The 284,836-nt window shown below is 42.7% G+C and overlaps 8 protein-coding genes across 8 annotated transcripts; 6 read left to right on the top strand and 2 right to left on the bottom strand.

Annotated features, from left to right (window-relative positions):
• The first annotated feature begins 51,497 nt into the window (after window positions 1–51,497).
• Window positions 51,498–65,943, top strand: LOC137374986 (extracellular calcium-sensing receptor-like). The gene is made up of 6 exons (XM_068041605.1): window positions 51,498–51,643; window positions 56,377–56,662; window positions 58,224–59,054; window positions 62,027–62,254; window positions 62,979–63,102; window positions 65,045–65,943. The coding sequence occupies exons 1-6, from the start codon at window positions 51,567–51,569 to the stop codon at window positions 65,941–65,943; spliced, it is 2,445 nt and encodes an 814-aa protein (XP_067897706.1). The 5' UTR covers window positions 51,498–51,566.
• Window positions 65,944–104,420: 38,477 nt separating this feature from the next.
• LOC137375101 (extracellular calcium-sensing receptor-like) lies at window positions 104,421–116,021 on the top strand. The gene is made up of 7 exons (XM_068041729.1): window positions 104,421–104,534; window positions 105,714–105,880; window positions 108,048–108,339; window positions 108,757–109,593; window positions 111,038–111,271; window positions 114,822–114,945; window positions 115,114–116,021. Exons 1-7 carry the CDS (start codon window positions 104,421–104,423, stop codon window positions 116,019–116,021), a joined length of 2,676 nt encoding a protein of 891 aa, XP_067897830.1.
• A 527-nt stretch (window positions 116,022–116,548) lies between these two features.
• LOC137375100 (vomeronasal type-2 receptor 1-like) lies at window positions 116,549–138,028 on the top strand. Its single transcript, XM_068041728.1, has 12 exons — window positions 116,549–116,665; window positions 117,755–117,868; window positions 120,012–120,115; window positions 120,718–120,865; window positions 122,504–122,672; window positions 124,576–124,754; window positions 126,594–126,760; window positions 128,932–129,223; window positions 129,641–130,477; window positions 131,922–132,155; window positions 136,829–136,952; window positions 137,121–138,028. The coding sequence occupies exons 1-12, from the start codon at window positions 116,549–116,551 to the stop codon at window positions 138,026–138,028; spliced, it is 3,393 nt and encodes a 1,130-aa protein (XP_067897829.1).
• Window positions 138,029–138,555: 527 nt separating this feature from the next.
• Window positions 138,556–158,788, top strand: LOC137375099 (extracellular calcium-sensing receptor-like). The gene is made up of 10 exons (XM_068041726.1): window positions 138,556–138,672; window positions 139,762–139,875; window positions 142,029–142,132; window positions 142,735–142,882; window positions 148,483–148,649; window positions 150,821–151,112; window positions 151,530–152,366; window positions 153,810–154,043; window positions 157,589–157,712; window positions 157,881–158,788. Exons 1-10 carry the CDS (start codon window positions 138,556–138,558, stop codon window positions 158,786–158,788), a joined length of 3,045 nt encoding a protein of 1,014 aa, XP_067897827.1.
• Window positions 158,789–159,315: 527 nt separating this feature from the next.
• Window positions 159,316–179,543, top strand: LOC137375098 (extracellular calcium-sensing receptor-like). Its single transcript, XM_068041725.1, has 10 exons — window positions 159,316–159,432; window positions 160,522–160,635; window positions 162,778–162,881; window positions 163,484–163,631; window positions 169,237–169,403; window positions 171,576–171,867; window positions 172,285–173,121; window positions 174,566–174,799; window positions 178,344–178,467; window positions 178,636–179,543. The coding sequence occupies exons 1-10, from the start codon at window positions 159,316–159,318 to the stop codon at window positions 179,541–179,543; spliced, it is 3,045 nt and encodes a 1,014-aa protein (XP_067897826.1).
• A 20,806-nt stretch (window positions 179,544–200,349) lies between these two features.
• On the bottom strand, window positions 200,350–215,586 carry LOC137375097 (extracellular calcium-sensing receptor-like). Its single transcript, XM_068041724.1, is given in 9 exon segments — window positions 200,350–201,257; window positions 201,391–201,514; window positions 202,403–202,630; window positions 202,848–203,678; window positions 204,413–204,704; window positions 205,767–205,933; window positions 210,523–210,659; window positions 215,244–215,415; window positions 215,515–215,586. Coding segments are annotated over 9 exon segments (2,931 nt in total).
• Window positions 215,587–236,745: 21,159 nt separating this feature from the next.
• Window positions 236,746–244,754, bottom strand: LOC137375095 (extracellular calcium-sensing receptor-like). The gene is given in 7 exon segments (XM_068041723.1): window positions 236,746–237,653; window positions 237,787–237,910; window positions 238,799–239,026; window positions 239,244–240,074; window positions 240,809–241,100; window positions 242,163–242,329; window positions 244,497–244,754. Coding segments are annotated over 7 exon segments (2,808 nt in total).
• Window positions 244,755–255,843: 11,089 nt separating this feature from the next.
• On the top strand, window positions 255,844–268,854 carry LOC137374985 (extracellular calcium-sensing receptor-like). The gene is made up of 5 exons (XM_068041604.1): window positions 255,844–256,128; window positions 257,912–258,748; window positions 264,875–265,102; window positions 265,475–265,598; window positions 267,947–268,854. Exons 1-5 carry the CDS (start codon window positions 255,871–255,873, stop codon window positions 268,852–268,854), a joined length of 2,355 nt encoding a protein of 784 aa, XP_067897705.1. The 5' UTR covers window positions 255,844–255,870.
• Window positions 268,855–284,836: the final 15,982 nt, after the last annotated feature.

Here is a 284,836-nt window from a genome sequence, read left to right as displayed (position 1 = left end):
TGCTTTCCATCTCCAGCGAATTTCAACAATTAACAACTTGCAAACACTTTCAATGGAATCAATACGACTTTAGAGTTTTTGAGGGATAAAAGATTGTCACAGTCTAACTTCTCTTCCTTCAGTTTAAATTATCAGAGATTTCTGTTTTGGCTTGACCTTTTTTAGGATTTTGAGAGATAATAATAAACAAACAGACTAAATCCTCTTCCTTCAGTTGAAATGGGCTGAGAGCTCTTCTTTCAGGTGCTCACACACAGCTGGCTGTCTGTATCTCCTGTTAGAACAGACTGTCTCAACTAAAAGGGCGGCACAGTGGCGCAGTGGTTAGCACCGCAGCCTCACAGCTCCAGGGACCCGGGTTCGATTCCGGGCACTGCCTGTGTGGAGTTTGCAAGTTCTCCCTGTGTCTGCGTGGGTTTTCTCCGGGTGCTCCGGTTTCCTCCCACAAGCCAAAAAGACTTGCAGGTTGATAGGTAAATTGGCCATTATAAATTGTCACTAGTATAAGTAGGTGGTAGGGAAATATAGGGACAGGTGGGGATGTTTGGTAGAAATATGGGATTAGTGTAGGGTTAGTATAAATGGGTGGTTGATGTTCGGCACAGACTCGGTGGGCCGAAGGGCCTGTTTCAGTGCTGTATCTCTAATCTAATCTAATCTAAAAAGCCGGTTTAAAAGATAATTGCAACATAGGCTGGAATTTTACAGTGGGCGAACGGGAGCTGGACTCCGACGTAAATCCGTATTTTACGGATCCCCAGGCTTTAATTGGCCCGAGGCGGGACTTCCACCCACTTGAGGGAGGAGGTCCCGCCCTCAGTGAGCTGCCGGCCAACCAGCAGACTGGCAGCTCTTAGTCTCAGCAGTACCACTGGGAGTGGTGGCCACTGCTGGGACTGCAGCCCAGCCGACCGAGAAGGATACCAAGGAGCCGGGACTGAAGGTAAGTTTGGGTTGCCTCATCAGGCGAATCGGTTGTGCCCTGGTGAGGCTTGGGTGGTCGGCTGGGGGGAGGGGTCGCGTCTTGGATCCCAGGGTTGGGTTGGGAGGTGGGGTTGGCCCTCAATCGGGCACGCATCCAGGCAAGTGGAGAGTATTCCATCACACTCCTGACTTGTGCCTTGTAGATAGTGGACAGGCTTTGGGGAGTCAGGAGGTGAGTTACCCGTCAAAGAATTCCCAGTCTCTGACCTGCTCTTGTATCCACAGTATTTATTTGGCTGCTCCAGTTACGTTTTTGGTCAATGGTAACCCCCAGGATGTTGATGGTGGGGATTCAGCGATGGGAATGCCATTGAATGTCAAGGCAAGATGGCAGATTCTCTCTTGTGGGAGATTTTTGAAACATTCGTTTTCATGGGATGTGGGCGTCACTGATAATGGCATTTATTGTCCATCCCTAATTGCCTTTGAGAAGGTGGTAATGAGCTGTCCTCTTGAAAGCTGCAGTCCTTTGTGTAGCAGTTTTGTACAACTGAATAGCTTGCTGGGCCATTTCTGAGGGCAGTTAAGAGTCAACCATTGCTGTGGGTCTGGAGTCATGGAATATTGATGTATTGTCCAGACATTCACATCCTGTGTGACACTGTGAAACAGAGGAAGTCATATCCTAGATTATCTCTTTCCGATGTGAAACACACATTCAGTTCTTGCCTTGGTATTTCTGACTCACCTGAGGTAACCAAAGGCAGCCTTTCTTTCCATGGACTGCAACTGGGAGGCTATTTGACTATGGGAGGCATGTCCTCAGCTGGCATCCAGTTTCCAACAGTGGGCAGTCACTGGATAATGATAGAAGCTGTGAGACCTTTGCCAAGACTCGCTTAACACACCCACCCTCATCTCTTTAGCACAAGGACACCGAGGCCAGTTTTAGAAACATAGTTGAGTTGAGCTGATTCAGTACAAGACCTGGTTCAGACCCACTGTTGCAAAAGGGGCTTTGTCACCCTTTAAGGCTTTGTTACAATCGCTGTGTGATCACCAGCAGCCTCGTGTTACATTACAGAATGGTTGATAGTACAAAGGGAGGGGGACTGAGCTGATGACTCAGATAATGGAACATTCTGGCTGTCAGACTGGTGAACTGAAACTCCACAAAGCTGATGCATATGTGAAAAAGTCAGCTGTGCCTTATTATAACAAGACTAGTATTCTGGTGAACTGGGTATGGTTGATGATAGAGCACAAACAGATTATCACAGCAAACCTGTATGTCATGGGAGAGTCAGAAAGTATTGGGGGTGGGGGGGGGGGGGGGGAGAGGCAAAGTGTGGGTGGTAATTTTAAGTGCTCCTCAGTACTGTCTCTCCAACAGTGCAGCACTCCCTCAGTACTGCTCCTTTGACAGTGCAGCACTCCCTCAGTACTGCCCCTCTGACAGTGCAGTGCTCCCTCAGTACTGTCCCTCCGACAGTGCAGCACTCACTCAGTACTGACCCTCTGACAGTGCAGCATTCCCTCAGTTCTGACCCTCTGACAGTGCAGCACTCCCTCAGTTCTGACCCTCTGACAGTGCAGCATTTCCTCAGTTCTGACCCTCTGACAGTGCAGCACTCCCTCTTTACTGCCCCTCAGACAGTGCAGCGCTCTCTCAGTACTGACCCTCTGACAGTGCAGAGATCCCTGAGTACTGGGCCTCCGACAGTGCAGCAGTCCCTCATTACTGCCCCTCCGACAGTGCAGCACTCCCTCAGTACTGATCCTCTGACAGTGCAGCACTCTCTCAGTACTGACCCTTTGACAGTGCAGCGCTCTCTCAGTACTGACCCTCTGACAGTGCAGCACTCCCTCATTACTGCCCCTCCGACAGTGCAGCACTCCCTCATTACTGCCCCTCCAACAGTGCAACACTCCCTCAGTAGTCCCCTCTGACAGTGCAGCTCTCCCTCAGTACTGACCCTACGGCAATGCAGCACTCCCTTAATACTGACCCTCTGACGGTGCAGCAGTCCCGCAGTACTGACCCTACGACAGTGCCGTGCTCCCTCAGTACTGACCCTCCGATGGTATGGAAGCGATACCTCTACCTCTACTTTATGCTGAATGCAGTTTGAATTCAGATTTGTAGAATTTGACACTGACATGGGATTTCCACAATTGTTGTGTCTGCTGCATCAAGGTGTGCAATCACAGGAACAGGAACAGGAACAGGATATTCAGCCACTCGAGTCTGTTCCATCATTAAATCATGGCTGATTTGCACCTTCATTCCATTGATCTGTCTCTGCTCCTGAATAAAAATCTATCAATTTCATTGTTTAACATTTCAGTTGAAGCAGCAAAAGGTTAATCTGCCTGTCCCGATGTTCATGAATGTTGTACTGTAATTGGTAATTGGTTGTAATTGGTTTTCCTTTATATTAATGTATGAGTGCTAACCTCAACATCTAAGAATCTTATTGATTGAGGAGTAGACAGAACATTTAATCAAAAATAAAAAACCTTTCTCAAACACCAACATCTACAGTTTTTTGGGGGAGAGAGTTTCAGATTTTCACTCCCCTTTGTGTGGAGAAGTGCTTCCTGACATCACCCCTGATTGGCCTGGCTCTTATTTTAAGGTTATGTCCCCTGGTTCTGGACTCCACCCCGCTCCCCCCTGCCCCCACCAGAGGAAATAGTTTCTCCCCATCTGCCCTGTCAAATCATTTTATTATACGATTTTATTATCAGATCATCCCTTCATCTTCTAAACTCAAGGAATACATGCTAAGCTTGTAAACCCGTTCTTGGAAGTTAACCTGAGACATCAAACAGTGGGACTGGGGAGTGATAGAATTGGTCGGGCAGTAGGACCCAGGGCAGGACATTAGTTCAGAGTGCACAGATGTAGTCACATGAGTCAACACTCTGTAAAATGTTGCTGGGATGGTGAGATCCAATATCAGTCACATCGCCATGGCAACATCATGTATACCAAGGAAACAAAGAGGTGACTGATACTATATGTATGGTAACTAGGGCAATCACATAAAACAGACCTTTTGGTCCATTCACCTACCCCCTCCCCTTTATCATCCATACTATCTCCCCTTTCACAGCAGCTCATTGTTTCTTAGATTTCATTGTCAACGCTTCAACCTCCTGTAGTGTTGTGAAATTGTAATTGCATTGTACATTGTATATATCTGGGCTGCTGCAAAAGTCACATGCGAGAAAAGGGAAAATGAAAGTAAACACAGAATAAAGAAGACACCATTATGTTCAACGGCCTTCAGTCCCTCCCACATATCTTACACCAAACCTGGCGACACCTCACTCCTGCCCCCAGGACATCACACCTCCATCTTATCCCAAGAATATCAAACCTCCCTCCTATCCCGTTTTTATCACAATTCCCTCCTATCCCGAGAATATCACACCTCCCTCCTATCCCCAGAATATCACACCCCCCTCCTATCCCCAGAATATCACACCTCCCTCCCATCCTGGAAGTCTCACACTTCCCTCCCATCCTGAGAATATCACACCTCCCTCCTATTCCGAGAATATCACACCTCCCGCCCATCATGGGAATATCACACTAGACTCGGATCCCGAGATTATCACACCTCCGCGCATCCTGAGAATATCACACCTCCCTCCCATCACGAGAATATCACACCTCCCTCCCATCCAGAGAATATCACACCTCCCTCCTAGCCCGAGAATATCACACCTCCCTCCTATCCTGAGAATATCACACCTCCCTCCTATCCTGAGAATATCACACCTCCCTCCTATCCTGAGAATATCACACCTCCCTCCCATCATGAGAATATCACACCTCCCTCCTATTTTGAGAATATCACACCTCCCTCCTATCCTGAGAATATCACACCTCCCTCCCATCTTGAGAATATCACACCTCCCTCCTAGCCCGAGAATATCACACCTCCCTCACATCCTGAGAATGTCACACCTCCCGCCCATCATGAGAATATCAAACTACACTCGGATCCCGAGATTATCACACCTCACTCCCATCCTCAGAATATCACACCTCGCTTCCATTCTGAGAATATCACACCTCCGTCCCATCCTGAGAAGAGCACACCTCCCTTCCATCCTGAGAAGATCACACCTCCCTCCGATCCCAACAGATTCACACCTCCCTCCTATTCCAAGAATATCACACCCTCCTCCTATCCCAAGAATATCACACCTCGCTCCCATCCTGAGAATATCACACCTCCCTCCTTTCCCAAGAATATCACACCTCCCTCCCATGCTGAATATCACACCTCCCTCCCATCCTGAGAATATCACACCTTGCCACCCATTCGGAGAATATCACACCTCCCTCCTATCCTAAGAATATCACAACTCGCTCCTTTCCTCAGAATATCACACCTCCCTCCCATCCTGAGAATATCACACCTGCCTCCCATCCGGAGAATATCACACCTCCCTCCTATCCCAAGAATATCATACCTCCCTCCGATCCCAAGAATATCACACCTCCCTCCTTTCCCGAGAATATCACACATCCCTCCCATCCTGAGAATATCACACCTCCCTCCTATCCCGAGAATATCACACATCCCTCCCATCCTGAGAATATCACACCTCCCTCCTATCCCGAGAATATCACACCTACCTCCTTTCCTGAGAATATGACACCTCCCTCCTTTCCCAAGAATATCACACCTCCCTCCTTTCCTGAGAATATCACACCTCACTCCCATCCTGAGAATATCAAACCTCCCTCCCATCCTGAGAATATCACACCTCCCTCCTATCCCGAGAATATCACACCTCCCACCCATCCTGAGAAGATCACACAACCCTCCTATCCCGAGAATATCACACCTCCCTCCCAACCTGAGAATGTCACAGCTATATCCTATCCCGAGAATATCACACCTACCTCCTTTCCTGAGAATATGACACCTCCCTCCTTTCCCAAGAATATCACACCTCCCTCCTTTCCCGAGAATATCATACCTCCCTCCCATCCCGAGAATATCACACCTCCCTCCCATCCTGAGAATATCAGACCTCCCTCCCATCCTGAGAATATCACACCTCCCTCCTATTCTGAGAATATCACAACTCCCTCCCATCCCGAGAATATCACACCTCCCTCCCATCCTGAGAATATCAGACCTCCCTCCCATCCTGAGAATATCACACCTCCCTCCCATCCTGAGAATATCACACCTCCCTCCCATCCTGAGAATATCATACCTCCCTCCCATCCTGAGAATATCACACCTTCCGCCGATCCCAAGAGTTTCACAACTCCCTCCTATTTGAAGAATATCACACCTCCCTCCTATCCCATGAATATCACACCTCGCTCCTATCCCAGGAATAACACACCTTCCTCCGATTCCGAGAATGTCACACCTCGCTTCCATCCTGAGAATATCACACCTCCCTCCAATCCCAGGAATATCACACCTCCCTCCTATCCCGAGATTATCACACCTACCTCCTATTCTGAGAATATCACACCTCCCTTCCATTCTGAGAATATCACAGCTCCCTCCGATCCCAGGAATAACACACCTCCCTCCTATCCCAAGAATATCACACCTCCCTCCCATCCTGAGAATATCACACCTCCCTCCTATCCCGAGAATATCACACCTCCCTCCTTTCCCGAGAATATCACACATCCCTCCCATCCTGAGAAGATCACACCACCCTCCTATCCCGAGAATATCACAACTCCCTCCTATCCCGAGAATATCACACCTCCCTCCTATCCCGAGAATATCACACCTCCCTCCTATCCCGAGAATATCACACCTCCCTCCTATCCCGAGAATATCACACCTCCCTCCCAACCTGAGAATGTCACACCTCCCTCCCATCTTGAGAATATCACAGCTATATCCTATCCCGAGAATATCAAACCTACCTCCCATCCTGAGAATATGACACCTCCCTCCTTTCCCAAGAATTTCACACCTCCCTCCTTTCCTCAGAATATCACCCCTCCCTCCCATCCGGAGAATATCACACCTCCCTCCTATCCCAAGAATATCACACCTCCCTCCTTTCCCGAGAATATCACACATCCCTCCCATCCTGAGAATATCACACCTCCCTCCTTTCCCGAGAATATCACACATCCCTCCCATCCTGAGAATATATCACCTCCCTCCCATCTTGAGAATATCACACCTCCCTCCTTTCCCAAGAATATCACACCTCCCTCCTTTCCTGAGAATATCACACCTCCCTCCTATCCTGAGAATATCACACCTCCCTCCTTTCCCAAGAATATCACACCTCCCTCCTTTCCTGAGAATATCACACCTCCCTCCCATCCTGAGAATATCACACCTCCCTCCTTTCCCAAGAATATCACACCTCCCTCCCATCCTGAGAATATCACACCTCCCTCCCATCTTGAGAATATCACACCTCCCTCCTATCCCGAGAATAGCACACCTCCCTCCTTTCCCAAGAATATCACACCTCCCTCCTTTCCTGAGAATATCACACCTCCCTCCTTTCCCAAGAATATCACACCTCCCTCCTTTCCTGAGAATATCACACCTCCCTCCCATCCTGAGAATATCACACCTCCCTCCCATCTTGAGAATATCACACCTCCCTCCTATCCCGAGAATAGCACACCTCCCTCCTTTCCCAAGAATATCACACCTCCCTCCTTTCCTGAGAATATCACACCTCCCTCCCATCCTGAGAATATCACACCTCCCTCCCATCTTGAGAATATCACACCTCCCTCCTTTCCCAAGAATATCACACCTCCCTCCTATCCCGAGAATAGCACACCTCCCTCCTTTCCCAAGAATATCACACCTCCCTCCCATCCTGAGAATATCACACCTCCCTCCCATCTTGAGAATATCACACCTCCCTCCTTTCCCAAGAATATCACACCTCCCTCCTATCCCGAGAATAGCACACCTCCCTCCTTTCCCAAGAATATCACACCTCCCTCCCATCCTGAGAATATCACACCTCCCTCCCATCTTGAGAATATCACACCTCCCTCCTTTCCCAAGAATATCACACCTCCCTCCCATCCTGAGAATATCACACCTCCCTCCCATCTTGAGAATATCACACCTCCCTCCTTTCCCAAGAATATCACACCTCCCTCCCATCTTGAGAATATCACACCTCCCTCCTTTCCCAAGAATATCACACCTCCCTCCTTTCCTGAGAATATCACACCTCCCTCCTATCCCGAGAAAATCACACCTCCCTCCTATCCCGAGAATATCACACCTCCCTCCCATCCTGAGAGTATCAAACCTCCCTCCTATCCTGAGAATATCACACCTCCCTCCTTTCCCGAGAATATCACACCTCCCTCCTATCCTGAGAATATCACACCTCCCTCCTTTCCCGAGAATATCACACCTCCCTCCTATCCCGAGAATATCACACCTCCCTCCCATCCTGAGAGTATCAAACCTCCCTCCTATCCTGAGAATATCACACCTCCCTCCTTTCCCGAGAATATCATACCTCCCTCCCATCCCGAGAATATCACACCTCCCTCCCATCCTGAGAATATCAGACCTCCCTCCCATCCTGAGAATATCACACCTCCCTCCCATTCTGAGAATATCACACCTCCCTCCCATCCTGAGAATATCACACCTCCCTCCCATCCTGAGAATATCACACCTCCCTCCTTTCCCGAGAATATCACACCTCCCACCCATCCTGAGAAGATCACACCACCCTCCTATCCCGAGAATATCACAACTCCCTCCTATCCCGAGAATATCACACCTCCCTCCTATCCCGAGAATATCACACCTCCCTCCTAGCCCGAGAATATCACACCTCCCTCCCATCCTGAGAGTATCAAACCTCCCTCCTATCCTGAGAATATCACACCTCCCTCCTTTCCCGAGAATATCATACCTCCCTCCCATCCCGAGAATATCACACCTCCCTCCCATCCTGAGAATATCAGACCTCCCTCCCATCCTGAGAATATCACACCTCCCTCCCATTCTGAGAATATCACACCTCCCTCCCATCCTGAGAATATCACACCTCCCTCCCATCCTGAGAATATCAGACCTCCCTCCTATTCTGAGAATATCATACCTCCCTCCCATCCTGAGAATATCACACCTCCCTCCTATTCTGAGAATATCACACCTCCCTCCCATCCTGAGAATATCACACCTCCCTCCCATCCTGAGAATATCAGACCTCCCTCCCATCCTGAGAATATCACACCTCCCTCCCATCCTGAGAATATCACACCTCCCTCCCATCCTGAGAATATCAGACCTCCCTCCCATCCTGAGAATATCACACCTCCCTCCCATCCTGAGAATATCACACCTCCCTCCTATTCTGAGAATATCACACCTCCCTCCCATCCTGAGAATATCACACCTTCCTCCGATCCCAAGAGTTTCACAACTCCCTCCTATTTGAAGAATATCACACCTCGCTCCTATCCCAGGAATAACACACCTTCCTCCGATCCCGAGAATATCACACCTCCCTCCCATCCTGAGAATACGACACCTCCCTCCTTTCCCAAGAATATCACACCTCCCTCCCATCCTGAGAATATCACACCTCCCTCCCATCCTGAGAATATCACACCTCCCTCCTATCCTGAGAATATCACACCTCCCTCCTATCCTGAGAATATCACACCTCCCTCCCATCCTGAGAATATCACACCTCCCTCCCATCCTGAGAATATCACACCTCCCTCCTATCCTGAGAATATCACACCTCCCTCCCATCCTGAGAATATCACACCTCCCTCCTATCCTGAGAATATCACACCTCCCTCCCATCCTGAGAATACGACACCTCCCTCCTTTCCCAAGAATATCACACCTCCCTCCCATCCTGAGAATATCACACCTCCCTCCCATCCTGAGAATATCACACCTCCCTCCCATCCTGAGAATGTCACACCTCCCTCCCATCCTGAGAATGTCACACCTCCCTCCTATCCTGAGAATATCACACCTCCCTCCTATCCTGAGAATATCACACCTCCCTCACATCCTGAGAATGTCACACCTCCCTCCCATCTTGAGAATATCACAGCTATATCCTATCCCGAGAATATCACACCTCCCTCCTATCCCGAGAATATCACACCTACCTCCCATCCTGAGAATATCACAACTCCCTCCTATCCCGAGAATATCACACCTCCCTCCCAACCTGAGAATGTCACAGCTATATCCTATCCCGAGAATATCACACCTCCCTCCTATCCCGAGAATATCACACCTACCTCCCATCCTGAGAATATGACACCTCCCTCCCAACCTGAGAATGTCACAGCTATATCCTATCCCGAGAATATCACACCTCCCTCCTATCCCGAGAATATCACACCTACCTCCCATCCTGAGAATATGACACCTCCCTCCTTTCCCAAGACTATCACACCTCCCTCCTTTCCTGAGAATATCACACCTCCCTCCCATCCTGGGAATATCACACCTGCCTCCCATCCGGAGAATATCACACCTCCCTCCTATCCCAAGAATATCACACCTCCCTCCCATCCTGAGAATATGACACCTCCCTCCTTTCCCAAGAATATCACACCTCCCTCCTTTCCTGAGAATATCAGACCTCCCTCCCATCCTGAGAATGTCACACCTCCCTCCTGTCCCAAGAATATCACTCCTCCCCCCTATCCGAAGATCACACCTCCCTCCTAACCCGAGAATATCACACCTCCCTCCCATCCTGCGAATATCACACCTCCCTCCCACCTGAGAATATCACACCTCCCTCTTATCCCATGAATATCACACCTCGCTCCTATCCCAGGAATAACACACCTCCCTCCTGTCCCGAGAATATCACACCTCCCTCCTATTCTGAGAATATCACACCTCCCTTCCATTCTGAGAATATCACAGCTCCCTCCGATCCCAGGAATAACACACCTCCCTCCTATCCCGAGAATATCACACCTCCCTGCCATCCTGAGAATATCACACATCCCTCCCATCCTGAGAATATCACACCTCCCTCCTATCCCGAGAATATCACACCTCCCTCCTTTCCCGAGAATATCACACATCCCTCCCATCCCGAGAATATCACACCTCCCTCCCATCCTGAGAATACCACACCTCCCACCCATCCTGAGAAGATCACACCACCCTCCTATCCCGAGAATATCACAACTCCCTCCTATCCCGAGAATATCACACCTCCCTCCCAACCTGAGAATGTCACACCTCCCTCCCATCTTGAGAATATCACAGCTATATCCTATCCCGAGAATATCACACCTACCTCCCATCCTGAGAATATCACACCTCCCTCCTTTCCCGAGAATATCACACATCCCTCCCATCCTGAGAATACCACACCTCCCACCCATCCTGAGAAGATCACACCACCCTCCTATCCCGAGAATATCACAACTCCTTCATATCCCGAGAATATCACACCTCCCTCCCAACCTGAGAATGTCACACCTCCCTCCCATCTTGAGAATATCACAGCTATATCCTATCCCGAGAATATCACACCTCCCTCCTTTCCTCAGAATATCACACCTCCCTCCCATCCTGAGAATATCACACCTGCCTCCCATCCGGAGAATATCACACCTCCGTCCTATCCCAAGAATATCATACCTCCCTCCTATCCCAAGAATATCACACCTCCCTCCTTTCCCGAGAATATCACACATCCCTCCCATCCTGAGAATATCACACCTCCCTCCTATCCCGAGAATATCACACCTCCCTCCCATCCTGAGAATATCACACCTCCCTCCTATCCCGAGAATATCACACCTACCTCCCATCCTGAGAATATCACACCTCCCTCCTATCCCGAGAATATCACACCTCCCACCCATCCTGAGAAGATCACACAACCCTCCTATCCCGAGAATATCACAACTCCCTCCTATCCCGAGAATATCACACCTCCCTCCCAACCTGAGAATGTCACACCTCCCTCCCATCTTGAGAATATCACAGCTATATCCTATCCCGAGAATATCACACCTCCCTCCTATCCCGAGAATATCACACCTACCTCCCATCCTGAGAATATCACACCTCCCTCCTTTCCTGAGAATATGACACCTCCCTCCTATCCCGAGAATATCACACCTCCCTCCCATCCTGAGAATATCACACCTCCCTCCTTTCCTGAGAATATGACACCTCCCTCCTATCCCGAGAATATCACACCTCCCTCCCATCCTGAGAATATCACACCTCCCTCCTTTCCTGAGAATATGACACCTCCCTCCTATCCCGAGAATATCACACCTACCTCCCATCCTGAGAATATCACACCTCCCTCCTCTCCTGAGAATATGACACCTCCCTCCCATCATGAGAATGTCACACCTCGCTTCCATCCTGAGAATATCACACCACCCTCCGATCCCAGGAATAACACACCTCCCTCCTATCCCGAGAATATCACACCTCCCTTCCATTCTGAGAATATCACAGCTCCCTCCGATCCCAGGAATAACACAAATCCCTCCTATCCTGAGAATATCACACCTCCCTCCCATCCTGAGAATGTCACACCTCCCTCCTATCCTGAGAATATCACACCTCCCTCCTATCCTGAGAATATCACACCTCCCTCCTATCCCGAGATTATCTCAACCCCCCCTGTCCCAAGAATATCACACCTCTCTCCCATCCTGAGAATGTCACACCTCGCTTCCATCCTGAGAATATCACACCACCCTCCGATCCCAGGAATAACACACCTCCCTCCTATTCCGAGAATATCACACCTCCCTCCTATTCTGAGAATATCACACCTCCCTTCCATTCTGAGAATATCACAGCTCCCTCCGATCCCAGGAATAACACACCTCCCTCCTATCCCGAGAATATCACACCTCCCTCCCATCCTGAGAATATCAGGCATCCCTCCCATCCTGAGAATATCACACCTCCCTCCTATCCCGAGAATATCACACCTCCCTCCTTTCCCGAGAATATCACACATCCCTCCTATCCTGAGAATATCACACCTCCCTCCTATCCCGAGAATATCACACATCCCTCCCATCCTGAGAATATCACACCTCCCTCCTATCCCGAGAATATCACACCACCCTCCCATCCTGAGAATATCACATCTCCCTGCGATCCCAGGAATAACACACCTCCCTCCTTTCCCAATAATATCACACCTCCCTCCCATCCTGAGAATACCACATCTCCCACCCATCCTGAGAAGATCACACCACCCTCCTATCCCGAGAATATCACACCTCCCTCCCAACCTGAGAATGTCACTGCTATATCCTATTCCGAGAATGTCACACCTCCCTCCTATCCCGAGAATATCACACCTACCTCCCATCCTGAGAATATGACACCTCCCTCCTTTCCCAAGAATATCACACCTCCCTCCTTTCCTGAGAATATCACACCTCCCTCCCATCCTGAGAATATCACACCTCCCTCCTGTCCCAAGAATATCACTCCTCCCCCCCATCCGAAGATCACACCTCCCTCCTAACCCGAGAATATGACACCTACCTCCTATCCCGAGAATATCACACCTCCCTCCTATTCTGAGAATATCACACCTCCCTCCTATCCCGAGAATATCACACCTCCCTCCTATCCCGAGAATATCACACCTCCCTCCCCTCCTGAGAATGTCACACCTCCCTCCTAGCCCGAGAATATCACATCTCCCTCCTATCCCGAGAATATCACACCTCCCTCCTATTCTGAGAATATCGCACCTCCCTCCTATCCCGAGAATATCACACCTCCCTCCCATCCTGAGAATATGACACCTCCCTCCTTTCCCAAGAATATCACACCTCCCTCCCATCCTGAGAATATCACACCTCCCTCCATCCTGAGAGAATCAAACCTCTCTCCTATCCCAAGAATATCACAGCTCCCCCCTATCCTGAGAATATCACACCTCCCTCCATTCCCGAGAATATCACACCTCCCTCCCATCCCGAGAATATAACACCTCTATCCTATCCTGAGCATATGACACCTCTCTCCCATCCTTAGAATATAAGACCTCCCTCCCATCCCGAGAATATCACACCTCCCTCCTATCCTGAGAATATCACACCTCCCTCCTATCCTGAGAATATCACACCTCCCTCCTATCCCGAGAATATCACACCTCCCTCCCATCCTGAGAATATCACACCTCCCTCCTATCCCGAGAATATCACACCTCCCTCCCATCCTGAGAATATCACACCTCCCTCCCATGCTAAGAATATCACACCTCCCTCATATCCCGAGAATATCACACCTCTCTCCTATCCCGAGAATATCACACCTCCCTCCTATCCCAAGAATTTCACACCTCCCTCCTATCCCGAAAATATCATACCTCCCTCCCATCCCGAGAATATTATACGTCCCTCCCATCCTGAGAATATCATACCTCCCTCCCATCCTGAGAATATCACTCCTCCCTCCCATCCTGAGAATATCATACCTCCCTCCCATCCTGAGAATATCACTCTTCCCTCCTGTCCCACTGTGTTGCTCTTAACCTTTGCACCCTGACCCTTTGCCCTCACTCACTCTGGCTTCACTGCTGTTAGCAAGGCTGTGACGTGATCTGGAGTCTGGGGCAACCCAACCCGACGGTCAGTGCGCTGCTTACCCAGGAACAGGAGGAAGCCACTTTGTTCCGTACCCTTACCCAACAAAAATCTATTGGTATCTGTCCTGAAAGCTTCAATTGATCCATAGCATCTTGGCGGGGAGAGTTCCAGATTTCCACTACCACGTGTGTGAAAAGTGCTTTCTCATTTCACTCCTGAATGGCCTGGCCCCATTGATTTGGACTCCCCCACCAGAGGAAATAGTTTTTCTGGATTTTTGTGAGTGGATGCCTCTCATCAGACTTGTTGCTAGCTCCTTCCATGAGTTTGGAAGGAGGCAAACAGGGCAGTATTTTGCCCAGAGCAATAATAAGAGAAGGGTAATGTAGTGGCTATGTTGCTGGACTAATAATTCAGAGAATTAGGAAATTTCATAGAGATGTTAAAAATGTTGAGCGGTCTGGACGGAGTAGATAGAGAGAAACTGCTCCCATTGGTGGAAGGGTTAAGAACTGCAGACACCGATTTAAGGTGAATGATAAGAGAAGCAACGATAACAGGAGCAGAATCTATTTTGTGCAGTGAGTGTTTCGGATCTGGAATGCACTGCCTGAGAGTGTGAGGAAGGCTGATTCAATTGAGGCTTTCAAAAGGGAGTTGGATGAACACCTGAAGGGAAAAGGTTTGCTGGGCTATGGGGAAAGACCGGGGAAGTTCGTCAGATGACACGAAAATTGGTGGTGTTGTAAATAGTGAGGAGAAAGCCTTAGATGATCGAGAGATATAGTTGGGCTGGTGAGATGGGCGGAGCAGTGGCAAATGAAATTTAATCCTGAGAAGTGTGAGGTGATGCATTTTGGGAGGACTAATAAGGCAAGGGAATATACAATGGATGGTAGGACCCTAGGCAGTACAGAGAGTCAGAGGGACCATGGTGTACTTGTCCATAGATCACTGAAGGCAGCAGCACAGGTAGATAAGGTGGTTAGGAAGGCATATGGGATACTTGCCTTTATTAGCCGAGGCATAAAATATAAGAGCAGGGAGGTTATGATGGAGCTGTATAAAACGCTAGTTAGGCCACAGCTGGAGTACTGTGTACAGTTCTGGGCACCACACTATAGGAAGGATGTGATTGCACTGGAGAGGGTGCAGAGGAGATTCACCAGGATGTTGCCTGGGCTGGAGAATTTCAGCTATGAAGAGAGACTGGATAGGCTAGGGTTGTTTTCCTTAGAGCAGAGAAGGCTGAGGGGGACATGACTGAGGTGTACAAGATTATGAGGGGCATTGATAGGATATATTGGAAGAAACATTTTCCCTTAGCGAGGGATCAATAACCAGGGGGCATAGATTTAAGGTAAGGGGCAGGTGGTTTAGGGAGGATTTGAGGAAAATCTTTTTCACCCAGAGGGTGGTTGGAATCTGGAACACACTACCTGAAGAGGTGGTAGAGGCAGGAACCCTCACAACATTTAAGAAGTATTTAGATGAGCACTTGAAACGCCATAGCATACAGGGCTATGGGCCAAGTGCTGGAAAATGAGATTAGAATAGATCGGCTTGATGGCTGGCACAGACACTATGGGCTGAAAGGCCAGTTTCTGTGCTGTATAACTCTATGACTCTATGACATACTGTTGTAAGGTTGGAAAAAGTTGTGTGTAATTAGACAAATAAGAGTTGTGTTTCAACTGAAAATAAACGTATTTGGCTTCCGAATACAGCACAAGGTGTGATTTAAATCTAATCTGCTTCTCTGTACCTCCAGATGAACCGAATCCTCAAGTTTTTCATCTTCTGAACAGAGAAATAGTCGTTATTCTTCAATATGGGCCTCCACTGCTACCTGCTGACAGGCAATGGGAGATCGGGAACACACTGAGAATGCACCTCAGACCCTGTCACTTTTCTTTGTTTTTTGGAGAATGTCTGACTCAACCTTTGCCTTTCTGATGGGGTATGAAAAGCCCTGGAAAGTATTAATTTACAGGATACATGTTCAGCTTGTCGACTGGGGTAAGACTGGGGTTTTCGGATCACCAAGTGTCAGGTTGAAGTTCACCCTGTAAATCACGCTCTGCATTTTCAAACCTGTTAACGTGCTTTTTTAGACCCGCAAATGCTGGGCACACATAGGATCTACTTGCTGTGTATTTGCCCTTTATCTGTGCACCCCTCACCCACTTTGTTCTTAACATAGGAATTGCTGGACAAAAAAAATTCAAGGTCCATCCAATTCACCTTCTGGTGCAATGATAATGGAGTTATTGACCAATCACAGCAATCAATCTATCAATGAGTCTACAACAGACCCAGACATGAAGTGAGGAAACCCCCAGTGGTGGAGAGCTTTGAGAACCAGGGCTCCAAACTCACCTCTTCCTCCTGAGCCTGCTACACTCACCACACAGCACGGGCTGAAATTTTGGTCTCTCTATAAAAGGTGCTTCTCCAGCTAGATTGGGATGGTAAATTCATAAAGTTTGTTAGTTTCGTAATGAACAAGAGGTGAAATGAGGAGACATTTTTGATGCCTGAAAGGGCGATGGCAGCAAATTCAATAATAACTTTCAAAGGGAATTGGATAAATATTTGAATGGGAAAATTTGCGGGCTGTGGAGAAGGAACAGGGGAGTGGGACTAATTGAATTGCTTCTTCAAAGAGCTGACACAGGCATGATGGGCCGAATGCTCTTCTCTGCTGTAAGATTCTACGAGGAGTCTCCAATTGAACAATTTAGTTGATAGGGATGTAACTGTTTTTCACTAGCTGTGCAAAATGGAGTGACAGCAAACTGGCAGCTCATTTTACACTGTGACAATGTGAAGAGTACAGTGCAACACTGGCTGCCAGTTCACCAGGAGCCAGTCACTGGTAAAAATCAATGTCAACCCCAATCTGTATTTCTCTTTCTGACATTGACACATCAACTTTGCTCTTCCAAAGATTTTTGGTGCCTTTTTTTCTTTCATGGGATGTGGGCATCACTGGCTAGACCAGTATTTGTTGCCCAATTGCCCTAATTTCAGAGGTCATTGATGTGGGTCTGGAGTCACATGTAGGCCAGACCAGGTAAGGACGGCAGATATTCTTCTCTAAAAGACATTAGTGAATCAGATGGTTTTTAAAAATGATAATCAATGATAGTCCCATGGCACCATTACTGCAGTTAGCTTTCAATTTCAGCTTTTTAAAATTAATTAATTGAATTTAAATTCCACCAGTTGCCATGGTGGGATTTGAACCCATGTCCCCAAGGCATTAGCCTGCACCTCTGGATTACAAGTCCAGTAACGTTACCATCTCCCCCATACATCGAAACATTCAAATGTAATAGACTCCACCTCAAACCATGTGAATAAACATCTCAGAATCACAGAATTGTTACAGTGCAGAAGGAGGCCATTTGGCCCATCATGTCTGCACCAGCTCTCCGAATGAGCAATTCACCTAATGCTATTCCCCTGCCTTCTCCCCATAATACCTATTAAATAATACTGGTGTTTTTATTTTTAGTGGAATTCCAATTCCTTTGCACCCAGTCATATGAACATAAAAATTAGGAGCAGAAGTAGGCCATTCGGCCCCTCGAGCCTGCTCCGCCATTCAATAAGATCCGGGCTGATGTGCTTATGTCTCGAATTCCACACTCCCATCTACCCCCGATGACCTTTGATTCCCTTGCCTGACAAGAATCTATCTACCTCCACCTTCAAAATATTCAATGACCCCGCCTCCACTTCCTTCTGAGGCAGAGAGTTCCAAAGTCGCACAACCCTCTGAGAGAAAAAAATTCTCCTCATCTCTGTCCTAAAAGAGCGACCCCCAATTTTAAAACAGTGTCCCCTAGTTCTGGACTCCCCCACAAGAGGAAACATCCTTTCCACATCCACCTTGTCAAGACCATTCAGGATCTTATATGCTTCAATCAAGTCTCCCCTCACTCTTCTAAACTCCAGTGAAAATAATCCCAGTCCGTCCAACCTTTCCTCATAAGACAACCTGCTCGTTCTAGGTATCAATCCAGTCAACCTCCTCTGAACCACCTCCAACGCATTTACATCCTTCCTTAAATAAGGAGACCAAAACTGCACATAGTATTCAAGATGTGGTCTCACCAATGCCCTGTATAACTGAAGCATAACATCCTTACTTTTATTTTCAATTCCTTTCATAATAAAGGATAGCATTCCATTAGCCTTCTTTATGACTTGCTGTACCTGCAAACTAACTTTTTGTGACTCATGCACTAGAACACCTAGATCCCTCTGCACCTCGGAATTCTGCAGTCGTTCTCCGTTTAAATAATACTCTGCTTTTTTATTCTTCCTGCCAAAGTGTACAACTTCACATTTTCCCACATTATACACCATCTGCCATTTTTTTGCCCACTCACTCATCCTGTCTATATCGGTCTGCAATCAGTATAAGGGCCATCTGATCTCTTTTAAATTCTGACCCCTCTGAAGCTTTGCTGGAGTAAATAAGGAGAAATTGTTTCTATTTGTAGAAGTGTCAGTAACCAGAGGACACAGATTTAAGATAATTGACAAAAGAATCAGAGAGGAGACAAAGAGAAATGTTTTCGCAGTGAGTTGTTGTGAGCTGGAATGTGCTGCCTGAAAGGGCAGTGGAAGCAGTTTCAATAGTAACTTTCAAAAGGGAATTGGATAAATACTTGAAGGTGAAATATTTGCAGGCCTTTAAAATTATGAAATGTTTTGATAGGATAAACGTAGAGAGAATATTTCCGTTAGTGGAGGAGACCAAAACGAGGGACCATAAATATAAGATAGTCACTAATAAATCCAGTATGGAATTCAGGAGAAACTTCTTTACTCAGAGAGTGGTGAGAATGTGGAACTCACTACCACAGGGAGTGGTTGAGGTGAATAGTATCGATTCATTTAAGGGGAAGCTGGATAAACACATAAGGGAGAAAGAAATAGAAGGATATGTTGATAGGGTGAGATGAACAACAGCGGGAGGAAGCTTTTGAAGAGCATCAACACCGGCATGGATTTGTTGGGCCAAAGGCCCTGTTTCTGTGTTGTAAATTCTACATAATTCTGTGCAATTTTCAAGTATTATTGATATAGACTGAAACTTCTCTGCTGTTGCCTCAAGGACTTATTTTTGCTTCTTCCTCTGAAATATTTGCTCTGTGCACAGCCATGCACAGTTCTCTATCCCCCCACAAGATGGTGCTCATTGACCACCTCCTACCTCAGTCTATGCCACTCAATATGAAAGTCCATGGGTTTCCCTTTCGTTAACTGCACAGGAAGGAAAGGAGGGGTTGGATGATTGGTGGGGGTGGGGTGGGGAATAGGTGCGATTTAACAATTTTGAGTTTTTTGGTCTGAGAAATGGCTCCTCCGACAGTACAGCATTCCCTCAGCACTGCACAGGAGTGCCAGCCTTAATTATGGGCAACCTTCTGACTCGGGGGCAAAAGTGCTACCCGCTGAGCTATGGCTGATACATTATGAGAGTAAATTTGACCCCAGAGCTTCAATAGATGGGAATGTGTAGGTCGTAGATGTATCGACAAGTACTGTGTACTGGTTGAAGAATTAGCACTATTACTGAGCGAGGAACAGCAGATAAACCCTACGATGTCCTTCTAACAGAGAGGGTCACCAGTTAGTTACTGGCTGGACTATCTCCACTTTAATATTCACTCAGCTCAGACGTAATTGGTTTCATTAAAGCTTCAGACTTTGCAGCAGTTGTTGGAATTAAATAATGTTACAGCCCTGGAGAGGAGTGTGGAACCTGAGGTGAGCCATCCTTGGACTAGGGGTGTGAGTTTGCTTGGTCAGTATGTTTCTCACGCAAACTGCTCCTTAGGAATGTGCCATGTCTGGCTGATGAGATAAGAAGAGTGTTGTTGAAGCCTGATGTCTCTTTCTGTTGTTGCGCTGTACCAGCTGCAAGGCCAATGGTGAGATAGATATGTAAACGAAGGATTGGAAATTACTGTATCTTATTCGTTTAGAGCAAGAATTAAATTGTAAGATTATTGGTGCTTTAGAATGCAAATTAAGGATTGAAATATTGTTTTAAGATTATTGGTTGCAGAATAGTATAATTGCCACTGTTTGACTGTAATTCTTTAGAACATTGCACTGAGTCTCAACGTGAGCTCTACTGTGTTTGTTCTCCTTGTGCACAAATTAATAAAGTAGTTTGCGAGTACTCATCCGAGGAAGTTTGATTTATTTTGCTCTGGTTTCTTCAACAGGAGTTGGGGGGAAGAGATGGGTGGGAGAGATAGGGGTGGAGGGTTGTGTGGGCGGAGGCACAGACAAAAATAAGACAGATTCCGGGTATTGAAAATTTCCCTTCGGAGAAAAGATTTTCAGCAAAATGAACAATTTGAGTTAATATGGAGATGTAGGGTAAAAATGCTGAACCAAAGAAAGAGAGACTGGGAGGGTCACCAAAAGCTTGGTGAGAGATAGGTTTTAAGGAGAGAGAGGTGAACTGAGTGGAAGTGGGGTCCAAAATGTGGGGTCCAAGGCAGCTAAAGGTATGGTCATCAATGGTGGGGTGAAGGGAAGGAGAGGGGAGTTTCTCAAGAGGTGAGATTTGGAGGAATGCTGAGCTCATGGAGCTTTATAGAGTTGGAGGAAGTTACAGAGATAGGGTGAGGTGAGGTCACAGAGGGATTTGAACATGGAGTTGAGAATTTCAAATTTGAAGTCTTGCTTGACTGGAAGTTAATGTAGTCAGTGAGCACAGATGATGATGGTTTTTAAAAAATTCTTTCATGGGATGTGGACCGCTGAACTCCCTTCCTAACAGCACTGTAGGTGTACCTACACCCCTTGGACTGCAGCGGTTCAAAAAGGCAGCTCACCACCACCTTCTCAACGGCAATTAGGGATGGGCTATAAATGCTGGCATAGCCAGCGATGCCCACATCCGACAAACAAATAAAAAAAACCTCTATGTGGTGTAGTTACACCCACAGTGCTGTTAGGAAGCAAGTTCCAGGATTTTGACCCAGCGACATGAAGGAACGGCGATATATTTCCAAGTCAGGATGGTGTGTGGCTTGGAGGGGAACTTGCAGGTGGTGGTGTTCCCATGTATTTGCTGCCCTTGTCCTTCCAGGTGGTAGAAGCTGTGAGTTTGGAAGGCGCGGTCGAAGGAGGCTTGGTGAGTTGCTGCAGTGCATCTTGTAGATGGTACACACTGTGGCCACTGTGTATCGGTGGTGGAGGGAGTGAATGTTGAACATGGTGGATGGAGTGCCAATCAAGTGGGTTGTTTTGTTCTTGTTGGTGACAAGTTTCTTGAGTGTTTTTAGAGATGCACCCATCCAGGCAAGTGGAGAGTATTCCATCACACTCCTGACTTGTGCCTTGTAGATGGTGGACAGTTTTTGGGGAGACAGGAGGTGAGTTACTCACTACAGAATTCCTAGCCTCTGACATGCTCTTGTAGCCACAGTATTTATAGGGCTGGTCCAGTTCAGTTTCTGGTCAATGGTGACTCCCAGAATGTTGATGGTAGGGGAGTCAGCAAAAGTAATGCTGTAGAATGTCAAGGAGAGATGGTTAGATTCTCTCTTGTTGGAGATGGTGTGAATGTTACTTGCCACTTATCAGCACAAGCCTGGATATTGTCCAGGTCTTGCTGCATTTCTACACGGACTGCTTCAGTATCTGAGGAGTCACAAATGGTGCGGAACATTGTGCAATCATCAGCGAGCATCCCCACTTCTGACCTTATGATTGAAGGAAGGTCATTGATGAAGCAGCTGAAGATGGTTGAGCCGAGGACACTACCCTGGGGAACTCCTGCAGTCATGTCCTGGAGCTGAGATGATTGACCTCCAGCAACCACAACCATCTTCCTTTGTGCCGGATACGACTCCAACCAGTGAAGAGTTTTCCCCCTGATTCCCATTGACCTCAGTTTTTCTCGGGCTCTTTGATGCCATACTCGGTCAAATGCTGCCTTGATGTCAAGGGCAGTCACTCTCACCTCACAGGAACTGTGAACGGTACTTGCTGTGAATTAGGACATGGGCAGCAGAGTTTTGGATGAGTTGAAGTTTGCAGACGGTTGAATGGGGGAGTTCGGCCAGGAGTGATTTGGAATGGTCAATTCTGGAGGTAACAAAAGCATGGATAGGGATTCAGCAGTAGATGAGCTGAGGTAAGGGTGATGTTACACAGGTGGAATTATGCAGCTTTGATGGCTGAGAGGAGGGCATGGGTGAAAGAGATTCGGTCAAGTGTGTGTTAAACAGGAGAAAGGAATGGCCTGAAGTAGAAAATGGATCCCTTGTCAGATGCACCCAGTGTTCTTTAAAATCAGACTCTTGCTGGATTATTGAAATAATCGCGTGTCCACCACTGAAACCAGGAGCTGAATTTTACTAGCACCACCAATCTCGGCGCGATATTCATCACGGCAGCTCCTTTATATGGAGGGGGCGGAAAGCTCGCCTGTGATGACATGGGGGAGGCGGACGCTGCGTCCCCAAGCAATGGCACCCGGTGCCAACACGCAGGCACCGCCACCATCTTTGGTAAGAATTACATTTTTAAAGGGACCACTGTCAATAAAAGAAATAAACTTTAAATCCCCTTTCCCACCCCCACACTGAGGAATTAATAATGCAAATTGCCCTCTCACCTCAAAAAAACATTTTCTCAGATATTGACCGCCCCCCTCACCAGACTTCACTAACTTTGACCCTCAACACCTTCCCACCATCCCCAATAAGAACAGTTTTTCCCGCTGCCCCCTCCAGGCCTGAGAACTTCACTCCTCCCCCCTCCCCACCAGTGTTATGCCTAGGATCTCCGAACAGAGACCTGAAGGCACGGGAGATCTGGCAAACAGCCGGAATATCAGCATGGGACGGCCATCGCTACAAGATAAGTCATTAGTCATTCATTTAAATCTATTTAGCATATTTAAATTAAGTCTCCATCGCTGTGTGGCCGGGAGGCTGCCACAAGGCCTTGCCACTGCTGGTAATATGGGGCGGGGCCTTCCCGGCGTCGAGACCTCTGGCAGACCTCTCCCGGAGGTATTTTCTGGGCTCCCCCACCAAGACCCCTGACGTCGGGGGTGGGGGTGGGGGGTGCTGGTAAAATTCAGCCCCTGGTGTCTGGTTAATGTTGGGGCCTGAGCGCCACCTAGTGATCCACTCTTCCGAGTCACACTCTCTGCACCTCCAACTCCCAGACCGGACTGGGATTTATTCTCAGCGACTACCTGGCCCCTGGTGGCCCCTTGATGTATTACAGCTCTTACAGAAAAAATAGTCTGTACTTATATCACAATTTACAAGTGTTTGAGACTTCCCAAAACTGCCAACGAAGAGCTTTAGAAGTATGGTTACTATTGTAATGTAGGGAAATGCAGAAGTCAAATTGAGCACTGCAAGCTCCTGTAAGCAGCCAGTGACCAGATAATCCATTTTAATGATGTTAGTTGTGGGACAAACACTGTCCAGGGCACTGGGGAGAACTGCCCTGGTCTTCTGCGAATGATGCTATGAGATCTTATATGCCTATCTAAGAGGGCTTTGTGCGGCTGAGTGCTGCTTTTAGCCATTAGGTAGAATGTTCCTTCTCCTCTCTGAGCTCCCAGGACTGCTGAGAGACCAGGCTAGTGACCTGTCTGTGGGCAGGGGGAGATGGAGGGGGAGGGATGGGTTGCAGAGGGTGAGGGAGAGGCTGAGGGTGAGGGGAGAGGGGGAAGGGGAGGGTAAGAAGTTATGGTGGGGAGGGTGAGGGGGAGGGAGAGGGGGATGGGGAGGAAGAGGGAGAGTGGGGTGAGGAGACGGAGGGTGTGGGGGTGAGGAGGAAGGGAGATGAGGGGTGAAAAGGGGTGGGGTGGGGAGGCTGAGGGGGTCAGGGAAGGTGACAGTGAGAAATGGGATGGGGAGGGGGAGGGTAAGGGGGATGGACAAGAGAGGGTAAAGGGGAGGGGAGAGGGAGAGTGAATGGGTGAGGAGCAGGGTGAGGAGGTGATGTGGGCAGGGTGCTGTTTGAGACAGAATTTCACTGCAGTGCATTTCACTCTCAGATGCTGGTGACACAGTCATTTAAAGAAATGATTTAATCCTGAGCCATATATATAATATTTATAATATCAATGACTTAAATGATGGGACTGAGTGTAAAGTATCCACGTTTGCTGATGATACAAAGTTAGGTGGGGGAAGGACGCAAAAAAGCTGTGGAGGGATACAGACAGGTTAAGTGATTGGGTAAAACACGGCAGATGGAATATAATGTGGGGAACTGTGAAATTATCCACTCATGTAGGAAAAATAGTAAAGCAGTTATGTAAATCGTGAGACCCCGGGAAATGTTGGTTTTCTAGAGGGGTTGGGGGTTCTTGTACAAGGAGCACAGAAAGTTAACATGCAGGTACAACAGACAATTAGGAAAGCAAGCAATATGTTTGCCTTTATTGTGAGGAGGATGGAGTATAAGAGTACAGATATCTTGCTGCAATTGTAACTAGCGTTGGTGAGACTACAGCTGGTGTATTATGTACAGTTTTAGTCTCTTTACCTAAGGAAGGACATAGTTCTCCTAGAGGGAATGCAACAAAAGTTCACTCGACTGGATCCTGGGACAAGAGATTGGGTAGACTAGGCGTATATTCCCTGGGGTTTAAGTGATCTCATTGAAACATAAAATTCTTAGTGGGTGTCAAGAAAACATGCCATGCCAAATGAGGATTTTTAATTCATCAGTTGGAAACTTACATTAAACTTAAAAAAAGGAAAGCTCGAATATTACAGACAACCTTTACAAAGATGTTGCCACAGTTCAAAATGGCCGCCTCCATTTACATTTGAAAATCTTGCACATTCCGGGCATCAAAGTGGAGACATATGTCTGATTAGCCTGTACCCAAAACAATGGCTTTTTGTTATTAACTATTGACTGAACTACCTGAGATTGCTTTCATTATCAAGACATTCAAAGCCAATGTTGGACATTAACATTGAAAGGGCGACCCCTCCAGGGGTGAACATTGACATCATGAGGCTTGAGAGATTGAAATTCCTAAACTTGAATCTCATTCGAAGGTACCAGAGAATACACTGAGACAGTCATGTGACCATCTGTCCATCTTTGTGAAAGCTGTGAGTTTCTCTTGGGCAAGGAGACAAGCCAGAGACTCAATCTGTGCAGAAGCCAGAAGGGCTCTCTCTCTCTCTCTCTCCAGAAGGCGTGGTGGGGCATGCAAAGTCTAGCTGCCAGCTGCTGGATCCAAGACAACAACAACATTAAGGAAGTCCTCTGCTCAACTGTCTCCAAGAACAACTATCAAGACAGAACTTCAGGATCTCAGCTTCAGGTGGAAGATAACGGAATCACCCAACCCCACAGACTGTATATTAATTTTTATTTGCTCCGGACTCCAATCCAGACCAAACTATTTCTTATCACTCTGCACTCTATTTGTGTGTATGATTCTCATGTGCATGTGTGAGTGAAAGTGTAGCGCAATTTTATAATTTTATCTAGATCGAGTTTAGTTTTTTTCAAGTATAATAAACTCACCTCTTTCTTGTTTGAACTCAAGAAAACCTGTCCAATTTGTTCTTTTATGATCACAACAAAGGTAAAAGGTAAAACATTCACTGAAGTGGTAAGCACATCCACTGTTTAAAAAGGAATTAAAAACCCTGTTGCAGTCTGTTACGACCAGGTGAGAAGGGGTGTAGGGGGTTCCTTTTCAGCCTTTGCCTGGTTTAACCATAACAGGGTTTAATTTTAGAAACACCGTGTTTGTAGCTCCCCCTGAGAGAATACCTGTTCACTGCTCCAATTGTAAGGCAAAGAAGTCAAACAGGTTTCCTCACACTTAAACAAGAAAGGTAGAGGTTTATTAATCTTAAACTCTAGTCTGGTTAATGACTACGAATATGTGACGCGACCATGCTAGCATGCATGTGCGATAAACACACACGCAGATAGAGACAGAAAAAGTAGAAGGAATAAAGGGGAAAAGTTTGAGGCAATATCTGGTAGTTACAGTCCTTTAAGTTCAACGTGGAGTCTTTGGTTGCCGGTAAGTCTTGCAATTCGTTGGAGCCCAGTTCACACTTCAACTTGTTCCAATGTAGGAGTCTTTTCTCCCTTGAGGTTTACATGTCTTCCATGGGTTTGGTTGCTCTGGGTTTAATCTTGCATTTATTTTATTTTATTTTATATTTATTTATTTAGAGATACAGCACTGAAACAGGCCCTTCGGCCCACCGAGTCTGTGCCGACTATCAACCACCCATTTATACTAATCCCATATTCCTATCACATCCCCACCTGTCCCTATATTTTCCTACCACCTACCTATACTGGGGGCAATTTATAATGGCCAATTTACCTATCAATCTGCAAGTGGTGGGAGGAAACCGGAGTACCCGGCAAAAACCCACGCAGACACAGGGAGAACTTGCAAACTCCACACAGGCAGTACCCAGAATTGAACCCGGGTCGCTGGAGCTGTGAGGCTGCGGTGCTAACCACTGCGCCACTGTGCCGCCCATCTCAATATTTGTTCAATAACCCAGCTATATGTTAGTGGGAATATTGAAGCTGCCCACCCCTTCAGCAGGCAGGCATATGGTCTGCATGGCATCAGAAATTTAGTTGTCTCCATTTTTCTCTCTCAGTTCCACTCAGAAATCAGTGGACAGAAGGAGGGAAACCCCAGTCAGAGTCCTGAGGCAATTCGTAAGTATTTTCAGGACGTGAGTGTCACTGGCAAAGCTACCATTTGTTGCCCATCCCGAGTTGCTGTGAAAAGGTAATGGTGGGCCTTCTTCAACAACAGCAGTCAGTATAATGCAACTGAGTGACTTGCTTGGCCCACTTTAGAGCATAGTTAAGGGTCAATCACGTTGATGTGGGATTGGAGTCACATATGGGCCCAGATCTGGTAAGGACGGCAGGTTTCCTTCCCTAAAGGACATTAGTGAACCAATTAGCTTTTTCTGAAAATCTGACAGCTTCATGGGTACTTTTACCGAGACTAGCTTTTTACTTCCAGATGTTATTTTCAACTGAACTTAACTTCTGAAACTTCCCTGGTGATATTTGAACTTTCCTTCTTTAAACCACTTGCCCAGTATTGTAACACCAACTCTACCAGACCCCACTGAATTACTAGTTCAATAATATAACCATTACTTTACAATACTTGAAAAGAGGTGCGAATATGGGCAAAGCAGTGGGAAATGTTGCTGCCAAATGAGAGGAGAAATATTAAAATGAAGTTTAAAGAAAAACTGGGATAGAATTGTGACTGCAGCCATGGGAAGGAGAAAAAATATGCTGAAATTTGGAAATAAATTCCTAATTACCTTTGAAAATCAATCAAGATTTTCCGATGCACTATTTCAAAATAGGACTGGCTAATCTGAGTGGAAACTCTTAATTTCCTTATGGTATTAAGGTAATGATCTTAAGATTCTAGCAGCTGAGATCTTTGTCGGATAGCAGCAGAGAAGGGAATTTCCTCTGTGTCCTATTAGGGCAGTAGAGTGAATTCTGCACCAGAAACAGTCTCAGGCCCAGTATTAGCTGAGAGGAAACCAACTGGGAGTGGATGAGGGAACAAGTAATCCTTATTGACATATTAAATACAAATGAGCTTGGGAGCTTGTCTGTGAAACATCTCAAAATGTTAGATCGTCAGGAGATTGATTGTTCAATGCTTCATTGCCCCATTGCTGTATGTGATGAGGAAAATTAATTACTACACATTTTTAAATTAATACAACTCTCTGTGGAGCTGACTGCCTCCTCGATGAAAACATATTTACCTAGATGTTTGTTAAGCTACTTTTTAACATTGTGCTGATTTTGTTTATTTATAGAGTTTGGTAAGAAAGGTTCACATTTCACTCGGGTCAGCTGTGGCTGTGGCCTCGAATGGCAAAAGTTGTAGATTCAAGTTCCAGTCCAGGATTTCAGTGCAAAAATCCAGGCTGATACTCCAGTGCTGTATTTGAGGGAGTACTACAATGTTGGAGGTGTGGTCTTTTAGATGACATATTAAACTGAGGCCCTGTCTCCTCTCTCAGATGGACATTATAAAAAAAAAGGTATTATGTGAAGAAGAGCAGTGGACTTATTCCTGACCAATATTTATTTATCAATCAACATCATAAAAGCATTGTGGATGCATCTACTCAACGTGGACTGCAGCAGTTCAAGAAGGTGGCCCATTACCACCTTCTCAAGGCCAAATTAGGGATGGGCAGCAAAGCCTGCGTCCCATGAACAAATAAAAAAATGATCAGGCCATTATCATATTGCTATTTGTGGGATCTAGCTCTCTGCAAATTGGCTGCCATGTTTCCTACACTACAACAGTAACTGACCTTCAAAAGTAACTTCATTGACTGTTAAATGTTCTGAGACATCTAGTGGTCATGAAAGACACTATATAAATGCAAATCTTCTTCCTTTTTTCAGGATGTCCCAAAGCACCTTGCACTTTTTTTGAAGTGTAGTCACTGTTTTAATATAGGAAACGCGGCAACTAATCTGTGCACAGCAAGATCCCACACACACCGATATGATAATGATCGGATCATCTGCTTTAGTGAAGTTGGTTGAGGGATTAAATATTGGTGAAGACAGCCTGAAAAATTCCACTGCTATTGTTCCACATAGTGCCATGGGATCTCTAACATCCATCTGAGACGGCAGACGGTACCTTGGTTGAGCATCTCATCCAAAAGCTCTCTGACTGCACAGCACTCTCTCAGCCTTGCACTGGGAGTGTCAGTCTAGGTTACGTCCTCAATTCCAGTGACAGTGAACCTGACCACTGGCTTCATTTTTCTCCCCCACTTTACAGACAGCCTTGGATGACCAGTGACACCATGGTCAATTAGCAGCACACCATTGTGTAAAGGAGCTCACTGATGCTCTATTCAGGTGGTCCTCGCAATATAAAGAAAGAAAGATGGAACTTACGCTTAAATAGTATATTTGACAACTATGGGATGTCCTGGAACACTTCACAGCCAATTAATTACTTTTAAAATGCAGCATAAGCAAATTTTGAGGAGTACCTTAAAGAAGGAGGAGAGAGAGGTAGAGCAGTAGAGTGGTTTAGGAGGGAATTACAAAGTTTAGGTCCAGGCAGCTGGAGGCACTTACACCAATGGTGAAGCAATTAAAATTGGGGATGTATAAAAGGCCAGAACTGTTGGAGCACAGCGATCCTGAAGGTTTGTAGGGCTGGAGAAGCTTACAGAGATAGGGAGGGATGAAATCATGGATGGATTTGAAGACAATGATGAGGATTTTAAAGATGAGGTGTAGCTGTATCGGGAGCCTGTGTATGTCAGTGAACACAGGGGTAATGGGTGATCGCGTCTTGGTGCGAGTAAGGATACAGGAAACGGAGTTTTGGATGAGCTGAAGCTTATGGAGGGTGTGAGATGGGAGGCTGACTAGGAGAAAAGGGATTTCACCTGCAGCCTTGGTTTATGCCTCTAGTTAGACACCTGTACACAGAGAAGAGGACAAATATAATGGGTTTATAGAATCATAAGATCACCCAGTACAGAAAGAGGCCATTCAGGCCATTGTGCCTGTGCTGGCTCTCTTAAAGAACCACCAATTTGTCCCATGCCCTATGCTCTTTCCTCATAGCCCTGCAAATTTTCCTTTTGGAATGATAAGAATGGTAGAGCAGACTGTATGCATTTTTAAGTTTTGCTGCATGTGCCTCTGGTGCAGCCCTAGTGCAGTCCAATGTGTGTCTCAAGAATCATTGTCGCTTGGTGCTTTCTGCATAACATCGCTATTGCAGAAAGGATTAGGACTTCCTGAACTGGGTGATGAAGATGAAGAGGAAGATATCAGAAGGATGGTGCAGCAGAAGGAGGTGCAGCTGAAGAGACATCAGTTGCAGCCAGAGGTAAGAGGAAGCAATTTATAGCTGAGTTAGTTCAGCAAATTAAAGTTGTGAAGCTGGATAAAATTTTTCCTCCCAACTATTCTTTCTTCCCAGTTCCAAATGCCCCATGAAGACCAGAATTCCCATAAGCTCCTGTCTCTTGCCTCCGTAATACAAGCCACATTTGTAGACAGAATCTTTGAATAGTACAGCACAGAAGACTATTCAGTCCATTGTGTGCCAGCTCATTCAAAGAGCAATCCATTTAGTCTCACGCCCCCACTCATTCCTCATATCCCTGTAAAGTTTCTCCAATTGCCTTTTGAAGGCTACCACTAAATCTGTATTGATTATACTAACAGATAGTATATTCCAAACCCTACTTGTTGCATAGAAGATTTTCTTCATGTTGCCTCTGTTTCTTTTGCAATCAGTTTCTCTTCATTTACATTGTCTCAACCCTTTCTTTCTTTGGCCTCCTTATCTCGAGAGACAATGGGTAAACACCTGAAGGTGGTCAGTGGTTTGTGAAGCAGCGCCTGGAGTGGCTATAAAGGCCAATTCTAGAGTGACAGGTTCTTCCACAGGTGCTGCAGAAAAATTTGTTTGTCGGGGCTGTTACACAGTTGGCTCTCCCCTTGTGCTTCGGTCTTTTTTCCTGCCAACTGCTAAGTCTCTTCAACTCGCCACACTTTAGCCCCGCCTTTATGGCTGCCCGCCAGCTCTGGCGAACACTGGCAACTGACTCCCACGACTTGTGATCAATGTCACAGGACTTCATGTCGCGTTTGCAGACGTCTTTAAAGCGGAGACATGGACGGCCGGTGGGTCTGATACCAGTGGCGAGCTCGCTGTACAATATGTCTTTGGGGATCCTGCCATCTTCCATGTGGCTCACATGGCCAAGCTATCTCAAGCGCCGCTGACTCAGTAGTGTGTATAAGCTGGGGATGTTGGCCGCCTCGAGGACTTCTGTGTTGGAGATACGGTCCTGCCACCTGATGCCAAGTATTCTCCGGAGGCAGCGAAGATGGAATGAATTGAGACGTCGCTCTTGGCTGACATACGTTGTTCAGGCCTCTCTGCCATAGAGCAAGGTACTGAGGACACAGGCTTGATACACTCGGACTTTTGTGTTCCGTGTCAGTGCGCCATTTTCCCACACTCTCTTGGCCAGTCTGGACATAGCAGTGGAAGCCTTTCCCATGCGCTTGTTGATTTCTGCATCTAGAGACAGGTTACTGGTGATAGTTGAGCCTAGGTAGGTGAACTCTTGAACCACTTCCAGAGCGTGGTCGCCGATATTGATGGATGGAGCATTTCTGACATCCTGCCCCATGATGTTCATTTTCTTGAGGCTGATGGTTAGGCCAAATTCATTGCAGGCAGTCGCAATCCTGTCGATGAGACTCTGCAGGCACTCTTCAGTGTGAGATGTTAAAGCAGCATCATCAGCAAAGAGGAGTTCCCTGATGAGGACTTTCCGTACTTTGGACTTCGCTCTTAGACGGGCAAGGTTGAACAACCTGCCCCCTGATCTTGTGTGGAGGAAATTCCTTCTTCTGAAGACTTGAACGCATGTGAAAGCAGCAGGGAGAAGAAGATCCCAAAAAGTGTGGGTACGAGAACACAGCCCTGTTTCACGCCACTCAGGATAGGAAAGGGGTCTGATGAGGTGCCGCCATGTTGAATTGTGCCTTTCATATTGTCATGGAATGAGGTGATGATACTTAGTAGCTTTGGTGGACATCCAATCTTTTCTAGTATTCTGAAGAGACCACGTCTGCTGACAAGGTCAAAGGCTTTGGTGAGATCAATGAAAGCAATGTAGAGGGGCATCTGTTGTTCACGGCATTTCTCCTGTAGCTGGCGAAGGGAGAACAGCATGTCAATGGTGGATCTCTCTGCACGAAAGCCACACTGTGCCTCAGGGTAGACGCGCTCGGCCAGCTTCTGGAGCCTGTTTAGAGCGACTCGAGGAAAGACTTTCCCCACTATGCTGAGCAGGGAGATTCCACGGTAGTTGTTGCAGTCACTGCGGTCACCTTTGTTTTTATAGAGGGTGATGATATTGGCATCGCGCATGTCCTGAGGTACTGCTCCCTCGTCCCAGCACAGGCATAGCAGTTCATGTAGTGCTGAAAGTATTGCAGGCTTGGCACTCTTGATTATTTCAGGGGTAATGCTGTCCTTCCCAGGGGCTTTTCCGCTGGCTGGAGAATCAATGGCATCACTGAGTTCTGATTTTGTTGGCTGTATGTCCAGCTCATCCATGACTGGTAGAGGCTGGGCTGCATTGAGGGCAGTCTCAGTGACAACATTCTCCCTGGAGTACAGTTCTAGGTAGTTTTCAACCCAGCGGTCCATTTGTTTGCGTTGGTCAGTGATTATGTCCCCTGATTTAGATTTGAGGGGGCGATCTTCTTGATGGTTGTCCCAAAAGCTCTCTTAATGCCGATTCCTCTGATGTTTCCGGTGTCTGAGGCCAGGTGAATACAACTGCATAGGTGTTGCCAGTAGTCATTTGCGCAGCGCCTGGCTGTTCTTTGTGCAGTGCTTCTGGCTGCTTTCAGTGCTACGGATGTTAAATCGCTGGGGGCTTTCTTGTAGTTCAACAGTGCAATGCGCTTAGCGGCTATGACAGGTTCCAGCTCTTCATTATGAGATTGAAACCAGTCTGCATTTCTCTTCGCACTTTTGCCATAGGTGGTCAAAGCTGACTCATAGATGGCGTCTCTGATGTGGGCCCACTTGGTCTCAGCATCCCCTGTGGGAGTGTTTTGAAGGGCTGTTACAAGTGAATTTAGAAATTTTTGTAACAGCTGTGGATGAGAAATTCTGCTCGTGTTGGTGGCCCTTCTGCTTGGAATGATGCAACTTCTTTGGTCTGAGTCTAACCTTGCTGCACACCAGGGAGTGGTCGGTGTCACAGTCCACACTGTGGAAGCTGCGTGTGATTTGAACACTGTTTAAAGAGGCTCGCCTTGTGACGATGAGGTCCAGCTGGTGCCAACGACGCGATCTTGGGTGCCTCCATGAAACCTGGTGACAGGGTTTAGTGTGAAAGAACGAGTTGGTGATGCAGAGGTTATGATAGGTACACAACTCAAGCAGTCTCTGCACGTTCTCATTCATCCTTCCAACGCCATAGCGCCCAAGGCAGGAGGGCCATGAGTCATGGTCGGCCCCATCCCTGGCATTAAAGTCCCCCAGCAGGAACAGGTGTTCGGTGTTGGGGATGCTGCTAATGATGCTGTGGAGTTCCTCGTAGAACTGGTCTTTAGCTTCAGGTGCGGAGCAGAGTGTTGGAGCATAGATGCTGAGTCGGTGTACTGGACCAGAGGTGGTGAGCAGTCGGATGGGTAGTATGCGTTCCGAGCCATTTGAGGGAGGCTCTATCATGCTGAACAAGGAGTTTCTGATGGCGAAGCCCACTCCATGCTGTCTTGGTTCTTCAGGATCCCTGCCCTGCCTGAAGAAGGTGTCGTCTTGCTCTGCTAGAGATCCACTCGCGGGGCGGCGTGTCTCCTGAAGTGCTGCAATGTCTGCATTGTGTCTAATGAGCTCGTTGTTAATGATGGCGGTCTTCCGAGAATCGTTGATTTGTGTAAGGTCTTCCGACAGGCCAGGACACATAGTTCTGTTCTTGCCTGTCGGAAGACCTTACACAAATCAATGATGTTAAACACCCCGATGAAATCTCCTCTTCACTGCTACAAGAACATTCCTAGCTTCAGTCTATTCATGTAACTGTAATTCCTCATCCATGGAATAATTATGGGAAATCTAATCTGTACCCTCTCCAAAGCCTTCACGTCCTTCCTAAAGCATAGTGCCCAGAATTGGACACAATACTCCAGCTGAGGCTGAACTAGTTACTTTAGAAAGGTATAATACAACTTCCAGATTTTGTACTCTATGCCTTTATTTATAAAGCCAAGGATTTTTCTTTACTCATTTGATGTGGGTGTCACTGGCTAGACCAGCATTTATTGCTCATCCCTAATTCCCTTGAACTGACTGGCTTGGTAGGCCATTTAGGAGTCAACCACATTGCTGTGGGTCTGGAGTCACATGTTGGCCAGACTAGGTAAGGACAGCAGGTTTCCTTCCCTAAAGGACAGTAGTGAATCAGATGGGTTTTTTCAACAATGGTTTCATGGTCACCATTAGACTAGCTTTTAATTCCATATTTTTATTAATTGAATTTAAATTTCATCACCTGCCATGGTGGGATTTGAACCTGTGTCTCTAGAGCTTTAACCTGGGCCTTTGAAGTGCTCATTCAGTGATATTACCACTGTGCTGCCACCTCCTTTATAATTTATCAACTGCTTTGCTAACCTGTCCCTCTACCTTAGATTTGTGCACAAACATCACAGGTCTCTCTGTTCATGCAACCCCTTTGAAGTTGTCACATATTAGCATGTATTGCCTTTCCTCATTCTTTGTACCAAAATGTATCACCTCATCCTTTTCTGCAATTAATTTAACCAGCCATGTGTCTGCCCAATCTACCAGTCTATCTGTATCCTCTTGAAACTTATTACTATCTTTTTCACTGTTCACAACACTTCCAAATTTTGTGCCATCTGCAAATTTTAAAATTATGCCTGGTACAGCCAAGTCCAATTTATTAATGTATTTCAAAAAGAGCAGTGGTCCTAGCACTGAACCCTGGGGAACTCCTTCCAGCTTGAAAAACAGCCATTTACAACTCTCTGTTTTCTATCCCTTATTCATGCTGCTATTGCCCATTTTATCCCAAGGACTTAAATTTTGCGAATAAGCCTAATATGTGGCATTTTATCAAACACCTTTTGAAAACCCACATACACACATCAACTACATTGCCCTCATCAAAATTCTCTCATGTCATCAAAATCTCAAACAAGTTAGTCAAACATGATTTGCCCTTAATAAATCCATGCTGTCTCTCCTTTATTAGTCCATGCTTGTCCAATTGAGTGTTACTTTTCTCCCAGATTATTGTTTCTAAAAGCTTCCCCAACAGCGACATTAAACTGACTGTCTGCAATCTCCACGTTTATCCTTCTCTTTTTTGATCAAGGGTGTAACATTTGCAATCCTTCAGTCCTGTGGTACCACCCCCATATCTGAGGTTTGGAAGATTGTGGCCAGTACCTCAGCAATTTCCTCGCTTACTTCTTTCAGCATGCTCGGATGTATCCCATCTGGTCCTGGCCTGGTAACTTATCCACTTTAAGCACTGCCAGCTTTCTTCATGCCTTATCTGTATATACTTTTATCTCATCCAGTATCCCGGCAACCTCTTTGTTTACTGTAGTTTTGGCTGCATCTTCTTCCTTGATAAACACCGATGCAAAGTACTCATTTAGTATCTCAGTCATGCCTTCTGCCTTTACCAATAAACCTCCATTTGATCCCTAGTTGGTCCCATTGATCCTCTGATAATCCTTCTATTGTTAATATGCCAATAGAGGACCATTGGATTCCCGTTTATGTTAACCACCAACCTATTCTTGGACTGTCTCTCTGTCCCTCACATTTCCTTTTACATTTCTCTTCTGCACTTTTTATATTCATCCTGGTTCTCCCTTTTATTATCAAGCTGACATCTGTTATATGCTCCCTGTTTCACCTCACACTCTAACTCCTTCATCATCCAGGGAGCTCTGGCTTTGTTGCCCTCCCTTTCCCCCCCATGGGATGTATCTCACTTTTACCCTATTCATCTCCTCTTTAAAGGTTAACTATTCCTCCATTACATCTTTGCCTGCCAGTCTTTGACTCCAATTTACGTGGGACATTTCCCTCCTCAGTTCGCTGAAATACCACCTCCAGTTAAATAATTTTATTCTAGATTGCTCCTTGTCCTTCTCCATAATTAATCTAAATCTTATGATACTATGATCACTATTTCTGTGATGCTCCCCAACTGTGACATTCGCCACTTGACCCACTTCATTCCGAAGGACTAGATCGAGCAATACCTCTTTTTCACTTGGCAGGAAGCGTACGAATCCACGTGTCTGCTCTGATGCAAACATCCACAGAAATAAACAACAAAAGCTTCCAATAATTTCACACACTCTAATTACAGCTATTTCCTACACTATGTTTGCCTTTCATACAATCTACCTCACTTGCTCTGGCTCCTAATCTGCTTCTAACAGGCAATACTGAGTGATGCAAAGTTGAGAGGTGTGTGGCTAGGAAGACTTCTTTGAAGCCTTCGAAGACAGAGGTGACTCTTGTCTCAGTGAAGCTGCTGTCTCAGAGGAACCAGGTTTTTTTGGCCATTCTCTTGCATTGTCAAGGGAAGGTCTGATGTTCGTTCAGGTTTTTTAAAATTCATTCATGGAATGTGGGCATCAGTGGCTAGGCCAGCATTTATTCCCCATCCCTAATTGCCCTTGAGAAGGTGGTGGTGAGCTGCCTTCTTGAACCGCTGCAGTCCATTTGGGGTAGGTATACCCACAGTGCTGTTCGGAAGGGAGTTCCAGGATTTTGACCCAGTGATAGTGAAGGAACGGCGATATAGTTCCAAGTCAGGATGGTGTGTGACTCGGAGGGGAACTTGCAGTGGTGGTGTTCCCATGTATATGCTGCCCTTGTCCTTCTAGTTGGTAGAGGTCACGGGTTTGGAAGGTGCTGTCTAAGGAGTCTTGGTGCATTGCTACAGTGCATCTTGTAGATGGTACACACTGCTGCCACTGTGCGTCAGGGGTGGAGGGTGTGAATGTTTGTAGATGGGGTGCCAATTAAGCGGGCTGCTTTGTCCTGGATGGTGTCAAGCTTCTTGAGTGTTGTTGGAGCTGCACCCATCCAGGCAAGTGGAGAGTATTCCATCACACTCCTGACTTGTGCCTTGTAGATGGTGGACAGGCTTTGGGGAGTCAGGAGATGAGTTACACGCCACAGGATTCCTAGCCTCTGACCTGCTCTTGTGGCCACGGTATTTATATGGCTACTCCAGTTCAATTTCTGGTCAATGGTAGCCCCCTAGGATGTTGCTAGTGGGGGATTCAGCGATGGTAATGCCGTTGAATGTCAAGGGGAGATGGTTAGATTTTCACTTGTTGGAGAATGTCATTGCCTGGCACATGTGTGGCACGAATGTTACTTGCCACTTATCAGCCCAAGCCTGGATATTGCCCAGGTCTTGCTGTATTTCTACACGGACTGCTTCAGTATCTGAGGAGTCGCGAATGGTGCTGAACATTGTGCAATCATCAGCAAACATCCCCACTTCTGACCTTATGATTGAAGGAAGGTCATTGATGAAGCAGCTGAAGATGGTTGGGCCTCGGACACTACCCTGAGGAGCTCCTGCAGTGATGTCCTGAAGCTCAGAAAATTGACCGCAAACAACCACAGCCACCTTCGTTTGCATTAGGTATGACTCCAGCCAGCGGAGAGATTTCCGCCTGATTCCCATTGACTCCAGTTTTGCATTATACTGGCATTGGAGGATGCCTTCAAGAAGTAAATAGACATGGAAGATCCTGAAAACCTAAAAGGAGGTCATTAGTAATAACATCGAGATTGGGCAGAAAATAATTCATATATTTGTTGAATACACCATTAACATTGTGATGAAAACCACACCTGCCAAGAATGAGGCATATTAATTTGGACATATGGGACATTAATTTTAAACTCTTACTGGACAGAAAACATGGCTGCAGCTGCATTCTGACAGGACAGTGGCCGGAAAGATTTGCATTCTCAGAAGCAGTTGCCTGGAGAAGACAATGGAACTGCTTCCTGATTCAACTGACCCAAATAGATTTCGATCACCAGACATTGAATGGGTGAAAGTCAGCATTCCGGCCCCTGACTGAGGATGTCTACTAAGATTGAAAAAATCCACAAAACCTCACCGGGCAGGTTGTTCCAAAAAAAGCCACATGACTGGCCTGCTGGCCCCAGTTTGGTTTGAATTGTGTTTACAGTACAGTTTGAAGTCAGACTGCAACTGAACTTGAAGAGAGAGCATCTCCCTATCTCTCTCTCTCCTGAAAAGAAGAAAATGCTGCGGGTTTAACTGCAGCAATAGTAAGGCCCAAGAAACATACTACTGCGAGTGCAGGAAAATTTAATAGGATTCCTGAAGGTGATCAGGATTTTGTGTCTGAAGGGAGAGTAACCCCATACCTCTTGGGTGGGGCAAGCCCATGTTAATCCTCAGGGACATGGGGGCTACCAGATCCCTTTTACTGGGAAAAGGTCTGACCTTTCCCCTAGAGAGTGCAGTGTACATCAAAATGGTGGTGAATGTATTGGAGGGCAGTATACACATGTACCTCGATGTCGAGTGCACTAGGTGTGACCTAGTTTCAGGACTGTTGACAGGAGGGATTGTCCCTAGTTTGGCTGTGGACATGGTTGACCTGCTCCTAGGTAATGATCTGGTGGGGGCGAAGGTGGTAGCCCCCCCAGTAGTGAAACACAGACCGCAGGAGATCAGAGAGACAGGTAGTGGCAGGAGACAGTCCCCAGCAGTTCCCCTGCATGTGTAGTGAATCGGGCTCTGATCAAACCGGCTCCCCCAGACGAGACTGAATGAGCACTGCAGGCAGATGACCATGAGGTCTGTCTGTCCGAGACTTTCTTTGGAAAGTTAGAGGACCCAGGGAATGGATTAAATGAATCTTCCTACCTGAGGCTCTGCGAGCCGACCCAGTACTGAGAGAGTTAGCACAGGCTGCCCAGTCTGAAAGTGAAGCAGAGGGAGTCCCAGATTGCTACTTTTTAAAGAATGAGGTACATAGAACATAGAAAATAGAACAGTACAGCACAGTACAGGCCCTTCGGCCCACGATGTTGTGCCAAACCTTTAACCTACTCTAAGATCAAACTAACTACTTACCCTTCATTCTACTATCATCCATGTACCTATCCAAGAGTCGCTTAAATGCCCCTAATGTATCTGCTTCTACCACCACCGCTGGCAGCGCATTCCACGCACCCACCACTCTCTGTGTAAAGAACCTACCTCTGACATCTCCCCGAAACCTTCCTCCAATCACCTTAAAATTATGCTCCCTGGTGATAGCCCTTTCCACCCTGGGAAAAAGTCTCTGGCTATCCACTCTATCTATGCCTCTCATCATCTTGTACCCCTCTATCAAGTCACCTCTCATCCTTCTTCACTCCAATGAGAAAAGCCCTAGCTCCCTCAATCTTTCTTCGTAGGACATGCCCTCCAGTCCAGGCAGCATCCTGGTAAATCTCCTCTGCACCCTCTCTAAAGCTTCCACATCCTTCCTCTAATGAGGCGACCAGAACTGAACACAATATTCCAAGTGTGGTCGAACCAGGGCTTTATAGAGCTGCAGCATAACCTCGCAGCTCTTAAACTCAATCCCCCTGTTAATGAAAGCCAACACACCATATGCCTTCTTAACAACCCTATCAACTTGGGTGGCAACTTTGAGCGATCTATGCACATGGATCCCTCTGTTCCTCCACACTACCAAGAATCCTGTCTTTAAGCCTGTATTCCGTATTCAAATTCGACCTTCCAAAATGAATCACTTCACACTTTTCCAGGTTGAACTCCATCTGCCACTTCTCAGCCCAGCTCTGCATCCTGTCAATGTCCCGTTGCAACCTACACCAGCCTTCCACACTATCCACAACTCCAGCAACCTTCATGTCATCGGTAAACTTGCTAACCCAGCCTTCCACTTCCTCATCCAAGTCATTTATAAAAATCACAAAGAGCAGAGGTCCCAGAACAGATCCTTGTGGAACACCACTGGTCACCGAGCTCCATGCTGAATACTTTCCATCTACTACCACCCTCTGACTTCTATGGGCCAGCCAATTTTGTATCCAGCCAGCCAACTTTCCCTGAATCCCATGCCTCCTTACTTTCTGAATGAGCCTACCATGGGGAACCTTATCAAACGCTTTGCTAAAATCCATATACACCACATCCACTGCTCTTCCTTCATCAATGTGTTTAGTCACATCTTCAAAGAATTCAATAAGGCTGTGAGGCATGACCTGCCCCTTACAAAGCCATGCCAACTGTCTCTAATCAAACCATGCTTTTCCAGGTACTGATGAGGAAATGGAGTTCTCCTCGCAGACCTGAGAGCAAGGAGTGGACAGTCGTTCACCAGTTAGTGGTGCTGCAGAGGTACCGGAGAGAAATATTAAGAATGGCCTATGAGATTACAATGGCTATATATGTTGGTTTGCAAAAAACCAAAGCCCGCATAAGACAGCAGTTTGACTGCCTAAAACTGCACAAAGATGTGGTGGAGTGCTGCATGAGTTGCCACATGTGCCAGGTTGCGGGGAAATCCCAACCTACAGTGAAATCTGCACTCCTAAATCCTGTATTGGTATTTGGAGGACCCTCCAGCAGAGGGCTGGTGAACAGTAAGGGACCCCTGCTGAGAACAAAAGGGGACAGGCAGACACAGGTTGGCAAAAGGTTAGAGAAGAAAGGGGAAAAAGGGACAAAGAAGGCAGGTTAAAGGAAGTCCGGGAGGAATCCCAAATGGACACCCCTACTGTCCGGTCAGCCAACCCTGAAATGTTGGAAAAATTAGACCCCACATCCTCCTAAGTAAATGCAGACACCAGAAGCACCCCACCAGAGATATTTGCAGCATTACAGAAATCTACAGAGACAAAGGAAGTCATGAGGGCAGAGAAACCGTGAGGGTGATGCCTCATCTAGTCAAAGTGCCGCAGAGGTGTGAAGTAGAGTCTGGACAAATACCTGGAGTGTCCCAGAGGACAAGGGAAGCTGAGCAAAGAATCCACCCCCACAGTCAGGAGAAAAGGGAACCAACCATCCCCTAAGGTGGAAAGCCCTTGCGTGACTCATCAAAGCACTGAAGGAGAGTTCAGGATGGATCCACTCACTACTGACTCTCATGAGTAGAACTCCAACCTAGGGCTAATTAAATCTAACCCTCCCCCTGCAGGCCTCAACAGGAACAAAGGCATCCTAGACAGTCATGGAAACGGGCAAACAGCAAACCTCCTCAGAAATCACATGTTTACTGGGATGCCCATTCCCAAACCATTGCAGGCTGACAGTGAAGAAATGTCAAACCTCTCTGAGGCAACACATAGCTAGACCCAGCTCATGGGAAAAAGGGACAGTTTAAAGCAGCACTGCTACAAAGGAAAGACAGGCAGTAACAATTTTTAGGATTTCTGAATGAATGAGAATGAATGAGAGAAATGCATATGCATTTTCCTGTACTTACTCTGCTCTCTATTCTCTTTTAATGAAATGCTCTTCTAAAATTGCATTTCATTCCACTGCACGTGGAGGTGTGATGAAAACTACACCTGCCAAGAATGAGGCATCTTAATTTTGTCAATTGGGACATTAATTTTAAGCTCTTACTGGACTGAAAAAATGGCTGTACCTGCATTCTAACAGGACAGTGGCTGGAAATATTTGCATTCTAAGAGACAGTTGCCTGGAGAAGACAATGGAACTGCTTCCTGATTCAATTAACCCAAATGGATTTTGATCACCAGACACCGAATGTGTGAAAGTCAGCATTCCAGCCTCTTACTGAGAATGTCTACTAAGATAGAAAGAATCCACAAAACCTCACCAGGCAGGTTGTCTTAATAAAACGAGCTAGTCACATGACTGGCCTGCTGGCCCCAGTTTGGTTTAAATTGTGTTCATGGAACAGTTTGAAGTCAGACTGCAACTGAACTTGAAGAGAGAGCTCTCCCTCTCCCTCTTTCTCTCATGAAAAGAAGAAACTGAAACTGGATTTCAAGAAGACAGAAAACCATCGAAACAAGTTTGAAAATGTGTACTGGGCCCCAACGAGACAGCAAGATTAAACTGCAATCCAAGACTTTACATCAAACTCAAAAGACAGTAAATGAACTCCAGCTATTTCTTGAAACCTTTCCCCATGACTCTTTCTCCTTTTCTGTCTCTATCTGCATGTGTGTTTATCATGTATGCATGCTTGTGTGGTCACACCACATATTTTAGTAGTTTTAACCAAGTTAGAGTTTTAAGGTTAATAAACTTATACCTTTCTTGTTTAAATCTAAGATAACCTGTCTTGTTGACTTCTTTGCCATTACAACTGGAGAGGAGTGAGCAAGGATTCACTGAGGGGAAGCTAAACAAAAAGTGATTTAAAAATTAAACCCTGTTATGCTCAAACCAGGAAAAGGCTGAGACGGAACCCATAGACCCATTTCTCACTTGGTCATAACAAAACATTCACCAGAGAAGACTACAGTTATAGGCTCAGCATTGATGGAAATAATCAATGCAGATTTACAGATCTGAGCATCCAGAAGACTTTGGGAGTCAAATTGCTCTTTTCCAGTTTTTCAAGACAAATTCATAGCAACTGGGCAGCATTCAAAGTAAAAAAAAAAGCATGTGTTGTAAAACTAACAGCTGATTCATTAATAGCCTGCTACTGGTGAAGGACAAGTTTATGGTTAGAATGTGGTATTATATTGTCTGTGTCATTGGACCAGGAAACCACTTCAAATCCCTTCTTGGTATTTTGAGAATTTGAATTCAGTTAAACAATCTGGAAATTAGTGACTAACTAAGGAAGTTAAGGAGGAATCAAATTGAAAGAAAAGGTGCACAATGTTGTGAAGATTAGTGGTAGGCCAGAAGATTCGGCAAATTTTAGAAACCAGCAAAGAATGGCTAAAACAAAAAAGAGGGAGAAATTAGAGTGAGAGTAAACTGCCAAGAAATATAAAAACGCAGTAAAAGCTTCTACAACTGTATAAAAATGAAAAGTATAGCTAAAGTAAGTGTTTGTCCTTCAGAGGATGAGACTGGGAATTAATAATGGGAAACAAGGAAATGGCAGAGACTTCGAACAAGTATTTTGTATCTGTCTTCACAGTAGACAAAAAAGCATCCCAAGAATAATAGAAAATCAAGAGGCAAAAGGGAGGGAGGATCTTAAAACAATCACTACCACTAGAGGAAAAGTACTAGGAAAACTAATGGGACTAAAGGCTGACAAGTCCCCTGGAACTGATGGCCTGCATCCTAGGGTCTTAAAAGAAGTGGCTGTAGAGATAGCGGGTGCATTTGTTGTAATCTTCCCAAAATTCCCTAGATTCTGCAAAGGTCCCAGCAGATTGGAAAACTGCAAATATAAATGTACAAGAAAGGAGGGAGACAGGAAGCAGGAAATTGTAGAGAGGTAACCTAACATCTGTCATTGGGGAAATGCTAGAATCCGTTATTAAGGATGTAGCAGCAGGGAATTTAGAAAATCATAATGCAATCAGGCAGAGATCACCTGGTTTTGTGAAAGGGAAATCATGTTTGACAAATTTATTAACAGTCCTTTGAGAATGTAACAAGCAGGGTGGATAAAGGGGAACCAGCAGATGTAGTGTATTTGGATTTCAAAAAGGCATTCGATAAGGTGCCACATAAAAGGCTATTACACAAGATTAGAGTTCATAGTGTTGGGGGTAATACATTAGCATGGGTAAAGGATTGGTTAGCTGACAGGAAACAGAGAGTTGGAATAAATGGGGCTTTTTCAGTTTGGCAAACTGTAACTAGTGGAGTGCCACAGGGTTCAGTGCTGGGGCCTCAACTATTTATAATCATGTTAATGAGTTGGATGAAGGGATTGAATGTATTGAAGGCAAATTTTCTGATGATACAAAGACAGGTGGGATAGCACGTTGTGAGGAGGACACTAAGAGTCTGCAAACTGATATAGGTAGATTAAGAGAACGGGCAACAATTTGGCAGATGGAGTATAATGTGGGAAGAGGTGAGGTTGTCCACTTTAGCGGGAAGAATAGAAAAGCAGAATATTATTTAAATGGAGACTGCAGCTTGCTACAATACAGAGCGATTTGAGTGTTCCTGTACACGAATCACAAAAAGTTAGCATGCAAGTACAGAAAGTAATTAAGAAGGCAAATGGAATGTTTACCTTTATTGCAAGGGAGATGGAATATTAAAATAGGGAAGTCTTGATACAACTGTGCAGGGTATTGTGAGAATGCACCGACGGTACTGTGTACAGTTTTGGTCTCCTTACTTAAGGAGGGACATACTTGCATTAGAAGTAGTTCAGGGTTCACTAGGCTGATTCCTGGGATGAGGGGTTGTCTTATGAGGAAAGGTTGAGCAGGTTGGGCCTATACTCATTGGAGTTTAGAAGAATGAAAGGTGATCTTATTGAAACATATAAAATTCTGAGCGGGCTATACAGGGTAGATGCTGAGAGGATATTTCCTCTCGTGGGAGAATGTGGAACTAGGATGCACAGTTTCAAAATAAGGGATCTCCCATTTAAGATGGCAATCAGAAGGAATTTCTTCACTCAGAGGGTCGTTAATTTTTGGAATTCTCTTCCCCAGAGAGCAGTGGAGGCTGGGTCATTGATTATAGTCAAGGCTGAGTTAGACAGATTTTTGATCTACAAGGGATTTAAAGGTTATGGAGGCCACAATCAGATCAGCCATGATCTTATTGAACGGTGGAGCAGGCTCAAGGGGATGAATGGCCTACTCCTGCTCCTATTTCTCATGATCTTATGATCTATGAAAAAAAATCTGGGGTGGGATTTTATGCTCTCCCCTGTGGCGGGTTTCCTGCCACCATCCCGCCTATGCCTGAAATTTAGTCCAGAGCAGGAAGGCCTATGAACGGCTTTCCCGCCCCGCCACCAACTGAGGCCCTTAACTGGGTAATTAACCCCCAATTAAGGGCCTCTTCCCGCCACAGTCGCAATTACCTTTGTGGCAGGCGGCACTGTCGCCGCACGGCAAGCACGGCACGAAAAACCATATGGGCTGCTTCCTGGCTCCAGGGGTGGGTGGGGGGGGGGGGGGATGGTGGGGGAGGGGAGGGCAGGTGGGGCAGGTGGGGCGGGGAATCCCTCTTTCAACTGCACTTAGTGCCGGAAGGATGAACCCAGCATTGGAAAGGGGAAGAGGAAGGGCAGCCCACTGAGGGCCCCCGACCTTGCTGCCGAACCTCCTCCCCCACTGTGACCCCTACCCCCTGAGACCCCTTCCGACCTGACCAACCTCAGGCCAGGGTCCAGTGACAATCCTCGACCTCCAGGATGGTCATCTTTAGCAGCAGCCGCCGCCTCTGTGTTGGTGCTACAGCTGCCGATCTCTGATTGGCTGGCAGATCTCCAAGGAGGTGACCTCTGGCGATGGGGTCCTAAATCCTATGGGACTTATGGGACCACTGTCCACTTAAGTGCCTGATTGGCAGTAAATTCGGTGGGCCTTCTGGAAAAGAGGTGATGCGGGGGATCTCGGCATCGGTTTCCCCTGACATCAAGACCCTTGCCGCCAGCATAAAATTACCCCCTGATGTCAGTAAAAGTGATCATGTAGCTGTTGGATTTTTGTAAAAACCCAACTGGTTCCTTAATGTCCTTTGGGGAAGGAAACCTGCCATCCTTACCCGGTCTGCCTATATGTGACTTCAGACGCACATCAACATGGTTGACTCTTAACAGCCTCTGAAATCTCCGAACAAGCCATTCAGTTGTACAGTGATTTAAGAAGTTCTCTTTAGGGCAACTAAAGATGGTCAATAAAAGCCCCCTCACCGGTGATGCCAACATCCTGAGAATGAATTAAAAAAAAATCTAGGTTGGTAGAACAATAGCAGATTAAATTTACCATGGCCAAATGTACTGCACATTGTGAGGAAAAATGGGTGAAAGTTTAATGTGATTAACAAAAGAATCAGAGGTGACATGAGGAAGTACTTTTTTAAACAGCAAGTTATGACCCGGAATGCAGTGTGTGAAAGGGTGGTGGGAGCAGATTGAATAGTAATATTCAAAAGAGAATTGGATAAATACCTGAAAAGAATCAAGTTGCAGGGCTACAGGGAAAGAGCAGGGAAGTGGGACTAATTGGATCGTGCTACTAAAGAGCTGGCACAGACATGATGGACTGAATGACCTCCGGCTATGCCATATCATTCTATGTTTCTATGATTCTATATGCACTCTATCAATGCTGTTGAAATTGCAAAGGATGAAGTCAAAAGATATCTCTGGCTTTTAGTAGGTTCACCACTCAATAGCCTGGAATTTATAATCCTATTTCTTCTTATTGGTTCATGAGATGTGGACATCCATGGAAAGGTCAATTCTTAAAGGCGGTGCTGAGCTGCCTTTTTGAACTGCTGCAGTCCATGTGGTGTAGCAATGTTAGGTAGAGAGTACCAGGTTTTTGACCCAGTGACAGTGAAGGAATGGCAATATATTTCCAAGTCAGGATGCTGTGTGACTTGAAGGGGAACTTGCAGGTGGTGGTGCCTGCTGCCCTTGTCCTTCTAGGTGGTAGAGTTCACGGGTTTGGAAGGTGCTGTCTTGGCAAATTGCTGCAGTGCATCTTGTAGATGGTACATTCTACAACCACAGTATGCCAGTGATGAGGGAGTGAATGTTTAAGATAGTGAGTGGAGTGCCAATCAAGCAGGCTGCCTTATCCTAGATGATGTCGAGCTATTCGAGTGTTGTTGGAGCTGCATTTGTCCAGGCAAGTGGAGAGACTTCCATCACACCCCTGACCTGTAGATGGTGGACAGAATTTGGGGAGTAAGGAGGTGTGTTACTCGCTGCAGAATTCACAGCCTCTGATCGTCTCTTGTAGCCACAGTATTTATGTGACTGGTCCAGATAAGCTTTGGTGAATGGTGAATCCCAGGATGTTGATGGTGGGTGATTCAGTGATGGGAATACAGTTAAATTCAGAGGGAGATGGTTAGATTCTCTCTTGTTGGAGATGGTCATTGCCTGGCACTTGTGTGGCACAAATGTTGCTTGCCACTTAGCAGCCCGAGCCTGAATATTGTCTCGGTGCCTGATTTAAAGGCAAAAAACAGGTGGGCAGAAATTTTTAATACTGAATCTACACCTTCTTTACATCACATGCACATTCCTGTGGGTGGGGAACCCTGATGTTGGAAGTCCCTGTCTCAAGTTTCAATCAAACATTAATTTTGAGTGAAGATGCCCTTCACACCTTTTCTCTAAGTTTGGGCATATAAGTTATCCAGCTATAATCATGTCCATGTAAGATGGGTATGAATGTTGTTGGGTGATGGTAAATATACAGAAAATCATACAAAGGATAAAGTCATCTTAAGCTACATGTGGTTCAGTCACTCCTTACAACTAGCACTACTGGACTTTCCAATGGAAAATCCACCTATCTGAAGTGTTTGGAAGAAGAAGACAGAAAAACATAGAAACAGGAGGTGGCCATTTAGCCCATCGAGCCTGTAGTGTCATTCAGTTATATCATGGCTGATCTGTACCTCAATTCCATTTTACCCATCTTGGTTCCATAACCCTTAATACCCTTATCCAACCAAAATATATCCATTCCAATTTTGAAATTTTCAATTGACTCTCAGCCTTAATAGAAGAAGGCAGTGAAGAAGAGAAACAATGGATTAATGTCAGATACGTCAGGTGAAAGAAGCGATGCTCTGTGCCCATTTGCATATACCTGTATGTTTGCCTCTACAGATGGTGTGAATGGGCTCCACCATGGCAGACAATTAGTACATGTGAAAGATTTCATTCCTAAAGAAGGCTGAGACAGCAGACCCATTGGAGATGCACCACGATAATACGTTAGTGTATGATGAACCATAATTATGGACCCTTTCTCAGAAGTTTCCCCAATCAGGGTATGTCATGCTTGCAATGGAACTGCATGAAAGAAACATGTCAGGATGAGCAACAGCCACTGTAGCCTAAGTGCTTGCAACTGTCAAGGTGCCACCAACCATTTCTGAAGGAATTGCTGGTCATACAAGCAACAATTTACACTTTCCATTGCCTGTAGAGGGGGTACAATGTAGATTCCCCAAAATTACAATAGGGCTAAAGGGTAAAATTATCAAGTCAAGTTGCAAAACCTTGCTTTGCATTCCCTTGAGTTTAGAAGATTGAGCAGTGATCTAATTGAGGTTTTTAAAATAATACAAGGATTGTATGTTTAGTTAAAGATGAACTATTTCCTTTAGTGAGGAAGACCAGCACAAAGAGGCACAATTTTAAGATTAGAGCCAGACCATTTAGGAGTGAAATGGGGAAGTTATGTTTCACACAGGAATTGCGGAAATCTGGAACTCTTAACTCTCTTAGAGTGTCCAGTAAGCCAAGAGAGTGAGTGTTGAGTGAGCCGAGAGAATGAGTGTTAAAATGTTATTCATACATGAGGTTGATCACAGTTGTGCCTTCCATTACATAACCTGAGCTCCACACTTTCAGTTTCCAGGAGACACCATTGAACAGTGGTCAGGAGTGGGAAATTGGTTGATTTTCTTTCCTCAATTGAGATCAGCTAACTTGCCTTGGGCCAGGGATAAAACCTAACACCTTGTAGCCTTGCATCCCAGGTTGTTAAAGGAAGCCAGGGAGGAAATAGCGAATGCACTGAGGATCATCTTCAAATCCTCATTGGATACGGGCGAGGTGCCAGAGAATTGGAGGTCTGCGAACGTTGTATCATTTTTTAAAATGGTGTGAGGGATAAGCCAAATAATTATAAGCCAGTCAGTCTGACCTTGGTGGTGGGCAAATTATTAGGCTCAATTCTGAGAGACAAGATAAATTGCCACTAGGAAAGGCATGGATTAATCAGAGATAGCATGGATTTGTTAAGGGAAGGTTGTGTCTTACTAACTTGATTGCATTTTTTGAGAAAGTAACAAGGAGGATTGATAAGGGTAGTACAGTGGATGTGGTCTGCATGGATTTTAGTAAAGCATTTGACAAGGTCCCGCATTGCAAACTGGTCAGAAAAATGAAAGCCCATGGGATACTGGGGAATGTGGCAGGTTGGATCCAAAATTGGCTCAGCGACACGAAACAAAGGGTAGTAGTCGATGGATGTTTTTGCAAATGGAAAGCTGTTTCCAGTGGCATTCCACAGGGCTCAGTGTTGGGTCCCTTGCTGTTTGTGGTATATATTTAATGATTTGGACTTAAATGTGGGAGGCATGATTGAGAAATTTGCAGATGACACAAAAATTGGCCGTGTAGTTTAGTTTAGTTTAGAGATACAGCACTGAAACAGGCCCTTCGGCCCACCGAGTCTGTGCTGACCATCAACCACCCATTTATACTAATCCTACACTAATCCCATATTCCTACCACATCCCCACCCATATTTCCCTACCACCTACCTATACTAGGGGCAATTTATAATGGCCAATTTACCTACCAACCTGCAAGTCTTTTGGCTTGTGGGAGGAAACCGGAGCACCCGGAGGAAACCCACGCAGACACAGGGAGAACTTGCAAACTCCACACAGGCAGTACCCAGAATTGAACCCGGGTCGCTGGAGCTGTGAGGCGGCGGTGCTAACCACTGCGCCACTGTGCCGCCCTCGCCACTGTGCCGCCCTTGTTGATAGTTGATAGTGACGAGGATCGCTGTAGGCTCCAGAAAGATATCAATGGTTTGGTTGAGTGGGCAGCAAAGTGGCAAATGGAATTCAATCCGGAGAAGTGTGAGGTGATGCATTTGGGGAGAGCAAACAAAGCGAGGGAATACACAATAAATAGGGGGATATTGAGAGGGGTAGAAGAAGTGAGAAAGCTTGGAGTGCATGTCCACGGGTCCCTGAAGGTGGCAGGACAGGTCGATAGAGTGGTGAAGAAGGCATATGGAATGCTTTCATTTATTGGCCGAGGTATAGAATTCAAAAGCAGGGATGTGATGCTGGAACTGTATAAAATGCTGGTTAGGCCACAGCTGGAGTATTGCATACAGTTCTGGTCACAGCATTACAGAATGGACATAATTGCTCTGGAGAGAGTACAGAGGAGATTTACAAGAATGTTACCAGGGCTTGAAAGTTGCAGCTATGAGGAAAGATTGGATTGGCTAAGGTTGTTTTCCTTAGAACAGAGGAGGCTGAGGGGTGACTTAACTGAGGTGTTCAAAATTATGATGGGCCTAGATAGAGTAGACAGGAAGGACCTGTTTCCCTGAGCAGAGAGATCAATAACCAAGGGGCACAGATTTAAGATGATTGGTAGATGGATTAGAGGGAACATGAGGACAAACATTTTCACCCAGAGGGTGGTGGGTGTCTGGAATTCACTGCCAGGAATGGTGGTGGAGGCAGAAACCCTCAACTCTTTTAAAATGTACCTGGACATGCACCTGAAGTGCTGTAACCGGCAAGGCTGCGGACCAGGTGCTGGAAGGTGGGATTAGATTGGGTAGCTAGTTTTTTCAGCTGGCGCAGACACGATGGGCTGAATGGCCTCCTTCTGTGTCATAATTGTTCTATGGTTCTATGGTTACCCACAGAACCACATCTAACAAATGTCAACCTGAATGAGGTGAATTTGGTCTTGGGCACGTTCACAAAATGGGTAATAATGAATTGGATGCCAGTTGTACACCTGGCCAAATGGTAAACAAAACCTGGCTGCATGTAAAATGGACACCACCCAATTACTCTGCTGTCCACACCCAATTTCACCACAAAAGATTCAAACACATTTGAAAGATTGGGAGCAGCAGTAAACTTACAGACTGCACACCCCATTAGATATGCACTACTGTACCTCATGTTGGAAACTATTCAATGAGAACACTTTAACCTCTATTGAATCTGATATCTTCCAGTTTACAGAAGCTCTTTATTTATGTCTGAATGAAGTCAGGTGGAATCCCCTTCAATGTGATGAGTCTAAAAATCCCGATGAACATTCTATACCCATTGGAAAAAAATATTTACCTGGAATTACTCAGGTGGAACCAATACTTTATGGCAATCATTTAACAAACTCCCCAGTATGGTGCACAAGAAACACAAGCAGGAGGGGAAAATTTCATTTTATTTAGTTCTGTCTTAGGAACTAGACTCGGATCATTTGGGATTGAACCAAGATGCACTTCAAAATCCCCAAGGTCTCATATATCTAATGGGTCTATATAAGAGCTAGATATATAAGATACTCTGACCATTTTAACATGTTGCTTGCCTTTATGGATCTTGCAACGTATTGGAAATTCTCTTTACTCATTCTGCATTCTATACTCGTGCCCCAATCCAAAGCAACTGGAGTATGTAAACTACAAGAACACTTTGTTTCACCTGGGTTGGCACAGGACAGCGACATAACAATTGGAGGAATGTTCCCCATTAGTTTGTATATTAATGTGCCAGAGCTTCACTACACAACAAAACCTGACCAGTTACGCTGCACTGGGTGAGTCAATGTATGCTTGATGGTACTTTATAGTTTCACTGGGGTCCTAGTAACTTGCCTGTGGAATATCACAATTTTTTATTATTGCTGAAGGGTGAAGGCCTCCAATGAAGGGCAATGCCAGCGTTAGGAAGAGTAGGAGTAAAGACGAAATAAATCAGGGAAAGAGGCATAAAGTTTAAAATCGCATTGGAGTGGGCTGAAGTTTAATTTTGGACAGTCAGACACGAAACATTTGGTAGAGAATTGGCTGCCATTATACACCGCACCTGATTTCTCTTTCCATTGACTGATGGGGTGAATAACAATCTGCTACTGAAGATTTGATTTTAACATGTGAAGATGTAAGAAGGGGCAAGAGTATAGGACAAGGTACCTATTGCTTAGGAAGAATAATAGAGGAAAGTTCAGAAGAGTGATGAGCATAGAACTACTGATAAAATAGGGAGAGACAATCAAAATACAATGAATGAATTTCATTTCATACTCTAATAAATGTGATCTTCACTTTAACTCACAATTATGTTAATTATATTTTCTAACAATGATTAGCTATATTTTTTCTGTTATTTACTTGTAATATGTTAATTTCATTGCTCTTTTTTTTGAAGCCCAGAGAACAAAGATATGGTGACTGGATACCTGGGAGAAATTCATTCCTGGGATGTGGGCATTGCTGGCAAGGCCAATATTTATTGCCCATCCCAAACAGACCTTGAGAAGGAGTGGTGAGCTGCCTTCTTGAATCCAAGAGTGGCTTGCTAGGCCATTTAAGAGTCAACCACATTGCTGTGGGTCTGGAGTCACATATATGCCAGACTGGGTAAGGACAGCAGATTTCCTTCACTAGAGGACTCTAGTAAACCAAATGGATTTTTACAACAATCCAGTAGTTTCATGGTCACCATTATTGATAGTAGCTTTTCATTCCTGATTTATTTAATTAAATCTAAATTTCCCACCTGCTCTGCTGGGATTTGAGCCCATGTCTCCAGATCATCAGGCCTCTAGATTACTAGTCCAGTAACATAAACACCATGCTACTGAGAAGAATATACCAGGAAGGGTGTGTAATCTAACACAGGAGTAGTATATTCAATCCATTGTGTCACTAATGGTGAGATTCTGGGTGTGAAATACAATTTTGGTGGAGGTGCAAAACTAGCATTAAAGGACTGACCAACTGTTACACAGCCAGCCTGATATTTCGATCCATTGCCTTCAATTGGTGGGGTGTATAAGGGGCAGCCAATCCACTACCACCCATTTTGCTTCTGGCGTATGATTTAATTTCCCTCCCCCAAATTTCCTGAAGGTATTTTTTTTCCCTTGATTTATCTCCCTGCATGATACACTAACCCAACCAACAGGTGGGTGACCTGCTCTGCACTGTCTAGTGCCCGGGTGCTTGATGATGTCTGAGGGCAGCTGTGGACAGCTTTGCCTCTGAAGCGCCAATTTTAATCTAACCCACCAGGTGGGAATGGGATAGGTTCCGGATGGATGCTCGTTTTAAGCATTGCTCGATTTCTCTCAGGGTGTAAAACCGGCATCTGACCCAAACCTATCTTGTTCCTGCCAGACATATTTGGTTAAAATTGGGGCTTAAATTTCTTTCTATGTAATTGATCCAATAATGTTACTTCAGTGTTTATCTTTGCACATGCAAAATGGCGATTTCAAGTGGGTAGTGGGGAGATGTGAGCTTGTGTCCGAGCAAGACATAGCACCTTGGAGAGATAAGTGGAAAAATCTGAGAAAAACAGAATGGATAGTCACTAATGAAAATAAATATTCAAGGCCATCTGCCCAGAATGGGAGATCAAACAAAAGTATTCAAGGTAAAGAAGGAGAAAGATTGGTGAAATGGGGAGATCCATGGCAAATGACATTTAATGCAGGGAAGTGTGAAGTGATTCCTTTTGTTAGGAAGAATGAGGACAGGCACTATGAACTAAATGGTACAATTTTAAAGGGGGTGTGGAACAAGTTGAGAAGGTTGTTAAAGAGGCATATAGGACCCTTGGCTTTATTAATAGAGAAGAAAAGCAAGGAAATTATGCTAAACCTTTATAAGTCACTGGTTAGATCCAAGCTGGAGTACTGTGTCCAATTCTGGGCACTACACTTTTGTAAGGATGTCAAGACAGAGGAGATTTACTAGAATGATAGCAGAAATGAGATCTTCAGGTTTGTGGACAGACTAGACGTGCTGTGACTGTTCTCCTCACAGCAAAACTGGTTAATGGGATCTTGATAGAAGTGTTCAATCATAAAAATCATAGGAATTTACAGCACGGAAGGAGGCCATTTAGTCAATCGTGCCTAATCCCACTTTCCAGCTCTTGGTCCATAGCTTTGTAGGTTACGGTACTTCAAGTGAATATCTAAGTACTTTCTAAATGTTATGAGGGTTTCTGCCTCTGCCACCCTTTCAAGCAGTAAGTTCCAGATTCCCACCACCCTCTGGATGAAAAAGAAACCCTTGAATCCCCTCTAAACTGCCGATTTGTTACCCTAAATCTATGCCCCCTAGTTATGGACCCCGTAACTAAGAGGAATAGGGCCTTCCTATCCACTCTATCTAGACCCCTCATAATTTTATACATTACATTCAGGCCTTCCCTCAGCCTCCTCTGTTCCAAACACAACAACCCTATCCTATCCAATCTTTCCTCATAGCTAAAATTCTCCAATCTTGGCAACATCCTCGCAAATCTCCTCTCTACCCTCTCTAGTGGAATAACATCTTTCCCATAGTGTGGTGACCAGAACTGAACGCAATACTCCATCTGTAGCCTAACTAGTGTTTTATACAGTTCCAGCATAACTTCCGAGCTCTTATATTCCATGTCTTGGCTAATAAAGGCAAGTATCCTGTAGGCCTTCTTGACCACCTTATCTACCTGTCCAGCTACCTTCAGGGATCTGTGGACATGCACTCCAAAGTTCCTCTGTTCTTCTACAGTTCTCAGTATCCTACCACTTACTGTGTATTCCCTTGCCTTGTTTGCCTTGCACTTCTCTGATTGAACTCCATTTGCCACTGTTCTGCCTACCTGACTAGTCCATTCCTGCAGTCTACAGCTTTCTTCTTCATTATCAACCACACAGCCATGAAGATTTTGATGGAGTAAATAAGAAAAAACTCTTTCCACTGGCTGAAGGGCCAGTAACTGGAGGATGCAGTTTTAAGATAATTGGCAAAAATAAGAGGTGACCTGATGTTTTTGTTGTTATGGTTTGGAATACACTGCCTGAAAGAGTGGTGGAAGCAGATTCAATAATAACTTGCAAAAGTGAATTGGATAAGCTCTTGAGGGTGAAACATTTACAGGGCGGTAGGGAAAAGAGTAGGCAAGAGGCAATACTGGATAGCTCTTTCAAAGATCTTGCACAGGCACGATGGCGTGAATGGCCTCTTTCTATGCTGTATCATTTAATGTTCCTATGAAAACTCCCAACTGAAATGTACTGTGGTCCCTTAAACTTTGTGCTTTCTGATAAGCAGTATGCAAATTCATAAAAAGCCCATATATCAGGCGATGTGAGTTAGGTAAAGCAATTCATTTGAAATTTACAACATTATAATAATCAAAAGTTTAAAACATAAAATGCAAGTTTTGGAAGTCAATAGGAAGCTTCTTCAAAATGGACTCTTTAAAGGAGCTGAAGATTAGTTTCAGCTTTGAATCTTCGTTGTGTCATTGGGTAAAGTTAGTGTCTGCTTTAATAATAACAGAAAATACCCAAAATACTCAGCAGGTCTGGCAGAATCTGTGAAGAGAGAAACAGAGTTAATGTTTCAGGTCTGTGACCTTTCATCAAATCTGCTAATGTCTGCTTTCTTTTGCCAGATCTCCTTTTGTATGAAGAAGGCCCTTTTACCAATGAAATCCTACCTGCTCCGGTGATTGATAACCCTCATGCAGAGAAATGCTAATTCTCAGAGTCCTAGATGTACCCTTCACACTTGCCCCATTGCCCTGGAGTATTTAAGGCTTTGGGCTGGGTTGACATTCTGTATCCAACTCAGTGCCTTTGAAGTGGCCTAGGAAGCCACACAGTTGCATCAAACTCAGCGTAACTAGGCATGGGTGATAAATGCCAGCCTTGCAGATGATGCCCACATCCCAAGAATGACCTGCAGGCAAATTTTAAGTGAGACAGATCATTTTACTGACTAGGTTAATGGTTCCAAACAAGGCTTTGCTTCAAGTATGTAACTCACAGTGAGATGTCACCGATGGTCATCCTACAGTTGACTCAAGCAGAAGCAGGTTGGGGAAAATCTTCAGAGTTACTGCTTCTGATGCTGATCCCCACCCTGCAGATCTGGCCTGAGCTCACAGGGCTGATTTGCTGTGCACTTGATTTTACGATTCATGATTAATCGCCTGGATGTCCCATCAAATGAGGTTGCCCACAGCAAATATCAACTCACTTACATTCTTCTGTTGCATTTAATATAAAATAGAGAATTAGCCGCATGTTTTAAAAGCACACAAGGACATTTTAAAGATCCAGTGTTGTGTATTTTCTTTAAAACCTTGGCAATTTTTCAAAGGGAACTTTGGGATGGGCAATAAATGCTGGCCTTGCCAGTGATGCTCACATCCCGCAAATGGATGAAAAAAATTTCTGCTTTCAAAACATTAGTCAAACAACAAGTGGTTAAAATCAGTAAAGGAACATCTGTGCCTGTGATACTGGGATTAATGTGTGCTGGACAGGTTTGATTTCAGAGCCTTTCGCTGGTTACAGACAATGATCTTTACCATTGAAGAAATAAACAAGGAGCCAAGGATTTTGCCCAATATTACTCTGGGCTATAAGGTATACGACACTTGCGATCTCTACGCTCTGAGAGCAGCTATGACGTTTCTCAGTGGTGCTGAAGAGGAAAAGTCCAACAGCACGTGTCATGGAGCAGTGTCTGTTCCAGCAATAATTGGTGAAGCCGGATCTCTTCAGTCCAGTATTATTGCAAGCACAACAGGACCATTCCAGATTCCCATTGTAAGCTTTCACCACTTTTCATTTCCTTCTCCTTTATTTTTTTCTTTCTCGTGCCAATTTTCTCCCATGTTCTACCATAAGGTTTGACTCCTTGTTGAGGCAACAACAACAACTTGCATTTACATCACTCCTTTAAGTAGCAAATTGACCCATGGTGCTTCACAGGAGCATGGTCAGTAAAATTTGACACCAAGCCACATAAAGAGTATCAGGACAGATGACCAAATGCTTGGACAAAGAGTTAGGTTTTAAGTAACGTCTAAAGGATAAAAGAGAGGCAGCGAGGCAGAGAGGTTGAGAGAGAACATTCCAGAGCCTCGGATCTAGGCAGTTGTTGACACGACCGCCAACGGTGGAGTGAAGGAAATCACAAATGCACAAAGGCTAGAATTGGGCACAATTCAATAGGTTCCGATGACCTAAGTGATCGTTATTTAACTGTGAGCTTTGGTAGTATGTTTTAGACTATTTAAAACTATGGTAGGTATAACAGTCAAGCCTGATCCAGTCTCACCTAATGTCAACATACACACATGACTCCACTAAAAAGGGGCTTCATAAATGTCTGAATGAGTTTCAGGTTGTTAGTTATAGCCCGAGATGATGAAATGTTCTGGGTAAAGTAGTTTCTATACTTCTGGGGTTGAGGAAGGAAGATGAACTATTTATGGAAAATATTTGGCTCATATTGAATAATGCAGATTCAAGAATGAAATTGGAACAGAGCAGATTTATTTGATAGAGATGTTTAAAATATGAAGAATAGAGTGAAATAGACTGGGATAGATTTGGACTGTGTAAAATATGTGAAAGCAAATTGACAGCCCATTTTACATCACTCTTGAATGATTTTTCATTGACCTGCCATGTACTATGAGCCCCGTTCAGCCCTAATTGGGCTCTGAATGATTTGCTGCAGTCCTGAACGATGCCCTAGTTCTGGATTATGGGCCTGAAATATGGGACACTGGTCCTGGACTATTTATTTATTTAGAGATACAGGCCCTTCAGCACCGGCCATCAACCACCCATTTATACTAATTCGACATTCCTACCACATCCCCACCTGTCCCGATATTCCCCTACCTATACTAGGGGCAATTTTTAATGGCCAATTTACTTATCAACTTGCAAGTCTTTGGCTGTGGGAGGAAACCGGAGCACCCGGCGAAAACCCACACAGACAAAGGGAGAACTTGCAAACTCCACACAGGCAGTACCCAGAATTGAACCCGGGTCGCTGGAGCTGTGAGGCTGCGATGCTAAACACTGCGCCACTGTGCCCTGATTGTAAATTTAAACTGCCGGAAAATATCACCGAAGAAGCAACTTTCGGAGCCCGATTATGCACAGGATCAGAGAGTCTGGAAGAGATTAATACCTTATATTCTGACTTCACAACTGAGGGTCTATGGGGCACTGGTCCTGGACTATGGATCCTGGATTATGGCCCTAGTCCTGGACTATGTGCCCGGTCTTGGACTATAGGTTTTGCATTATGGGCTTGACTCTTCAGGATGACCTCTAAATAAACCATATCACTTTGTTTGGTTTCTTCTAGATCAGTTACTTCTCTACTTGTACCTGTTTGAGTGACAAGAGTAAATATCCGGCATTTTTCCGGACAGCGCCCAGCGATTACTTTCAGACCAAGGCGTTGGCGCAACTTGTGAAACACTTTGGCTGGACTTGGATTGGAGCTCTTGGTAATGACGATGACTACGGGAGATTTGGGATTCAGCAATTCATTGAACAGGTCACTGACTTTGGCGCTTGTGTCGCTTTCTCATACATTCTGCCCAAGATTTACAACGCGGAGCTAATGTTTCAAATAGTGAATGTTATAAAAAGATCAACTGCTAAAGTAGTTGTCGTATTCAGCCCCGAAAGGGAAATGCTTCAATTGATTGAGGAGATTGCTCGCCAGAATGTCACTGGCATTCAGTGGCTCGCCAGTGAAGCCTGGATCACTGGGGCTGTGCTTTTTACTGACCAGTTCCTGCCATATCTGGAAGGAACGATTGGCTTTTCATTTCGCAGAGCAGAAATCCCTGGGCTCCAAGAATTCCTTCTCCGAGTGAAACCTTCCCCAGATGAGAGCAGCAACCTCGCCACTGTGTTCTGGGAGGAGCTGTTTGACTGTAAATTTAAACTGCCGGAAAATATCACCGAAGAAGCAACTTTCGGAGCCCGATTATGCACAGGATCAGAGAGTCTGGAAGAGATTAATACCATATATTCTGACACTTCACAACTGAGGGTCTCATACAATGTGTACAAAGGCGTTTATGCCATTGCCCACGCGTTGCGTCGTTTAAACTTATGCAAGGGCGGTAAAGGACCTTTTATAAACAACAGTTGCGCAAGTATACACAACTTTGAACCATGGCAGGTGAATATCTTATGTAAAATATCTGGAGAACGGTTCATTTGTATTGGGGATTATGAAAATCATAGAATCGGAGAGCACAGTAGGAACTCATCAGCCCGTCCCTGTGCCAACTGTTTGAGAGAGCTATCCAATTCATCCCACTCGCCTGCTCTTTCCCTATAACCCAGCACACTTTTCCTTTTCAGGTATTTATTCAATTCCATGTTTAAAGTTAGAGTGAATTTGCTTCCACAACCTTTCAGGCGGTGCATATCAACATCCTAGGGGCTACCATTGACCAGAAGCTGAACTGGAGTAGCCGTATAAATACCGTGGCTGTAAGAGCAGGTCAGAGGCTAGGCATCCTGCAGCGAGTAACTCACCTCCTGACTCCCCAAAGCCTGTCCACCATCTACAAGGCACAAGTCAGGAGTGTGATGGAATACTCTCCACTTGCCTGGATGGGTGCAGCTCCAACAACACTCAAGAAGCTCAACACCATCCAGGACAAAGCAGCCCGCTTGATTGGCACCCCATCTACAAACATTCACTCCCTCCACCACCGACGCACAGTGGCAGCAGTGAGTACCATCTACAAGATGCACTGCAGCAATGCAGCCAGGCTCCTTAGACAGCACCTTCCAAACCCGCAACCTCTACCACCTCGAACAACAAGGGCAGCAGATGCATGGGAACATCACCACCTGAAAGTTCCCCTTCAAGTCACACACCATCCTGACTTGGAACTATATCGCCGTTCCTTCACTGGCGCTGGGTCAAAATCCTGGAACTCCCTTCCTAACAGCACGGTGGGTGTACCTACCTCACATGGATTGCAGCAGTTCAAGAAGGCAGCTCACCACCACCTTCTCACGGGCAATTAGGGATGGGCAATAAATGCTGGCATAGCCAGTGATGCCCACATCCCATGAATGAATTTTAAAAAAGTCCGGATCATAACCTTGCTGCGCAAAAAACATTCTCCTCCTCTCACCCCTGATTTCGAACTAGTCTTACAGAGATGTATAAAGTTGTTAAGAATATGGACAAAGTGAACCCAGAATATTACCTTAAATTAATCAGTAGTCTTGGAAATAGGGACAACAGGTTCAAACTAGTGAACGATGATTTTCGGGTATCAAAAAAATTTCTTCGTAGAAAGAGTGTATCTCACCAGAGCTCCATACAGTCCGATCATTATCTCTTCTGACATGTATTCTACTGTACTCTCTATGCAGTTCATCATCCTCTTGACATTTTTGATTGCTGCTCCTTATTTAAGAGCAATGTATGGAATATATTTCTACATAGTGAGGCAACGACCCTGGAATCATCTCATAAATAAATTGGATATTACAATGCTCAGGGGCGTAGGAACCTCGCCTATGTATGAACTAATATGGGCTGAATGGCCTCACTCATCCACAATTATCTTATTATTAAGTGGGACCGGATAGTGGACACCAGGTCGAGTTTGAAAAGCCATTAGTTTGTAGGAGGAAGGGAAGACTAAGGGAAGGAGGTTCTGGCAGTTCTTGAAGTGCCAACAGCATCAGAAGTCCAGGACGTTTTAATCTACTTCATATATTCCATGTGTACGGTACAGTAGACATTATGTTATTGTTCTAGTTATCCTGAGGCCTGGACTAATAATTAAATGAATTCTAGGCTAAATCCCACCATGGCAGTTTGAGAATTTGAATCTAGTTAAAAAAAAACTGGAAATGAAACATGTTAACTGTAAAAGTGACCATGAAGCTGTTGTATTGTTGTAAAAACCCAACAGGTTCATGAGTGTTGTTTTGGGAAGCAAGATTGCCATCTTTATCTGGTCAGGCCTAGATATGACACCAGTCTCACACCAACGTGGTTGCTTCTTAACTGCACTCTGACATAGCCTAGAAAGCCGTTGAGTTGTTTCAAATTGCTACCCAATGGTCCAAAAAGAAGGCCCACTGTCACTTTCTCAGGATAACTAGATATGGGCAGTAAATTCTGGCCATGTTAGTGACACCCATATCTTGAGAATGCATTTTAAAAATGATTTGGTCAGGTGGGGAAGAAAGAGGTAAGAGAGTGCTGATGAAAGAGGAAGGTTGAAATTATAAAGTATGGAGTTACATGCAAAGAACAAACAAAGAACAAAGAACAGTACAGCACAGGAACAGGCCATTCGGCCCTCCAAGCCTGCGCCGATCTTGATGCCTGCCTAAACTAACACCTTCTGCACTTCCGGGGCCCATATCTCTCTATTCCCTTCCTATTCATGTATTTGTCAAGATGTCTCTTAAACGTCACTATCGTATCTACTTCCACCACCTCCCCTGGCTGCAAGTTCCAGGCACTCACCACCCTCTGTGTAAAGAACTTGCCTCGCACATCCCCTCTAAACTTTGCCCCTCGCACCTTAAACCTATGTCACCATGTAACTGACTCTTCCACCCTGGGAAAAAGCTTCTGACTATCCACTCTGTCCATGCCGCTCATAACTTTGTAAACCTCTATCATGTCTCCCCTCCACCTCCATCGTTCCAGTGAAAACAATCCGAGTTTTTCCAACCTCTCCTCATAGCTAATGCCCTCCAGACCAGGCAACATCCTGGTAAACCTCTTCTATACCCTCTCCAAAGCCTCCACGTCCTTCTGGTAGTGTGGCGCCATGCATTGAATCTTTTTTGATTACTGGCACATTATCCTCTTCTGGTCTGCATATTCAGAGTCAGGGGATTGGTCATTTTGGACTGTGTTGAGGAGAAAGTTGTTCACCAAAAAGTCTTGGAATTCTGTACCCCAGAGAGCTGCAGATGGTCAGTCATTGAGAATATCAAGACAGAGATTGATACATTTTTGGGTATTAAGGGATATGGAGATAATGTAGGATGGTGGTGTGGAGGTAGCAGATCGTCCATGATCTTATTGAATGGCAGAGTAGACTGGAAGGGCCAAATGGCCAACTCCACTCTTATTTCTTATGTTCATATGTTCTTATTCAGCTCCTGCATTACCTGAAGGAAGTCGGATTCACCGACCAGTTTGGAGGAGAAGTAGGATTTGATGAAAATGGAGATGCAATTGCATCGTATGACATGATTAATTGTCAGAGAGGTGCCAGTGGTAATGTTGAGTATGTCCAGGTCGGTCATTTTGATGCCTTTGCATCCCCAGGACAGGAACTTTCTCTGGAGGAACATTCCATTGTTTGGAGTAGTGGCAAAACTCAGGTATGATGAGGAGGGCGGAAATCTTTTGTCTAAAATCTAAAGGAATCACAATGCACTCAATAGTTAATTGGACATGAAATGCTGAATGATTAATTGTGTGAAAATGCTCATGTCTATGTGCTCAATGGTTAACTTGTTACAATGTGGTCAATAGTTGGCCACACTGTGATCAAAAATTAGTTAACAGTCAGCTGAGTGGTTTATTTATAAATTGCCATGTACTGCAATGGTTAATTTGATTATTGTTGGACACATCACCATTTTCAGACTGAAAACCATGATGGTATGTCCAGCAGATCATCGATCTAAAACACTAATTCTCTTCTGTACAGATGCTGCCTGGTCTGCTGAGTATTTGCAGCATTTTCCGTTCTTATTTTTCAGACCATATGTTTCTATTAAAATATCTCCCTCTGGATAACACATGTGATTGGATATTTTGTGAGAACAGGGTTGTGGTCAACTGTGATACCCTTTACAGTCAAATAACTGTTCAATAGTCAAAGGTCTACCCATGTTGAATGGTGTGTTGGGTGAGGTATGAAAGGCAGCCATGATACCCATCTTGCATGGGAGAATGTTGGAAAATTGGTGAAGTTTGAAATAATTAAGGCTAAATTTATCTTCCTTTAGTCTTGTCTGTCCATTTTGCTGGCTTTTTCGTGTTAAACAATGAGAGCTGATGGCATCAATGGGCTATTCTGTTTTGTGTTCTTATGCACAGCCTCCTCGTTCAGCGTGCAGTGAAAGCTGCCCCCCTGGGATGAGAAAAGCATCTCGTAACGGCGAGCCTCTTTGTTGTTTTGACTGTGTGCCATGTGCCGATGGGGAGATTAGTAATGAAACAGGTAATGCTCACTCATACACGCTTAATGTAAAGGGATATCTTTCAAGGTTGTTGTCATAGAAATGGGAGCACTAGAGATGGCATGTACCAGGGTCAGACTATTAGCTGAACATCTTTGAGGCTTGCGGACACACAGTAGTCTGCATCTATTTTTATATCTAGGGACAACTGCATTCTCACAGCCCATAACTGGTCCAACTAACTGCCTCGAAACTCTCTAAACCTTTCTTCACCCTGCCAATTGTTCATTCATCACATATGAGTCTTGAAAGTCATTGCTTGAAGGATTTTTTGACAGTGCATTATAAGCAAGCTTGGTCCTGTCTAGCCACAATGTCCATGCACATGCACTTTCAAGCTGGAGTATCTGGTTTGCGATCAGGAGGTGAGGAAGGGGTCTCAGGCCCCTCCTATAGTTTGACTGCAACAGGGTTTATCCTTTCAACACAGTCATTTAACATACCAACTCAGTGAGCACTTGCTGTTGTTACTCTAATATATACTTGCAAATGAATCAATCAGACACGCTTTTTTGAGTTTAAACAAGAAAGATGTAAGTTTATTAATCTTATCACTCTAAACTAATTACAAAAATATGCAATGCATCCACGCTCATGTTCATACAAGAGGCACACACACACAAATAGATACAGAGGGGAAAAAACAGAAATGGGGGGCTGGAGTAGAGTCCTTAATAAAAATGGATTTTAAATACGGAAGTGTAGTCCCAGTGCCCTTAATTGAAATTGAAGTCCTCACTGGGCCATGTGCACAATTCGGGCTTGCTTCTCTGGTTCCGGAAGGCTGAAGAGAGGCTTTATCTATCCTTTTTGGTGCTGACTGTGAGGATCTGTAGAATTGAGGTTAAGCCGCAGCTGAAGCTCTGTTGGGACTTTGCTGGAGAGAGAGAGAGAGAGAGCGTTCCTTCTTTGGAGTTCAATTACCATCTGCTTTCTGAGGCACAATTCACAAACTCTCAGAGTTATACAGGTAGTCATGTCATGTGACCACCTCTTGGTTTGAAACAGAAGTCTCTGGAATGATCTTTGAGATTCAAGGCTGTTCAGACATACTTGTGGTGGTGGGGGAGGGGGGGCGGGGGGTGGGTGGGACGATGTTTGGCTCTTTCATCGATGGCTTTTGACGATCAACACTGACAAAACCATTTAGGTAACTGAACCAGGGAGCATCCCCATTGTCCTGGCTAGATGGGATAATCACCTCTGTCTCCCAGCCAGCCTTTGGCTTCTCATATGCAAATTGTGTGTGGCCATCTTTAGCTGTTCTGTTCTGCTTTTTAAAAGTTATTTAGTAATAATGTCCTGTAAAAAGTCTCAGGCAAATTTCTATATGACGAAATTAATATTTTCCATTTGGCATGTGGGATTACCATCACACAAGTATTTATGGAGTTCCCATTTGAGAGTTAGTTTTGAATTTGCTTCCACTGCCATTTCAGGCAACACGTTCCAGATCAACAACTCAGAATTGAACTCGGGTCGTAGGAGCTGTGAGGCTGCGGTGCTAACCACTGCGCCACTGTGCCGCCCATAACAACTCGCTTCATAAAGGCCCCACCAGATTTGTAAAGAATAAAATAGGCAAATTAGGATTGAATGATTTGTGTCATCAACCCTGGGTTATAAAAGGCTTCAGATTATAGGATCACGTGACAATTTGGACTGAGAAAGCTCTTTGCCCATCGTTCCAAAATACCAACTCCATCGCCCTTTCATTTAGCAGCTGATTTTTAATTGAGCCTAGCATATTTGCTGCTGGAGTAAATGAAGATTAAGGGAAGTGAGGTGTTCTGCTGTTTTGAAATTGTGCACCTCTGACCTGAAACGTTAACTGTTTCTCTCTCTACAGATTCTGCCAGACCAGGTGAATATTTCCAATATTTTCAGTTTTTATTTCTGACCAGCATGCTTTTCCATCCACAGATTCAGTTAAGTGCAAGAAATGCTTTTCAGATGACTGGTCAGATGCTGAAAGGACCGTCTGCATCCCAAGGAAAATCGAGTACCTTTCCTTTGAAGATGGAACAGGCATTACATTGATGATAATTGCATTATTGGGAGTCTGCCTAACTATTGCAGTTATGGCTGTTTTCGTTTGTCACAGGGATACTCCTATCGTAAAAGCGAACAATTCTCAGTTGAGCTTTCTTCTCCTGAGCTCCCTAGTCTTGTGCTTTCTGTGTTCCATGACATTTATTGGCCGGCCAACCACTTGGTCCTGTATGCTGCGGCACACTGCCTTTGGAGTCATCTTCGTGCTCTGTATCTCTTGTATACTCGCTAAAACTGTGGTGGTGCTGATGGCATTCAGGGCAACACTTCCCAACAGCAATGTGATGAAATGGTTTGGAGCCACCCAACAGCGGGCTGTGATCTTTCTCTGTACCTGTATCCAGGTTGGGATCTGTGCTACGTGGCTAGCCAGGTCGCCCCCTTTCCCAACTAAAAATATTGCTTACCAAAGTGCTAAAACCATTCTAGAATGTAATGTTGGATCACTGGTTGCTTTCTACACTGTACTAGCTTACATTAGCTTCTTGTCTTGTATTTGTTTTGTTTTGGCCTTTCTGGCAAGGAAATTGCCCGACAAATTCAATGAGGCCAAATTTATAACCTTCAGCATGTTGATCTTTTTTGCAGTGTGGATAGCCTTTATACCTGCCTACGTCAGCTCACCTGGCAAATATACGGTAGCAGTGGAGATCTTTGCCATTTTGTCATCAAGCTTTGGGCTCCTTCTGTGTAATTTTGCTCCTAAATGCTTCATAATACTGCTGAAGCCAGAGAAGAATACAAAAAAAATGCTCATGAGTAAACGTTAACATTTTCAAGATAAAATATGATAATCCTAACTCAACCCAATTGGCAGGAAGCTGACACACAATCTGATCAACAGCCTCTTTTACACGCTGCTCGATTTTCCTTGATATCAGATGGAGTGCAAAACGAGGGGCCAATCTGATCGCGTTAGTCTCCCACTGGGCAAGTTACATTAAAATTTTATGGTCGTATCATTGACATGGTGGGGTTACATTTGACAATAAAGTTAACTGGACCAGCCATATAAATACTGTGGCTACAAGAGCAGGTCAGAGGCTGGGAATTCTGCAGTGGGTAACTCACCTGTCTCCCCAAAGCCTATCCACCATCTATAAGGCACAAGTCAGGAATCTGACGGAATATTCTCTACTTGCCAGGATGAGTACAGCTCCAACAAAACTCAAGAAGCTCGACACTATCTAGGACAAAGCAGCCCGCTTGATAGGCACCCCATGCACCACCTTCACCACTCTTTCCAACACTGACACACCGGGACTTAGTGTGTACCATTTACAAGACTCCTTCGACAGCACCTTTCAAATTTGTGGCCTCTACTAACTAGAAGTACAAGGGCAGCAGATTCATGGGAACACCACCACTTACAAATTCCCCTCCAAGTCACACACCATCATGACATGGAATTTGTATTGCCGTTCCCTAATTGTCATTGGGTCAAAATCCTGGAACTCCCTCCTTAACATCACTGTGGATTGTACATATACCACGTGGACTGCAGCAGTTCAAGAGGGTAGCTCACCTCCTGTTTCTCATGGGCAATTAAGGATGGGCAGTAAATGCTGGCCTTGTCAGTGATGGCAACATTGCCAAGTATGAATAAAACAAGTATGTCCCATCTCTCCTTTTATCTAGAACAGCTTCTAAGATAGGTAATTGGCCATTGTAAATTGTCTCTAGTGTAGGTAGGTGGTAGGAGAATGGTAGGGAATATGGGGTTAATGTAGGACGGGACGTGGTAGGGAATATGGGATTAATGTAGGATTAGTATAAATGGGTGGTTGATGGTCAGCACAGACTCGGTAGGCCGAGTGCTCTCTATGACTCTAAGATCGATATTCCTGCATTTAGCACAAGGAAGATAGATTTTCACCCCTGGAATGTGGGTTTGAATCCAGACTGAAGAGATGAAAGGCTACTTACTCTACTGACTGCAAGAATGGAATTTTTGTTCCAAATGGATTTGTTCCAACAGCCAAAGACAGTCCATTTAACCAATGGTTAGCACTAAGTTGGCAATTATTTTCAATGCAGCCAAAAGATGCTTCGAGTGAAAGATGCAAAAATGTTGCAGCAGTGCAGTTGGGACAGTCTTCTGAGGTCGGCAAAGCTTTGTTGTGGTCACCAAGGGAAACATTTTCTGAGGCCTTAAACCAGCAGTAGGACCTCTAACGCATTGGGAACTTATCAGAAAATCATGGATGCATTGTTTGCGTTGTCATGTGTTGAAATCAATAGATGGAAAATTGCGTGCAGTGATTTTCAGAAATGCCATCCCTTGGAGTTGATCTTGACTCTGGGATTGTGTAAATAAGTGATAGCAAGTCAGCAGCCCATTTTACATCTCTCCCCATTTTCGAAGCCGGGGAAATAAACATTGGGAGAGATATAAAACAAGCTGCCTTATCACCCATTTTGCATCATCTCACAGAGTCAAGGTTTACACCCTTGTGTGTGAGGCCCCAACAATAACGTGAATCCTGGAAAATGTCATCCTATATGTGAAAATGGGTTCATGAAGATGTCTTCTGACCATAGTTTACAGTGAACTAACTTGTTTAGGATTCTCCTGGAAAGAAGAAGGGAGTAAATGTGTGTGAAGGGATTTATGATACATCCAGAACTCAATGAATAAGCCTCAGCTGGAGTATTGTGTCTCATTTTGGGGACTAAACTTTAGGAAGGACGTCAAAGCTTTAGAGAGGGTGCAGAGTAGTAGAATGGTACCAGGGATGAGGGACTTCAGTTATGTGGAAAGACTGGAGAAGTGGAGCTGTCGTCCTTAGAAGAGAGAAGGTGAAGGGAAGATTTGATAGAGGTGTTCAAAATTATGAAGGGTTTTGATAGAGTAAATAGTGAGAAATTGTTTCTACTGGCAGCAGAGTCAGTGACCAGAAGACACAGATTAAAGACAATTGGTGAAAGAATCACAGGGGAGGTGAGGTGATTCTTCTTCTGCAGTGAATTGTTATGACCTGGAATGCACTGCCTGAAAGGTCAGTGGAAGCAGATTCAATAGTAACTTGCAAACCAGAATTGTTTTTTTACTAGAAAAGGAGACATTTGGGGAAAGAGCAGTAGGACTGCGGCTAATTATTTAGTTCAGATTGTTTAGATAGGCACAAGCACGACGAGCCAAATGTCGCCTCCTCCCACCCCGTGTGCTGTAAGATTCTGTGACCCTGTGAGTGGGGTGAGCTGGGAGGTTGCAATGCAACCTGTGCTACATCTGACCCAGGAGTGCTTGCTGCTGCTGGGTGTTGCATGAAAGGAAACGTGTTCAATTTCCCAGAAATAACGTCCTTCAATTTAATAACTCTGATTTTGTTCTGTTGAAATGAATGGAATGAAAGTCAGGCCGATTTTATAAAGAGCGGGAAATTGGCTCCACCAGGTTACTCGCCAGTAACGAAGTTGACGATGAAACCCTATGAAATCAGACTTCCTTCTCTCCTTAACTTACATTCTTTCATAGATGTGAACTCACTGTCATATTACTATGCCACTGCTTTAAACTCTACTATAATGCATGTTGAATATTCAGCATAGCTGCGTTACTTTCAAACTAGTTCCCTTTAAAAAAATTCCCTTCTGATCCTAAACATGCTTCACAAGTACTGATATAAAGACTGGAAGAAGTTCATGCAATGTTGACTATTGATTGTTATTTTATCAAAATAAAAACACTGGTATTTGATTACAGATGTCATTCTTTGCTCAGTGGTAGTGCTCTTGTCCAGAGACTTAAGCAAATAATCTTGGATGAAACTTCAATGCTGCACTGTCAGCTGTGCCGTTTTTTGGATGGGACGTTAAACTGAGGTCCAGTCTGTTCTCTGAGGTGGATGCAAAAATTCCCATGACATTGTTCAACGAGGAGCACGGAAGTACTCCTGGTGTCCTGGCCAATATTTAGCTCTCAACCAATACCACTAAAAAACAGATTAACAGGTCATTTATTGATTACAGTTGTTGGGATCTTGCTTTGCACAAATTCGTTGATGTGTTTGCCCCTACCTCACAACAGTAACTATACTTCAAAAGTACTTCATTGGCTGTGAAGAGCATTGGGATGTCATGAGATTAGTAAAGGCATAATATAAATGCAGATTTATCCTTCTAATCAACACATTTAACCAGTTGGATTTTATTAAGGACAATCTGACAGTTTCATAGTCACTTTTACTGGTGCAGTTTTTAGTTTCCAGACTTTATTATGAAATTGAATTCAAGTTCTCAAACTGCCATGGATTTAAACTCATGTTTTCTGGATTATAGTCCAGTAACATCATCGCATTGCTGCCATACCTGTGCCAATATAATTTAATTATATTTTCCCTCTGTTGGTTCCCTCACCACCTGCCACAGACCCAGTCTAGCAGCTATATCCTTTAGGACTCAGCTAGTTCAGTCAGTAATGGTGCTACTGAGCATCTCTTGGTGATGGATGTTGAAGTTCCCCACACAGAGTACATTCTGTGCCCTTGCCACCCTCAGTGCTTCCCCCAAGTGGTGTTCAACATGGAGGAATACGCTTCATCAGCTGAGGGGAGAGCTGGCAGGGTGAGGGGGGGAGGGGTGGGTGGCGGTAGGTGGTGATCAGCAGGAGGTTTCCTTGCCCATGGTTGATCTGATGCCATGAAATTTGATGAGGTCCAGAGTCGATGTTGAGGACCCCCAAGGCAGACTCTTAGGGCTGAATTTTATGAGGGGCTGGCATCGGGGATCATGTCTGGGGGCCCAGAAAATTCTTCCAGGAGAGGCCCACCATGACCCCCGATGCTGAGAAGGCCCCTCCCCCCCGCGTTTTACGGGAGGCGGCAAGGTCTTGGTGTGCACCCTCACCGCCCCCGCTACCATGCGGCGGGGCCTTCATTTGCCTACTCTAACTTATGCAAAAATGTAAATTAACTTAGCTGGACCAGGCAGCTGTCCCACGCTAATATTGCAACCGGTGGCTGGAAGTCCCGCGCCTTCCGATCCCATTTGGGGATTCAAGGCGAGACACTGGTGGGGAGAGTGGAGGAGTGAAATTATCAGGGCGGGAGTGGGGGAGCAGGAAAAATACTTTTTACTGGCAGTGGGGATTGTGGGAAGGTGTTGAAGGGCAAATGTGACGAGGTTGAGGGGGAAAGTTCGGGTTGGGAATAAAGTAAATTTTGGAGATATAGGTCAAGGAAAAAGCATTGGTGGGTTTGGGAAAGAGCCTCCATCTTTTAATTATTTTTACAAACAGCACATAAATGTAACTTTAAAAATTCAATTTTTTCCTTAGGGATTGAAGCCCTTAAAAAATGTCACCGGCGCCTGCGCTGGACACCATTGCTGGGGATGGACCGGCTGCCTCCTCTATGTCATCGGGGGCGGCCGCTTTGCCCCCTCCATTTAAATGAGCCTCCGTGCAAAATATTGCTGGGGCTCAGCGAAGGCGCATCCGCGCCTGATGGCTGCCGACTTCTAAGCATGCTCCCGGGCTTTGCAGGGTGCTAATAAAATTCAGTTCTTAGTGTCCTCCTCACAACTTGCTTTCCTTCCTATCTTTGTATTGTCAGCAAATTTGGCCAGAATACACTTGGTCCCTTCATCCAAGTCATTAATATAACCCAAAATAACCCGATCTGATTCATTCTTTGTCCCTCTTTGTTTCCCTTCCCTCATCATTTTGACTCTTGTTATTATTGACTCTTTCAATAGTGCAAAATGTGGAAAGACCAGAGAAGTTGTGATTGTTTCCCCTTGAACAGAGGTTTATGGGAAGATATAATAGAGGCATTCAAAGTTGTGAGGGATTTTTGACAAAATAAATAGGGGAGAGTTTCACTGCCACATTTTCCTAAATTACAATAACAGCACTTCAATAGTAATTTAACGGTTTTGAAGCACATTGTGCAAACTTGGCTAGACTTGGACGTTTTTATACTTTTACAATGTGCTGTTTCAACTGTAATACATATATTCTCACATCAGACTTAACCAAAACGTTACCAGTTTTTTTCTGTATAAATCAGCAGTGCACATGTAACCTTAACATGTAGAGCGATTTATTTTCATGATTGGCATCCTTCAATCAATGAAAGATGATGGACACGCAGCAAACAATCTATTTAGGTGGGGTGTCTTCTCTTGATTCACCTTTATTGATGGCTGTGAAGGCCAATCCTTGAGATGCAGGTTCTGTCACAAGTGCTGAACTTGAAGCTGCCAAGTGACGCTGTGAGTTGTTGTTTTTGATGTTGGCACCTGTTCCCAAGCTGCTGTAGCAGCTGGTCATCATGGCAGTGCACACCAGTCCACAGGGTATGTCGCCATTTCTCTCTTTCACAAGTTAGTGACTCCCAAGTGTGATAGTCGACATTCAGGGCTTCACGGCCCGCTTGCAAGGATCCTTGAAGTGGAGCTTTGGGCACCCAAAGCGCCGCAGACAGTGTCGATGGAAATTATTGAGCTTCTTTTCCTGGTTATTGTCATTCACCTATTTTCTCAGCAAGGTGCTGAGAACACAGGCCTTATAAACCATCATCTTGGTCCTCTTGGCTTGGCATTAACCCATGTGCATTTTGTAAGTTAGCCAAGGGTGGTAGCTGCTTTCCCTATGCATGTATTGAGCTCTGCATCAACGGACAGATTGCCTGTCACCATGGACACAAGGTAGCAGAATTTGCAAACCACTTAAAGTGGGGTGCTATTTATTGTGATCAGGGGTGGAAATGCAATATCGTGTCCCATGACCATGGTTTTCTTGAACTTATAGTCAAGGAGAACAAATTACAAGTTATTTTTGGATGTTCTGAGGTCATGAAACACACTGCATGCAATTCTTTAATAAGAGCAAAATACTGCTAATGCTGGAATTCTGAAATGAAATACAATTCTCTTTTTCCTTCCCTTACTTCCAAATGCTGATATGAGAATAAATTTCCATGAGGATTCTCCTAATGATACAGTGTAACCTCAACAGCCAACAACTCCATACCTCTCCTGGCAACTGTCTGAGTCTGAACTACACTGTTTGTAACCCTTTTCTCTTCCATTTGATGTTGACATGTATTTCCAAACACATATCCGTGCATTCACTAAGGCTGTCTATTTTCACCTAGGTAACATCACCCGACTTTGCCTCTACCTCAGCTCAGTTGCTGGTCAAACCCTAACCAATGCCTATGTTAGCTCTGGAATTCATTTTCTAATGCATGCCTGGCCGGCCTTTTATGCTCCACCCTGTTATGACTGAGGCAGGAGGAGTGCACTGTCTTTTCGAGTTCCACTTCTCCACAGCTCACAACATATGCTTAAATGTTCACTCAGTTACCAATACTGTCAATCATATACTCTACTCTTTATCCCAGAATAAAATACACTAAGCAAGTTTCTTTAATAAACAACAAAATTATGAGTTTATTATAAAACAAGATTTATCCAGTAAAGAAGCAAAGCATTAACACAGCGATTGAAATATGAAAGTTCCCTTTTTAAATAGCCAACACACACACACACACACACACACACTGGTTAAAGAAAAAAATAAAGAAATTCTTTCTGCAGAATTCTTTTACAAAAATGAAAACCAAAAAAGAATAATTTGGCCAAATACTTGTTAATTCTTGAAGAAAAAGGATGAGGTATGATGTGTCCCAAAAATGGCATATAGTTTGGTGTCTGAGTACATGTCACTGGGATCTTTTCTGGAGCAGTTCTTTTCAGGCAGCATCAAAGTAATCTGGCAGGCTTTCCAGGAGTGTCTCAGGAGAAATGCGGCATCAGGGTTTTAGCTCTGATACACTGGATTTGCAGGGTTTTTTCAAAGAGGTAGAGAAATAAGTGTTTTTCAGTAGGTTACAAATCCAACTGCCTTGAAAACAGTCCACACTCCAACTGAACCAAAACAATATCCCAGAAGTGAAACTTCCTGACCACCATAAATCTTCATCTGTCACTTCTCTGTAAACATCTTCCCCAATTCACCAAGGTTTCTGTTGTTTATTGAGCTTAAGGCATATGATATCCAGTAAAGGTTTGTTTTCAAACAAGACCTCTCAATGACCCTTGTAAAAAAATACATCCATGGAATCTTATCAGTTTTCCCAAATGAACCAATGTCCATGAGTCCTCATAAAGTATTTAAACAATGGAAGCATTTGTATAATAACCCTCCATAAATTTCAAAGCTCTGCTGGCGGATCCTAACTTGCACAAGTCCCATGCATCCATCACTCCTGTGCTCGCTGACCTACATTGGCTCTCCTTAAGCAACTTGTCGATTGTTAAAGTCTCCTACGTTTTCAAATTCCTCCATGGCCTCACCCCTCCCAATCTCTGCAACCTCCTCCAATCTAAAACCCTCTGAGGTACCTGAGCTTCTCCAATTCTGGGTTCTTGCTCATCCTGGATTTTAATTGCCCCACCATTAATATAATAAAAACAAAATACTGCAGATGCTGGAAATCTGAGATTTAAACAAGAAATGCTGGAAATACTCAGCAGGTCTGGCAGCATCTGTGCAGAGAGAAGCAGAGTTAACGTTTCAGGTCAGTAACCCTTCATCAGAACTGACAAATATTAGAAATGTAAAAGGTTATAAGCAAGTAAAGCGGGGGTGGGGCAAGAGATAGCAAAGGTGAAGGTGTTGGTAGGACAGGCTCACAGAGAAAAACTGACCAGAAGGCCATGGAACAAAGGCGAACGGTATGTTATTGGTGTGTTGAAAGACAAAGCGTGAATACAGAGAGGGTGTGAATGGCTATAAAGCACAGAGCACTCCAAGTACAAACATTAAAAAACACGTTAAAAAAACAAAACAGTGGAAACAAACTAAACAAACCGAAAAACCTAAAACAGAATAACCAAATAAAAAAGGAAAAAGAAAAAAAGAAAAAATAACTAAACATAAAAAGGGGGGTCCCGTCATGCTCTGAAATTATTGAATTCAGTGTTCAGTCCGGCAGGCTGTAGTGTGCCCAATCGGTAAATGAGATGCTGTTCCTTGAGCTTGCATTGATGTTCACTGGAACACTGCAGCAATCCCAGGACAGAGATGTGAGCATGAGAGCGGGGGGGGGGGGGGGGGGGTCGTATTGAAATGGCAAGCAACCGGACGCTCGGGTCTTTTTTTTTTACCTTGACAGGAATCATTTAGCATTAAGTCATTTCAGAAGATGACATCGTAACCTTTAACTGGATCTTCATGCTGCTACTCAATCTGTCTCTCAGCGCCTGTAAAATGATCTGAAGCATCAAATACGGGACTGGCTCCCCGCAGAAAGACACTGAGTTCGCGGATGAGCTTCTCAATAGCTGCGCTGACACTAATAATCGCACCCTTCCTAATATGGTGACGGTTCTGCGGTATCCACATTTAATGTACCGAAACTGTTAGGTGTACAATCGCCCCAAGCGTCGGAAAACAGGACCTGAGCATTTCTGATAACACAACACGAAGGCGCACCAACGAGGTTTGAGACCTCTTGGGACTGGGTTGTGAGGGTTTAATACTGCCGTGCATGAGGGCCGCTTGCACCAAAGCGCTGAAGCGCAGATTCAAGCTATTCTTTCTAGTGACTCCTGAGAAAATATTTCGGTTTTCCTGATGCCACTTCGCTCCACTTGGAACGTTTTGTTACAAATCCCAATCCAGATACTGGCATCCGTATTCGATCCGACAGGCAAATTTCGGGAAAAATTCAACCCTGGAATATTTCAGGATGGGGACGTTATCCTGGAAGGGTTATCCTGGGCATTTAAGAGCAGCGCCGGATTATAACTCATTCCAATCTAAACCACAACCGGGGCGCTGTGTAGAGTGAGTGACAATCATCCTCATCTATTCTGGGATGACCTGACTTTATTTATATTTAAAAAGTTCTTAATTATTTATTGCTTGGTTGTTGCCCCTTTCGTGTTTTTCCTCTGTGCTTTCATTATTTCTCTCTTTGTTTCTGTTCTATCGTTTGCCATTTTGGACTCACTTAATAAGTCCTTTGTCTCGGGAAATGTGGCGAGACTATAGAGTCTGAGTTTGTTCTCCTTCTAGAAGAGATAGGGGAAATTAATAGTGTGTTAAAATCATGAAGGGGTCGCGAGATTAATAAGCAGATATTGTTTCCATAGGCGGGAGGTTGGATAACCAAGTCACAGATTTAACCTGATTGGCAAAAGGATCAGAGGGAGAGGAGGTGAATTTATTTGCGCAGCGAGTTGTTATGATCTGGAATGCATTGGCTGAAATACTGGTGCAATCAGGTTTATTAATAAAGAACAAAGAACAAAGAACAAAGAAAATTACAGCACAGGAACAGGCCCTTCGGCCCTCCAAGCCTGCGCCGATCCAGATCCTCTATCTAAACATGTCGCCTATTTTCTAAGGGTATGTATCTCTTTGCTTCCTGCCCATTCATGTATCTGTCTAGATACATCTTAAAAGACGCTATTGTGCCCGCGTCTACCACTTCCGCTGCCAACGCGTTCCAGGCACCCACCACCCTCTGAGTAAAGAACTTTCCACGCATATCCCCGGCACAGTGGGGCAGTGGTTAGCACTGCAGCCTCACAGCTCCAAGGACCCGGGTTCGATTCTGGGTACTGCCTGTGCGGAGTTTGCAAGTTCTCCCTGTGTCTGCGTGGGTTTCCTCCGGGTGCTCCGGTTTCCTCCCACATGCCAAAGACTTGCAGGTTGATACGTTAATTGGCCATTATAAATTGCCCCTAGTATAGGTAGGTGGTAGGGAAATATATCGGGGCCGGTGGTGATGTTATTGGAATATGGGATTCGTGTAGGATTAGTATAAATGGGTGGTTGATGGTCTCATACAACTGTAACATGACCTGCCAACTCTTGTACTCAATACCCCGTCCGATGAAGGAAAGCATGCCATATGCCTTCTTGACCACTCTATTAACCTGCGCTGCCACCTTCAGGGAACAATGGACCTGAACACCCAAATCTCTCTGTACATCAATTTTCCCCAGGACTTTTCCATTTACTGTATAGTTCACTCTTGAATTGGATCTTCCAAAATGCATCACCTCGCATTTGCCATGATTGAACTCCATCTGCCATTTCTCTGCCCAACTCTCCAATCTATCTATATTCTGCTGTATTTTCTGCAAACTTGCTAATCAGACCACCTATACTTTCCTCCAAATTATTTATGTATATCACAAACAACAGTGGTCCCAGCACGGATCCCTGTGGAACACCACTGGTCACACTTCTCCATTTTAAGAAACTCCCTTCCACTACTACTCTCTGTCTCCTGTTGCCCAGCCAGTTCTTTATCCATCTGGCTAGTACACCCTGGACCCCATGCGACTTCACTTTCTCCACCAGCCTACCATGGGGAACCTTATCAAACGCCTTACTGAAGTCCATGTATATGACATCTACAGCCCTTCCCTCATCAATCAACTTTGTCACTTCCTCAAAGAATTCTATTAGGTTGGTAAGGCATGACCTTCCCTGCACAAAACCATGTTGCCTATCACTGATAAGCCCATTTTCTTCCAAATGGGAATAGATCCTATCCCTCAGTATCTTCTCCAGCAGCTTCCCTACCACTGACGTCAGGCTCACCGGTCTATAATGACCTGGATTATCCCTGCTACCCTTCTTAAACAAGGGAACAACATTAGCAATTCGCCAGTACTCCGGGACCTCACCCGTGTTTAAGGATGCTGCAAAGATATCTGTTAAAGCCCCAGCTATTTCCTCTCTTGCTTCCCTCAGTAACCTGGGATAGATCCCATCCAGACCTGGGGACTTGTCCACCTTAATGCCTTTTAGAATACCCAACACTTCCTCCCTCCTTATGCCGACTTGACCTAGAGTAATCAAACATCTGTCCCTAACCTCAACATCCGTCATGTCCCTCTCCTCGGTGAATACCGATGCAAAGTACTCGTTTCAAACCTCACCCATTTTCTCTGACTCCACGCATAACTTTCCTCCTTTGTCCTTGAGTGGACAATCCTTTCTCTAGTTACCCTCTTGCTCCTTATATATGAATAAAAGGCTTTGGGATTTTCCTTAACCCTGTTTGCTAAAGATATTTCATGACCCCTTTTAGCCCTCTTAATTCCTTGTTTCAGATTGGTCCTACATTCCCGACATTCTTTCAAAGCTTCGTCTTTCTTCAGCCTCCTAGACCTTATGTATGCTTCCTTTTTCCTCTTAGCTAGTCTCACAATTTCACTTGTCATCCATGGTTCCCTAATCTTGCCATTTCTACCCCTCATTTTCACAGGAACATGTCTCTCCTGCACGCTAATCAACCTCTCTTTAAAAGCCTCCCGCATATCACATGTGGATTCACCTTCAAACAGCTGCTCCCAATCTACATTCCCCGGCTCCTGCCGAATTTTGGTATAGTTGGCCTTCCCCCAATTTAGCACTCTTCCTTTAGGACCACTCTCGTCTTTGTCCATGAGTATTCTAAAACGTACGGAATTGTGATCAGTATTCCCAAAGTAGTCCCCTACTGAAACTTCAACCACCTGGCCGGGCTCATTCCCCAACACCAGGTCCAGTATGGCCCCTTCCCTAGTTGGACTATTTACATACTGCTCTAGAAAACCCTCCTGGATGCGCTTTACAAATTCTGCTCCATCTAGACCTCTAGCTCCAAGTGAATCCCAGTCAATGTTGGGAAAATTAAAATCTCCTATCACCACCACCCTGTTGCTCCTACATCTTTCCATAATCTGTTTACATATTTGTACCTCTATCTCACGCTCGCTGTTGGGAGGCCTGCAGTACAGCCCCAACATTGTTACCGCACCCTTCCTATTTCTGAGTTCTGCCCATATTGCCTCACTGCCCGAGTCCTCCATAGTGCCCTCCTTCAGCACAGCTGTGATATCCTCTTTGACCAGTAATGCAACTCCTCCACCCCTTTTACCTCCCTCTCTATCCCGCCTGAAGCATCGATATCCTGGGATATATAGTTGCCAATCATGCCCTTCCCTCAACCAAGTCTCAGTAATAGCAATAACATCATACTCCCAGGTACTAATCCAAGCCCTAAGTTCATGTCTTACCTACTACACTTGTTGCATTAAAACAAATGCACCTCAGACCACCAGTCCCTTTGCGTACATCATGTGCTCCCTGCCTACTCTTCCCCTTAGTCACGCTGACGTCATTATCTAGTTCCTTACAGGCTTTCGTTACTACCTCCTTACTCTCCACTGACCTCCTCATTTCGTTCCCATCTCCCTGCCACATTAGTTTAAACCCTCCCCAACAGCGTTAGCAAAAGCACCCCCAAGGACATTGGTTCCAGTCCGACCCAGGTGTAGACCGTCCAATTTGTAATAGTCCCACCTCCCCCAGAACCGGTCCCAATGTCCCAAAAATCTGAACCCCTCCCTCCTGCACCATCTCTCAAGCCACGCATTCATCCTGACTATTCTTTCATTTCTACTCTGACTATCACGTGGCACTGGTAGCAATCCTGAGATTACTAGCTCTGAGGTCCTACTTTTTAACTTGGCTCCTAGCTCCCTAAATTCTGCTTGCAGGACCTCATCCCGTTGTTTACCTATATCATTGGCTATGTGCACAACGACAACTGGCTGTTGACCCTCCCCGTTCAGAATGTTCTTCAGCCGATCTGAGACATCCCTGACCCGTGCACCTGGGAGGCAACATACCATTCGGGAGTCTCGTTTTCGACCACAGAACCGCCTATCTACTCCCCTTACAATCGAATCCCCTATGACTCTTGCCCTTCCAAACTTTTTTCCGCCCTTCTGAACAGCAGAGCCAGCCACGGTGCCATGAACCTGGCTACTGCTGCCTTCCCCTGGTGAGCCATCTCCCTCAACAGTATCCAAAACGGTATACCTGTTTTGGAGGGAGATGACCGCAGGGGACACGTGCACTGCCTTCCTGCTCTTTCTCTGCCTTTTGGTCACCCATTCCCTTTCTCCCTCAGCAATCCTAATCTGCGGTGTGACCAATTCGCTAAACGTGCTATCCACGACCTCCTCAGCATCGTGGAGGCTCCAAAGTGAGCCCATCCACAGCTCCAGAGCCGTCATGCGGTCTAACAAGAGCTGAAGCTGGACACACTCCCTGCACGTGAAGGAGTCAGGGACATCAGCCTGTCCCTGAGCTCCCACATTGAGCAAGATGAGCATAACACGGGTCTGAGATCTCCTGCCATTTTTAATCTTAAGCTTAACCTAGATAAATGAAAGAGGAACAAAAAGTTTTTACCAATCTCACGATAAAACTAAAGAGAAATAGAAAAAGCCTTACCTTATCTACACACCACTGACTCCTTTTTTTTTGGGTAGAGGAGGAGGGCGGGTGGGAGACACTACATAACTTTCAAAAGGGTACTGGATAAATAGTTGAAAAAAAAATCACAGGGCTACGTAAAAAGAGCCGAGAGGTGGGACTAATTAAATAGCTCTTTCAAAGAACCAGCACAGGTTTGGGTGTTCAGGTCCATTGTTCCCTGAAGGTGGCTATGTCGGTCAATAGAGTGGTCAAGAAGGCATACGGCATGCTTTCCTTCATCGGACGGGATATTGAGTACAAGAGTTGGCAGGTCATGTTACAGTTGTATAGGACTTTGGTTCGGCCACATTTGGAATACTGCGTGCAGTTCTGGTCGCCACATTACCAAAAGGATGTAGATGCTTTGGAGAGGGTTCAGAGGAGGTTCACCAGGATGTTGCCTGGTATGGAGGGCGCTAGCTATGAAGAGAGGTTGAGTAGATTAGGATTATGTTCATTAGAAAGACGGAGGTTGAGGGGGGACCTGATTGAGGTGTACAAAATCATGAGACGTATAGACATGGTGGATAGCAAGAAGCTTTTTCCCAGAGTGGGGGATTCAATTACTAGGGGTCACGAGATCAAAATGAGAGGAGAATAGTTTAGGGGGGATATGCGTGGAAAGTTCTTTACGCAGAGGGTGGTGGGTGCCTGGAACGCGTTGGCAGTGGAGGTGGTAGACGCGGGCATGATAGCGTCTTTTAAGATGTATCTAGACAGATAGATGAATGGGCAGGAACCAAAGAGATACAGACCCTTAGAAAATAGGCGACAGGTTTAGATGGAAGTCCTGGATCGGCGCAGGCTTGGAGGGCCGAAGGGCCTGTTCCTGTGCTGTAATTTTCTTTGTTCTTTGTTCTTTGGCACTGCGGGCCAAAAGTCCTTCTTTTGTGTTCGACCCTTCTATGATTCCATGATTCTAAATAGTTTTGTACAATCTCTTTACTCTCAGTAATAGAAAAACAAAATACCGCGGATGCTGGAAATCTGGAACAAAAACAGTTAAATGCTGGAAATACACAGCAGTCACAGACTTGAAACGTTAACTCTGTTTCTCTGTTCACAGATGCTGCGAGACCTGCTGAGTATTTCCAGCACTTTCTGTTTTCTCTTTCCCCATAGGTCAGCTATTTCTCTTCATGCGCATGCCTCAGCGATAAGCTGAGTTCCCAACGTTTTTCAGGACAATTCCCACTGATCCAGTTCAGATGAAAGCTTTAGTCCGGCTTATCCGCTACTTTGAATGGACTTGGATCGGCGCTGTGGCTGAAGACAACGATTATGGCCGATTCGGGATGAGGTCTTTAATTGAAGAAGTTGCGAAGTTTGAAATTTGCATCGCCTACATTGAATTCCTTTCACCTGGTCGTACAAGAGAAAGAATGCGACAGATTGCAAAGACCATTAAAAAATCCTCTGCAAAAGTGATCATAATATTCTGTGGAGAGAGTGACACGATGTCTTTGATAACAGAATTCAGAATGCAGAACATTACTGACATCCAGCTGATCGCGAGTGAAGCCTGGGTCACATCATTCCAAATGTGGTCAGTGGAAACTCTGGAAATATTGTCAGGCACAATCGGGTTTGGAATCAGGAAAGCGGAAATTCCAGGACTGAGAGAGTTTCTAGTCAAACTCCACCCTTCCACAGCAGCAGACGATCCGTTTGTGGAAGAACTCTGGCGGGAGGTCTTCGGCTGTAGCGTAAAAATCTCAAATCAGATACCAGGAGAAAACATATCAGCGTCTCCTTATAGGCCATGCACAGGTTTAGAGAGCCTGGAGACCATTGAGTCTACATATACCGAGGTGTCCCAGTTAAGAGTTTCCTACAACGTGTACAAAGCTGTATACGCTGGAGCACACGCCCTTCATAATTTACAATCGTGTGAAAATGGGAAAGGTCCATTTATCAACAAAACTTGTGGTCAAAAGTCAAACATTCTACCCCAGCAGGTGAGGAAATGTCACAAGTTGAACAAAATTCTCAATGTAAAATAATTTGTTATTTATCACGAAACACAGGCAAGAACATACATAGTGTTAAGAGAGTGCTTCTATTTTTTGTAAAATATGTTTTTAAGGACTTACAGTTGAATTATGGAGATTGATTCATCTAGAAGCTTGAAGAGATACCAAACTTTGTGTTTTTTAAAAGAGGTCACCAGCAGGTTTTTGGACTTGGCTTGTAAACAAACCCTTACTGGAAGGCACCTGTTTTCAGATAAAATACCAGCAGGGAGCTTGTTGTTTTGACTTGGAGAAGATGTTTACAGAGAAGTGACAGGTCAAGATTTATAGGGGTCAGGAGGCTTGATTCTTGTGGCATTGTTTTGCATTCGCTGTGGACAGTGAGTTGGAGGGTAAACTGTTTGGAAGACAGTTTTACCTGCCAAATAAACCCAGTTCATGTCTTTCTCTCCCTTTGAAAGAAATCCTGCATGTCCAGTGTGTCAGTCTCCTCTTTCCTCCTGTAATTGAAGCCACCCTGCATATCGAATGTGTGGGAACTGAAACCCTTGTTGCTGCATTTCTGCTGTAAAACCTGTCTGAAGCCTCTGTAGGTGCAGTTATTGGAAAGCCTACCCAAACAGATAATCAACATCTTCTAGAAAGAACTGTTGTAGGAAGATTCCAGTGATGGCCACCTACATGCAATTGTGACACCAGACCAAAACAAAAGACATTTTTCCATATGTTCTCGTTTTTCTTCAAAAATGAGCAAGCATTCAGCCTTCTCTTTGTTTTTTTTTTTGTAATACAGCTCTAAAACAAAATCCCCTTTATTTTTCTGGTTTACCGGTGTATGTGTGTATGTACGTATGGGTGTATGTGTGTGTATGTGTGTGTATGTGAGGGATAAGGTAAAAAGGGAACTTTTATATCTCAATCTGTGTGTTTATGCTTTACTTCATTACTGGTTAAGACTTGTTTTATAATAAACTGATAATTTTGTTGTTTATTAAAGAAACCTGGTTGGTGTGTTTTATTCTGGGACAAAAATCGATTCTATGATTGACTGTATCGGTAAGTGGGAAAAAAAATATATGTTGTGACCTGTGGGAAGTGGAACTAGAATAAACAGCGCACTCCTCCCGCCTCAGTCTAACAATAAGAGAACAGTGTTCCCATTCCAATGTCTTTGTATTGGTAATTTATTTAATCCTGTTTTGGTCTTGTACAAACCATATGAAATATACTCGAAATTATAGAAGATATAAATGTTTAGCCATTACTGAAGCTTTTACAGTAACTGATGGAGGTACATTTCACTAACCAGTTTGGAGAGGAAGTAAGTTTTGATAGGACCGAGACCCCATCGCTTCCTATGATTTCATAAACTGGCAGAAGCACCCTGACGGGTTGTTCCAGTTTGCTAAAGTTGGTTATTATGATGCAGCATTGCCTGCAGGAAAAGAATTAGCGTTGGATGAAAGGAGAATCATTTGACATAGGACAGCGTTTGAAAAGAAAGTAAAACAATTTTCTATCTAGTAAACAATGGGAAAGGTACATTAAAAACAGAAAGTGATGGAAATACTCAGCAGGCCAGGCAGCAGCTGTGGAGAGAGAAGCAGAGTTAACATTTCAGGTCTGCGACCTTTCATCAGAACTGGCAAAGGTTGGAAAATAATTAGGTTTTACGCAAGTAAGGGGGTGGGGGGGGGGGGGATGGTAGGGCAGAGAACAAACGGGGAGGTGTGTGATAGGACAGAGGGCAGGAGAGATTGGGGAAAGTGATTCTGGTCCCTGCCTGAAGTGATGTTGTAAACTATTGATGACATTTTACAAGATTGCGGCAAGCAGTAACAGACCAATTCTTGTCTTCAGTCACTCCTTTCTGGAGTTTTTTTTTTGAATCTGTAGTAGTTAAAAATTTTCATAGGGGTGAGGTATTTCATTTGCTTTTCAAAATAGTTCTCTCGGTTTTAAGCTCTGCTCTGTACTGAGTTGGCCATTAAATGTTTGGTTATCATCAGGGGTTTCTTTCTTCAGATGAATATTCAATAAGCATTCTTACCCCCATGTGTAAACCTGGCATTTAATTTCACATCTATTGCATTGCACTAGTAAGTCAGATATGGTGAACAAAGAACACAGAACAGTACCGCACAGGAACAGGACATTCGGCCCTCCAAGCCTGCGCCGATCTTGATGCCTGTCTCAATTAAAACCTTCTGCATTTCCTGGGTCCGTATCCCTCTATTCCCATCCTATTCATGGATTTGTCAAGATGCCTCTCAAACATCACCATCGTATCTACTTCCACCACCTCCCCCGGCAGCAAGTTCCAGGCACTCACCACCCTCTGTGTAAAGAACTTGCCTCGCACAACCCCTCTAAACTTTGCCCTCGCACCTTAAACGTATGTCCCCTAGTAACTGACTCTTCCACCCTGGAAAAAAGCTTCTGACTATCCACTCTGTCCATGCCACTCATAACTTTGTAAATTTCTATCATGTCGCCCCTCCACCTCCGTCGTTCCAGTGAAAACAATCCGAGTTTATCCAACCTCTCCTCATAGCTAATGCCCTCCAGACCAGGCAACATCCTGGTAAACCTCTTCTGTACCCTCTCCAAAGCCTCCACGTCCTTCTGGCAGTGTGGCAACCAGAATTGCACGCAGTATTCTAAGTGTGGCCTAACTAAAGTTCTGTACAGCTGCAGCATGACTTGCCAATTTTTATACTCTATTCCCCGACCGAGGAAGGCAAGCATGCCATATGCCTTCTTGACTACCTTATCCCACTGCGTTGCCACTTTCAGTGACCTGTGGACCTGTTCGCCCAGATCTCTCTACCTGTCAATACTCCTAAGGGTTCTGCCATTTACTGTATACTTCCCACCTGCATTAGACCTTCCAAAATGCATTACCTCACATTTGTCCAGATTAAACTCCATCTGCCATTTCTCCGCCCAAGTCTCCAACCGATCTATATCCTGCTGTATCCTCTGACAATCCTCATCGCTATCCACAACTCCACCAACCTTTGTGTCGTCCACAAAGTTACTAATCAGACCAGCTACATTTTCCTCCAAATCATTTATATATACTACAAACAGCAAAGGTCCCAGCACTGATCCCTGTGCAACACCACTAGTCACTGCCCTCCATTCAGAAAAGCACCCTTCCACTGCTACCCTCTGTCTTCTATGACCGAGCCAGTTCTGTATCCATCTTGCCAGCTCACCTCTGATCCCGTGTGACTTCACCTTTTGTACCAGTCTGCCATGAGGGACCTTGTCAAAGGCTTTACTGAAGTCCATATAGACAACATCCACTGCCCTTCCTTCATCAATCATCTTCGTCACTTCCTCAAAAAACTCGATCAAGTTAGTGAGACACGACCTCCCCTTCACAAAACCATGCTGCCTCTTGCTAATAAGTTCATTTGTTTCCAAATGGGAGTAAACCCTGTTCCGAAGAATCCTCTCTAATAATTTCCCTGACATAAGGCTCAATGGCCTATAATTTCCTGGATTATCCTTGCTATCCTTCTTAAACAAAGGAACAACATTGGCTATTCTCCAGCCCTCTTGGACCTCACCTGTAGCCAATGAGGATACAAAGATTTCTGTCAAGGTCCCAGCAATTTCTTCCCTTGCCTCCCTCAGTATTCTGGGGTAGATCCCATCAGGCCCTGAGGACGTATCTACCTTAATGCTTTTCAAGATGCCCAACACCTCCTCCTTTTTGATAATGACATGACCGAGACTATCTACACTCCCTTCCCGAGACTCATCATCCACCAAGTCCTTCTCTTTGGTGAATACTGATGCAAAGTACTCATTTAGTACCTCGCCCATTTCATCTGGCTCCACACATAGATTCCCTCCTCTGTCCTTGAGTGGGCCAACCCTTTCCCTAGTTACCCTCTTGCTCTTTATATATGTATAAAAAGCCTTGGGATTCTCCTTAATCCTGTTTGCCAATGACTTCTCATGACCCCTTTTAGCCCTCCTGACTCTTTGCTTAAGTTCCTTCCTGCTGTCTTTATATTCCTCAAGAGCTTCATCGGTTCCTAGCCTTCCAGCCCTTACGAATGCTTCCTTTTTCTTTTTGACTAGTCTCACAATATCCCGCATTATCCAAGGTTCCCGAAACTTGCCAAACTTATCCTTCTTCCTCACAGGAACATGCCGGTCCTGGATTCTAATCAACTGACGTTTGAAAGACTCCCACATGTCAGATGTTGATATACCCTCATACAGCCGCCCCCAATCTAAATTCTTCAGTTCCTGCCTAATATTGTTATAATTAGCCTTCCCCCAATTTAGCGCCTTCACCTGAGGACTACTCTTATCCTTATCCACAAGTACCTTAAAACTTATGGAATTATGGTCACTGCTCCCGAAATGCTCCCCCACTGAAACTTCGACCACCTGGCCGGGCTCATTCCCCAATACCAGATCCAGTACGGCCCCATCCGTAGTTGGACTATCTACATATTGTTTCAAGAAGCCTTCCTGGATATTCCTGACAAATTCTGCCCCATCCAAGCCCCTAGCACTAAGTGAGTCCCTGTCAATGTAGGGGAAGTTAAAATCACCCACCACTACAACCCTGTTACCTTTACATCTTTCCAAAATCTGTCTACATATCTGCTCCTCCACCTCTCGCTGGCTGTTGGGAGGCCTGTAGTAAACCCCCAACATCGTGACTGCACCCTTCCTATTCCTGAGCTCCACCCATATTGCCTCGCATGACCCCTCCGAGGTGTCCTCCCGCAGTACAGCTGTGATATTCTCCTTAACTAGTAGTGCAACTCCCCCATCCCTTTTACATTCCCCTCTATCCTGCCTGAAGCTTCTAAATCCTGGAACATTTAGCTGCCAATCCTGTCCTTCCCTCAACCAAGTCTCTGTAAAGCAACAACGTCATAGTTCCAAGTGAGTTCAAATCCCCTCGGCATATTCTGAAGCCGAATTCCTTCTGCAGGCTGATACCAGGATAATAGTTGCTGGATTGATGTAAAATCCAAAACTTAAACATTCATACACTTCAGGGAGGGGAACCTCCTCACTTACAGTGTCTGATCTATACACGGTCCTAGTCCCGGGCTGCCTGGGCGATTTTTAATCTGCTCAGGATGCATAAGATTGGACAAGCAATGATGCTTTGGCAGTTTGACCATATCATAAGAACAAATACAAAAGTCCTTTCAAGAAAGGCAACATTATGGTCAATCATGGCACAAAACGGAAACAGCTTGAACAAGAACAATACTCGCAAAAATCTGTCCTATTTATGTCTATCTATTCTTTTAAAGAATACTTGGACATAAATAGGTCAAGTATATGGATATTGTCCACCTGAATGGCCATTCAAACTGCACCTGAAAAGTAGGGTCAGAAGAGATCAATTTAAATGATTGAAATGCAAAAGTAAAACAGCAAGTCTTATTTAGCCAAAGAAGGAGAAATATTCGGATTAATTGATACCGCAAAATAGGGGATGAAAAATCATAAGAATCATTCAAAAATACAACTGGATTCCAGGATGGTTAGTGAGCTAAATGATTGAACTTCAATTGGCGAATGGCCTTTCCTTATCCTCTTTCTGGTAACTAACATTAAGCTGATGAAGAAAGAGAATTGAGCCAAACAATCCTCTGGCCTGCAAAATGTAAGATGAATTCTGTCACTGCTGTGATTTTGTACAGGTCGTTTTATTTTCCGCGTTGATTTGCTTAACTTCCATTTATCACTACAAATGTCGTTTCTCAGTTAGCGGTATATTATTGATGTATAAAATGGAATTACACAAGGTGATAGAAGTCACAAAACGTTCCCAATAGAGCAAAGGCACATTTAGCAATGAGAGAAACAAGTTACGATTCCATAACATGTTAAAGTTTAACAGGACTTTCTCTCTCCACAGGTCCCAGTATCAGCCTGTGCTGGTAGTTGTGTTGCGGGTGCAAGAGCGGTTCCTAAGGGATAGTCTGTTTGCTGCTTTGATTGTTTACCATGTGCTGACCGCGAGAACTGTAACCAAACAGGAAGGCAACAATGAGCACTTTCTGAATATTGCAGCAGTAAACACGCAAAACACCAACAAAACTTACATTTATACAGCGCTTCAACGTGATAAAACGTCCCAATGCACTTTACAGGAGCATTATAAAACAAAGTATGACACCGAACGACGTAAGGCGATGTTAGGTCAGATGATCGAAGGTTTGATCAGAGGTAAGTTTTAAGGAGTGTCTTAAAGAAGGAAAGCGAGGTAGAGAGGCAGAGAGTTCCAGATCTTAGCTTCTAGGCAACTGAAGGCGAGGCCACCAAAGGTGGAGTGTTAAAATCAGGATGCTTAAGAGACAAAAATTAAATGAGTGAAGATATCTGGGAGGGTTCAGGAGCTGGAGGAGATTACAGAGATCGGGAGGGGCGAGGCGAGGATTTGAAAACAAGGATGACAATTTTAAAATCAAGACATTGCTTGACCAAGACCTAATTTAGGCAGTGAGCACTGGGGTAGTAGATGAACAGGACTTTATGAGCTATGACTGGAGCAGCAGAGTTTTGGATGGCCTCAAGTTTACTGATTTTATCATGAACATTGATTTTAAACTGTCAATGCAGTTAAGAGAGATCTTGTTGAACAGATCAGCGGTGGCTGGAAATGTTATTTGCATACTAACAGACAGTGTGTGGAAATACAAAGCAGCTATTTCCTGACATTCAACCCACAATGGACTTTTGATCACCAGCTGTTGAAGGTGGGGTTGCATGCAATCCAGGTTGAGTGCTAAAATGGCTGAATACATAGACAGACATGGTCAAACTAGCTAGTCACAAAACTAACCTGCTAGGCAACCTGAGTTTTTTGAATTTGTACAAACAATTTGGGCAGAAAGTTTGTTTGCTCCCGGACTGAGAAGATCTCTCTCCTGTCTGCTCCCATCTCTTTCTCACTAGCCTCTGAATCCACTGAAGACACATGAACCCCAAAAGAGAAACGTCTCCTACAGCATAAAAGGTTTAAGAAGAATACTGGGCCCCAATGAAAAACCAAGATCTACCTACACTCAAGGACTCTACAGTGAACTTGATGAACTATAACAATAACTCTTCAGATATTGTCTCAAATCTTTCTCCTTAATTTTTCTTCTGCTCTTTTCTTTCTCTATTTGCATGCGTGTATCACATGTACATGCTAGCGTGGGGTGCAGCATGTATCCAAAGGAGTTAACTGAATTAGAGTTTAAGGTTAAGAAAATTTCTTTTCTTTTCTTTAAACCTGAGAAAACCTGCTGTGCTGGTTTCTTTGCATTATAATTGGAAAGCAGTGAAAAAGGATTCACCAAGGGGGAGCTGAAAACACGACATGTTTAAAATTAAACCCTGTTACAGTAAGACCAGGTGAAAGCTGAAAGGGAAGCAAAGACCTTTTTCTCACCTGCTCTTAACAGAAATTTGGGTGCTAGCATCTGGAATTGACCCACAGACAAACGAGAGAAATTGGAAATGGGAAGCCAAATTGTTCCCAAGCAAAATAAGTGCAAGATTTCAATACAGGTTTTCTTGTGGTTGTGCGTGCTTTAATAACTAACATGCCTGCGACTGAAGCAAGTAGCTCCCCAAGCCAGGGTGAAATAACTTGGGATAAATTAAAGGCACTATCTATGGAGGAGACGAAGAACATGGCTGAGCAGTGGAAGTCTTAACTCCTAAGGATAGTGGCCAGCCATTTTTCCCTTGAATCTGAAGAAGCAGAACCAGGGTTAGAAGCAGGCCCGGACAGGGTACTGCTAGCAAAGGTACAATTGGAACAAAGGAAACTTGAATTAGAAGACAGGGAAACAGAAAGAGAAAGAGAGAGACAGGAAAGGGAGAAAGAGAGAGCCTTCCAGAAAGAATGTGAAGAAAGACAGAGAGAGGAGAGAGAGAAAGAAAGACAGGAGAAGGAACGAAAAAGAAATATGAGAGAGAGAGAAAGAAAGAATATTCCAGAAAGAATGTGAAGAAAGAGAGCTGAAGTTGCTTGAGTATATTAGGGAGCAACAGAGTAACCCCAGTGAAAGCATGGCCAATATGAAGGAGTGTAATTCAGGGTTGGGTACAGAATTGTTAAAACTAGCTCAACTAATTCCAAAATTCAATGAGGAAGATGTAGAAGGATTTTTCGTGCCTCTGAGAAACTGTCAAGGCAGCTAAAATGTCCAGCTAAGACCCAGCCTCTTTCACTACAAAGCAAGCTAACTGGAAAAGCCCATTAGGTTTATTCCCTGTTGCCAGATGAGAGTTCATCAAATTCTGAACTGGCCCAAAATTTTATACACGGGGCATATGAATTAGTACTCAAAGGGTAATGCCAAAAGTTGAGAACACAAAAGGAGCAAGCTAATCAAACTTATCTGGAATTAGAAAGAAGTGTGCAGCTGGCTTTTGACCAGTCGATGAGGACTGTTAAAGTACAGCACAGCTATGACAATCTCAGAGATTCTCATCTGTTGGAGGAATTTAAACACTCTCTCCCACTCTTGATAAAGACCCATGTAGAGGAGCAGCGGGTCCTGATACCCCGGCAAGTGGCCATTCTGGCCGATGGGTTTGCTTTAATTTATAAGTCGGTTTCCCAGGGGGGAACCTTTTCTAGTCACCCCTACAAATCCGAAAAGGACAAAGAGTGGGAAGCTGATAGGAGCTCAAGCTGTCCTGGGAGAGAAAGGAAAGCAGGAGACACAGGGTGCCCTCCTTTAGCCAAACAGGAAGGTGCAGGGAGCAGGAATGAGACCGGAGACCTGTATGCTTCCATTGTAACAAAGCAGGGCATTTAAAAGCTGACTGCTGGAAACTAAATGGAAAACCTGTCGGATTAATCAGGGCACACGCGCTCAGTGAAGAAGTGACCCTGATGGAAAGCACAACAGAACAAGCTGTGGCTTTAACTGCAGTAAGAGTAAGACCCAGGAAGTCTACCTCTGCAAGTGCAGGAAAATTTAATAGGATTCCTGAGGTGTCTGAAGGGAAAGTAAGAGAGTCTGTGAGGAAGGTTAGACAGTTGACAGGGCAAAGTTGCAGCCAGTATGATGGGTTGAAGTGTGTCTATTTTAACGCAAGAAGTGTCAGGAATAAGGGTGATGAACTTAGAGCATGGATCAGTACTTGGAGCTACGATGTTGCGGCCATTACGGAGACTTGGATATCACAGGGGCAGGAATGGATGTTGGATGTTCCGGGGTTTAGATGTTTCAAAAGGAGTAGGGAGGGAGGTAAAAGAGGTGGGGGAGTGGCATTGCTAATCAGGGATAGTATCACAGCTGCAGAAAGGGAGGTCGTCGAGGAGGGTTTGTCTACTGAGTCAGTATGGGTGGAAGTCAGAAACAGGAAAGGAGCAGTCACTTTATTGTGAGTTTTCTATAGACCCCCCAATAGCAACAGAGACACGGAGGAACAGATTGGGAGGCAGCTTTTGGAAAGGTGCAGAAGTAACAGGGTTGTTGTCATGGGTGACTTCAACTTCCCGAATATTGATTGGAACCTCCTTAGTGCAAATAGTTTGGCTGGAGCAGTTTTTGTCAGGTGTGTCCAGGAAGGTTTCCTGACTCAATATGTAGATAGGCCGACTAGAGGGGAGACTATGTTGGACTTGGTGCTTGGCAACGAACCAGGCCAGGTGGCAGATCTCTCGGTGGGAGAGCATTTCGGTGATAGTGATCACAACTCTCTGACCTTTACTATAGTGATAGAGAGGGATATGAGCAGACAGGATGGGAAAATATTTCATTGGGGGAGGGGGAATTACAATGCTATTAGGCAGGAACTGGGGAGCTTAAATTGGGAACAGATATTCTCAGGGAAATGCACGACAGAAATGTGAAGGTTGTTTAGGGAACACTTGCTGCGACTGCTGGATAGGTTTGTCCCGATGAGGCAAGGAAGGGATGGTAGGGTGGATGACAAGAGATGTGGAACAGCTAGTCAAGAGGAAGAAGGAAGCTTACTTAAGGTTGAGGAAGCAAGGATCAGACAGGGCTCTAGAGGGTTACAAGGTAGCCAGGAAGGAACTGAAGAATGGACTTAGGAGAGCGAGAAGGGGACATGAAAAAGTCTTGGCGGGTAGGATTAAAGAAAATCCCAAGGCGTTCTACACTTATGTGAGGAACAAGAGGATGGCCAGGGTGAGGGTAGGGCCGATCAGGGATAGTGGAGGGAACCTGTGCCTGGAGTCGGAGGAGGGAGGATAGGTCCTTAATGAATATTTTGCTTCAGTATTCACTAGTGAGAGCAACCTTGTCGTTTGTGAGGACAGCGTGAAACAGGCTGATGTGCTCGAACAGGTAGATGTTAAGAAGGAGCATGTGCAGGAAATTTAGAAAGACATGAGGATAGATAAGACCCTGGGGCCAGACTGGATATACCCAAGGTTATTACGGGAAGCGAGGGAAGAGATTGCCATGCCTTTGGCGATGATCTTTGCATCCTCACTGTCCACTGGAGTAGTACCAGATGATTGGAGGGTGGCAAATGTTATTCCCTTGTTCAAGAAAGGGAATAGGGATAACCCTGGGAATTACAGACCAGTCAGTCTTACGTCGGTGGTGGGCAAATTATTGGAGAGGATTCTGAGAGACAGGATTTATGATTATTTGGAAAAGCATAGTTTGATTAGAGACAGTCAGCATGGCTTTGTAAGGGGCAGGTCATGCCTCACAAGCCTTATTGAATTCTTTGAGGATGTGATAAAACACATTGATGAAGGAAGAGCAGTGGATGTGGTGTATATGGATTTTAGCAAGGCGTTTGATAAGGTTCCCCATGGTAGGCTCATTCAGAAAGTAAGGAGGCATGGGATACAGGGAAATTTAACTGCCTGGATACAGAATTGGCTGGCCCATAGAAGACAGAGGGTGGTAGTTGATGGAAAGTATTCAGCATGGAGCTCGGTGACCAGTGGTGTTCCGCAGGGATCTGTTCTGGGACCTCTGCTCTTTGTGATTTTTATAAATGACTTGGATGAGGAAGTGGAAGGCTGAGTTAGCAAGTTGGCCGATGACACAAAGGTTGCTGGAGTTGTGGATAGTGTGGAGGGTTGTTGTAGGTTGCAACGGGACATTGACAGGATGCAGAGCTGGGCTGAGAAGTGGCAGATGGAGTTCAACCTGGAAAAGTGTGAAGTGATTCATTTTGGAAGGTCAAATTTGAATGTGGAATACAGGCTTAAAGACAGGATTCTTGTTAGTGTGGAGGAACAGAGGGATCTTGGGGTCCACATCCATAGATCCCTCAAAGTTGCCACCCAAGTTGATAGGGTTGTTAAGAAGGCGTATGGGGTGTTGGCTTTCATTAACAGGGGGCTTGAGTTTAAGAGCCACGAGGTTATGCTGCAGCTCTATAAAGCCCTGGTTCGACCACACTTGGAATATTGTGTTCAGTTCTGGTCGCCTCATTATAGGAAGGATGTGGAAGCTTTAGAGAGGGTGCAGAGGAGATTTACCAGGATGCTGCCTGGACTGGGGGGCATGTTGTATGAAGAAAGGTTGAGGGAGCTAGGGCTTTTCTCATTGGAGCGAAGAAGGATGAGAGGTGACTTGATAGAGATGTACAAGATGATGAGAGGCATAGATAGAGTGGATAGCCAGAGACTTTTTCCCAGGGTGGAAAGGGCTATCACCAGGAGGCATAATTTTAAGGTGATTGGAGGAAGGTTTCGGGGAGATGTCAGAGGTAGGTTCTTTACACAGAGAGTGGTGGGTGCGTGGAATGCACTGCCAGCGGTGGTAGTAGAAGCAGATACATTAGGGACATTTAAGCGACTCTTGGATAGGTACATGGATGATAGTAGAATGAAGGGTATGGAGGTAGTTTGATCTTAGAGTACGTTAAAGGGTCGGCACAATATCGAGGGCCGAATGGCCTGTACTATGCTGTACTGTTCTATGTTCTATGTTCTGTGTTTAACCCCATACCCCTCGAATGGGGCAAGCAAGCCCATAGTAATTCTCAGTGACACAGGGGCCACTAGATCCCTTTTACTGGGAAAAGGCCTGACCTTTCCGCCAGAAAGTGCAGTGAACACCAAAATGGTGGTGAATGGTATTTGGAGGGCAGTGTACGCATGTACCTGTACACCAGGTGCACCTGGAGTGCGATCCAGCTTTGGGACCGATGACTGTAGGGATTGTCCCTAGTTTGCCTGTGGATGGGGTTGACCTGCTCCTAGGTAATGTTCTGGTGGGGGTGAAGGTGGTAGCCCCCTGCAGTAGAGAAAGAAAGACCTAAGGAAGTCAGAGAGACAGGGCTGTGGCAGGAGACAGACCCCAGCAGTTTCCATGAATGTGTAGTGGATCAGGCCATCATCAAACCAGCTCCCCCAGAGGAGACTGCATTGGCACTGCAGGCAGATGATCATGAGGTCTGCCTCTCGAGACTTTCTTTGGAAAGTTAGGAGACCCAGGGAATGAATTAAATGGATTTTCTGTGGCTGAGGCTCAGCGAGATGACCCAGTACTGCAAGAGTTAGCACAGGCTGTCCAGTCTGAAAGTAAAGCAGAGGGAGTCCCTGACTGCGACTATTTAAAGAATGAGGTACTGATGAGGAAATGGAGTTCTCCTCAGAGACCTGAGAGCAAGGAGTGGACAGTAGTTCACCAGTTAGTGGTGCCACAGAGTACCGGAGAGAAATATTAAGAAGGGCCCACGAAACTACAGTGGCTGTACATGCTGGTATACAAAAAACCAAAGCCCGCATAAGACAGCAGTTTGACTGGTCAAAACTCCACAAAGGTGTGGTGGAGTACTGCAGGAGTTGCCACATGTGCCAGGTTGAGGGTAAACACCAGCCTACAATGAAGCCTGCACCCCTAAGTCCTGTACTGGTGTTAGAAAGACCCTCCAGCAGAGGGCTGGTGAACTGGAAGGGACCCCCGCTGAGAACAAAAGGGGACAGGCAGGCACTAGGCTGGCAAAAGGTTAAACAGGGAAGGGGAAAAAGTGACCAAGAGGACAGGTTAAAGGAAGTCTGGAAGAAATACCAGATTAAAATCTTTACTGTCTGGTCAGTGAACCTTGAAAAATGTGAAAAGTAAGACCCCATATCCTCCTACGTAAATGCAGACACCAGCAGCACCCCACCAGAGTTGCGAACAGCATTTACAGGAACCTGCAGAGACAAAGAAATACCTCTAGGGGGAAGGCAAACCGTGAGGGTGATGCCTCACCTAATTGAAGTGCCATAGGGGAGTGCAGTAGCATCTGCACACATACCTCCAAGCAGGAGCGTCCTCTGGGACAAAGGGGAGCAGAGGAAAGACTCCTCCCCCACAGTCAGAACCACCCATCCCCTGAGGTCAAAAGCCTTTGTATGACTCAGCAAAGCACTGACAGAGAGTTCAGGATAGACTTGGTCACTATTGACTCTTTAAAACAAAATTACCTCAGAATGAACAAAGACCCTAGGCAACCATGGAAATGGGCAAACAGAAGAGAAACTCCCCCTCCCTCCCAAAAAAAACACAGGGGAAAAGTTTAGGGGGGATATGCGTGGGAAGTTCTTTACGCAGAGGGTGGTGGGTGCCTGGAACGCGTTGCCAGCCGAGGTGGTAGACGCGGGCACGATAGCGTCTTTTAAGATGTATCTAGACAGATACATGAATGGGCAGGAAGCAAAGAGATACAGACCCTTAGAAAATAGGCGACAGGTTTAGATAGAGGATCTGGATTGGCGCAGGCTTGGAGGGCCAAAGGGCCTGTTCCTGTGCTGTAATTTTCTTTGTTCTTTGTTCTTGGGGGTGCCAAAAATGGGGCAATTAAAGCAGCACTGGCATTAAGAGAAGAGAGGCTGTAATAAGCTTTAGGATTTATGAATGAATGGGAATGAATGAGAGAAATGCATGGGTTTTTCTGCATCTTATGTTTTTTTTTCTCGACCCTTTTAATAAAATGCTCTTTTCTGAAATCACATTTTATTCTGCTGGGTGTGGAGGTGTCATGCTAAGCCCCCACCTTCCAAGAACAGGGCACATTGATTTTGTCATGAACATTGATTTTGAACTGTTACTGGAGTTAAGAGAGGACTCGTTGAACAGATCAACCATTGCTGGAAAGGACATTTGCATATTAACAGAGAACGTTTGGAAATACAAAGTAGCCATTCGCTGACATTCAACCCACAATGGACTTTTGATCACCAGACTATGAAGGTGGGGGAGATCGCAATCCATGTTGACTGCTAAGATGACCGAATACACAAAGGGACATGGGCAAACCAGCTAGTCACAGGACTAATATGGGCAAACCAGCTAGTCACATGCTGGGCAACCTAAGTTTTTTAAATTTGTGCAAACAGTTTGGGCAGAAAGGGGGAGGTGGTGGTGTTGTGGTAATGTCTCTGGACTAGTAATGCAGAGGCCCAGGCTAGTACTCAGGGGACATGTGTTCAAATCCCACAACAGCAGATGGTGAAATTGGAATTCAATTAATTAATCTGTAGTTTTGGGCGGCACAGTGGCGCAGTGGTTAGTACTGCAGCCTCACAGCTCCAGCGACCTGGGTTCAATTCTGGGCACTGCCTGTGTGGAGTTTGCAAGTTCTCCCTGTGTCTGCGTGGGTTTTCTCCGGGTGCTCCGGTTTCCTCCCACAAGCCAAAAGACTTGCAGGTTGGTAGGTAAATTGGCCATTATAAATTGCCCCTAGTATAGGTAGGTGGTAGGGAAATATAGGGACAGGTGGGGATGTGGCAGGAATATTGGGATTAGTGTAGGATTAGTATAAATGGGTGGTTGATGGTCGGCAGAGACTCGGTGGGCCGAAGGGCCTGTTTCAGTGCTGTATCTCTAAACTAAACTAAACTAAGAAAGTATGTTTGCTCCTGGACTAAGAAGATCTCTCTCCTGTCTGTTCCCATCTCTTTCTCACAAGCGTCTGAATCCACTGAAGACACATGAACCCCAAGAGAGAAACGTCTCCTACAGAAAACGAGTTTAAGAAGAATACTAGGCTCCAATGAAAATCAAGATCTACCTACATTGAAGGATTCTACAGTCAGCTTGAAGAACCATAACAGCAACTCTTCAGATATTGCCTCAAACCATTGCACTTTATTTTTCTTATGCTCTTTTCTTTCTCTATTTTCATGCGTGTATCACTTATGCATGCGAGCATTGGGTGCAGTGTGTATCTGTAGGTGTTAACTGAATTAGAGTTTAAATTTAACTTTAATAAAATTTCACTTTTCTTCTTTAACCTGAGAAAACCTGTTGTGCTGGTTTCTTTGCCTTATAATTGAAAAGGATTCACCAAGGAGGTTTTGAAAACACGGTGTGTTTAAAATTAAACCCTGTTACGGGAGACCAGGTGAAGGATGAAAGGGAACCCTAGGCCTCTTTCTCACCTGGTCGTAACAATTGGAATAGTCAAATCTAGAGGTAACAAAGGCCTGAATGAGGGTTTCAGCTGCAGATGAGTTGAGATAATGGTGAAATCTGCTGTCCTTACCTGGTCTGGCCTGCATGTGACTCCAGACCCACAGCAATGTGGTTGACTCTTACATGTCCTCTGAAATGGCCTCGCAAGCCACTCAGTTAGGGCAATTAGGGATGGGCAATAAATGCTGGCCTGGCCAGTGATGCCGACATCCCATGAGTGAATAAAAAAAAAGTCAGGTAATGTTACGGAGATGGAAATAGGTGGCCTTAGTGGTGGTGTGAATGTGCAGTTTGGAAGTTCTTTTGGGGTCAGGGATGACATCAAGATTGAAAACTGACAAGTTTAGTCTCAGACTGTTGCCAGAGCATGGGATGGAATCCATAGCTAGGGAACAGAGTTTGGAGCTGGTTACCGAAAGCAATGCCTTCTGTGTCCCCAATATTTAATTGATGGAAATGTCTGCTCATCCAGTACTGGGGTTGATGGATATGCAGTCTGATAATTATGCTACAGCCTGCCGGACTGAACATTGAGTTCAATAATTTCAGAGCATGGTGCCCTCCCCTTTTATTTTCAGCTATTTTCTTTTTTAATATTTTTTATTTGTTTATTTTATTTCATTTTGTTTCATCATTCGCGTTTTTACCATGAGCCTACCCACTTTTGTTTTGTCATGTTTGTGCTTTGGGCCAGGTTGTTTTACTTTTTTGTCAATTAACACCCACTCTGCACTACCGCTTAGTCTTTCAGCACACCATTAACATACCGTTTGCCTTTGCTCCATGACCTTCTGGTCAGTTATTCTCTGTGACCTTGTCCTATCAACACCTCTTTGGTTATCTCTTGCCTCACCCCTGCTTTATTTGCCGAAAAACTATTACATTTCCGGCCTCTGCCTGTTCTGATGAAAGGTCACTGACCTGAAACGTTAACTCTGCTTCTCTCTCCAAAGATGCTGCCAGATCTGCTGAGTATATCCAGCATTTCTTGTTTTTATTATATTAACTTAGCAACAGTGATGGAGAGTCAAGAGTCGGGAGAGGTGGTGGTGAGGTAGAGCTGGGTATCATCAGAGTACATGTGAAAACTATTGCTGTGCTTTTGTATGTTGTCACCGAGGAACAGCATGTCCATGAGAAATAGGACGGGGCCCAGGATAGATCCTTGGAGGACAGCAGGAGTAAAGGTGCGGTAGCAGCAAGTAATAATCTGGATACGATTAGATAGATAAGAATGGAACCTGGTGCGAGCATTCCCACCCAGCTGGACGACAGTGCAGAGTCGTTGGAGGAGGATGGTATTGTCAACCGTATCAAAGGCTGCAGACGTACAAGGGAATATATAACATCACGTCATATTTTGGACTTACCATGATAACAGCTTTCGTCAATTTCCCCCAAAAATGTTAAAATCAGTATTTTAGCTATTTGTCCGTGTGTTTCTCTACAGGTTCTAGAGAATGCATCAAATGCCCTACAGATTACTGGTCCAATGACCTAAGAGATCAATGCATTCTGATAGAAATTGAGTTCCTCGCTTTTCGGGACAATATGGAAGTAACACTCACGGCGATTTCACTGTTTGGAGCTTGTATCACAGGAGCTGTTGCAGCAGTAGTCTTGTATTTTATAAACGCGCCATTGCACTTGTGTCTGAATATGATTTGGGTGTGGGCTTGGAGGCAATGTTTTCAAAATTTGTAGATGACACCAAAATCAGACGTGTAGTTAATTCTTGGTCCCTCATGTCGCCTCTAGTTCTTTTATCAATCAGCTGAAATCTGTGTCCTCTGTTTACTGACCGCTTTGCCAATGGAAACATTTTTTCATTAATTACTTTATTAAAACTCTCATGATTTTCAACACTTCTGTGAAATCTCCTCTTCTCCTTCTTTGCTCTAAAGGCAAAAACCCCAGTTTCTAGATTCGCCTCACATTACAAAAGTCTCTCATCCCTTGTGATATCTCGTAAATCTCTTTATACACTCTTCAACCCTTGACTGCTTCCTAAAGTGTAGTGCTCAGAATTAAACACAAGACTCCAGCCGAAGCCTGACCAGTGTTGTATAAAAATTGAACATAACTTCGTTGATTTTGTAGACCAATCCTTTGTGAACAAAACCAAGGATCCCATGTGATTTTTAACAGCATTCTCAATTCGTCCTGATACCTTCAACGATTTGTGTACACAAACCAGGTACGTCTTTTCCTGCAACCAACGTGAAATTGTTTCATTTAGTTCCTGTTTTCTCTCTTTATTCTTCCTACCAAAATGTATCACTTCACACTTCTCTGCATTGAGTTGCAACGTGTCTGTCCATTCCACCAGTTTGTCTATGTCCTGCTGCAGTCTTGTTGCTGTCCTTGTAAATGCTTATTATATTTCTGAGTTTCAGATCTTCTGCCAACTTTGAAGTTATGCCATGCCGATCCAAGTCCCTGTCATTAATATATATCAAAACTATTGGTCTCAAAACTTATAATTAAGGACAAAGTGATTGAACAATTTGAAAATGTTCAGTTTTGGAGAGAGGCAGCATGGATTTGTGAAGCGTAGGGCTTGCCTGACGAATTTAATTGCATTTTTTGAAGAGATAAAAAAAAAGTGGACAGGAGAATGCCTATTGTTGCTATTTATACAGATTTCCAGAAGGTATTTGATAAATTCCCTCATAAGAAACTATTCACTAAAGTTGAAACTCATGGAATTAGTTGTAAATTATTAATGTGGTTTTTAAATTGTTTGAGTGACAGGAGAGAAAGTGTATGGATAATGGGCAGGAATTCTAATTGGCAAGATGTCACTAGTGGCAGCCCACAAGGATCTGCGTTGGTGCTTAAATTAATCATTATATGTATTAATGATTCAGATGATAGGATAGAAAGCTACATACCAATTTTGCCGATGACACAACGATAAGCAATGTAAATGAAAGCTATTGAAAGCTATTAATAGATTAAGTGTAAGTTCAAAATATGTACCATGTGTGGTAAATGGATTTCAATGTAGACAAACGTGAGGTCATCCACTTTGGATCGAAAAAGGTTAGAACAGCATACATTCTAATTGGCGAAAATCTAGGAACAATAGAGGTCCAAAGAGACTTAAGGATTCATGTACATAGATCATGGGCAGGTACAGCAAATACTCAAAGGCTAATGGAATGCTGGCCTTTATATTTAGAGGTCTAGAATACCAGGGGTTTGAAGTTGTGCTGGAGGTATACAAAACCTTGACTAAACCGTAACTGGAGCACTTTGAGGAGTTCTGGGCACCACACCTTAGGAAGGGTATATTGATTTTAGAGGGAGTGCATCATAGATTTACCAGAATCCCAACTGGACTAACGAGTTAAATTACCAGGAGAGATTGCAATTGTATTCCCAAAATTTATAAAGTTGAGGTGTGATTTAATCGAAGTTTTCCAGATATTCAGTGGTAATTAATAGGGTAGATAGGGAAAACTATTCCCGCTAGTTGGTAAATCTGGGAAAAAGGGTTATAGACTAAAATATAAAGCCAGAATGTTCAGGAATGCAATTAGGAAACTCTGCTACATGCAGTGAGTACTAGAAATTTGGAGCTCTCTTCCACAAATGGCAATTGATGTTAAACCTGAATTTTATGAATGTAATGAATTTTAAACCTGAGACTTGTAGATGTTTGTTAAGGAAAGGTATTTGGGATATTGGACAAAGCTAGGTATATGGAGCAAAACGCCCCAAGCCCCTTCACATTAGCATTATCAAACAAACTTTGACTCCAATCCAAATACCGAGATATTAAGGTGGATGACCGATAGCTTGGTCAAAGTAGGAGGCTTAATAGAATATCTTAAATGAGGTAGCGAGGCGGAGAGATTTAGGTAGGGAATGTCACGGCTTAGGGCCTTGCCAGCTGAAGGCATGGTCACCAAAGATGCAGTAATAAAAATCGGGAATGCCTGGATTGGAGAAGTACAGATCATGCAGAGGTTTGTAGAGTTGGAGGAGGAATTGATATCGATGGCAGAGGCTATGGAGGGATTTGAAAACAAAGATCCTAATGTGAAAAATAACTGTTTGGCACTGTGGTCTGCTTTCTATTCCTTGTATCTTCAAGATATTAACAGGAAAAGACAGGCTAGATAAAGATAAACTATTTCCACTGGTGGGAGATTCTAAAACTAGGGGGCATAGTCTAAAAATTAGGACCAGACCATTCAGGAGAGATGTTAGGAAGCACTTCTTCACGCAAAGGGTGGTAAAGGTTTGGAACTCTCTCCCACAAACAGCAGTTGAAGCTAGAACAGTTGTTAATTTTAAATCTGAGATAGATTTTTGTTTAAGCAAAGATATTAAGGAATATGGGCCAAGGGCAGGTATATGGAGTAGGCTGCGAATCAGCCATGATCTCATTGAATGGCGGGATAGGCTCGAAGGGCTGAATGGCCTACTCCTGTTCCTATCTTCCTATGTTCCTAATCCAATTGTGAATACACGCTGTCACTGTCCCTTGATTTATTTTTGCTAACAAGCCTATGATGTGGTACTTTGCCAAATAACTTTTGAAAGTTCATATATGAAACATTAACACATCACTTTCATCAACCCTCTTTGTTACTCCATGAAAGAGCTCGATCAACTTCGTCAAACAACATTTTCCTTTAACAAATCGATGCTGACTTCCATTTAGCTTAAAGTTTTCCCACCACTGACGTTGGGCTGATTGGCTCGTAGTTGTTAGGCTAATCCCTCTCCACTATTTTGAAAAGGCGTGCAACTATTTTAATCCTTCAATCCTGTGGCGCTATCTGATATCCAAGGAGGATTAGAAGATTGTGACCAGAGGCTCTGCAATTTCTACCCTTACTTTTCTCAGTAATCTGGAATGCATCTTATACAGACTGTCTTACTTTTCTACTTTGAAGACTGCCAACTTATTAAGTACTTTCTCTTTATTTAGTGTTATCCTATCCAATATCGTTACTGCCTCCTCCTTTACTGCTACATTGCTGACATCCTCTTCTCGAGTGAAGACAGATGTAAAGTACTCATTTAGTGTCTCAGCTATGCCCTCTGCCTCCACAAGAAAATTCCCTTTTTGTCCCTAATAGACCACACTGTTCTTTTCACTACATTTTATGTGCTTATAAAATACTTCTTCTTTCTCTTTTTTTGTTTGTTGTTAATCTCTTTTCATACTCTCTCCTTGTCCGACCTACCCTCATTTTTAGATTTCCTCTGTAATTTCTATAGTCAGCTTTGTTCCAAACTATATTATAAACCTTACCATTATCATAGGTCTTGCATTTCTGTTTCATGCAACCTCTATTTCTTTCGTTATCCAGGGAGCTATAGCTTCGGATGGTCTTCCTTTCCCTTTCATGGCAATGTGCCTTCTTGTACCCGAACCCATCTCCTGCTTGAAGATCTCCCATTGTCGAATGACTGTTTTGCCTACCAACTTTTACTTCTCAAATCCATTAACTTAAAAACAAATACGCTTACAATCCTGAAACGTGGTTCAATGGCAGTGACATATCGACTGGAACAAATTTGGGACGCAGGTGCCGTCTTTCAGATGACACATCAAACCGAGACCCTGTCTGCCCTCACTGGTGCGCAATGAGGACCAGATCACACTAATGGAAGAAGAGCAGGAGCGTTCTCCTGCTTTCCTTGCTAACAGCCTCAACCAACTCCACTAAAAAAAAATAGTTGAGCCTTTATCTCATTGCTGTTTATGGTCACTTGCTGTCTGCAAATTAGCTGCTGCGTTTCCCGATCTTGCAACAGTGACTACACTTCAAAAGTACTTCATTGGCTGTAAAGCGTTTTTGACATCCGGTGGCTATCAAAGGTGTACAAATGCAGAGTTCCTTTCCTAATGAACATTCGTGAACCAGTATTGGCAATCCAACAACTTCGCAATCACTTCCCCCGGTGCCAGGTTTTATTCCTAGATGACATTTATATATATTGAGCGCAATACTCAAAACTGAACATATTTGAAAATATATTATGTGGATTATTAATTCAGTAGCATAATGACGACATTAGCATACCCGTACCAATATAATTTAAATATTAAGAAGTTAAGTGTAAGGAAGAAAGTCATGCCCAACTTTTGAATCAATGGATAATGAACTTAATGAACAAGTTACCAGAAGTACAGTGGAGCAGCAAGTATAAATAGGTCCAGCTGGCAAGCAGATGTTTCTGTGGAATTAGAAGGGTTTGAGGGATGCGATTAGCATATAGGCTGATGAGGGTGAAATTAATCAAAAAGGGGACAGGATCATGTTTTATTAATAAATGTACATCATATATTGTAGAACAATGGCAGTGGAGTTCAGAACAGTGATTCATTCTAACTTCTAATGATGTAATATTGTACCCCATGAATGGTTGAATAAATTGTGAATACCAGCACGGCGCAAAACATTAAAATAATGCTTTGAAATTACAATCAAATTGTATTGTAATGCTGAACTTTTGCAATAAAACAATATTGGTCCGATATTATGCTGATCAGGTATTGAGACGCCCCCCCCCCCCCCCCCCACCTACCCCACCTCACCCCCCATTCTTTCTCAGGATATAGGCATCACTGACAACACCAGCATTTATTGCCCATTCTTTGGTACCCTGCGATTGTCATGCTGGGCCTTCTTTTTGCACTCCTGGTAGCAGTCTGATGCATCTCAGTGGCTTGCTAGGCTTCTTTAGAGGGCAGTTAAAAGTCAAACAAGTTGGTGCCGGATAGGAGTCACATCTAGACATGATGAAAAAGATCGGTTCAAAAGGAAGGTTATGAAGGACAGTGAACTGGGAAGGTGAAAAGATTTTGGGCAGTGTTCCAGAATGTGGGGCCCAGACAGCTGATGCTTTCTGCTGAAGGTGAAGCAGAGGGGAAGAGTGCAAAGTGTGCTCGAGGTGGATGGCTGGAGAACGCACATCAAAAAACAAAAAGAGGTTACTGTGATTAGAAGGTCAAGGCCATGGACGACCTTGGACATGAGGGAAAAAAATTGCAATGCATGCGAATGGGCTGGGGAGAAAACGGAGATTGATGAGTACACGGGGATACAGGATGAGATGGGATGGCACAATATTTGTTAAAGTGGAATTTACGAAAAATAGACATCAGTGCACCAGCAAGGAAAGCATTGCTGTAACCAAGTCTGGAGGTTGTTGCAATAAAAGGAGAGATGTTATGTTCAGCAATATCAGCTGATCGCTGGAATTTTCTTGCACTTCGTGTTTTAGAAAACTCCTGAAGTTTTTTCACGATTCCTGTAGTTCTTGTATAGCCCTGTCTTATTCCCATTTGAATTATCTGTTGATATATGTTGGAAACTTGTTTATATTTCTCAGTTAATTTATGTCATTCTTCCTTCATTCCTTTCGAATTTGTTTCTTCTCAAAATACTTAAGAATTTCTATTGATAGAGCTCCTTTCGTGTCAAGGGGAGCTCCCGAAACACTTCACTTCGAAATGACTCCGTTTTGAAGTGCAGGCATCGCTGCTGTTTATGCAAACACACATCGGGTTTTGGTCGCATGAATTAAATGCTCAAGTTATCAGTTTTGGTGATAATGGCTCAGGGATGACTATTGGCCTTAGAACACTTCGGGTACTTAAAATTTCCGGATCTAATTTCAAAGTAGAAAAGAATACTGTTTGCATGTTTGCAATAAAGTATTACCGGGCCTGTGCTAATGTAAATCAGAAGATGTTTGTACAGTTCGGTGCGTTCTGTAGGCAGCGCTCAACAAATCCATCCTGTTTCCTGGTTTTCTTTCCGAGAGAAATTTGGAAATGTTTGGCCTGGAAATCATTAATCAAATGTTTCTCTCCCAAGAATGTTCTTTTATTCGTATTGTTGATGTGTTGCATAGCTGGTTATAATTTTAACACCGCATTAGGTAAATTGCTCTTTCGGAGAGCCAGAGCAGACACGGCGGGCCGAAAGGCCTCCTTCTGTGCAGGAACAATTCTTTGATTCTGTGATTGCAGCGTGATTTGCTGTGGTCGCTGCAAGTGTGTTTACAATAATTTGATCTGGCCCCTATATATGCTTAAACGGCAAAGGAATCTTATCAAATTGTAGCTAAAACAAAAAATACTGGAAATACTCATCAGGTCTGGCAGTATCTGTGGAGAGAACACAGTGTTAACGTTTCAGGTTAATTTCTTTTCACCCGCGTTTTATAATCTGCAAGAAATAGCGAACAACCAGAGCAAGCTCCTCAGTGCTGCTCAGTAATAACAACAGTGTTACTATAGTCAGAATGGGAAAGAAATCAGTTCAAATACAAGGCAAATAATCTGGATGTGCTTTTTATGGAAGGGCCGCTACAGATCTATTTTTTCCTCTCTACGAATCATTCAGATTTAAGTGGCATCAAGTTGCCATTGAAACCTTTAAAAGTATCTTCATCTTGTCACTCTCTCTCTCTCTCAGTGCCTGTGAAATGAATGGAAGCAGCAAATACGGGACTGGTTCCCCGCGAATAGACACGGATAGACTTCTGAATAGATGCATTGACACTAACGATCTGACATTTCCTCTGTACTGAACGTTTCACTTCACCGAGAATATAATGTCTTCCTAATATGGTTCTGCGGTATCCAAGTTTAATCGAACGAAACTGTCAGGTGCACAAACGCCCCGAGAGTTGGAAAACAGGATCTGAGCCTTTCTGATAACAAAAAGAATGAGCGAACCTCTTGGGACTGGGTTGTGAGGGTTTAATACTGCCCTGCAGCGGGCCGCTTGCACCAAAGCGCTGAAGCACAGATTCAAGCAATTCTTTCCAGTGACTCCTGAGAAAATCTTTCGGTTTTCCTGATGCCACTTGGTTCCACTTGGAACGTTTTGTTACTGATCCCAATCCAGATGCTGGCATCCGCAGTCGATCCGACATGCAAACTCCGGGAAAAATTCAACCCTGGAATATTTCAGGATGGGGACGTTATCCTGGGTGGTTTATTCCCAATGCATTTAAGAGCAGCGCCGGATTATAACTCATTCCGATCAAAACCGCAACCGGTGCGCTTTGTGGAGTGAGTGACAATCATCATTGATATTTCTATTTGAAAATACTCGGGTCTGGGATGGAGCCTATCCTAAACATCATTTATTGTCAATATCACAAGTTCTTCTTTATTCTTTGGTTGGTTGTTGTCTTTTCGTTTATTTTCTTCTGTGCTTTCATGCTCTCTCCCTCTTTGTTCCCCTTCCCGCGGCTTCCTTTCTTGACTCATTTATTTATTGAGTGGGTAATGCCATGACACCAAAGTAATTAGGGTGGTCGCCCGAGGGCAGAGAAGGCGAAGGCGAGATTTGAGAGAGGTACGTAACATCATGAGGGCTGTTGATAAATTAAATGGAAATAGATATGCATGATATGTGGGAGATAGTGGATCCTCGCAATCTATCTCAGCCTCCAGAGTGGTGGCCCCTTTTTGCATTGGTATGGTAAAATGTGTCAATTGATTGCGATAAACACATACTTAGACGAGGTAGAGGGTACCTGATGCAATCATTTTAAACTGTTTCCATCGGAGGGTGGTTCGGTAAGCAGAGTGCACAACTTTAACATAATTGGCAAAAGGACCGGGGAGATGAGGCGAATTGTTTTCCGCAGCGTGTTTTTTTGATCTGCAATCTGCTGCGGGAAACAGATTCAACAATAACTTTCTAGAGTGAATTGGATCCAGATATTTGAACAGTGGACATTTGCAGGGCTATGGTGGGGTGGGATTATTTGGATAGGTATTTGAAAGGGCTCACACAGTCATGATGGGCCGAATAGCTTGATTTTGTGCAAGATCCTGTGATTGTTTGTGCAATAACAGAAAACAGGTCTGGAGATCAGTCGAATAGGTTTAATACCGCGAATCTCCAGCTGTCACGGCAGCAGGACGGGAAGACAGAGATTGATGGTTTCGAAATGTAAGGTTGGAGTAGACTCCAGAAAACATTTCGTTATACAAGGGTATTCATCAGCTTGATTACCCCAATGGGTAGTTGGGGTCAAGAAAGTGGAGACATTCATCAGTCTGCGGTAAAATGAGAAGACTCCAGGAATGGATTTCCAGCAGGTTTTATTTTTATTACAGTCTATTATAGTTCGGTTAGGAGATGATCTAAAAAGTCACAATTTCAGGAAGAAAATCTCACATAATTTCTGCAAAAAGGAGTTTGTATTGTTGCAAACAAGCAGGTGAAGTTTTGTGATGGACTGCTACCAAATGGCCTCAATGCACAAACCCAGCAGAGGTCAGTGTAATATTATCGAAAATAGTGGAGAAAAAATGTCAAAGTATAAATTTTACACACCGAGAAAAGCATCTCATTTGTCCAGACAATTTCCTATTTCAGCAAAAGATATAGGTACAGCACCATGATGAACAATAATCCAGTTACTTTGCGCCTGTTTCCAACAATACAAACGCCTATTTGCAGAAATGGTATTGGAATTTTTCCCGAAATTGTGACCTTATGAAAGACCTTCTCCTAACCGACTGTAATAAAAACAACAACAAAAAAAAACCTGTTGGAAACAGCCAGCAGATCAGGCAGCATCTACGGAGAGAGGAACAGAGTTATCGTTTCAGGTCGATGAACTTTCTTCCAAAAATCGTTAGAATGAACTGCGGTTTGGTGCTGAGGCCAAGTACAATGGTGTATGTCAACGGTACCATAAGCAAATCGAAAGCGGTGTGACACCTTCTTCCTCGCAGATGCCCTGAGAAGTCTTTTTCGGTGATATGCACAGCCCTCTCTTGGCAGTTAAAATGCCAGTTATGACAAGTGAGTAACTCGGAGTGAACCAGTCCATGCCGACATTTAGCCTCCAATGCAGCAAATAATTCTAATGACATTTAGCCTTCAGCTTCCCATATCTCTTTTTCTTTTATCTACCTAATTCTGGAAGTGAAAGCCATAGCTTCACAACACTCCGTTTGACGAAATTTCTTCCCTTTGTTCTAAATTTCTTATTTTAAATCTTGCATCTGTGGGCCATCATTCGAGACGCCCCAACGACTGGAAACTGCTGCTGTCTACCCAGTTCCATTTCCTTTCATTTTAAAAACTTCCATTATATTGTCCTGTAATTTTCATTGTTCTAATGAAAAAGTAAATTTTTCAAGTTTTTCTGAATGTTGCAAAGAATGGAAGGAATGACACTGTCTGGAAATAAGATTAATGGCATGTGTGTGACAGGTTCAGCCAACGTGGGCTGCGTTGGGCCCAAACCATGGTGTTTGCAATAGAAGAAATAAACAGGAACCCAGAATTGCTTCCTGACATAACTCTGGGTTATAAGATTTTCGACAGCTGTGACGCGCCTTCTGAAGGGCTGAAAGGAGCTTTCAAATTACTGAAGGAGAAAGACGGAAGCGTTTCAAATTACACGTGTGCAGGAGTTCCATCAGTGTCCATGATTGTGGGAGATGGTGGATCATCGCAATCTATCGTCGTGTCGAGAGTCGTGGCCCCTTTCGGCATTGGTATGGTAAGATATGTCAATTCATATGCAGCAAACGCTTACAAGGGCGAGTTAAAGTAGGTGTGTACTGTTACTTTGAACTGTTTCCATGAGCAGTGGGGCTGGAAAAGCAGAGCGCAAAGATGCAAGGTAATTGTTAAAAGAAGCAGATGGGAGATGAAGAGAAAGCTTGATCTTGATTTGTTATAAATTGGAATGTGCTGCCTAAAATAGCGGTGGAAGCAGATTCAGTAGTAACTTTCAAAAGGGTATTGGATAAATAGTTGAAAAGGGGAAATAAATACTGGGCTATGGGGAAAAGGCTGTGAGACCAATTGGCTAAAGAGCCAACACAGATACAATGGGCATATTGTGTTTTTTGTTTTGCATGATACGATCATTGCATGATTCTAAATGTCTCAGTTTATTCTCCTTTCCCCATAGGTCAGCTATTTCTCTTCATGCGCATGCCTCAGCGATAAGCGTGAGTTCCCAACGTTTTTCAGGACAATTCCCACTGATACAGTTCAGATGAAAGCTTTAGTCCGGCTTATCCGCTACTTTGAATGGACTTGGATCGGCGCTGTGGCTGAAGACAACGATTATGGCCGATTCGGGATGAGGTCTTTAATTGAAGAAATTGCGAAGTTTGAAATTTGCATCGCCTACATTGAATTCCTTTCACCTGGTCGTACAAGAGAAAGAATGCGACAGATTGCAAAGACCATTAAAAAATCCTCTGCAAAAGTGATCATAATATTCTGTGGAGAGAGTGACACGATGTCTTTGATAACAGAATTCAGAATGCAGAACATTACTGACATCCAGCTGATCGCGAGTGAAGCCTGGGTCACATCATTCCAAATGTGGTCAGTGGAAACTCTGGAAATATTGTCAGGCACAATCGGGTTTGGAATCAGGAGAGCGGAAATTCCAGGACTGAGAGAGTTTCTAGTCAAACTCCACCCTTCCACAGCAGCAGACGATCCGTTTGTGGAAGAACTCTGGCGGGAGGTCTTCGGCTGTAGCGTAAAAATCTCAAATCAGATACCAGGAGAAAACATATCAGCGTCTCCTTATAGACCATGCACAGGTTTAGAGAGCCTGGAGACCATTGAGTCTACATATACCGAGGTGTCCCAGTTAAGAGTTTCCTACAACGTGTACAAAGCTGTATACGCTGGAGCACACGCCCTTCATAATTTACAATCGTGTGAAAATGGGAAAGGTCCATTTAGCAACAAAACATGTGGTCAAAAGTCAAACATTCAACCCCAGCAGGTGAGGAAATGTCTCAAGCTACTATTTATCCCATAAACAAAATAATTTGTTTTTCTCTCGACACGCCGGCAAGAGTACACATAATATTGCAGGGGTCCGGTTCCAATGTCTTAGTATAGGTACATAGAACCTAGAACATAGAACAGTACAGCACAGTACAGGCCCTTCGGCCCACGATGTTGTGCCGAACCTATTAACCTACTCTAAGATCAAACTAACTACCTACCCTTCATTCTACTATCATCCATGTACCTATCCAAGAGTCGCTTAAATGCCCCTAATGTATCTGCTTCTACTACCACCGCTGGCAGCGCATTCCACGCACCCATCACTCTCTGTGTAAATAACCTACCTCTGACATCTCCCCGAAACCTTCCTCCAATCACCTTAAAATTATGCCCCCTGGTGATAGTCCTTTCCACCCTGGGAAAAAGTCTCTGGCTATCCACTCTATCTATGCCTCTCATCATCTTGTACCCCTCTATCAAGTCACCTCTCATCCTTCTTCGCTCCAATGAGAAAAGCCCTAGCTCCCTCAATCTTTCTTCGTAGGACATGCCCTCCAGTCCAGGCAGCATCCTGGTAAATCTCCTCTGCACCCTCTCTAAAGCTTCCACATCCTTCCTATAATGAGGCGACCAGAACTGAACACAATATTCCAAGTGTGGTCGAACCAGGGCCTTATAGAGCTGCAGCATAACCTCGCGGCTCTTAAACTCAATCCCCCTGTTAATGAAAACCAACACACCATACGCCTTCCTAACAACCCTATCAACTTTTGTGGCAACTTTGAGCGATCTATGGACATGGACCCCAAGATCCCTCTGTTCCTCCACACTGCCAAGAATCCTGTCTTTAAGCCTGTATTCTCCATTCACATTCGACCTTGCAAAATGAATCACTTCACACTTTTCCAGGTTGAACTCCATCTGTCACTTCTCAGCCCAGTTCTGCATCCTGTCAATGTCCCGTTGCAACCTACAACAGCCTTCCACACTATCCACAACTCCAGCAACCTTTGTGTCATCGGCAAACTTGCTAACCCAGCCTTCCACTTCCTCATCCAAGTCATTTATAAAAATCACAAAGAGCAGAGGTCCCAGAACAGATCCGTGTGGAACACCACTGGTCACCGAGCTCCATGCTGAATACTTTCCATCTACTACCACCCTCTGACTTCTATGGGCCAGCCAATTTTGTATCCAGCCAGCCAACTTTCCCTGAATCCCATGCCTCCTTACTTTCTGAATGAGCCTACCATGGGGAACCTTATCAAACGCCTTGCTAAATTCCATATACACCACATCCACTGCTCTTCCTTCATCAATGTGTTTTGTCACATCTTCAAAGAATTCAATAAGGCTTGTGAGGCATGATCGCGTCGCAGACAATATGAAATATACTCAAAGTGGCAAAAGATATAATTGTTTTCCCTTTTCTGAAGCTTTTACAGTACCTGAGGAAAGTGCGTTTCACCAACCAGTTTGGAGAGGAAATAAGTTTTGATCAGGACGGAGATCCCATCGCTTCCTATGATCTGATAAACTGGCAGAGGCGCCCTGATGGGTCGGTTGAGTTTGTTAAAGTTGGTTATTATGATGCAGCGTTGCCGGCAGGAGAAGAACTCGCGTTGGATGAAAGTGAAATAATTTGGCATGGAACAGGGCTGGAAAAGAAAGTAAGGCTATGCCCAATATACCAAAGACCAGGAGGGGTGACTCAAGCCTCTGTCTTAAATCATGCCGCAACCGCGTTGATTTGAACAATTACTATTGATGACATTACATAAGGTTCCTACAGGCAGGGACCCGAGCAATTCTGCTGTTCAGTAACTGCTTTTGGGAATACTTTTGAATGTGTGATGTTTAGGACTTGCAGAGGAATTTCAGTAGTAGAACGAGAGGACATGGCCTTCGCAAGAAGAGAGCGAGGTGGGGGGCGGGGTGGGGGGGGGGGGGGGGGAGTAGGATGGTGGTTGGGCAGTGGGTGTTGGTGGTGATGGGGGGTGACGGGGGATGGGAGAATGGTCGTGGGGGGGGGGGCGGTGGGCGGTTGATAAATTCAAAACTAATCTGGAAAACATCTGCAAGCGTCTGTTCAATTTGTTTTATTCATTCATGGGATGTGGGTATCACTGGCTAGGCCAGCATTTATTGCCCATCCCCAATTGCCCTTGAGAAGTTGGTGGTGAGTTGACTTTTTGAACCTCTGCAGTCCATGTGAGGTAGTGCTTTTAGGAAGGGAGTTCCAGGATTTTGACCCAGCGACAAGTGAAGGAATGGCGATATAGTTCCAAGTCAGGATGGTGTGTGACTTGGACGGGAACCTGCAGTTGGTGATTGTCCAATGCATCTGCTGCTCTTGTCCTTCGAGGTGGTAGAGGTCGCGGGTTTGGAAGGTGCTGTCTCAGGAGCCTTGGTACATTGCTGCAGTGTATCTTGCAGATGGTACATACTGCTGCCACTGTGCATCAGTGGTGGAGGGAGTGAATGGTCGTGCATGGTGTGCCAATCAAGTGGGCTGCTATGTTCTGGATGGTGTCGAGCTTCTCGAGTGTTGTTGAAGCTGCACCCATCCAGACAAGTGGAGAGTATTCCATCACACTTCTGACTTGTGCCTTGTAGATGGTGGACAGGCTTTGGGGAGTCAGGAGGTGAGTTACTCGGCGCAAGCCTCTGACCTGCTCTTGTAGCCATGGTATTTATATGGCTACTCCAGTTCAGTTTCTGGTCAACGGTAGCCCCTAGGATGTCGGATAGTGGGTGATTCAGCGATGGTAATGCCGTTGAATGTCAAGGGGAGATAGTTAGATTCTCTCTTGTTGGACATGGTCATTGGCTGGCACTTGTGTGGTGCAAATGTTACTTGTCACTTATCAGTCCAAGCCTGGATATTGTCCAGATCTTGCTGCATTTCTACACGGACTGCTTCAGTATTTGAGGAGTCGCGAATGGTGCTGAACATTGTGAAATCATCAGCGAACATCCCAACTTCTGACATTATGATTGAAGGAAGGTCATTGATGAAGCAGCTGAAGATGGTTGGGCCTAGGACACTACCCTGTGGAACTCCTGCCCTGATGTCCTGGAGCTCAGATGATTGACCTAATTGACCAGTGTGCCTAATCGGTAGATGTTCCTTTATGTTCCAGTGAACATCAACGCAAGCTCGAGGAACAGCATCTCATCTACCGATTAGGCACACTACAGCCTGCCGGACTGAACATTGAGTTCAATAATTTCAGAGCATGACAGCCCCCCATTTTAGTTTCATTTTTAGTTTATTTTTTTCTTCCTTTTTTTTTACATTCTTATTTTACATTTTTTACAACTTTTTTTTTGCATTTAGTTCATTCATCTTAGTTTGTTCAGTTTGCTTACCCACTGTTTTTTTCTCAGGTTTGCACTTGCTGCTGTTCAATATTCAGTGTATTAACAGCTAATCTGTACTAATGGTTTGTCTTTCAACACACCATTAACATATTGTTTGCCTTTGCTCCGTGACCTTTTGGTCAGCTATGTGGCCTGGTCCAATCTAGATCTCCTTTGTTATCTCTTGCCCCACCCCCACCTCACTTGCTTATAACCTGTGACTTTTCTAATATTTGTCAGTTCCGATGAAGGGGCACTGACCCGAAACGTTAACTCTACTTCTCTTTCCACAGATGCTGCCAGACCTGCTGAGTGGTTCCAGCATTTCTTGTTTTTATCTCTGTTTTAATGTCTATTCTATACTGTTTTGACCATTTCACGTTTTGATTATCATCAGGGTTTCATTGATTTGATGGATATTCAAATAAACAATATTACCCCTATGTGTAAACCTGCCATTTCATTTCACATCAAAAAGAGGGCACGACAGTGCAGTCGTTTTGGCTTTGGACCACTAACCCAGTGGTGATGTGTTCAAATCCTTCTCCATGACAAGTTATGAAACTGAATTCAATTGGTGGGATGGCAGCAGGAGAACAGTTGCTGGATTGTTGTAAAAATTCAAACAGGATCATTCATCACTTTCAGGGAGGGGAATCTCCTTGCTTACTCTCTCGAGACCGACACATAACTCCATTCCCATGCTGTCAGGTTGGCTTTTAATGTTCTGACGTAAACAAGGATGTCTTACCAGTTCATTCACATCTTAAGAACAAATTCTCGAAATATATGAATGATCAATATCCAAGTGGAATCTGGTTTAACAATTACAATAATTGCAGATAGCTATCCAATTTATATTCATCTATCATTTGTTATGTTTATCGAAAGTAAGGGGCTGGTGAAGACATAACAAAAATGAATAGCACGGGAAGGTAAACTACAATGTTTAGGTCAAAGTACACCAGGAAAGTAGGGTCGGAGGGGATTAATGGAATTTACTGAAATGCAAATCTGAAACAGGAAGACTTATTTAACCAAAAATAAGGAGTATTTGGTTTAATTGACAAGGCAATATAGGAGAGGCCAAATCATCAGGATCAAGAACAAAGAACAAAGAACAGTACAGCACAGCAACAGGCCATTCGGCCCTCCAAGCCTGCACATTCAAAATTACACATCGATTCCACAGTAGGAGAGTTAATGCGCTAGATGATTGAGCTTCAATGGCCTTTCCTTATCTTCCGCTTTCCTATTTTTGGTAATTAACATTAACTTGATGAACATTGAGAATTTAGCCAAAGAATTCGATTAATCACTTGCTCTGCAATATGTATGGTGACAATTTAGTAACAACTTTGACACTATGCATTTCATTTTCTTATTCCCGTTGATTGTTATGGAATAACTGACAATGAATGACGTTAGCCCCCGAAATACTGTGTGTCTCCGTTGTATGTTTTATTGGACGGGTTACACACAAGTCCTGTTCTCCTGTTAAGTGTATGTTCCGCAACTCATTTATGCTGAACTTCCATTGATCGCGATGAAGGTGTTTTAAAATCTGGGTTCCTAGTTAGCAATATGTTGTTGATGTGCAAAATATCAGAGGTCAAATAGTTTGCGTCTTAGTTACATTTGGCAAACCGACTTATATTGAAATGCAATCAAGTTACACAAGTAGAAAGAAGTGACGAAATGTTCTCAAATAGCAAAGGTACATTTATCAATGAATCAACGAGTTACGATTTCACTACACGATAAATTTTAATAAGACTTCCTGAGAGGGCCGGGCTTTTACTCTAGACAAGTGGATGGGTTCTGAGGAGGTTAAAATCTATCCCTTTGTCTCCACAGGTTCCTGTCTCAACGTGTAGTGATAGTTGTTTTGCAGGTACAAGAAGAGCCGTCCGTAAGGGCCAGCCTGTTTGCTGCTTTGATTGTTTCCCATGCGCTGATGGGGAGGTCAGTAACCAAACAGGTAGGCAAGAATGAGCACTTTCGCCAATAATTCAGCAGTAAACACGTACGAGGGAATATTTAACAGCACGCTATATTTTGGACTTACCATGTCAGCAGCTTTCGTCAATTTAAAAAAAATGTAAAAATGGGCACTTGAACTATTATTTGTACCTTTCTTTCTGTACAGATTCGATAGAATGCATTAAATGCCCTACAGATTACTGGCCCAATGATCCAAGAAATCAATGCATTCTTAAAGAAATTGAGTTTCCCTCCTTTCAAGACAGCATGGGAGTCACGCTCATGACAATTTCACTGTTTGGAGCTTGTATCACGGGAGCTGTGGCGGCTGTTTTCTTACATTTCATAAACACTCCCATTGTAAGGGCAAATAACTCGGAACTAAGTTTCCTTCTATTAATCTCATTAATACTGTGCTTTCTGTGCTCCATTGCATTCATTGGACAGCCAACACCATGGTCATGTATGGTCCGTCACACCGTGTTTGGAGTTAGCTTTGCTCTCAGCACTTCCTGTATTCTTAGTAAAACTCTGGTAGTCCTGATGGCATTTAAAACAACCCTGCCGGCCAGTAATGTGATGAAATGGTTTGGACCCAAACAACAAAGATCCATTGTCTTTCTCTGTACATTGATTCAAATTATAATTTGTGGGATCTGGTTGGTGACATCTCACCCACTCCCAGCTAAAAATATCAAATATCAAAGCGCGAAGATTATCCTTGAGTGTGATGTAGGTTCCACTGTCGCTTTCTGCTGTGTGTTCGGTTACATCGGTCTCTTAGCTTGCACTTGTTTAATTTTAGCTTTCTTGGCCCGAGCGTTACCAGACAAGTTCAATGAAGCAAAATTTATAACCTTCAGCATGCTCATCTTTTTTGTAGTTTGGGTAACTTTTATTCCAGCCTATGTGAGTACTCCCGGAAAATACACTGACGTAGTGGAAATATTTGCAATTTTAGCATCGAGCTTTGGACTGCTGAGCTGCATCTTTGCTCCAAAATGTTATATCATCTTGTTCAAACCAGAAAAGAACACCAAAAAACACCTGATCGGTAAAAATGTGCAAACGTAAGACATCAGGCGAGTCTGGGAAACTAAGAAGCCTCAAACGACATGAGGAGAAAGAGCTGGACATGTTGAAGCATTTTCGCAGTTTTACCCTTTACAGAAACAACGTTAACGTTTCATTTTCCTAGCAGTGTTTCAGATAAGATTGTTACGATTAAAGGCACATTTAAAAGGTAGAAAAAAGTTTCAAATGTTCTTCAGTTTGTATAAATGAAAAACCAGACCAACAAACATTTGCAGTAAGGTTTTGAATGTTCTTCAGTTGGCAACGTTTAGATATTTTTGATTACTGTTAATAAATGCAGCTGAAAAAAATGGTTCCAATTATCGGCAAAGCAGTACTCTATGTAAGTCAAAGGTGCTGGAAAAATTACCGAAAAGCTAGCAACCCACATTCCTAACAGTTAATTGCTTCAATCTCTCCTATTCCATACAGCGTCTCCATCTTCGATTTGCTACACTACTTCAATAGCTGTTAGAGTGTTCATCATCAGTTCCGTTTCTCCATTCTGCTTTGGTTGTTGCAGTTAAATGAGTTTCTTTGCTATAGAAGTTTCCGATGAGAGGTTGCGCTTCCCTTCCGAGAAACATGAGTTGCCAGTAGCTCGATGGTGCATTTCAGCATTTGCATTATTACTGAGAGAAATGGTATGAAAATATAGCGATACTGATGTATAATTCATTAAAATAGATGAAATAAAACTAAGGTTTTACTCTTTCGCTTGATTTGTGGCGTTGTATCAGTGAACAGAAAACAAACCAGGATGTGGATATTTCTATTATTGTATTTGGGAAATAGGTCAACAACAACGATTAGTTTTTTCCCTTAACGGAGGGATGAATAATCGGGGACATAGATTTAAGCTAAGGGGCAGGAGGTTTAGAGGGGATTTGAGGGAAACATTTTTCACCCAGAGGGTGGTTGGAATCTGGAACGCACTGCCTGAAGGGGTGGTAGAGGCAGGAACCCTCACAACATTTAAGAAGTATTTAGATGTGCACTTGAAACCCCATACATACAAGGCTGCGTATGGGATATTTTCCTACAATAAATACGCTATGTAAATGCAAATTGTTATAAATGTAAAAAGCTGTGTTTTATCGCATTTCTTGGGATGATTTTAGGTTTTTAAAGTTGTATGATTTCGAACATTGTTCCTTTATACTTAATTGGAAGGTGGGAAAAAATAAACCGATTTTAGGAAGAATTACTTTTTAATACACTCCGAACTTTAATGATTTCCTCACCCAAAGTGCCGGAAAATGGGATTAGAATAGATAGGTGCTTGATGGCCGGCACAGACGCGATGGTCCGAAGGGCCTGTTTCTGTGCTGTAAAACTCTATGACTCGATGCTGCATATTCTCCATCTGACATTCCCCTTTGACCTTTGCATTCCATATTTCCAATGTGGAACACGCGCTGTTGTTCCTTTGGAAACAATTTCATCCTATTTTGTGCATAGCCCTGTAGCTTGTCAAAATTAATTTAATGCTTGGAATACACGCCAGAAACAAACTGCAATGTTAATTTTCTGCTCCTAAATATTCCTCTTTGTCGGCCGAAGCTGACACTTCGAATGGTCATGTGACTACTCCAACCGGACGCTCGCCTGAATTCTTTCCACTCTTATTCCTAAAGCGAATTATCAATTATGGTTTCGGGAGGTAAATTTCACCTCACATTCTATCACTTTCTTCCTAACTGAATTAAGTTCTACAAACCTTATTTTAATAGCGTTTCAATGTTACCACACAACAGAGCATAATGACCTCTACAGCTCGTAAAGCGCGTCTTATATTTACGTGGGTCTGTAACACTTGCTTGAGACCAGCCAAACAAAGGCAAACGGTATGTTAATGGTGTATTGAAAGAGAAAACGTTAGTTCAGAGAGGGGGTGAATTGACTGTAAAACACAAAGCACTCCAAGCACAAACATTACAAAAAAAAAAACAAGAACAGTGGGTAGACACAGTAGAAACAAACAGAGCAGACTAAAAAAACTAAAATAAAATAACCAAATAAAAAGAAAAAAGAAAAAAAGAAAAAATAACTAAACATAAAAAGGGGGGCCCGTCATGCTCTGAAATTATTGAACTCAATGTTCAGTCCGGCAGGCTGTAGCGTAACTAATTGGTAAATGAGGTGCTGTTCCTCGAGCTTGATTTTATTGTACTGGTCTTTGCATGTCTTATCTGTATGCATATTGACCTGACTATCTCTGCTAGTACACCTTTCTGATACTGATCTTTATAAAATCTTCTCCATAATATAATAATAGAATAATATTCACCGCTAACACATGTTGGGTGAGGAAATCATTAAAGTCGGAATGTATTAATTCCTCCTAAAATCGGTTTAATCTTTTCCCACCTTCCAACTAAATTTAAAGGAACAATGCTCGAAATCGTACAAGTTTAAAAACCTAAAATCATCCCGAGAAATCCGATAAAACACAGCTTTTTACATTTATAACAACTTGCGCATTTATTGGAGGGAAATATCCCAAGATGCATCCTAAAAAGGTAAATAGGCAATAATTCGGACACACAGCCAGGACCTAGAACGGCACCATGAAGTTAACTTGTTCGCTGAAAACTCCCCATCAATGTTCCTTCAGTGTGAGAATGTTAACCAAATAAAAATTTAATATTGTTAATTTCATATCAGTTTTAATAAACAATGTTAACGGCCTCTGGATTAAACCCATAGTAAAAGAAAGTAGGAATTAAGGAGTCTAAGTAACATAGTAAAACAAGGGCAGGAATGATGCGCACAGAATGCATTATATTGATAAAGGATGATACATTGAAGTTTAGATAGAGTTTATTTTATGCAAGGATAACATAAAAACCGTCGGGATATGTTTCTTTAGTGCAGGATTCAGCAACAGTTTCTGTATTCAGTTGTGGGATGAGGGGCGGTGGTGGCGTAATGTTACTGGACTAATAATTCAAAGCCCAGGCTGATGCTCCGGGGGGCATGGGCTCGAATTCCATCATGTCACATGGTGAAATGCCAGCATTTCGTGCCCATCCCTAATTGCCCTTGAACTGAGTGGCTTATTCAGCCGTTTAAGAGTCAACCACAGAGAGTCATGCACAGGTAAGGACAACGGATTTCCTTCCCTAAATGACATTCGTGAACCAAGTGGCTTTTTGCAACAATCAACCATGGTTTCACAATCGTCATTAGACTTACTTTTAATTCCAGCTTTATTAATTGAACTCAAATTTCACCATCCATTATGACGGGATTCGAGCCCATAGCTTTGGATCATTAGCCCAGTGACATTGCCACTACGCCACCACAGCGCGGTTGTGTGCAATGGAATACAATAAATAAAGAGGGAAAGGATGGTGGTCTGGGAAAATGAACGTAGACATATTTGATAGAGAATTACATTGGTCGACAGCAAAGAAACATCCCATTTGGTTCAACTTGCCTGAGCCGGCACGAACATACATCTTCTGGAAATTGAAGATCAAAACCTTTAAAGCTACGTGATTTGTGGAATTTCTGGGGTAGTACATTCATGAGTAGAACCCTCAGTTCAAAAGATTGACTGCCGAGTTGGAGTAAACTAATTGGTATTCATTTATATGTAATAATGGTTTCCTTAGGAGTAAATTTTATTGATAAATAAACCATAAGCTGTATATAAATAGGACAGAAACCGAAGAATAACTATTAGTACAGAGGACAAGATTATGATTTGTTTAAGCTAAGTGCGGGAAAGGAACGGATCCAAATTATAGATAAGCAAAGCCTGTAGTGCACTTTTGGGTTGGACAGCATTCATTATGCAGAACATGAATTTAAGCAGAACAAAACAAACACTGAATAATGCTAAAACAAAACCAATATTCAATTAAAGAACAAAAAATCCATGTGGAATATCCTTTGTAGGAAATAATGAGTTAATTTGCTGTACACAATGTACTCTGGTAGAGGGGCAACAAGAATAACTCAGAATTTTGCTAACAATAACAGAGCTCAACACACAAGGACAAAACCAAGGGTGAAGTGTTTCCAAGCATTTCAAGCTTAAAGGTACAGCGGAAAATGCTGCTCAGCTCCTCCCCGCCATCAGAAAGGTCAGTTTGTCGTTTCTGCTCACTTAGGATGACATTAAGACCCCAGTTTATCCCAGTTTATGTGAGCACTCCCAGAATATACATTGTCTGTTGTAAGGAACTATGGATTTAAATTGCATTTGTGGAAACCCATCCGAAAGAATTAAAAATTGCAGCCTGGCCTGGAACAGTGGATCCAGGAATTTTAAACTGTTACCGTTGATAATAGGCTCTCCCAGTCTAACGAGTATGCTGTTTATTTCTTTGCCCAATCTACAACCACTTGGATCAGTTTATAGTGCTGGTCCTTGGCAGACTACATTTAATCTATTAACTTTGGTGGGCTGCGGTTACTTTAATTCCTCTAATTAAAATGGTGACGGGGACAAAGCTTTGCATCTTAATTACAGCCAGGAAAGCCTTTAGTTTCAAGATCTGCAGGGTGGTCCATTAACCCAGAGCCAATAGAAGCTTGTGATTCAACTGAAAAAAAGGATGAGGGCCCAAGCATCGTCTGTGCCTGCACATATCATCAATATGATTGGGTAGCTTGGGCGATTGGACGAGTTCTGCTGTAAGTTCCTGTTTGTGATGTATAACTGGGGACTTTAAACCACTCTTAGGGTAGAATTCAACAAAGACCACTTGACGAGTGAACGAGACGAACTGAAGAAGGAACGTGGAACAGAACGGCACGGCTTCAACCCCAAGGAACACCGATATAATGTAACTCAACTGTACTTTGTAAATTGCTGCTCAAACACTGTTTATGTAACCTCTATTTCTTTAGTTATCCAGGGAGTTATAGCTTCAGATGGTCTTCCTTTCCCTTTCATGGCAATGTGCCTTCTTGTACCCGAGCCCATCTCCTGTTTGAAGATCTCCCATTGTTCAATAACTGTTTTGCTGACCAACTTTTACTTCTCAAACGCATTCACTGAAAAATAATACGCTTACTGCCTGTGTGGCGTTTGCAAGTTCTCCCTGTGTCTGCGTGGGTTTCCTCCGGGTGCTCCGGTTTCCTCCTACAGCCAAAAGACTTGCAGGTTGATAGGTAAATTGGCCATTATAAATTGTCACTAGTATAGGTAGGTGGTAGGGGAATATAGAGACAGGTGAGGATGTGGTAGGAATATGGGATTAGTGTAGGATTAGTATAAATGGGTGGTTAATGGTCGGCACAGACTCGGTGGGCCGAAGGGCCTGTTTCAGTGCTGTATCTCTAAATCAAAAATCAAAAAATCAATCCTGAAACATGGTTCGATGGCAATGACATATCGACTGGAAGAATTTTGGGACGCAGGTGGAAACCTAGATCCTATCTGCCCACACTGGTGAGCAATGAGGACCAGATCACACTATTGGAAGAAGAACAGGAGCGTTCTCCTGCTTTCCTTGCTAATAGCCTCAACCAACTCCACTAAAAAAAAGATTAGTTGACCTTTATCCCATTGCTGTTTATGGTCACTTGCTGTCTGCAAATTAGCTGCTGCGTTTCCCTATCTTGCAACAGTGACTACACTTCAAAAGTACTTCATTGGCTGTAAAGCGTTTTTGACATCCGGTGGCTATCAAAGGTGTACAAATGCAGAGTTCCTTTCCTAATGAACATTCGTGAACCAGTATCGGCAATCCAACAACTTCGCAATCACTTCCCCCGGTGCCAGGTTTTATTCCTAGATGACATTTATATATATTGAGCTCAATACTCAAAACTGAACATATTTGAACATATATTATGTGGATTATTAATTCAGTAGCATAATGACGACATTAGCATACCCGTACCAATATAATTTAAATATTAAGAAGTTAAGTGTAAGAAAGAAAGTCATGCCCAACTTTTGAATCAATGGATAATGAACTTAATGAACAAGTTACCAGAAGTACAGTGGAGCAGCAAGTATAAATAGGTCCAGCTGGCAAGCAGATATTTCTGTGGAATTAGAAGGGTTTGAGGGATGCGATTAGCATATAGGCTGATGAGGTTGAAATTAATCAAAAAGGGGACAGGATCATGTTTTATTAATAAATGTACATCATATATTGTAGAACAATGGCAGTGGAGTTCAGAACAGTGATTCATTCTAACTTCTAATGATGTAATATTGTACCCCATGAATGGTTGAATAAATTGTGAATACCAGCACGGCGCAAAACATTAAAATAATGCTTTGAAATTACAATCAAATTGTATTGTAATGCTGAACTTTTGCAATAAAACAATATTGGTCCGATATTATGCTGATCAGGTATTGAGACCCCCCCCTCCCCCCCCCACCCCCTACCCCACCCCCCATTCCTTCTCAGGATGTAGATATAGTTATCACTGACAACACCAGCATTTATTGCCCATTCTTTGGCACCCTGCGATTGTCATGCTGGACCTTCTTTTTGCACTCTTGGTAGCAGTCTGATGCATCTCAGTGGCTTGCTAGGCTTCTTGAGAGGGCAGTTAAAAGTCAACCAAATTGGTGCCGTATAGGAGTCACATCTAGGCTAGACCATGCAAGGATGTCAGAATCTCTTTCTGAAAGGACACTACTGAACCAGTTGGATTTTTATGATAATCTGTCAGGTTGAGGGTCAGTCTTTACTGATACTAGCATTTATTTGCAGTTTAAAAAAATATTTCAGATCAAATTACTATGGCTTGATTTGAACACAAATTACCCAGATTATTGAACAAAGGTTCTGGAGTACTAGTCCATTATCATAACCTATGATGCCTTACCTTTTTTGATAACATTACCATTCACATCATTTTATGTTGTTTTGCTATCAAAGTCATTATACATATTAGAAATATAGGGGTTTAAATAGTTACCCTTTGCATCGATTAAAATGATAAGTTGAGGAGAGGTTTCAAACTCTGCTTCTCTTTCCACAGATGCTGCCAGACCTGCTGAGTGAATCCAGCATTTCTTGTTTTTGTTTCAGATTTCCAGCATCCGCAGTATTTTGCTTTTATTTAAGTTGTGTGAGAGGTTTCATAGATTGGCGTTGTATCGTACTGAATATTGAAGATTTAGGGCTGATATAACTGAAGTCATTATGATCATTAATGGGGTTGATAGGGTAGGTAGAGAAGAACTGTTTCCTATGGTTTGAAAATGAAGCGGGGGGCGGGGTGGGGTGGGGGGGATTAACTTTAAAATTAGAGGCAGACAGTTGAGGGGTGATGTCAAAATGCTAAGGGTCGTGGAGATCTGGAACCCTATCCCCTAAAAAGATGGTGAGGTTAGGTCAACTGAAAATTTCACAGCTTATACTGATAGAATTTTGTTAGGCAGGGGTATTGCAGCTTCTAGAACCTAGGCGGGTCGATGGAGTTAAGGTGTAGATCATCCAAGAATGGCGGAACAGGCTCAAAGGAGCGATTGGTATAGCCCTGTTCCTACGTTCTTATGATTTCAATCAGTCCTCTCTCAATCTTTCAGTGTGGAATGGAACTTTTGCTGATTCTATAAAGGGCATGATTAAGATTCAGTCAGTGAAGTCGAATATCTAGCTCTAAATTTGTTTATTTTTGGTCCTGTGGAGCTTCACGGGGATTTTTCACTGTTGACATCCACTGTCCCGAAAGCTTGCTACCAGATTTGCTTCGCTGCTTTATGTTACAAGCCATCTTACTCAGCCAAGCGTCTAGGCATTACAAGAAGAATTGTAATGCAATAAATATTCTAAAGCACTTCACATGAACATAACCAGACATTAAGCGATGGTATGAGAATTGGGTTCTCATTGAAGGCATGATGAAAAAGATAGGTTGAAAGGAAGGTTATGAAGGAGAGTGAACTGGGAAGGTGAAAAGATTTTGGGCAGTGTTCCAGAATGTGGGGCCCAGACAGCTGATGCTTTCTGCTGAAGGTGAAGCAGAGGGGAAGAGTGCAAAGTGGGCTCGAGGTGGTTGGCTGGAGAACGCACATCAAAAAACAAAAAGAGGTTACTGTGATTAGGAGGTCAAGGCCATGGACGACCTTGGACATGAGGGAAAAAATTTACAATGCATGCGAATGGGCTGGGGAGAAAACGGAGATTGATGAGTACAAGGGGATACAGGATGAGATGGGATGGCACAATATTTGTTAAAGTGGAATTTACGAAAAATAGACATCAGTGCACCAGCAAGGAAAGCATTGCTGTAACCAAGTCTGGAGGTTGTTGCAATAAAAGGAGAGATGTTATGTTCAGCAATATCAGCTGATCGCTGGAATTTTCTTGCACTTCGTGTTTTTGTAAAGTCTTGGAGTTTTTTCACTATTCCTGTAATTCTTGTGTAATTCTTATTCCCATTTGAATTATCTGTTGCTATATGTTGGAAACTTGTTTACATTTGTCAGTTAATTTATGTCGTTCTTCCTTCATTCCTTTCGAATTTGATTCTTCTCAAAATACTTAAGAACTTCTATTGATAGAGCTCCTTTCTTGTCAAGGGGTGCTCCCTAAATCCTTCACTTTGAAATGATTCCGTTTTGAAGTGCAGGCATCGCTGCTGTTTATGCAAACACACATCGGGTTTTGGTCGCATGAATTAAATGCTCAAGTTATCAGTTTTGGTGATGTTGGCTCAGGGATGACTATTGGCCTTAGAACACTTCGGGTACTTAGAATTTCCGGATCTAATTTCAAAGCCGAAAAGAATACTGTTTGCAATAAGGTATTACCAGGCCTGTGCTAGTGTAAATCAGAAGATGTTTGTACAGTTCCGTGCGTTCTGTACGCAGGGGTGAACAATTCCATTCTGTTCCTTGGTTTTCTTTCCGAGAGAAATTTAGAACATAGAACATAGAACAGTACAGCACAGTACAGGCCCTTCGGCCCACGATGTTGTACAGAACCTATAACCTACTCTAAGATCAAACTAACGACCTACCCTTCATTCTACTATCATCCATGTACCTATCCAAGAGTCGCTTAAATGTCCCTAATGTATCTGCTTCTACTACCACCGCTGGCAGCGCATTCCACGCACCCACCACTCTCTGTGTAAAGAACCTACCTCTGACATCTCCCCGAAACCTTCCTCCAATCACCTTAAAATTATGCCCCCTGGTGATAGCCCTTTCCACCCTGGGAAATTTGGAAACGTTTCGCCTGGAAATCATTAATCAAATGTTTCTCTCCCAAGAATGTTCTTTTATTCGTATTGTTGATGCGTTGCATAGCTGGTTATAATTTCAACACCGCATTAGGTAAATTGCTCTTTCGGAGAGCCAGAGCAGACACGGTGGGCCGAATGGCCTCCTTCTGTACTGTAATAATTCTTTGATTCTATGATTGCAGCGTGATTTGCTGTGGTCGCTATAAGTGTGTTCACAATAATTTGGTCTGGTCCCTATATATGCTTAAACGGCAAAGGGATCTTCTCAAATTGTACTTAACAGAGAAAATACTGGAAACACTCAGGCAGTGGTTAGCACCGCAGCCTCACAGCTCCAGCGACCCTGGTTCAATTCTAGGTACTGCCTGTGTGGAGTTTGCAAGTTCTCCCTGTGTCTGCGTGGGTTTCCTCCGGGCGCTCCGGTTTTCTCCCACATGCCAAAGACTTGCAGGTTGATAGGTAAATTGGCCATTATAAATTGCCCCTAGTATAATTAGGTGGTAGGGAAATATAGGGACAGGTGGGGATGTGGTAGGAATATGGAATTAGTGTAGGATTAGTATAAATGGGAGGTTGATGGTCGGGACAGACTCGGTGAGCCGAAGGGCCTGTTTCAGTGCTGTATCTCTAAACTATAAAACTAAAGGCCTGGCAGCAGGTGTGGAGAGAACAACAGTGTTAACGTTTCAGGTTAATGACTTTTCACCCGCGTTTTATAATCTGCAAGAAATAGCGAGCGACCTGAGCAAGCTCCTCAGTGCTGCTCAGCAATAACAACAGTGTTACCATAGTCAGAATGGGAAAGAAATCAGTTCAAATACAAGGCAAATAATCTGGATGTGCTCTTTATGGAAGGGCCGCTACAGATATATTTTTACCTCTCTACGAATCATTTAGCTTTAAGTGGCATCAAGAGATGCCATTGAAACCTTTAAAAGTATCTTCATCTTGTCACTCTCTCTCTCAGTATTTGTGAAATGAGCTTAAGCATCAAATACGGGTTCCCCGCGAATAGACACGGATAGACTTCTGAATAGATGCATTGACACTAACGATCTGACTTTTCCTCGACTGAACGCCTCACTCCACAGAGAATAGAATGTCTTCCTAATATGGTTCTGCGGTATCCACGTTTAATCTAACGAAACTGTCAGGTGCACAAACGCCCCGAGAGTTGGAAAACAGGATCTGAGCCTTTCTGATAACAAAAAGAATGAGCGAACCTCTTGGGACTGGGTTGTGAGGGTTTAATACTGCCCTGCAGCGGGCCGCTTGCACCAAAGCGCTGAAGCGCAGATTCAAGCAATTCTTTCTAGTGACTTCTGAGAAAATCTTTCGGTTTTCCTGATGCCACTTGGTTCCACTTGGAACGTTTTGTTACTGATCCCAATCCAGATGCTGGCATCCGCAGTCGATCCGACATGCAAACTTCGGGAAAAATTCAACCCTGGAATATTTCAGGATGGGGACGTTATCCTGGGTGGTTTATTCCCAATGCATTTAAGAGCAGCGCCGGATTATAACTCATTCCGATCAAAACCGCAACCGGTGCGCTGTGTGGAGTGAGTGACAATCATCATTGATATTTCTATTTGAAAATACTCGGGTCTGGGATGGAGCCTATCCTAAACATCATTTATTGTCAATATCACAAGTTCTTCTTTATTCTTTGGTTGGTTGTTGTCTTTTCGTTTATTTTCTTCTGTGCTTTCATGCTCTCTCCCTCTTTGTTCCCTTCCCCGCGGCTTCCTTTCTTGACTCATTTATTTATTGAGTGGGTAATGCCATGACACCAAAGTAATTAGGGTGGTCGCCCGAGGGCAGAGAAGGCGAAGGCGAGATTTGAGAGTGGTACGTAACATCATGAGGGCTGTTGATAAATTAAATGGAAATAGATATGCATGATATGTGGGAGATAGTGGATCCTCGCAATCTATCTCAGCCTCCAGAGTGGTGGCCCCTTTTTGCATTGGTATGGTAAAATGTGTCAATTGATTGCGATAAACACATACTTAGACGAGGTAGAGGGTACCTGATGCAATTATTTTAAACTGTTTCCATCGGAGGGTGGTTCGGTAAGCAGAGTGCACAACTTTAACATAATTGGCAAAAGGACCGGGGATGTGAGGCGAATTGTTTTCCGCAGCGTGTTTTTTTGATCTGCAATCCGCTGCGGAAAACAGATTCAACAATAACTTTCTAGAGTGAATTGGATCCAGATATTTGAACAGCGGACATTTGCAGGGCTATGGTGGGGTGGGATTATTTGGATAGGTATTTGAAAGGGCTCGCACAGGCATGATGGGCCGGATAGCTTGATTTTGTGCAAGATCCTGTGATTGTTTGTGCAATAACAGAAAACAGGTCTGGAGATCAGTCGAATAGGTTTAATACCGCGAAACGCCAGCTGTAACGGCAGCAGGACGGGAAGACAGAGATTGATGGTTTCGAAATGTAAGGTTGGAGTAGACGCCAGAAAACATTTCGTTATACAAGGGTATTCATCAGCTTGATTACCCCAATGGGTAGTTGGGGTCAAGAGAGTGAAGTCATTCATTAGTCTGCGAGATGGTAAAATGAGAAGACTCCAGGAATGGATTTCCAGCAGGTTTTATTTTTATTACAGTCTATTATAGTTCGGTTAGGAGATGATCTAAAAAGTCACAATTTCAGGAAGAAAATCTCACATAATTTCTGCAAAAAGGAGTTTGTATTGTTGCAAACAAGCAGGTGATGTTTTGTGATGGACTGCTACCAAATGGCCTCAATGTATAAACCCAGCAGAGGTCAGTGTAATATTATCGAAAATAGTGGAGAAAAAATGTCAAAGTATAAATTTTACACACCGAGAAAAGCATCTCATTTGTCCAGACAATTTCCTATTTCAGCAAAAGATATAGGTACAGCACCATGATGAACAATAATCCAGTTACTTTGCGCCTGTTTCCAACAATACAAACGCCTATTTGCAGAAATGGTATTGGAATTTTTCCCGAAATTGTGACCTTATGAAAGACCTTCTCCTAACCGACTGTAATAAAAACAACAACAAAAAAAACCTGTTGGAAACAGCCAGCAGGTCAGGTAGCATCTACGGAGAGAGGAACAGAGTTATCGTTTCAGGTCGATGAACTTTCTTCCAAAAATCGTTAGAATGAACTGCGGTTTGGTGCTGAGGCCAAGTACGATGGTGTATGTCAACGGGACCATAAGCAAATCGAAAGCGGTGTGACACCTTCTTCCTCGCAGATGCCCTGAGAAGTCTTTTTCGGTGATATGCACAGCCCTCTCTTGGCAGTTAAAATGCCAGTTATAACAAGTGAGTAACGCGGAGTGAACCAATCCATGCCGACATTTAGCCTCCAATGCAGCAAATAATTCTAATGACATTTAGCCTTCCGCTTCCCATATCTCTTTTTCTTTTATCTACCTAATTCTGGAAGTGAAAGCCATAGCTTCACAACACTCCGGTTGACGAAATTTCTTCCCTTTGTTCTAAATTTCTTATTTTAAATCTTGCATCTGTGGGCCATCATTCGAGACGCCCCAACGACTGGAAACTGCTGCTGTCTACCCCGTTCCATTTCCTTTCATTTTAAAAACTTCTATTATATTGTCCTGTAATTTTCATTGTTCTAATGAAAAAGTAAATTTTTCAAGTTTTTCTGAATGTTGCAAAGAATGGAAGGAATGACACTGTCTGGAAATAAGAGTAATTGCATGTGTGTGACAGGTTCAGCCAACGCGGGCTGCGTTGGGCCCAAACCATGGTGTTTGCAATAGAAGAAATAAACAGGAACCCAGAATTGCTTCCTAACATAACTCTGGGTTATAAGATTTTCGACAGCTGTGACGCGCCTTCTGAAGGGCTGAAAGGAGCTTTCAAATTACTGAAGGAGAAAGACGGAAGCGTTTCAAATTACACGTGTGCAGGAGTTCCATCAGTGTCCATGATTGTGGGAGATGGTGGGTCATCGCAATCTATCGTCGTGTCGAGAGTCGTGGCCCCTTTCGGCATTGGTATGGTAAGATATGTCAATTCATATGCAGCAAACGCTTACAAGGGCGAGTTAAAGTAGGTGTGTACTGTTACTTTGAACTGTTTCCATGAGCAGTGGGGCTGGAAAAGCAGAGCGCAAAGATGCAAGGTAATTGTCAAAAGAAGCAGATGGGAGATGAAGAGAAAGCTTGATCTTGATTTGTTATAAATTGGAATGTGCTGCCTAAAATAGCGGTGGAAGCAGATTCAGTAGTAACTTTCAAAAGGGTATTGGATAAATAGCTGAAAAGGGGAAAAAAGTACTGGGCTATGGGGAAAAGGCTGTGAGACCAATTGGCTAAAGAGCCAACACAGATACAATGGGCATATTGTGTTTTTTGTTTTGCATGATACGATCATTCCATGATTCTAAATGTCTCAGTTTATTCTCCTTTCCCCATAGGTCAGCTATTTCTCTTCATGCGCATGCCTCAGCGATAAGCGTGAGTTCCCAACGTTTTTCAGGACAATTCCCACTGATACAGTTCAGATGAAAGCTTTAGTCCGGCTTATCCGCTACTTTGAATGGACTTGGATCGGCGCTGTGGCTGAAGACAACGATTATGGCCGATTCGGGATGAGGTCTTTAATTGAAGAAATTGCGAAGTTTGAAATTTGCATCGCCTACATTGAATTCCTTTCACCTGGTCGTACAAGAGAAAGAATGCGACAGATTGCAAAGACCATGAAAAAATCCTCTGCAAAAGTGATCATAATATTCTGTGGAGAGAGTGACACGATGTCTTTGATAACAGAATTCAGAATGCAGAACATTACTGACATCCAGCTGATCGCGAGTGAAGCCTGGGTCACATCATTCCAAATGTGGTCAGTGGAAACTCTGGAAATATTGTCAGGCACAATCGGGTTTGGAATCAGGAGAGCGGAAATTCCAGGACTGAGAGAGTTTCTAGTCAAACTCCACCCTTCCACAGCAGCAGACGATCCGTTTGTGGAAGAACTCTGGCGGGAGGTCTTCGGCTGTAGCGTAAAAATCTCAAATCAGATACCAGGAGAAAACATATCAGCGTTTCCTTATAGACCATGCACAGGTTTAGAGAGCCTGGAGACCATTGAGTCTACATATACCGAGGTGTCCCAGTTAAGAGTTTCCTACAACGTGTACAAAGCTGTATACGCTGGAGCACACGCCCTTCATAATTTACAATCGTGTGAAAATGGGAAAGGTCCATTTAGCAACAAAACATGTGGTCAAAAGTCAAACATTCAACCCCAGCAGGTGAGGAAATGTCTCAAGCTACTATTTATCCCATAAACAAAATAATTTGTTTTTCTCTCGACACGCCGGCAAGAGTACACATAATATTGCAGGGGTCCGGTTCCAATGTCTTAGTATAGGTACATAGAACCTAGAACATAGAACAGTACAGCACAGTACAGGCCCTTCGGCCCACGATGTTGTGCCGAACCTATTAACCTACTCTAAGATCAAACTAACTACCTACCCTTCATTCTACTATCATCCATGTACCTATCCAAGAGTCGCTTAAATGCCCCTAATGTATCTGCTTCTACTACCACCGCTGGCAGCGCATTCCACGCACCCACCACTTACTGTGTACAGAACCTACCTCTGACATCTCCCCGAAACCTTCCTCCAATCACCTTAAAATTATGCCCCCTGGTGATAGTCCTTTCCACCCTGGGAAAAAGTCTCTGGCTATCCACTCTATCTATGCCTCTCATCATCTTGTACCCCTCTATCAAGTCACCTCTCATCCTTCTTCGCTCCAATGAGAAAAGCCCTAGCTCCCTCAATCTTTCTTCGTAGGACATGCCCTCCAGTCCAGGCAGCATCCTGGTAAATCTCCTCTGCACCCTTTCTAAAGCTTCCACATCCTTCCTATAATGAGGCGACCAGAACTGAACACAATATTCCAAGTGTGGTCGAACCAGGGCCTTATAGAGCTGCAGCATAACCTCGCGGCTCTTAAACTCAATCCCCCTGTTAATGAAAGCCAACACACCATACGCCTTCCTAACAACCCTATCAACTTTTGTGGCAACTTTGAGCGATCTATGGACATGGACCCCAAGATCCCTCTGTTCCTCCACACTGCCAAGAATCCTGTCTTTAAGCCTGTATTCTCCATTCACATTCGACCTTGCAAAATGAATCACTTCACACTTTTCCAGGTTGAACTCCATCTGCCACTTCTCAGCCCAGTTCTGCATCCTGTCAATGTCCCGTTGCAACCTACAACAGCCTTCCACACTATCCACAACTCCAGCAACCTTTGTGTCATCGGCCAACTTGCTAACTCAGCCTTCCACTTCCTCATCCAAGTCATTTATAAAAATCACAAAGAGCAGAGGTCCCAGAACAGATCCTTGTGGAACACCACTGGTCACCGAGCTCCATGCTGAATACTTTCCATCTACTATCACCCTCTGACTTCTATGGGCCAGCCAATTTTGTATCCAGCCAGCCAACTTTCCCTGAATCCCATGCCTCCTTACTTTCTGAATGAGCCTACCACGGGGAACCTTATCAAACGCCTTGCTAAATTCCATATACACCACAACCACTGCTCTTCCTTCATCAATGTGTTTTGTCACATCTTCAAAGAATTCAATAAGGCTTGTGAGGCATGACCTCCTCGCAGACAATATGAAATATACTCAAAGTGGCAAAAGATATAATTGTTTTCCCTTTTCTGAAGCTTTTACAGTACCTGAGGAAAGTGCGTTTCACCAACCAGTTTGGAGAGGAAATAAGTTTTGATCAGGACGGAGATCCCATCGCTTCCTATGATCTGATAAACTGGCAGAAGCGCCCTGATGGGTCGGTTGAGTTTGTTAAAGTTGGTTATTATGATGCAGCGTTGCCGGCAGGAGAAGAACTCGCGTTGGATGAAAGTGAAATAATTTGGCATGGAACAGGGCTGAAAAAGAAAGTAAGGCCATGCCCAATATACCAAAGACCAGGAGGGGTGACTCAAGCCTCTGTCTTAAATCATGCCGCAACCGCGTTGATTTGAACAATTACTATTGATGACATTACATAAGGTTCCTACAGGCAGGGACCCGAGCAATTCTGCTGTTCAGTAACTGCTTTTGGGAATACTTTTGAATATGTGATGTTTAGGACTTGCAGAGGAATTTCAGTAGTAGAACGAGAGGACATGGCCTTCGCAAGAAGAGAGCGAGGTGGGGGGCAGGGTGGGGGAGGGGGGGGGGTGTGTGGTGGTTGGTCAGTGGGTGTTGGTGGTGATGGGGGGTGACGGGGGATGGGAGAATGGTCGTGGGGGGGGGGGCGGTTGATAAATTCAAAACTAATCTGGAAAACATCTGCAAGCTTCTGTTCAATTTGTTTTATTCATTCATGGGATGTGGGTATCACTGGCTAGGCCAGCATTTATTGCCCATCCCCAATTGCCCTTGAGAAGGTGGTGGTGAGTTGACTTTTTGAACCTCTGCAGTCCATGTGAGGTAGGTACACCCACAGTGCTTTTAGGAAGGGAGTTCCAGGATTTTGACCCAGCGACAAGTGAAGGAATGGCGATATAGTTCCAAGTCAGGATGGTGTGTGACTTGGACGGGAACCTACAGTTGGTGATTGTCCAATGCATCTGCTGCTCTTGTCCTTCGAGGTGGTAGAGGTCGCGGGTTTGGAAGGTGCTGTCTCAGGAGCCTTGGTACATTGCTGCAGTGTATCTTGCAGATGGTACACACTGCTGCCACTGTGCATCAGTGGTGGAGGGAGTGAATGGTCGTGCATGGTGTGCCAATCAAGTGGGCTGCTTTGTTCTGGATGGTGTCGAGCTTCTCGAGTGTTGTTGGAGCTGCACCCATCCAGGCAAGTGGAGAGTATTCCATCACACTTCTGACTTGTGCCTTGTAGATGGTGGACAGGCTTTGGGGAGTCAGGAAGTGAGTTACTCGGCGCAAGCCTCTGACCTGCTCTTGTAGCCTTGGTATTTATATAGCTACTCCAGTTCAGTTTCTGGTCAACGGTCGCCCCTAGGATGTCGGATAGTGGGTGATTCAGCGATGGTAATGCTGTTGAATGTCAAGGGGAGATAGTTAGATTCTCTCTTGTTGGACATGGTCATTGGCTGGCACTTGTGTGGCGCAAATGTTACTTGTCACTTATCAGTCCAAGCCTGGATATTGTCCAGATCTTGCTGCATTTCTACACGGACTGCTTCAGTATTTGAGGAGTCGCGAATGGTGCTGAACATTGTGAAATCATCAGCGAACATCCCAACTTCTGACATTATGATTGAAGGAAGGTCATTGATGAAGCAGCTGAAGATGGTTGGGCCTAGGACACTACCCTGTGGAACTCCTGCCCTGATGTCCTGGAGCTCAGATGATTGACCTCCAACAACCACAGCCACCTTCCTTTGCGTTAGATATGACTCCAACCAGCAGAGAGTTTTCCCTCTCATTCCCATTGACTCCAGTTTTGCTAGGGCTCCTTGATGCCATACTCGGCCAAATACTGCCTTGATGTCAAGGGCAGTCACTCTCACCTCACCTCTTGAGTTCAGCTCTTTTGTCCATGTATGGATTTGGTCCCCTATGGATATGGTGGAAGCTGTTGGCATTGATTCAAAGACACATTAGAGCGAATTCTTTCAGTTGTTAACGTTTTGAGGTACAATATATGAAGTAATTTGCGACATCTCATGTGATAAGTGTAGCATGACTGAGGGGACTGGAGACTTCGAACATGTGATTCTCAAAATCTTCCCGCCAGTAAGTATTTTTCCCCATCGGTCATGTCTGCGTCTGCTGTAGACTGCAATTGATAGAGATCGATTGTTATTATTAATTAGCAACTCCATTATCGTTATATCTAACTCACTGATGGAAGGCGAACTTTATTAAAACAGAAATGTTCACTTTCAAATGAAAATTGGAACTCTGGAATTGCAAAAAGCACAAAGACCATGGTCCATCTAAAATAAAAGCAAAATACTGCGGATGATGGAAATCTGAAATAAAAACAAGACATGCTGGAATCACTCAGCAGGTCTGGCAGCATCTGTGGAAAGAGAAGCAGAGTTAACGTTTCGGGTCAGTGACCCTTCTTCGGAACTGACAAATATTAGAAAAGTCACAGATTATAAGCAAGTGAGGTGGGGGTGGGGCAAGAGATAAAAAAGGAGGTCGAGATTGGACCAGGCCACATAGCTGACCAAAAGATCACGGAGCAAAGGCAAACAATATGTTAATGATGTGTTGAAAGACAAACCATTAGTACAGATTAGCTGTTAATACACTGAATATTCAACAGCAGCAAGTGCAAACCTGAAAAAAAAAACAGTGGGTAAGCAAACTGAACAAACGAAGATGAATTAACTAATTGCAAAAAAAAGTTGTAAAAAATGTAAAATAAGAATGTAAAAGAAAAAGGAAGAAAAAAATAACTAAAAATGAAAGTAAAATGGGGGGCTGTCATGCTCTGAAATTATTGAGCTCAATGTTCAGTCCGGCAGGCTGTAGTGTGCCTAATCGGTAGATGAGATGCTGTTCCTTTATGTTCCAGTGAACATCAACGCAAGCTCGAGGAATAGCATCTCATCTACCGATTAGGCACACTACAGCCTGCCGGACTGAACATTGAGTTCAATAATTTCAGAGCATGACAGCCCCCCATTTTAGTTTCATTTTTAGTTTATTTTTTTCTTCCTTTTTTTTTACATTCTTATTTTACATTTTTTACAACTTTTTTTTGCATTTAGTTCATTCATCTTCGTTTGTTCAGTTTGCTAACCCACTGTTTTTTTCAGGTTTGCACTTGCTGCTGTTCAATATTCAGTGTATTAACACCTAATCTGTACTAATGCTTTGTCTTTCAACACACCATTAACATATTGTTTGACTTTGCTCCGTGACCTTTTGGGCAGCTATGTGGCCTGGTCCAATCTAGACCTCCTTTGTTATCTCTTGCCCCACCCCCACCTCACTTTCTTATAACCTGTGACTTTTCTAATATTTGTCAGTTCCGAAGAAGGGTCACTGACCCGAAACGTTAACTCTGCTCTCTTTTCACAGATGTTGCCAGACCTGCTGAGTGGTTCCAGCATTTCTTGTTTTTATCTCTGTTTTAATGTCTATTCTATACTGTTTTGACCATTTCACGTTTTGATTATCATCAGGGTTTCATTGATTTGATGGATATTCAAATAAACAATATTACCCCTATGTGTAAACCTGCCATTTCATTTCACATCAAAAAGAGGGCACGACAGTGCAGTCGTTTTGGCTTTGGACCACTAACCCAGTGGTGATGTGTTCAAATCCTTCTCCATGACAAGTTATGAAACTGAATTCAATTGGTGGGATGACAGCAGGAGAACAGTTGCTGGATTGTTGTAAAAATTCAAACAGGATCATTCATCACTTTCAGGGAGGGGAATCTCCTTGCTTACTCTCTTGAGACCGACACATAACTCCATTCCCATGCTGTCAGGTTGGCTTTTAATGTTCTGACGTAAACAAGGATGTCTTACCAGTTCATTCACATTTTAAGAACAAATTCTCGAAATATATGAATGATCAATATCCAAGTGGAATCTGGTTTAACAATTACAATAATTGCAGATAGCTATCCAATTTATATTCATCTATCATTTGTTATGTTTATCGAAAGTAAGGGGCTGGTGAAGACATAACAAAAATGAATAGCACGGTAAGGTAAACTACAATGTTTAGGTCAAAGTGCACCAGGAAAGTAGGGTCGGAGGGGATTAATGGAATTTACTGAAATGCAAATCTGAAACAGGAAGACTTATTTAACCAAAAATAAGGAATATTTGGTTTAATTGACAAGGCAATATACGGGAGGCCAAATCATCAGGATCAAGAACAAAGAACAAAGAACAGTACAGCACAGCAACAGGCCATTCGGCCCTCCAAGCCTGCACATTCAAAATTACACATCGATTCCACAGTAGGAGAGTTAATGCGCTAGATGATTGAGCTTCAATGGCCTTTCCTTATCTTCCGCTTTCCTATTTTTGGTAATTAACATTAACTTGATGAACATTGAGAATTTAGCCAAAGAATTCGATTAATCACTTGCTCTGCAATATGTATGGTGACAATTTAGTAACAACTTTGACACTATGCATATCATTTTCTTATTCCCGTTGATTGTTATGAAATAACTGACAATGAATGACGTTAGCCCCCGAAATACTGTGTGTCTCCGTTGTATGTTTTATTGGACGGGTTACACACAAGTCCTGTTCTCCTGTTAAGTGTATGTTCCGCAACTCATTTATGCTGAACTTCCATTGATCGCGATGAAGGTGTTTTAAAATCTGGGTTCCTAGTTAGCAATATGCTGTTGATGTGCAAAATATCAGAGGTCAAATAGTTTGCGTCTTAGTTACATTTGGCAAACCGACTTATATTGAAATGCAATCAAGTTACACAAGTAGAAAGAAGTGACGAAATGTTCTCAAATAGCAAAGGTACATTTATCAATGAATCAACGAGTTACGATTTCACTACACGATAAATTTTAATAAGACTTCCTGAGAGGGCCGGGCTTTTACTCTAGACAAGTGGATGGGTTCTGAGGAGGTTAAAATCTAGCCCTTTGTCTCCACAGGTTCCTGTCTCAACGTGTAGTGATAGTTGTTTTGCAGGTACAAGAAGAGCCGTCCGTAAGGGCCAGCCTGTTTGCTGCTTTGATTGTTTCCCATGCGCTGATGGGGAGATCAGTAACCAAACAGGTAGGCAAGAATGAGCACTGTCGCCAATAATTCAGCAGTAAACACGTACGAGGGAATATTTAACAGCACGTGATATTTTGGACTTACCATGTCAGCAGCTTTCGTCAATTTAAAAAAAATGTAAAAATGGGCACTTGAACTATTATTTGTACCTTTCTTTCTGTACAGATTCGATAGAATGCATTAAATGCCCTACAGATTACTGGCCCAATGATCCAAGAAATCAATGCATTCTTAAAGAAATTGAGTTTCTCTCCTTTCAAGACAGCATGGGAGTCACGCTCATGACAATTTCACTGTTTGGAGCTTGTATCACGGGAGCTGTGGCGGCTGTTTTCTTACATTTCATAAACACTCCCATTGTAAGGGCAAATAACTCGGAACTAAGTTTCCTTCTATTAATCTCATTAATACTGTGCTTTCTGTGCTCCATTGCATTCATTGGACAGCCAACACCATGGTCATGTATGGTCCGTCACACTGTGTTTGGAGTTAGCTTTGCTCTCAGCACTTCCTGTATTCTTAGTAAAACTCTGGTAGTCCTGATGGCATTTAAAGCAACCCTGCCGGCCAGTAATGTGATGAAATGGTTTGGACCCAAACAACAAAGATCAATTGTCTTTCTCTGTACATTGATTCAAATTATAATTTGTGTGATCTGGTTGGTGACATCTCCCCCACTCCCAGCTAAAAATATCAAATATCAAAGCGCGAAGATTATCCTTGAGTGTGATGTAGGTTCCACTGTCGCTTTCTGCTGTGTGTTCGGTTACATCGGTCTCTTAGCTTGCACTTGTTTAATTTTAGCTTTCTTGGCCCGAGCGTTACCAGACAAGTTCAATGAAGCAAAATTTATAACCTTCAGCATGCTCATCTTTTTTGTAGTTTGGGTAACTTTTATTCCAGCCTATGTGAGTACTCGCGGAAAATACACTGACGTAGTGGAAATATTTGCAATTTTAGCATCGAGCTTTGGACTGCTGAGCTGCATCTTTGCTCCAAAATGTTATATCATCTTGTTCAAACCAGAAAAGAACACCAAAAAACACCTGATCGGTAAAAATGTGCAAACGTAAGACATCAGGCGAGTCTAGGAAACTAAGAAGCCTCAAACGACATGAGGAGAAAGAGCTGGACATGTTGAAGCATTTTCGCAGTTTTACCCTTTACAGAAACAACGTTAACGTTTCATTTTCCTAGCAGTGTTTCAGATAAGATTGTTACGATTAAAGGCACATTTAAAAGGTAGAAAAAAGTTTCAAATGTTCTTCAGTTTGTATAAATGAAAAACCAGACCAACAAACATTTGTAGTAAGGTTTTGAATGTTCTTCAGTTGGCAACGTTTAGATATTTTTGATTACTGTTAATAAATGCAGCTGAAAAAAATGGTTCCAATTATCGGCAAAGCAGTACTCTATGTAAGTCAAAGGTGCTGGAAAAATGACCGAAAAGCTAGCAACCTACATTCCTAACAGTTAATTGGTTCAATCTCTCCTATTCCATACAGCGTCTCCATCTTCGATTTGCTACACTACTTCAATAGCTGTTAGAGTGTTCATCATCAGTTCCGTTTCTCCATTCTGCTTTGGTTGTTGCAGTTAAATGAGTTTCTTTGCTATAGAAGTTTCCGATGAGAGGTTGCGCTTCCCTTCCGAGAAACATGAGTTGCCAGTAGCTCGATGGTGCATTTCAGCATTTGCATTATTACTGAGAGAAATGGTATGAAAATATAGCGATACTGATGTATAATTCATTAAAATAGATGAAATAAAACTAAGGTTTTACTCTTTCGCTTGATTTGTGGCGTTGTATCAGTGAACAGAAAACAAACCAGGATGTGGATATTTCTATTATTGTATTTGGGAAATAGGTCAACAACAACGATTAGTTTTTTCCCTTAACGGAGGGATCAATAATCGGGGGCATAGATTTAAGCTAAGGGGCAGGAGGTTTAGAGGGGATTTGAGGGAAACATTTTTCACCCAGAGGGTGGTTGGAATCTGGAACACACTGCCTGAAGGGGTGGTAGAGGCAGGAACCCTCACAACATTTAAGAAGTATTTAGATGTGCACTTGAAACCCCATACATACAAGGCTGCGTATGGGATATTTTCCTACAATAAATACGCTATGTAAATGCAAATTGTTATAAATGTAAAAAGCTGTGTTTTATCGCATTTCTTGGGATGATTTTAGGTTTTTAAAGTTGTATGATTTCGAACATTGTTCCTTTATACTTAATTGGAAGGTGGGAAAAAATAAACCGATTTGAGGAAGAATTACTTTTTAATACATTCCGAACTTTAATGATTTCCTCATCCAAAGTGCCGGAAAATGGGATTAGAATAGATAGGTGCTTGATGGCCGGCACAGACGCGATGGTCCGAAGGGCCTGTTTCTGTGCTGTAAAACTCTTTGACTCTATGCTGCATATTCTCCATATGACATTCCCCTTTGACCTTTGCATTCCATATTTCCAATGTGGAACACGCGCTGTTGTTCCTTTGGAAACAATTTCATCCTATTTTGTGCATAGCCCTGTAGCTTGTCAAAATTAATTTAATGCTTGGAATACACGCCAGAAACAAACTGCAATGTTAATTTTCTGCTCCTAAATATTCCTCTTTGTCGGCCGAAGCTGACACTTCGAATGGTCATGTGACTACTCCAACCGGACGCTCGCCTGAATTCTTTCCACTCCTATTCCTAAAGCGAATTATCAATTATGGTTTCGGGAGGTAAATTTCACCTCACATTCTATCACTTTCTTCCGAACTGAATTAAGTTCTACAAACCTTATTTTAATAGCGTTTCAATGTTACCACACAACAGAGCATAATGACCTCTACAGCTCGTAAAGCGCGTCTTATATTTACGTGGGTCTGTAACACTTGCTTGAGACCAGCCAAACAAAGGCAAACGGTATGTTAATGGTGTATTGAAAGAGAAAACGTTAGTTCAGAGAGGGGGTGAATTGACTGTAAAACACAAAGCACTCCAAGCACAAACATTACAAAAAAAAAACAAGAACAGTGGGTAGACACAGTAGAAACAAACAGAGCAGACTAAAAAAACTAAAATAAAATAACCAAATAAAAAAGGAAAAAGAAAAAAAGAAAAAATAACTAAACATAAAAAGGGGGGCCCGTCATGCTCTGAAATTATTGAACTCAATGTTCAGTCCGGCAGGCTGTAGCGTAACTAATCGGTAAATGAGGTGCTGTTCCTCGAGCTTGATTTTATTGTACTGGTCTTTGCATGTCTTATCTGTATGCATATTGACCTGACTATCTCTGCCAGTACACCTTTCTGATACTGATCTTTATAAAATCTTCTCCATAATATAATAATAGAATAATATTCACCGCTAACACATGTTGGGTGAGGAAATCATTAAAGTCGGAATGTATTAATTCCTCCTAAAATCGGTTTAATCTTTTCCCACCTTCCAACTAAATTTAAAGGAACAATGCTCGAAATCGTACAAATTTAAAAACCTAAAATCATCCCGAGAAATCCGATAAAACACAGCTTTTTAGATTTACAACAACTTTCATTTATATAGCGCATTTATTGGAGGGAAATATCCCAAGATGCATCCTAAAAAGGTAAATAGGCAATAATTCGGACACACAGCCAGGACCTAGAACGGCACCATGAAGTTAACTTGTTCGCTGAAAACTCCCCATCAATGTTCCTTCAGTGTGAGAATGTTAACCAAATAAAAATTTAATATTGTTAATTTCATATCAGTTTTAATAAACAATGTTAACGGCCTCTGGATTAAACCCATAGTAAAAGAAAGTAGGAATTAAGGAGTCTAAGTAACATAGTAAAACAAGGGCAGGAATGATGCGCACAGAATGCATTATATTGATAAAGGATGATACATTGAAGTTTAGATAGAGTTTATTTTATGCAAGGATAACATAAAAACCGTCGGGATATGTTTCTTTAGTGCAGGATTCAGCAACAGTTTCTGTATTCAGTTGTGGGATGAGGGGCGGTGGTGGCGTAATGTTACTGGACTAATAATTCAAAGCCCAGGCTGATGCTCCGGGGGGCATGGGCTCGAATTCCATCATGTCAGATGGTGAAATGCCAGCATTTCGTGCCCATCCCTAATTGCCCTTGAACTGAGTGGCTTATTCAGCCGTTTAAGAGTCAACCACAGAGAGTCATGCACAGGTAAGGACAACGGATTTCCTTCCCTAAATGACATTCGTGAACCAAGTGGCTTTTTGCAACAATCAACCATGGTTTCACAATCGTCATTAGACTTACTTTTAATTCCAGCTTTATTAATTGAACTCAAATTTCACCATCCATTATGACGGGATTCGAGCCCATAGCTTTGGATCATTAGCCCAGTGACATTGCCACTACGCCACCACAGCGCGGTTGTGTGCAATGGAATACAATAAATAAAGAGGGAAAGGATGGTGGTCTGGGAAAATGAACGTAGACATATTTGATAGAGAATTACATTGGTCGACAGCAAAGAAACATCCCATTTGGTTCAACTTGCCTGAGCCGGCACGAACATACATCTTCTGGAAATTGAAGATCAAAACCTTTAAAGCTACGTGATTTGTGGAATTTCTGGGGTAGTACATTCATGAGTAGAACCCTCAGTTCAAAAGATTGACTGCCGAGTTGGAGTAAACTAATTGGTATTCATTTATATGTAATAATGGTTTCCTTAGGAGTAAATTTTATTGATAAATAAACCATAAGCTGTATATAAATAGGACAGAAACCGAAGAATAACTATTAGTACAGAGGACAAGATTATGATTTGTTTAAGCTAAGTGCGGGAAAGGAACGGATCCAAATTATAGATAAGCAAAGCCTGTAGTGCACTTTTGGGTTGGACAGCATTCATTATGCAGAACATGAATTTAAGCAGAACAAAACAAACACTGAATAATGCTAAAACAAAACCAATATTCAATTAAAGAACAAAAATCCATGTGGAATATCCTTTGCAGGAAATAATGAGTTAATTTGCTGTACACAATGTACTCTGGTAGAGGGGCAACAAGAATAACTCAGAATTTTGCTAACAATAACAGAGCTCAACACACAAGTACAAAACCAAGGGTGAAGTGTTTCCAAGCATTTCAAGCTTAAAGGTACAGCGGAAAATGCTGCTCAGCTCCTCCCCGCCATCAGAAAGGTCAGTTTGTCGGTTCTGCTCACTTAGGATGACATTAAGACCCCAGTTTATCCCAGTTTATGTGAGCACTCCCAAAATATACATTGTCTGTTGTAAGGAACTATGGATTTAAATTGCATTTGTGGAAACCCATCCGAAAGAATTAAAAATTGCAGCCTGGCCTGGGACAGTGGATCCAGGAACTTTAAACTGTTACCGTTGATAATAGGCTCTCCCAGTTTAACGAGTATGCTGTTTATTTCTTTGCCCAACCTACAACCACTTGGATCAGTTTATAGTGCTGGTCCTTGGCAGACTACATTTAATCTATTAACTTTGGTGGGCTGCGGTTACTTTAATTCCTCTAATTAAAATGGTGACGGGGACAAAGCTTTGCATCTTAATTACAGCCAGGAAAGCCTTTAGTTTCAAGATCTGCAGGGTGGTCCATTAACCCAGAGCCAATAGAAGCTTGTGATTCAACTGAAAAAAAGGATGAGGGCCCAAGCATCGTCTGTGCCTGCACATATCATCAATATGATTGGGTAGCTTGGGCGATTGGACGAGTTCTGCTGTAAGTTCCTGTTTGTGATGTATAACTGGGGACTTTAAACCACTCTTAGGGTAGAATTCAACAAAGACCACTTGACGAGTGAACGAGACGAACTGAAGAAGGAACGTGGAACAGAACGGCACGGCTTCAACCCCAAGGAACACCGATATAATGTAACTCAACTGTACTTTGTAAATTGCTGCTCAAACACTGTTTATGTAACCTCTATTTCTTTAGTTATCCAGGGAGTTATAGCTTCAGATGGTCTTCCTTTCCCTTTCATGGCAATGTGCCTTCTTGTACCCGAGCCCATCTCCTGTTTGAAGATCTCCCATTGTTCAATAACTGTTTTGCTGACCAACTTTTACTTCTCAAACGCATTCACTGAAAAATAATACGCTTACTGCCTGTGTGGCGTTTGCAAGTTCTCCCTGTGTCTGCGTGGGTTTCCTCCGGGTGCTCCGGTTTCCTCCTACAGCCAAAAGACTTGCAGGTTGATAGGTAAATTGGCCATTATAAATTGTCACTAGCATAGGTAGGTGGTAGGGGAATATAGAGACAGGTGAGGATGTGGTAGGAATATGGGATTAGTGTAGGATTAGTATAAATGGGTGGTTAATGGTCGGCACGGACTCGGTGGGCCGAAGGGCCTGTTTCAGTGCTGTATCTCTAAATCAAAAATCAAAAAATCAATCCTGAAACATGGTTCGATGGCAATGACATATCGACTGGAAGAATTTTGGGACGCAGGTGGAAACCTAGATCCTATCTGCCCACACTGGTGAGCAATGAGGACCAGATCACACTATTGGAAGAAGAACAGGAGCGTTCTCCTGCTTTCCTTGCTAATAGCCTCAACCAACTCCACTAAAAAAAAGATTAGTTGACCTTTATCCCATTGCTGTTTATGGTCACTTGCTGTCTGCAAATTAGCTGCTGCGTTTCCCGATCTTGCAACAGTGACTACACTTCAAAAGTACTTCATTGGCTGTAAAGCGTTTTTGACATCCGGTGGCTATCAAAGGTGTACAAATGCAGAGTTCCTTTCCTAATGAACATTCGTGAACCAGTATCGGCAATCCAACAACTTCGCAATCACTTCCCCCGGTGCCAGGTTTTATTCCTAGATGACATTTATATATATTGAGCTCAATACTCAGAACTGAACATATTTGAACATATATTATGTGGATTATTAATTCAGTAGCATAATGACGACATTAGCATACCCGTACCAATATAATTTAAATATTAAGAAGTTAAGTGTAAGAAAGAAAGTCATGCTCAACTTTTGAATCAATGGATAATGAACTTCATGAATAAGTTACCAGAAGTACAGTGGAGCAGCAAGTATAAATAGGTCCAGCTGGCAAGCAGATATTTCTGTGGAATTAGAAGGGTTTGAGGGATGCGATTAGCATATAGGCTGATGAGGTTGAAATTAATCAAAAAGGGGACAGGATCATGTTTTATTAATAAATGTACATCATATATTGTAGAACAATGGCAGTGGAGTTCAGAACAGTGATTCATTCTAACTTCTAATGATGTAATATTGTACCCCATGAATGGTTGAATAAATTGTAAATACCAGCATAGCACAAAACATTAAAATAATGCTTTGAAATTACAATCAAATTGTATTGTAATGCTGAACTTTTGCAATAAAACAATATTGGTCCGATATTATGCTGATCAGGTATTGAGACCCCCCCCCCCCCCACCCCCTACCCCACCCCCCCATTCCTTCTCAGGATATAGATATAGTCATCACTGACAACACCAGCATTTATTGCCCATTCTTTGGCACCCTGCGATTGTCATGCTGGACCTTCGTTTTGCACTCCTGGTAGCAGTCTGATGCATCTCAGTGGCTTGCTAGGCTTCTTGAGAGGGCAGTTAAAAGTCAACCAAATTGGTGCCGTATAGGAGTCACATCTAGGCTAGACCATGCAAGGATGTCAGAATCTCTTTCTGAAAGGACACTACTGAACCAGTTGAATTTTTATGACAATCTGTCAGGTTGAGGGTCAGTCTTTACTGATACTAGCATTTATTTGCAGTTTAAAAAAATATTTCAGATCAAATTACTATGGCTTGATTTGAACACAAATTACCCAGATTATTGAACAAAGGTTCTGGAGTACTAGTCCATTATCATAACCTATGATGCCTTACCTTTTTTGATATCATTACCATTCACATCATTTTATGTTGTTTTGCTATCAAATTCATTATACATATTAGAAATATAGGGGTTTAAATAGTTACCCTTTGCATCGATTAAAATGATAAGTTGAGGAGAGGTTTCATAGATTGGCGTTGTATCGTACTGAATATTGAAGATTTAGGGCTGATATAACTGAAGTCATTATGATCATTAATGGGGTTGATAGGGTAGGTAGAGAAGAACTGTTTCCTATGGTTTGAAAATGAAGCGGGGGGCGGGGTGGGGTGGGGGGGATTAACTTTAAAATTAGAGGCAGACAGTTGAGGGGTGATGTCAAAATTCTAAGGGTCGTGGAGATCTGGAACCCTATCCCCTAAAAAGATGGTGAGGTTAGGTCAACTGAAAATTTCACAGCTTATACTGATAGAATTTTGTTAGGCAGGGGTATTGCAGCTTCTAGAACCTAGGCGGGTCGATGGAGTTAAGGTGTAGATCATCCAAGAATGGCGGAACAGGCTCAAAGGAGCGATTGGTATAGCCCTGTTCCTACGTTCTTATGATTTCAATCAGTCCTCTCTCAATCTTTCAGTGTGGAATGGAACTTTTGCTGATTCTATAAAGGGCATGATTAAGATTCAGTCAGTGAAGTCGAATGTCTAGCTCTAAATTTGTTTATTTTTGGTCCTGTGGAGCTTCACGGGGATTTTTCACTGTTGACATCCACTGTCCCGAAAGCTTGCTACCAGATTTGCTTCGCTGCTTTATGTTACAAGCCATCTTACTCAGCCAAGCGTCTAGGCATTACAAGAAGAATTGTAATGCAATCAATATTCTAAAGCACTTCACATGAACATCACCAGATATTAAGCGATGGTATGAGAATTGGGTTCTCATTGAAGGCATGATGAAAAAGATAGGTTGAAAGGAAGGTTATGAAGGAGAGTGAACTGGGAAGGTGAAAAGATTTTGGGCAGTGTTCCAGAATGTGGGGCCCAGATAGCTGATGCTTTCTGCTGAAGGTGAAGCAGAGGGGAAGAGTGCAAAGTGGGCTCGAGGTGGTTGGCTGGAGAACGCACATCAAAAAACAAAAAGAGGTTACTGTGATTAGGAGGTCAAGACCATGGACGACCTTGGACATGAGGGAAAAAATTTACAATGCGTGCGAATGGGCTGGGGAGAAAACGGAGATTGATGAGTACACGGGGATACAGGATGAGATGGGATGGCACAATATTTGTTAAAGTGGAATTTACGAAAAATAGACATCAGTGCACCAGCAAGGAAAGCATTGCTGTAACCAAGTCTGGAAGTTGTTGCAATAAAAGGAGAGATGTTATGTTCAGCAATATCAGCTGATCGCTGGAATTTTCTTGCACTTCGTGTTTTTGTAAAGTCTTGGAGTTTTTTCACTATTCCTGTAATTCTTGTGTAATTCTTATTCCCATTTGAATTATCTGTTGCTATATGTTGGAAACTTGTTTACATTTGTCAGTTAATTTATGTCGTTCTTCCTTCATTCCTTTCGAATTTGATTCTTCTCAAAATACTTAAGAACTTCTATTGATAGAGCTCCTTTCTTGTCAAGGGGTCCTCCCTAAATCCTTCACTTTGAAATGATTCCGTTTTGAAGTGCAGGCATCGCTGCTGTTTATGCAAACACACATCGGGTTTTGGTCGCATGAATTAAATGCTCAAGTTATCAGTTTTGGTGATGTTGGCTCAGGGATGACTATTGGCCTTAGAACACTTCGGGTACTTAGAATTTCCGGATCTAATTTCAAAGCCGAAAAGAATACTGTTTGCAATAAGGTATTACCAGGCCTGTGCTAGTGTAAATCAGAAGATGTTTGTACAGTTCCGTGCGTTCTGTACGCAGGGGTGAACAATTCCATTCTGTTCCTTGGTTTTCTTTCCGAGAGAAATTTAGAACATAGAACATAGAACAGTACAGCACAGTACAGGCCCTTCGGCCCACGATGTTGTACCGAACCTATAACCTACTCTAAGATCAAACTAACGACCTACCCTTCATTCTACTATCATCCATGTACCTATCCAAGAGTCGCTTAAATGCCCCTAATGCATCTGCTTCTACTACCACCGCTGGCAGCGCATTCCACGCACCCACCACTCTCTGTGTAAAGAACCTACCTCTGACATCTCCCCGAAACCTTCCTCCAATCACCTTAAAATTATGCCCCCTGGTGATAGCCCTTTCCACCCTGGGAAATTTGGAAACGTTTCGCCTGGAAATCATTAATCAAATGTTTCTCTCCCAAGAATGTTCTTTTATTCGTATTGTTGATGCGTTGCATAGCTGGTTATAATTTCAACACCGCATTAGGTAAATTGCTCTTTCGGAGAGCCAGAGCAGACACGGCGGGCCGAATGGCCTCCTTCTGTGCTCTAATAATTCTTTGATTCTATGATTGCAGCGTGATTTGCTGTGGTCGCTATAAGTGTGTTCACAATAATTTGGTCTGGTCCCTATATATGCTTAAACGGCAAAGGGATCTTCTCAAATTATACTTAACAGAGAAAATACTGGAAATACTCAGGCAGTGGTTAGCACCGCAGCCTCACAGCTCCAGCGACCCTGGTTCAATTCTAGGTACTGCCTGTGTGGAGTTTGCAAGTTCTCCCTGTGTCTGCGTGGGTTTCCTCCGGGCGCTCCGGTTTTCTCCCACATGCCAAAGACTTGCAGGTTGATAGGTAAATTGGCCATTATAAATTGCCCCTAGTATAATTAGGTGGTAGGGAAATATAGGGACAGGTGGGGATGTGGTAGGAATATGGAATTAGTGTAGGATTAGTATAAATGGGAGGTTGATGGTCGGGACAGACTCGGTGAGCCGAAGGGCCTGTTTCAGTGCTGTATCTCTAAACTATAAAACTAAAGGCCTGGCAGCAGGTGTGGAGAGAACAACAGTGTTAACGTTTCAGGTTAATGACTTTTCACCCGCGTTTTATAATCTGCAAGAAATAGCGAGCGACCTGAGCAAGCTCCTCAGTGCTGCTCAGCAATAACAACAGTGTTACCATAGTCAGAATGGGAAAGAAATCAGTTCAAATACAAGGCAAATAATCTGGATGTGCTCTTTATGGAAGGGCCGCTACAGATATATTTTTACCTCTCTACGAATCATTTAGCTTTAAGTGGCATCAAGAGATGCCATTGAAACCTTTAAAAGTATCTTCATCTTGTCACTCTCTCTCTCAGTATTTGTGAAATGAGCTTAAGCATCAAATACGGGTTCCCCGCGAATAGACACGGATAGACTTCTGAATAGATGCATTGACACTAACGATCTGACTTTTCCTCTACTGAACGCCTCACTCCACAGAGAATAGAATGTCTTCCTAATATGGTTCTGCGGTATCCACGTTTAATCTAACGAAACTGTCAGGTGCACAAACGCCCCGAGAGTTGGAAAACAGGATCTGAGCCTTTCTGATAACAAAAAGAATGAACGAACCTCTTGGGACTGGGTTGTGAGGGTTTAATACTGCCCTGCAGCGGGCCGCTTGCACCAAAGCGTTGAAGCGCAGATTCAAGCTATTCTTTCCAGTGACTCCTGAGAAAATCTTTCGGTTTTCCTGATGCCACTTGGTTCCACTTGGAACGTTTTGTTACTGATCCCAATCCAGATGCTGGCATCCGCAGTCGATCCGACATGCAAACTTCGGGAAAAATTCAACCCTGGAATATTTCAGGATGGGGACGTTATCCTGGGTGGTTTATTCCCAATGCATTTAAGAGCAGCGCCGGATTATAACTCATTCCGATCAAAACCGCAACCGGTGCGCTTTGTGGAGTGAGTGACAATCATCATTGATATTTCTATTTGAAAATACTCGGGTCTGGGATGGAGCCTATCCTAAACATCATTTATTGTCAATATCACAAGTTCTTCTTTATTCTTTGGTTGGTTGTTGTCTTTTCGTTTATTTTCTTCTGTGCTTTCTTGCTCTCTCCCTCTTTGTTCCCTCCTTCGGCTTCCTTTCTTGACTCATTTATTTATTGAGTGGGTAATGCCATGACACCAAAGTAATTAGGGTGGTCGCCCGAGGGCAGAGAAGGCGAAGGCGAGATTTGAGAGAGGTACGTAACATCATGAGGGCTGTTGATAAATTAAATGGAAATAGATATGCATGATATGTGGGAGATAGTGGATCCTCGCAATCTATCTCAGCCTCCAGAGTGGTGGCCCCTTTTTGCATTGGTATGGTAAAATGTGTCAATTGATTGCGATAAACACATACTTAGACGAGGTAGAGGGTACCTGATGCAATTATTTTAAACTGTTTCCATCGGAGGGTGGTTCGGTAAGCAGAGTGCACAACTTTAACATAATTGGCAAAAGGACCGGGGAGATGAGGCGAATTGTTTTCCGCAGCGTGTTTTTTTGATCTGCAATCTGCTGCGGGAAACAGATTCAACAATAACTTTCTAGAGTGAATTGGATCCAGATATTTGAACAGTGGACATTTGCAGGGCTATGGTGGGGTGGGATTATTTGGATAGGTATTTGAAAGGGCTCACACAGTCATGATGGGCCGAATAGCTTGATTTTGTGCAAGATCCTGTGATTGTTTGTGCAATAACAGAAAACAGGTCTGGAGATCAGTCGAATAGGTTTAATACCGCGAAACGCCGGCTGCAACGGCAGCAGGACGGGAAGACAGAGATTGATGGTTTCGAAATGTAAGGTTGGAGTAGACTCCAGAAAACATTTCGTTATACAAGGGTATTCACCAGCTTGATTACCCCAATGGGTAGTTGGGGTCAAGACAGTGCAGTCATTCATCAGTCTGCGAGATGGTAAAATGAGAAGACTCCAGGAATGGATTTCCAGCAGGTTTTATTTTTATTACAGTCTATTATAGTTCGGTTAGGAGATGATCTAAAAAGTCACAATTTCAGGAAGAAAATCTCACGTAATTTCTGCAAAAAGGAGTTTGTATTGTTGCAAACAAGCAGGTGAAGTTTTGTGATGGACTGCTACCAAATGGCCTCAATGTATAAACCCAGCAGAGGTCAGTGTAATATTATCGAAAATAGTGGAGAAAAAATGTCAAAGTATAAATTTTACACACCGAGAAAAGCATCTCATTTGTCCAGACAATTTCCTATTTCAGCAAAAGATATAGGTACAGTACCATGATGAACAATAATCCAGTTACTTTGCGCCTGTTTCCAACAATACAAACGCCTATTTGCAGAAATGGTATTGGAATCTTTCCCGAAATTGTGACCTTATGAAAGAACTTCTCCTAACCGACTGCAATAAAAACAACAACAAAAAAAACCTGTTGGAAACAGCCAGCAGGTCAGGTAGCATCTACGGAGAGAGGAACAGAGTTATCGTTTCAGGTCGATGAACTTTCTTCCAAAAATCGTTAGAATGAACTGCGGTTTGGTGCTGAGGCCAAGTACGATGGTGTATGTCAACGGTACCATAAGCAAATCGAAAGCGGTGTGACACCTTCTTCCTCGCAGATGCCCTGAGAAGTCTTTTTCGGTGATATGCACAGCCCTCTCTTGGCAGTTAAAACGCCAGTTATAACAAGTGAGTAACGCGCGGAGTGAACCAATCCATGCCGACATTTAGCCTCCAATGCAGCAAATAATTCTAATGACATTTAGCCTTCCGCTTCCCATATCTCTTTTTCTTTTATCTACCTAATTCTGGAAGTGAAAGCCATAGCTTCACAACACTCCGTTTGACGAAATTTCTTCCCTTTGTTCTAAATTTCTTATTTTAAATCTTGCATCTGTGGGCCATCATTCGAGACGCCCCAACGACTGGAAACTGCTGCTGTCTACCCCGTTCCATTTCCTTTCATTTTAAAAACTTCTATTATATTGTCCTGTAATTTTCATTGTTCTAATGAAAAAGTAAATTTTTCAAGTTTTTCTGAATGTTGCAAAGAATGGAAGGAATGACACTGTCTGGAAATAAGATTAATGGCATGTGTGTGACAGGTTCAGCCAACGTGGGCTGCGTTGGGCCCAAACCATGGTGTTTGCAATAGAAGAAATAAACAGGAACCCAGAATTGCTTCCTAACATAACTCTGGGTTATAAGATTTTCGACAGCTGTGACGCGCCTTCTGAAGGGCTGAAAGGAGCTTTCAAATTACTGAAGGAGAAAGACGGAAGCGTTTCAAATTACACGTGTGCAGGAGTTCCATCAGTGTCCATGATTGTGGGAGATGGTGGATCATCGCAATCTATCGTCGTGTCGAGAGTCGTGGCCCCTTTCGGCATTGGTATGGTAAGATATGTCAATTCATATGCAGCAAACGCTTACAAGGGCGAGTTAAAGTAGGTGTGTACTGTTACTTTGAACTGTTTCCATGAGCAGTGGGGCTGGAAAAGCAGAGCGCAAAGATGCAAGGTAATTGTTAAAAGAAGCAGATGGGAGATGAAGAGAAAGCTTGATCTTGATTTGTTATAAATTGGAATGTGCTGCCTAAAATAGCGGTGGAAGCAGATTCAGTAGTAACTTTCAAAAGGGTATTGGATAAATAGTTGAAAAGGGGAAATAAATACTGGGCTATGGGGAAAAAGCTGTGAGACCAATTGGCTAAAGAGCCAACACAGATACAATGGGCATATTGTGTTTTTTGTTTTGCATGATACGATCATTCCATGATTCTAAATGTCTCAGTTTATTCTCCTTTCCCCATAGGTCAGCTATTTCTCTTCATGCGCATGCCTCAGCGATAAGCGTGAGTTCCCAACGTTTTTCAGGACAATTCCCACTGATACAGTTCAGATGAAAGCTTTAGTCCGGCTTATCCGCTACTTTGAATGGACTTGGATCGGCGCTGTGGCTGAAGACAACGATTATGGCCGATTCGGGATGAGGTCTTTAATTGAAGAAGTTGCGAAGTTTGAAATTTGCATCGCCTGCATTGAATTCCTTTCACCTGGTCGTACAAGAGAAAGAATGCGACAGATTGCAAAGGCCATTAAAAAATCCTCTGCAAAAGTGATCATAATATTCTGTGGAGAGAGTGACACGATGTCTTTGATAACAGAATTCAGAATGCAGAACATTACTGACATCCAGCTGATCGCGAGTGAAGCCTGGGTCACATCATTCCAAATGTGGTCAGTGGAAACTCTGGAAATATTGTCAGGCACAATCGGGTTTGGAATCAGGAGAGCGGAAATTCCAGGACTGAGAGAGTTTCTAGTCAAACTCCACCCTTCCACAGCAGCAGACGATCCGTTTGTGGAAGAACTCTGGCGGGAGGTCTTCGGCTGTAGCGTAAAAATCTCAAATCAGATACCAGGAGAAAACATATCAGCGTTTCCTTATAGGCCATGCACAGGTTTAGAGAGCCTGGAGACCATTGAGTCTACATATACCGAGGTGTCCCAGTTAAGAGTTTCCTACAACGTGTACAAAGCTGTATACGCTGGAGCACACGCCCTTCATAATTTACAATCGTGTGAAAATGGGAAAGGTCCATTTAGCAACAAAACATGTGGTCAAAAGTCAAACATTCAACCCCAGCAGGTGAGGAAATGTCTCAAGCTACTAGTTATCCCATAAACAAAATAATTTGTTTTTCTCTCGACTCGCCGGCAAGAGTACACATAATATTGCAGAGGTCCGGTTCCAATGTCTTAGTATAGGTACATAGAACCTAGAACATAGAACAGTACAGCACAGTACAGGCCCTTCGGCCCACGATGTTGTGCCGAACCTATTAACCTACTCTAAGATCAAACTAACTACCAACCCTTCATTCTACTATCATCCATGTACCTATCCAAGAGTCGCTTAAATGCCCCTAATGTATCTGCTTCTACTACCACCGCTGGCAGCGCATTCCACGCACCCACCACTTTCTGTGTACAGAACCTACCTCTGACATCTCCCCGAAACCTTCCTCCAATCACCTTAAAATTATGCCCCCTGGTGATAGTCCTTTCCACCCTGGGAAAAAGTCTCTGGCTATCCACTCTATCTATGCCTCTCATCATCTTGTACCCCTCTATCAAGTCACCTCTCATCCTTCTTCGCTCCAATGAAAAAGCCCTAGCTCCCTCAATCTTTCTTCGTAAGACATGCCCTCCAGTCCAGGCAGCATCCTGGTAAATCTCCTCTGCACCCTCTCTAAAGCTTCCACATCCTTCCTATAATGAGGCGACCAGAACTGAACACAATATTCCAAGTGTGGTCGAACCAGGGCCTTATAGAGCTGCAGCATAACCTCGTGGCTCTTAAACTCAATCCCCCTGTTAATGAAAGCCAACACACCATACGCCTTCCTAACAACCCTATCAACTTTTGTGGCAACTTTGAGCGATCTATGGACATGGACCCCAAGATCCCTCTGTTCCTCCACACTGCCAAGAATCCTGTCTTTAAGCCTGTATTCTCCATTCACATTCGACCTTGCAAAATGAATCACTTCACACTTTTCCAGGTTGAACTCCATCTGCCACTTCTCAGCCCAGTTCTGCATCCTGTCAATGTCCCGTTGCAACCTACAACAGCCTTCCACACTATCCACAACTCCAGCAACCTTTGTGTCATCGGCAAACTTGCTAACCCAGCCTTCCACTTCCTCATCTAAGTCATTTATAAAAATCACAAAGAGCAGAGGTCCCAGAACAGATCCTTGTGGAACACCACTGGTCACCGAGCTCCAGGCTGAATACTTTCCATCTACTACCACCCTCTGACTTCGATGGGCCAGCCAATTTTGTATCCAGCCAGCCAACTTTCCCTGAATCCCATGCCTCCTTACTTTCTGAATGAGCCTACCATGGGGAACCTTATCAAACGCCTTGCTAAATTCCATATACACCACATCCACTGCTCTTCCTTCATCAATGTGTTTTGTCACATCTTCAAAGAATTCAATAAGGCTTGTGAGGCATGATCGCGTCGCAGACAATATGAAATATACACAAAGTGGCAAAAGATATAATTGTTTTCCCTTTTCTGAAGCTTTTACAGTACCTGAGGAAAGTGCGTTTCACCAACCAGTTTGGAGAGGAAATAAGTTTTGATCAGGACGGAGATCCCATCGCTTCCTATGATCTGATAAACTGGCAGAAGCGCCCTGATGGGTCGGTTGAGTTTGTTAAAGTTGGTTATTATGATGCAGCGTTGCCGGCAGGAGAAGAACTCGCGTTGGATGAAAGTGAAATAATTTGGCATGGAACAGGGCTGGAAAAGAAAGTAAGGCCATGCCCAATATACCAAAGACCAGGAGGGGTGACTCAAGCCTCTGTCTTAAATCATGCCGCAACCGCGTTTATTTGAACAATTACTATTGATGACATTGTATAAGATTCCTACAGGCAGGGACCCGAGCAATTCTGCTGTTCAGTAACTGCTTTTGGGAATACTTTTGAATATGTGATGTTTGGGACTTGCAGAGGAATTTCAGTAGTAGAACGAGAGGACATGGCCTTCGCAAGAAGAGAGCGAGGTGGGGGGCGGGGTGGGGGGGGGGGGGTGGGGGGGAGGATGGTGGTTGGGCAGTGGGTGTTGGTGGTGATGGGGGGGTGACGGGGGATGGGAGAATGGTCGTTGGGGGGTGGGCGGTTGATAAATTCAAAACTAATCTGGAAAACATCTGCAAGCGTCTGTTCAATTTGTTTTATTCATTCATGGGATGTGGGTATCACTGGCTAGGCCAGCATTTATTGCCCATCCCCAATTGCCCTTGAGAAGGTGGTGGTGAGTTGACTTTTTGAACCTCTGCAGTCCATGTGAGGTAGTGCTTTTAGGAAGGGAGTTCCAGGATTTTGACCCAGCGACAAGTGAAGGAATGGCGATATAGTTCCAAGTCAGGATGGTGTGTGACTTGGACGGGAACCTGCAGTTGGTGATTGTCCAATGCATCTGCTGCTCTTGTCCTTCGAGGTGGTAGAGGTCGCGGGTTTGGAAGGTGCTGTCTCAGGAGCCTTGATACATTGCTGCAGTGTATCTTGCAGATGGTACACACTGCTGCCACTGTGCATCAGTGGTGGAGGGAGTGAATGGTCGTGCATGGTGTGCCAATCAAGTGGGCTGCTTTGTTCTGGATGGTGTCGAGCTTCTCGAGTGTTGTTGGAGCTGCACCCATCCAGGCAAGTGGAGAGTATACCATCACACTTCTGACTTGTGCCTTGTAGATGGTGGACAGGCTTTGGGGAGTCAGGAGGTGAGTTACTCGGCGCAAGCCTCTGACCTGCTCTTGTAGCCATGGTATTTATATGGCTACTCCAGTTCAGTTTCTGGTCAACGGTAGCCCCTGGGATGTCGGATATTGGGTGATTCAGCGATGGTAATGCCGTTGAATGTCAAGGGGAGATAGTTAGATTCTCTCTTGTTGGACATGGTCATTGGCTGGCACTTGTGTGGCGCAAATGTTACTTGTCACTTATCAGTCCAAGCCTGGATATTGTCCAGATCTTGCTGCATTTCTACACGGACTGCTTCAGTATTTGAGGAGTCGCGAATGGTGCTGAACATTGTGAAATCATCAGCGAACATCCCAACTTCTGACATTATGATTGAAGGAAGGTCATTGATGAAGCAGCTGAAGATGGTTGGGCCTAGGACACTACCCTGAGGAACTCCTGCCCTGATGTCCTGGAGCTCAGATGATTGACCTAATTGACCAGTGTGCCTAATCGGTAGATGTTCCTTTATGTTCCAGTGAACATCAACGCAAGCTCGAGGAACAGCATCTCATCTACCGATTAGGCACACTACAGCCTGCCGGACTGAACATTGAGTTCAATAATTTCAGAGCATGACAGCCCCCATTTTAGTTTCATTTTTAGTTTATTTTTTTCTTCCTTTTTTTTTTACATTCTTATTTTACATTTTTTACAACTTTTTTTTTGCATTTAGTTCATTCATCTTAGTTTGTTCAGTTTGCTTACCCACTGTTTTTTTCTCAGGTTTGCACTTGCTGCTGTTGAATATTCAGTGTATTAACAGCTAATCTGTACTAATGGTTTGTCTTTCAACACACCATTAACATATTGTTTGCCTTTGCTCCGTGACCTTTTGGTCAGCTATGTGGCCTGGTCCAATCTAGATCTCCTTTGTTATCTCTTGCCCCACCCCCACCTCACTTGCTTATAACCTGTGACTTTTCTAATATTTGTCAGTTCCGATGAAGGGGCACTGACCCGAAACGTTAACTCTACTTCTCTTTCCACAGATGCTGCCAGACCTGCTGAGTGGTTCCAGCATTTCTTGTTTTTATCTCTGTTTTAATGTCTATTCTATACTGTTTTGACCATTTCACGTTTTGATTATCATCAGGGTTTCATTGATTTGATGGATATTCAAATAAACAATATTACCCCTATGTGTAAACCTGCCATTTCATTTCACATCAAAAAGAGGGCACGACAGTGCAGTCGTTTTGGCTTTGGACCACTAACCCAGTGGTGATGTGTTCAAATCCTTCTCCATGACAAGTTATGAAACTGAATTCAATTGGTGGGATGGCAGCAGGAGAACAGTTGCTGGATTGTTGTAAAAATTCAAACAGGACCATTCATCACTTTCAGGGAGGGGAATCTCCTTGCTTACTCTCTTGAGACCGACACATAACTCCATTCCCATGCTGTCAGGTTGGCTTTTAATGTTCTGACGTAAACAAGGATGTCTTACCAGTTCATTCACATCTTAAGAACAAATTCTCGAAATATATGAATGATCAATATCCAAGTGGAATCTGGTTTAACAATTACAATAATTGCAGATAGCTATCCAATTTATATTCATCTATCATTTGTTATGTTTATCGAAAGTAAGGGGCTGGTGAAGACATAACAAAAATGAATAGCACGGGAAGGTAAACTACAATGTTTAGGTCAAAGTGCACCAGGAAAGTAGGGTCGGAGGGGATTAATGGAATTTACTGAAATGCAAATCTGAAACAGGAAGACTTATTTAACCAAAAATAAGGAATATTTGGTTTAATTGACAAGGCAATATAGGAGAGGCCAAATCATCAGGATCAAGAACAAAGAACAAAGAACAGTACAGCACAGCAACAGGCCATTCGGCCCTCCAAGCCTGCACATTCAAAATTACACATCGATTCCACAGTAGGAGAGTTAATGCGCTAGATGATTGAGCTTCAATGGCCTTTCCTTATCTTCCGCTTTCCTATTTTTGGTAATTAACATTAACTTGATGAACATTGAGAATTTAGCCAAAGAATTCGATTAATCACTTGCTCTGCAATATGTATGGTGACAATTTAGTAACAACTTTGACACTATGCATTTCATTTTCTTATTCCCGTTGATTGTTATGGAATAACTGACAATGAATGACGTTAGCCCCCGAAATACTGTGTGTCTCCGTTGTATGTTTTATTGGACGGGTTACACACAAGTCCTGTTCTCCTGTTAAGTGTATGTTCCGCAACTCATTTATGCTGAACTTCCATTGATCGCGATGAAGGTGTTTTAAAATCTGGGTTCCTAGTTAGCAATATGCTGTTGATGTGCAAAATATCAGAGGTCAAATAGTTTGCGTCTTAGTTACATTTGGCAAACCGACTTATATTGAAATGCAATCAAGTTACACAAGTAGAAAGAAGTGACGAAATGTTCTCAAATAGCAAAGGTACATTGATCAATGAATCAACGAGTTACGATTTCACTACACGATAAATTTTAATAAGACTTCCTGAGAGGGCCGGGCTTTTACTCTAGACAAGTGGATGGGTTCTGAGGAGGTTACAATCTAGCCCTTTGTCTCCACAGGTTCCTGTCTCAACGTGTAGTGATAGTTGTTTTGCAGGTACAAGAAGAGCCGTCCGTAAGGGCCAGCCTGTTTGCTGCTTTGATTGTTTCCCATGCGCTGATGGGGAGATCAGTAACCAAACAGGTAGGCAAGAATGAGCACTTTCGCCAATAATTCAGCAGTAAACACGTACGAGGGAATATTTAACAGCACGTGATATTTTGGACTTACCATGTCAGCAGCTTTCGTCAATTTAAAAAAAATGTAAAAATGGGCACTTGAACTATTATTTGTACCTTTCTTTCTGTACAGATTCGATAGAATGCATTAAATGCCCTACAGATTACTGGCCCAATGATCCAAGAAATCAATGCATTCTTAAAGAAATTGAGTTTCTCTCCTTTCAAGACAGCATGGGAGTCACGCTCATGACAATTTCACTGTTTGGAGCTTGTATCACGGGAGCTGTGGCGGCTGTTTTCTTACATTTCATAAACACTCCCATTGTAAGGGCAAATAACTCGGAACTAAGTTTCCTTCTATTAATCTCATTAATACTGTGCTTTCTGTGCTCCATTGCATTCATTGGACAGCCAACACCATGGTCATGTATGGTCCGTCACACTGTGTTTGGAGTTAGCTTTGTTCTGTGCACTTCCTGTATTCTTAGTAAAACTCTGGTAGTCCTGATGGCATTTAAAGCAACCCTGCCGGCCAGTAATGTGATGAAATGGTTTGGACCCAAACAACAAAGATCAATTGTCTTTCTCTGTACATTGATTCAAATTATAATTTGTGTGATCTGGTTGGTGACATCTCACCCACTCCCAGCTAAAAATATCAAATATCAAAGCGCGAAGATTATCCTTGAGTGTGATGTAGGTTCCACTGTCGCTTTCTGCTGTGTGTTCGGTTACATCGGTCTCTTAGCTTGCACTTGTTTAATTTTAGCTTTCTTGGCCCGAGCGTTACCAGACAAGTTCAATGAAGCAAAATTTATAACCTTCAGCATGCTCATCTTTTTTGAAGTTTGGGTAACTTTTATTCCAGCCTATGTGAGTACTCCCGGAAAATACACTGACGTAGTGGAAATATTTGCAATTTTAGCATCGAGCTTTGGACTGCTGAGCTGCATCTTTGCTCCAAAATGTTATATCATCTTGTTCAAACCAGAAAAGAACACCAAAAAACACCTGATCGGTAAAAATGTGCAAACGTAAGACATCAGGCGAGTCTGGGAAACTAAGAAGCCTCAAACGACATGAGGAGAAAGAGCTGGACATGTTGAAGCATTTTCGCAGTTTTACCCTTTACAGAAACAACGTTAACGTTTCATTTTCCTAGCAGTGTTTCAGATAAGATTGTTACGATTAAAGGCACATTTAAAAGGTAGAAAAAAGTTTCAAATGTTCTTCAGTTTGTATAAATGAAAAACCAGACCAACAAACATTTGTAGTAAGGTTTTGAATGTTCTTCAGTTGGCAACGTTTAGATATTTTTGATTACTGTTAATAAATGCAGCTGAAAAAAATGGTTCCAATTATCGGCAAAGCAGTACTCTATGTAAGTCAAAGGTGCTGGAAAAATGACCGAAAAGCTAGCAACCCACATTCCTAACAGTTAATTGCTTCAATCTCTCCTATTCCATACAGCGTCTCCATCTTCGATTTGCTACACTACTTCAATAGCTGTTAGAGTGTTCATCATCAGTTCCGTTTCTCCATTCTGCTTTGGTTGTTGCAGTTAAATGAGTTTCTTTGCTATAGAAGTTTCCGATGAGAGGTTGCGCTTCCCTTCCGAGAAACATGAGTTGCCAGTAGCTCGATGGTGCATTTCAGCATTTGCATTATTACTGAGAGAAATGGTATGAAAATATAGCGATACTGATGTATAATTCATTAAAATAGATGAAATAAAACTAAGGTTTTACTCTTTCGCTTGATTTGTGGCGTTGTATCAGTGAACAGAAAACAAACCAGGATGTGGATATTTCTATTATTGTATTTGGGAAATAGGTCAACAACAACGATTAGTTTTTTCCCTTAACGGAGGGATCAATAATCGGGGGCATAGATTTAAGCTAAGGGGCAGGAGGTTTAGAGGGGATTTGAGGGAAACATTTTTCACCCAGAGGGTGGTTGGAATCTGGAACACACTGCCTGAAGGGGTGGTAGAGGCAGGAACCCTCACAACATTTAAGAAGTATTTAGATGTGCACTTGAAACCCCATACATACAAGGCTGCGTATGGGATATTTTCCTACAATAAATACGCTATGTAAATGCAAATTGTTATAAATGTAAAAAGCTGTGTTTTATCGCATTTCTTGGGATGATTTTAGGTTTTTAAAGTTGTATGATTTCGAACATTGTTCCTTTATACTTAATTGGAAGGTGGGAAAAAATAAACCGATTTTAGGAAGAATTACTTTTTAATACACTCCGAACTTTAATGATTTCCTCACCCAAAGTGCCGGAAAATGGGATTAGAATAGATAGGTGCTTGATGGCCGGCACAGACGCGATGGTCCGAAGGGCCTGTTTCTGTGCTGTAAAACTCTATGACTCGATGCTGCATATTCTCCATCTGACATTCCCCTTTGACCTTTGCATTCCATATTTCCAATGTGGAACACGCGCTGTTGTTCCTTTGGAAACAATTTCATCCTATTTTGTGCATAGCCCTGTAGCTTGTCAAAATTAATTTAATGCTTGGAATACACGCCAGAAACAAACTGCAATGTTAATTTTCTGCTCCTAAATATTCCTCTTTGTCGGCCGAAGCTGACACTTCGAATGGTCATGTGACTACTCCAACCGGACGCTCGCCTGAATTCTTTCCACTCCTATTCCTAAAGCGAATTATCAATTATGGTTTCGGGAGGTAAATTTCACCTCACATTCTATCACTTTCTTCCTAACTGAATTAAGTTCTACAAACCTTATTTTAATAGCGTTTCAATGTTACCACACAACAGAGCATAATGACCTCTACAGCTCGTAAAGCGCGTCTTATATTTACGTGGGTCTGTAACACTTGCTTGAGACCAGCCAAACAAAGGCAAACGGTATGTTAATGGTGTATTGAAAGAGAAAACGTTAGTTCAGAGAGGGGGTGAATTGACTGTAAAACACAAAGCACTCCAAGCACAAACATTACAAAAAAAAAACAAGAACAGTGGGTCGACACAGTAGAAACAAACAGAGCAGACTAAAAAAACTAAAATAAAATAACCAAATAAAAAGAAAAAAGAAAAAAAGAAAAAATAACTAAACATAAAAAGGGGGGCCCGTCATGCTCTGAAATTATTGAACTCAATGTTCAGTCCGGCAGGCTGTAGCGTAACTAATTGGTAAATGAGGTGCTGTTCCTCGAGCTTGATTTTATTGTACTGGTCTTTGCATGTCTTATCTGTATGCATATTGACCTGACTATCTCTGCTAGTACACCTTTCTGATACTGATCTTTATAAAATCTTCTCCATAATATAATAATAGAATAATATTCACCGCTAACACATGTTGGGTGAGGAAATCATTAAAGTCGGAATGTATTAATTCCTCCTAAAATCAGTTTAATCTTTTCCCACCTTCCAACTAAATTTAAAGGAACAATGCTCGAAATCGTACAAGTTTAAAAACCTAAAATCATCCCGAGAAATCCGATAAAACACAGCTTTTTACATTTATAACAACTTGCGCATTTATTGGAGGGAAATATCCCAAGATGCATCCTAAAAAGGTAAATAGGCAATAATTCGGACACACAGCCAGGACCAAGAACGGCACCATGAAGTTAACTTGTTCGCTGAAAACTCCCCATCAATGTTCCTTCAGTGTGAGAATGTTAACAAAATAAAAATTTAATATTGTTAATTTCATATCAGTTTTAATAAACAATGTTAACGGCCTCTGGATTAAACCCATAGTAAAAGAAAGTAGGAATTAAGGAGTCTAAGTAACATAGTAAAACAAGGGCAGGAATGATGCGCACAGAATGCATTATATTGATAAAGGATGATACATTGAAGTTTAGATAGAGTTTATTTTATGCAAGGATAACATAAAAACCGTCGGGATATGTTTCTTTAGTGCAGGATTCAGCAACAGTTTCTGTATTCAGTTGTGGGATGAGGGGCGGTGGTGGCGTAATGTTACTGGACTAATAATTCAAAGCCCAGGCTGATGCTCCGGGGGGCATGGGCTCGAATTCCATCATGTCACATGGTGAAATGCCAGCATTTCGTGCCCATCCCTAATTGCCCTTGAACTGAGTGGCTTATTCAGCCGTTTAAGAGTCAACCACAGAGAGTCATGCACAGGTAAGGACAACGGATTTCCTTCCCTAAATGACATTCGTGAACCAAGTGGCTTTTTGCAACAATCAACCATGGTTTCACAATCGTCATTAGACTTACTTTTAATTCCAGCTTTATTAATTGAACTCAAATTTCACCATCCATTATGACGGGATTCGAGCCCATAGCTTTGGATCATTAGCCCAGTGACATTGCCACTACGCCACCACAGCGCGGTTGTGTGCAATGGAATACAATAAATAAAGAGGGAAAGGATGGTGGTCTGGGAAAATGAACGTAGACATATTTGATAGAGAATTACATTGGTCGACAGCAAAGAAACATCCCATTTGGTTCAACTTGCCTGAGCCGGCACGAACATGCATCTTCTGGAAATTGAAGATCAAAACCTTTAAAGCTACGTGATTTGTGGAATTTCTGGGGTAGTCCATTCATGAGTAGAACCCTCAGTTCAAAAGATTGACTGCCGAGTTGGAGTAAACTAATTGGTATTCATTTATATGTAATAATGGTTTCCTTAGGAGTAAATTTTATTGATAAATAAACCATAAGCTGTATATAAATAGGACAGAAACCGAAGAATAACTATTAGTACAGAGGACAAGATTATGATTTGTTTAAGCTAAGTGCGGGAAAGGAACGGATCCAAATTATAGATAAGCAAAGCCTGTAGTGCACTTTTGGGTTGGACAGCATTCATTATGCAGAACATGAATTTAAGCAGAACAAAACAAACACTGAATAATGCTAAAACAAAACCAATATTCAATTAAAGAACAAAAAATCCATGTGGAATATCCTTTGTAGGAAATAATGAGTTAATTTGCTGTACACAATGTACTCTGGTAGAGGGGCAACAAGAATAACTCAGAATTTTGCTAACAATAACAGAGCTCAACACACAAGGACAAAACCAAGGGTGAAGTGTTTCCAAGCATTTCAAGCTTAAAGGTACAGCGGAAAATGCTGCTCAGCTCCTCCCCGCCATCAGAAAGGTCAGTTTGTCGTTTCTGCTCACTTAGGATGACATTAAGACCCCAGTTTATCCCAGTTTATGTGAGCACTCCCAGAATATACATTGTCTGTTGTAAGGAACTATGGATTTAAATTGCATTTGTGGAAACCCATCCGAAAGAATTAAAAATTGCAGCCTGGCCTGGAACAGTGGATCCAGGAATTTTAAACTGTTACCGTTGATAATAGGCTCTCCCAGTCTAACGAAGATGCTGTTTATTTCTTTGCCCAATCTACAACCACTTGGATCAGTTTATAGTGCTGGTCCTTGGCAGACTACATTTAATCTATTAACTTTGGTGGGCTGCGGTTACTTTAATTCCTCTAATTAAAATGGTGACGGGGACAAAGCTTTGCATCTTAATTACAGCCAGGAAAGCCTTTAGTTTCAAGATCTGCAGGGTGGTCCATTAACCCAGAGCCAATAGAAGCTTGTGATTCAACTGAAAAAAAGGATGAGGGCCCAAGCATCGTCTGTGCCTGCACATATCATCAATATGATTGGGTAGCTTGGGCGATTGGACGAGTTCTGCTGTAAGTTCCTGTTTGTGATGTATAACTGGGGACTTTAAACCACTCTTAGGGTAGAATTCAACAAAGACCACTTGACGAGTGAACGAGACGAACTGAAGAAGGAACGTGGAACAGAACGGCACGGCTTCAACCCCAAGGAACACCGATATAATGTAACTCAACTGTACTTTGTAAATTGCTGCTCAAACACTGTTTATGTAACCTCTATTTCTTTAGTTATCCAGGGAGTTATAGCTTCAGATGGTCTTCCTTTCCCTTTCATGGCAATGTGCCTTCTTGTACCCGAGCCCATCTCCTGTTTGAAGATCTCCCATTGTTCAATAACTGTTTTGCTGACCAACTTTTACTTCTCAAACGCATTCACTGAAAAATAATACGCTTACTGCCTGTGTGGCGTTTGCAAGTTCTCCCTGTGTCTGCGTGGGTTTCCTCCGGGTGCTCCGGTTTCCTCCTACAGCCAAAAGACTTGCAGGTTGATAGGTAAATTGGCCATTATAAATTGTCACTAGTATAGGTAGGTGGTAGGGGAATATAGAGACAGGTGAGGATGTGGTAGGAATATGGGATTAGTGTAGGATTAGTATAAATGGGTGGTTAATGGTCGGCACAGACTCGGTGGGCCGAAGGGCCTGTTTCAGTGCTGTATCTCTAAATCAAAAATCAAAAAATCAATCCTGAAACATGGTTCGATGGCAATGACATATCGACTGGAAGAATGTTGGGACGCAGGTGGAAACCTAGATCCTATCTGCCCACACTGGTGCGCAATGAGGACCAGATCACACTATTGGAAGAAGAACAGGAGCGTTCTCCTGCTTTCCTTGCTAATAGCCTCAACCAACTCCACTAAAAAAAAGATTAGTTGACCTTTATCCCATTGCTGTTTATGGTCACTTGCTGTCTGCAAATTAGCTGCTGCGTTTCCCGATCTTGCAACAGTGACTACACTTCAAAAGTACTTCATTGGCTGTAAAGCGTTTTTGACATCCGGTGGCTATCAAAGGTGTACAAATGCAGAGTTCCTTTCCTAATGAACATTCGTGAACCAGTATCGGCAATCCAACAACTTCGCAATCACTTCCCCCGGTGCCAGGTTTTATTCCTAGATGACATTTATATATATTGAGCTCAATACTCAAAACTGAACATATTTGAACATATATTATGTGGATTATTAATTCAGTAGCATAATGACGACATTAGCATACCCGTACCAATATAATTTAAATATTAAGAAGTTAAGTGTAAGAAAGAAAGTCATGCCCAACTTTTGAATCAATGGATAATGAACTTAATGAATAAGTTACCAGAAGTACAGTGGAGCAGCAAGTATAAATAGGTCCAGCTGGCAAGCAGATATTTCTGTGGAATTAGAAGGGTTTGAGGGATGCGATTAGCATATAGGCTGATGAGGTTGAAATTAATCAAAAAGGGGACAGGATCATGTTTTATTAATAAATGTACATCATATATTGTAGAACAATGGCAGTGGAGTTCAGAACAGTGATTCATTCTAACTTCTAATGATGTAATATTGTACCCCATGAATGGTTGAATAAATTGTGAATACCAGCACGGCGCAAAACATTAAAATAATGCTTTGAAATTACAATCAAATTGTATTGTAATGCTGAACTTTTGCAATAAAACAATATTGGTCCGATATTATGCTGATCAGGTATTGAGACCCCCCCTCCCCCCCCCCCCACCCCCTACCCCACCCCCCATTCCTTCTCAGGATGTAGATATAGTCATCACTGACAACACCAGCATTTATTGCCCATTCTTTGGCACCCTGCGATTGTCATGCTGGACCTTCTTTTTGCACTCTTGGTAGCAGTCTGATGCATCTCAGTGGCTTGCTAGGCTTCTTGAGAGGGCAGTTAAAAGTCAACCAAATTGGTGCCGTAGAGGAGTCACATCTAGGCTCGACCATGCAAGGATGTCAGAATCTCTTTCTGAAAGGACACTACTGAACCAGTTGAATTTTTATGACAATCTGTCAGGTTGAGGGTCAGTCTTTACTGATACTAGCATTTATTTGCAGTTTAAAAAAATATTTCAGATCAAATTACTATGGCTTGATTTGAACACAAATTACCCAGATTATTTAACAAAGGTTCTGGAGTACTAGTCCATTATCATAACCTATGATGCCTTACCTTTTTTGATAACATTACCATTCACATCATTTTATGTTGTTTTGCTATCAAAGTCATTATACATATTAGAAATATAGGGGTTTAAATAGTTACCCTTTGCATCGATTAAAATGATAAGTTGAGGAGAGGTTTCATAGATTGGCGTTGTATCGTACTGAATATTGAAGATTTAGGGCTGATATAACTGAAGTCATTATGATCATTAATGGGGTTGATAGGGTAGGTAGAGAAGAACTGTTTCCTATGGTTTGAAAATGAAGCGGGGGGCGGGGTGGGGTGGGGGGGATTAACTTTAAAATTAGAGGCAGACAGTTGAGGGGTGATGTCAAAATGCTAAGGGTCGTGGAGATCTGGAACCCTATCCCCTAAAAAGATGGTGAGGTTAGGTCAACTGAAAATTTCACAGCTTATACTGATAGAATTTTGTTAGGCAGGGGTATTGCAGCTTCTAGAACCTAGGCGGGTCGATGGAGTTAAGGTGTAGATCATCCAAGAATGGCGGAACAGGCTCAAAGGAGCGATTGGTATAGCCCTGTTCCTACGTTCTTATGATTTCAATCAGTCCTCTCTCAATCTTTCAGTGTGGAATGGAACTTTTGCTGATTCTATAAAGGGCATGATTAAGATTCAGTCAGTGAAGTCGAATATCTAGCTCTAAATTTGTTTATTTTTGGTCCTGTGGAGCTTCACGGGGATTTTTCACTGTTGACATCCACTGTCCCGAAAGCTTGCTACCAGATTTGCTTCGCTGCTTTATGTTACAAGCCATCTTACTCAGCCAAGCGTCTAGGCATTACAAGAAGAATTGTAATGCAATAAATATTCTAAAGCACTTCACATGAACATAACCAGACATTAAGCGATGGTATGAGAATTGGGTTCTCATTGAAGGCATGATGAAAAAGATAGGTTGAAAGGAAGGTTATGAAGGAGAGTGAACTGGGAAGGTGAAAAGATTTTGGGCAGTGTTCCAGAATGTGGGGCCCAGACAGTTGATGCTTTCTGCTGGAGGTGAAGCAGAGGGGAAGAGTGCAAAGTGGGCTCGAGGTGGTTGGCTGGAGAACGCACATCAAAAAACAAAAAGAGGTTACTGTGATTAGGAGGTCAAGACCATGGACGACCTTGGACATGAGGGAAAAATTTACAATGCATGCGAATGGGCTGGGGAGAAAACGGAGATTGATGAGTACACGGGGATACAGGATGAGATGGGATGGCACAATATTTGTTAAAGTGGAATTTACGAAAAATAGACATCAGTGCACCAGCAAGGAAAGCATTGCTGTAACCAAGTCTGGAGGTTGTTGCAATAAAAGGAGAGATGTTATGTTCAGCAATATCAGCTGATCGCTGGAATTTTCTTGCACTTCGTGTTTTTGTAAAGTCTTGGAGTTTTTTCACTATTCCTGTAATTCTTGTGTAATTCTTATTCCCATTTGAATTATCTGTTGCTATATGTTGGAAACTTGTTTACATTTGTCAGTTAATTTATGTCGTTCTTCCTTCATTCCTTTCGAATTTGATTCTTCTCAAAATACTTAAGAACTTCTATTGATAGAGCTCCTTTCTTGTCAAGGGGTGCTCCCTAAATCCTTCACTTTGAAATGATTCCGTTTTGAAGTGCAGGCATCGCTGCTGTTTATGCAAACACACATCGGGTTTTGGTCGCATGAATTAAATGCTCAAGTTATCAGTTTTGGTGATGTTGGCTCAGGGATGACTATTGGCCTTAGAACACTTCGGGTACTTAGAATTTCCGGATCTAATTTCAAAGCCGAAAAGAATACTGTTTGCAATAAGGTATTACCAGGCCTGTGCTAGTGTAAATCAGAAGATGTTTGTACAGTTCCGTGCGTTCTGTACGCAGGGGTGAACAATTCCATTCTGTTCCTTGGTTTTCTTTCCGAGAGAAATTTAGAACATAGAACATAGAACAGTACAGCACAGTACAGGCCCTTCGGCCCACGATGTTGTACAGAACCTATAACCTACTCTAAGATCAAACTAACGACCTACCCTTCATTCTACTATCATCCATGTACCTATCCAAGAGTCGCTTAAATGTCCCTAATGTATCTGCTTCTACTACCACCGCTGGCAGCGCATTCCACGCACCCACCACTCTCTGTGTAAAGAACCTACCTCTGACATCTCCCCGAAACCTTCCTCCAATCACCTTAAAATTATGCCCCCTGGTGATAGCCCTTTCCACCCTGGGAAATTTGGAAACGTTTCGCCTGGAAATCATTAATCAAATGTTTCTCTCCCAAGAATGTTCTTTTATTCGTATTGTTGATGCGTTGCATAGCTGGTTATAATTTCAACACCGCATTAGGTAAATTGCTCTTTCGGAGAGCCAGAGCAGACACGGCGGGCCGAATGGCCTCCTTCTGTGCTGTAATAATTCTTTGATTCTATGATTGCAGCGTGATTTGCTGTGGTCGCTATAAGTGTGTTCACAATAATTTGGTCTGGTCCCTATATATGCTTAAACGGCAAAGGGATCTTCTCAAATTGTACTTAACAGAGAAAATACTGGAAATACTCAGGCAGTGGTTAGCACCGCAGCCTCACAGCTCCAGCGACCCTGGTTCAATTCTAGGTACTGCCTGTGTGGAGTTTGCAAGGTCTCCCTGTGTCTGCGTGGGTTTCCTTCGGGCGCTCCGGTTTTCTCCCACATGCCAAAGACTTGCAGGTTGATAGGTAAATTGGCCATTATAAATTGCCCCTAGTATAATTAGGTGGTAGGGAAATATAGGGACAGGTGGGGATGTGGTAGGAATATGGAATTAGTGTAGGATTAGTATAAATGGGAGGTTGATGGTCGGGACAGACTCGGTGAGCCGAAGGGCCTGTTTCAGTGCTGTATCTCTAAACTATAAAACTAAAGGCCTGGCAGCAGGTGTGGAGAGAACAACAGTGTTAACGTTTCAGGTTAATGACTTTTCACCCGCGTTTTATAATCTGCAAGAAATAGCGAGCGACCTGAGCAAGCTCCTCAGTGCTGCTCAGCAATAACAACAGTGTTACCATAGTCAGAATGGGAAAGAAATCAGTTCAAATACAAGGCAAATAATCTGGATGTGCTTTTTATGGAAGGGCCGCTACAGATATATTTTTACCTCTCTACGAATCATTTAGCTTTAAGTGGCATCAAGAGATGCCATTGAAACCTTTAAAAGTATCTTCATCTTGTCACTCTCTCTCTCAGTATTTGTGAAATGAGCTTAAGCATCAAATACGGGTTCCCCGCGAATAGACACGGATAGACTTCTGAATAGATGCATTGACACTAACGATCTGACTTTTCCTCGACTGAACGCCTCACTCCACAGAGAATAGAATGTCTTCCTAATATGGTTCTGCGGTATCCAAGTTTAATCTAACGAAACTGTCAGGTGCACAAACGCCCCGAGAGTTGGAAAACAGGATCTGAGCCTTTCTGATAACAAAAAAGAATGAGCGAACCTCTTGGGACTCTGTTGTGAGGGTTTAATACTGCCCTGCAGAGGGCCGCTTGCACCAAAGCGCTGAAGCGCAGATTCAAGCTATTCTTTCTAGTGACTTCTGAGAAAATCTTTCGGTTTTCCTGATGCCACTTGGTTCCACTTGGAACGTTTTGTTACTGATCCCAATCCAGATGCTGGCATCCGCAGTCGATCCGACATGCAAACTTCGGGAAAAATTCAACCCTGGAATATTTCAGGATGGGGACGTTATCCTGGGTGGTTTATTCCCAATGCATTTAAGAGCAGCGCCGGATTATAACTCATTCCGATCAAAACCGCAACCGGTGCGCTTTGTGGAGTGAGTGACAATCATCATTGATATTTCTATTTGAAAATACTCGGGTCTGGGATGGAGCCTATCCTAAACATCATTTATTGTCAATATCACAAGTTCTTCTTTATTCTTTGGTTGGTTGTTGTCTTTTCGTTTATTTTCTTCTGTGCTTTCATGCTCTCTCCCTCTTTGTTCCCTTCCCCGCGGCTTCCTTTCTTGACTCATTTATTTATTGAGTGGGTAATGCCATGACACCAAAGTAATTAGGGTGGTCGCCCGAGGGCAGAGAAGGCGAAGGCGAGATTTGAGAGTGGTACGTAACATCATGAGGGCTGTTGATAAATTAAATGGAAATAGATATGCATGATATGTGGGAGATAGTGGATCCTCGCAATCTATCTCAGCCTCCAGAGTGGTGGCCCCTTTTTGCATTGGTATGGTAAAATGTGTCAATTGATTGCGATAAACACATACTTAGACGAGGTAGAGGGTACCTGATGCAATTATTTTAAACTGTTTCCATCGGAGGGTGGTTCGATAAGCAGAGTGCACAACTTTAACATAATTGGCAAAAGGACCGGGGAGATGAGGCGAATTGTTTTCCGCAGCGTGTTTTTTTGATCTGCAATCTGCTGCGGGAAACAGATTCAACAATAACTTTCTAGAGTGAATTGGATCCAGATATTTGAACAGTGGACATTTGCAGGGCTATGGTGGGGTGGGATTATTTGGATAGGTATTTGAAAGGGCTCACACAGTCATGATGGGCCGAATAGCTTGATTTTGTGCAAGATCCTGTGATTGTTTGTGCAATAACAGAAAACAGGTCTGGAGATCAGTCGAATAGGTTTAATACCGCGAAACGCCAGCTGTAACGGCAGCAGGACGGGAAGACAGAGATTGATGGTTTCGAAATGTAAGGTTGGAGTAGACTCCAGAAAACATTTCGTTATACAAGGGTATTCATCAGCTTGATTACCCCAATGGGTAGTTGGGGTCAAGAAAGTGGAGACATTCATCAGTCTGCGAGATGGTAAAATGAGAAGACTCCAGGAATGGATTTCCAGCAGGTTTTATTTTTATTACAGTCTATTATAGTTCGGTTAGGAGATGATCTAAAAAGTCACAATTTCAGGAAGAAAATCTCACATAATTTCTGCAAAAAGGAGTTTGTATTGTTGCAAACAAGCAGGTGAAGTTTTGTGATGGACTGCTACCAAATGGCCTCAATGCACAAACCCAGCAGAGGTCAGTGTAATATTATCGAAAATAGTGGAGAAAAAATGTCAAAGTATAAATTTTACACACCGAGAAAAGCATCTCATTTGTCCAGACAATTCACTATTTCAGCAAAAGATATAGGTACAGCACCATGATGAACAATAATCCAGTTACTTTGCGCCTGTTTCCAACAATACAAACGCCTATTTGCAGAAATGGTATTGGAATTTTTCCCGAAATTGTGACCTTATGAAAGACCTTCTCCTAACCGACTGTAATAAAAACAACAACAACAAAAAACCTGTTGGAAACAGCCAGCAGATCAGGCAGCATCTACGGAGAGAGGAACAGAGTTATCGTTTCAGGTCGATGAACTTTCTTCCAAAAATCGTTAGAATGAACTGCGGTTTGGTGCTGAGGCCAAGTACGATGGTGTATGTCAACGGTACCATAAGCAAATCGAAAGCGGTGTGACACCTTCTTCCTCGCAGATGCCCTGAGAAGTCTTTTTCGGTGATATGCACAGCCCTCTCTTGGCAGTTAAAATGCCAGTTATGACAAGTGAGTAACTCGGAGTGAACCAGTCCATGCCGACATTTAGCCTCCAATGCAGCAAATAATTCTAATGACATTTAGCCTTCCGCTTCCCATATCTCTTTTTCTTTTATCTACCTAATTCTGGAAGTGAAAGCCATAGCTTCACAACACTCCGTTTGACGAAATTTCTTCCCTTTGTTCTAAATTTCTTATTTTAAATCTTGCATCTGTGGGCCATCATTCGAGACGCCCCAACGACTGGAAACTGCTGCTGTCTACCCCGTTCCATTTCCTTTCATTTTAAAAACTTCCATTATATTGTCCTGTAATTTTCATTGTTCTAATGAAAAAGTAAATTTTTCAAGTTTTTCTGAATGTTGCAAAGAATGGAAGGAATGACACTGTCTGGAAATAAGATTAATGGCATGTGTGTGACAGGTTCAGCCAACGTGGGCTGCGTTGGGCCCAAACCATGGTGTTTGCAATAGAAGAAATAAACAGGAACCCAGAATTGCTTCCTAACATAACTCTGGGTTATAAGATTTTCGACAGCTGTGACGCGCCTTCTGAAGGGCTGAAAGGAGCTTTCAAATTACTGAAGGAGAAAGACGGAAGCGTTTCAAATTACACGTGTGCAGGAGTTCCATCAGTGTCCATGATTGTGGGAGATGGTGGATCATCGCAATCTATCGTCGTGTCGAGAGTCGTGGCCCCTTTCGGCATTGGTATGGTAAGATATGTCAATTCATATGCAGCAAACGCTTACAAGGGCGAGTTAAAGTAGGTGTGTACTGTTACTTTGAACTGTTTCCATGAGCAGTGGGGCTGGAAAAGCAGAGCGCAAAGATGCAAGGTAATTGTTAAAAGAAGCAGATGGGAGATGAAGAGAAAGCTTGATCTTGATTTGTTATAAATTGGAATGTGCTGCCTAAAATAGCGGTGGAAGCAGATTCAGTAGTAACTTTCAAAAGGGTATTGGATAAATAGTTGAAAAGGGGAAATAAATACTGGGCTATGGGGAAAAGGCTGTGAGACCAATTGGCTAAAGAGCCAACACAGATACAATGGGCATATTGTGTTTTTTGTTTTGCATGATACGATCATTGCATGATTCTAAATGTCTCAGTTTATTCTCCTTTCCCCATAGGTCAGCTATTTCTCTTCATGCGCATGCCTCAGCGATAAGCGTGAGTTCCCAACGTTTTTCAGGACAATTCCCACTGATACAGTTCAGATGAAAGCTTTAGTCCGGCTTATCCGCTACTTTGAATGGACTTGGATCGGCGCTGTGGCTGAAGACAACGATTATGGCCGATTCGGGATGAGGTCTTTAATTGAAGAAGTTGCGAAGTTTGAAATTTGCATCGCCTACATTGAATTCCTTTCACCTGGTCGTACAAGAGAAAGAATGCGACAGATTGCAAAGACCATTAAAAAATCCTCTGCAAAAGTGATCATAATATTCTGTGGAGAGAGTGACACGATGTCTTTGATAACAGAATTCAGAATGCAGAACATTACTGACATCCAGCTGATCGCGAGTGAAGCCTGGGTCACATCATTTCAAATGTGGTCAGTGGAAACTCTGGAAATATTGTCAGGCACAATCGGGTTTGGAATCAGGAGAGCGGAAATTCCAGGACTGAGAGAGTTTCTAGTCAAACTCCACCCTTCCACAGCAGCAGACGATCCGTTTGTGGAAGAACTCTGGCGGGAGGTCTTCGGTTGTAGCGTAAAAATCTCAAATCAGATACCAGGAGAAAACATATCAGCGTTTCCTCATAGACCATGCACAGGTTTAGAGAGCCTGGAGACCATTGAGTCTACCTATACCGACGTGTCCCAGTTAAGAGTTTCCTACAACGTGTACAAAGCTGTATACGCTGGAGCACACGCCCTTCATAATTTACAATCGTGTGAAAATGGGAAAGGTCCATTTAGCAACAAAACATGTGGTCAAAAGTCAAACATTCAACCCCAGCAGGTGAGGAAATGTCTCAAGCTACTATTTATCCCATAAACAAAATAATTTGTTTTTCTCTCGACACGCCGGCAAGAGTACACATAATATTGCAGGGGTCCGGTTCCAATGTCTTCGTATAGGTACATAGAACCTAGAACATAGAACAGTACAGCACAGTACAGGCCCTTCGGTCCACGATGTTGTGCCGAACCTATTAACCTACTCTAAGATCAAACTAACTACCTACCCTTCATTCTACTATCATCCATGTACCTATCCAAGAGTCGCTTAAATGCCCCTAATGTATCTGCTTCTACTACCACCGCTGGCAGCGCATTCCACGCACCCACCACTTTCTGTGTAAATAACCTACCTCTGACATCTCCCCGAAACCTTCCTCCAATCACCTTAAAATTATGCCCCCTGGTGATAGTCCTTTCCACCCTGGGAAAAAGTCTCTGGCTATCCACTCTATCTATGCCTCTCATCATCTTGTACCCCTCTATCAAGTCACCTCTCATCCTTCTTCGCTCCAATGAGAAAAGCCCTAGCTCCCTCAATCTTTCTTCGTAGGACATGCCCTCTAGTCCAGGCAGCATCCTGGTAAATCTCCTCTGCACCCTCTCTAAAGCTTCCACATCCTTCCTATAATGAGGCGACCAGAACTGAACACAATATTCCAAGTGTGGTCGAACCAGGGCCTTATAGAGCTGCAGCATAACCTCGCGGCTCTTAAACTCAATCCCCCTGTTAATGAAAACCAACACACCATACGCCTTCCTAACAACCCTATCAACTTTTGTGGCAACTTTGAGCGATCTATGGACATGGACCCCAAGATCCCTCTGTTCCTCCACACTGCCAAGAATCCTGTCTTTAAGCCTGTATTCTCCATTCACATTCGACCTTGCAAAATGAATCACTTCACACTTTTCCAGGTTGAACTCCATCTGTCACTTCTCAGCCCAGTTCTGCATCCTGTCAATGTCCCGTTGCAACCTACAACAGCCTTCCACACTATCCACAACTCCAGCAACCTTTGTGTCATCGGCAAACTTGCTAACCCAGCCTTCCACTTCCTCATCCAAGTCATTTATAAAAATCACAAAGAGCAGAGGTCCCAGAACAGATCCGTGTGGAACACCACTGGTCACCGAGCTCCATGCTGAATACTTTCCATCTACTACCACCCTCTGACTTCTATGGGCCAGCCAATTTTGTATCCAGCCAGCCAACTTTCCCTGAATCCCATGCCTCCTTACTTTCTGAATGAGCCTACCATGGGGAACCTTATCAAACGCCTTGCTAAATTCCATATACACCACATCCACTGCTCTTCCTTCATCAATGTGTTTTGTCACATCTTCAAAGAATTCAATAAGGCTTGTGAGGCATGATCGCGTCGCAGACAATATGAAATATACTCAAAGTGGCAAAAGATATAATTGTTTTCCCTTTTCTGAAGCTTTTACAGTACCTGAGGAAAGTGCGTTTCACCAACCAGTTTGGAGAGGAAATAAGTTTTGATCAGGACGGAGATCCCATCGCTTCCTATGATCTGATAAACTGGCAGAAGCGCCCTGATGGGTCGGTTGAGTTTGTTCAAGTTGGTTCTTATGATGCAGCGTTGCCGGCAGGAGAAGAACTCGCGTTGGATGAAAGTGAAATAATTTGGCATGGAACAGGGCTGGAAAAGAAAGTAAGGCTATGCCCAATATACCAAAGACCAGGAGGGGTGACTCAAGCCTCTGTCTTAAATCATGCCGCAACCGCGTTGATTTGAACAATTACTATTGATGACATTACATAAGGTTCCTACAGGCAGGGACCCGAGCAATTCTGCTGTTCAGTAACTGCTTTTGGGAATACTTTTGAATATGTGATGTTTAGGACTTGCAGAGGAATTTCAGTAGTAGAACGAGAGGACATGGCCTTCGCAAGAAGAGAGCGAGGTGGGGGGCGGGGTGGGGGGGGGGGGGGGTAGGATGGTGGTTGGGCAGTGGGTGTTGGTGGTGATGGGGGGTGACGGGGGATGGGAGAATGGTCGTGGGGGGGGGCGGTGGGCGGTTGATAAATTCAAAACTAATCTGGAAAACATCTGCAAGCGTCTGTTCAATTTGTTTTATTCATTCATGGGATGTGGGTATCACTGGCTAGGCCAGCATTTATTGCCCATCCCCAATTGCCCTTGAGAAGTTGGTGGTGAGTTGACTTTTTGAACCTCTGCAGTCCATGTGAGGTAGTGCTTTTAGGAAGGGAGTTCCAGGATTTTGACCCAGCGACAAGTGAAGGAATGGCGATATAGTTCCAAGTCAGGATGGTGTGTGACTTGGACGGGAACCTGCAGTTGGGGATTGTCCAATGCATCTGCTGCTCTTGTCCTTCGAGGTGGTAGAGGTCGCGGGTTTGGAAGGTGCTGTCTCAGGAGCCTTGGTACATTGCTGCAGTGTATCTTGCAGATGGTACATACTGCTGCCACTGTGCATCAGTGGTGGAGGGAGTGAATGGTCGTGCATGGTGTGCCAATCAAGTGGGCTGCTATGTTCTGGATGGCGTCGAGCTTCTCGAGTGTTGTTGAAGCTGCACCCATCCAGACAAGTGGAGAGTATTCCATCACACTTCTGACTTGTGCCTTGTAGATGGTGGACAGGCTTTGGGGAGTCAGGAGGTGAGTTACTCGGCGCAAGCCTCTGACCTGCTCTTGTAGCCATGGTATTTATATGGCTACTCCAGTTCAGTTTCTGGTCAACGGTAGCCCCTAGGATCTCGGATAGTGGGTGATTCAGCGATGGTAATGCCGTTGAATGTCAAGGGGAGATAGTTAGATTCTCTCTTGTTGGACATGGTCATTGGCTGGCACTTGTGTGGTGCAAATGTTACTTGTCACTTATCAGTCCAAGCCTGGATATTGTCCAGATCTTGCTGCATTTCTACACGGACTGCTTCAGTGTTTGAGGAGTCGCGAATGGTGCTGAACATTGTGAAATCATCAGCGAACATCCCAACTTCTGACATTATGATTGAAGGAAGGTCATTGATGAAGCAGCTGAAGATGGTTGGGCCTAGGACACTACCCTGTGGAACTCCTGCCCTGATGTCCTGGAGCTCAGATGATTGACCTAATTGACCAGTGTGCCTAATCGGTAGATGTTCCTTTATGTTCCAGTGAACATCAACGCAAGCTCGAGGAACAGCATCTCATCTACCGATTAGGCACACTACAGCCTGCCGGACTGAACATTGAGTTCAATACTTTCAGAGCATGACAGCCCCCCATTTTAGTTTCATTTTTAGTTTATTTTTTTCTTCCTTTTTTTTTACATTCTTATTTTACATTTTTTACAACTTTTTTTTTGCATTTAGTTCATTCATCTTAGTTTGTTCAGTTTGCTTACCCACTGTTTTTTTCTCAGGTTTGCACTTGCTGCTGTTCAATATTCAGTGTATTAACAGCTAATCTGTACTAATGGTTTGTCTTTCAACACACCATTAACATATTGTTTGCCTTTGCTCCGTGACCTTTTGGTCAGCTATGTGGCCTGGTCCAATCTAGATCTCCTTTGTTATCTCTTGCCCCACCCCCACCTCACTTGCTTATAACCTGTGACTTTTCTAATATTTGTCAGTTCCGATGAAGGGGCACTGACCCGAAACGTTAACTCTACTTCTCTTTCCACAGATGCTGCCAGACCTGCTGAGTGGTTCCAGCATTTCTTGTTTTTATCTCTGTTTTAATGTCTATTCTATACTGTTTTGACCATTTCACGTTTTGATTATCATCAGGGTTTCATTGATTTGATGGATATTCAAATAAACAATATTACCCCTATGTGTAAACCTGCCATTTCATTTCACATCAAAAAGAGGGCACGACAGTGCAGTCGTTTTGGCTTTGGACCACTAACCCAGTGGTGATGTGTTCAAATCCTTCTCCATGACAAGTTATGAAACTGAATTCAATTGGTGGGATGGCAGCAGGAGAACAGTTGCTGGATTGTTGTAAAAATTCAAACAGGACCATTCATCACTTTCAGGGAGGGGAATATCCTTGCGTACTCTCTTGAGACCGACACATAACTCCATTCCCATGCTGTCAGGTTGGCTTTTAATGTTCTGACGTAAACAAGGATGTCTTACCAGTTCATTCACATCTTAAGAACATTTCTCGAAATATATGAATGATCAATATCCAAGTGGAATCTGGTTTAACAATTACAATAATTGCAGATAGCTATCCAATTTATATTCATCTATCATTTGTTATGTTTATCGAAAGTAAGGGGCTGGTGAAGACATAACAAAAATGAATAGCACGGGAAGGTAAACTACAATGTTTAGGTCAAAGTGCACCAGGAAAGTAGGGTCGGAGGGGATTAATGGAATTTACTGAAATGCAAATCTGAAACAGGAAGACTTATTTAACCAAAAATGAGGAATATTTGGTTTAATTGACAAGGCAATATAGGAGAGGCCAAATCATCAGGATCAAGAACAAAGAACAAAGAACAGTACAGCACAGCACAGCAACAGGCCATTCGGCCCTCCAAGCCTGCACATTCAAAATTACACATCGATTCCACAGTAGGAGAGTTAATGCGCTAGATGATTGAGCTTCAATGGCCTTTCCTTATCTTCCGTTTTCCTATTTTTGGTAATTAACATTAACTTGATGAACATTGAGAATTTAGCCAAAGAATTCGATTAATCACTTGCTCTGCAATATGTATGGTGACAAGTTAGTAACAACTTTGACACTATGCATTTCATTTTCTTATTCCCGTTGATATGGAATAACTGACAATGAATGACGTTAGCCCCCGAAATACTGTGTGTCTCCGTTGTATGTTTTATTGGACGGGTTACACACAAGTCCTGTTCTCCTGTTAAGTGTATGTTCCGCAACTCATTTATGCTGAACTTCCATTGATCGCGATGAAGGTGTTTTAAAATCTGGGTTCCTAGTTAGCAATATGCTGTTGATGTGCAAAATATCAGAGGTCAAATAGTTTGCGTCTTAGTTACATTTGGCAAACCGACTTATATTGAAATGCAATCAAGTTACACAAGTAGAAAGAAGTGACGAAATGTTCTCAAATAGCAAAGGTACATTTATCAATGAATCAACGAGTTACGATTTCACTACACGATAAATTTTAATAAGACTTCCTGAGAGGGCCGGGCTTTTAGACTATACAAGTGGATGGGTTCTGAGGAGGTTACAATCTAGCCCTTTGTCTCCACAGGTTCCTGTCTCAACGTGTAGTGATAGTTGTTTTGCAGGTACAAGAAGAACCGTCCGTAAGGGCCAGCCTGTTTGCTGCTTTGATTGTTTCCCATGCGCTGATGGGGAGATCAGTAACCAAACAGGTAGGCAAGAATGAGCACTTTCGCCAATAATTCAGCAGTAAACACGTACGAGGGAATATTTAACAGCACGTGATATTTTGGACTTACCATGTCAGCAGCTTTCGTCAATTTAAAAAAAATGTAAAAATGGGCACTTGAACTATTATTTGTACCTTTCTTTCTGTACAGATTCGATAGAATGCATTAAATGCCCTACAGATTACTGGCCCAATGATCCAAGAAATCAATGCATTCTTAAAGAAATTGAGTTTCTCTCCTTTCAAGACAGCATGGGAGTCACGCTCATGACAATTTCACTGTTTGGAGCTTGTATCACGGGAGCTGTGGCGGCTGTTTTCTTACATTTCATAAACACTCCCATTGTAAGGGCAAATAACTCGGAACTAAGTTTCCTTCTATTAATCTCATTAATACTGTGCTTTCTGTGCTCCATTGCATTCATTGGACAGCCAACACCATGGTCATGTATAGTCCGTCACACTGTGTTTGGAGTTAGCTTTGCTCTCAGCACTTCCTGTATTCTTAGTAAAACTCTGGTAGTCCTGATGGCATTTAAAGCAACCCTGCCGGCCAGTAATGTGATGAAATGGTTTGGACCCAAACAACAAAGATCAATTGTCTTTCTCTGTACATTGATTCAAATTATAATTTGTGTGATCTGGTTGGTGACATCTCCCCCACTCCCAGCTAAAAATATCAAATATCAAAGCGCGAAGATTATCCTTGAGTGTGATGTAGGTTCCACTGTCGCTTTCTGCTGTGTGTTCGGTTACATCGGTCTCTTAGCTTGCACTTGTTTAATTTTAGCTTTCTTGGCCCGAGCGTTACCAGACAAGTTCAATGAAGCAAAATTTATAACCTTCAGCATGCTCATCTTTTTTGTAGTTTGGGTAACTTTTATTCCAGCCTATGTGAGTACTCCCGGAAAATACACTGACGTAGTGGAAATATTTGCAATTTTAGCATCGAGCTTTGGACTGCTGAGCTGCATCTTTGCTCCAAAATGTTATATCATCTTGTTCAAACCAGAAAAGAACACCAAAAAACACCTGATCGGTAAAAATGTGCAAACGTAAGACATCAGGCGAGTCTAGGAAACTAAGAAGCCTCAAACGACATGAGGAGAAAGAGCTGGACATGTTGAAGCATTTTCGCAGTTTTACCCTTTACAGAAACAACGTTAACGTTTCATTTTCCTAGCAGTGTTTCAGATAAGATTGTTACGATTAAAGGCACATTTGAAAGGTAGAAAAAAGTTTCAAATGTTCTTCAGTTTGTATAAATGAAAAACCAGACCAACAAACATTTGTAGTAAGGTTTTGAATGTTCTTCAGTTGGCAACGTTTAGATATTTTTGATTACTGTTAATAAATGCAGCTGAAAAAAATGGTTCCAATTATCGGCAAAGCAGTACTCTATGTAAGTCAAAGGTGCTGGAAAAATGACCGAAAAGCTAGCAACCCACATTCCTAACAGTTAATTGCTTCAATCTCTCCTATTCCATACAGCGTCTCCATCTTCGATTTGCTACACTACTTCAATAGCTGTTAGAGTGTTCATCATCAGTTCCGTTTCTCCATTCTGCTTTGGTTGTTGCAGTTAAATGAGTTTCTTTGCTATAGAAGTTTCCGATGAGAGGTTGCGCTTCCCTTCCGAGAAACATGAGTTGCCAGTAGCTCGATGGTGCATTTCAGCATTTGCATTATTACTGAGAGAAATGGTATGAAAATATAGCGATACTGATGTATAATTCATTAAAATAGATGAAATAAAACTAAGGTTTTACTCTTTCGCTTGATTTGTGGCGTTGTATCAGTGAACAGAAAACAAACCAGGATGTGGATATTTCTTTTATTGTATTTGGGAAATAGGTCAACAACAACGATTAGTTTTTTCCCTTAACGGAGGGATCAATAATCGGGGGCATAGATTTAAGCTAAGGGGCAGGAGGTTTAGAGGGGATTTGAGGGAAACATTTTTCACCCAGAGGGTGGTTGGAATCTGGAACACACTGCCTGAAGGGGTGGTAGAGGCAGGAACCCTCACAACATTTAAGAAGTATTTAGATGTGCACTTGAAACCCCATACATACAAGGCTGCGTATGGGATATTTTCCTACAATAAATACGCTATGTAAATGCAAATTGTTATAAATGTAAAAAGCTGTGTTTTATCGCATTTCTTGGGATGATTTTAGGTTTTTAAAGTTGTATGATTTCGAACATTGTTCCTTTATACTTAATTGGAAGGTGGGGAAAAATAAACCGATTTTAGGAAGAATTACTTTTTAATACACTCCGAACTTTAATGATTTCCTCACCCAAAGTGCCGGAAAATGGGATTAGAATAGATAGGTGCTTGATGGCCGGCACAGACGCGATGGTCCGAAGGGCCTGTTTCTGTGCTGTAAAACTCTATGACTCGATGCTGCATATTCTCCATCTGACATTCCCCTTTGACCTTTGCATTCCATATTTCCAATGTGGAACACGCGCTGTTGTTCCTTTGGAAACAATTTCATCCTATTTTGTGCATAGCCCTGTAGCTTGTCAAAATTAATTTAATGCTTGGAATACACGCCAGAAACAAACTGCAATGTTAATTTTCTGCTCCTAAATATTCCTCTTTGTCGGCCGAAGCTGACACTTCGAATGGTCATGTGACTACTCCAACCGGACGCTCGCCTGAATTCTTTCCACTCCTATTCCTAAAGCGAATTATCAATTATGGTTTCGGGAGGTAAATTTCACCTCACATTCTATCACTTTCTTCCTAACTGAATTAAGTTCTACAAACCTTATTTTAATAGCGTTTCAATGTTACCACACAACAGAGCATAATGACCTCTACAGCTCGTAAAGCGCGTCTTATATTTACGTGGGTCTGTAACACTTGCTTGAGACCAGCCAAACAAAGGCAAACGGTATGTTAATGGTGTATTGAAAGAGAAAACGTTAGTTCAGAGAGGGGGTGAATTGACTGTAAAACACAAAGCACTCCAAGCACAAACATTACAAAAAAAAAACAAGAACAGTGGGTAGACACAGTAGAAACAAACAGAGCAGACTAAAAAAACTAAAATAAAATAACCAAATAAAAAGAAAAAAGAAAAAAAGAAAAAATAACTAAACATAAAAAGGGGGGCCCGTCATGCTCTGAAATTATTGAACTCAATGTTCATTCCGGCAGGCTGTAGCGTAACTAATTGGTAAATGAGGTGCTGTTCCTTGAGCTTGATTTTATTGTACTGGTCTTTGCATGTCTTATCTGTATGCATATTGACCTGACTATCTCTGCTAGTACACCTTTCTGATACTGATCTTTATAAAATCTTCTCCATAATATAATAATAGAATAATATTCACCGCTAACACATGTTGGGTGAGGAAATCATTAAAGTCGGAATGTATTAATTCCTCCTAAAATCGGTTTAATCTTTTCCCACCTTCCAACTAAATTTAAAGGAACAATGCTCGAAATCGTACAAGTTTAAAAACCTAAAATCATCCCGAGAAATCCGATAAAACACAGCTTTTTACATTTATAACAACTTGCGCATTTATTGGAGGGAAATATCCCAAGATGCATCCTAAAAAGGTAAATAGGCAATAATTCGGACACACAGCCAGGACCAAGAACGGCACCATGAAGTTAACTTGTTCGCTGAAAACTCCCCATCAATGTTCCTTCAGTGTGAGAATGTTAACCAAATAAAAATTTAATATTGTTAATTTCATATCAGTTTTAATAAACAATGTTAACGGCCTCTGGATTAAACCCATAGTAAAAGAAAGTAGGAATTAAGGAGTCTAAGTAACATAGTAAAACAAGGGCAGGAATGATGCGCACAGAATGCATTATATTGATAAAGGATGATGCATTGAAGTTTAGATAGAGTTTATTTTATGCAAGGATAACATAAAAACCGTCGGGATATGTTTCTTTAGTGCAGGATTCAGCAACAGTTTCTGTATTCAGTTGTGGGATGAGGGGCGGTGGTGGCGTAATGTTACTGGACTAATAATTCAAAGCCCAGGCTGATGCTCCGGGGGGCCTGGGCTCGAATTCCATCATGTCAGATGGTGAAATGCCAGCATTTCGTGCCCATCCCTAATTGCCCTTGAACTGAGTGGCTTATTCAGCCGTTTAAGAGTCAACCACAGAGAGTCATGCACAGGTAAGGACAACGGATTTCCTTCCCTAAATGACATTCGTGAACCAAGTGGCTTTTTGCAACAATCAACCATGGTTTCACAATCGTCATTAGACTTACTTTTAATTCCAGCTTTATTAATTGAACTCAAATTTCACCATCCATTATGACGGGATTCGAGCCCATAGCTTTGGATCATTAGCCCAGTGACATTGCCACTACGCCACCACAGCGCGGTTGTGTGCAATGGAATACAATAAATAAAGAGGGAAAGGATGGTGGTCTGGGAAAATGAACGTAGACATATTTGATAGAGAATTACATTGGTCGACAGCAAAGAAACATCCCATTTGGTTCAACTTGCCTGAGCCGGCACGAACATACATCTTCTGGAAATTGAAGATCAAGACCTTTAAAGCTACGTGATTTGTGGAATTTCTGGGGTAGTACAGTCATGAGTAGAACCCTCAGTTCAAAAGATTGATTGCCGAGTTGGAGTAAACTAATTGGTATTCATTTATATGTAATAATGGTTTCCTTAGGAGTAAATTTTATTGATAAATAAACCATAAGCTGTATATAAATAGGACAGAAACCGAAGAATAACTATTAGTACAGAGGACAAGATTATGATTTGTTTAAGCTAAGTGCGGGAAAGGAACGGATCCAAATTATAGATAAGCAAAGCCTGTAGTGCACTTTTGGGTTGGACAGCATTCATTATGCAGAACATGAATTTAAGCAGAACAAAAAAAACCTGAAGTATGCTAAAACGAAACTAATATTAAATTAAAGAACAAAAAATCCATGTGGAATACCTTTTGTAGGAAATAATGAGTTAATTTGCTGTACACAATGTACTCTGGTCGAGGGGCAACAAGAATAACTCAGAATTTTGCTAACAATAACTGAGCTCAACACACAAAACCAAGGGTGAAGTGTTTCCAAGCATTTCAAGCTTAAAGGTACAGCGGAAAATGCTGCTCAGCTCCTCCCCGCCATCAGAAAGGTCAGTTTGTCGGTTCTGCTCACTTCGGATGACATTAAGACCCCAGTTTATCCCCGCTTCTGTGAGCACTCCCAGAATATACATTGCCTCTTGTAAGGAACTATGGATTTAAATTGCATTTGTGGAAACCCATCCGAAAGAATTAAAAATTGCAGCCTGGCCTGGAACAGTGGATCCAGGAACTTTAAACTGTTACCGTTGATAATAGGCTCTCCCAGTTTAACGAAGATGCTGTGTATTTATTTGCCCAATCTGCAACCTCTTGGATCAGTTTATCGTACTGGACCTTGACAGGCTACATTTAATCTATTAACTTTGGTGGGCTGCGGTTACTTTAATTCCTCCAATTAAAATGGTGACGGGAACAAAGCTTTGCGTCTTAATTACAGCCAGGAAAGCCTTTAGTTCCAAGGTCTGCAGGGTGGTCCATTAACCCAGAGCCAATAGAAGCTTGTGATTCAACTAAAAAAAAAGAGATAATAGGTTCCAAGCATCGTCTGTGCCTGCACATATCATCAATATGATTGTGTAGCTTGGGGGATTGGACGAGTTCTGCTGCAGGTTCCTGTTTGTGGTGTATAACCGGGGACTTTAAACCACTCTTAGGGTAGAATTGAGCGGCACAGTGGCGCAGTGGTTAGCACCACAGCCTCACAGCTCCAGCGACCCGGGTTCAATTCTGGGTACTGCCTGTATGGAGTTTGTAAGTTCTCCCTGTGTCTGAGTGGGTTTCCTCCGGGTACTCCGGTTTCCTCCCACAGCCAAAAGACTTGCAGGTTGATAGGTGAATTGGCTGTTATAAATTGTCACTTGTATAGGTAGGTGGTAGGGGAATATAGGGACAGGTGAGGATGTGGTAGGAATATGGGTTTAGTGTAGGATTAGTATAAATGGATGGTTAATGGTCGGCACAGACTCGGTGGGCCGAAGGGCCTGTTTCAGTGCTGTATCTCGAAAGCTAAATCTTAAATCTAAATCAATTCAACAAAGACCACTTGACGAGTGAACGAAGACGAACTGAAGAAGGAACGTGGAACAGAACGGCACGGCTTCAACCCCAAGGAACACCGATGTAATGTAACTCTCAACTGTACCTTGTAAATTTCTACTCAAGCACAGCAATATATTAAGTCTTACCTATACCACTGCTACCAATACGGCGACAGCTTCAGACAAATTGGGAAGACTCCCAAAAGCGCTAGAATCTATGGAAATATTTACAATTTTAGCTTTGGGCTGCCGAGTATTTTTGTTCCAAAACGTTCCATTATCTTTTTACAACCAAATGATAACACTAAAATACATTTGATGAGTAAAACTGAAATAAACTAAACAAGTTAAAAGATACATCAAGAATGAGTAAGGCACTATACATATATACATATTTACATGTTAAAATGACTTAGTTCTGTTCAGACCAATAAAAGAAAAACCTTATTGGTACCTTTTGTGTTAAGACTGATGTGAGTGCCCAAGTAATGCAGTTAAACCTGTACGCTGCAAAATGAATAGCAGGTCTAAGTGTAGCTGGGTTGCGTAAGAAAACACTGATATAATGACCGGAGAACTTTACAAGGCACTTAGCCATTGAATTACTGTTGGAGTGTTGTTATTTTTGCAATATAGGAAAACGCGGCTTCTCGTTCCAGCAGGAGATGTGGAACTTCCCACACTTCTGGAATGTCTACTCCAAAGATTTACCATTCAAAAGCTGAAGCAGTTTGTCCCGTGTTTGCTTCAGCATTCTATTTCCGCAGTCGCACTGTATCCAGGCTACACTATTCAGATCGGAGCTGTGGTATCTTTCACTGGCCTGCTGTGAGCCAGCATAACATGGAAATTACAGCTTGAAAACTGGTTATCCAGCTCAACCAGTCCGGCTGCCGTTGATCTTCCCGATGACCAGTCGTCCTAAACCCCGCTATCCCATTCAGTTACCATATCCTGTTAATACTCATTCATTTTAACATTACAACAGTGACAACACTTCAAAAGCACTTCATTGACTATAACGCATTTTGGACGGCCTGATGAGGCGAAAGACTCTGTATAAATGCAAGTCTTTCTTTTTTCCATCCAACCACCTTTCTATCCTATGTTTAAATGCTGTAATGGGTGTGAATTTACTTGACGGTCTTTCCACGATTTATCTCCGTAGATAAGCCATGGAAGGCTTGGAGATATGGTTGAAATGTTGTTTATGTATTTTTTCCTGGGGTTTCCGTGCCCTTTTAACCAAAGTTACAATGAATGGGCAGGAGCATTCTAAAAGAAATGCATTCCAAAGGCCTCGGTATGAATCACTGAAAGTAGTGGTGTATTCCAAAGCCACAGATACCCTTCTTCGTGCACAAACAATTCTGATGCTAAATACAGTTATCTTGCCTCCCACTAGAGACACAAATATCCTCACTATAATTGGTCTTCTCAGTCTCCAGTCTTTCCATCTAACAGAAGTTCCCCTTGCACTCAATATGCACCCATGGTGCCATGGCCTTGGCCCCAGCTGCACTCCCCAGATGGACCATCACTTTCCTCAGTATTCAGAACTGAATACCTGATGGAGAGAGACACACATTCAGGGGTCTGCTGCACTACCTGCCTGTTTCTTCTTGACTGTCTGGTGGTCACCCATTCCCTCTCTGCCTGCATACTCTTAAGCTGTGGCATGATCACAACTATAAATGTGCTATCCACGAAGCTTTCATCCTCATGATCCACCATAGTGTTGCCAGCCGCTGCTCAGGTTCCAGAACCTGGAACTCAAGCTCCTGCAACTGACGACACTTCCTGCACATATGGCTATCCAGAACCTGATAAGCATCCTGGAGTTTCCACATAGCACAGGATGTGCTCTCCTGAGGTTGGAACAGCACTGACATTCCTCTATCAGTAGATAATAAACCTTGGTACGACAAATAAACCCTGCTACTAATAGCACTGCTACTACAAACACTAATAACCCTACCAATAGTAATAATAAAACTTATTACTAATTATACTAAACTTTAACAATACGAATCTACCTTACCATTATTAATATACCCCAACAATACTAAAACGCTAACAATAGTAGTATTAACCTCACCAATAGGAATAAACCTTATTTAAAAATAAAAGACAAGACTCACCAGCTACCCATTTGTTACTTGTGATTAATGCTTAATATTTTGAACGTTTTTTAACTCCCAGTTGTTTCAACAGAGTTCCAAAGCAGCAAATACTCACAAGCCAATCAACTCACTGCTTTCCTGTGATGTCACAGTTTGATTTTTTTTTTTCTGTCTCTGTTCTTCAAACTCCCGCGTGTTGAGGCAGTTATCTCCTCGTCTGTCCTGCGCCCCAGCCCCCGTCCGTCCCCAATTCGCTCCAGGGAAGTGGAAGGCCCCGAGCCTGGACCCGGATTTTTTTTCTCTCCCTGGTAGTCTCTCGCAGGTCCGCCGCTCCCGACTCCATTCAGGTAAGTGATATCAATGATTTGGATTTCGGCCTGTCAAAATTTGAAGATGGAACCAAAATAAGAAGTATAGTTAACTCTTTGGGAGACCAATGGCAGCCACTAAAGGTTATTGATAAACTGGAGCAGTGGGCTAAAATGTGTCAGAAGGAATTGATGCATTTTACTGAATACGATAACAGTGAAATTTGTAAACTAACTGAGAGTGGAATCAGTGCTATGGCAGTACAGAGGTATTTGGCGTGCAAGGCATTAAAAGGAGCAGCTCATGTTGATAAAGTTAACATTGCTAATGGAATTTCAGAACGTGCCACAAGATAAATAGAATATAAAGGCAATGAAAGGATATGTGAACAGTTTGGGCAAATGTGATGAGGATTTTTGCTCATGTTACTGACCTGGTCTAGTTGGGCTGAATGGTCGGTTTCTGTCTTGCAACTTCTAATTTTTCCTTTTTTATTTATTCTTTCATGGGATGTGAACATTGCTGACAAGGCTAGCATTTGTTCCCCATCCCTAATTGCCCTTGAGAAGGTGGTGGTGAGCCACTTTTCTGAATCGCTGCAGTCCATGTGGTGTAAGTACACCCACAGTGTGGTTAGGAAGGGATTTCCAAGATTTTGACCCAGCGACAGTGAAGGAATGGCGATATAGGTTTCAAGCCAGGATGATGTGTGGCTTGGAGTGGAACAGGTGGTGTTCCCATGTATCTACTACTCTTGTTCTACTAGGTGGCAGAGGTTGCATGTTTGTAAGGTGCTGTTGAAGGAAGCTTGGCGAGTTTATGCAGTTCATCTTGTATATGGTACACACTGCTGCCACTGTGTGCCAGTGGTGGAAGTGTGAATTTTTAAGGTGGTGCATGGGGTGCCAATCAAGTGGGCTGCTTTGTCCTCGGTGATGACGAACCTCTTGACTGTTGTTGGAGCTATACTCATCCAGGCAAGTGGAGAGTATTCCATGATATTCCTGACTTGTACCTTGTAGATGGTAGACAGTCTCTAGGGAGTCAGGAATTGAGTTAGTTGCCACAGAATTCCCAACCTCTGACCTGCTCTTGTAGCAACAGAATGTATAAGCCTGGTCCAGTTAAGTTTCTGGTCAATGGCAATTCCCAGGATGTTGATGCCAGCGATGGTAATTCCATTGAAAGTAAAGGGGAGATGTTTAGATTCTCTCTTGCTGGAGCTGGTCATTTCCTGTCACTTGTCTGGCATGAATTTTACTTGCCACTTATCAGTACAGTTCTCAATTTTGTCCAGGTCTTGATGCATGCAGGCACAGACTGATTCAGTTTCTGAGGAGTCTCCAATAGTACTGAACACTGTGCAATTATCAGCGTACATCCCCACATCTGACCTTATGATGGCGAGATGGTCATTGATGAAGCAGTTAGGTTAGGCCTAGGATACTACCCTGAGGAACTCGTGCAGTGATGTCCTGGGAATGAGCTGATTGGTCTCCAACAATCACAGCCATCTTCCTTTGAGCTGGGTATGACTCCAACCAGTGGAGAGTATTCCTGCGCAATTCCCATTGACTTCAATTTTGCTGGGGCTTGATGCCATACTTGGTCAAATGCTGCGTCGAAGGGCAGTCACCCTCATCTCACCTCACCCCTCACAGATCCCTCTGTACCACAACATTCTGCAGTCTCTCGCCATGTAAATAATATTCTGCTTCTCTATTTTTGCTGCCAAAGTGGACAATCTCACATTTTCCCACCTTATCCTCCAAATCCAAATTTTTGCCCACTCATTTAACCTACCAGTATCTCTTTGTAGACACGTTTTGTCCTCCTCACAACTTGCTTCCCTACCTTTGTATCGCTGAGAAAGTGGCTACAATACACTCAGTCCCTTCATCCAAATCATTCATATAGATCCTAGTTACTTGAGGCCCCAGCACTGATCCCTGTGGCACTCCACTACTTATAGTTTGCCAAACTGAAAAATCCCCATTTATCCCGACTCTCTGTTTCCTGTTAGTTAGCCAATCCTTTATTCATATTAATCCCAACACAAAGAGCTCTTATCTTTTGTAGTAACCTTTTATGTGGCAACTTATCGAATGCCTTTTGGAAATCCAATTACACCACATCTACTGGTTCCCCTTTCTCCACTCTGCGTGTTCCATCCCTCAAAGAACTATAACAAATTTGTCAAACATGATTTCCATTTCATAATACCATGTTGACTCTGCCTGATTGCGTTTTGATTTTCTAAATGTCCTACTACTACTTCGTTGACAATGGATTCTAGCATTTCCCCAATGACAGATGTTAGGCTAACTGGCCTATAGTTTCGTTCTTTCTGTCACCCCTTTCTTGAATAGAGGTGTTAAATTTGCTGTTTTCCAATCACTGGGACCTTTCCAGAATCTAAGGAAGTTTGGAAGATTGCAACCAATGAATCCACTTTCTCTGCAGCCACTTCTTTTAAGACCCTCACATGCAGGCCATCAGGTCCAGGGGACTTGTCAGCCTTTAATCCCATTAGTTTTCCTGTTGGTTTTTCTCTAGTAGTAGTGATTGTTTTAAGTCCCCCTCTCTTTAGCCTCTTGATTTTCTGCTCTTCCTGTGATGCTTTCTGTGTCTTCTACTGTGAAGGCAGATAGAAAATACTCGTTCAAAATCTCTGCCATTTCTTTGTTTCCCATTACTAATTCTCCAGTCTCATCCTCTAAGGGACCAACACTTACTTTAGCTACTTCTCTTCCTTTCTAGATATTTGTAGAAACTTTTACTGTTTGTTTTTATATTTCTTGCCAGTTTACTCTCATATTCTATATTCTCCCTCTTTATTTTATTTTTAGTCATCATCTGCTGGTTTCTAAAATATTGCCAATCTTCTGGCCTACCACTAATCTTTCCAACATTGTATGCTTTTCTTTCAATTTGATCTCATCCTTAACTTCCTTAGGTAGCCATTGCTGATGCATGCTTCTCATAGGGTCTCTCTTTCTTTGTTGGGAGTTAGAAAATATCTCCTTAAATGTCTGCCACTGCTTCTCTCCCGTTTTACCTTTCAACTTAATTCTGAGTCCACTTCAGTCAACTCTGTATTCATATCCTTGTAATTTCCTTTATATAGGTTTGAGACATTAATTTCAGATCCAAGCTTCTTACCCACGAATGAAAGTGAAATTCTATAATGTTATGATCACTCTTGCATAGAGAATCCTTTACTATGAAGTCATTTATTAATCCTGTCTCATTACACATTATCAGTTATAAAATATGTTACGACGGTGGCGGGAGAAATGCTCTGTCATTTCAGTCCCGTCACTCCACAGGACGCAGCATATTATTAAGCTTTCTCACCCAATCTAAAAACAGCCAAATTTTACACTCTACTAAACCCCAGAATAAGACAGACCAAAGCAGGTATCTTTAGACAACAACAAATTAACAATTTAATCAAATTAAATCTTAAACAATATTAAGATAAACCTCGGACTAAAGACCTTATAAGTTCTTATTTTAATCTAAGTCCCCATTCACGCACTTACATTCAAAAATAACAGTAGTTAACCATTTTTTTTAAACAAATGGTGTTTTGAAAAATTAGCTGTTCCTTAAGAATAAATAAAATAAGTAAGTCTTTGTGGATTATGTTCCTGCTGGATTAGGTATGTGGAAATAGTCAAAGACCACTCAAAGTTTTCACGTGGATCTGATGCAGTAGTCGATTGTTAATATGCATTCAACTCTTCGGCTGCAGTGGGCATCAACAGTTCCTTCAGCACTACAAACGTTTTCTTGAAAACAGGCTTTTCTTCTTTAGGCAATTAACTCAGCCCATAGCTCCCCCTGTAGAATTTTTGCTGAGATAATGTAGACAGCTTTCTTCTCTTTAGTAGCACGCCTCATTGGAGAGTCTCTCAGAATCAACTGGTTCGGACTAGTTTTTTGCCAGTGGCACACACAGTCAAATCGAAACCCCACACCATGTGACTTCTCTCTCTCCTGCTGTCACCCAGGATAACGAGTGCAGCTGCTGGCTCTCAAACATTTCGAAGTACATGGCCTTAGAAATTCTAGAAATTTCTCTCCCTTCAAGGTGTACTGTTTTTAACAGAGTCTTAAAGACACACACTGTTTTACTCTGAGGAGAAAAAAGATACAAAGTCCGTGACACCTCCGCCCTTGTTACAGCATTTTCTTTGCACTATCGCCATCCATATAACTTAACATGGTTAACTTCGTGACAAAGCATTGGCGATAACATTGTTTTCCCCTGAAATATGAACAATTTTTATATGATAAGGCTGTAATAACAAACTCCATCTAAATATTCTAGCATTTCGGTTTTTAAACATTTCTACAAATGTTACTGGGTTAAAGGTCAGTGTCAATAAGTATTTCTTTATAGTCTTGGCGGACATATACTCCTAAATGTTTGAGAGCCAGCAAAAGTCCTAATGTTTCTTTTTGCACAGTGGCATACATTTTTTGATGGCAATTTAGTTTCTGAAAAATACCCTACTGGCTTCTCTATGATCGATTTGTCATCCTGCAATAGGACTGCACTAAGCCCCCAGGTTGCTAACATCAATCGCTATTTTAAAGGGTTTAGCAAAATTTGGAGCAGCCAACACCAGTTCATTGATTAAGATTGCCTTTAGCTTTTCAGAAGCTGCTTGGCATTCTTCTGAACATACTAATTTGTTTTTCATTTTTGGCAGCAAATCAGTTAATGGCGCAGCCACAGTACTAAAATTCCGTATACATTTCCTGTAAAAACCGCACATCCCTAAAAACCTCATTATTTCCTTTTTAGAATTATGGATAAGCAACTCTGCTAAGGCTTGTACCTTTCCTGTTTTTTTGGCAATACCTGTTCTTGCTCCACTGTGTGTCCGAGGCACGTTACTCTTGCTTTTCCAAATTCGCATTTTTCCGTTATCACTAAGTCCACGGCTTGTAACTTTTTAAACAAAATTTGTAGCTCGTTTAAGTGTTTTTGCCGAGTATTACTATATATTAGCACATCATCGAGGTACACTAAACAGTTGGGAACACTGGCTACCATCTGATTCATGAATCTTTGGAAAGTGGCTGGGGCATTTATTTGTAGCCCAAATAGCATCACCCAGCACTGATAAAGACCATCAGGTGTTACAAAAGCTGATATCTCTTTGGCTCGAGGAGTCAAAGGTACCTCTTTAACAAGTCAATCTTGGTGAGAAACCTAGCACTGCCCACACTGTCATAACAATCTTCTAAACATGGAATTGGGTAGAGTCAGACTTCGTTAATGCATTCACTTTTTTACATTCTATACAAACCCGGGCTGACCCATCAGGTTTAGGTACTAGAACAATTGGTGAACTCCAGCTACTTTGATTAGGTTCGATCAAATTATTTTCCAGAATATACTGGATCTCTGCTTTTACTCGGGTCTGTTTGTCCGGACTTAAGTGGTAAGGATGTTGATTTAAACGAATGGTTTCCCCTTGATGTGGCTAAAGTTTTGCATCCCAGCTTACCCCTACAAACTCTTTTGAACGTTATGAAAAGCCTGGTGAGGTCTTCATGTTGTTTTTCCTGTAAGTGCAAAAGCATGCTGTCCTATTTTCCTAATCATTTTGTATTCGTTAATCTGACAGTTAGAGGTTCAATATGAGCATTTCCGAGGCCTCCTTCTGCTTCATCCTCGCTAACTTTTTCCTTCTCAACAGTCCTGACTACCTGACACACCTGTACTGGCTTATTCTCCTTCCTACCATAATATTGCTTTAACATATTGATGTGACACAACTGGTTCTTCTTCCGGCTATCTGGGGTGTCAATCATTTAATCTACCTCACCCACTCTTTTGATCACTCTATATGGGCCACTGAACCGTGCTTTTAATGGCTCCCGTTGTAATGGCAGCAACACCAATACTTCATCCCCTGGTTGAAAATCGCAGGCTTTTGCATTCTTGTCTGCCCATTTTTTCATATTGGCTTGGGATGATTTAAGGTGTTCCTGAGCCACACTGCAAGCTTTCGTGAGCCTTTTCCGGAACACAGATACATAGTTCAATGTCGAAGATTCATTCTTTTGTTTTATGAGATTTAGCAGACCTCTTACTTCATGTCCGTAAACCAATTCAAAATGACTGAAGCCTGTAGACTGATTCAGTAAGTCTCTGGTGGCAAATAAAAGAAAGTCTCGTCTTTTATCCCAGTCATGTGGATATTCGTGACAGTATGTTCTAATGATTGTTTTGAGAGTTTGGTGGTATCTCTCTAAAGCTCCCTATGACTTTGGGTAACATGCTGAAGATTTCCACTGTCTAATCCTCAAATTGCCCATGACTTCTTGTAATATCGTAGGCATGAAAGTGGAACCTTGATCCGATTGAACTTCAAGTGGTAACCCATATCTCGTAAAGAATTGGGTTAACTTTTCTACTACTATTCTAGCAGTAATTGTCCTCAAAGTAATGGCCTCTGGAAATCGAGTAGCTATATTCATGATAGTAAGTATGTATTGATGTCCCGCTTTTGTTTTGGCAAGGGTCCTACACCGTTTACCAATACTATAAGGCAGTTCAAAATTAAATTGTAACATTGTATCTCTCGATCTTCGGTCCTGAGTGGCTGTATCCCAGGCAATGAGAAGGCATTCTTTGACTCAGAATAACTGGCTGCCCAATCACTGCTATGGGAACTAGTGGTGCCAGATTTATGGTAGGTTGTGGTTTTCCCACCATTTGATATGTCTGGCATGTCCTTCAAAATTGTCTCCCATCCTTTGTAAGATCTGGCCTGTTGACGTATACGTGATTTGGTCTTATGCATTCCCCTATGTCCTGCAAGAGGAATGTGCGAACCTAAATAATCCCTGTTGATATTTAGGTGGTATCACTATCTGTTCAACAACTGTCCAGTCTTCATCCGCAGGTCTATGAGATGATCTCCATTTCCTCCTCAAAACCCCGTTTGCCATATAATAGCCTTTTGGAACTCCTTTTGCCTCAGCTTCTGTCAGAACCATCTGTGCCATTCAGTATATCTCTGGATCAGCTTCCTGTGCTGCAATGATAGAAGATCAGTTAAACATCTCATTTGGATTATCTAAATCCCCAAATAAGGTTTCAGATACTTGGTTATTTGTTTATAGTGCCACTTTTATCTCTGGCAATGGATCCTGTTTCGCTATTGCTCAGGTGACTACACATGCAGGGAATATTCCTGGAACTTGTTCCTGTTATTGCTCCATTTCCATAACTTCACTTGGCTCCTCTGTAATTATAGGAGAAACAGATACTTTTGATCTGGCCAAATTATTTCCTCGGAGTAGATCAATTCCCTCTGCTGGCAAATTGTGGAACACCGACAGTTACTATCCCAGATATTAAGTCACTCTCTAGGCACACTTTATATAAAGTTACCGGTATATATTCCCTGCCAAATCCTTGAGCTTGAACTTTAGAACTTAAGGCACTTTCTGGTGCAAACATTATATCTTGCCCCAGCACTAGTGTTTGGGTTGCTCCTGTATCCATGAGTATAATGATAGGCTTTCCTGCTTCACATAAAGGATATGGAGTTCCTTTACCCTTTGACAAAAATTCATTAGAACTTTCAGGTATCTTATTCTTAACCTTTACACTCACTTTAGTTTTTGTATCTGATTTACAGCTGCCGTTAAAGCTATAGCCTGGGTTGCTATTATCTGCATTAGCTTTGCATACTCCACCAAGTCCAATGGGCTAATCTCGCAATTTCCAGCATTCTGAACGAAGATGCCCTATTTTGTGGCAATAATAACACTTCAGCATGCGAACCTCACTTCTACCCTCAGCACCTTCCTTTCTGGCCTGAGGAAGTGATCCTAAATCATTCCCAGCTGTTCCTTCTTGTCCCCGGCTACTTGCCGCCTTTGCACTTTCCCACTTTCTATCCTTGTCGGGTTTATGGGGGCGATAGACACAAGATTTTGGCTTAGTCACAAGCTCAAAATCATCAGCAATTTCCGCTGCTTGCCTAGCTTTGAAAACTACCTACATGAGTTCTCACTGGTGAAGGAATAGAATTTTAAAATTCCTCCAAGAGAATCAACTCTTGAAGGCTCTCATATGTGGTTCCCATATTTAATGCCAGTATCCAATGGTCAAAGTTAATTTGCTTCACCCTCTCAAATTCTACATAAATCTGTCCAGCCAATCTCTAAGGTCTGAAACTTCTGACGGTAAGCTTCTAGAATTAACTCATACACAGCGAGAATAGCCTTTTTGCCATCTCAAAATCTGCAGAAGCCTCTTCAAGAAGCATGGCATAAACTTCATGAGCTCTGCCTACCAACCTGCTTTGCATAAGCTGTGTCCAGCTTTCCTTTAGCCATTTCATCTGTTCAGCTCTTTTTTCAAAAGATATGAAAAATGCTTCTATGTCCCTTTCCTCAAATTTAGGAAGAGCTTGTATGAATTTAAACAGCATTTCATTTGGTCCTGGGCTGAATTCAGATTCTTCCTGACCCGAATTGTCCCAGCAGTCAAGACCACCCCATTGTCTTAGTTCCATGGCTTTTAGTCTAACTTCCATTTATTTCTGCCTTTCCTCTTTTTCAAGTTCAAGTTTTCTTAATTCTTTTTCAGCTTCAAGTTTTCTTATTGCTATTGCTTTCTCTTTTTCCCTTTCCTCTTTTTCCAATTCATGTTTTTTCATTTCTTGCTCCTGCTCATGTTTTTTCATTTCGAACTGAATTTTGGCTAATTCCATGCGTTACTCTCTGACTTACTACCTTCTTGTTCCTTGTCTTCTTCTTCTAATTCCAGATGTTGGGCTATTAGGTAAATTATCACTGATTTTTTGGCACCTGATTTCAATTCGAACCCCAGTTTTTCTTCTAATTCTTTTAGTTCATTCTTAGTGAAAATTATCAAGTCACTGAGGGAAACATTCTGCTTTCCCAGAAACTCTGCTGCTACTGCTAATGCCATTCTGATGATATTGACTTTACCTTATGTTATGATCCTGTAGTTTTTTTTTTCTGAGAAGAATGCAGTGTGCCTTTAAACCTGAAAAGGAGCACTACTGCTCCAAGGCAACAAGCTCCAGAGACTGAGTCAAAGAATGCATTCTTGTTGCCAGGATACAGCCACTCAGGACCAAAGATTGAGAGATAGAAAGTTACAATTTATATTTTTAACTGGCCTATAGTGAAAACAGACTGATCTAACTCTCAGACACAAGACAGACAGCTGGACCAGCATACACTGAAGGAAATGAGAGTTCTCTCTCAGTTTATTTAAACCTTATTAATTATACTCTCTGAATTCTGATGTCAAGCCAGATTAATTTCTTAAAAGAAAGTAACCAATTCCTTTAACTACTGAACTGTAATTGTTGAAATTCATCGCTGGAGAATAGGAGCATTTATTTCAATTGCTGAACTGGACTACGGACTGTTCTACTGTTGAAGAACCTTCCCCCCCCCCCCCCCCCCCCCACCCCCAACCATTGGACGGCTGTGAGGACTTCAAGCAACCTTGGACCATTCCACATTGGAAGATTTCACTTCAGCAGGAGTATAAATATGCAAGGACACAATTTTTTCTATTTTAAATGTTGTTTATATCTTAGTAGTGTTTAAGAATTTCGTTTTTCCAATTAAATAGTTAATTTGTTGATCTAAAGGCATCTGGTTTGGGGGTTAATAGATGGTACAATTTATCAGTGTCATTCTTTAATTTGAAAAGTTTAAAATTATATGTTAGGCGCTCTGTGGAGGGCTGGGACTGAATCAATGGTGCGTTTCTCACACCACAATCAGAATCATATATTTTGATTGGGGGCTTTGACGTGAGCAGTGGGTGATAACACTTATTATACAAGAAACCTGGTTCCTTTTATTTTTTCGTAATTGGCATTAGATTTGGATCACAACAATCGAGTTTACAATTAATATGATGCCAGACACAAGACCCCAATTTATATGTTATCCCAGAGACAAGTAATTAGTATGATTCCAAATGTGAGCCCCCAATTAATCTGATTCTGATCCCAGACAAGCCACCCAATTAAATATGTTACGACTGTGGCAGGAGTTATGCATTGTCAATTCAGTCCTGCCACTCCACAGGTCGCAGTATGTTATTAAGCTTTCATACCCAATCAGAAAACAGCCAAATTAAACACTCTAGCAATCCCCAGAATACGACAGACCAAACCCGGTATCTTTAGACAACAACAAATTAACTATTTATGAAAATTAAATCTTAAACACTATTAAGACGATCTATGTCTAAAGACCTTATAACTTCTTATTTTAGTCTAACTCCCCCATTCACACACATACACTGAAAAATAGCGGTAGTTAACTGTTTTATTTTAAAGTGGTGTTTTTAAAAATTAGCTGTCTCTTAAGAATACATAAAATAAGCAAGTCTTTGTTGATTACGTTCCTGGTGGATGAGATATTCTAATGTGGAAATAGTCAAAGACCACTCGTAGTCTTCACGTGGTTTTGATGCAGTAGTCGATTCCTAATCGACATTCAACTCTTTGACTGCAGTAGGGATCAACAGTTCCTTCAGCATTACAAACGGTTTCTTGAAAAAAGAAGGCTCTTCTTCTTTAGGTAATTAACTGGGCCCATAGCTCCCTGTAGATTTTTTATGAGAGAATATAGATAGCTTTGTTCTCTACAGCAGCAGGCCTCGTTGGAAAGTCTCTCAGAACTAATTGTTTCAGACTGTTTTTTGCTAGTCTCTCACACAGTCAAATCGAAATACCATGTGACCTCTCTCACTCCTGCTGACGCCCAGTAAGTGCAGCTATTGGCACACTGTGCCTTAGAAATTCCAGAACTTTCTCTCCCTTAAAGGAGTCTTAAAGACACACACTGTTTTAATCCAAGGAGAAAAAAAAAGATACAAGTCCGTGACAAATAGGCTGCTCCCAGCTTGGTTCTAGAACGTATTTTTCTCATACATTGACCCTAGTGCACAATATGAACTCATCCTCGAGGCTACCTTTGCCAATTTGATTAGTCCAACCTATTCAAAGACTGAAATCACTCACAATTATTGCAGTGCCTTTCCTACAAGCCCCAATTATTTCTTGATTTATATTCTGTCCTACAGTTTAGTTACTTTAGGGGCCGAGAAAGTACTCCCACCAGTGATTTCTTTCCTTCGCTATTTCTTATCTCCTCCCAAACTGATTCTACATCTTGATCTTCTGAGGCAAGATCATTTGTCAGTGCTGTACTGATCTCATCCTTTATTAACAGAGCTAACCCAACTCATTTTCCTTTCCTCCTGTCCTTCCCAAAATGTCAGATACCCTTGAATATTTAGTCCCCAGCCTTGGTCACCTTGCAACCTTTAAGTCACTCCACTTAGTTCAACTGCCCCCTTCTGGTTTCAACCAGCTGGCGCGAGTCTAAGTCGGGACATTAATGTCACCTGGAATGAACTGAATCGATTGAACATTGACTTCTCCGATGGTGAGAAGGAGGTTGAGCATCATTGCCGCTATGTGGCTTTAGTTGAAAATACTGGCCAACAGTTTAGCATTGTTTCTTGGTACATAGCTGATGAGCTCTGCTCTTCTTAGTAATCCTCTCAGCCACTCTTGATGGTGGATGTTTAAGTCACTCACCCAGAGTACATTTGTGTGCCCTTAATTCATTCATCAATTACTGCAAATCGTGTTTGACGTAGCATTGTCCCTCCTACTGACCTTAGGCTAACAAGTCTGTAGTTTCCCGTTTTCTCACTCCCTCCTTTCTTAAACAGTGGGGTTATGATTGCTACCTTCCAATCTTCAGGAACCCCTTCAGAATCTACAGAACTTTGGAAGATGATCATCAATGCAGCCACTATCTCCACAGCCACCTCTTTCGATAATCTGGGATGTAGACCATAAGGTCCGGGAGTTTTATAAACTTTAAGTCTCACTAATTTCTCCAGTACTACGTTTATACTTATAATTTCTTTCAGTTACTTATTCTCGCTCGCTCCTTGGTTCTCCAGTATTCCTGGGAGGTTTTTTGTACCTTCGTCCGTGAAAACAGACATAAAGTATTTGTTTATTTTCTCTACAATTTCTTTATTCCCCATTAAAATTCCCCTGTCTCTGCCTGTAATGGGCTCACGTGTGTCTTTGCTAATCTTTTCCTTTTTGCATACCTATCGAAAAGGTCTGATGGGTTCGCATGAAAGGTCACAGGGTCACTGACCTGAAACGTTAACTCTGTTTCTTTCTCCACAGATGCTGCCAGACCTGCTGAGTAATACCAGCATTTTCTGTTTTAATTTCAGATTTGCAGCATTTGCAGTATTTTTCTTTTATATTTTTGCAGGTTTATTTTTGGCATGCAATCCAGGTATTAAATCAATTTTGACAAGCTACAGCACCATCGACAGGAAATAGTTGAAATTGCTTACAAGGAAACAACAGTACAGGTGCCAAATTGGAAATATGGAAAGTAATTAACAGTCAAAGGGGCATTTCAGACGGAGAACGTAGAGCAAATAACCAACATTTGTTTTTGGCGTAATGACCAATCACAATAATAGAGTTATCCAAATTCGAGTTTGCTTTCTGATCATTGCTACAAAAGAATGGCTGAAATTTCAAATTGATTTGATCTATTTTAAGGCATCATACGTCAGCACTCTGCTGTCACCATTCATCGGGGCTTCCTGTCAAGCCATTTTTCAGTAATGATACAAGTGGTGAAAGAAAGATGGGACCTTTCATCAGAAATAGCATTGATCTACCAGAGAAACTCCTTTAAATGTAACAATGAAAACATAATGAGGAGAAACGAGAAATAGTGATCAACATTTAAACAACTGTTGGAGAAATTCAGCAAATCAAAGCGGGAGAAGTTTAGAGCCAAAGAAGAAGAACTGAAACAGTGCGGTATAGAAAAGTCAGGAATATGAGACGTGACCTTTCCGTCATTTCTTCCCACTTCCTTGAGAATATTGCCATTTTGGCTGATATACTATCCTGTTTTGTTGTTGTTTGGAACCATTTTTAACAGCTTATATTAACAATATTACAATATATCCCAACATAGCTGAAAGACTAACATTAAAAACCCTTTAATAAAGGTTCAGTGGTCCCGTTTCTCATTAATACAAACTAAAGAATGTTTTTTACGTTTATCCATCGATTAAATGTACGTTTTATTATAATGGTATAAGAAAACAGATTGATAACATCATGAAAAGTGATCGCTATTTCCATGAATAGTAAAACTGCGAAAATAATTCAACGTTCCTGAGTTTACAAGGCTCCTTTAACATGACGTCAATTTTCCACATTTTTAGCCATTAGGTGTTTTCTGATGTTTTCGTCTGGTTTGAGCAAAATAATGTAACATTTTGGAGCAAAGATACAGCTCAGCAGTCCAAAACTCGATGCTAAAATGGCGAATATTTCCACTGCGACGGTGTATTTTCCGGGAGTGCTCACGTAAGCGGGGATAAAAGTTACCCAAACTGCAAAAAAGATGAGCATGCTGAAGGTTATAAATTTTGCTTCATTGAACTTGTCTGGTAACGCTCGGGCCAAGAAAGCTAAAATTAAACAGGTGCAAGCTAAGAGACCGATGTAACCGAACACACAGCAGAAAGCGACAGTGGAACCTACATCACACTCAAGGATAATCTTCGCACTTTGATACTTGGTATTTTTAGCTGGGAGTGGGGGAGATGTCACCAACCAGATCGCACAAATTATAATTTGAATCAATGTACAGAGAAAGACAATTGATCTTTGTTGTTTGGGTCCAAACCATTTCATCACATTACTGGCCGGCTGGGTTGCTTTAAATGCCATCAGGACTACCAGAGTTTTACTAAGAATACAGGAAATGCACAGAACAAAGCTAACTCCAAACACAGTGTGACGGACCATACATGACCATGGCGATGGTTGTCCAATGAACACAATGGAGCACAGAAAGCAGAGTACTAATGAGATTAACAGAAAGAAACTTAATTCAGAATTGTTAGCCCTTACAATGGGAGTGCTTATGAAATGTAAGAAAACAGCTGCAACCCCTCCTGTGATACAAGCTCCAAAAAGTGAAATCGCTGTGAGCGCGATTCCCATGTTGTCTTGAAAAGAGAGGAACTCAATTTCTTTTGGAATGCATTGATCTCTTTGTTCATTGGACCAGTAATCTGTAGGGCATTTGATACATTCTGTGGAGTCTGTGGAAGAAATAGGTATATTTAGCATCAGTTGCAGAATGCAATATTTTGCGTAATCATTCTGATATTATGATCCGCCACTGGATGTTCAATCTTCCCACATAACGTATGTAATTAAAATAATGCTGTTTACCTGTTCGGTTGCTGATCTCTCCGTCAGAACACGGTAAACAATCAAAGCAACAAATTGGCTGCCCTTTTCGAGCACCTTTTCTTGTACCCACTGGACAAATGTCACTGCATACTGATATTGGTACCTGCGGAGATAAAACAGTCCACTCTGAACCTCAACTTGCATCTAAAACTCTCTTCTAACATATCAGAAATATTGCAGACATTCATCGATCTGTGTTTTCCTGGGTATCTCCTTTGCTTTGCTAATTCAATTTTGTAAGGTAGCGATTATTTTGAACCGTTTGTTAGGCTGAGTGGTTGTGAAAAGGCTGGCGATGATAGCAAAGTATTTAAAATGTATGCGACATTATCTGAGTAACGAACATAGTAGATTTGTATAACTAGCAAGTTCTCAGACATTCTTTACAAATACATTTCCTCCTGGGTTAATTGGTGAGATATCTTATTTTCCACTTGCATCTTATTGGATTTTTGTAATGGACATTTTCGAAATCAGAAAAATGAAAGCAAGCAAATAAAAATCCCCAATCGAAAGCTGTCAAGATAAATAAATCGTTGTGTAGGGAGATAAATTGTAGAAAGTCAAAATCCATTCTCGGATGTGAGATTTACCGGCAAGGTCGTCATTTATTGCCAATCCCTGATCGCCGCGTGGTGATGGTGCTCCCACAACATCATTGGATGGGGAAATTCCAGGATTTGGACTCGGCAAACGTGAAGGAACAGCAAAAAACGTCCAAGTCACGGCGGAGGGGCACTTTGAGGGGAACCTGGACATGATGGGGTTCCCATACTCTTGCTATCCTTGACCCTCAATGTTTTGGATATCGCGGGTTTGGGAGAATCAGCGGAAGAAGCCTTCGTGAGCTGTCGTTTTGCATCCTATAGATCATCCTGCAGCCAAATGGGCTGCAATGTCTCGGATGTATTAGCCAGGCACATATACGGAAAAGAAAATAAAAAGCAACAACTAATTGTGCAAAGTGTTGCCATCATTAGAAAATCCTTACCCTGTTTTCCGATCCATGCCAAACGATTCCACTTTCATCCAAGACAAATTCTTTCCCTGCAGGTAACGCTGCATCGTAATAACCAACTTTAACAAGCTGTACCGAGCCATCAGCGCGCTTCTGCCAGTTTAGCAGGTCATAGGAAGCGATAGGATCCCCGTTCTTATCAAAGCGTATTTCCTCTCCAAACTGGTTGGTGAAGTGCACCTCCCTCATGTAGTGTAAAAGCTTTAAACACAACAACACAATTACATGCTAAAGAACTCTAAATTATACAATAGTTCGCAACATTTCTCATTAATTATTTCAACACCAGTTAAAGAAATCCACATCGCTATGAAAAATGTCAGCATCATGTTATTCTGACTTTTAAAGAATATTTTAAATAACTATTTTGCATAAAAATTGTATTTTGCCTCTCTGGGATGACCGGATATTTTCTCACTTGCCAGGGTAGAATACCAGACACTTGACCGCATGTTTTGTTGATAAATGGACCTTTCCCATTTTCACACGATTTTAAATTATGAAGAGCGTGAGCTATAGCATATACCGCTTTGTACACATTGTACGAAATTCGTAACTGTGACACGTCGGTGTATGTAGTTTCGATGGTCTCCAGGCTCTCTAAACCTGTGCAAGGGTTATAAGGTGACGGGTTTTCTTTTAGACTCTGATTTGAGATTGTTACGCTACAGCCAAAAACCTGCTGCCAGAGTTCTTCTACAAAGGGATTGTCTGCTGTTGTGGAAGGGTGGAGTTTGACTAGAAACTCTCTCAGTCCTGGAATTTCCGCTCTCCTGATTCCAAACCCGATTGTTCCAGAAAATATGTCCCGTGTTTCGTCTGTCCACAATGTGACCGATGTGACCCAGGCTTCACTTGCTATCAGCTGGATGTCGGTTATGATGTGCCGTCAGAGTTCTGTTGCTAAGGGCAGTATATCACGCTCAAGAGAAAATATTATGATCACCTTAGCAGTGAACTTTTTAATAGTCTCTATCACTTGAAGCGACTCAATTCTGGTACTTTCCGGAGGAAGAAATTCAATAAAAGCGATGCATGTTTCAAACTTAGAAACTTCTTCAATAAACGACAATGTCGCATATCGGCCATATTCACTATCTTCAGATACAATCCCAACCCAAATCCATCTGAAGCGTTGCACCAGCCTGACCAATGCGGTGATTTGAACGGCGTCACTGGGAATTGTCCTGAAGAAAGTCGGGAATTTGCGTTTATCACTCAGACAGGTACAGGTCGAAGAGTAGCTGACCTAGAAGTTAATACACATTTTAGTTATAACACAGCGAACATATTTCGCAATCCGTCCGCTATCCTATGATTAATAAACGGGGACTTCGAGGGTTGGCTGGGAAGCAATAATATTGCCATTGAGTATAATGCTGCTAAATTGTTTTGTAAAGGGATTTTGCCAGACAGTGGAGGGTAAATATCTCTATGATCGGAATTAAGGAAGAACCACATGGAATATATACGTTTGTCATGACCAGTCAGGCTGACTTTTGAAAGGAAGTTGCTAATTGATCCAATATCATCCGTTTTACACTATGGCTAAATGGGAATATTGCCTCCTTCGTTTCATTCGAAATCGAACAATTTTTCAGACCAACCAGGTATCGGTCAGGGAATTACAGAAAAATCTACTCAATCGGAAGCGATGAAACAAACGGATGCTTGTCAACTGAAAAATGTCTTGTGATATGTTACTCGCGATTGTGATTCTAGTTTTCTTGCTACAAGATTTGTTATGCAAGTTGTGATTGTGTGCAAAGAGTTTCATTAAAGTGAACGATTTTAGTTAACATGTTGCCGAAACATACCAATTCTAATACAGCATAAACCAAATGCAGCCACCTTTCATGTCGTTCCTAAAATGTCTCCAGTTGATCCTTGGATATACCTATTTATTTAAATGTACACTTGTTTTGCGTCTAAGGGACGTTCAGTAAACCTACTTTAATCTATGAAGCCATCAATGAACCTTACCAGGCCAATGCCGAAAGGAGCCAACAAACGTGAAGTGGCGATAGACTGTGAAGATGCTGCGTCTCCCACAACGATGGGCACTGATGGAGGGGTCGTGCACGTGTATCTGGATTCAGCCCCATCCTCCTCGTTCAGTAATTTGAAGGCTCCTTTGAGCGAATGAGAACTGGTATAGCAGCTGTCAAAGATCTTATAGCCCAGTGTTACATTGGGCAGCAGCTCTGGATTCCTGTTTATTTCTTCTATTGAGAAAATCATCGTTTGTACCCAACGCAGCTGTCTTTGCCGGAGCCTATTGAATAAATATCAACATATTGAGTGTGATCAGGATGTAACATTTTTAGGTCCCATAAAAGGCCATCGACCTGAAACGTTAACGTCGTTTTCTGTCCAAAGACGGTAAGACGTACTGAGTATTTCCAACAGTTTCTGTTTCTATTTTAGATTTCCAGCATCCGCAGTATTTTGCTGTTATACAAGATGTTTAGGTCGGTCGTTTGCAGTACGCAGACGTTGCAGTTTACTAAGATAGTGCAACAAAAGCGAAAGTAATTGACCACCGCATTTTACTACATATATTTGGACCCGCTAACCGATTCTGTAAATTTGATTTGCTTCCTAATTAATCTGTATTTCCATGTTCTGTTCTTTCGTGTGAATGAATATGTTTGATTTTCATACATAGCAGGCGAGGTGCAAGTTCTGTTAGCTTCCTGGTTTATTCGGGTTTCTTTATCTGAATTCAAATTCAAGTAATCAAAGTGAGAAAAGAATAGTGAAAATGGACTTCGTAAATAAAAGGATCGGGAGCGATGACAACACAAATGTATTGGGTCAGGCTAGACAGCTTTCCAAGGTCCCAAAATAAACACAGAAAATGGAAGAAATACGCATCAGCTCAGTCAGCAACTAAAAGAAAACAGAAAAACGATAGGCTAATGATTCGGTCTGGACCTTCCATTATCATTCAACAGCGAAGGCTCCGACGTCCTTTTAACAAATCTCATCTTATTCTATCAATTGTAATGTAACATTTGTCTTCAAATACCGTTTTGTCTTTCTATTGCAGTCGCTGCAACTGTAACATGTTGTCTTCTTGTCTTTTGTCTTTGATGCCGAAAATCATCTGCCTGATGGACAGAAACGCCTCTGCTCATCCACTGGGCCACCCATCCACTCCCTCCAATGCCCCTAACAACCCTCAAATACTTCTCCAGATTATCGATCTTTAAATATGATGACTACGCTGACTCAAGTATTGGGTATTATTTGACAAACGACACTTTTATTATATTCGGGGATACATTCCTATCCAAACTGCAGTACGTTTAAACGGACCGATCATTTTACTTACCAACGGCAGCGATTTAGTTGAGGTTTAGAGCGAAATGTGTTATAGTCTGGAGCTGTAGTGAAATGCAGTGGAAATAAACCGCCCAATACAATATCTCCATCTTGAGATACTCCGGGATTGAACCTTTCCAGCAGTTTGCATGTCGGTTGAATCGCTGGACTCAACTTCTTGATTAAAAAGAGGAACAGAAGACTCCAAATAGAAAAATACTGCATTATAAAAGTCAAACAACAACGTTCTCGAGATCACTGGAGAAAATAATGCAAACCTTCGCCTGAAAGTCTATTTATATACTCCTGGGTAATCCCACACTGCAGGAGCTAGTGGGAATAACTCGGAATGACTCAAAGAAGGGTCAGCCACATTGGTTAAGCTGGCGTGATGCCAGATGATGATGAATTAGGTTATTGTCGAATGCTTGAGGCTATTTGTTCCTGTATTATCAAGTTTAATCACATTTTGTTTGATTGATATGAAGCTTGTTCATCCTGCGGGTATTCATAATTTATGAAGGAGTTTCTCTGTGCACGTAATTTGTCCACAATAAGGATAGGAATGTTTGAGAATACGTTTATCAAAACTTGTGAATTGCACTTGATGTCAAATGAACAACTTAAACACAAGAGTCGGTTTTTGAACTACTTGATCATTTTATGGAGTGAACACATATTTCTTGGTTGTAGATCACATGGGATATTCGCGCGGCTTTCGCCAGCATAGCCATAGTTTAGTGGTTTTGTTCTGCTGAAACATTGGGAAAGGTCGAGTGTACTTCATATTTAGAAGTGAGTGTACGTCAAGTAAGTGAAGCATTTCGAGAAGCTTCTCAGGGATTGGTTAATGTGCAACATAAATTCAATTCTTCCTATTTCGTTTCTTTCTCACGATATCTGCGTTATCGTGGCTGCTGTGGTTGAACTGAGTCGAGGGGACTTGGGAACATGGGGATTCTATCTGTTTTGATTCGTAGTATTGTCTACTTAGCCACTATTCTGCGGCAGGATTGGGTCAGCCAACAGTTATTGACCTTTTTATCGTCACTATTTTCTCTTCCTGTAGTGTGGTTTTAGGTGCTGAGAAACAGGTGTTGAAAATTGCAGCTCTCCATAAAGGGGTTCAGTTTCTCCAACTCACCCCTCTTCAGTTTAGGAACTATGCCAAACAAGACACCTAGTGATTGCCATGTAACCCATAAGGTTTCACAGATATATTGGCAGTCGGAACATGAGCCCATATATTCCCACAGTTGGGGAGTGTATGTGCTTCTTGAAATTATTAGCCACCGTTGTGTTAAAGTTACAGGATGTTTTATGTTTATGATTACATGTTCCATCTACTCCTAATTGAATAATGTTCCTACACGTTGAATTCAGTATTCATAGATTATTAACCATGCAGTACATAGATTACCTAACATTCACTTTACAGCTAATACTTGTCATGAATAGTTTGATCTACAAGGGGATCGAGGGTTTATGGGAAGGGGTTGCAGGCAGGAAAATGGAGTTCAGGCCACGATCAGATCAGCCATGATCTTATTGAAATAGGAGCAGGCTAAAAGGGTCGAATGGCCTACTCCTGCTCATATTTCTTATGTTCTTATGATTATTTAAGAAGGTTAAACGTCAGAGCTCTGTACAAAGGCTGATCAGACTTTGTTTCGAATGCAAGACATCAGTATAAACTGTCACATTTTATACATTTCTTTCACACCCTCTACATGGCGATTGTGACGGAGTATTCATTCAACAATTGTTTAAAGAGACAAGCTGGGAGGTGCAGGTAAACCTTCTCTGAATGCACTTTCATCCTTCATTAAATAAGGAGACCAATAATGTAACCGTACTCCAGTGTGGATGTCTCACCAATACCCTGTTTCACTGAAGCATACTTTTGTATTCAATTCCCCTCACAATAAATGATAACATTTTATTAGCTTTGCTAATTACTTTTTGTATTCATTTGTGGGATGTGGACGTCGCTGGCCTGGCCAGCATTTGTTGCACATCTCTGATTGCCCTGGCTTGTTTGGCAATTTCAGAGGGGTTTTTAAAGGGGTTAACCACATTGCTGTGCATCTGGAGTCACATGCAGCTCAGCAGAGTTTCTTTCCTAAGAGACTTAGTATATAACAATCGACAATAGTTTCATAGTCACCATTGGATAGGCTTTTTATTTCCCAAATTGACTGCATTTAAATGCCACCATCTGCCATGGTAGAATTTGAACCTATACCCCCAGAGCAGTAACTTGGGTTTCTAGGCTATTAGTGTCGTGACATTATCACCACACCACCACCTCCCTGCCTCAGTTGTTGCACCTGCACACTAACCTTTAGCTATTCATGCACTAGGACACCCAGATCCCTCTGCACCTCAGAGCTCCGCAATCTCTCACGATTTAGAAAAAATGCTTCTTTATTACTCTTCCTCCAGTTCCACATTTTCCCACATTATGCCCCATTTGCCAGATCTTTGTCCATTCATATAACCTATCGCTATACATTTGTAGCCTCGTTATGTCCTCATCACAACTTATTTTCCGACGTATCTTTGTGTCATCAGCAAATTTAACAATCATACTTTCGGTCCCTTCTAGGTGGAAGAGGTCGTGGGTTTGGAAGGTGCTGTCGAAGTAGATGTGATGAGTTGCTGCAATGCATCTTGTAGATGGTACACACTGCTGTCACTGTGCACTGGAGGTGGAGGGAGTGAATGTTTAGGGTTGTGGATGGGGTGCCAATCAAGCGGGCTGCTTTGTCCTGGATGGTGTCGAGCTTCCAGAGTGTTGCTGGAGCTGCACCCATCCAGGCAAGTAGAGAATTTTAAAAACGTTTTTGTATTCATTCATGGGATGTGGGCGTCGATGGCCAGGCCAGCATTTGTTGCCCATCCATAACTGTCCTTCAGAAGGTGATGGTGAGCTGCCTTCTTGAACCGCTGCAGTCCATGTGGAGTAGGTACACCCACAGTGCTGTTAGGAAGGGAGTTCCAGCATATCAAAACAAGAAATGCTGGAACCACTTAGCAGGTCTGGCAGCATCTGTGGAAAGAGAAGCAGAGTTAATGTTTTGGGTCAGTGACCCTTCTTCGGAACTGACAAATATTAGAAATGTCACAGGTTGTAAACAAGTGAGGCGGGGGTGGGGCAAGAGATAACAAAGGAGAATGTGTAGATTGGACAAGGTCACATAGCTGACCAAAAGGTCATGGAGCAAAGGCAAGCAATATGTTAATGGTGTGTTGAAAGACAAAGCATTAGTACAGATAGGGTGTTAACGGACTGAAGATTAAACAGCAGCAAGTACAAACATGAAAAAAATACAGTGGCTAAGCAAACTGAACAAACTAAGATGAAATTAAATAAACTGAAAAAGGACTTCAAAAAAAATTTGTAAAAAATAAAAAATAACAAAAAAAAGTAAAATGGGGGGCCCGTCATGCTCTGAAATGATTAAACTCAATGTTCAATCCGGCAGGCAGTAGTGTGCCTAATCAGTAAATGAGATGCTGTTCCTCGCGCTTGTGTTGATGTTCACTGGAACATTGCAGCAATCCCAGGACAGAGATATGAGCATGAGAGCAGGGGGAATTTGTCTGTTTTCACGCTTCAGTAGATTTCTGTTGAAGTTTGTTTTATTGAATTTAAATTATATGCCTGACTGTATACTTCTTTAATTTCATTGTTGAACTGAACAATATTTTTAACCCTATTTGCAATACACTGGTTAAAACCAGCTTTTGAACTCCTTTTACTCCTTTCGTGCCAATAAAACTTTTGGTCAATGAAGACCCAAAGCACAGTTTCTCTTCATGTCACCTCTCAGCTGGTTTAACTCAGTGTGTATTCCAAACAGTATTAAAAATATAGATCAGTACAACATTGAAATTAAAGAAGTGTACAGTCAGTCATGCTATTTAAGTTAGTTCTGGTTAATTCGCAACAAAACCCTTTGGGTGAAAATCATACTCCTCAACTGCTCTCTAATCCTTCTGCCAATTACATTAAATCTCTGCCCCCTGGTTATTGACCTTTCGATTAAGGGAAATAGGTTCTTTCCATTCATTCTGCATAAGCTCCTCATAATTTTAGACACCTCAATAGAATCTCACTTCAGCCTCTTCTATTTCAAAGACAGCAAGCCAGCCTCTCCATTCTTGGCAACATTCTCGTACATTTCCTCAATACCCTCTCGAGTGCAATCACATCTTTCCTGTAATGTGGTGAACAGAACTGTACACAATACTCAAACTATGGCCTAACTAGTAATTTATGCATTTCTAGGATAACCTTCTTTCTATTTTATTCTGTTTCTCGGCTAATAAAGGAAATGATCCCACATGCCTTCTTGACCACCTTATCCACCTATTCTGCTACCTTCAGGGATGTCTGGACATGCACTCCAAGTCACTCTGTCCCGCTACACTTCTCAGTATCCTACCATTTATTGTGTATTCCCTTGCCTTGTTTGTCCTGCCGAAATGCATGACCTTACATTTCTCCAGATTGAATTCCATTTGCCACTTTTTTGCCTACCTCACCAGTCCATTGATATATTCCTGCAGTCTACAGCTTTCTTCCTCACTATCAACCACATGGACTATTTTTGTATTATCTGCAAACTTCTTAATCATGCCTCCTACATTTCAGTCCAAATCATTGAGGTATACCATGAAAAGCATGGGACCTTGTACGGAGCCCTGCGAAACACCATTGTAAACAGCTTTCCAGTCACAAAACACCCATCGACCATTACCTTTTGTTTCCAGTCATTTAGCCAATTTTGGATCCAACTTGCCACTTTCCCTGGATCCAATGGACTTTTACTTTTCTGACCAGTCTGCGATGTTGGAACCTTATTAATAGTCTTATGTTTTTCCAGTGTTATTGTACCTGGAAGTTAAAGAAAAAAACTAGTGCCTACCTGACCTCTTGTGAATTGATGTCAACCGGGGAACCCGAGTGACGTTAGATATTCCATGAAAATTCCCTTTTGACCTTCCTTTGCTTTCCACGTTGTCAAATGTGCGGCCTGAACTATAATTAAACCAATCTTTTTCGAGAGGGTGATCATGTAATTATCTTCCAAAACTAAAACTAGAACATAATTGCCTGCTGCTGTTCTTTCCTAATTGTAGCTAAATGTCTTGCCGTCTTTCTGCATCCCTTGTACTTCTAGTTCCTAACATCAATACTAAATTATGACATCAACGTGCAGATGTTGACTCACATTATATAGAACGTAGAACAAAGAACAGTACAGCACAGTACATGCCCTTCGGCCCACGATGTTGTGCCGAACCTTTAACTTACTCTAAGATCAAACTAACTACCTACATACCCTTCATTCTACTATCACCCATGTACCTATCCAAGAGTCGCTTAAATGTCCCGAATGTATCTGCTTCTACTACCATCACTGGCAGCGCATTCCACGCACCCACCACTCTCTGTGTAAAGAACCTACCTCTGACATCTCCCCGAAACCTTCCTTCCTAGCTCTTTCCACCCTGGGAAAAAGTCTCTGGCTATCCACTCTATCTATGCCTCTCATCATCTTGTACCCCTCTATCAAGTCACCTCTCATCCTTCTTCGCTCCAATGAGAAAAGCCGTAGCTCCCTCAATCTTTCTTCATAGGACATGCCCCCATCTCCTCTGCACCCTCTCTAAAGCTTCCACATCCTTCCTATAATGAGGCGACCAGAACTGAACACAATATTCCAAGTGTGGTCGAACCAGGGCCTAATAGAGCTGCAGCATAACCTCGCGGCTCTTAAACTCAATCCACCTGTTAATGAAAGCCAACACACCATACGCCTTCTTAACAACCCTATCAACTTGGGTGGCAACTTTGAGCGATCTATGGACATGGACCTCCACACTACCAAGAATCCTGTCTTTAAGCCTGTATTCTGCATTCAAATTCGACCTTGCAAAATGAATCACTTCACACTTTTCCAGGTTGAACTCCATCTACCACTTCTCAGCCCAGCTCTGCATCCTGTCAATGTCCCGTTGCAACCTACAACAGCCTTCCACACTATCCACAACTCCAGCAACCTTCGTGTCATCAGCAAACTTGCTAACCCAGCCTTCCACTTCCTCATCCAAGTCATTTATAAAAATCACAAAGAGTAGAGGTCCCAGAACAGATCCTTGTGGAACATCACTGGTTACCGAGCTCCATGCTGAATACTTTCCATCTACTACCACCCTCTGATTTCTATGGGCCAGCCAATTTTGTACCCAGCCAGCCAACTTTCCCTGAATCCCATGCCTCCTTACTTTCTGAATGAGCCTACCATGGGAACCTTATCAAACGCCTTGCTAAAATCCATATACACCACATCCACTGCTCTTCCTTCATCAATGTGTTTTGTCACATCTTCAAAGAATTCAATAAGGCTTGTGAGGCATGACCTGCCCGTCACAAAGCCATGCTGACTGTCTCTAATCAAACTATGCTTTTACAAATAATCATAAATCCTGTCTCTCAGAATCCTCTCCAATAGTTTTCCCACTACCGACGTAAGACTGACAGGCCTATAATTCCCAGGGTTATCGCTATTCCCTTTCTTGAACAAGGGAACAACATTTTCCACCCTCCAACTATCTGGTACTATTCCAGTGGACAGTGAAGACGCAACGATCATCGCCAAAGGCGCAGCAATATCTTCCCTCACTTCCTGTAATATCCTTGGGTATATCCCGTCTGGCCCCGGGGAATTATCTATCCTCATATCATTCAAAATTTCCAGCACATCCTCCCTCTTAACCTCAACCTGTTCGAGCATATCAGCCTGTTCCACGCTGTCCTCACAAACGACCAGGTCCCTCTCACTGGTGAATACTGAAGCAAAGTATTCATTTAGGACCTCCCCTACCTCCTCTGACTCCAGGAACAAGTTCCCTCCACGATCCCTGATCGGCCTTACCCTCACTCTGGCCATCATCTTGTTCCGCACATAAGTGTAGAACGCCTTGGGATTTTCCTTAATCCTACCCACCAAGACTTTTTCATGTTCCCTTCTCGCTCTCCTAAGTCCATTCTTCAGTTCCTTCCTGGCTACCTTGTAACCCTCTAGAGCCCTGTCTGATCCTTGCTTCCTCAACCTTAAGTAAGCTTCCTTCTTCCTCTTGACTAGCTGTTCCACATCTCTTGTCATCGAAGGTTCCTTCACCCTACCACCCCATCCCTGCCTCATCGGGACAATGTTTGAGTTTGTAATCTTCCACATGTTTTTTTGCTGTATTTTGTTCTTGCTTTCAATTTAAGTTAACGTTCCGTACCTTTTATAGAATGAATAAAATGCTCTTTGGATCACTGGAATGGTTTGGACCTGGCCAGCCAGTAATGAGAATGATAGCTGGACTACAGGGGTTAAGTTCCGAGGAGAGATTACACAAATTAGGCCTGTTTTCGCTAGAATGTAGAAGGTTAAGGGGTGATCTGATCGAAGTCTTCAAGGTATTAACAGGAAAAAACAGGCTAGATAAAGACAAACTATTTCCACTGGTTGGAGATTCTAAAACTAGGGGGTATAGTCTAAAACTTAGGACCAGACCATTCAGGAGAGATGTTAGGAAGCACTTCTTCACGCAAAGGGTGGTAGAGGTTTGGAACTCTCTCCCACAAACAGCAGTTGAAGCTAGAACAGTTGTTAATTTTAAATCTGAGACAGATAGATTTTTGTTAAGCAAAGATATTAAGGGATATGGGCCAAAGGCAGGTATATGGAGTTAGACCACGGATCAGCCATGATCTCATTGAATGGAGGGACAGGCTCGAAGGGCTGAATAGCCTACTCCTGTTCCTATGTTCCTATGTTCCTCTGAAATGGTTTGGACCAGCCGTCCAGTAATGAGATGAAATGTTTGGACCCACCCAACAAAGATTAACAGTCACAAACAAAAACAAGAAATGCTGGAATCACTCAGCAGGTCTGGCAGCATCTGTGGAAAGAGAAGCAGAGTTAACGTTTCGGGTCAGTGACCCTTCTTCGGAACTGACAAATATTAGAAAAGTCACAGATTATAAGCAAGTGAAGATCAACAGTCTTTGTGCATTGATTCAAATTATAATATATGTGACATGGTTGGTAACATCTCCCCCACCGCCATCTAAAAACAAGTACCAATGTGAAAAAATTATCCTTGAGTGCTTTGTGGTTTCCACCGTTGCTTTCTGTTGTGCATTCTGTTATATCAGGCGCTTAGCTTGTATGGGTTTAATTTTGACTTCCTTAGCCCGACTGTTTCCGGAGAAGTTCATAGCTATAAGTCTCAATTTATAACCTTTACCATGCTCATCTTCTTTGTAGTCTGTGTTACTTTTATCCCCGCTTATGTAAACCCTCCCGGAAAATACACGGTCGCAATGGAAATATTTGCAATTTTCGCAACGAGCTTTTGTTTGCTGAGCTGTATCTTTGCTATAAGATGTTACATTATCTTCTTAAAACGAGATGAGAGCATCAGAAAACACATAATCGGTTAAATAGAAGCAGATTCATTTAAAGCGGACATAGACATTCAGAAAGTTGGATCTTCTGAAATCACTCGTCTTTCTGCGTGGCTCCAGTTCGAAGTTCAGTAGTCAGCAGTTTTGTAGGAATAGGGTTGAGGTGGGTATCGTAATGAAGATGAGCTCAGAGAGGGCATGACGGAAGATAGGAGAGAAAGTAGGGTAACATGCGAGTTTAGTGCTGGGGCAGAGGGGAGGCTTATGCGACATTTTCTTAGTGGGCTAGGGAAAGGCAGCTAAACGGTGGACGGATGATCAGAATCGTAATGACGAAGTCCATGAGCTCTTCGCACTCGTTGTTGGAGTGTGGAGGAGGAAGGGAAGACTCATGGGCAACAAGGTTTAGACGGCAAAGATCCTGCCAGTGGTGTCCGAGAAGTATCTTTTTAAAACTCAGTAATTACAATGCAAGGCTATTCAATATTTCACTGTATAATGGAACCAATGACACGGAATTCCGCTAAATGTTGCTGTCACTTAAATATATTTTAAAGCCAAGTCGGATATTATACCGCTGACATTTGGTGTGGGGTTCCAGTGGCAGAACAACCATATTTGGTGCAAATTAGAAACGGTACTTCTCTCTTACATAGAGATGAAATATTAGTTTGAACAAATTATACATTTCCATGGATCCCATAAATACACACTTAATCTAATTACAGTTAATACTGCCCGTGTAATGGGAGATCGCCTCGAGCGCTGGAAAACGTGTTGCTTGGGTGTCACACTGAACGCAAGTGACTAAACGGATAACCTTGCGTCGGAAACTTTCAAGACCTTGTAGTATTCTGAGGGGACCAGGTTGTGCTAATTATTCCCGATAGCACCGTGGGCTTTCCTTATTGAGAATATATAGTCTTTCACTCAAAGGCACGGATCATTCCTGAAATGTGGACCGCGTTTCTATGATCATGATGCAACTTCATCACTTTTGGGTTATTTTCTTACTTAACTCGATCGAAGCTCTGATTCCTCCAGTTGAACATTTGTGTAAACGTCGAGAGATGTTCAGTCCCGGAGTTTTCAAGGATGGAGACATTGTCTTGGGCGGTTTATTCTCCTTACATCTAAGAATAACTTCGGACGATAACTCATTCCAAAGCAAACCTCCGCCAGTACGCTGCAAGTGGTGAGTAAAAGTTATTAATCTTCAGTATTCAGTATAGAAACAGTGCAGGTTGCTTTTAAATGTCAGTCAATTTGTTAATATGGCTCAAACACTTAGTAAAATACCTGACAGATATTTCAGTTGGTCCACTCTGAATGGGGTGTGAAATGTTTTGATCGACATGTGTTATAAGATCTTAGATACTTTAGAAGATTTCTTACAGTCAATGTTTGAAGAGAACCAGGAAACCTGCTCTAAAACGAGATGTCTGTGATTTTGCTATCATTAGCCAAAAGAAGCGTCTTCATTCAGCACCTGGTCGACATCCCTGCAGATAGCGAATAGAGAAATGCTCACACCAATGGTTCAAAAATAAAAAAAGTTAGAAGAATTAGAGAGTACAATTCGTCTTGAAGGATAGAGAAAACGGACGCTATCAATTCAGCAACCTATTTTGCACTTGGAGAAAAGGAAAATAAAACCTGTGGGTGGGGGAGTTAGTTTGACGTTGTGCGATAGTGTAGTTAATGTGATAGCGCCACAGCAGCCAGTATTAGAGCTCTCTGGATTTTTGTTTCCACTGAATACAATAGAAATCACTATGCTAATAGGAATAAAACTCAGGAGAAATGTAAAACCAGATGTCAACTCGTTATGACCCGTTTAACACTATCACACAAATTCAAGATCTGCCCGTTAGTCTCCAGAAGAGTGAATAAAGATTCACCCTACTTTGAAGCTGTCTCCGTAAATGAATTAATGATGAAATTATTAATGACGATTTTCTAATCTATGTCCCAAATGCAGCATTTGTTTGCTCTGCATGAATGACATTATAACCAGCAAGAAACTATTGCTAAATACTTTGATTTGATTGGTTAACAGCTACAATGCTAGAACAAGACGCTTATTATTGTTCCCTGAAGGTGGCAACGCAGGTAAATAGAGTGGTCAAGAAGGCATACGGCATGCTTTCCTTCATTGGACGGGGTATTGAGTACAAGAGTTGGCAGGTCATGTTACAGTTGTATAAGACTTTGGTTCGGCCACATTTGGAATACTGCGTGCAGTTCTGGTCGCCACATTACCAAAAGGATGTGGCTGCTTTGGAGAGGGTGCAGAGGAGGTTCACCAGGATGTTGCCTGCTATGGAGGGCACTAGCTATGAAGCGAGGTTGAGTAGATTAGGATTATTTTCATTAGAAAGACGGAGGTTGAGAGGGGACCTGATTGAGGCGTACAAAATCGTGAGAGGTATAGACAGGGTGGATAGCAAGAAGCTTTTTCTCAGAGGGGGGGATTCAATTACTAGGGGACACGAGTTCAAAGTGAAAGGGGAAAAGTTTAGGGGGCATATGCGTGGAAAGTTCTTTATGCAGAGGGTGGTGGGTGCCTGGAACGCGTTGCCAGCGGAGGTGGTAGACGCGGGCACGATAGCGTCTTTTAAGATGTATCTGGACAGATACATGAATGGGCAGGAAGTAAAGAGATACAGACCCTTAGAAAATAGGCGACAGGTTTAGATAGAGAATCTGGATCGGCGTAGGCTTGGAGGGCCGAAGGGCCTGTTCCTGTGCTGTAATTTGCTTCGTTTTTTCTTTGTTCTTTGTTCTTTGTTCTTATTATAACATTGGAGCTCTTTAGGTAGCTATTGACCGACAGGCAACAACATTATCAAAAGGAGAATTGCTCTTGAAATGTTTTTGAAACAGAAAGATCAGAAGGGATACAGGGGTAAATGTAGAAATGCAACAGTTAATCACCAAGATGGGCTTAGAGATCTGGGATGGTCTTTCTGTTTTACTTTGAAATACAGCCAGAAAATTTGATTAAGATTGTCAAAACGATGAAAAATTACTCAGTATCCATGGAATAGTTATTAGAATGGTCCAGGAGCTTTAAGCTATTTAAATAATAGAACTAAGGTATATGTCAGGCGGGACTTTTTCGCAGTCACCGACCTCTGGAATAAAATACCGAACTACCGAGTATTCAAAACGAAGCGGAAAGAGTCACCCGGGATGTCAAAGAGCTCTACACAGAGAAAGTAAGTACATTATTGGGAATAAAAACAAAAAATGCTGGAAATAATCAGCAGGTCTGGCAGGATCTGTGGAGAGAGAAGCAAAGTTAACGTTTCAGGTCAGAACTTGATTACGTTATTGGGAATTGTCTTAATCAGTAACCTTGATCTCTTGAAGCTTCCTTGAACATCTTTCAAAATCGGAGAGTAATTTTCCACAGTTTTTTTCTTTCTTAAAGTTTCTCTCCTGTTTTATTTATTTTATGCCTGTAAAAGCGTGGAATTAGGGATGGGCATGGTGAATATAAACTGTGTATGTAAAGGTGGGACAGACTTGAAGAACCAAATATTATTTTACTATCCTTCTTTCCTTCATATTGTTGTGATTGATTTGGCCAGCGTCAGCTACAGACTTAGCATTACGCTGTAAATACTGTAATTCAGTGACTCTAGAATCATAAGTTTTGAAGAAATCATTAATGAAACAGCACAGATCTGGAAAAGTGCAAGCTGTTTTTAAAGATTAATTGAAATGTTCATAATCAGTAACACCAGAAATTGGAAATTAATCCTGCGCATATGTGATAGTTTCAGCCAAAGGGGTCTGCGCTTAGCCCAAACGATGGTCTTTTCCATCGAAGAAATAAACAGGAATGAAGAGTTGCTTCCGAACATAACTCTAGGTTACAAGATCCTAGACAGTTGTGGAACACCCTCTCAGGGACTTAAAGGGGCCCTGAAGTTACTTAATGAGCACGATGAAACCGTTTCTAATTACGCATGTGCTGGATTTCCATCGGTACCCGTCATTGTTGCAGATGGTGGATCATCGCAATCTATCGTAGTTTCAAGAGTGGTAGCCCCTTTCAGCGTTAGCATGGTAAGATGACAATTATTTTGATCAAGTGCTAAGAATTCTTCTGTTAGATATGGAAGTTAAATCCGAACAGCTTTTATGCAACTCTTTGCTATTGCACATCTCTATCAAACTGGAGAATAAGTTCGCAGAACATAGATTACTGATTTTCCTTGATGGCTAAGTGAAACCACATTGAAAATGCATCTATAAGGCTTTTCGGGGATTGGTGGGATTGTACTGTGTCCGAGGAAGTAGCGCAATATTTTCGATAGCCCAATTAACACCCGGCCGCATCGACGTATCCACTGAAGTCGGTGGGAAGGAAAATCAGGCGGGTAGTCACAGTTAACGCGAGTTTCCAGTCCCAATTTACGTTGACTTCACACCCCGAATGCCTTTGTACTCATTATCTCAAAGACCTCTACGCGGTCACCACCCATTCTGCTCAATTGAAGAGAAAAAGATCCCAAACTTTTTCTGTTTTTCCTGATAGTTGTAACATCTCAGTTTTCCTATCAGCCTTGCGAATCTTTTTCGTGTGTTTTCTAATGCCTCTATGGGCTGGATTTTGCGTTGGGCGAACGGGAGCTGGCGACCGACATAAAGGTTGGTGGCGAACCCGCTTCCGGCCGGCTCCGGGGATCCGACCCGCATTTTACGGATCCCTGGGCTTTAATTTAAATTATTGTCGATATAGTCTATGTCTAATAATGCCTCTGCTACATCTTTAACTTCTTTTAATATGCACAGATAAAATTCATGGGGACCAGGCTTTTATCCTCCTCATAGCTCCAGCGGCCCAGGTTCAGTTCTGGGTGCTGTCTGTGTGGAGTTTGCAAGTTCTCCCTGTGACCGTGTGGGTTTCCTCCCACATGCTAAAGACTTGCCGGTTGATTGGTGGGAGAGGGAAATGGTATTCATGTAGGGTTAGTATTAATTGGTGGTTGTCGCGGACTCGGTGGGCCGAAGGGCCTGTTTCGGTGCTGTATGACTCTATAATTTGACTAGTTTATCAATTATCGCACCCTTTTTAAATTTAAATGTTTTTCTATATTTTATGATCTAATCTTATAATGTTACCACTACCCTAATGTTATGTCATCGTAGCAGTCGAATTGTATGAAAGCAAAGTTCGCAGCTGGCTGCATGTTTAACATCAAACTTCAAAAACTGAGCCGATCGTATAATTTTGGAAATTAAATCCATAACAGTATATTGCAAAGAAAATTATACATTATGAAGATACCTGAAAGAGATATGCGTTTGTAAAGAGAAGAAAAGTTAATATTCCTAAGTATACAGTTGCCAATACTAAATAAAATAGTATTTTATTTGATAGGCTTGAATACCTGATGGAGAGAGACACACATTCAGAGGTCTGCTGCACTACCTGTCTGTTTCGGCTTGACTGTCTGGTGGTCACCCATTCCCTCTCTGCCTGCATAGTCTTAAGCTGTGACATGATCACAACTATAAATGTGCTATCCACGAAGCTTTCATCCTCATGATCCACCATAGTGTTGCCAGCTGCTGCTCAAGTTCCGCAACCTGGAGCTCAAGCTCCTGCAACTGACGACACTTCCTGCACATATGGCTATCCAGAACCTGAGAAGCATCCTGGAGTTTCCACATAGCACAGGATGTGCTCTCCTGAGGTTGGAACAGCCCTGACATTCCTCTATCAGTAGATAATAAACCTTGGTACGACAAATAAACCCTGCTACTAATAACACTGCTACTACAAACACAAATAACCCTACCAATATGAACAACTCCATAACATCATTAGCAGCATCCCCAACACCGAACACCTATTCCTGCTGGGGGACTTTAATGCCAGGGTTGGGGCCGACCATGACTCATGGCCCTCCTGCCTTGGGCGCTATGGCGTTGGAAGGATGAATGAGAACGGGCAGAGACTGCTTGAGTTGTGTACCTATCATAACCTCTGCATCACCAACTCGTTCTTTCACACTAAACCCTGTCACCAGGTTTCATGGAGGCACCCAAGATCACGTCGTTGGCACCAGCTAGACCTCATTGTCACAAGGCGAGCCGCCTTAAACAGTGTTCAAATCACACGCAGCTTCCACAGTGCGGACTGCGACACCGACCACTCCCTGGTGTGCAGCAAGGTTAGACTCAGACCAAAGAAGTTGCATCATTCCAAGCAGAAGGGCCACCCGCGCATCAACACGAGCAGAATTTCTCACCCACAGCTGTTACAAAAATTTCTAAATTCACTTGTAACAGCCCTTCAAAACACTCCCACAGGGGATGCTGAGACCAAGTGGGCCCACATCAGAGACGCCATCTATGAGTCAGCTTTGACCACCTACGGCAAAAGTGCGAAGAGAAATGCAGACTGGTTCCAATCTCATAATGAAGAGCTGGAACCTGTCATAGCCGCTAAGCGCATTGCACTTTTGAACTACAAGAAAGCCCCCAGCGATTTAACATCCGCAGCACTTAAAGCAGCCAGAAGTACTGCACAAAGAACAGCTAGGCGTTGCGCAAACGACTACTGGCAACACCTATGCAGTCATATTCAGCTGGCCTCAGACACCGGAAACATCAGAGGAATGTATGATGGCATGAAGAGAGCTCTTGGGCCAACCATCAAGAAGATCACCCCCCTCAAATCTAAATCAGGGGACATAATCACTGACCAACGCAAACAGATGGACCGCTGGGTTGAGCACTACCTAGAACTGTACTCCAGGGAGAATGCTGTCACTGAGACTGCCCTCAATGCAGCCCAGCCTCTACCAGTCATGGATGAGCTGGACATACAGCCAACCAAATCGAAACTCAGTGATGCCATTGATTCCCTAGCCAGCGGAAAAGCCCGTGGGAAGGACAGCATTACCCCTGAAATAATCAAGAGTGCCAAGCCTGCTATACTCTCAGCACTACATGAACTGCTATGCCTGTGCTGGGACGAGGGAGCAGTACCCCAGGACATGCGCGATGCCAACATCATCACCCTCTATAAAAACAAAGGTGACCGCGGTGACTGCAACAACTACCGTGGAATCTCCCTGCTCAGCATAGTGGGGAAAGTCTTTGCTCGAGTCGCTCTGAACAGGCTCCAGAAGCTGGCCGAGCGCGTCTACCCTGAGGCACAGTGTGGCTTTCGTGCAGAGAGATCGACTATTGACATGCTGTTCTCCCTTCGTCAGATACAGGAGAAATGCCGTGAACAACAGATGCCCCTCTACATTGCTTTCATTGATCTCACCAAAGCCTTTGACCTCGTCAGCAGACGTGGTCTCTTCAGACTACTAGAAAAGATCGGATGTCCACCAAAGCTACTAAGTATCATCACCTCATTCCATGACAATATGAAAGGCACAATTCAACATGGTGGCTCCTCATCAGAGCCCTTTCCTATCCTGAGTGGTGTGAAACAGGGCTGTGTTCTCGCACCCACACTTTTTGGGATTTTCTTCTCCCTGCTGCTTTCACATGCGTTCAAATCCTCTGAAGAAGGAATTTTCCTCCACACAAGATCAGGGGGCAGGTTGTTCAACCTTGCCCGTCTAAGAGCGAAGTCCAAAGTACGGAAAGTCCTCATCAGAGAACTCCTCTTTGCTGACGATGCTGCTTTAACATCTCACACTGAAGAATGCCTGCAGAGTCTCATCGACAGTTTTGCGTCTGCCTGCAATGAATTTGGCCTAACCATCAGCCTCAAGAAAACGAACATCATGGGGCAGGATGTCAGAAATGCTCCATCCATCAATATTGGCGACCACGCTCTGGAAGTGGTTCAAGAGTTCACCTACCTAGGCTCAACTATCACCAGTAACCTGTCTCTAGATGCAGAAATCAACAAGCGCATGGGTAAGGCTTCCACTGCTATGTTCAGACTGGCCAAGAGAGTGTGGGAAAATGGCGCACTGACACGGAACACAAAAGTCCGAGTGTATCAGGCCTGTGTCCTCAGTACCTTGCTCTACGGCAGCGAGGCCTGGACAACGTATGCCAGCCAAGAGCGACGTCTCAATTCATTCCATCTTCGCTGCCTTCGGAGAATACTTGGCATCAGGTGGCAGGACTATATCTCCAACACAGAAGTCCTTGAAGCGGCCAACATCCCCAGCTTATACACACTACTGAGTCAGCGGCGCTTGAGATGGCTTGGCCATGTGAGCCGCATGGAAGATGGCAGGATCCCCAAAGACACATTGTACAGCGAGCTCGCCACTGGTATCAGACCCACTGGCCGTCCATGTCTCCGTTATAAAGACGTCTGCAAACGCGACATGAAATCGTGTGACATTGATCACAAGTCGTGGGAGTCAGTTGCCAGCATTCGCCAGAGCTGGCGGGCAGCCATAAAGACAGGGCTAAATTGTGGCGAGTCGAAGAGACTTAGTAGTTGGCAGGAAAAAAGACAGAGGCGCAAGGGGAGAGCCAACTGTGCAACAGCCCCAACAAACAAATTTCTCTGCAGCACCTGTGGAAGAGCCTGTCACTCCAGAATTGGCCTTTATAGCCACTCCAGGCGCTGCTTCACAAACCACTGACCACCTCCAGGCGCGTATCCATTGTCTCTCGAGATAAGGAGGCCCAAAAGAGAAGAAAAAAGAGTAATAATAAAACTTATTACTGATAATACTAAACTTTAACAATACGAATCTACCTTACCATTATTAATATACCCCAACAATACTAAAACGCTAACAATAGTAGTATTAACCTCACCAATAGGAATAAACCTTATTTAAAAATAAAAGACAAGACTCACCAGCTACCAATTTGTTACTTGTGATTAATGCTTAATATTTTGAACGTTTTTTAACTCCCAGTTGTTTAAACAGAGTTCCAAAGCAGCAAATACTCACAAGCCAATCAACTCACTGCTTTCCTGTGATGTCACAGTTTGATTTTTTTTTTCTGTCTCTGTTCTTCAAACTCCCGCGTGTTGAGGCAGTTATCTCCTCGTCTGTCCTGCGCCCCAGCCCCCGTCCGTCCCCAATTCGCTCCAGGGAAGTGGAAGGCCCCGAGCCTGGACCCGGATTTTTTTTCTCTCCCTGGTAGTCTCTCGCAGGTCCGCCGCTCCCGACTCCATTCAGGTAAGTGATATCAATGATTTGGATTTCGGCCTGTCAAAATTTGAAGATGGAACCAAAATAAGAAGTATAGTTAACTCTTTGGGAGACCAAAGGCAGCCACTAAAGGTTATTGATAAACTGGAGCAGTGGGCTAAAATGTGTCAGAAGGAATTGATGCATTTTACTGAATACGATAACAGTGAAATTTGTAAACTAACTGAGAGTAGAATCAGTGCTATGGCAGTACAGAGGTATTTGGCGTGCAAGGCATTAAAAGGAGCAGCTCATGTTGATAAAGTTAACATTGCTAATGGAATTTCAGAACGTGCCACAAGATAAATAGAATATAAAGGCAATGAAAGGATATGTGAACAGTTTGGGCAAATGTGATGAGGATTTTTGCTCATGTTACTGACCTGGTCTAGTTGGGCTGAATGGTCGGTTTCTGCCTTGCAACTTCTAAGTTTTCCTTTTTTATTTATTCTTTCATGGGATGTGAACATTGCTGACAAGGCTAGCATTTGTTCCCCATCCCTAATTGCCCTTGAGAAGGTGGTGGTGAGCCACTTTTCTGAATCGCTGCAGTCCATGTGGTGTAAGTACACCCACAGTGTGGTTAGGAAGGGATTTCCAAGATTTTGACCCAGCGACAGTGAAGGAATGGCGATATGGGTTTCAAGCCAGGATGATGTGTGGCTTGGAGTGGAACAGGTGGTGTTCCCATGTATCTACTACTCTTGTTCTACTAGGTGGCAGAGGTTGCATGTTTGTAAGGTGCTGTTGAAGGAAGCTTGGCGAGTTTATGCATTTCATCTTGTATATGGTACACACTGCTGCCACTGTGTGCCAGTGGTGGAAGTGTGATTTTTTAAGGTGGTGCATGGGGTGCCAATCAAGTGGGCTGCTTTGTCCTCGGTGATGACGAACTTCTTGACTGTTGTTGGAGCTATACTCATCCAGGCAAGTGGAGAGTATTCCATGATATTCCTGACTTGTACCTTGTAGATGGTAGACAGGCTCTAGGGAGTCAGGAACTGAGTTAGTTGCCACAGAATTCCCAACCTCTGACCTGCTCTTGTAGCAACAGAATGTATAAGCCTGGTCCAGTTAAGTTTCTGGTCAATGGCAATTCCCAGGATGTTGATGCCAGCGATGGTAATTCCATTGAAAGTAAAGGGGAGATGTTTAGATTCTCTCTTGCTGGAGCTGGTCATTGCCTGTCACTTGTCTGGCATGAATTTTACTTGCCACTTATCAGTACAGTTCTCAATTTTGTCCAGGTCTTGATGCATGCAGGCACAGACTGATTCAGTTTCTGAGGAGTCTCCAATAGTACTGAACACTGTGCAACATATCAGCGTACATCCCCACATCTGACCTTATGATGGCGAGATGGTCATTGATGAAGCAGTTAGGTTAGGCCTAGGATACTACCCTGAGGAACTCGTGCAGTGATGTCCTGGGAATGAGCTGATTGGTCTCCAACAATCACAGCCATCTTCCTTTGAGCTGGGTATGACTCCAACCAGTGGAGAGTATTCCTCCGCAATTCCCATTGACTTCAATTTTGCTGGGGCTTGATGCCATACTTGGTCAAATGCTGCGTCGAAGGGCAGTCACCCTCATCTCACCTCACCCCTCACAGATCCCTCTGTACCACAACATTCTGCAGTCTCTCTCCATGTAAATAATATTCTGCTTCTCTATTTTTGCTGCCAAAGTGGACAATCTCACATTTTCCCACCTTATCCTCCAAATCCAAATTTTTGCCCACTCATTTAACCTACCAGTATCTCTTTGTAGACACGTTTTGTCCTCCTCACAACTTGCTTCCCTACCTTTGTATCGCTGAGAAAGTGGCTACAATACACTCAGTCCCTTCATCCAAATCATTCATATAGATCCTAGTTACTTGAGGCCCCAGCACTGATCCCTGTGGCACTCCACTACTTATAGTTTGCCAAACTGAAAAATCCCCATTTATCCCGACTCTCTGTTTCCTGTTAGTTAGCCAATCCTTTATTCATATTAATCCCAACACAAAGAGCTCTTATCTTTTGTAGTAACCTTTTATGTGGCAACTTATCGAATGCCTTTTGGAAATCCAATTACACGACATCTACTGGTTCCCCTTTATCCACTCTGCGTGTTCCATCCCTCAAAGAACTATAACAAATTTGTCAAACATGATTTCCATTTCATAATACCATGTTGACTCTGCCTGATTGCGTTTTGATTTTCTAAATGTCCTACTACTACTTCGTTGACAATGGATTCTAGCATTTCCCCAATGACAGATGTTAGGCTAACTGGCCTATAGTTTCGTTCTTTCTGTCACCCCTTTCTTGAATAGAGGTGTTAAATTTGCTGTTTTCCAATCACTGGGACCTTTCCAGAATCTAAGGAAGTTTGGAAGATTGCAACCAATGAATCCACTTTCTCTGCAGCCACTTCTTTTAAGACCCTCACATGCAGGCCATCAGGTCCAGGGGACTTGTCAGCCTTTAATCCCATTAGTTTTCCTGTTGGTTTTTCTCTAGTAGTAGTGATTGTTTTAAGTCCCCCTCTCTTTAGCCTCTTGATTTTCTGCTCTTCCTGTGATGCTTTCTGTGTCTTCTACTGTGAAGGCAGATAGAAAATACTCGTTCAAAATCTCTGCCATTTCTTTGTTTCCCATTACTAATTCTCCAGTCTCATCCTCTAAGGGACCAACACTTACTTTAGCTACTTCTCTTCCTTTCTAGATATTTGTAGAAACTTTTACTGTTTGTTTTTATATTTCTTGCCAGTTTACTCTCATATTCTATATTCTCCCTCTTTATTTTATTTTTAGTCATCATCTGCTGGTTTCTAAAATATTGCCAATCTTCTGGCCTACCACTAATCTTTCCAACATTGTATGCTTTTCTTTCAATTTGATCTCATCCTTAACTTCCTTAGGTAGCCATTGCTGATGCATGCTTCTCATAGGGTCTCTCTTTCTTTGTTGGGAGTTAGAAAATATCTCCTTAAATGTCTGCCACTGCTTCTCTCCCGTTTTACCTTTCAACTTAATTCTGAGTCCACTTCAGTCAACTCTGTATTCATATCCTTGTAATTTCCTTTATATAGGTTTGAGACATTAATTTCAGATCCAAGCTTCTTACCCACGAATGAAAGTGAAATTCTATAATGTTATGATCACTCTTGCATAGAGAATCCTTTACTATGAAGTCATTTATTAATCCTGTCTCATTACACATTATCAGTTATAAAATATGTTACGACGGTGGCGGGAGAAATGCTCTGTCATTTCAGTCCCGTCACTCCACAGGACGCAGCATATTATTAAGCTTTCTCACCCAATCTAAAAACAGCCAAATTTTACACTCTACTAAACCCCAGAATAAGACAGACCAAAGCAGGTATCTTTAGACAACAACAAATTAACAATTTAATCAAATTAAATCTTAAACAATATTAAGATAAACCTAGGTCTAAAGACCTTATAACTTCTTATTTTAATCTAAGTCCCCATTCACGCACTTACACTCAAAAATAACAGTAGTTAACCATTTTTTTTAACAAATGGTGTTTTTAAAAATTAGCTGTTCCTTAAGAATAAATAAAATAAGTAAGTCTTTGTGGATTATGTTCCTGCTGGATTAGGTATGTGGAAATAGTCAAAGACCACTCAAAGTTTTCACGTGGATCTGATGCAGCAGTCGATTGTTAATATGCATTCAACTCTTCGGCTGCAGTGGGCATCAACAGTTCCTTCAGCACGACAAACGTTTTCTTGAAAACAGGCTTTTCTTCTTTAGGCAATTAACTCAGCCCATAGCTCCCCCTGTAGAATTTTTGCTGAGATAATGTAGACAGCTTTCTTCTCTTTAGTAGCACGCCTCATTGGAGAGTCTCTCAGAATCAACTGGTTCGGGCTAGTTTTTTGCCAGTGGCACACACAGTCAAATCGAAACCCCACACCATGTGACTTCTCTCTCTCCTGCTGTCACCCAGGATAACGAGTGCAGCTGCTGGCTCTCAAACATTTCGAAGTACATGGCCTTAGAAATTCTAGAAATTTCTCTCCCTTCAAGGTGTACTGTTTTTAACAGAGTCTTAAAGACACACACTGTTTTACTCTGAGGAGAAAAAAGATACAAAGTCCGTGACACCTCCGCCCTTGGTGAAATGAAACACCATTCCCGAAATGCATTTCATAACAATGCAAAAAAAAGTAGCTGGGGAAAAAAAAGACTTGATCAGTTTTTCACATTCACATCCTTTTACTCTACTGATAAGTTACAGCATTTTCTTTGCACTATCGCCATCCATATAACTTAACCTGGTTAACTTCGTGACAAAGCATTGGCGATAACATTGTTTTCCCCTGAAATATGAACAATTTTTAGATGATAAGGCTGTAATAACAAACTCCATCTAAATATTCTAGCATTTCGGTTTTTAAACATTTCTACAAATGTTACTGGGTTAAAGGTCAGTGTCAATAAGTATTTCTTTATAGTCTTGGCGGACATATACTCCTAAATGTTTGAGAGCCAGCAAAAGTCCTAATGTTTCTTTTTGCACAGTGGCATACATTTTTTGATGGCAATTTAGTTTCTGAAAAATACCCTACTGGCTTCTCTATGATCGATTTGTCATCCTGCAATAGGACTGCACTAAGCCCCCAGGTTGCTAACATCAATCGCTATTTTAAAGGGTTTAGCAAAATTTGGAGCAGCCAACACCAGTTCATTGATTAAGATTGCCTTTAGCTTTTCAGAAGCTGCTTGGCATTCTTCTGAACATACTAATTTGTTTTTCATTTTTGGCAGCAAATCAGTTAATGGCGCAGCCACAGTACTAAAATTCCGTATACATTTCCTGTAAAAACCGCACATCCCTAAAAACCTAATTATTTCCTTTTTAGAATTATGGATAAGCAACTCTGCTAAGGCTTGTACCTTTCCTGTTTTTTTGGCAATACCTGTCCTTGCTCCACTGTGTGTCCGAGGCACGTTACTCTTGCTTTTCCAAATTCTCATTTTTCCAGATTTATCACTAAGTCCACGGCTTGTAACTTTTTAAACAAAATTTGTAGCTCGTTTAAGTGTTTTTGCCGAGTATTACTATATATTAGCACATCATCGAAGTACACTAAACAGTTGGGAACACTGGCTACCATCTGATTCATGAATCTTTGGAAAGTGGCTGGGGCATTTATTTGTAGCCCAAATAGCATCACCCAGCACTGATAAAGACCATCAGGTGTTACAAAAGCTGATATCTCTTTGGCTCGAGGAGTCAAAGGTACCTCTTTAACAAGTCAATCTTGGTGAGAAACCTAGCACTGCCCACACTGTCATAACAATCTTCTAAACATGGAATTGGGTAGAGTCAGACTTCGTTAATGCATTCACTTTTTTACAGTCTATACAAACCCGGGCTGACCCATCAGGTTTAGGTACTAGAACAATTGGTGAACTCCAGCTACTTTGATTAGGTTCGATCAAATTATTTTCCAGAATATACTGGATCTCTGCTTTTACTCGGGTCTGTTTGTCCGGACTTAAGTGGTAAGGATGTTGTTTTAAACGAACGGTTTCCCCTTGATGTGGCTAAAGTTTTGCATCCCAGCTTACCCCTACAAACTCTTTTGAACGTTATGAAAAGCCTGGTGAGGTCTTCATGTTGTTTTTCCTGTAAGTGCAAAAGCATGCTGTCCTATTTTCCTAATCATTCTGTATTCGTTAATCTGACAGTTGGAGGTTCAATATGAGCATTTCCGAGGCCTCCTTCTGCTTCATCCTCGCTAACTTTTTCCTTCTCAACAGTCCTGACTACCTGACACACCTGTACTGGCTTATTCTCCTTCCTACCATAATATTGCTTTAACATATTGATGTGACACAACTGGTTCTTCTTCCGGCTATCTGGGGTGTCAATCATTTAATCTACCTCACCCACTCTTTTGATCACTCTATATGGGCCACTGAACCGTGCTTTTAATGTCTCCCGTTGTAATGGCAACAACACCAATACTTCATCCCCTGCTTGAAAATCGCAGGCTTTTGCATTCTTGTCTGCCCATTTTTTCATATTGGCTTGGGATGATTTAAGGTGTTCCTGAGCCACACTGCAAGCTTTCGTGAGCCTTTTCCGGAACACAGATACATAGTTCAATGTCGAAGATTCATTCTTTTGTTTTATGAGATTTAGCAGACCTCTTACTTCATGTCCGTAAACCAATTCAAAATGACTGAAGCCTGTAGACTGATTCAGTAAGTCTCTGGTGGCAAATAAAAGAAAGTCTCGTCTTTTATCCCAGTCATGTGGATATTCGTGACAGTATGTTCTAATGATTGTTTTGAGAGTTTGGTGGTATCTCTCTAAAGCTCCCTATGACTTTGGGTAATATGCTGAAGATTTCCACTGTCTAATCCTCAAATTGCCCATGACTTCTTGTAATATCGTAGGCATGAAAGTGGAACCTTGATCCGATTGAACTTCAAGTGGTAACCCATATCTCGTAAAGAATTGGGTTAACTTTTCTACTACTATTCTAGCAGTAATTGTCCTCAAAGTAATGGCCTCTGGAAATCGAGTAGCTATATTCATGATAGTAAGTATGTATTGATGTCCCGCTTTTGTTTTGGCAAGGGTCCTACACCGTTTACCAATACTATAAGGCAGTTCAAAATTAAATTGTAACATTGTATCTCTCGATCTTCGGTCCTGAGTGGCTGTATCCCAGGCAATGAGAAGGCATTCTTTGACTCAGAATAACTGGCTGCCCAATCACTGCTATGGGAACTAGTGGTGCCAGATTTATGGTAGGTTGTGGTTTTCCCACCATTTGATATGTCTGGCATGTCCTTCAAAATTGTCTCCCATCCTTTGTAAGATCTGGCCTGTTGACGTATACGTGATTTGGTCTTATGCATTCCCCTATGTCCTGCAAGAGGAATGTGCGAACCTAAATAATCCCTGTTGATATTTAGGTGGTATCACTATCTGTTCAACAACTGTCCAGTCTTCATCCGCAGGTCTATGAGATGATCTCCATTTCCTCCTCAAAACCCCGTTTGCCATATAATAGCCTTTTGGAACTCCTTTTGCCTCAGCTTCTGTCAGAACCATCTGTGCCATTCAGTATATCTCTGGATCAGCTTCCTGTGCTGCAATGATAGAAGATCAGTTAAACATCTCATTTGGATTATCTAAATCCCCAAATAAGGTTTCAGATACTTGGTTATTTGTTTATAGTGCCACTTTTATCTCTGGCAATGGATCCTGTTTCGCTATTGCTCAGGTGACTACACATGCAGGGAATATTCCTGGAACTTGTTCCTGTTATTGCTCCATTTCCATAACTTCACTTGGCTCCTCTGTAATTATAGGAGAAACAGATACTTTTGATCTGGCCAAATTATTTCCTCGGAGTAGATCAATTCCCTCTGCTGGCAAATTGTGGAACACCGACAGTTACTATCCCAGATATTAAGTCACTCTCTAGGCACACTTTATATAAAGTTACCGGTATATATTCCCTGCCAAATCCTTGAGCTTGAACTTTAGAACTTAAGGCACTTTCTGGTGCAAACATTATATCTTGCCCCAGCACTAGTGTTTGGGTTGCTCCTGTATCCATGAGTATAATGATAGGCTTTCCTGCTTCACATAAAGGATATGGAGTTCCTTTACCCTTTGACAAAAATTCATTAGAACTTTCAGGTATCTTATTCTTAACCTTTACACTCACTTTAGTTTTTGTATCTGATTTACAGCTGCCGTTAAAGCTATAGCCTGGGTTGCTATTATCTGCATTAGCTTTGCATACTCCACCAAGTCCAATGGGCTTATCTCGCAATTTCCAGCATTCTGAACGAAGATGCCCTATTTTGTGGCAATAATAACACTTCAGCATGCGAACCTCACTTCTACCCTCAGCACCTTCCTTTCTGGCCTGAGGAAGTGATCCTAAATCATTCCCAGCTGTTCCTTCTTGTCCCCGGCTACTTGCCGCCTTTGCACTTTCCCACTTTCTATCCTTGTCGGGTTTATGGGGGCGATAGACACAAGATTTTGGCTTAGTCACAAGCTCAAAATCATCAGCAATTTCCGCTGCTTGCCTAGTTTTGAAAACTACCTACATGAGTTCTCACTGGTGAAGGAATAGAATTTTAAAATTCCTCCAAGAGAATCAACTCTTGAAGGCTCTCATATGTGGTTCCCATATTTAATGCCAGTATCCAATGGTCAAAGTTAATTTGCTTCACCCTCTCAAATTCTACATAAATCTGTCCAGCCAATCTCTAAGGTCTGAAGCTTCTGACGGTAAGCTTCTAGAATTAACTCATACACAGCGAGAATAGCCTTTTTGCCATCTCAAAATCTGCAGAAGCCTCTTCAAGAAGCATGGCATAAACTTCATGAGCTCTGCCTGCCAACCTGCTTTGCATAAGCTGTGTCCAGCTTTCCTTAAGCCATTTCATCTGTTCAGCTCTTTTTTCAAAAGATATGAAAAATGCTTCTATGTCCCTTTCCTCAAATTTAGGAAGAGCTTGTATGAATTTAAACAGCATTTCATTTGGTCCTGGGCTGAATTCAGATTCTTCCTGACCCGAATTGTCCCAGCAGTCAAGACCACCCCATTGTCTTAGTTCCATGGCTTTTAGTCTAACTTCCATTTATTTCTGCCTTTCCTCTTTTTCAAGTTCAAGTTTTCTTAATTCTTTTTCAGCTTCAAGTTTTCTTATTGCTATTGCTTTCTCTTTTTCCCTTTCCTCTTTTTCCAATTCATGTTTTTTTATTTCTTGCTCCTGCTCATGTTTTTTCATTTCGAACTGAATTTTGGCTAATTCCATGCGTCACTCTCTGACTTACTACCTTCTTGTTCCTTGTCTTCTTCTTCTAATTCCAGATGTTGGGCTATTAGGTAAATTATCACTGATTTTTTGGCACCTGATTTCAATTCTAACCCCAATTTTTCTTCTAATTCTTTTAGTTCATTCTTAGTGAAAATTATCAAGTCACTGAGGGAAACATTCTGCTTTCCCAGAAACTCTGCTGCTACTACTAATGCCATTCTGATGATATTAACTTTACCTTATGTTATGATCCTGTAGTTTTTTTTTCTGAGAAGAATGCAGTGTGCCTTTAAACCTGAAAAGGAGCACTACTGCTCCAAGGCAACAAGCTCCAGAGACTGAGTCAAAGAATGCATTCTTGTTGCCAGGATACAGCCACTCAGGACCAAAGATTGAGAGATAGAAAGTTACAATTTATACTTTTAACTGGCCTATAGTGAAAACAGACTGATCTAACTCTCAGACACAAGACAGACAGCTGGACCAGCATACACTGAAGGAAATGAGAGTTCTCTCTCAGTTTATTTAAACCTTATTAATTATACTCTCTGAATTCTGATGTCAAGCCAGATTAATTTCTTAAAAGAAAGTAACCAATTCCTTTAACTACTGAACTGTAATTGTTGAAATTCATCGCTGGAGAATAGGAGCATTAATTTCAATTGCTGAACTGGACTACGGACTGTTCTACTGTTGAAGAACCTTCCCGCCCCCCCCCCCCCCCCCACCCCCAACCATTGGACGGCTGTGAGGACTTCAAGCAACCTTGGACCATTCCACATTGGAAGATTTCACTTCAGCAGGAGTATAAATATGCAAGGACACAATTCTTTCTATTTTAAATGTTGTTTATATCTTAGTAGTGTTTAAGAATTTCGTTTTTCCAATTAAATAGTTAATTTGATGATCTAAAGGCATCTGGTTTGGGGGTTAATAGATGGTACAATTTATCAGTGTCATTCTTTAATTTGAAAAGTTTAAAATGATATGTTAGGCGCTCTGTGGAGGGCTGGGACTGAATCAATGGTGCGTTTCTCACACCACAATCAGAATCATATATTTTGATTGGGGGCTTTGACGTGAGCAGTGGGTGATAACACTTATTATACAAGAAACCTGGTTCCTTTTATTTTTTCGTAATTGGCATTAGATTTGGATCACAACAATCGAGTTTACAATTAATATGATGCCAGACACAAGACCTCAATTTATATGTTATCCCAGAGACAAGTAATTAGTATGATTCCAAATGTGAGCCCCCAATTAATCTGATTCTGATCCCAGGCAAGCCACCCAATTAAATATGTTACGACTGTGGCAGGAGTTATGCATTGTCAATTCAGTCCTGCCACTCCACAGGTCGCAGTATGTTATTAAGCTTTCATACCCAATCAGAAAACAGCCAAATTAAACACTCTAGCAATCCCCAGAATACGACAGACCAAACCCGGTATCTTTAGACAACAACAAATTAACTATTTATGAAAATTAAATCTTAAACACTATTAAGACGATCTATGTCTAAAGACCTTATAACTTCTTATTTTAGTCTAACTCCCCCATTCACACACATACACTGAAAAATAGCGGTAGTTAACTGTTTTTTTTTTAAAGTGGTGTTTTTAAAAATTAGCTGTCTCTTAAGAATACATAAAATAAGCAAGTCTTTGTTGATTACGTTCCTGGTGGATGAGATATTCTAATGTGGAAATAGTCAAAGACCACTCGTAGTCTCCACGTGGTTTTGATGCAGTAGTCGATTACAAATCGACATTCAACTCTTTGACTGCAGTAGGGATCAACAGTTCCTTCAGCATTACAAACGGTTTCTTGAAAAAAGAAGGCTCTTCTTCTTTAGGTAATTAACTGGGCCCATAGCTCCCTGTAGATTTTTTATGAGAGAATATAGATAGCTTTGTTCTCTACAGCAGCAGGCCTCGTTGGAAAGTCTCTCAGAACTAATTGTTTCAGACTGTTTTTTGCTAGTCTCTCACACAGTCAAATCGAAATACCATGTGACCTCTCTCACTCCTGCTGACGCCCAGTAAGTGCAGCTATTGGCACACTGTGCCTTAGAAATTCCAGAACTTTCTCTCCCTTAAAGGAGTCTTAAAGACACACACTGTTTTAATCCAAGGAGAAAAAAAAAGATACAGGTCCGTGACAAATAGGCTGCTCCCAGCTTGGTTCTAGAACGTATTTTTCTCATAAATTGACCCTAGTGCACAATATGAACTCATCCTCGAGGCTACCTTTGCCAATTTGATTAGTCCAACCTATTCAAAGACTGAAATCACTCACAATTATTGTAGTACCTTTCCTACAAGCCCCAATTATTTCTTGATTTATATTCTGTCCTACAGTTTAGTTACTTTAGGGGCCGAGAAAGTACTCCCACCAGTGATTTCTTTCCTTCGCTATTTCTTATCTCCTCCCAAACTGATTCTACATCTTGATCTTCTGAGGCAAGATCATTTGTCAGTGCTGTACTGATCTCATCCTTTATTAACAGAGCTAACCCAACTCATTTTCCTTTCCTCCTGTCCTTCCCAAAATGTCAGATACCCTTGAATATTTAGTCCCCAGCCTTGGTCACCTTGCAACCTTTAAGTCACTCCACTTAGTTCAACTGCCCCCTTCTGGTTTCAACCAGCTGGCGCGAGTCTAAGTCGGGACATTAATGTCACCTGGAATGAACTGAATCGATTGAACATTGACTTCTCTGATGGTGAGAAGGAGGTTGAGCATCATTGCCGCTATGTGGCTTTAGTTGAAAATACTGGCCAAAAGTTTAGCATTGTTTCTTGGTACATAGCTGATGAGCTCTGCTCTTCTTAGTAATCCTCTCAGCCACTCTTGATGGTGGATGTTTAAGTCCCTCACCCAGAGTACATTTGTGTGCCCTTAATTCATTCATCAATTACTGCAAATCGTGTTTGACGTAGCATTGTCCCTCCTACTGACCTTAGGCTAACAAGTCTGTAGTTTCCCGTTTTCTCACTCCCTCCTTTCTTAAACAGTGGGGTTATGATTGCTACCTTCCAATCTTCAGGAACCCCTTCAGAATCTACAGAACTTTGGAAGATGATCATCAATGCAGCCACTATCTCCACAGCCACCTCTTTCAATAATCTGGGATGTAGACCATAAGGTCCGGGAGTTTTATAAACTTTCAGTCTCACTAATTTCTCCAGTACTACGTTTATACTTATAATTTCTTTCAGTTACTTATTCTCGCTCGCTCCTTGGTTCTCCAGTATTCCTGGGAGGTTTTTTGTACCTTCGTCCGTGAAAACAGACATAAAGTATTTGTTTATTTTCTCTACAATTTCTTTATTCCCCATTAAAATTCCCCTGTCTCTGCCTGTAATGGGCTCACGTGTGTCTTTGCTAATCTTTTCCTTTTTGCATACCTATCGAAAAGGTCTGATGGGTTCGCATGAAAGGTCACAGGGTCACTGACCTGAAACGTTAACTCTGTTTCTTTCTCCACAGATGCTGCCAGACCTGTTGAGTAATACCAGCACTTTCTGTTTTAATTTCAGATTTGCAGCATTTGCAGTATTTTTCTTTTATATTTTTGCAGGTTTATTTTTGGCATGCAATCCAGGTATTAAATCAATTTTGACAAGCTACAGCACCATCGACAGGAAATAGTTGAAATTGCTTACAAGGAAACAACAGTACAGGTGCCAAATTGGAAATATGGAAAGTAATTAACAGTCAAAGGGGCATTTCAGACGGAGAACGTAGAGCAAATAACCAACATTTGTTTTTGGCGTAATGACCAATCACAATAATAGAGTTATCCAAATTCGAGTTTGCTTTCTGATCATTGCTACAAAAGAATGGCTGAAATTTCAAATTGATTTGATCTATTTTAAGGCATCATACGTCAGCACTCTGCTGTCACCATTCATCGGGGGTTCCTGTCAAGCCATTTTTCAGTAATGATACAAGTGGTGAAAGAAAGATGGGACCTTTCATCAGAAATAGCATTGATCTACCAGAGAAACTCCTTTAAATGTAACAATGAAAACATAATGAGGAGAAACGAGAAATAGTGATCAACATTTAAACAACTGTTGGAGAAATTCAGCAAATCAAAGCGGGAGAAGTTTATAGCAATAGAAGAAGAACTGAAACAGTGCGGTATAGAAAAGTCAGGAATATGAGACGTGACCTTTCCGTCATTTCTTCCCACTTCCTTGAGAATATTGCCATTTTGGCTGATATACTATCCTGTTTTGTTGTTGTTTGGAACCATTTTTAACAGATTATATTAACAATATTACAATATATCCCAACATAGCTGAAAGACTAACATTAAAAACGCTTTAATAAAGGTTCAGTGGTCCCGTTTCTCATTAATACAAACTAAAGAATGTTTTTTACGTTTATCCATCGATTAAATGTACGTTTTATTATAATGGTATAAGAAAACAGATTGATAATATCATGAAAAGTGATCGCTATTTCCATGAATAGTAAAACTGCGAAAATAATTCAACGCTCCTGAGTTTACAAGGCTCCTTTAACATGACGTCAATTTTCCACATTTTTAGCCATCAGGTGTTTTCTGATGTTTTCGTCTGGTTTGAGCAAAATAATGTAACATTTTGGAGCAAAGATGCAGCTCAGCAGTCCAAAACTCGATGCTAAAATGGCGAATATTTCCACTGCGACGGTGTATTTTCCGGGAGTGCTCACGTAAGCGGGGATAAAAGTTACCCAAACTGCAAAAAAGATGAGCATGCTGAAGGTTATAAATTTTGCTTCATTGAACTTGTCTGGTAACGCTCGGGCCAAGAAAGCTAAAATTAAACAAGTGCAAGCTAAGAGACCGATGTAACCGAACACACAGCAGAAAGCGACAGTGGAACCTACATCACACTCAAGGATAATCTTCGCACTTTGATACTTGGTATTTTTAGCTGGGAGTGGGGGAGATGTCACCAACCAGATCGCACAAATTATAATTTGAATCAATGTACAGAGAAAGACAATTGATCTTTGTTGTTTGGGTCCAAACCATTTCATCACATTACTGGCCGGCAGGGTTGCTTTAAATGCCATCAGGACTACCAGAGTTTTACTAAGAATACAGGAAATGCACAGAACAAAGCTAACTCCAAACACAGTGTGACGGACCATACATGACCATGGCGATGGTTGTCCAATGAACACAATGGAGCACAGAAAGCAGAGTACTAATGAGATTAACAGAAAGAAACTTAATTCAGAATTGTTAGCCCTTACAATGGGAGTGCTTATGAAATGTAAGAAAACAGCTGCAACCCCTCCTGTGATACAAGCTCCAAAAAGTGAAATCGCTGTGAGCGCGATTCCCATGTTGTCTTGAAAAGAGAGGAACTCAATTTCTTTTGGAATGCATTGATCTCTTTGTTCATTGGACCAGTAATCTGTAGGGCATTTGATACATTCTGTGGAGTCTGTGGAAAAAATAGGTATATTTAGCATCAGTTGCAGAATGCAATATTTTGCGTAATCATTCTGATATTATGATCCGCCACTGGATGTTCAATCTTCCCACATAACGTATGTAATTAAAATAATGCTGTTTACCTGTTCGGTTGCTGATCTCTCCGTCAGAACACGGTAAACAATCAAAGCAACAAATTGGCTGCCCTTTTCGAGCACCTTTTCTTGTACCCACTGGACAAATGTCACTGCATACTGATATTGGTACCTGCGGAGATAAAACAGTCCACTCTGAACCTCAACTTGCATCTAAAACTCTCTTCTAACATATCAGAAATATTGCAGACATTCATCGATCTGTGTTTTCCTGGGTATCTCCTTTGCTTTGCTAATTCAATTTTGTAAGGTAGCGATTATTTTGAACCGTTTGTTAGGCTGAGTGGTTGTGAAAAGGCTGGCGATGATAGCAAAGTATTTAAAATGTATGCGACATTATCTGAGTAACGAACATAGTAGATTTGTATAACTAGCAAGTTCTCAGACATTCTTTACAAATACATTTCCTCCTGGGTTAATTGGTGAGATATCTTATTTTCCACTTGCATCTTATTGGATTTTTGTAATGGACATTTTCGAAATCAGAAAAATGAAAGCAAGCAAATAAAAATCCCCAATCGAAAGCTGTCAAGATAAATAAATCGTTGTGTAGGGAGATAAATTGTAGAAAGTCAAAATCCATTCTCGGATGTGAGATTTACCGGCAAGGTCGTCATTTATTGCCAATCCCTGATCGCCGCGTGGTGATGGTGCTCCCACAACATCATTGGATGGGGAAATTCCAGGATTTGGACTCGGCAAACGTGAAGGAACAGCAAAAAACGTCCAAGTCACGGCGGAGGGGCACTTTGAGGGGAACCTGGACATGATGGGGTTCCCATACTCTTGCTATCCTTGACCCTCAATGTTTTGGATATCGCGGGTTTGGGAGAATCAGCGGAAGAAGCCTTCGTGAGCTGTCGTTTTGCATCCTATAGATCATCCTGCAGCCAAATGGGCTGCAATGTCTCGGATGTATTAGCCAGGCACATATACGGAAAAGAAAATAAAAAGCAACAACTAATTGTGCAAAGTGTTGCCATCATTAGAAAATCCTTACCCTGTTTTCCGATCCATGCCAAACGATTCCACTTTCATCCAAGACAAATTCTTTCCCTGCAGGTAACGCTGCATCGTAATAACCAACTTTAACAAGCTGTACCGAGCCATCAGCGCGCTTCTGCCAGTTTAGCAGGTCATAGGAAGCGATAGGATCCCCGTTCTTATCAAAGCGTATTTCCTCTCCAAACTGGTTGGTGAAGTGCACCTCCCTCATGTAGTGTAAAAGCTTTAAACACAACAACACAATTACATGCTAAAGAACTCTAAATTATACAATAGTTCGCAACATTTCTCATTAATTATTTCAACACCAGTTAAAGAAATCCACATCGCTATGAAAAATGTCAGCATCATGTTATTCTGACTTTTAAAGAATATTTTAAATAACTATTTTGCATAAAAATTGTATTTTGCCTCTCTGGGATGACCGGATATTTTCTCACTTGCCAGGGTAGAATACCAGACACTTGACCGCATGTTTTGTTGATAAATGGACCTTTCCCATTTTCACACGATTTTAAATTATGAAGAGCGTGAGCTATAGCATATACCGCTTTGTACACATTGTACGAAATTCGTAACTGTGACACGTCGGTGTATGTAGTTTCGATGGTCTCCAGGCTCTCTAAACCTGTGCAAGGGTGATAAGGTGACGGGTTTTCTTTTAGACTCTGATTTGAGATTGTTACGCTACAGCCAAAAACCTGCTGCCAGAGTTCTTCTACAAAGGGATTGTCTGCTGTTGTGGAAGGGTGGAGTTTGACTAGAAACTCTCTCAGTCCTGGAATTTCCGCTCTCCTGATTCCAAACCCGATTGTTCCAGAAAATATGTCCCGTGTTTCGTCTGTCCACAATGTGACCGATGTGACCCAGGCTTCACTTGCTATCAGCTGGATGTCGGTTATGTTGTGCCGTCAGAGTTCTGTTGCTAAGGGCAGTATATCACGCTCAAGAGAAAATATTATGATCACCTTAGCAGTGAACTTTTTAATAGTCTCTATCACTTGAAGCGACTCAATTCTGGTACTTTCCGGAGGAAGAAATTCAATAAAAGCGATGCATGTTTCAAACTTAGAAACTTCTTCAATAAACGACAATGTCGCATATCGGCCATATTCACTATCTTCAGATACAATCCCAACCCAAATCCATCTGAAGCGTTGCACCAGCCTGACCAATGCGGTGATTTGAACGGCGTCACTGGGAATTGTCCTGAAGAAAGTCGGGAATTTGCGTTTATCACTCAGACAGGTACAGGTCGAAGAGTAGCTGACCTAGAAGTTAATACACATTTTAGTTATAACACAGCGAACATATTTCGCAATCCGTCCGCTATCCTATGATTAATAAACGGGGACTTCGAGGGTTGGCTGGGAAGCAATAATATTGCCATTGAGTATAATGCTGCTAAATTGTTTTGTAAAGGGATTTTGCCAGACAGTGGAGGGTAAATATCTCTATGATCGGAATTAAGGAAGAACCACATGGAATATATACGTTTGTCATGACCAGTCAGGCTGACTTTTGAAAGGAAGTTGCTAATTGATCCAATATCATCCGTTTTACACTATGGCTAAATGGGAATATTACCTCCTTCGTTTCATTCGAAATCGAACAATTTTTCAGACCAACCAGGTATCGGTCAGGGAATTACAGAAAAATCTACTCAATCGGAAGCGATGAAACAAACGGATGCTTGTCAACTGAAAAATGTCTTGTGATATGTTACTCGCGATTGTGATTCTAGTTTTCTTGCTACAAGATTTGTTATGCAAGTTGTGATTGTGTGCAAAGAGTTTCATTAAAGTGAACGATTTTAGTTAACATGTTGCCGAAACATACCAATTCTAATACAGCATAAACCAAATGCAGCCACCTTTCATGTCGTTCCTAAAATGTCTCCAGTTGATCCTTGGATATACCTATTTATTTAAATGTACACTTGTTTTGCGTCTAAGGGACGTTCAGTAAACCTACTTTAATCTATGAAGCCATCAATGAACCTTACCAGGCCAATGCCGAAAGGAGCCAACAAACGTGAAGTGGCGATAGACTGTGAAGATGCTGCGTCTCCCACAACGATGGGCACTGATGGAGGGGTCGTGCACGTGTATCTGGATTCAGCCCCATCCTCCTCGTTCAGTAATTTGAAGGCTCCTTTGAGCGAATGAGAACTGGTATAGCAGCTGTCAAAGATCTTATAGCCCAGTGTTACATTGGGCAGCAGCTCTGGATTCCTGTTTATTTCTTCTATTGAGAAAATCATCGTTTGTACCCAACGCAGCTGTCTTTGCCGGAGCCTATTGAATAAATATCAACATATTGAGTGTGATCAGGATGTAACATTTTTAGGTCCCATAAAAGGCCATCGACCTGAAACGTTAACGTCGTTTTCTGTCCAAAGACGGTAAGACGTACTGAGTATTTCCAACAGTTTCTGTTTCTATTTTAGATTTCCAGCATCCGCAGTATTTTGCTGTTATACAAGATGTTTAGGTCGGTCGTTTGCAGTACGCAGACGTTGCAGTTTACTAAGATAGTGCAACAAAAGCGAAAGTAATTGACCACCGCATTTTACTACATATATTTGGACCCGCTAACCGATTCTGTAAATTTGATTTGCTTCCTAATTAATCTGTATTTCCATGTTCTGTTCTTTCGTGTGAATGAATATGTTTGATTTTCATACATAGCAGGCGAGGTGCAAGTTCTGTTAGCTTCCTGGTTTATTCGGGTTTCTTTATCTGAATTCAAATTCAAGTAATCAAAGTGAGAAAAGAATAGTGAAAATGGACTTCGTAAATAAAAGGATCGGGAGCGATGACAACACAAATGTATTGGGTCAGGCTAGACAGCTTTCCAAGGTCCCAAAATAAACACAGAAAATGGAAGAAATACGCATCAGCTCAGTCAGCAACTAAAAGAAAACAGAAAAACGATAGGCTAATGATTCGGTCTGGACCTTCCATTATCATTCAACAGCGAAGGCTCCGACGTCCTTTTAACAAATCTCATCTTATTCTATCAATTGTAATGTAACATTTGTCTTCAAATACCGTTTTGTCTTTCTATTGCAGTCGCTGCAACTGTAACATGTTGTCTTCTTGTCTTTTGTCTTTGATGCCGAAAATCATCTGCCTGATGGACAGAAACGCCTCTGCTCATCCACTGGGCCACCCATCCACTCCCTCCAATGCCCCTAACAACCCTCAAATACTTCTCCAGATTATCGATCTTTAAATATGATGACTACGCTGACTCAAGTATTGGGTATTATTTGACAAACGACACTTTTATTATATTCGGGGATACATTCCTATCCAAACTGCAGTACGTTTAAACGGACCGATCATTTTACTTACCAACGGCAGCGATTTAGTTGAGGTTTAGAGCGAAATGTGTTATAGTCTGGAGCTGTAGTGAAATGCAGTGGAAATAAACCGCCCAATACAATATCTCCATCTTGAGATACTCCGGGATTGAACCTTTCCAGCAGTTTGCATGTCGGTTGAATCGCTGGACTCAACTTCTTGATTAAAAAGAGGAACAGAAGACTCCAAATAGAAAAATACTGCATTATAAAAGTCAAACAACAACGTTCTCGAGATCACTGGAGAAAATAATGCAAACCTTCGCCTGAAAGTCTATTTATATACTCCTGGGTAATCCCACACTGCAGGAGCTAGTGGGAATAACTCGGAATGACTCAAAGAAGGGTCAGCCACATTGGTTAAGCTGGCGTGATGCCAGATGATGATGAATTAGGTTATTGTTGAATGCTTGAGGCTATTTGTTCCTGTATTATCAAGTTTAATCACATTTTGTTTGATTGATATGAAGCTTGTTCATCCTGCGGGTATTCATAATTTATGAAGGAGTTTCTCTGTGCACGTAATTTGTCCACAATAAGGATAGGAATGTTTGAGAATACGTTTATCAAAACTTGTGAATTGCACTTGATGTCAAATGAACAACTTAAACACAAGAGTCGGTTTTTGAACTACTTGATCATTTTATGGAGTGAACACATATTTCTTGGTTGTAGATCACATGGGATATTCGCGCGGCTTTCGCCAGCATAGCCATAGTTTAGTGGTTTTGTTCTGCTGAAACATTGGGAAAGGTCGAGTGTACTTCATATTTAGAAGTGAGTGTACGTCAAGTAAGTGAAGCATTTCGAGAAGCTTCTCAGGGATTGGTTAATGTGCAACATAAATTCAATTCTTCCTATTTCGTTTCTTTCTCACGATATCTGCGTTATCGTGGCTGCTGTGGTTGAACTGAGTCGAGGGGACTTGGGAACATGGGGATTCTATCTGTTTTGATTCGTAGTATTGTCTACTTAGCCACTATTCTGTGGCAGGATTGGGTCAGCCAACAGTTATTGACCTTTTTATCGTCACTATTTTCTCTTCCTGTAGTGTGGTTTTAGGTGCTGAGAAACAGGTGTTGAAAATTGCAGCTCTCCATAAAGGGGTTCAGTTTCTCCAACTCACCCCTCTTCAGTTTAGGAACTATGCCAAACAAGACACCTAGTGATTGCCATGTAACCCATAAGGTTTCACAGATATATTGGCAGTCGGAACATGAGCCCATATATTCCCACAGTTGGGGAGTGTATGTGCTTCTTGAAATTATTAGCCACCGTTGTGTTAAAGTTACAGGATGTTTTATGTTTATGATTACATGTTCCATCTACTCCTAATTGAATAATGTTCCTACACGTTGAATTCAGTATTCATAGATTATTAACCATGCAGTACATAGATTACCTAACATTCACTTTACAGCTAATACTTGTCATGAATAGTTTGATCTACAAGGGGATCGAGGGTTTATGGGAAGGGGTTGCAGGCAGGAAAATGGAGTTCAGGCCACGATCAGATCAGCCATGATCTTATTGAAATAGGAGCAGGCTAAAAGGGTCGAATGGCCTACTCCTGCTCATATTTCTTATGTTCTTATGATTATTTAAGAAGGTTAAACGTCAGAGCTCTGTACAAAGGCTGATCAGACTTTGTTTCGAATGCAAGACATCAGTATAAACTGTCACATTTTATACATTTCTTTCACACCCTCTACATGGCGATTGTGACTGAGTATTCATTCAACAATTGTTTAAAGAGACAAGCTGGGAGGTGCAGGTAAACCTTCTCTGAATGCACTTTCATCCTTCATTAAATAAGGAGACCAATAATGTAACCGTACTCCAGTGTGGATGTCTCACCAATACCCTGTTTCACTGAAGCATACTTCTGTACTCAATTCCCCTCACAATAAATGATAACATTTTATTAGCTTTGCTAATTACTTTTTGTATTCGTTTGTGGGATGTGGACGTCGCTGGCCTGGCCAGCATTTATTGCACATCTCTGATTGCCCTGGCTTGTTTGGCAATTTCAGAGTTTTTTTTAAAAGGGGTTAACCACATTGCTGTGCATCTGGAGTCACATGCAGCTCAGCAGAGTTTCTTTCCTTAGAGACGTTAGTATATAACAATCGACAATAGTTTCATAGTCACCATTGGATAGTTTTTTTATTTCCCAGATTGACTGAATTTAAATGCCACCATCTGCCATGGTAGAATTTGAACCTATACCCCCAGAGCAGTAACTTGGGATTCTAGGCTATTAGTGTCGTGACATTATCACCACACCACCACCTCCCTGCCTCAGTTGTTGCACCTGCACACTAACCTTTTGCGATTCATGCACTAGGACACCCAGATCGCTCTGCATCTCAGAGCTCTGCAATCTCTCACCATTTAGAAAAAATGCTTCTTTATTACTCTTCCTCCCAAAATCGACAGTTTCACATTTTCCCACATTATGCCCCATTTGCCAGATCTTTGTCCACTCATATAACCTATCGCTATCCATTTGTAGCCTCGTTATGTCCTCATCACAACTTATTTTCCGACATATCTTTGTGTCATCAGCAAATTTAACAATCATACTTTCGGTCCCTTCTAGGTGGAAGAGGTCGTGGGTTTGGAAGGTGCTGTCGAAGTAGATGTGATGAGTTGCTGCAATGCATTTTGTAGATGGTACACACTGCTGTCACTGTGCACTGGAGGTGGAGGGAGTGAATGTTTAGGGTTGTGGATGGGGTGCCAATCAAGCGGGCTGCTTTGTCCTGGATGGTGTCGAGCTTCCAGAGTGTTGCTGGAGCTGCACCCATCCAGGCAAGTAGAGAATTTTAAAAACGTTTTTGTATTCATTCATGGGATGTGGGCGTCGATGGCCAGGCCAGCATTTGTTGCCCATCCCTAATTGTCCTTCAGAAGGTGATGGTGAGCTGCCTTCTTGAACCGCTGCAGTACATGTGGAGTAGGTACACCCACAGTGCTGTTAGGAAGGGAGTTCCAGCATATCAAAACAAGAAATGCTGGAACCACTCAGCAGGTCTGGCAGCATCTGTGGAAAGAGAAGCAGAGTTAATGTTTTGGGTCAGTGACCCTTCTTCGGAACTGACAAATATTAGAAATGTCACAGGTTATAAGCAAGTGAGGCGGGGGTGGGGCAAGAGATAACAAAGAAGAAGGTGTAGATTGGACAAGGTCACATAGCTGACCAAAAGGTCATGGAGCAAAGGCAAACAATATGTTAACGGTGTGTTGAAAGACAAAGCATAAGTACAGATAGGGTGTTAACAGGCTGAAGATTAAGCAGCAGCAAGTACAAACATGAAAAAAAAAAACAGTGGGGAAGCAAACTGAGCAAACTAAGATGAAATGAAATAAACTTAAAAAACATTTTTTGAAAAATTTGTAAAAAATGTAAAAAAGAGAAAATAACAAAAAATAAAAGTAAAATGGGGGTCCCTTCATGCTCTGAAATTATTGAAGTCAATGTTGAGTCCGGCAGGCAGTAGTGTGCCTAATCGGTAAATGAGATGCTGTTCCTCGAACATGTGTTGATGTTCACTGGAACACTGCAGCAATCCCAGGACAGACATATGAGCATGAGAGCAGGGGGGCGTTAACATTTCTCCAGATTGAATTCCATTTGTCACTTTTTTGCCTACCTCACCAGTCCATTGATATATTCCTGCAGTCTACAGCTTTCTTCCTCACTATCAACCACATGGACTATTTTTGTATTATCTGCAAACTTCTTAATCATGCCTCCTACATTTCAGTCCAAATCATTGAGGTATACCATGAAAAGCATGGGACCTTGTACGGAGCCCTGCGAAACACCATTGTAAACAGCTTTCCAGTCACAAAACACCCATCGACCATTACCTTTTGTTTCCAGTCATTTAGCCAATTTTGGATCCAACTTGCCACTTTCCCTGGATCCAATGGACTTTTACTTTTCTGACCAGTCTGCTATGTTGGAACCTTATTAATAGTCTTATGTTTTTCCAGTGTTATTGTACCTGGAAATTAAAGAAAAAAACTAGTGCCTACCTGACCTCTTGTGAATTGATGTCAACCGGGGAACCCGAGTGACGTTATATATTCCATGAAAATTCTCTTTTGACCTTCCTTTGCTTTCCACGTTGTCAATTGTGTGGCCTGAGCTACAATTAAACCAATCTTTTTCGAGAGGGTGGTCATGTAATTATCTTCCAAAACTAAAACTAGAACATAATTGCCTGCTGCTGTTCTTTCCTAATTGTAGCTTTACAGTTTTTAAAAATCTCTTGCCGTCTTTCTGCATTCCTTGTACTTCTAGTTCCTAATATCAATACTAAATTATGACATCTACGTGCAGATGTTGACTCACATTACGCAAATTTATGTGGAAGTAGATTAACGTTGCAAAAAACCCCCCAAAAAAGCATTTAATGTTTGTATTGCGTTTCTATGCCAGGGTTGGTAGGTAAATTGGCCATTATAAATTGTCCCTAGTATAGGTAGGTGGTAGGGAAATATCGGGACAGGTGGGGATGTGGTAGGAATATGGGATTAGTGTAGGATTAGTATAAATGGGCGGTTGTTGGTCGGCACAGACTCGGTGCCTGTTTCAGTGCTGTATCTCTAAACTAAACATAATAAGCTTCCCTGTCAGGACTATGTAATACACAAAGAAACGACATGAAAATGTGTTAAGAATCTGCATCGAGCAAAGCGCATTCACATTAACCTCTAACCATTTCGTTTGAGTAGCACTATCTCCACCTTGCCCCACATCTCCTGATCACTGCCTCCGTTTGATCAGGCAGCTTGTGGGACGTTCCATCCTGTCTCAGTCACAGTCTCCTCCAGTTAAACACTTGGACGACAAAGCGATGATCTTTGACCTCTATAAACGTCGTGCGCTGAGACTGATGTCATTTCCACGGGCCATTGTGTCAGCTTGAACCATGCTGTTTGCAACCTCGGCGTTCTATTTGACGCTGAGTCCATAATTTAGTACCAATCCCTTGTGTCAACTACATGGCGATTTATCCTTTGGGCCTATCTCCCCCTCCCCTCGCCACTTACAGCAAAATATCATGATTACGTAGCGCAGTGGTTGTGCCATTTCAATATTACCCAGAGGACACGAATACAAATCCCACAGGACATTTTGAGAATTCGAATTCAATTTTAGCTATCTGCAAATAAAAAAGCGAGTGTCAGTAAAAGTGACCATGAAGCGGTCGGATTGCCGCAAAACCCCAATTAGCTCAGTAAAATCCTTGGGGGACTAATACGTGCCGTCCTTACACGGTCTGGCCGACATGTGATGACCTCAGTCTCATATCAACGCGATTATCTCTTAACTTCCCTGCAACGTGTCCTACCAAGCCTCAAGGACAAGCAGGGATTGGCAATAAATGAATGGGCTTGCCAGCGACGCCCAGTTCCCGAGTATGAATTTAAATAATTATTGTAGGAAACAGGAGAATCGATTAAACTAATGGCAGTTGCCCGATCAGCCTACGCCTTTGACCTTAGCTGCTATAACCTTCAACCAAAGCAGGTAAAAGCCGCAGCTTAACTGAACGTCTGTGCCTACAGCCAAACTGGTTACCAGGAGCTTCAAGTATGTATTCCTCCAATGCAACACAGATGTCTCGGCAACAGCAAACTCCCCAATATTTTCTACCACAAAAACTTTATAAAATGTTTAGCTACTGCGCAGAATGTTTATTTACATATTAATGAATTAAACTATATACACAAAATCAAAATATTGGAAATCTGTAATAAAAACGGAAAATGCTGGAAATACTGAGCAGTCAGGTAATATCTGTTACACAGTTAACGTTTCAGTCAGTGATCTGAACTCAGTTTCTCTCTCTACTAATGCTACCTGACCTGCTTAGTATTTGTAGTATTTTCTTTTTAAAAACGCCGGATGTAATAGCTTATAAAGAGAAAATACTGCAAACACTCAGCAGGTCAGGTAGCATCTGTGGAGAGAGAAACACAGTTAACCTTTCAGGTCAATTATTAGATTAGAGATACAGCACTGAAACAGGCCCTTCGGCCCACCGAGTCTATGCCGAACATCAACCACCCATTTATACTAATCCTCCATTCCCAACAAACATCCCCACCTGTCCCTATATTTCCCTACCACCTACCTGTACTGGTGACAATTTATAATGGCCAATTTACCTATCAACCTGCAAGTCTTTTGGCTTGTGGGAGGAAACCGGAGCACCCGGAGAAAACCCACGCAGACACAGGGAGAACTTGCAAACTCCACACAGGCAGTACCCGGAATCGAACCCGGGTCCCTGCAGCTGTGAGGCTGCGGTGCTAACCACTGCGCCACTGTGCCGCCCTGGCGCCCATCTACACAAGTCAGTAAAGTCATGTACAGAAAGTAACCGAAAGGCTAATGGAACAGTTAGTCATTATCTTAATTGGATTGGAAAAGTTAGGAAGAGAATCTTCAGTTAAACAGATCCTTGTTCAGACTGCACCTGGGTAATGCATTCAGTTGTGGGCACTGCATCTCAGGAGGAAGAATGATATCGAGACTAATTGGTTAAATTATGCAGCCAGGTTGCACAAACTTTTCTTGTAATTCATTGAGTTTAAATAGTTCAGGGGTGATCTAATTGTGGTGTTTAAAGTGGTAAAGTGTTTTAAAGTGGATTTGATAGAGTTGCTGAAGTGACGTTATTTTTGTGGGGGAATCCAGAACAAGAGTGCGCACTCTTAAAATTAGAGCCGGGCCATTTAAGAATGAAATCAGGAAGCACTTTTCTACAGAAAAGTTAATGAAAATCTGAAACGCACTCCTCCCCCAAAAGGTTACTAATGCTGGGGTTCAATGAAATATTCAAAATTAAGATCGATAGATTTTTGTTGGGTAAGGCCGTCATTTCAGTCCTAAATGGCTTACCGCTTATCCTTAGACAATGACCCCTGGTCCTGGACTACCCCGCCATCGGGAACATCCTTCCTGCATCTAGTCTGTCCAGTCCTGTTAGAATTTAGCAGTTTTCTATGAGATCCCCTCTCATTCTTCTAAACTCTAGCGAATACAAGCCGAATCGACCCAATCTCTCTTCATACGTCAGTCCCGCCATCCCAGGAATCAGTCTGGTGAACCTTTGCTGCACTCCCTCCATAGCAAGAACATCCTTCCTGAGATAAGGAGACCAAAACTCTAGATGTGGTCTCACCAAGGCCTTGCATAATTGCAGCAAGACATCCTAGCTCATGTACTCGGATACTCTTGCTATGAATGCCAACACACCATTTGCCTTCTTAACTGCCTACTGCACCTGCATGCTTACTTACAGCGACTGGTGCACATGGACGCCCAGGTGTCTCTACACTTCCCCTTTCCCAATATTTCGCCATTCAGATAATAATCTGCCTTTCTGTTTTTGCCACCAAAGTGGATAACCTCACATTTAGCCACATTATACTGCAGGGTAGGGCCTATCAGAGATGTACAAGGGAAATTATGCGTGGATGCAGAAGATCTGGAAGGGTTCAGAATGAGTTTTCTGACTCTGCCTTCACAAAGGAGAGGTTTGATGCAGACATTGTAGTTAAAGAGGAAGAGTGTGAAATATTAGATACGATAAGCATAATGAAAGAGGAAGTGCCAGATTGTCTGACATCCTTAAAAGTGGATAAATCGCCAGGGCCAGATGGATTGTATCCCAGACTGTTTAAGGAAGCCAGGGAGGAAATAGCAGATTCTCTGAGGATCATCTTCAAATCCTCACTAGATACAGGCGAGGTACCAGATGAGTCTGCGAAAGTTGTATCATTGTTTAAAAGGGGTACAGGGGATAGGCCAAATTATTATAGGCTAGTCAGTCTGACGTCGGTGGTGGGTAAATAATTAGAATCAATTCTGAGTGACAGGATAAACTGCCACTTAGAAAGGCACGGATTAATCACGGATAGTCAGCATTGATTTGTAAGGGGAAGGTCATGTCTTCCTAACTTAATTGTGTTTTTTGAGGAAGTAACAAGGACGATTGAGGAGGGCAGTGCAGTGGATGTGGTCTACATGGACTTTAATAAGGCATTTGACAAGGTCCCGCATGACAGACTGGTCAGTGAAATGAAAGCCCATGGGATAAAGGGGAATGTGGCAGGTTGGATCCAAAATTGGCTCAGCGACAGGAAACAAAGGGTAGTAGTTGACTGATGTTTTTGAGAATGGAAAGCTATTTCTCGTGGTATTCCACAGTCTCAGTGTTGAGTCTTTTGCTGTTTGTGTTATATATTAATGACTTGGACTTAAATGTGCGAGGCATGATTTGGAAATTTGCTGATGACACAAAAATTGGCCATGTAGTTGTTAGTGAAGAGGAAAGCCATAGACACCAAAATGTTATCAATGATTTGACTGAGTGGGTGGAGAAGTGGCAAATTGAATTTAATCCAGAGAGGTGCCAGGTAATGCATTTGGGGAAGGCAAATAAAGCGAGGGAATACACAATAAATGGGGGGGATATTGAGAGGGGTAGAAAACGTGAGAGACCTTGGAGTGCATGTCAACAGCTCCCTGAAGGTGGCAGGACAGGTAGATAGAGTGTTGAAGAAGGCATATGGAATGCTTTACTTTATTTGCCGAGGTCTAGAATACAAAAGCAAGGATGTAATGCTGGAACTGTATAAAACGCTGATTAGACCACAGTTGGAGTATTGTGTACAGTTCTGGTCACCACATTACAGAAAGGTCAAAATTGCTCTGGACAGAGTAGAGAGGAGATTTACAAGAATGTTGCCAGGGCTTGAAAGTTGCAGTTATGAGGAAAAATTGATTCAGCTGTGGTTATTTTCCTTAGAACAGAGGAGGCTTAATTGAGGTGTAAAAAATTATGAGGGGCCTAGATAGAGTAGACAGGAAGGACCTGTTTCCCCTAGCAGAGAGGTCAATTAACACGGGGCACAGATTTAAGGTAGAAGGATTAGAGGGGACATGACAAAAAACCTTTTCACTCAGATAGTGGTGGGTGTCTGGAATTCACTGCCCGGATCACTGATGGAGGCAGAAACCCTCAATTCTTTTAAAAGGCACCTGGACATGCACCTAAAGAGCTGTAACCTGCAAGGCTATGGACCAGGTGCTGGAAGGTGAGATTAGATTGGGCGGCTAGTATTTAGGCCGGCAAGGACACGGTGGGCTGAATGGCCTCCTTCTGTGCCGTAATTTTCTATGGTTTTAAATCTTCTTTTAATGAAAAACGGGGGCTATTCAAGTTTAGTGCGCGTGCAAACAGTATCCAGCGTGCGCCCACCGTACAGCCCGGCGGATTTTCCTTTCTGTTTACTTCTAGATTGGTATTGTCAATAGGTTTTCTACCGCTGCAGTTATCACTCTCGGTTTGTAATGAGAGATGCGCTGTTGGCACCAGAAAATCAACTCGATAAGGGCAGCCGGTCACGTGTGCTGACGGCGAAATTTTTAACTTAACAAGTGATGATCTTAGTTAATGTTTGAGTTTGTAATCTTCCACATTTTTTTTTTGCTGTATTTTGTTCTTGCCTTCAATTTAAGTTAACAATTTTATCACGTTCCATACCATTTAGAGAATGAATAAAATGCTCTTTGGATCACTGAGAGATGAATGGTTTGGACCTGGCCGGCCAGTTATGAGAATGATAGCAGGACTACAGGGACTAAGTTACGAGGAGAGATTACACAAATTAGGCCTGTTTTCGTTAGAATTTAGAAGGTTAAGTGGTGATCTGATCAAAGTCTTCAAGATATTAACAGGAAAAGACAGGCTATATAAAGACAAACTATTTCCACTGGTTGGAGATTCTAAAACTAGGGGGTATAGTCTAAAACGTAGGACCAGACCGTTCAGGAGAGATGTTAGGAAGCACTTCTTCACGCAAAGGGTGGTAGAGGTTTGGAACTCTCTCCCACAAACAGCAGTTGAAGCTAGAACAGTTGTTAATTTTAAATCTGAGATAGATAGATTTTTGTTAAGCAAAGATATTAAGGGATATGGGCCAAAGGCAGGTATATGGAGTTAGGCCACGGATCAGCCATGATCTCATTGAATGGAGGGACAGGCTCGAAGGGCTGAATAGCCTACTCCTGTTCCTATGTTCCTCTGAAATGGTTTGGACCAGCCGTCCAGTAATGAGATGAAATGTTTGGACCCACCCAACAAAGATCAACAGTCTTTCTCTGTGCATTGATTCAAATTATAATATATGTAACATGGTTGGTAACATCTCCCCCACTGCCATCTAAAAACAAGTACCAATGTGAAAAAAATTATCCTTGAGTGCTTTGTGGTTTCCACAGTTGCCTTCTGTTGTGTATTCTGTTATATCGGGCGCTTAGCTTGTATGGGTTTAATTTTGACTTCCTTAGCCCGACTGTTTCCGGAGATGATCATAGCTATAAGTCTCAATTTATAACCTTTACCATGCTCATCTTCTTTGTAGTCTGTTACTTTTATCCCCGCTTATGTAAACCCTCCCGGAAAATACACGGTCGCAATGGAAATATTTGCAATTTTCGCAACGAGCTTTTGTTTGCTGAGCTGTATCTTTGCTATAAGATGTTACATTATCTTCTTAAAACGAGATGAGAGCATCAGAAAACACATAATCGGTTAAATAGAAGCAGATTCATTTAAAGCGGACATAGACATTCAGAAAGTTGGATCTTCTGAAATCACTCGTCTTTCTGCGTGGCTCCAGTTCGAGGTTCAGTAGTCAGCAGTTTTGCAGGAATAGGGTTGAGGTGGGTATCGTAATGAAGATGAGCTCAGAGAGGGCATGACGGAAGATAGGAGAGCGAGTAGGGTAACATGCGAGTTTAGTGCTGGGGCAGAGGGGAGGCTTATGAGACATTTTCTTAGTGGGCTAGGGAAAGGCAGCTAAACGGTGGACGGATGATCAGAATCGTAATGACGAAGTCCATGAGCTCTTCGCACTCGTTGTTGGAGTGTGGAGGAGGAAGGGAAGACTCATGGGCAACAAGGTTTAGACGGCAAAGATCCTGCCAGTGGTGTCCGAGAAGTATCTTTTTAAAACTCAGTAATTACAATGTAAGGCTATTCAATATTTCACTGTATAATGGAACCAATGACACGGAATTCCGTTAAATGTTGCTGTCACTTAAATATATTTTAAAGCCAAGTCGGATATTATACGGCTGACATTTGGTGTGGGGTTGCAGTGGCAGAACAACCATATTTGGAGCAAATTAGAAACGGTACTTCTCTCTTACATAGAGATGAAATATTAGTTTGAGCAAATTATACATTTCCATGGATCCCATAAATACACACTTAATCTAATTACAGTTAATACTGCCCGTGTAATGGGAGATCGCCTCGAGCGCTGGAAAACGTGTTGCTTGGGTGTCACACTGAACGCAAGTGACTAAACGGATAACCTTGCGTCGGAAACTTTCAAGACCTTGTAGTATTCTGAGGGGACCAGGTTGTGCTAATTATTCCCGATAGCACCGTGGGCTTTCCTTATTGAGACTATATAGTCTTTCACTCAAAGGCACGGATCATTCCTGAAATGTGGACCGCGTTTCTATGATCATGATGCAACTTCATCACTTTTGGGTTATTTTCTTACTTAACTCGATCGAAGCTCTGATTTCTCCAGTTGAACATTTGTGTAAACATCGAGAGATGTTCAGTCCCGGAGTTTTCAAAGATGGAGACATTGTCTTGGGCGGTTTATTCTCCTTACATCTAAGAATAACTTCGGACGATAACTCATTCCAAAGCAAACCTCCGCCAGTACGCTGCAAGCAGTGAGTAAAAGTTATTAATCTTCAGTATTCAGTATAGAAACAGTGCAGGTTGCTTTTAAATGTCAGTCAATTTGTTAATATGGCTCAAACACTTAGTAAAATACCTGACAGATATTTCAGTTGGTCCACTCTGAATGGGGTGTGAAATGTTTTGATCGACATGTGTTATAAGATCTTAGATACTTTAGAAGATTTCTTACAGTCAATGTTTGAAGAGAACATGGAACCTTGCTCTAAAACGAGATGTCTGTGATTTTGCTATCATTAGCCAAAAGAAGCGTCTTCATTCAGCACCTGGTCGACATCCCTGCAGATAGCGAATAGAGAAATGCTCACACCAATGGTTCAAAAATAAAAAAAGTTCGAAAAATTCGAGAGTACAATTCGTCTTGAAGGATAGAGAAAACGGACGCTATCAATTCAGCAACCTATTTTGCACTTGGAGAAAAGGAAAATAAAACCTGTGGGTGGGGGAGTTAGTTTGACGTTGTGCGATAGTGTAGTTAATGTGATAGCGCCACAGCAGCCAGTATTAGAGCTCTCTGGATTTTTGTTCCCATTGAATACAATAGAAATCACTATGCCAATAGGAATAAAACTCAGGAGAGATGTAAAACCAGATGTCGACTCGCTATGACCCGTTTAACACGATCACACAAATTCAAGATCTGCCGCTTTGTCTTCAGAAGAGTGAATAAAGATTCATCCTACTTTGAAGCTGTCTCCGTAAATGAATTAATGATGAAATTATTAATAACGATTTTCTAATCTATAACCCAAATGCAGCATTTTTTTGCTATGCATGAATGACATTATAACAAGCAAGAAACTATTGCTAATTACTTTGATTTGATTGGCTAACAGCTACAATGCTAGAATAAGATGCTTATTATAACATTGGAACACTTTAGGTAGCTATTGACCGACAGGCAACAACATTATCAAAAAGAAAATTGTCCTTGAAATGTTCTTGAAACAGAAAGATCAGAAGCGATACAGGGGTAAATGTAGAAATGTTAATCACCAAGATGGGCTTAGAGATCTGGGATTGTCTTTCTGTTTTACTTTGAAATATAGCCAGGAAATATGATTAAGATTGTCAAAACGATGAAAAATTACTCAGTCTCCATGGAATAGTTATTTCAAAGGTCCAGGGGCTTTAACTAATGTAAGTAATAGAACTAAGGTATATGTCAGGAGGGACCTTTTCGCAGTCACCGACCTCTGGAATAAGATACCGAACTATCGGGTATTCAAAACGGAGCGGGAGGAGTCACCCGGCATGTCAAAGAGCTCTACACAGAGAAAGTAAGTACGTTATTGGGAATAAAAACAAAAAATGCTGGAAATAATCAGCAGGTCTGGCAGGATCTGTGGAGAGAGAAGAAAAGTTAACGTTTCAGGTCAGTGACCGTTCATCAGAATTACGTTATTGGGAATTGTCTTAATCAGTGACTTTGATCTCTTGAAGCTTCCTTGGACAACTTTCATAATCGGAGAGTAATTTTCCACAGTTTTTTTCTTTCTTAAAGTTTCTCTCCTGTTTTATTTATTTTATGCCTGTAAAAGCGTGGAATTAGGGATGGGCATGGTGAATATAAGCTGTGTATGTAAAGGTGGGACAGACTTGAAGAACCAAATATTATTTTACTATCCTTCTTTCCTTCATATTGTTGTGATTGATTTGGCCAGCGTCAGTTACAGACTTAGCATTACGCTGTAAATACTGTAATTCAGTGACTCTAGAATCATAAGTTTTGAAGAAATCATTAATGAAACAGCACAGATCTGGAAAAGTGCAAGCTGTTTTTGCAGATTAATTGAAATGTTCATAACCAGTAACACCAGAAATTGGGAACTAATCCTGCGCATATGTAATAGTTTCAGCCAAAGGGGTCTGCGCTTAGCCCAAACGATGGTCTTTTCCATCGAAGAAATAAACAGGAATGAAGAGTTGCTTCCGAACATAACTCTAGGTTACAAGATCCTAGACAGTTGTGGAACACCCTCTCAGGGACTTAAAGGGGCCCTGAAGTTACTTAACGAGCACGATGAAACCGTTTCTAATTACGCATGTGCTGGATTTCCATCGGTACCCGTCATTGTTGGAGATGGTGGATCATCGCAATCTATCGTAGTTTCAAGAGTGGTAGCCCCTTTCAGCGTTAGCATGGTAAGATGACAATTATTTTGATCAAGTGCTAAGAATTCTTCTGTTAGATATGGAAGTTAAATCCTAACAGCTTTTATGCAGCTCTTTGCTATTGCACATCTCTATCAAACTGGAGAATAAGTTCGCAGAACATAGATTACTGATTTTCCTTGATGGCTAAGTGAAACCACATTGAAAATGCATCCATAAGGCTTTTCGGGGATTGGTGGGATTGTACTGTGTCCGAGGAAGTAGCGCAATATTTTCGATAGCCCATCGATAACACCCGGCCGCATCGACGTATCCACTGAAGTCGGTAGGAAGGGAAATCAGGCGGGCTGTCACAGTTAACGCTAGTTTCCAGTCCCAATTTACGTTGACTTCACACCCCGAATGCCTTTGTACTCATTATCTCAAAGACCTCTACGCGGTCACCACCCATCCTGCTCTATTGAAGAGAAAAAGATCCCAAACTTTTTCTGTTTTTCCTGATAGTTATAACATCTCAGTTTTCCTATCAGCCTTGCGAATCGTTTTCGTGTGTTTTCTAATGCCTCTATGGGCTGGATTTTGCGTTGGGTGAACGGGAGCTGGCCATCGACATAAAGGCTCCGGGGATCCGACCCGCATTTTACGGCTTTAATTTAAATTATTGTCGATATAGTATATGTGTAATAATGCCTCTGCTACATCTTTAACTTCTTTTAATATGCACAGATAAAATCCATGGGGACCAGGCTTTTATCCTCCTTAATTTGGGTGGTGCAGTGGTTAACACCGCAACCTCATAGCTCCAGCGGCCCAGGTTCAGTTCTGGGTGCTGTCTGTGTGGAGTTTGCAAGTTCTCCCTGTGACCATGTGGGTTTCCTCCCACATACTAAAGACTTGCAGGTTGATTGGTGGGAGAGGGAAATGGTATTAATGTAGGGTTAGTATTAATTGGTGGTTGTCGCGGACTCGGTGGTCCGAAGGGCCTGTTTCGGTGCTGTATGACTCTATAATTTGACTAGTTTATCAATTATCGCACCCTTTTTAAATTTAAATGTTTTTCTATATTTTATGATCTAATCTTATAATATTACCACTACCCTAATGTTATGTCATCGTAGCAGTCGAATTGTGTGAAAGCAAAGTTCGCAGCTGGCTGCATGTTTAACATCAAACTTCAAAAGCTGAGCCGATTTATCGTATAATTTTGGAAGTTAAATCCATAACAGTATATTACAAAGAAAATGATACATTATGAAGATACCTGAAAGAGATATGCGTTTGTAAAGTGAAGAAAAGTTAATATTCCTAAGTATACAGTTGCCAATGTGTCTTAGTATTTTATTTGACAGGCTTGCAAAGGCCCTGTGCATTGTAGAAATAAAAAACAGTTTTTTGAAATAAGTGCATAAATGTCTGGCGATTCTGAAGGAGGATTTATGCACCTGGAGATGTTAGGACCCCTACTGCTTGACTTTTTCGTTCTGCCTGAAGTTCTTTTAAAATTGATATATTTGTTGACGTCGCTGTCTAACTTACATTTATTGAAACTTTTAAATATCTTAAAGCTAGAGATCAATCACAGCAACAGTGTAGAAGAGAAACATACCTGATCTAATCAGGAACTTTAACCATGAGGGAGTCATCACACACCTACTTAAAACGTGGATCAATAGGACAGCTATGGCAGTTGTCCCTAAAGAAACGTATATCGTCGATGAATTAATAAAAAATACATTTGGGTACCTTTTATAACTCTGGCACTTTTGAGGTTTTATTTATAACTTACATATTTATGTATTGATTTCCTTTACAGGTCAGTTACTTTTCTTCTTGCACCTGTCTGAGTGATAAGCACGAATTCCCAACTTTTTTCAGAACCATTCCCAGCGACGCGGTTCAAATCAAAGCACTAGTCAGGCTAGTGCAGTATTTTAAATGGACTTGGGTTGGAATCGTGGCGCAAGACAATGATTATGGCCGATTTGGAATGATGGCATTTATTGAAGAGGTTGCCAAGTTTGAAAGCTGCGTTGCTTTCATTGAATTCATCTCCCCTGTTCGTACTGCGGAGAGATTGCCGCAAGTCGTGGAGACAGTTCAAAAATCATCTGCTAAGGTGATTATAATATTCTGTGCAGAGAGGTTCACCGCTGCTTTGGTAAAAGAACTTATTCTGCAGAATATTACTGACGTTCAGTTGATAGCGAGTGAAGCCTGGGTCACATCAGCGTCACTGTGGACAGCAGAAACTCTGGAAATATTGTCTGGAACAATTGGATTTGGATTAAGGAGAGTGGAAATTCCAGGACTGAGAGAGTTTCTAGTAAAACTCCATCCTTCCACAGCGCCACACAATCCGTTTGTAGAAGAACTGTGGCGGGAAGTCTTTGGCTGCAGTGTAAAAGGCTCCAATCAAACATTGGCAGAAAATGTATCACCATATCCTTTCAAACCATGCACCGGTTCAGAGAGCTTAGAGAAAACTGAAACCACATACGCTGATGTGTCGGAGTTACGGGGTTCCTACAATGTTTACAAAGCTGTTTACGCTATAGCTCATGCCCTTCATAATCTGCATTTCTGTGAAAATGGAAAAGGCCCATTTGCCAACAAAACCTGTGGAGACAAGTCAAATATCGTGCCTTGGCAGGTAGGATAGTGCTGATGTTTAATCTTCATGCGAAACGGACAACGTGAAATTGGAATTAGGCAGGGCAAAACAGCAGTATGGCTTGTTGTACGATCCACGCGAAATGCAATTCCACTGATTGTAATGGAACAGAATAATAGCAATGCTGCTTAACGGGCGGCAAGTGCGAGTCCACTTGTTTTGCGGGGGATTATATTCAGCTTCAACAGGCATTCAAAGCGGGCGGTAAAGCATCTTCCGTCAATTATACGCCAAGCCTAATATTTAGTTACATTGAAACATTCCAACACAAATCGTAATTGGCTTTCATTACGTAATTAAATAACTTTTGGAGCTGATGAAATATCTAATAGTGCAAAAAGTACATTAGAAAGTAGAAAACATTGTCAGTTAAGACATGTTTATTTGAAAATTTCTACTGAATCACAAATGTTATCAGTGACTAAACCTACTGCTAACTTCAAAATTTTTTATAGGTAAACCATGATATAATTGAGTGGTAGAACAGGCACGATGGTCTGAATGGCCGATTTAGAGGATTATATAGCCTATGTGGCACAAAAACAGGCCATTCGTCTCAACTGTTCTATGCCGTCGTTTACGCGCCTCTCGAACGCCTCCCATCTTTCCTCATCTTAATCTATCATCGTAACCCTGTATTTCTTTCTCCCTCATATGCCTCTCTAGCTTCCTTTTAAATACCCCCATGCTGTTCACTTCAACCACACCCTGAGGTAACACGTTTCACATTTTCACCACTCTTTGGGTAAAGAAGTTTTTTTCTAAATTCCTTATTCGATGTCTTGGTGACAATCTTCTATTGATGACTTCTAGTTATGCACGTCCCCACAGAAGGAATCTTTCTCTTTGTATCCACTCTATCAAAAAGTTTTATAATTAAAAAATCTTTATCAGCCCCCAGCCTTCCTTTTACAAGAGAAAGGCGACCCAGCCTGTCAATCCTTTCCTGATATGCTTACCCACGCATTTATGGTACAATTCTTGTAAATCTTCACTGCACCATCTGCAGTGCCTCTGTATCGTTTCTAAAATATGGCGACCAGATCCGCATGCAGTACTCTCAAGTGTGGTCTAACCAATGATCAATACAGGTTCAGCATAACCTCACTACTTTTCAATTCTATCCCTCTCGAAATAAAGCCCAGTACTTGATTTGCCGTTTTATGGACTTGCTAACTTGTGGTGCAATTTTTAGTGATTGGCGTATTTGTACTTCTGGATCTTTTTATTACTCTACCCCACCTAGACTTGTGCTTTCCAAGTAATAATTGACTCCCCTATTCTTCCTACCAAAATGTACAAACTCACATTTGCCTGTGTTGAACTTCATTTGCCAATTATTTTCCCATTCTGCAAGTTTTTTAATGTCTTCGTGCAATTTGTTCAGTTCTCTTCAGTATTGTCCAGCCCCACGCCAATCTCCCAAATTTGTTGTCATCCGCAAATTTAGAAATTGTGTTTTTATTCCAACGTCCAAATCGTCTACGTAAATTGTCAATAACAGTGGTTCCAGCACTGGTTGTCATGGAATACTATTTTCTACCTTTTGCCACTCTGAATACCTACCATTTACCCCCACTCTCTGCTTTGTGTCTTAAAGCCATCTAGCCATCCATTCTGCCACTTGTCCCCTGATTCCACATTCTCTGCTCAAAGTAGGAGCTCATGGTGTAGGGGGTAACATATTAGCATGGATAGAAGAATGGTTGGCTGAAAACAGACCGTATGCATAAATGGGTCCTTTTCTGATTGGCAGGATGTGACGACTGGAGTCCGCAGGGGCCTGTACTGGGGGCTCAACTTTTTGCAATTTATATCAATGAGTTAGATGAGGGGAGCGATGGCATGGTAGCTAAATTTGCAGATGATGCAAAGATTTATAGGAAAGTATGTTGTGAAGAGGACATAAGGAGGTTACAGACCGATATAGATAGGTTGAGTGAGTGGGCAAAAATCTGGCAGGAGGAGTGTAATGTGGGAAAATATGAAGTTGTTCACATGGGCAGGAAGAATAAAAAAGCAGAGGGTTTCTTAAGTGGGGAACGACTGCAGAATTCCGAGGTGTAGATGGATCTCGGTGTTCTGGTGCATGAATCACAAAAGGTTAGTATGCAGGTACGGCAAGTAGTAAAGAAGGCTAATGGAATGCTATGCTTTACTGTGAGAGGAATCGAAAACAAACCTAAGGATGTTATAGTTCAGTTATACAGGGCATTGGTGAGACCACATCTCGAATACTGTGTGCAGTTTTGGTCTCCTTATTTAAGGAAGGATGTAAGTGCATTGGAGGTGGTTCAGAGGAGGTTTACTAGATTTGATACCTGGAATGAGCGGGTTCATAAGATCATAAGATCATAAGAACTAGGAGCAGGAGTAGGCCGTCCGGCCCCTCGATCCTGCTCCGCCATTCAATAAGATCATGGCTGATCTTTTCGTGGACTCAGATCCACTTACCCGCGCTCCCACAGTATCCCTTAATTCCTCTATTGTTCAAAAAGATATCTACCTTAGCTTTAAAGACGTTTACTGAAGAAGCATCAACTACTTCACTGGGCAATGTATTCCATAGATTAACAACCCTCTGGGTGAAGAAGTTCCTTCTTAATTCAGTCCTAAAATTTGCTCCCTCTAATCTTGAGGCTATGCCCTCTTGTCCTAGCTTCACCTGCCAGTGGAAACATCCTCTCTACTTGTATCTTATCTATTCCCTTCATGATTTTATATGTTTCTATAAGATCCCCCCTCATTCTTCTGAACTCCAATGAATATAATCCCAATCTACTCAGTCTCTCCTCATAAGCCAACCCCCTCAACTCCGGAATCAACCCAGTGAACCTCCTCTGCACCCTCTCCAGTGCCAGTATATCCTTTCTCAAGTAAGGAGACCAAAACTGCACACAGTACTCCAGTTGCGGCCTCACCAGTACCTTATAGAGCTGCAACATAACCTCTCTGCTTTTAAACTCAATCCCTTTAGCAATGAAGGACAAAATTCCATTTGCCTTCCTAATTACTTGCTGTACCTGCAGACCAACCTTCTGCGATTCATGCACAAGGACACCTAGGTCCCTCTGCATAGCAGCATGCTGCAACTTTTTACCATTCAAGTAATAATCCTTTTTACTGTTACTCCTACCGAAATGAATGACTTCACATTTATTAACATTGTATTCCATCTGCCAGACCTTTGCCCACTCACTCAATGTATCTATGTTCCTCTGCAAAGTTTCACAGTCATCTGCACATTTTGCTCTGCCACTCATCTTAGTGTCATCTGCAAACTTTGACACCCTACACGTGGTCCCGAACTCCAAATCATCTATATAAATTGTAAATAATTGCGGTCCCAACACCGATCCCTGAGGCACACCACTATTGACTGATTGCCACCCAGAATAGCACTCATTTATCCCCACTCTCTGCTTCCTGTTAGTCAACCAATCCTCTATCCATGCTAATACTTTACCCCTAACGCCATGCATCCTTATCTTATGCAGCAGCCTCTTGTGCGGCACCTTGTTAAAGGCCTTTTGGAAATCTAGGTACACCACATCCACTGGGTCCCCATTGTCCACCTTGCTCGTAATGTCATCATAGAATTCCAAAAGATTTGTCAAGCATGACCTGCCCTTCATGAACCCATGCTGCGTCTGCCCAATGGGACAATTTCTATCGAGGTGCCCTGCTATTTCTTCCTTGATAATAGACTCAAGCATCTTCCCCACTACAGAAGTTAAGCTAACCGGTCTATAATTCCCCATCTTTTGTCTACCTCCCTTTTTAAACAGTGGCGTCACATCTGCTGTTTTCCAATCAGCTGGGACTACCCCAGAGTCCAGCGAATTTTGGAAAATTACCGCCAGTGTACCTACTATTTCTCCCACCATCTCTTTTAGTACCCTGGGATGCATTCCATCAGGGCCAGGAGACTTATCAATCCTTAGCTCCATTAGCTTGACCAACACTACCTCTTCTGTAATAATGATTGTTTCCAGGTCCTCACCTATGTTCGTCTCTTTGTCAATTACTGGCATGTTATTAATGTTCTCCACTGAAGATACAAAATACCTGTTCAATGCCTCGGCCATTTCATCATATCCCATAACTAAATTCCCCTTCTCATCCTCTAAAGGACCAACGTTTACTTTAGCCACTCTTTTTCGTTTTATATATTTATAGAAACTTTTGCTATCTGTCTTTATATTCTGTGCTAGTTTTTTTCTCATGTTCTATCTTACTTTTCTTTATAGCTCTTTTTGTAGCTTTCTGTTGACCTTTAAAGTTTTCCCAATCTTCTAGTTTCATGCTGCTTTTAGCCAGTTTGTATGCCTTCTCTTTCAATTTGATAGCCTCCCTTATTTCCTTAGACACCCATGGCAGATTACCCCTTTTCTTCCAGTCCTTCCTTTTCACTGGAATATACTTTTGCTGAGCACTTTGAAAAATTGCTCGTCAACTGTCCCACCGTAAAATCTTTGTTTCCAGTCTACTTTAGCCAAGTCCTCCCTCATTCTATTGTAGTCCCCCTCGTTCAAGCACAGGACCCTGGTATTGGATTTTATCTTCAGACTCTCCATCTGTATTCTAAATTCAACCATACTGTGATCACTCCTTCCAAGAGGATCCCTAACTATGAGGTCATTAATTATTCCTGTCTCATTACACAGGACTAGATCTAGAATAGCTTGCCCTCTCGTCGGTTCCATTACATACTGTTCAAGAAAACTATCACGGATACACTCAACGAATTCCTCCTCAAGGCTACCCTGACTGAGCTGGTTCGACCAATCTACATGTAGATTAAAATCCCCCATGATAATTGCCGTACCATTTTTACAGGCATTAGTTATTTCTTTGTTTATTGCCCGCCCCAATGTGATGTTATTATTTGGTGGCCTATAGACTACGCCTATCAATGACTTTTTCTTCTTAGAGTTTCTAATTTCCACCCAAATGGATTCAACCTCATTCTCCATAGAACCTATATCATCTCTCAGCACCGCCCTGATGTCGTCCTTGAGTATCAGAGCGACACCACCTCCCTTACCTTCCTGTCTGTCCTTCCGAATAGTCTGGTACCCCTGGATATTTAACTCCCAGTCGTGACCAACCTGTAACCATGTCTCCGTAATGGCTACCAAATCATATTTATTCACGATTATTTGTGCCGTTAACTCATCAACCTTGTTACGAACGCTACGAGCATTCAGGTAAAGTGCCTTTACGCTAGCTTTCTTACCCTCATGATTTCCAACATCTCTAATAATAAATCCTGAGTTAACCTTCCTTTCTGCTTCTTTCATAGTCTGCCTTGAACTTAAACCCTCCTGCACACATGTTAGCCTGCTGCTTACCTTTTTATTTATCATCATACTCTCTGTCGTTTTCCCTTTCCCTCCCCCCCCCCCCCCCCGGTCACTAGTTCAAAGTCCTAGAGACCACCCTATTTATCCGTTTCACTAGAACACTGGTTCCAGATCGGTTCAGGTGGAGACCGTCCCATCGGTACAGATCACCCCGGTTCCAAAACTGATGCCAATGCCCCATGAGGAAAGGTTGGACAGACTGGGCTTGTTTTCACTGGAGTTTAGAAGAGTGAAGGGAGACTTGATTAAAGTATATATGATCCTGAACGGTCTTGAGAGAGTAAATGTGGAGGGGATATTTCCTCTTTTGGGTGAGTCCAGAACTTAGGGGGAGCCGTTTTAAAATTAAGGTTCGCCCTTTCAGGACAGAGAGGAGGAGAATTTTCTTCTCTCAGAGGGTTGTGTAACATTGGAATTCTCTGCCTCAGAAGGTGGTGAAGGTGGCGTCATTGAATATTTTTAAGGCGCAGGTAGATAGATTCTTCTTAGGTAAGGGTTATCGGGGTTAGATGGGAGTGTGGAATTCGAGACAGAAACAGATCAGCCACGATCTTATTGAAGGTGGAACTGGCTCGAGGGGCCAAATTGCCTACTTCTGCTCCTAATTCGTATGTTCGTACGGACCTTATTTATGAGCCTATTATAAGTCACTTTATCAAAGGCCATTGAAAAACAAGATTCCTGTTCATTTGTGAGCTATTTTCACATTTTATTAATGAAATTGCATAATCTCTTAAAGCTTTTGCACTACATAAAGGAAGTGAAATTTATCGATATTTTTGGGGAAGAAGTAAGCTTTAATAAGAATGGAGATCCCGTCGCTTCGTATGATCTGATAAACTGGCAGAAGGGCGCAGATGGGACTGTTCGGTTTGTTGAAGTTGGTTATTATGACGCATCGTTGCCGGCTGGAAAGGAACTTCAACTGGAGAAAAGTAGAATCGTTTGGCATCAAGGAGGCAACATAGTAAGGATCTTATTAACTGCGTATTACATCCTTTGAATTTTTACCGCCCGCGCCCCCAGACATTTATACCTTATGTTGTTCTGAATAAATGGCCCCTTAAAAAAACATTGTCCATTCCGAGTTGCCCTTGAGGAGGTGGTGGTGGGCCTTCTTCTTCAACCGCTCGTAATAGTTTGATACAATTGAAATACTTGCTGGGCTATTTCAAAGGGTTTTTAAGAGTCAACTAGCTTGATACAGGATTAGGGTCAACTGTAGTTCAGACCTGGTAAGGTTTCCTTTCATGAGGAATATTAATGAACCAACTGGGCTTTTAACGACAATCGATCAGCTTTATGTTCATGTTTATGACTACATCTGCTCTTTCTGCAGGCACCAGTCTCAGTGTGTAGTGAAAGCTGCCTTGCAGGGACGAGGAAAGCGTCTCAAAAAGGCAAACCAATTTGCTGCTTTGATTGTGTCCCGTGTGCTGAAGGAACGATTAGTAATCAAACAGGTATAGTATCAACATTGATCCTTGTTGCAGTTTGTAACAAGAAGTATAATTGGGACCTATTTAAAATGTGCAGTAATTATGTATAGTTCCCGAATCAATGCAAAACAGCAAAAAGCCATCAAAGTAGTAAGGGAAAATTCAAAGAGGTGAAAACTATTAAAAGTAACAAACAGACTGGATGCCGAGGATCAGCACAAAATAGTTACTATTCTGAATAATTATTTTCTCCAAGCATTCACAGGGGCAGATGAGTTCAACATGCTGTTCCTGCCGTTAGCTGGCCTGAATTAGTGACGTTGAAAGGGGTAAGATAAAAGTGATTCACTGACTTAAAGGGTTGAAAATAAACGAACCTCTAGAATCACGTCATGTTTTTATACAACATTTTGAGAGATGCTTGCGCAAAGATTCGTGAGATAGTGGCAACCATTAAAGAGTTGTTGGGCACCGAGGAAGTAAAATATATTCAAAGCTTTTAAAAATTTGATACCCATATTCAGAAAATCTACCCAAATACAAGCCACTATCGATACATTTGGATGATATTGCTCATCAGAGGTAACAAGAAACAGACAATAGCAAATCGGATGTCCGTTGTATAGTACGCCCAATTCACGCGAGCACTGAAGGCCAATTTCAACTCCCATTCACCTTACTTCATTTCCGCATAAGTATTTGAAGCAATTATCAAGATTAAACTTCAAGATTAGCTGCATGCAAAATATATAGTAAATTGCACTCAGCTCGGCATTTGAAAAGGAAACTATAGTCTCACCAATTTTTCAGACTCTTTAAGGAAGTGGCAACCCAAGTTCACCGTTGGCTACCTTCTTAGGCAGGTCACCTAGATTTACAAAAAATGAATTGCGACAAAGTTCCATATAAAAGGGTACTGGTCCAGCGTAAGATTGTAAAGGTTCAGGTTGAATTTTGCAGAAGTGCACAAGACTGGTTGATGGACAGAAAACAATGGGTCCTGTTACAGGAGCATTATCAAGGGGAAAAGGTTTCGATAGATATTCTTACTGATGCAGTGTTAGAACCACAAATTCGTGTATTTTGTATCAATGACTTATATTCAGAAATTCTGCAAATATGTAAAACTTGAAGATGGTATCAAGAGGCTCAGTGTTTATTTTGACAGAACAATGGTAGAAAAATCATCCTGACTGCATGAAATTGGGCAATGCAAGAAATATTGAAATAGCTACGGAAGAGGTTGGAAGAGACTTCTAGGCGGAGGTTTATCTTGCTGGTGATTGACGTCAATGAAAAATGAATTGTCTTGAAATTTTGTAGTTGAAATGAAGGCAAAACTATTAGCGTTCGCCGTCATTACTCTCTGAAACTGACAGCAATATATGGCGTAACATACAGTTAAACGCGGAAATCCAGTTTGCTGCCAGTGGTTTCCTGTTTCTCCACGGGGTGCATTTTAGAAGTCCTGGCAGATGAAAATGTTAGGAATCACGTGATTTCATGTGACTTTCCACTTTCCCGGCTCTTGGCCTCGTGGCAAAAACCCTTGAAAAATTTACAACTCGTTGAATGAGGTATAACGTGTGGTAAACGGCGAACTAATTTATAATTTCTGCTGAACAACCCCTCTATCTCTTAAAAATGTTTATATTTGTGAAGTGTCAAATCTTTGTATTGTGTTAAATCTAAAAAGAACTAGATTTAGGGAAAGAGGGTGAATTTTCACACTTGTCCTCTGTAACTTCAGCAGAAGAGCGATGAGAACCCCGGAGAAAAAGAGTAAACCATTTGTACCATTTAGCTGGGCCTTCCGTGCTTGTTCCCCTGCGAAACTGATGAAACTTCGGAGCAGATTTTCAATTTGCTGCCCTGGGCACAATTTGCTTGGTGGATCGTTCACCCATTATAGAAGTCGCTTAATTTAAACTACCATTGAGGGAAAAAATGGCGTTTAAAAAGCAACTTTTCAACCGAAAAACGAGGGATTTAACGTGCGATCATATAACAGGATATAACAGCGTCAATCTTGTTTAAATATCGGTCTTGAATGTTACATTGAACCAAATTCCGAGTGTAAGACAAGGAGGGCACAAAGGGTCAAGCTAGAAAAAGTTAAATTTACGACTACGAGTAGGAGGTAGCTCTTCAAGTACAAAATGAATAGCATCTGGAAGAGATATTTAGAGAGTAGCGAAGCAAAAACCTTGAAATAATTTAAGAAACAACTAAAATGAAGAGATACGCTGTCTTTCTGCATTGATGAATTCAACCAAATGGTCTCCCTCATCCGTTAACTTGCGAAGACCCACACGTAGCATTTCTGATGTTTATCTAAAAACAGTCACTAAGATTCTTTATTTACTTTGCAGATTCGTTAGAGTGTTTCATCTGTCCGTTGGAACAGTGGTCCAATAATCGAACAGATCGGTGCATACCAAAGGAAATTGAGTTTCTCTCCTTTCATGACATCATAGGAGTTACACTCACGGCTATTTCACTTTTTGGAGCTTGTACCACGGGAGCTGTCGCAGCTGTTTTCTTATATTTCAGACACACCCCCATTGTAAGGGCCAACAATTCGGAATTAAGTTTCCTTCTGTTAACCTCATTAATACTGTGCTTTCTGTGCTCCATTGCATTCATCGGACAACCATCGCCATGGTCATGTATGGTCCGTCACACCGTGTTTGGAGTTAGCTTTGCTCTGTGCATTTCCTGTATTCTTAGTAAAACTCTGGTAGTCCTGATGGCATTTAAAACAACCCTGCCGGCCAGTAATGTGATGAAATGGTTTGGACCCAAACAACAAAGATCCATTGTTTTTCTCTGTACATTGATTCAAATTATAATTTGTGCGATCTGGTTGGTGACATCACCCCCACTCCCAGCAAAAAATACCAAGTATCAAAGCGCGAAGATTATCCTTGAGTGTGATGTGGGTTCCACTGTCGCTTTCTGCTGTGTGTTCGGTTACATCTGTATCTTAGCTGGTACATGTCTAATTTTAGCCTTCTTGGCCCGAGCGTTACCAGACAAATTCAATGAAGCTAAATTTATAACCTTCAGCATGCTCATCTTTTTTGCAGTTTGGGTAACTTTTATCCCCGCTTACGTGAGCACTCCCGGAAAATATACGGTCGCTGTGGAAATATTTGCAATTTTAGCGTCGACCTTTGGGCTGCTGAGCTGCATCTTTGCTCCAAAATGTTACATTATCTTGTTAAAACGTGAAGAGAATACCAAAAAACACCTAATGAATAAAACAGATGCAAACTGAATGATTCAATTGAGATAACATGGTCAAGGTCCTATAAAAGTTGTTTTATTCTTTCAGTCATTGCTGCAGATTACATTTACTTACCGCAGTTATTGTTACAATGTTTCCTTAAGAAAACCATTATTCTCTAGTTTTCGGCTCACGTCATGAGAAGAAACATATTTTTCTGGAATATAATTCCTTCAGCTCACTTCCATCTAATTCTTTACGCGCGACCTATCTTCGGTTGTAATATTCCACTTCACCAGCTGGTGATAGTGGAGCGGGGTGTTATTGAACTTCTTGGAGTTTCTCTCCGCACTTTAATTTTATGGGGTCTGCAGAAGTGGAACAGGAGGCGAGGCGCTGTGTGGCGCGCCTTCCCGCTGCCATGGCATTTTGCTAGGAGCAGGGAAGGTGGAGGACACCCTCCCAAACAGAGGCCAATTGTGCCATTTAAGTGGTCAATAAAGGGTTTCTTCCCTGGGCCACTGGCATTTTACCAGTGCCATGTGGGCCCTCTGCCTCGTGGGGAGACCACCTGGTTGACCCTGGCAGTGTCCCTACGGGTTTGTGGGGCCTTCCTATTCCAGCAACCTGTAGCCCACCGAGGGTCCCTCCAGTGGCGCTGGCCCCTGCCCTTACCAGCCATCATCCCCTTTGCCAGGGCATGCCTGACTGGCTCCGGAGACCATAACTCCACTTACATTCTTCCCAGGGTGGCGTCGAAGCTGCTTCTCCCAGTTGGGTGCAGTCCCAGCAGTGGTCACCACTTCCCGTGGCACTGCTGAGACTGAAGAGATGCTGATCGTCCGATTGGAAAGAAGCTCTTGGAGGTTGGCTCTCTTGTCTTCAGCTTCTAGATTGTCATGGAATCCGTGGGAGCTCCCCCAAACGGCCAATGTGGAGTTGGCCCCTGCTTTCTGGCCCGTCTTCAGGGCCACCTCTGACAAAGCCTTCTTTTGATCATGAAAGTCTGGCACTGGTAAAATGCGTGAATGATCTGGTCCCTGTTGTTAAAAATGGAAATTACCCACAGCCTCTGTCCTATACTGTTTACAGCGATAGATAGTAACCTTGTTCCATGGTGTAAGACTGGTAACTGCAAATCTGCAGCCATTTTACCTCTCTCCCAGTTTCTATTTCTATTGAACTCGATGCATCTCCTCATTATTCCTTTCGAAAGGGATCAGTTTACAATTTTCTGCATTAAGATCGGGAGACATATAAAATGGGTTGTCGATTCGCCAGTAACCCCTTCACATGAATGCGCAAAGTGAAAATTACGGCCAATTATTTCATTATTGACTTCATCTCCGATTCTGTTCTTGTGAAGACTGATGTAAAATACTTAATAAATACCATCATCATTTTCTGATCACAATTGGCTATCCTTCCTCTTAGGTATCCCAAATGTCTCTTTGGATTTTCATCGTTGCGGATGATTCACATGCACTACTCATCTATTGTGAGTCTTCTGGCAGGCATACAGTCCAATCTGAGCAAGATATTGCCGGTTGAAATGGGGGCATTGAAGATCATAATTCGCTGATGCAGAGTCTACTGTCGTATAGTCCTTCCTGCAAAGATTATTTTTCTGGAGCAATTTTCAGGCATAGTTCTTTAAATGTTTGCGTTCCAATGTGGAGACTTCGGCGCTAAATGCTTTGATCATGTGGCGTTTAAGCCAATTTGGATGAAATAATATATTGCTTGCATGAGTCTCTGTATCTTAGCTTTGGCCGCCCAATGGATCTACTGGCACTATCCAGCTCTCCATAGAGGATATCTTTCGGTAGGCGACCATCATCCATCCTAAAGATGTGGCCTAGCCATGATCGTCGATGTCACTTGAGCATTGCCATGACACTTTCTGAATTAGAAAGTTGCAGTACTTCTGTGTTGAAGACTCTATGCTGCCAATGGATCCCAAGGAACTTTCTCCTGCAACGCATATGGAATGAAACCAAACCGTATTCTTGCTTCTGGTATGCAGTCCAAGTTTCAAGACCATACAGCACTCTCCATGGCAAAGCTCTGACCAATCAGAGTCGACTTGCCAACGAATCAGCATCCCTTTCTTATGCTGTATAAATATTTGCTCCCTTTGAAATTTGGCATCTTTGCATTTGTCCTGATGAGTGCAAGATGATATGCTTCGATAGCATGTCTCTTTTTCAGCAATACTTAAATTCTGTACTACCAAGCAACTATCTCTTTATTTGTCCATGGCATTCTGAATCTGATAGTAGTTTCATGGGATTTTAATGTAGTGTACTTATTCTGTACTTTTGCAATCTATTTCTTTTTTTAAAAGCCCTCCTGTTTCTCTACAATCTTGTGTGTTAAGATTTCTTTCCACGTGACCTCAGATAAGTCACCCCTCATTTTACGAAAGTTTCTTCTGCTCCAAAATGTTTTCTATCTTTTATCTTATCTGTTTACATTTCTAATTGGATCTTGTCATCTTATCGTCATGCCCAGTAAAGAAATATCATATTTCTACTTTCAAGATATGAACTTTATCCAAGGTGGATTCTTTAAAATTGAATTTTCCTTTTAGTAAAGGCAGACAATGCTGCAAAAAGATGGCTGTGGAAGGTCAAATGACCTGGCTTGTGTCTGACATGCCTCTCTGTCTGTTAAGGGCAAAAGGATACATTCCAGGCCACGAGGTATCAGTTACACCCACTCTGAAATCATCAAGAGACATTCTTGAATTGAAGGGGCACTTCTGAAACAAAGAAGGTGTGAAGTACTACATCTCAACAGGCTTACATATATCCAGACATTAATGGATGGCCATGGATTCCAAATCCTAGTCCATTGTGTGGTCACATCAGGGGAAAACATGTGTTAGGTATCATAAATGCTAATGATGAATTGTGACCTTAAACGGTAACCCCCTGGCGAGAGAGAGAGAAAAGATCACAGCAACATCACAGAAGAGCTGTCCAGCGAGAACCTGTGGAAAGACATCCAGCCAAAACAAGGAAGGAGCCCTGCTGTTAATTCGACACTTCAGCTTGGTGTAGCAGAGAACTGTAAGTGACTGCCATCTCCAAACCGAAATCTTAACCATCAGAAATCTACAACACTTCGACAGGACCACAAACAACGCAGCCTTCTAGGTTTAAAAGGGACTGTTCTGCTTAGAGAATTTAATCTTCTTTGGCCTCCTTATCTCGAGAGACAATGGGTAAGCGCCTGGAGGTGGTCAGTGGTGTGTGGAGCAGCGCCTGGAGTGGCTATAAAGGCCAATTCTAGAGTGACAGGCTCTTCCACAGGTGCTGCAGAAAAATTTGATTGTCGGGGCTGTTACACAGTTGGCTCTACCCTTGCGCCTCTGTCTTTTTTCCTGCCAACTGCTAAGTCTCTTCGATTCGCCACACTTTAGCCCCGCCTTTATGGCTGTCTGCCAGCTCTGGCGAATGCTGGCAACTGACTCCCACGACTTGTGATCGATGTTACAGGATTTCATGTCGCGTTTGCAGATATCTTTAAAGCGGAGACATGGACGGCCTGGAGACATGGATGGGTCTGATACCAGTGGCGAGCTCGCTGTACAAGGTGTCTTTGGGGATCTTGCCATCTTCCATGCGGCTCACAGGGCCAAGCCATCTCAAGCGCCGCTGACTCAGTAGTGTGTATAAGCTGGGGATGTTGGCCGCCTCGAGGACTTCTGTGTTGGAGATGCGGTCCTGCCACCTGATGCCAAGTATTCTCCGGAGGCAGCGAAGATGGAATGAATTGAGATGTCGCTCTTGGCTGACATACGTTGTCCAGGCTTCGCTGCCATAGAGCAAGGTACTGAGGACACAGGCTTGATACACTCGGACTTTTGTGTTCCGTGTCAGTGCGCCATTTTCCCACACTCTCTTGGCCAGTCTGGACATAGCAGTGGAAGCCTTTCCCATGTGCTTGTTGATTTCTGCATCTAGAGACAGGTTACTGGTGATAGTTGAGGCTAGGTAGGTGAACTCTTGAAACACTTCCAGAGCGTGGTCGCCAATATTGATGGATGGAGCATTTCTGACGTCCTGCCCCATGATGTTCGTTTTCTTGAGGCTGATGGTTAGGCCAAATTCATTGCAGGCAGCCGCAAACCTGTCGATGAGACTCTGCAGGCACTCATCAGTGTGAGATGTTAAAGCAGCATTGTCAGCAAAGAGGAGTTCCCTGATGAGGACTTTACGTACTTTGGACTTCGCTCTTAGACGGGCAAGGTTGAACAACCTGCCCCCTGATCTTGTGTGGAGGAAAATTCCTTCTTCAGAAGACTTGAACGCATGTGAAATCAGCAGGGAGAAGAAAATCCCAAACAGTGTGGGTGCGACAACACAGCCTTGTTTCACGCCATTCAGGATAGGAAAGGGGTCTGATGAGGAGCCACCATGTTGAATTGTGCCTTTCATATTGTCATGGAATGAGGTGATGATACTTAGTAGCTTTGGTGGGCATCCAATCTTTTCTAGTAGTCTGCTGACGAGGTCTAAGGCTTTGGTGAGATCAATGAAAGCAATGTAGAGGGGCATCTGTTGTTCACGGCATTTCTCCTGTATCTGACGAAGGGAGAACAGCATGTCAACGGTTGATTTAATAGAGGATTTAATAGGTTTACTATAAACACCTACCACACTTTGAACCCTTACCCTTTGTCTTCTGTCTATCTACTATTGAGAGTGCATGAAAGGGTGAATGTGTGCATGAGTGTTGTTACGAACATTTTGGGAATGAACATTGTTCAATAAATAGTTAATCTGCTGTTTTAAACCTACATGAATACCTGTCACTTTTTGTTTATTTGGCAAGTAAAACACTCAGGCGCTAACTCATCATTTTAAACAAAACACGATGCGGTCAATTGGGAGGTGAAGAGTGGGAACGACACACACCCCTTACAACCTGGCCATAAAGTTATGGTCACTAATCCCAAGGTGCAGAGACACATTTAATTCTTCCACCAGATATGTCCAAAACGCTACCCTTGTAGGTCTACTAATATATTTCTGAAGAATCGCGAAGACTGCCACACAGAAATAGACGATTTGGGCTAACTGGCTTTTATACTACATTCATGTCTCCACCCGCTCTATTTATCTGTCCGCGTCCTGCTCCTACATTCCCTCCACTATTATATGCAAGGAAGGAATCCACTATACGTTTTAGGAATTTCATTCACGATTCTCATGGTATCATCACTCCCCTCATGCACGTAATTGATAAATAGATACTGTATCATACCTGTGACTGTGTAGATAATAACATTCTCCCAAATATTAATTTTGTCATTGCATATAAAATACAGCGAATCTACAAAACAAAACAGGGCATTCGGCCGAACTATTCTATGTATGTTCTTATGCTGCATGTGAGCATCCTCAAACCTCTAATTAGCTAGTCCTTGTAGGATTCGGCTATCAGAGTCAATCAACCTTTTGACTAAAAATATAATAAAGAGGGAGAAATTGGTGTATGAGAGAAAACTAGCAAGACATATAACAACAGATAGTAAAATCTTCCACAAATATATAAAAAGAAAAATAATAGCTAACGTGAGTATTGGTCCATTAGAGGGTGAGATTGGTGAATTGATAATGGGAAACAAGGAATTGGCAGAGGCTTTGAATAAATATTTTGTATCTGTCGTCACAGTAGAAGATACAAAAAGTATCCCAAGAATACCAGAAAATCAGGAAGCAAGAGCAAGAGAGGAACTTAAAATAATCACTATCACTGGAGAAAAAGTAACGGGAATACTAATGGGACTAAAGGTTGACAGGTCTCCTGGACCTAATGGCCTGCATCAGAGGGGCGTAAAGGAAGTAACTGCAGGGATAGTGGATGCATTGGTTGTAATCTTCCAAAATTTCCGAGATTCTGTCAAGGTACCAGCAGATTAGAAAACCACAAATGTAACACATCTGTTAAAGAAAGGAGGGAAACAGAAAGCTGGAAACTATAGGCCAGTTAGCCTAATGTCTGTATTCAGGAAAAAAAGTTAGAATCTATTATTAAACAGATAGTGGCAGGACATCTAAACAATCACGATGTAATCAGGCAGAGCCAACATGGTGTTACGAAAGGGAAATCGTGTTTGACAAGTTAATTAGGGTTCTTTGAGATTGTAGCAAGCATGGTGGATAAAGGGGAACCAGTATATGTGGTGTATTTGGATTTCCTAAAGGCATTCAATAAGATGTCACATAAACGGTTATTACACAAGATAAGAGATCATAGTATTGGTGGTGATATATTGGCATGGGTAGAGGACGGCAAACTAACAGGAAACAGAGAGTTGGGATAAATGGATAATTTTCAGTATGGCACACTGCAACTAGTGAAGTGACACGGGGATCGGACTGGGGCTTCAACTATTTACGATCTATATGAATGACTTGGACGAAGGAACCGAGTGTATTGTAGCCAAATTCACAGATGCTCCGAAGATAGGTGGGAAAGCAAGTTGCGAGGAGGATACAAAGAGTCAGCAAAGGGATATAGATAGGTTGAGTGAGTGGGAAAAGAAATTGGCAGATTTAGCATAATGTTTGGAAATGTAAGGTTGCCCACATTGGCAGGAAGAATAGAAAAGCAGAATATTATTCAAATGAAGAGAGACTGCAGAATGTCGAGGAACAGAGGAAACTGGGTGTCCTCGTACATGAATCACAAGAAAGTCAGCATACAGCAAGTAATTAGGAAAGCAAATAGAATGTTGGCCTTGATTGCACGCAGAATGGGGTGTAAAAGAAGGGAAGTCATTCTACAACTGTACAGGGCATTGGTGAGGCCCTGAGTACTGTGTAGAGTTCTGGTCAGCTTATTTAAGGAGGGCCATACTTGCATTGGAAGCAATTCAGAGAAGGTTCACTCGGCTAATTCCTGGGATGAGGGGTTTGTTTTATGAGGAAATATTGAGCAGGTTGGGCCGACAGTCAATGAAGTTTAGAAGATTGAACGATGCTCTTATTGAAACGTATAAGATCGTGAGGGGCCTTGACAGGGAAGAAGCTGAGATGTTTCCCTTCGTGGGGGAATCTATAACGAGGCAGATAGTTTCAATTTAAGAGGTCTCCTATATAAGACGGAGATGAGGAGGAATTTCTTCTCTCAGAATCACAGAATCACAGAAGAATACAGTGCAGAAGAGGCCCTTCGGCCCATCGAGTCTGCACCGATGCATTAAAAACCTGACCTGTCTACGAAATCCCATTTGCCAGCACTTGGCCCATAGCCTTGAATGTTATGACGTGCCAAGTGCTCATCCAGGTACTTTTTAAAGGATGCGAGGCAACCTGCCTCTACCACCCACCTAGGCAGGGCATTCCAGACCATCACCAGCCTCTGGGTAAAAATGTTCTTCCTCAAATACTCCTTAAATCTCCCACCCCTCACCTTAAAATTGTGACCCCTCGTAACTGACCCTTCAACTAAGGGGAACAGCTGCTCCCTACCCACCCTGTCCATATCCCTTATAATCTTGTACACCTCAATCAGGTCACCCCTCAGTCTTCTCTGCTCCAGCGAAAATAACCGAAAAATATCCAAACTTTTTTAATAGCTTAAATGCTCCATCCCAGGCAACATCCTGGTGAATCGCCTCTGCATCCCCTCCACTTCCTTCCTAAAATGTGGCGACCAGAATTGCACATAGTACTCCAGCTGTGGCCTTACCAAAGTTCTGTACAACTCCAACATGACCTTCCTGCTTTTGTAATCTATGCCTCAATTGATAAAGGCAAGTGTCCCATATGCCTTTTTCACCACCCTATTAACCTGCCCTTCTGCCTTCAGAGATCTATGGACAAACACGCCAAGGTCCCTTTGTTCCTCAGAACTTCCCAGTGTCAGGCCATTCATTGAATACTTCCGTGTCACAATTCTCCTTCCAAAGTGTATCACCTCACACTTTCCAGCGTTAAATTCCATCTGCCACTTTTCTGCCCATTTGACCATCCCGTCTATATCTTCCTGTAACCTAAGTTACTCCACCTCACTGTTAACCGCTCGGCCAATCTTTGTGTCATCCGCAAACTTACTGATCCTACCCCCCACATAGTCATCTATGTCGTTCATATAAATGACAAACAATAGGGTTCCCAGCACAGATCCCTGTGGTACGCCACTGGACACTGGCTTCCAGTCAGTAAAACAGCCATCTGTCATCACTCTCTGTCTCCTACAGCTAAGCCAATTTTGAATCCACCTTATCAAGTTGCCCTGTATCCCATGTGCATTTGCTTTCTTGTTAAGTCTCCCATGTGGGACCTTGTCAAAGGCTTTGCTGAAATCCATGTAAACTACATCAACTGCACTACCCTCATCTACACACCTGGTCACATGCTCAAAAAATTCAATCCAATTTGTGAGGCATGACCTCCCTCTGACAAAGCTATGCTGATTATTCCTAATCATATTTTGCCTCTCCAAGTGCAGATAGATTCTCTCTTTCAGAATTTTCTCCGATAGTTTCCCTACCACTGACGTGAGACTCACTGGTCTGTAGTTCCCTGGCTTATCCCTACAACCTTTCTTACATAGTGGGACAACATTAGCTGTTCTCCAGTCCTCTGGCACCACCCCCGAGGCCAGAGAGGAATTAAAAGTTTGGGTCAGAGCCCCTGAAATCTCCACCCTCACCTCCCACAGCAACCTGGGACACAAATCGTCCGGACCTGGAGACTTCTCCACTTTTCAGCCTGCTAAAACTTCCAGTACCTTGTCACTCTCTATGACAATTTGCTCAAGAACCTCACAGTCTCTCTCTTTGAGTTCCATATCTACATCCACATTATCTTGGGTGAAGACAGATGTGAAGTATTTGTTCGACACCCTACCAATGTCCTCTGGCTCCACCCACAGATTTTCCCCTTGGTCCTGAATGGGTCCTACTCTTTCCTTGGTTATCCTCTTCCCATTGATATACTTACAGAATATCTTGGGATTTTCCCTACTTCTACCAGCCAGAGCTTTTTCATATCCCCTCTTTGCTCTTCTAATTGCTTTCTTAAGCTCCATCCTACACTTTCTGTACTCCATTAATGCTTGCGTTGATTTGCTTTCCTTGTATTTGCTAAAAGCCTCTATTTTCCTTCTCATCGTACCCTGAATGTTTCTGGTCATCTATATGGTATTCTGGGCTTTTTGCTACTACCTATTACCCCAGAGGGAACATGTTGGTCCTGTACCCTCTCCATTCCCTTTTTGAATGCCCCCCCCCCCCACTGACCTTCTGTAGATTTCCCGACAAGTAACTCTTTCCAGTCTACCTTGGCCAGATCCTGCCTTATTTTACTGAAGTTCGCTCTCCCCCAATCTAAAACCTTTTTTTGCAACTTGTCTAATTCTTTTTCCATAACAAGCTTAAATTGTACCATGTTGTTGTCGCTATCACCAAAATGCTCCCCCACCAACACATCGACCACCTGTCCGGCTTCATTCCCCAGAATTAGGTCTAGCACTGCACCCTCCCTTGTTGGATCCTCTACATATTGAGCTAAAACGTTCTCCTGTATACATTTTAAGAACTCCACTCCATCTAAGCCCTTAACACGATGACTATCCCAATTAATGTTGGGAAAGTTAAAATCACCTAATATAATTACCCTATTATTATTTTTACACACCTCTGCGAATTGCGCACATATTTGCTCCTCAATTTCCCGCTGACTATCTGGGGGTCTATAATAAACATTTCGCAATGTGGCTGTCCCTTTTTTATTTCTAAACTCCTCCCATAAAGCTTCATTTGATGCCCCCTCCAAGAAATCATCTCTCCTTACTGCAGTAACAGACTCCTTATTTAATATTGCAACGCCCCCTCCTCTTTTACCCCCACCTCTGTCTCGCCTGAAGATTCTATATCCCGGGATACTGAGCTGCCAATCCTGCCCCTCCCTCAACCATGTCTCCGTGATGGCTACTATATCACAATTCCAAGTGTCAATCCTTGCCCTTAACTCATCCGTTTTACCTGTAATACTCCTGGCATTGAAGAAGAGGCCATCCATCTTGGTCTTACACCCTTGAAACCTACTTTTGCTGTATTCCCTCTGACTTGTTTGCTTACCTGTGTTCAGCTGTGTCCCTATTCTGCTAGGAGTCTGCATCCCCTCCCCCTGCCAAATTAGTTTAAACTCCTCCGAACAGCACTAGCAAACCCACCAGCAAGGATGTTAGTCCCCCTCTGACTCAGATGTAGACCACCCCGTTTGTGCAGGTCCCACCTTCCCCAGAAACGGTCCCAGTGCTCCAGGAATCTAAAACCCTCCCTCCTGCACCAACTCTTAAGCCACGCATTCATCTGTGCTATTCTCCTATTTCTATCCTCGCTAGCACCTGGCACTGGGAGTAATCCAGAGATTACAACCGGAGAGGATCGTTAGTGTTTGTAATTCTCTTCCTCAGCTAGCAGTGGAGACTGGGTCATTGAATATATTCAAGGCTGAGTTAGATACAGTTTTGATTACAAGGGAGTGAGTTGTGAGAGACAGGCAGGAAATTGGACTTAAGGCCACAAACAGACCAGCCATGATCTTATTGAACAGCAGAGCAGGCTTGAGGGACCGAATGGCCTACTCCTGCTCCTATTTCTTACGCTCTTTTTTAAGATGCTCATGTCCGAGCATTCGTATCAAAGTGCAAAAGCGTTACCATTACACCCTGGGTTCAAGTGTGATCTTGACGTAATTACTCCCTGGTTCTGCCCCAGGTACCATCGCATCAGAAAATCTTCAGGTAGCACTGCTACAAGTTCGCATCTTGGGGAATCTCCTCCTATGCTTTCTTTACTCAGCAAAGCCTACGGAAAACCAATTTAACCCAATTATTCCTTCGCTATTTTTTTGAACAGCCCAATTAGAAAAAATACCATTTATCCATCTGCCTGCCCAGCCAGGCCAATCTCTGAAGATCTCTAGCTTTCCGCACTCAGACTCCTATCAAGCTGTAAATCTTTCAGTTCTGGTGCCTGCCACAGTTTTCAAGGCACTATTGTTTCTCTGTCCTCTATCTGGGCCTTTGGAGTTCTGCGAACCTTTCAGTTCTCATGCAGCAGCCGATCTGTTTTCACACTCTACTAAAATTATGCTGAGCTTGACTTTTTTCCCACTTGATCAGTGAAGGCCCAAACCACAATTCCCCATCAAATCACCTTTCAGCCGCTTTTACTCAGGGTGCATCACAAGTAGGAATAAAATAATTCAGTATGAGATTAAATGTAACAATTACATTAAAGTACAGCCAGTCATAGTATTTAAGTTACTTTTTATTAATTAGCTAGAATATCCGTGCAGGGATTTCCTAGGATTCTTACACCCTATCACAACATCTTTTTATTCCTATCTCCCTCACTATTTATCTGCGTTGCCCTTAAGTACATCTATTCTACTCGCTTCAACGATATTGCCACTCTTTGAGTAACGAAGTTTGTCCTGAATTACCTGTTGGCTTTCTTAGTGAATGGCTTATTTTTATGGCTTCTGGTTTTGGACTCATGGACAAATGAAAACATTTTATCTACGTTTACCTTATCAAACGCTTTCATAATCTTGAATACCTCTATAAGGCCACTGAGAGAACAGAACCCAAGCCAGTTCAGCATTTCTGGATCAGTGCTGGCATCATCTTTGTTAACCTGCTTTGCAGATTCTCTAGTGCCACTATATTCTTTTCATAATACGGAGACCAGAACAGTTTTTTAAAAAATTCTTTCATGGGATGTGGGCGGCTTAGGCAAGGCTAGCATTTTTTGCCCATGCCTAATTGCCATTGAGAACGTGGTGGTGAGCTGCCTTCTTGAACCACTGCAGTCCTTGGGGTGTAGCTATACCCACAGTGCTGTTCAGAAGGGAGTTCCAGGATTTTGACCCAGCGACGGTGAAGGAACAGTGATACAGTTCCAAGTCAGGATGTTGTGTGGCTTGGAGGGGAACTTGCAGGTGGTGGTGTTCCCATTAATCTGTTGTCCTTGTCCTTCTATGTGGTAGAGGTCGGGAGTTTCGAAGGTGCTATCGAAGGAGGTGTGGTGAGTTGCTGCAGTGCATCTTGCATATAGTACACACTGTTGCCACTGTGCATCGGTGGTGGAGGTACTGAATGTTTAGGTTGGTGGATGGGGTGCCAATCAAGCGGGCTGCTTTGTCCTGGATGGTGTCGAGCTTCCTGAGTGTTCGTGCAGCTGCACCCATGCAGGCAAGTGGAAAGTATTCCATCACATTCCTGATTTGTGCCTTGTAGATAGAGGACAGTTTTTTGGGGAGACAAGATGTGAGCTCCTTGCCACAGAATTCTCAGCCTCTGACCTGGTCTTGTAGCCACAGCATTTAGGTGGCTGGTCCAGTTCAGTTTCTTGTCAATGGTAACCCCTAGGATGTTGGTAGTGCCAGATTCTGCGATGGTAATGCCAATTAATGTCAAAGATCTCTCTCGCTGGAGATCGTCATTGCCTGGCACTTGTCTGGAGTGAATGTTATAGCCCAAGCCTGAATGTTGTCCAGGTATAGCTGCATTTCTACATGGACTGCTTCAGTATCTGAGGAGTCGTGCATGGTATTGAACATCATACAATAATCTGTGAATATCCCCACTTCTGATCTTATGATGGAAGAAGCTCATTGATTAAGCAGCTGAAGATGGTTGGGCCTAGGATACTAACCTGACGAACTTCTGTAGTGATGTCCTGGGGATGAGATGATTAGTCTCCATCAACTACAGCCATTTGTCTTTGTACTAGGTATGACTCCCACCAGTGGAACATTTTTCCCTTGATTCCCATTGACCTCAATTTGGCTCATGCCCCTTGATGCCTCACTCTTTCAAATGCTGCCTTGATACCCAGGGCAATCACTCTCACCTCACCTCTGGAGTTCAGCTCTTTTGTCCATGTTTGCACCAAGGCTGTAATGAGGTCAGGAGCTGCGTGGCCCTGGAGGAGCCCAAACTGAGCATCATTGGGCAGGTTATTGCTGTTTAAGTGGCGCTTGATCGCACTGCCAATGACAGTTTCCATCACTTTGCTGATGATCAAAAGTAGACTGATGGGGCGGTAATTGTTTGGGTTGGATTTGCCCTGCTTTTTGTGGATAGGACATACCTGGGACATTCCAACTTTCCGGGTAGATGCCAGTGTTGTAGCTGTTTCGGAACAGTTTGGCTAGGGGGCGCAGCTCGTTCTGCAGCACAGTTCTTCAGTACTGCAGACAGATGTTGTTAGGACCCATGGCCTTTGCAGTGACTTCAGCCATTTCTTGATATCTGGTGGAGTAAATCGGATTGGCTGAACACTGGAATCTGTGATGCTGGGGACTTCAGCAGGAGACCGAGATGGGTCATCCACTTGGCACTTCTGGCTGCAGATTGTTGCAAATGCTTCAGCTATTTCTTTTGCATTCTTGTGCTGGACACACCTATCGTTGTGGATGGGGATATTTGCGGAGCCTTCTCCTCCTCTAGGCTGTTTAATTGTGCAGCACCATTCACGACTGGATGCGGCAGGACTGCCGAGCTTTGATCTGATCCGTTGGGTGTGGGATTGTTTATCTCCATGCTGCTTCCGATCTTTGGAATGCAAGTAGTTCTGTGTTGTCACTTCAGTTGGTTAACACCTCATTGTTAAGTATGCCTGGTGCTGCTCCTGGCATGCTCTCCTGCATTTCTCATTGGACCACGTTGATTCCCCTGGCTTTATAATAATGTTAAAGTATGGGCTACGCCGGACATGATGTTTCAGATTTTGTTTTAATACAATTCTGCTGCTGCTGATGGTTCACTGCGCCTCATGGATGCCCAATTTTGAGCTGCCAAATCTGTTCTGAATCAATCCGATATAGCACGGTGGTAGTGCCACATAACACAATGGAGGGTATCCTCAGAGTGAAGGTGGGACTTGAGTTGCATGAGGATTGTGCAGTGTTCATTCGTACCAATACTGTCTTGGACAGAGGCATATGCAACAGGTAGATTGGTGAGGAGAAGCAGCTTTTTCCCTCCCCACTTATTGCTGGCCCCATCTGTTAGATATATCCTTCAGTACTTATCCCGCTCCATCAGTACTGGAGCTGCTGAAGCAGTCTTGGTGATGGACATTGACATCCCTCCCCCAGAGTAAATTTTTGTGCCCTTGCCACCCTCAGTGCTTCTTCCAAATGGCGTTCAACATGGAGGAGTCCTGTGGGAGGGTGGTAGGTGGTAATCAGCAGGAGGTTTCGTTGCCCATCTTTGGTCTGATGCCATGAGACCTCCTGGAGGCCAAAGTTAATGTTGAGGGTTCGCTGCTGTATGTCACTATGCCACCATCTCTGCTCGTTCTGTCCTACCAGTGGGACAAGGCATACAGCTGGGATGGTGATATCTGAATATATGTTTCCACGAGTATGACTATGTCAGGCTGTTGCGCGACTAATGTGTGGACATAAGCCCCCAGCTGTTAGTATGGAGGACTTTGCCATTCAGATTTCCAGTACCTAAATCGATTCCAGGTATTCCATCCAGTTTTATTTCTTTTTAAACGTTTGTATGACTTAATGGCTTGTTACACCATTTCAGAGGGAAGTTAAGAGTCAACCACATTTCCGTGGGTCTGGAGTCATATGCACACCCGATTTCCTTCTCTGGAGGACATTAGTAAACCAGATGGGTTTTTATAACGATCAGTGGCAGCGCAGTGCTTAGTAGTTTTCACCTCCAGATTTTCATGAATTAATCTCCATGAGCTGCTGTCATGAGATTTGAATCCTTGTGAATTGTGTCTGTGGATTACTAGTATCAGTGACACTACCACTGTGCCACCGTCTCCCCAGTCCAGAGGAGCCCATGTGTGGCATAACCAAAATTCTACACAAGTGCAGCATGACTTCTTTGCTTTTAAGTTCAATCCCTCTAAAAGTGAACTCCAGTGTGTGTTTTGCTTTTTATAGCTTTATTAACCTGCATCGCTACTTTTAGTAATTTGTGTATCTATACCCCTAGTTTGCTCCTCGACACCGTTTAGACTCCTATAATGCAAACAATATATGGCCCTCTTTACTGTTCTTACTAATATGCACTACCTCACCCATATTGATATTGAAATTAATTTGACAAGTACACGCCCATTCTACAAATTTGTTGATGCCTTCCTGCACGTTGTCTCAGCCCGCCCCTGTATTAAATATTTGTCTCTATTTTCTCCAATCAGCCAGTTGCTTTACTCTGCCGTTTCGTACCCAGAATTAGGAAGTCTGTTACACAAACCAACTAATATAACAAGCACTGATTCGAGTATTTGAGATCCAACTAAATTGATTCCCTCTCTCTTTCATGGTTGCCTCCATTAACGTTCTCTATAGCATGCGTTCCCTCCTCTATCAATATTGCCATTCTGCATCTTTCTTATCCTTTCGATCCCTCTTCGGTATATTATTTCATGATACATCTATCTTCCATTTTTGCCCAGTTTGCAACAAGGGCTCCATTAATCCTATCATGTTGTTCTTTACAGACGGAAATAATAGGTACACATATTGCGCCTGTTTCAGCTAAACAAAATAAGTGACAACCATTCGCTGGCTCATTTCTCGGGACAATGCCTTGACCAATTAGCGTCAAGTTGCTTGGTTTAAGTTTCAAACAAAGCTTGGCAGAAACTGGTGCATTCTCCATGGCTACGCCTCTACCAATCAGAGTCCACTTGTCAACTAATCAGCACTCTCTTCTCAAAGAGTATAAGTTTGGTCCTTTCCTTTACATTGATATTCTTGTGATTTGTTCTGATGAGTGCAAGAAAAAGCTTCGACAAAATGTCTCTATTTTCACCAATACTCTATCATGTTTATGAAACACCAGACATTTTCTCAGGGCTGCTCCGAATCCGACATCTTAACGTTAATATTTTAATTTTTTTTTAGACTGGAGGGGAAGTGTGCAGCAGTGTCACAGGAACATGGGGATATAGGGTTATAAGCGCAGGATTAGGTCATCAAACCCCTCTCTCTGGTTCCTCCGTTAACTGAATTCATGACTG

The sequence above is a fragment of the Heterodontus francisci genome, chromosome 11, assembly GCF_036365525.1.
Source record: "Heterodontus francisci isolate sHetFra1 chromosome 11, sHetFra1.hap1, whole genome shotgun sequence".
Classification (NCBI taxonomy): Eukaryota; Metazoa; Chordata; class Chondrichthyes; order Heterodontiformes; family Heterodontidae; genus Heterodontus; species Heterodontus francisci.
This window is presented reverse-complemented; position numbering and strand designations above follow the sequence as displayed.

Excerpts from the sequence above, each read along its gene's own strand:
- LOC137374986 (XM_068041605.1), top strand. The coding sequence starts at position 51,567 with ATGTTCCCCATTAGTTTGTATATTAATGTGCCAGAGCTTCACTACACA. Across the intron at positions 51,644-56,376 it reads GACCAGTTACGCTGCACTGG|GTTTGATTTCAGAGCCTTTC; the intron begins GTGAGTCAATGT and ends TGTGCTGGACAG. Across the intron at positions 63,103-65,044 it reads GGAGATTAGTAATGAAACAG|ATTCAGTTAAGTGCAAGAAA; the intron begins GTAATGCTCACT and ends TTCCATCCACAG.
- LOC137375098 (XM_068041725.1), top strand. The coding sequence starts at position 159,316 with ATGAGTTTCTTTGCTATAGAAGTTTCCGATGAGAGGTTGCGCTTCCCT. Across the intron at positions 171,868-172,284 it reads CCCCTTTCGGCATTGGTATG|GTCAGCTATTTCTCTTCATG; the intron begins GTAAGATATGTC and ends CTTTCCCCATAG. Across the intron at positions 173,122-174,565 it reads CAAACATTCAACCCCAGCAG|CTTTTACAGTACCTGAGGAA; the intron begins GTGAGGAAATGT and ends CCTTTTCTGAAG.
- LOC137375100 (XM_068041728.1), top strand. The coding sequence starts at position 116,549 with ATGAGTTTCTTTGCTATAGAAGTTTCCGATGAGAGGTTGCGCTTCCCT. Across the intron at positions 117,869-120,011 it reads CAGCCAAACAAAGGCAAACG|AGCTCAACACACAAGGACAA; the intron begins GTATGTTAATGG and ends TAACAATAACAG. Across the intron at positions 124,755-126,593 it reads AGAATACTGTTTGCAATAAG|ATGCTGGCATCCGCAGTCGA; the intron begins GTATTACCAGGC and ends ATCCCAATCCAG.
- LOC137375101 (XM_068041729.1), top strand. The coding sequence starts at position 104,421 with ATGACTATTGGCCTTAGAACACTTCGGGTACTTAAAATTTCCGGATCT. Across the intron at positions 104,535-105,713 it reads ATTACCGGGCCTGTGCTAAT|ATGCTGGCATCCGCAGTCGA; the intron begins GTAAATCAGAAG and ends ATCCCAATCCAG. Across the intron at positions 108,340-108,756 it reads CCCCTTTCGGCATTGGTATG|GTCAGCTATTTCTCTTCATG; the intron begins GTAAGATATGTC and ends CTTTCCCCATAG.
- LOC137374985 (XM_068041604.1), top strand. The coding sequence starts at position 255,871 with ATGGTCTTTTCCATCGAAGAAATAAACAGGAATGAAGAGTTGCTTCCG. Across the intron at positions 256,129-257,911 it reads CCCCTTTCAGCGTTAGCATG|GTCAGTTACTTTTCTTCTTG; the intron begins GTAAGATGACAA and ends TTTCCTTTACAG. Across the intron at positions 265,599-267,946 it reads AACGATTAGTAATCAAACAG|ATTCGTTAGAGTGTTTCATC; the intron begins GTATAGTATCAA and ends TTTACTTTGCAG.
- LOC137375099 (XM_068041726.1), top strand. The coding sequence starts at position 138,556 with ATGAGTTTCTTTGCTATAGAAGTTTCCGATGAGAGGTTGCGCTTCCCT. Across the intron at positions 148,650-150,820 it reads CAACCGGTGCGCTTTGTGGA|GTTCAGCCAACGTGGGCTGC; the intron begins GTGAGTGACAAT and ends TGTGTGTGACAG. Across the intron at positions 157,713-157,880 it reads GGAGATCAGTAACCAAACAG|ATTCGATAGAATGCATTAAA; the intron begins GTAGGCAAGAAT and ends CTTTCTGTACAG.